General features: G+C 33.6%; 10 protein-coding genes and 1 long non-coding RNA gene across 15 annotated transcripts; 6 read left to right on the forward strand and 5 right to left on the reverse strand.

Moving 5' to 3' along the window:
* Positions 1-13,237: 13,237 nt before the first annotated feature.
* On the reverse strand, positions 13,238-14,239 carry LOC123701794. Its single transcript, XR_006752779.1, has 2 exons — positions 14,181-14,239; positions 13,238-13,469 (listed from the first exon to the last, which is right to left on the reverse strand). It is a non-coding gene; the product is annotated as an uncharacterized LOC123701794 (long non-coding RNA).
* Positions 14,240-20,000: 5,761 nt separating this feature from the next.
* LOC123701608 lies at positions 20,001-118,021 on the forward strand. The gene is made up of 31 exons (XM_045649085.1): positions 20,001-20,180; positions 78,139-78,296; positions 78,974-79,076; positions 99,773-99,845; positions 100,520-100,626; positions 101,838-102,029; positions 102,436-102,612; positions 103,950-104,132; positions 104,513-104,692; positions 105,022-105,141; positions 105,385-105,496; positions 105,748-105,917; positions 106,200-106,291; positions 106,441-106,553; positions 106,713-107,678; positions 107,755-107,984; positions 108,147-108,260; positions 108,463-108,625; positions 108,724-108,803; positions 109,050-109,232; positions 109,510-109,633; positions 110,693-110,874; positions 111,154-111,298; positions 111,549-111,667; positions 111,948-112,110; positions 112,374-112,534; positions 112,908-113,081; positions 113,584-113,778; positions 114,273-114,443; positions 115,917-116,061; positions 116,546-118,021. Exons 1-31 carry the CDS (start codon positions 20,126-20,128, stop codon positions 116,841-116,843), a joined length of 5,448 nt encoding a protein of 1,815 aa, XP_045505041.1. The 5' UTR covers positions 20,001-20,125; the 3' UTR covers positions 116,844-118,021.
* Positions 118,022-119,356: 1,335 nt separating this feature from the next.
* LOC123701620 (rhophilin-2) lies at positions 119,357-188,106 on the forward strand. 2 transcript variants are annotated; one of them, XM_045649101.1, is made up of 15 exons: positions 119,357-119,529; positions 137,331-137,663; positions 174,097-174,213; positions 177,243-177,370; positions 180,918-181,071; positions 181,684-181,825; positions 182,158-182,249; positions 182,617-182,766; positions 183,456-183,614; positions 184,200-184,383; positions 184,870-184,987; positions 185,445-185,560; positions 186,079-186,500; positions 187,108-187,260; positions 187,800-188,106. In XM_045649101.1, the coding sequence occupies exons 2-15, from the start codon at positions 137,556-137,558 to the stop codon at positions 187,968-187,970; spliced, it is 2,214 nt and encodes a 737-aa protein (XP_045505057.1). In that variant the 5' UTR covers positions 119,357-119,529; positions 137,331-137,555; the 3' UTR covers positions 187,971-188,106. The 2 variants fall into 2 exon arrangements, with proteins under 2 accessions (XP_045505057.1, XP_045505058.1); XM_045649102.1 differs by lacking the exons at positions 119,357-119,529; positions 137,331-137,663 and adding exons at positions 143,552-143,604; positions 147,109-147,242.
* A 2,810-nt stretch (positions 188,107-190,916) lies between these two features.
* LOC123701621 (S-adenosylmethionine mitochondrial carrier protein-like) lies at positions 190,917-199,475 on the reverse strand. The gene is made up of 6 exons (XM_045649103.1): positions 199,299-199,475; positions 198,342-198,462; positions 196,969-197,114; positions 194,589-194,687; positions 192,615-192,770; positions 190,917-191,509 (listed from the first exon to the last, which is right to left on the reverse strand). Exons 1-6 carry the CDS (start codon positions 199,371-199,373, stop codon positions 191,237-191,239), a joined length of 870 nt encoding a protein of 289 aa, XP_045505059.1. The 5' UTR covers positions 199,374-199,475; the 3' UTR covers positions 190,917-191,236.
* Positions 199,476-199,854: 379 nt separating this feature from the next.
* On the forward strand, positions 199,855-205,813 carry LOC123701622 (cilia- and flagella-associated protein 45-like). Its single transcript, XM_045649104.1, has 12 exons — positions 199,855-200,059; positions 200,343-200,535; positions 200,845-201,049; positions 202,178-202,313; positions 202,627-202,762; positions 203,116-203,251; positions 203,645-203,823; positions 204,130-204,279; positions 204,625-204,729; positions 204,935-205,014; positions 205,214-205,310; positions 205,680-205,813. Exons 1-12 carry the CDS (start codon positions 199,965-199,967, stop codon positions 205,761-205,763), a joined length of 1,596 nt encoding a protein of 531 aa, XP_045505060.1. The 5' UTR covers positions 199,855-199,964; the 3' UTR covers positions 205,764-205,813.
* A 3,664-nt stretch (positions 205,814-209,477) lies between these two features.
* Positions 209,478-213,981, reverse strand: LOC123701728. 2 transcript variants are annotated; one of them, XM_045649237.1, is made up of 7 exons: positions 213,771-213,981; positions 213,444-213,568; positions 213,095-213,179; positions 211,519-211,581; positions 210,809-210,984; positions 210,311-210,411; positions 209,478-210,017 (listed from the first exon to the last, which is right to left on the reverse strand). In XM_045649237.1, exons 1-7 carry the CDS (start codon positions 213,850-213,852, stop codon positions 209,819-209,821), a joined length of 831 nt encoding a protein of 276 aa, XP_045505193.1. In that variant the 5' UTR covers positions 213,853-213,981; the 3' UTR covers positions 209,478-209,818. The 2 variants fall into 2 exon arrangements, with proteins under 2 accessions (XP_045505193.1, XP_045505194.1); XM_045649238.1 differs by lacking the exon at positions 211,519-211,581.
* Positions 213,982-214,235: 254 nt separating this feature from the next.
* On the forward strand, positions 214,236-223,322 carry LOC123701719 (activin receptor type-1). 2 transcript variants are annotated; one of them, XM_045649227.1, is made up of 12 exons: positions 214,236-214,485; positions 214,926-215,046; positions 216,339-216,521; positions 217,097-217,300; positions 218,506-218,603; positions 218,990-219,153; positions 219,654-219,744; positions 220,058-220,152; positions 220,416-220,562; positions 221,067-221,248; positions 222,198-222,408; positions 223,070-223,322. In XM_045649227.1, the coding sequence occupies exons 1-12, from the start codon at positions 214,425-214,427 to the stop codon at positions 223,220-223,222; spliced, it is 1,710 nt and encodes a 569-aa protein (XP_045505183.1). In that variant the 5' UTR covers positions 214,236-214,424; the 3' UTR covers positions 223,223-223,322. The 2 variants fall into 2 exon arrangements, with proteins under 2 accessions (XP_045505183.1, XP_045505182.1); XM_045649226.1 differs by lacking the exon at positions 220,058-220,152 and having other exon boundaries at positions 219,654-219,839.
* Positions 223,323-232,271: 8,949 nt separating this feature from the next.
* Positions 232,272-248,137, reverse strand: LOC123701648 (tubulin beta chain-like). The gene is made up of 3 exons (XM_045649134.1): positions 247,986-248,137; positions 236,306-236,414; positions 232,272-233,782 (listed from the first exon to the last, which is right to left on the reverse strand). The coding sequence occupies exons 1-3, from the start codon at positions 248,040-248,042 to the stop codon at positions 232,575-232,577; spliced, it is 1,374 nt and encodes a 457-aa protein (XP_045505090.1). The 5' UTR covers positions 248,043-248,137; the 3' UTR covers positions 232,272-232,574.
* A 6,618-nt stretch (positions 248,138-254,755) lies between these two features.
* On the forward strand, positions 254,756-266,134 carry LOC123701882 (uridine 5'-monophosphate synthase-like). Of its 2 annotated transcripts, none has more exons than XM_045649477.1 (3): positions 254,756-254,910; positions 264,077-264,217; positions 265,481-266,134. In XM_045649477.1, the coding sequence occupies exons 2-3, from the start codon at positions 264,080-264,082 to the stop codon at positions 266,000-266,002; spliced, it is 660 nt and encodes a 219-aa protein (XP_045505433.1). In that variant the 5' UTR covers positions 254,756-254,910; positions 264,077-264,079; the 3' UTR covers positions 266,003-266,134. The 2 variants fall into 2 exon arrangements, with proteins under 2 accessions (XP_045505433.1, XP_045505432.1); XM_045649476.1 differs by having other exon boundaries at positions 254,756-254,896.
* Positions 266,135-272,639: 6,505 nt separating this feature from the next.
* Positions 272,640-274,973, forward strand: LOC123701857 (trypsin CFT-1-like). Its single transcript, XM_045649436.1, has 4 exons — positions 272,640-272,940; positions 273,453-273,621; positions 274,225-274,480; positions 274,624-274,973. Exons 1-4 carry the CDS (start codon positions 272,895-272,897, stop codon positions 274,921-274,923), a joined length of 771 nt encoding a protein of 256 aa, XP_045505392.1. The 5' UTR covers positions 272,640-272,894; the 3' UTR covers positions 274,924-274,973.
* A 2,011-nt stretch (positions 274,974-276,984) lies between these two features.
* Positions 276,985-282,742, reverse strand: LOC123701626 (tubulin beta-1 chain). Its single transcript, XM_045649111.1, has 2 exons — positions 282,581-282,742; positions 276,985-278,723 (listed from the first exon to the last, which is right to left on the reverse strand). Exons 1-2 carry the CDS (start codon positions 282,635-282,637, stop codon positions 277,437-277,439), a joined length of 1,344 nt encoding a protein of 447 aa, XP_045505067.1. The 5' UTR covers positions 282,638-282,742; the 3' UTR covers positions 276,985-277,436.
* Positions 282,743-288,358: the final 5,616 nt, after the last annotated feature.

Genomic DNA, 288,358 nt, shown 5'->3' on the forward strand with positions numbered 1-288,358 from the left:
CTCAAAAATAATTATATACACAGCAAAGATAACGTCCTGGGCCCATAACCTGATGGGTTTTGGGCAGGAAAAAGCAAAGATTGTTAAATAAACTTAAGATTCTTTATTAGACGATGCGCGTAGTACGAAGGGTAAAGACGGAAGAGAAAAAATTATAAGATGACACATAGGTATTTGACATACACATTTGTTTATACAAACTCTTTTCACCAACAACTTCATCATACGAAAAATAATTTGCCCATTTGTTAATGTTGGTAGGTAGAGATGTTATAGTTTTTTTGAAGCGAACCTTCTTTAGGCGCGTTGAGAGTGAAATTTCAAGGTCGCGTCATGGCAATACCGTCACGTCATGGAGTAGACAACGATTTTGGTATCTTTCAATGTTGCCAAAGAAGTTTCACTTTTTTTTTTAAATTTATTTATTGATATATAAAAATCTTTGCTTTTACAAATTTTCGCCAAACTGTAGAGCAGTTTGTTGGCGATGCGCTCCTATTACTAATATTACAAACCGCTTTAAATACATACATATTACATAGTATAAAACAAAGTCTACAAAGTATAAAACAAAGTCTACATAGTATAAAACAAAGTCTACATAGTATAAAACAATGTCACGTTCTCTGTATGCCTAAGTCTCCAAAACCAAGCAACGGACCTCGGTGCAGTCTCTCTTCAATAGTTCAACACGTGTGCTCGGCACACGCTCTTTTTTACAGCTTCATAGTGATATCTTTTGCTTTAATATTTAAAATGAGGAACGACATTATATTTTAACTTCTATATGTGGTAGAGTTGGTAGTTTTCGAACCTTTATTTTTTAACTATACTGTATTTTTTTTTGTTTCGTAATTAATATATTAAGAATATAATTTTAGTTCGGAAAAAACCTATGAATATGTTTATCATCTTAATATTATTATGTAATTTCAAACTAGAGTCCTGTGAACGAATCCCAATATAGTAATGATTGATAAAATTAATTAGCTTTCGTTAATTTAAACTTTTGCTAAAATTCGATAATGTTATCTCTTTAATTAAATCTGTTGCGTCAACTTTATCAAAACTAAATTTAAAGTTCTATTGTTTAAAATAGAAATGTGTATGTTTATTTTGCAAGAGATATTTTTTTAACATAGCAACATATTAGATGTTTTTATAAAAAAATACTACTAAAAGGTGATATTTCAATATCCGCCTCCTTAGTACAGTGGTTGACGCGTGAGCGTATAACCGAGGTGTCCTGGGTTCGATTCCCGGTGGTGACGAAAAAAAAAATATCTCGGTCTGGCAGTACACAGAAGGCTGATCAGCTACTTGTCCCTAAAGAAAATCGATCAGTGAAACAGATGTATAATGCATCTGCCCCATACCCCACTAGGGCACATGGGACTTCACACTATTAGACTACAAGCCCGCATAGGAAAAAAATATGGGTCAATTGAACCACCAGGGGACATATCTAGAACGATAGAAGAGCATAAAATAATAAGATTCATCACTATGCCGTCACTTGTAAGCTGTCCAACTGAGTGCAGATGAGAATTCAAAAGTACAGGTAGACTCGGTAAATTTTGGTCATATATTTTTGTACGGCATTCTTAACCATCGATAGATCCATTAAAAATAATAAGAAACCGCTCAGTGCCGTACAAAAATGGTGGTCCACAAAGACGGAATTTTTATTTAATTTCCGAGAGTTACCGGGGGTAAATTTGGTCATTTGGTCATGTACGGCATCTGTGTCATACTATTTCTATACTGCTTTTAATCCATTATTCCGCAACGCCGTACAAAAATCATGGGGACAAGGGGAAAAAATCGAGAGTTGCAATCCCCTCTCTTTCCCCACTCCAGGGGGTCATTTGACTAAGTACGGCTTCGGTTCCAAAACATTATCTAGCACTCAAAAGTACTATTAAAAGCAATGCCGTCAAAAAATAATTGTTCTTTTAAATGTATACCAATAATCATCTTAATTTCATCGAATTCTTGATATAAAGAGCTGTAAGGTCATTTGACCCTGTACGGGAACTTTTTTTTTAACATGATATTGTAAAATTCAATTGTTGTATAGTATTGCCGTTCAAAAGAAACCGTTCTAAAAAAAGTTATAGAGAAATGCAAAAACAGAAATTTTGTAAAAGTTTAAACATCGTAGATTAATGAAATATAATAGTTTTCTACACTTTATTCGTTGTTTTAAATAGTATTAACATAGATAGATTAGGAAAAAACGATACCGTACATTTTTGTGCAGACCACATCTTTAAGGCTGATGAAAGCGACGAAAGCTACAATTTCAAGGGTGCTTTATGGCCATTTGATACAGTACGGCATTAACATATTTTTACCCAACTACGGCAAAGCAAAAGGAAGGTTATGATTTTGACAGGTCATGTATGTATGTTCATCTATTCCCTCGTAACTTCTAAACTACTTATCAGAATTCGACAAATGACATATCATTAGAAGCGTCTGAATTGTTCACTGGATAACCAGCGACCAGATATTTAAAGGCTATATGGGGTTTCACAAAATCTAATGCGGCGCCCTCTAGCGGACAAAACATACAGAGTAAAAAAATAAAGTTAAGATAAATATGTCGTGTTTGGTATCATTTGAAAGCGCTTTACTTGTACATTTTGAATATGTATATATTACTAGCATTTGCTTGTGACTTTACCTGTATTCATGGGCTGATTGCATATAATTTACATCTTTTCGTTCATAGCTTCTTTATTAGTTCATCAATTTAACGGAGTCCATTCCACCTGACTCCGACTTTCCAAGGTGATAATTAACCACCTCGAGCTTCTTAATATTAATGTATATTTATATTTTATTATCAAAATATAAAGCAAACATTTCGTTATATGGATTTTTTTTCTTTTTCAGATTTTTCCCCTTTGAACCAACGAAAATGTACGGCACATGAAAAAATATTATCTATACATAAAATACTTTAAAAATAAATTTATTTCGTGTTGTGTCAAATGACCCCCTGGAGTGGTGAAAGAGAGGGGATTGCAACTCTCGATTTTTTCCACTTGTCCCCATGATTTTTGTACGGCTTTGCGGAATAATGGATTAAAAGCAGTATAGAAATAGTATGACACAGATGCCGTACATGATCAAATGACCAAATTTACACCCGGTAACTCTCGGAAATTAAATAAAAATTCCGACTTTGTGGACCACCATTTTTGTACGGCACTGAGCGGTTTCTTATTATTTTTAATGGATCTATCGATGGTTAAGAATGCCGTACAAAAATATATGACCAAAATTTACCGAGTCTACCTGTACTTTTGAATTCTCATCTGCACTCAGTTGGACAGCTTACAAGTGACGGCATAGTGATGAATCTTATTATTTTATGCTCTTCTATCGTTCTAGATATGTCCCCTGGTGGTTCAATTGACCCATATTTTTTTCCTATGCGGGCTTGTAGTCTATATACACTCCCATTAAACTTTTTAAATAACCCCATTGTTTTAGTGACTTAGGATATGTCTTCAAGTTATAGTTGCCTTTCTATGTAATACTGAATTCAAATTCCATCAAGATTAATTGTTAGGGTGCTTTTCCACCAATAAAGTGCGAGGATGTATAGCGAGGATGTGTAGCGAGGAATGTGTTTGTAAAGGGCTATTTTGAAACACATCATCGGTGGAATAACACTCTTTATTGGCACACAAAAAACTATCTGGAGAAATAAAAGGCGTTATATTACACGATGTCATTTATTCACTTCCCGTTGTTATAAAACTGGTAGCTTAGAATCGTCAAGTATGCAGTAATTATTCGTAAAAACACGCATTACATGCTGGTCACATCTAGGAAGGGCGGATGTGATATGGTCGGTGAAACACGCCGGAGGGGTTGTTGGAAGATTCGGGTTTCCACCGCTGTGCCATGAGTACCATGAGCAGAAGGCAGATGAGCGCGTACATTCTGGAACCTGAAGATCAGATATTAAAATGAAGGAAAGAAAGAAAGATTTATTTATCAAGTACAGCACAACACACACACATAGACATAACATAAAGAACCGTAAAAGTTAAATAAGAAAACATCACAACAAGAAATAGTAACAATAACAGAGAAAAACACTCAAAATTAATAACATGAACAACCCGTATAAAAAAAAATGAAAGCAGTATATTTAAAGAGGTGTATCATACGACCCTGACAGCTCAGCAAATGCTGCAATGTTCAATTATTAGGCGTATTTATAACTTAACTGGCAAAGGGACTCAGAGATCCTACACGTCTAAGGCATCCGCCCCGGAATGGCGCGAAGGATGCGGGTTCGAGTCCCGCCTCGTGATCGAATTTTTTCTATTCTTTATAAATTTATATTTATAAAGCATTTGAATGCCATAAAAACCAAAAAAATATAAATTCAAGAAAAGGTCGTGTTCCATCGTTACAATATTGTATTCACTGAAAAGTGCTTCATATTGGTTGAGATGGTTGTTAAATCATCTCAATAGATGGCGCGCGGTGTGTCCCTTAAGACACATAAAACTGAAAGGATAGAATAAATTCGATTACTCAGGCGGGTCACGAGTGGCTGAGTTGGTTAGGCATCCGCCCCGGAATGGCGCGAAGGATGCGGGTTCGAGTCCCGCCTCGTGATCGAATTTTTTCTATTCTTTATAAATTTATATTTATAAAGCATTTGAATGCCATAAAAACCAAAAAAATATAAATTTCATTTCATTTCATTTCATTTCAAATGAGCCGATGGGTTAATATGGTAGGCGCTACCATGCATGCACATTTGAATAGGTGTAAGGGTGCTTTTCCACCGACCATGTGCGAGGAATGTGTTTGTAAATAACCAATCATATCTCTTCATTTTGTTTGAAGTTTTAACATTTGAAACGATACTATAGGTTTGGTGGAAAAGCACCATTAGACAATTTTTTGCCTCTGCAAACGAATTTTCGACTTTCTAAGTTTTGGGATAAATAAAGGTAATAACGGAGAATATGATATTTGTTTGTCACAGTTTTAACACCGTTTTAGGCCTATAAAATAGTAAAGTAAATACATATTTATATTACATGCTCAAGCTTTTAAAAAGGACTGAGTAAAGCCGGCGCTGATAATATTGGACATGGGATCTTCAAACAGGAAAAATATAATAATGTATATATGTATAAAATCATTATTAACTATATTCTGCATGTTACAAAAAATATTATAAGGTACATCGGTGCAGTAGTTCCTGAGTTCAACGCGTTCAAACAAACAAACTCTTCAACTTTATAATATTACTAGCTGCGCTCCGCGGTTTCACCCGCGTGCCTCCGCTCCTGTTGATCTTAGCGTTTTTTTTTTTTTTTTTTTTTACCTAAAATAATGAACCTAAGGTATCATTATTGAAAATTACGATCTAGCCTTTTACTATAGGCCAATGAGTAATATAAATCTAACTTAATTTGCTAGGTATAGTATGTCTAAGAATGTGTCCATTAACACTTTTCTTAATGTCTCTATTTAAGGCGAAGACACTTTGTTCATGTGTTCTTTATGAATAGCACTCACTATATTACACTGACACTTCACTAAACTAACTCAAAAGGTTTTGTCCTTTTCAGTCTTCTCACTATGTCCGTGTTGTCAAGGAGCTGGATAGCCTCGACGTTCACATGATGGTGAAGTCTGCGTTCGTGAGCTTCGGCGTTCTTTTTAATTATGTCCGTGACGAGATCTACTTTAAGGTCCCGATGTAGGTCGTCATTTCTAATGTACCAAGGAGCATTCACGATCTCTCTCAGTACTTTATTTTTGAATCGTTGTATGATAGTGATATTGCTTTGTTTAGTACAGCCCCAAAGCTGACTACCATAAGTCCACAAAGGCATAAGGACTTGTTTATACAAGAGTAACTTGTTTTGCTTTGAGAGTGAAGAATGCTTGCCAATTAGCCAGTACATAGCTTTATAGCGAAACTCTAGCTCCTCGCGTTTCTTTTTGACATGAGCCTTCCAGCGAAGCTTTGCGTCAAGAGTCATACCCAGATATTTAGCTGTATTTTGATAAGGTATTACATGATTATTTATGTATACCGGATGATAATTTGGCTTTTTGTTTGTGAAGTCTATGTGAATAGATTTAGACTCATTGAGTTTTACTCTCCATTTTTTCGTCCAGTCAAAGATCGTATTAACAGCTGTCTGAACTTTTTCTACTGCTTCTTCTTGAGTGTCACCTGTAGCCATTATAGCTGTGTCATCCGCAAATGTTGCAATGGTGTTGTTTTCTAACTCAGGAATATCGCAAGTGTACAACAAGTACAAAATAGGACCCAGGACACTTCCTTGCGGTACTCCAGCTTTTATAGGCTGAAGCTCTGAATATGCATCATCTTGCCTTACTCTAAACATACGTTGTGATAAGTAAGACTCTAAGATGTCAGCAAACTGTTTTGGGAGCATATTTCTTAGTTTGTATATAAGCCCTTCGTGCCATACTTTATCAAATGCTTGCGCCACATCCAAAAATACCGTGGAGCAAACTTTTCTTTCTTCTAGAGCCTTTTCATTTATATTGGTTATCCTATGTACTTGGTCTATTGTAGAATGGCGTTCTCTGAATCCAAATTGGTACTCAGGAATTAAGTTTCTTTCCTCGATTATGGGTTTTAACCGTTTCAAGAATAGTTTTTCAAATAATTTTGACATGATCGGCAGCAGAGAGATCGGCCGGTATGAAGTAGTCTCATGTGGCGGTTTACCAGGTTTTGGTATCATTATTACTTCGGCTATTTTCCACACATCAGGCACACACTTAAGCCTAAAGGTAGCATTAATGATTGTAGTTAGTTTTACAATAGCCTTCCGCGGAAGGTTTCTAAGGATTTCTCCAGTAATGAGATCATAGCCAGGTGTTTTCTTTCGGCTAAGTCGTTTAATTTCACAGGATACTTCTCTTGGAGTGACTAGTCTTATTTCTAGCTCATCATTTACTGTTTCTTCTACTAAAGCGAAGTGTTCATTCTCTTCATTGGGTTTGAAAATTTGCTCCAGATGTTGTGCAAATCTTGCTGCTTTTTGTTCGTTGCTGATTGCCCACTTCCCATTCACATCTTTGATTGGTGGGATATGCGTCATTGGTTTTTTTGAACTTTTTGTGGTTTTCCAAAGGGAGTAATCTGTTGTACGATCACTAGTTAGATGACTAAGGAAGATATCCATTGATTCATCTTGAAACTTTTGAATTGTTCTTTTCAGTCTTTTAGTAAGATTATTAAGGACTGTTTTATCATGTGGAAATCTCGTATGATGCCATATCTGTCTTTGTTGTCTTTTTTTGGCTATAAGATTTGTTATTTCTGGCGGATAATTATTGGATCTTTTGCTTTTTCTAACAGTAGGTGTATTATTCCAAGCGCTTTTCTGTATATCAACAATAAATTTTCTGATTTCATGCTCCAGATCTTCTTGGCATTTTAAAGGAATTTGTAATTCTATCACAGATTCCAAGTCCTTTTTGAAGCTTTCCCAATTAGTATATTTATTTACTAAAGTAGGATGGCTTTCCCTCATTATTATGCTCTCACTTATAGTTAGTATGATAGGCGAGTGGTCTGAGCTCATGTCATAACCTTCCTCAATGTGAAAAAAATTTTGTGATATATTTTTATAAATAAAAAAGTCAATTAAGTCTGGTTTTTTCTGTCGGTCGGTTGGCCAATAGGTTGGTTTACCCGTCGATAAAGTTTTACACTGTGTATCTCTAATAGCACATAGTAACTCTCTTCCTTTGGTTGTGGTCAGTCTTGAACCCCAATATACATTTTTAGCATTAAAATCACCTCCTAATATAAATCTGTTTCCAAGATCGTGTAGAAGGCTTTTGTAATGATCTGCTTTCAAGGAATACCTTGGTGGACAGTATATGGATGAAATGGTTATAGGACAATGCTTAGTTTTTACACTGACCGCCACTGCTTGTATTTCTTCTTTTTCGTATTTATTTACTTGATAATGGTAGATGTTCTCCTTTATAATGACAGCACTTCCTCCTCTTGATGTATTATGGGGATGTAGCGCGTGATAAACTTTGTAGCCTTTGATTTCTACGTGGGATTCTTTGTTGAAGTGTGTCTCTGAGATGAGACATACATCAATGTTTTCTATGTCTAGGACTGCTGTTAGTTCGTTCTGATGTTTTAGCAGTCCATTTGCATTCCATGCCATAATTTTTAATGTGTTCGACATTTTTATTGTTTATATTTGGAAGCTCCTTTATTGCTTTCCTCAAGTTTTTTAAGCCTCTCATCAAACGAGGTTAAAAGCTTTAAGATGGTATTCATTTTTTCATCCATAAGTTGGTTTAGTGGCTTATTGTGTGACTGTGAGGATGTTTGTGGCTGCGCTCCTCGTGTCACGGATGCATACGAAAGTTCTTTTGTTGTTGTAAGTTTACTGACTTTAGTTACTTTTTCTTTGTTTGGAATTTGAAGATTTGGCTGCGCATTCCTTTTTATGCTTTTGTTTTTAATAATTTGAAGTTCTTTAGCCACTGTGCATCCCCTATAGTTAGCCGGATGAGGCTCTCCACAGTGAACACATTTTGGCTTAATTGTAGTTGGTTTATTGCAATCCTTTGTTAAATGCTTGCCTGTACACTTAACACATCTGGGTTCTTTTGAACAGTATTTTTGTGTGTGGCCATACGCTTGACACCTTTTGCATTGTGGTATCAGCTTAGATGTTTTCAGGGGCTGTATGTCCACCTTACAGCCTAATATAGAGTTAATTCCATATATTTTTTTTATGTCCTCATCCTTATCGAAAGAGAGCATAAACATGTTTAAGGGTTCCTTGTTCTTCCAGCTCAGTTTGTTGACCGCGTCCTGGATTTTGTATCCCTTAGATGTCAGGTCTTCAAGTATTCTAGCTGGCACATATGAGGAGTGCAGGTTTTTTGCCATTACCCTAATCGGCCTTTCTTGTTTATTTTCATAAGAATACCAAAGGCAGTTGTTCTGTAACAAATGCTTGGTAATAGCGCGATATGAGTCACCGTCGTTAGAATTTATTTTAACTTTTTCTCCATTCATCATTTTCATGATGAACGAATCTTTCATTAGATTTTCCGAAAGAAGATCATAAAACTGTTGATAGTTTTTTACGTTTTCGACAATTATGGGTGGTGGTGAAGGTTGTTTCTTAGGTTTCACATTTTCTTTGTTTGCAGTAGTTTCGTCTGCTTGATGAGATGGTGGGGACAGTGATGTGTTCAATTTCCTTTTTTTTCTACTCTTCTGTCGTACCCATTCTGTTTCCTTTGCAAGCTCTTCTTCATCCGTCTCGTACTGGACCTGCATTGGCTTTCCATTATTATCTTTTTTGTCTGGGTCTGTACTTTTTTGCCCTTGGATATAACTCAACTCTTGCTGAAGTTTTTCTATTTGACCTTTGAGGTCATGTACTAAATTCTGGAGATGTTCTCGTTGTATTTTTTCTTCACTGTAGTGTTTATATAACAGGTGTTCTGTTTCAGTTTTTAGTTTGATTGGAGATGTCGGAGCCATAATTAATTAAAAGTTATAGCTTCGCCTTAACACTTTGTTTACACAAATATGTGAGTTACTTTCGGTAACTGGGTCATCGCGGCGACCGCACGCGGCCAGACGTGACGATTTGTAGGTTGCTGCGTCAGCGCAATACCCGAGCACTAACTAGCGCCCAAACGTGAGCGACGCGACGCGACCTTTCTTGGCGGAAGTCGAAAGAACACTGGTGATCTTAGCGTGATGTTAAATACCCTATAAGCCTTCCTCGATTAATGGGCTATCTAACACCGAAAGAATTTTTCAAATCGGACCAGTAGTTCCAGAGATTATCGCGTTCAAACAAACAAACAAACTCTTCAGCTTTATAATATTATTTATTTATATTTACTTACCCATTTTAAATCGCGGTTGTTGACTATGCAGTGGATTCGGAATAAATGTCTTGAATTGTTTCTATTTATTTAAATAATATACAGTTAATAGTTTTTAAATTGTTTCAAATCGATTGAAATCAATTTTTTGTTAAGGGTCAATATTTTAATGGTATGTGAAATTATGTTGTAAGTGTTCACGGGAGTAACATCTTTACTTATAATATAAAGCTGAAGAGTTTGTTTGTTTGTTTGAACGCGCTAATCTCGGGAACTACTGGTCCGATTTGAAAAATTCTTTCGGTGTTAGATAGCTCTTTTATCGACGAAGGCTATAGAGTATTTTTCTCGAGTATCAAAATATCTCCATACCAAATTTCATGAAAATTGGTTCAGTAGTTTAGGCGTGATTGAGTAACAGACATACGATAGAGTTACTTTCGCATTTATAATATTTGTATGGAACCAGATTATCATTTTTGGCTCATAACTCTAACTTTTGGATTAATTAATAAAATGCATCTATTCATTTTTAAAGATCACTTTATTCTCTACAACTTTTGTTTGAAACTTATTTTTCTATTGGCCATACTTTTTGATTTGTAGAACGTGTAACCTAAAACATGAGTGAATTTTCATTTTCATTTTCATGTTGTGGGGTAACAGTACTACACTCCTTTTAAAGTGAAACTTTTATTACATCGTCTCAAACTTTTTGGTCTGTGTAGCGCATGTCGCGTGACGCACGATACGTACGATAATAGTAAAATTAGTTAACCCTTAATTTGGCACCGATAAAAATATTCAAAATATATGAATTTGACAATTTTGTGGTTTTAGGAGTATGTCATAAAGTTCTCGAAAAATGAAAAAAAAAATCTACCATAGCCCACTGCTGGGAAAACCTGTGTCCGTCACAGCGGACACTGCCAAATTACGGAAAATAAAAACCACAGCTATTTTTATGTTTTTTTACTAAAGAAAAATACAGAAATGAAAATTTTAGAACTATTTGATACATTGACAGTTTATTTTGTATGAAATTAAAAAAAAAAAACCAATTCAAGTTTATTTTGTATGAAATTTAAAAAAAAAGTCTCTAAATTCTACTTTTGTTATTTGAATTGAATTGCCGGTTTTTTTGACTGAATATGAGTTTGTCTGCTCTACGATACTAGTAAAATATCTAGAGAAAAAAAGGTGAAGGAAACTCAAAGGTGAATCATCTTCTGGCATGTCTATGTAATCATCCTCCTCACCTTCTTCTATTGTCGCTTGGTGACGGAATTGAGTTACTCTCCAATAATTGTAAGTCAGCTGAATTTTTTTGTTTTTTTGGTCTTTTGGCTTTGAGTGTAGGTGGTTTCCTAGATCTTATTTTTCGGGGTGCTAATCAAGAAGCTATTGGTGTTATAGGCGTTGCAGGCAATCAAGGAATAGCAGAAATAGGGACTGAACATTTTCAAAAATGGACTCGCCAATTTCACGCACGAAAGAATCTGGTCATCAGCAGGTCTATCAGAATCTTCGGAGTGTAATTCTTCATCGACGGATGTATCTATTGTTACGTTAGCAAGGGAAGGTGGTGCAGATGGTGCAGGAGAAAACAGGGGGGTGGATGAATTAGTACGTGCTTCATGCAATTGAGTTTCCGAATCTGATATTTCGCTAGCATGGGAAGGTGTATGTTCATTCGGCACTAAAGCAATAATTATACTTGCGCGATTAGGCTGTTGGCAATGAAAAAAAATCCAAACTCACACACACACATTTTGACGGTGTCCGCCGCAGCGGACATATTAATAAAGTGGTACTTTTCTATACAATTAGCAATGTCCGCTGTGACGGACAAAACATTTCAGTTACAAATAAACACCATAAAAATGTAATAAAGTGTGTATGTTTTTGCAAATAATGATTGAAATGTTTATGATCTAATAAATAAATATAAAATTCAATTCGTTTTTCGACAAAAAATAAGAAAAATAATTATAAATACTTTGAGCAAAACAGGTGGCCGCCTTTTCGCAGACATTTTGCGTCCCAACTGACATATGCAATGTTGTCACAATCATTGCTTAATTTTTTACTATTTGTTTATGGTATAAATAAACATTTAATCGATTAAAAATCGATGAACATGAAATAAAAACTTGACAGGATTTATTTTACGTAAGTGTCCGTCACACCGGACTATACCAAATTAAGGGTTAAAGTTAAGTAGTTAAATGTCTATAGTGTGAAAAAAGTTTCAGTTTTACCGTGGTTTCATAAAACCACACAACATTTTTTTTTCAGTCACCAAAGTTCATAATGATTATAATTTATAAGTATCATGTATTATAGAGCCTCATTCGAATTACGCACGAAAAAAGGAAATATCCTTTATTATTTTATTATATTTATTACTTTTTTTTTCGAGCGTAATTCGAATTATCCAAAACACTTTCTTATTGTATAATATGTAAAAACGTAAAAGTGTGAAAATAAGGGATAATAATAAGGACTTCTTGATGTTTTTTTTTTCTAGTAAATTTTAATGTTATATATTTTGTTCAGGGCAAATATTTGTGTGATGAACTCAATTATTTGTTCTTGGGTCTGGGTGTTATTATCTATATATTTTTTTTTATTTATTTATTTATATGTTTTCGATCAAACAGAATCCTCGAAAATATCATCTAGTTTTTTTATTATATTGTGTAATATAAATAAAATATAATAATGTGATAAAACAAAAAACGAAGCGATGAAACGATCAACACATCAACAAAAAAATGTTACTCAAATCGACATGACGTTACAAGCTATAACCCAACCATATTAAAATGTGTTTCTGTTCTAGGAAATTAGTTTAGAATGAAGGTACCTATATTATTTATACGCATAGTCATGAAAAGTTTAAATTGAGACTAAAGTCATGATTATCGGCGCCTGCCTTTACAAAGTAAAGTATAATTTTTGTAAAGTAATAATGAGTTTGACACGATTATGAAATATATTTTTGGATGAAAGTTGATCTTTCCTTCAAATTAAAGTTAAAGTGCGATCTATGAATCTCGGCCTTAAATTTTAAGGTCGCGTCATGGCAATGCGGTCACGTCATGGAGTAAGGCGACGATTTTGGTATCTTTGACTCTCAAGCCAAAGAAGTTTCATTTCTGACTCGTGTGCTCGACACGCACGCTCTTCTTTATAGTGAAGGATATTGAAGACAATTGCCTGAAAATATTATCAAAATCAATTGTTATTGGCACACTTTGCACTAAGAAAACATAACTATCAACTATCTAGATTCTAGAGTCTAGAGAAATAAAAAACTTTATTTTACACAATGTCATTTATTCACTTCCCATTAAAAAACTGTTCTTGTGGGTTAGAATAGTCAAGTGTACCACAGTAGTTATTCTTGAAAACATCACATTTCTCGCTGGTGACTTCCTGGAAGGGAGGGGGTGGTGGGGTCGGGTCAGCAAGTCGGCGTGGTTCGCGGAATATTCGGGATTCTACCGTCGTCGCTATGAGGAGGAGGCAGACGAGCGCGAACATTTTGGAACCTGTAGATCAGAATATTTATCTTTGTATAATATGTACGTATTTATGGTAGAGGAGATCTAAATCACTTCACCTAAGTACATTATTTTCAGTGTGGAAAGTGATGACGCTACACGAATTATATGGTGGGTTCAGACGCTTGCGTTCAAAGTGACATTCAAGGAGCACAAGCACGGGCACAAGCATGTAAAGATGTTGTTTGTGCATGTACCCGTGTTTGTTTGTACCGTAAGCGCACGGGCTACTTGCCGGCTGCTTGCCGGGCTCCTTGCCACGCTGCTTGCCATGCGTCTAACCGGCAATAAGGCAATAAGGCTCTATCATTTTCCACACTGAAAACCAAAATGAAATACATTGCGAATTGCGTCAAAATTCCTCGTTACCTTTTACTTTGTCATTTATAAAAAATCTTCATAGGCGTTGGAAAGTAGGCCTACAGCCTACATATTAAATTTTTGTGTATAAGAAAGAGAGCTAATCATAGAGTCTATTCTGAATTATTGTATTATTTTCCCTGTTATCAAACCCGGATGATTTCTTATTGGATTGTATATTTATTGATACTTAACATCTCCGTGTAAATAACAAGGTCAGCCTGTACTCAGGAATATGTAAATATCCAACAGTGAAGGTAATTTCGTAATCGGTTCAGTAGTTTCTGAGTTTAGCACGTTCAAACAAACAAACTCTTCAGTTTTATATAATTTACTTACCCATTTTAATAGCACGGTTGTAGGTTAGAAAGCGGTGGATTCGAACTGAATGTCTTGAACGTCTTGAATTATTTCTATTTATTTAAATAGTATACAGTTAATAGTTTTTAAATTGATGCAAATCCAATAAAATCACTTTTTTGTTCCAAGGGTCAAGATTTTAATGGTATGTGAAATTATGTTGTAAGTTTTCATGGGTGAATTATTATAATAAATAATAATAAACGATAAACATATACTTTCATATTCGTTGTCGTTTGCCTCGAATTTGCGCGTGTGTAGAGAATAAATCCTTTTTTAATAGATTTTTTAGTTTTTTATGTGCTCTTCCAGCATTTATCTATTTAATTAAAAGATAACTCAGGATGATGATAGAGCTTTGTCATCATTAAGTATATAATAAATTATTTATCATACTAAGCACAGAAGGCACAGAGGAAGATTTTCTGGAAAATGTGCATGCTCTGATTTAATATTATCATCCTTTTTTTTTATTTACACACTGTTAAAAAAATTATGCAGTATAATAAAATTTTCATTTTGATTGTAACTGAAAATCAATCTATTATTTTAAACTTAATAATACCGATAATCAAATCATACCGATTTATGTGGTACGTTTTGTATACTTTTAAAATATTTTTCACTAATCTCTTGAAAATAAAATTCAAAATGGCTTCGATAGAGCCGTGTCATGCATTCAACAATAGCGCCTCTAGCGGACACTTAATAAAACTAAACACGTTAAACCAAATTAGGTCTTAGCACCTTGATTGCACGCTATTGTTTTGCACAGCAAGCGCAAATATAAAAACATGTACACGAATTTTGTTAGTAATTGCAAGCACAATATACAGATACAACCAGTAGGTAAACTTCATATAACACGTTCGAAAATAAGGATATTCTTGTAACTGTCAATTATTGTGATTCTCAGTCTCTTAAACACGCTTGCTTGTGTGCGTGTGCCATTTCGAACGTGTTCTGAGAAGTTTCCCTACTGGTTGTGTCTGTATATTGTGTTACTATTATAGTATTATACTATCTATGGTAATATATTGAATGTTTTGAATATATTTAAATAATGAAATATACAAAACACATACCTATAAAGATGAATAGAATTGTCGTGTACACGGATAAATAACAACTAAACTAATTGAATGATTCATACTTGACTCATTATTTTATCGGTTCATTAAAGCAATTTGTCGGTTGAATTATAATTATAATTTTTTTAGGTGACAATTATTAGTAGTCTAATGTGTTTTCTATGATCTCCATAAGAGTAAGTATCAGGGCTATAGAATGATTCACTGTTATTGTATTTTTCCCTTATCTATACTTAATATTATAAAGTTGAAGAGTTTGTTTGTTTGAACGCAGTAATCTCAGTAACTACTGGTCCGATAAGAAAAATTCTTTCGGTGATAGATCATTTATCGAGGATGGCTATAGACTATATAAAATCATCACGCTAAGACCAACAGGAGCGGAACAATGCGGGTGAAACCGCGGAGCACAGCTAGTAATTTATAGTATACAATAGCTGACAAAGATTCATAAATCTATCCACATAACATATACAGGCTTATAGCTAAAATTGAAAGAATAAACCAAAAAGTACATACCCATTAACAAAGTAGGTCACCATCACGTGCAAGGGTTTATGGCATACCTTTTCCCGCCACGTGATTGGTATAGATCTGTTTGCTTCCGGTACATTGACCCCTAGATGTTCGAGCAAGAATATAGAAACGAATTAAAATGTTAATTGGAAAATTTGTATTATGAAATGTAATATAATGGAATTTCAAAATATATTTGATTATTTTTCCGACCCAAATATCGACCAATAGAATTGCACCATTCGACGTCACGTGGTACATGGTATTATACTGATAATTTTTTGAAAATTTTCTCTGGTCGTTGACGTCAAACTGACAGGTTGAATTCAATTGTGAAATTATATTGGCCGACATTTGGGACGGAAAAATAATCTCCCGAATACCACACGAGCTTCAAAATTATCTGGCATTTCCCTCAAGGTTCCCTGCAAACAAATAAAGTCGTCAAGTTTTTCAGGAAAAATCACTCGCGCTTCGCGCTCGTGATTTTTTAACCTTGACTAAAAACTTGACTCCTTCATTTGTTTGCAACGAACCTATCGGAAAATACCCGATAATTTTGAAGCTCTTGTGGTATTATAAGTGAGAATACTTTAAAGATTAATCGAACATAACATTAAAGCTACATATATTTTAGTAGAAGGAGGGTAATAGAAAGAAGAAAAAGATTTACATATAAAATTGGTATGGTAAAAATATATACGTGATATAGGTATTATCTATACTCAATGTTATAAAGCTGACGAGTTTGTTTGTTTATTTGAACGCGCTAAGCTCGGGAGGTACTGGTCCGATTTGAAAAATTATTTCGGTGTTAGATGTATGTCCCATTCATCGAGGAAGCCTATACAGGGTTGCTTGTAAAACACCGGCAACCTCGCAGGACAAGATAGCTAACATCATAAGCAACAAAATTTGTTCTACGACTTTTGATAATTTGTTAGATTTTATTTTCATAAAAAAATAAATATTCATTTAATTTTCCGTTTGAATATTATAAACTCTACGCCTCACAAAAATTACGTAAACAAGAAGCGAACGAGAGAGGGAAGGGGGCGTCGCGTCGTCCATCCAATAATGAATAGAACATAGACTTACAAATGTTAAGAGAGTACAATAAAAGTTAAAAAAATCATTTAAAAATAATTTATTGCGTTATGCCAAAAGTCGTAGAACAAATGTTGTTACACATGATGTTAGCTATCTTGTCCTGCGAAGTTGCTGGTGTTTTACAAGTAACCCTGTATATTATCATCTCGCCAATACCAAAAGGAGTGGAGCACTGCAAGTAAAACCGCGGAGCATAGCTAGGTGCATCTTTTGTTTTAGTCCTCTTGCACCAAAGTATTTTGAAGAGAATGCCAATGTCCTGAAACAAAAAAATAATTTTATTTAAGCTAATACAAGGCTTATACTATTATAGATATTCCTATAGCAAAAATATGGTTAAGTCGATTTTATTTCATCCAACAAAACAATTTAAATACACTCGTAAAAATAAATCTTTCTCTTTTATATTGTAAAAGCACGACAGAAGCTTAAACTTTCTTCTAATATCTATTACTATTAAAAAGTCAAAGTATAATATAATCTTGTTTTATATTTTCCCGACAACATTCAGCTTTAGTTCAAATTACATCTTCCAAATAAGATTAAATGGAAGTCGCAAAGAAATATGAATATTCAAAAGCGTCTGATGTCTCAACACAAACATCTGCAGTTTTTAAAAGGTGAGATGAATACATAACAACTTTAGTTTGGTTATTACGCATTTAGACTTATATTACATACGCTTACACCATATACACATTTTGGGGCAAGTTAGAGCATTTTTAATTTATATTGTACTAGCTTACCGCCCGCGGCTTCGCCCGCTTTGTCTAAAACCTAATAAATTATTTACCTTTCTCTTGAATATATCTATTAAAAATATATCTATTAAAAAAATCACATCAAAATCTGTTGCGTAGTTTTAAAGATATAAGCATACAAAGGGACATAGGGACAGAGAAAGCGACTTTGTTTTATATTATGTAGTGATTAAAGTTATGTTTTAATCTTCCTGTAAATATGAAAAAAGGAGTATCTAGTGAAGAAAATACGTTTCAAGAAGTTTCAAAATCATTACGTTGTAGAGTGCTAAGTTATTTTGAATAAAGAGCCATCTAGCGACATTTTTTGGAACTGTTGAAATTTTATACCGACGAATGGACCAAAAACAAAAACATTTTAGTAATCAATATCGAAGTATATTACTATAATATTGTATTCATTTAAATAAAGTAACTTAATAACTTTATTAAAAGTTTCAGTACTTAGTAAAATGGAAAATCTTATTTCGTGTTAACAACGCCATCTCTTGTCATTTTCACGAACCACCAAGTTTTCTTGATGTGAAAGTAAGTCATATGTAGAGTTTAACCTCCTGAGACCCAGGATTTTTTTTTCTTTCTTTTTTAATAAAAATTAGCTGCATCTGTTCTAATGCAATTATAGATATTCAAAAAAATGGAAAAAAAAATCTTTCGTGGAAAACTTGGATTTTCTTTATGTCATTTATATATTACAGGGGGTCCCAGTTCCAAGTGTAATAAGTTTATGAAAATGAAGAAAAACTACATGTTTTTTTAGTTATTATATATTTTTAAACTTGAAACCTAATATTTATTATTCTATCTATTGTTCTGTATCTATTTTTTGTAACTTGGTTCAAAGATAGGTATTTTTAGGGGTGAGAAATAACCAGTTCAAGTATTTTGCACCGGCGCGGCGGGGTATTTATATTGTCACGTCCACCCCTAGGTCTTATTTCTAATCCATCCTCTTGGTCAGCCTCCTCTAATGCTTGGTCCACGTCATGTGCGTCCCCGAAATGGTCTGCCAACAACTGAAGATGACATACATAGTGATGATTCTGTACTGACGTGACTCATACTCATTGGACGAATGGAAGAAGACTCATTTTCTGGTGTTTGGGCGGCTTCATCGGTATCATTTGGGGGATTATCTTCATCTCAAACATTTATTTATTCAATTAGACTTCTTCTAAAAGCACTTTTGAATCGTCATAACAGTATTAACATTTACCACCGATTCGGAAAGCAGTATCTATGGAGAAGAACCGGCAAGAAACTCCATAGGTCCATCATATAGGTCAATATTTGACTCATCCAGGTGTTGGTAGACCTCAGTATCTTATAATCCTTGAAAATTATAATAAAATCTGTAACATAAACTAAATAATGTCATATAGGTAATACATGGGGCCCTTGTAACCAATACCAATTTGGCAAGAATTGAGACCAAATGTCTTGCCAGTATGACATAAAAGAAAACATTCATATTTTTCACAAGTTTTAGATTTATCTTACAAAATAACTATTGCAGTTGCAGAAATAATATCTATTATAATTAGATATACAAAGATATACTGCAATATACTAATGGTTCCACTAAAAATGTAAGATTACTGACCACGTATTTGCCGTCGCACAGCCACCTTCGACTTTGAAATGAGAATACTTCAAATCACTGTCACTTATAAAACCAAAAACCGTTTAGTATAGCGGATGACATACCACTACATCGATTTGAGGTATTATTCCCGCATATACGCAAAAGATGGCGTTGAAATATTTTTTTATTGTTTATGTAATATATATATGACCGCAGGCCCCAGGAGGTTAAGTTATTTTTATGTAAAACGTATTCCACAATAAGGTAACAAACTTAGTTTTAGCATGATGATTTTCTGATGCATATGTTTTTAATTTGTGAAGTAATAATTTTTAAACGAAACTACTTATTGACTCTATATTATATTGACAACTTAATAATACAGTTTAATGCTTAATTTTGAACTGTGATTAGTTAAATATAAAAATCGTTTCAAATACTTTTCTATATCCATATTTAATTGTTATTTTTAATGTGTTGAGTATTTTTTTTCGTATTTACTAACATATTGATCAAAATAACGTTTATTAACATTTAAAATGCATATGGTTTAGTTAAAATTCAGATAATACTCTTTACAATACAATTTTTTACAGACATCAAACACACCCCCCAAAAATATATACTCAATTTCAACTTTCCATTTAACACAATGCAGCCACAGCTTTGCCATTAATCAAATACATACAGTATCAAACGCGAGTTTGTCTTAGTGGATTTAGAGAGGGCATATACAGAGGTTATATAATATTATACTTGTACCAGGGACTCAGGGGTAGGGGGTGTTCACACAGCTCGCACGATCCGACGCGGCTAGACGCGCGCAATGCTATAGACCCAGTGTATTTGTGAACGAAAAACATGTCAAAATATAAGTTAATGATAGTTCTTTTCTTCTCTGTGGCCCTGGTTGCTGGTAAGTGTTTTTTTTTTAATTCGGTGACTTTTTCCCGCGCAAAGGTCAACAGCGTCTGTCAAAATATTTCAAAATCAATCAGAGCGTATATTATAAATTCGTAGCTCGAAACTGATTGGATGTGGTTTGGTTGTCGATTTAATAAATTAATTTCATTTGATTATTTGCGATGTATTGATTGAATTCAATTGGATTTACTGGAGTTTATTAGTGAAATTATAAATTGTATTTTCATTAAACATTATGCACGAATTCACGCAACTATTTTTGTTTTTTTCGTATCATAATAAGAAATTATCTCCATAAAATATTTTATAAATTGATTTTTATGTAATTTAAGCAACTTATCGTTTTATTTACACAAATGTATCTAAAAATGTAAATTACAATCTTATTTTTTTATAAGTCTCAATATAATTCGAGATACTGTAGAGTGTAGGCTATATATTTTCAATACAGTAGGTACAGGGATACAGTAGAGCCTTTAGTCTACCTTTAGGATAGATTGATCACTAGGGATCGCATATATTTGTTCCAGGATTAGAAGTAAATTAATAATTAGGTGCTGTGTATTGAAAATTTATGTGTACGGCCATTCTTTATTTAAATTTAGAAAAGAGAGACTATTTTATGATACGTGTGTTTTAACTTTTTATTATAAATTATTTCATTGAATTATAATTCAAAAGAAGTTATTATATACGTAAATAATAACACAAATAATATAAAAAAACAAAAGCTCTACCTTTTTCACATTTTCGAACATTTGATCGATATCTTATTTTTTATTCGAGTTTTGTTAATATGTACCTACTTACCTTTTATTAGTACTAACATTAATTGTAATTATGTAATGTATGTCAATTTCAGAAGCGTGCTTATAAGTAACTTCTTGGAAAAATCTCATTTTCGTAAATATACTATTAGATTATTTCTATCAATTTTTTTCTTTGTCGGTGCATTTAGATCAAACGAGCGAATGCTCATTCTAACCTCACAATGTCAAATTCTATTAGTGTAAACAGGCGTAGAGCATTCTTTCGTTGTTCTGTAAGATAGAAAAGATTCTATGCAATGTTCTAATACTGAATAACACTGAATACGAGTTTTCTTTCAAACTAAAAGATCACGAAAGAATCTTGCTCTAGCTCTAGCTCAATATTCGTTGGGTCTAAATGCACTGCTGGGCTGATTTAGAAAATTTTGGTTTTTACTTTTTGAAGTGAAACTTCTTTAGGCGCGTTGAGAGTAAAATTTCAAGGTCACATCAGGGCAATACCGTCACGTCATGGAGCAAGGCGACGATTGAATCTTTGAATCTTGCTTTTTTTTCTAATTTTCTCAATTAAATTAATTACTTACAATTCTCCCAACACATTTACTTTTGTATTTAAAATACACGTGTTTTCATACAAACAAAGTGGATAGCCGCTGCGTGGGTAAAAAATACTCATTTTAAAAGTCGCTACATTGCTAAACGAGGCTTGTGAATTTTTTGACAGTTTGCAAAATTCTGCTGAAATGAAAACTCTCTATTTTGTGTAAAAACAGTGTTCTAAAGAGTGATAACTGACTGCGCTAGAATAAGTGTTGTTTTATATACGTATTATATATTTACATCTTTATATTATTAAAAAATGGTCTATGAATCAAATTCTTAAAAGTTGGAATAAGGGTTATTATCTATTATATTTATCTATTTTCAAGTATCAAGACGCTCTGAAAGCGGAGTTAAGAGAAAAGTTAGAACTTAGAACGGAGTCACAGATGTAGATAAAATTCAGCGTAGAGATAGATTAAATAATAGTTCTTCATATATACTACAGCTTAAGTGATACGTTTAAACAAAATACTCGACCGAAACATCGCAAATCCAGTTACATATTTATATGTGATTTATTCAAATAAGTATTATTTTAATACATATTCCTAAAATATATATCCTAAAAATGTATCGAATACAAAATTACAACTTTAACCATTTTCTATAAGCTATAAAATAAAACAGAATCCTGACAGGCTTTTATAATAAAGAATTTATTTAAAAGATGAAAGCACTTAACTCGGATAAAATAGTGCTTTGCCATACTTGTGACGTTTAAATTTTACACTTGACTTAACTTTACTAACTTTAAAAGATACGACATATGTTTATTTTATTGTAACTTCTATTTTTATTTAAACTAGCTTTCCGCCCGCGGTTTCGCCTGCGTAGACAAAAGAAAACTGACATAGTGCCCGTTCCCATGGGATTTCCTAAAAAAACATTTGATTTACTATCTTTGTACCTTTCATCAAAATTGGTACAGTAGTTTAGGCGTGAAAAAAAGACTGACTCGAAAGATTTCAATGTCGAAAAAATTGCGATTTGCTTGAAATATAATGTAGATATTATTTTTCGTTACAACATTATGTTTTACAATTTAACAATATTACATCCATAGATTTATGATGTATCAAATTACAATGCGTAAAATTGTAAGCAATAGGAATAATTTGAAAAAAAAAAATCCACAGACAACAATCTCGCGGGATATCTATACTAATATTATAAAGAGGAAAGGTTTGTATGTATGTATGGTTTTCACGCATAAAGTACTGAACCGATTATAAAGAAATTTAGCACACATATAGAGGGTAACTTGGATTAACACATAGGATAGGTTTTATCCCGGAAATCCCACGGGAACGGGAACTATACGGGTTTTCCTTTGAAAACGCTGGCGAAGACGCGGGCGAAAAGCTAGTATAACAACAGTGTTTACAACATTACGGTCACATATAAAATTCGGTTATTTGTAACCAAACTGTTCTGAAGAATATTTTATGTATATTCGCTGTTTCTAAGAATCGGTCGTAAACTATTTTTATACCCTTAAGTGATAAGGGTGCTGTAGACCGTTTGTTGAGTCAGCTTGTGTTTATAAAAGGGTAACATATTATGTCGGGTACATTTTTATCATCCTATTTGCTCCTACTTATATCAGCCGCGTTTTCAAAGTAAAACCCACATAGTTCCCGTTCCTGTGGGATTTTTCGGATATAAATTATTTTATATGTTAATTAAAGTTACCCTCTATATGTATGCCAAATTTCATAAAAATCGGTTGAGTAGTTTTTGGGTGAAAGAGTAACAAACAAACATACAAACTTTCACATTTACTAGGATAGCTTTTAACATTCTACCTATCATTGGGACGGCTATTTTATGTATAACTAGCATACGACCCGCGGCTTCGCCCGCTTTATCTAAAACCTAATAAATTATATACTAGAACCTTCCTCTTGAATCACTCTATCTATTAAAAAAAACCGGATCAAAATCCGTTGCGTAGTTTTAAAGATTTAAGCATACAAAGTGACATAGGGACAGAGAAAGCGACTTTGTTTTATACTAATGTATGTAGTGATGTGCAGAATAATTGAAAAATAATAGACAATTTCATGTCTTTCGGCTAATCTTTAACTTTGAATTTGAATATTGAAGTCAGTGGGCTCTATCTAGGTACACTTAAATTCACTACCACCAAGTGAGTCTGCTGCTCAATTGCTGAGGTGGAAATAAAAAAAAATGTATGAAAAGAAGGTAGTATTTGTATTATCACAACTATTGTATTCTTTTTAACTTTGAATAAAAATAAGTAGAGCAAATTAAATTGTTTGAAATTGAATTGAAAATGAAAATATTTAATACGATTTTATTTGAAAGTGATACATGTTTCTAGGACATATCTATATATATTCATCTAATATATGGAAATCACTATCTTCTATAGTTCTCTAGTAGTTTAATAAACTTGCAAACAATTTCTTTACATGAAGACAGCTCATACAGAGAAAATCATAAATTATATAATTTATTACGAAATCTCTTCTGTATAAAGTCTTATAAAATTTTACGCAGAAGGTTGACTTATAGTTCTTATATTTAAGACTTTCCTCCACGATTCGCTCTATATTTAATAGATTTTACACACATTATGTTAAGGTTTATTATTTAATTTCATATTATTAAAATTTGATTATTGTAAAGGCAGACATTTTTGAAAATATTAAGTGGTTCACCATCATCTTCAATGACGTTCATCATCATCATCATAAGCCCATATACTTCCCCCTGCTGGGACTCGGGCCTCCTATGAGAGTACAGGCCATGGCCAATGACGTTATTGGATAAAAATAAGTACCGAGTAATATACAGTAAATCAATTAATATATAATTAGTAGAACAAAAAGAAATTACGACAAACATACTCGACATTTGCAATTAAATTAATTATTTTAAAACCAATTACTATAAAATTTATTACTATATATAATTACGGAATCATGTAACTTTACACGGTACGACACTACATCGTTTCCGAGTTAAGACAATACCATGTATTTCCCTCTTTCTTCCGGTGTCGGCCAGTCAACTATTCAGGAACGCACGCACACGCGATTCTAGAGTTTTATAGCATACGATATCTTGATGCGACACGATCGTATGATCGGATGCGTATCGTGTTGAGATGAACCATTTAAGTGCAGCAAACGAATGAAGACATTTCAATACTTTAAATTCAAATTTTCAAATTCAAATAATTTATTGCATACCAATACATTTTTACATATTAGCAATATTAGCAACCTTATGCAGGTTTTGCAATATAATCGTATTATATTAAAATGACATCATAATATTATCACATACATTTAAATTTTCAAATAATCATCATTACAAAAATAATAATTATGATAATACTTTATTATTAAAATGTTATTAATTAATTGGATTGCGTCAATCTTATTGACGTGACAACGTCTTATAATTCGCGTCTTATTATCTTCTCTTAATATATATAAATCTCGTGTCACAATGTTTGTCCTCAATGGACTCCTAAACCACTCAACCGATTATAATAAAATTCGCACACCATGTGCAGTTCGATCCAACTTGAGAGATAGGATAGTTTAAACATGTAGGTACCACGGGCGAAGCCGGGGCGGACCACTAGTAATATTATATAGCGCCGGCTGCACGCACGAAAAAACATGATTCATGCGGCGTTACCTCGCTCTGAGGCGTTCCATGTAAGGCTTGAAGTGCAAGCGAGAGCGCGGAACGAGCGACAAAGAAGCACAATCGGACGTTGTCACGTTCAACTATCGTCAGTAAACCGACTTTACAGACAACCTATTTTTTTATAGATAAATTGCAGTCCACCCCGGCTTCGTCCGTGGTACGTTTTTACGTTTTCTCTCCAAAAGAACTCATACTGCCAGGAGTATTATAAAAAAAGAATTAACGAAATCGGTTCAGCTGCTCTCGAGATTTGCGCTTAGCAACAAATTGAGCGTTTCATTTTTATATAATAGAAGATAAATCTGTCAGTAGTTAATATTATCCTAGAGATTGAATTACGAGCGTGAGAAAGTCATACGACACACTTGCATTCTAATGCAGATGCGAAAGAGCATATTACATTACTTATTAGTGATTAGAATAGTCTACATTTCTTATATTCTATTATCTTCATATTTCATACTAGCTTTCCGCCTGCGGCTTCGCCCGCGTTTTCAAAGAAAAACCCGCATAGTTCCCGTTCCCGTGGGATTTCCGGGATAAAACCTAGCCTATGTTACTCGTGGATAATGTAGCTTTCGAATGGTGAAAGAATTTTTAAAATCGGTCCAGTAGTTTATGAACCTATTCGTAACAATCAAACAAACAAACAAAGTTTTCTTCTTTATAATATTAGTGTAGATAGGCACTTTAAAATACCTAGTGATTTATTTATCCGGTAGGTTACTACGTATTTAAAATGTGTACTTTTAAAACAATTCTGTATTTTAATAATTGTGAAGTAAAAAATATTAAAAACAACTTATCGTTTGTTGTAAATGCTATTCAATCATATTACTAATTATTTATACACAATGGCTTCACCATAAATCGAATCTTTTGCATTTTATCCAACGAATGATTCTTACATCACGCAATGCAAATATTTGTATGTTTGTTTGTTTCCGCCTTGGTTATCGGAATGTAATGTATATCGAAATATATGTAATAATATATTTTTATATGGATTTTTAGCATAGTAAATTAATTGAGTTATGTTAAGTATTTATTTATGTATTGGAACAATTGAACATTACATTGGTGTAGTAGTTAGAGATTATTTGGCTAAAGTATGTAAGCTTGACATCTAATTATTGTTTGTTAATATTAGAATAGAATCCATTTATTCGATTTAAAAATGAAATACATACAAAGAACAAATGATTAACGAAGAACAGTTCACTACGAAAAGGCGTATTGGGTGGTATTGGACTCGTATGGTAAAAACAATGAGCCAGTGTTTTCAGCGCTGTTTTTCAGCCATAGCTTGTTGTAGCCATAAATGTCATATGAGTACAAAAATTATATATTATGTATGAATTAAAAAATATCTTTAAGGTTTATTTACTTTATGCATGAAGTTTGCTTAGTTTGGTTCATGATTGAGTTCAATAAATAAAATATCCAGAAATGCGTTTTTATTTTAAAAGCGCAAACATAAAATGTTGAATAAATTCTACTTTAAATAACAGTATATTTTATATTCATAGTTTGCGTGAGGTGAACAAACAATGCACTAAGTAATTGAAATAGGTACGTTCAAATAAAAAACTTTTTAAGCTATTATTAGCTTTTTAAATTAGATTGCCTTTTTGATAATCGAATATTTTGTACTCTTTCTTTTTGTAACCGATTTCAAAAAAGGAGATTCTATGTTTATGTTTTCATATACTCCGTGCAATGTTTTTATGATGCAGAAAATCCTGATCTGATTTATATGTTAGTTTGGAAAAGACATAGATTATAATACTACTAGCTTTCCATCCGCGGCTTTGCCCGCGCAATCAAAGAAAAACCCGCATAGTTCCCGTTCCCGTGGGATTTCCGGGATAAAACCTATCCTATGTCCCGGTGTAAAAAGTAGCCTATGTCCTTTCTCGGGTTTCAAAATATCTCTATACAAAATTTCATGCAAATTGGTTCAGTAGTTAAGGCGTGATTGAGTAACAGACAGACAGACAAAGTTACTTTCGCATTTATAATATTAGTATGGATTAAAGTCTGTATTAGAATACACAGATAATTTTAACCGCATTGCTCCATCTCCTGTTGGTCTTAGCGTGATAGTAATATATTGTAGCCTTTATGCCTTCCTCGATTAATGGGGTATCTAACACTGAAACAATATTTCTAATTGGACCCATAGTTCCTGACATAAGCGCGTTAAACCCAAAAATAAACAAAAACATTAATTATAGATGTAAGTACTCTACATCTCTATTAAAAAGGAAAACTGACTTATTGACTGCAAATTACCTTAGTCTCTAGCATGAAACTATATTGCAGCATTTTTGTAAATTAGAAAGTAGATGGCAGACTATTTAACAAAACCTATGTGCGAATGTGCGTCAGTTTTGAATCTTAATCGATAAAAATTAACTTACGCGAACGGAGTCACGGGTATATAACTAGTATTTCTATTAATTAATGTTATTATTCTATTGTCAACTAGAAACTTCTAGTTTCATTGGGTTGTGTTAACATCTGTGCAACTTGTCTCATGTTTAAGTTAGTTTAAGTTTTGTGTGAAACTTGCGTTTGTGTTTGTTTTATCTGTGATACAAGTGTTGTTTCGAAATTGAACAAGGTAAAACTAATTAGAGAGGATTCTGTATTGTTTGTATATGTAATTTAATATAGATTTATTCTGCGAATTTTTTGGTTAAAGTTCATAACAATCGTAAACTTTACGACTTATATAGTATAGAATTAATAAAGTATAGTAGGAGACTAATATATATATATATATATAGATATCTCCACGGGCACTATGTTGATCAAACGTGCCATATAGTTAGTAATTATTTGATCCGTTTTCACTTGTTGATCCGGTTGGTATTTGTGGATCCATTGCCACACCACCGTCCGTATGTGGATCCGAACGGAGCCACAAGTGTCACCATCAGTAATAATAATAATTACGTGCTTTTTATACAAATCCACCTTTTTTGCGTTTTAGCTCTTGTTGATCCGATTCAAATGAGCCAATCAGAGCCCACCGAGCTCAGCCATTGGTCGCTTGCGGCCTTGGCCATTTGAAGGTTTAAAGACATTTATTCCCGTTATAGAAACGTATGTTGCCGTTCGCCTTCCATAATTTGTTCGGATCTTCGGGAGGGCAAGATAGCTAGCTCGTCTATTAGGATAGTGGCGATTTGATGTTGAGATTATGATATTTGTATTTATGTTTTTATGTAGCGCTTTTCGAATGAACATACACGTATTATAAAAGTATAATTGTTTTAAAATCATTATTTTAGTGTCGTCGTAGATTTTATTTGTAGAAGTTAAAAAAGGATAGTTAAAGATAGTTTTAATGAATTTATTTTGTAAAATTTGGAGTGGCGCTAATTTATTTTTGTAAGCACTCCCCCATACTTCTATTAAATACATTAGGTGCGGCTTTACTAACGTGTTGTAGATGGTGTGGCGTAATTTATGAGGAATGGAAGAAGTAACATTACGCAGAGATCTAAGAAGTGCTGATAATTTATTTTTTAGGTGGTCGATGTGATAATTCCATTTCAGAGAGCTGCCGATTCGCAAACCTAGGTATTTCTCGTGGGTTTTATGTTCTAATATAACACCGTTAATTTTAAGTGGAGCGTGTGGTGGAATAATTTTGTTATGACTTATGAGCTTTGAATTTAGATATATTTATTTTTAGTAGATTGCATTGAAACCATTTATTTAATTCATTTTGTGCTTGCGCTATCATGTCATGTCTATACATGACAAAATAAAACAGACAAGTGTCATCCGCATAAAGTGTTAGGTGACCATTTAGCTTTAAATCTTATAATTTATTAATATAAATTAAAAAAAGCAATGGGCCTAGAATCGAACCTTGTGGTATGCCACATGTAATTGGTAAGGGAATGCTATCGTGGTTATCTATTTAAACTATTTGTGATCGATTTTTTAAATATGATTTCAGCATATCTAGTGCTTTACCATTAATGTTAATGGATGTTAATTTCTTTATTAAAAGTTCGTGAGAAACGGTATCGAAGGCCTTTTGTAGGTCAATAAACACTCCCAAAACTATATTGTTTGCGTCAATGTTCTGTTTTATTTTAATAGTTAGGTCCATAGTCCCTGACAGAGTGTTACTTTTTGGCTTAAATCCGTATTGACGCACTGAAATAAAATTAAATGAGTCTAAATATTTTTCTAATCTCGTGTGTAAAATCTTCTCCAATATTTTTGACAATACTGGCAAAACTGAAATTGACCTATAGTTACCAGGTTCAAATTTTGAGCCACTCTTAGGCCGCGTTTCCACCTGCAAGAAAACTTCCGCGAGAAATGTCCGACAGTCTGTCCGACAGCAACTTGCAAGTCTAATTCCGCGTTTCCACCTGCAAGTAGACTTGCAAGTTGCTGTCAGACAGACTGTCGGACATTTCTCGCGGAAGTTTTCTTGCAGGTGGAAACGCGGCCTTATAGATAGGAGTTACCTTCGCTATTTTTAACGAGTCCGGAAAACGTATTTGAATTATGGCTTGGTTAAAACAGGCGCATAAGGTATTATTAATTTTTCTTTGATGCATTTAATTGCTTTTGTAGTAATACCATCAAGACCTATAATACTACAGTTTGAAGTAAGTTTTTAAGCTTATTTATAATTATATATTTTTACTGGCTTCGGTAGGTCTGAACTTATTAGTGAGGTAATTTTTAAAATTTCGTAGTTGTCTTTAGATTTCCTCTCCTCTGAGTTATAAGATGTCAATGCTGGGAAACCAGCAAAAATTACATTTTTTTTGCGGCTCTTTCTGTCCCGTAGTTCCTTGATTAAGTTTTAATTTATATGAAGTTGATTTTTAGACGTAAAACCCGATGGGTTGGCTCATGGCTGACTGATTTATTGATTGAAGATTTAATTTCAGTAATTTTATTTTACTCTCACCCTGGTTTATGTGAGATTCTAATTGAGAAATAGTACTCTTCAATATGTTTTGTTCAGTAATTATCATACATGCTGATGACTTAATTTCATTGATTCGATTCGTATTTTGGCGAATTAAATTCAAAGATTGTTCGTTGGACGATTTAATTTCAGTAATTTGTGTTTTTACCTCAGAAATGTTTTCATGAATTTTGTTTACTATTTGTTCATTTGAGCATACATATTTTTCAAGTAGGTAATGTACTAATACGGCTCAACTCCGACCGAATATCCTTCATATCATCACTAAATCTGCAATCTTGTTCTAGCGGTTGTTTCCGTTTTCTGTAAGTAATTTGAGTATCAGTTGGCGTAGAACTCGTAGAAAACGAACTTAGCTTCGATAGATCGGGATGCGATCCACCGGCAGTACCCACTGCACCACTGCTCGTTAAACGTGTTGGCGATCTGCGTACACTCATATTTACTCCGTAATGGATAATTTGTGCAGGAATATGAGTCGTCATTTGTTTGACCTAAATCTAACATTTTAATTATTTTATCAGATTGATATCAGAATCAGGGCATAGGCGAACGCTACACGTCAATAAATATTATGATAATTATCTTGATATTTACTGATGATTCAAGAGGTAGGTTGTTATTTGTAGGATGCATACTACTTGAGAATTATCACCGTCACTGTATGACGAAAGGTTCGTCCAAATATCTATCTTTTTAGGGTTCCGAATTTTTAGTTTCACAACGTTTTCTATAAGTTTCAATTGAATTACGGTCGACTTCTTCAACTTTCATAAAACTCAGGAGATTTTTTGTTAGCCCTAATTTCATATCCCCATGTCAATGTCATGCAAGTGCATATAAATGGAACAGATCAACATACGACTTATGATTTGATATATAAAACGGAGTCAAGAAGTGTTCGAGCATTTCAAAATTTGAACCGTTACGGAGTCGAGTTCGTCTAGTCTAGGCGGATTTAGCAATGTATGGAACATTACCTAACTATAATATGTTTGTGTACGGAGCCAACAAATACTGTAGGGTTTACGAAAAATAATCTACGTTACTATTAAGTATATTAATACAGTTTCGTTTTGTCAGATCAAATAAAGCTGTAATTTTGATAATATAAATGGATCTGATCAACATACGACTTTGGATTTGGTATATAAAACGGAGCCAACAAGTGTTTATGGGTTTCTGAATTTCGGCCGTTACGGAGTCGATTCAGTTCAAGATCTTAGCAATAAAAATGTTGAGTATATCAATTTCTCCATGAATACGTTTGGCAACGTCGCCCAAACATTTGCGCCGTTGCCACTCCGGGCAAGATCTATGCAACCGGAGTCGAGTAATAAGGGGGAAAAGGTGGAGTCAGGAATGCACGGCAGTCGGGCTGGATCAACTTAGTGCCCAAGTTGGTATTTATATATATATATATATATATATATATATATATATATATATATAGATATCTCCATGGGCACTATGTTGATCAAACGTGCCATATAGTTAGTAATTATTTGATCCGTTTTCACTTGTTGATCCGGTTGGTATTTGTGGATCCATTGCCACACCACCGTCCGTATGTGGATCCGAACGGAGCCACAAGTGTCACCATCAGTAATAATAATAATTACGTGCTTTTTATACAAATCCACCTTTTTTGCGTTTTAGCTCTTGTTGATCCGATTCAAATGAGCCAATCAGAGCCCACCGAGCTCAGCCATTGGTCGCTTGCGGCCTTAGCCATTTGAAGGTTTAAAGACATTTATTCCCGTTATAGAAACGTATGTTGCCGTTCGCCTTCCATAATTTGTTCGGATCTTCGGGAGGGCAAGATAGCTAGCTCGTCTATTAGGATAGTGGCGATTTGATGTTGAGATTATAATATTAATTGTATTTATGTTTTTATGTAGCGCTTTGCGGATGAACATACACGTATTATAAAAGTATAATTGTTTTAAATTCATTATTTTAGTGTCGTCGTAGAAGTAGTTATTTGTAGAAGTTAAAAAAGGATAGTTAAAGATAGTTTTAATGATTTTATTTTGTAAAATTTGGAGTGGCGCTAATTTATTTTTGTAAGCACTCCCCCATACTTCTATTAAATACATTACGTGCGGCTTTACTAAGGTGTTGTAGATGGTGTGGCGTAATTTATGAGGAATGCAAGAAGTAATATTACGCAGAGATCTAAGAAGTGCTGATAATTTATTTTTTAGGTGGTCGATGTGATAATTCCATTTCAGGGAGCTGCCGATTCGCAGATCTAGGTTATAATTTTGTTATGAGCTTTGAATTTAGATAAATTTATTTTTAGTAGATTGCATTGAAACCATTTATTTAATTCATTTTGTGCTTGCGCTATCATGTCATGTATAGAGGGACCAAAATAAAACAGACAAGTGTCATCCGCATAAAGTGTTAGGTGACCTTAAGCTTTAAATCTTGTAAATTATTAATATAAATTAAAAAAAAAGCAATGGGCCTAGAATCGAACCTTGTGGTATGCCATATGTAATTGGTAAGGGAATGCTATCGTGGTTATCTATTTTAACTATTTGTATGTGATCGATTTTTTAAATATGATTTCTGCTTTACCATTAATGTTAATGGATGTTAATTTCTTCATTAAAAGTTCGTGAGAAACGGTATCGAAGGCCTTTTGTACGTCAATAAACACTCCCAAAACTATATTGTTTGCGTCAATGTTCTGTTTTATTTTAATAGTTAGGTCCATAGTCGCTGACAGAGTGTTACTTTTTGGCTTAAATCCGTATTGACGCACTGAAATAAAATTAAATGAGTCTAAATATTTTTCTAATCTCGTGTGTAAAATCTTCTCCAATATTTTTGACAATACTGGCAAAACCGAAATTGGCCTATAGTTACCAGGTTCAAATTTTGAGCCACTCTTATAGATAGGAGTTACCTTCGCTATTTTTAACGAGTCCGGAAAACGTCTTTGAATTATGGCTTGGTTAAAACAGTCGCTTAAGCTATGATTTAATTTTTCTTTGATGCATTTAATTGCTTTTGTAGTAATACCATCAAGACATGTACTACAGTTTGAATTAAGGTTATTTATAATTATTTATAATTATATATTTTTACTGGCTTCGGTAGGTCTGAACTTATTAGTGAGGTAATTTTTAAAATTTCGTAGTTGTCTTTAGATTTCCTCTCCTCTGAGTTATAAGATGTCGATTCTGGGAAACCAGCAAAAATTACATTTTTTTCGCGGCTCTTTCTGTCCCGTAGTTCCTTGATTAAGTTTTAGTTTATACGAAGTTGATTTTTAGACGTAAAACCCGATGGGTTGGCTGACTGATTTATTGATTGAAGATTTAATTCCAGTGATTTTATTTAACTCTCACCCTGGTTTATCTGGGATTCTAATTGAGAAATTAAGTAGCAGTAATTATCATACATGCTGGTGACTAATTAATTTCATTGATTTGATTCGTATTTTGGCGAATTAAATTCAAGGATTGTTCGTTGGACGATTTAATTTCGGTAATTTGTGTTTTTACCTCAGAAATGTTTTCATGAATTTTGTTTACTATTTGTTCATTTGAGCATACATATTTTTCAAGTAATGTACTAATACGGCTCAACTCCGACCGAATATCCTTCATATCATCACTACATCTGCAATCTTGTTCTAGCGGTTGTTTCCGTTTTCTGTAAGTAATTTGAGTATCAGTTGGCATAGAACTCGTAGAAAACGAACTTAGCTTCGATAGGTCGGGATGCGATCCACCAGCTGCAGTACCCACTGCACCACTGCTGATTAAACGTGTTGGCGATCTGCGTACACTCATATTTACTCCGCAATGGATAATTTGTGCAGGAATATGAGTCGTCATTTGTTTGACCTAAATCTAACATTTTAATTATTTTATCAGATTGATATCAGCATCAGGGCAAAGGCGAACGCTATACGTCAATAAATATTATGATAATAATCTTGATATTTACTGATGATTCAAGAGGTAGGTTGTTATTTGTAGGATGCATACTACTTGAGAATTATCATTGTCGCTGTATGATGAAAGGTTCGTCCAAATATCTATCTTTTTAGGGTTCCGTATTTTTAGTTTCACAACGTTTTCTATAAGTTTCAATTGAATTACGGTCGACTTCTTCAACTTCCATAAGACTCAGGAGATTTTTTCTTGCCCAAATTTCATATCCCCATGTCAATATCATGCAAGTGCATATAAATGGAACAGATCAACATACGACTAATGATTTGGTATATAAAACGGAGTCAAGAAGTGTTTAAGCATTTCAAAATTTGAACCGTTACGAAGTCGAGTTTGTCTAGTCTAGGCGGATTTAGCAATGTATGGAAGGTTAACTAACTATAATATGTTTGTGTACGGAGCCAACAAATACTGTAGTGTTTACGAAAAATTAATCTACGTTACTTAATATACAGTTTTGTTTTGTCGGATCAAATAAAGCTGTAATTTTGATAATATAAATGAATCTGATCAACATACGACTTTGGATTTGGTATATAAAACGGAGCCAACAAGTGTTTATGGGTTTCTGAATTTTGGCCGTTACGGAGTCGATTCAGTTCAAGATCTTAGCAATAAAAATGTTGAGTATATCAATTTCTCCATGAATACGTTTGGCAACGTCGCCAAAAAATTTGCGCCGTTGCCACTCCGGGCAAGATCTATGCAACCGGAGTCGAGTAATATGGGGGAAAAGGTGGAGTCGACAATGCACGGCAGTCGGGCTGGATCAACTTAGTGCCCAGGTTGGTATTTATATATATATATATATATGTATATTTTTTTAAAAAGCAAGTGTTAATAAAGTTTTATTATGTGAAATTTTATCACATAGTTATGTGTGAAAAGAACTATTAACATATTACATTCTCAAGCAGGTTGTGAATTAAAATAAGATTGTTTTTAATAGTAGATATAATTATAATATTATGTACTAACATAGTTTTTAAGCTCATCTTATTAACTATACGGATATTAAATTTATCTGAAATAAATAAATAAATAAATAAACAAATTCGTTAGAGCTTCAATTTCATAAATCTAGCCTTCATTGTTTCTAGTAATATAAGTCGTAAGTAAGATAGCCTGCTAAAAATGGTACAAACATAGACACAAAACATACATAAACGAAAAAAGAAAACACTCCGCGCCTTAAAAAGAACAACTACATAGACCAAAATAAACTTCTAACCCCTTACCATTTTGTCTATATTTCCTTCGCTGAAATCTGGTAAGCGTTATCAAGGGACTACCATTTGACCCCGACTTAATAAAAGGACAAATGTCCACTTTGGTTAAACTACCATGAGGTTGGTACATGTAACTAGGGTAATCAGATTTGGGCTACCAGCTAACCGACTGTATGTAGGTCAGTACCAAAGGGATAGTTCTATGATATACCATTGACTTTAGCTTCTAGCTGAAGCTCTATCAGTGTCATAAAATCATTACAAAATTTGATACAAAATTTACAAAATCAGCATCCGTGTACCTACTACCATAAAACTCTTATGGACAAAGGTATTCAAATTTTGAGCATATATCCAGACGGCAAAAATTATTTAACACACTAGGGCTGATTTTTCAATCCTTGGTTAAAACTTATTTATCGAATAACGTATTAAACTACCATTTCAAAAATGTATTCTAATTGTCCGTATATGACAGTTTACAGGTGACATGTTAAAATGTTCATGTAATACTTTATTGAACGGATAAATTTTAACCAAGGATTGAAAAATCAGCCCTTAATTCCATAAATCTTTTATACTTACTCCATTTCTACCACAAGCACAATTCCATACACCCTTCCTACATCAATAATTTCCCTTACCACACTCCTTTACATAAAAACCCTCAGAGGTCACTTGATAAGCATGATAACACGTATCACATTATCAGTTTGAGCCCAAACCCAGATCCCATCGTCATACTTTGATCCGTTAATCTTTGAAGGGTCCTAGCTATTGCTTACACGCGGTTTCTGTCACGTATCATTAGGTGGTAACATCCTAATAAAATAAAATTATGATTTATAATCTATTTTCTGTACCATTAATAAAATTGGAGTGTCTGTTTATAACCGATTTCTGCTAAATACATATATGCACTGTACATAATGTTAATTTTTAAAATTTTTGTTTGTCTGTCTGTCTGGTTGTTCCGGCTAACATCAGGTACGTCTGGACCGATTTTGATGGGACTTTCACTGACAGATGTTGTTATAAGGAGTAAATTAGGCTATTTTTAATAACGATATTCCCACAGGAACATTAGGATTAAAAGGACATACTCATTCACGCGCGCGGGTGTAACCGAAAAAGCGAAAAATATAGCTTATATCTTGGAAGACTTGTGAATTGTATTAGAAAAGAAAGAAAGAAAAGAAAATAAATTTATTTGTACCGATGCACATTAGTAAAAGTATTAAAAACTAGCGGTCCGCCCCGGCTTCGCCCGTGGTACATATTCACGTTTTCTCTACATAAGAACCATCCTCGTACTTCAAGGAATATAATAAAAAAAGAATTAAAGAAATCGGTTCAGCTGTTCTAAAGTTATGCGCATACCAACACATTTTGGGATTCATTTTTATATTATAGATGTGTGAATGAATGGAAAAGAAATGTTACCTAGTAGGTAGTTAGACGAAATTAAATTAGTTGACCCGAAGGCTGTGTTATAGCTATAGCCTACATCTTTGTCCTATAGTAATACTGGCCAAAGAAAACGTATTACTTAATATTTCTTAGTAATTCGGTCCCTAGCGTATGGAACTACTAAAACTGTTTCCAAAGATGGATAAAATAAGTACCTATGCTTCAACCATTAGTGATACACACTGCCATTGATTTTTACAACATTTACATGCATAATGCATAGGCTTATTTTTCTTTCTTTTCTATTCCGTTATATTATATTATATTGTGATAATATGGGAATGTGACTGCTGTTATAAATCTGATGATTTGAATCCACATAAATCTGATATTATTTTCAAAACAAGCCACTAATTTTGCCTTATCGACCAAATTTTCAACAGTATAAAGAAAACTTGACAACTCGTCCCCAATTTTAAAATTTTTGTTAAATTTTCATATTACGTAATAAGCTGAAAAATTAGATTCTTATTTATTTATTTATTTATTCAGGGCCACTTACAAAACATATACCAATAAGATAACAGATACAAAAGATACAAATATACAGCTAAGTGTTGTTTTACTTAAGTTGCCACGGCTTGTTAACGGACAAAAAAAAAGAAAAATATACGATTAAAATGACTAAATGACTAAATGACTATTTTGATTATTAATAAAATAAATCTTAATTAAAAAAAATACATATTTAATTTATCTTATCAGTGGTTTTACATTAATTTGATAAAGTGGAAACGGAATAAGCAATTCTTTAGAAATAAAACTTACGACATTACTCTCCCAAGTTAGTAGGGTCCCTCAGGGCTTGTTCCAGCCAACTACGTTACAACTTACAAGATGTTATTAGTTACTCCCGTATTCAGTCCATTTATAAACCCATTTAATAATTAAAATTAAAGCGTGTCCTACAAATTTATAATGAAAATAATCCCAAAGGGCTCTAAGGCTTGTTCGCTTTGTTACATCAAACGGAGCGTATTTTTGACCCTTATGACTTCTTTTATGACTGAAACCTTTCCAGTTTTCCTTAAATTATAATGGTGATACATTTCTTTTTGATCGCATGGAGTAGAGGTTTTTGATATAGTCGATAATCGCGAACTTTCAGTAAGTAAAAATAATATTTTCTTGTACAAATACGTGCATAAGTTATTTAAAAAAATATACTTTGAAAATAACAGTTGGCTACCCCTATTTAACTATGCCTATTCATGAACCTAATTATTTTATTACATTTAATAATTTTTGACTCTACTTAACTTGTTTTCTTTATTTTTTACAAAATAATATCCAAATAAAATATCAAAGTATTTTTCCATCATAAGCGACACTCCAATCATACCTACCCTTAAATCTATTTACGGCATCCATTTTAAAATCAAGTGCGCCTTTCCCAACCATTTTCATTTGAATCACCCTCATTGTACCGTGTTTGTTAAATTTTTGATGTCTAATTAAACCCGGTTCTTTAATTTAGGTCACGACATGTAAAGTATGTCATCGTGTAATGAAATGCAAATGGTGGTCTTTGTTCTATCTGTGCATTTTTGGCGGGAACGTTCATGTGTCACAGATTGTGTAATCATAAAGTGAGGTTAGAATAGTCGTGAATTAGGTAACATTGTTTATAAGATAGAATAGGTAGATAGATAGAAGGTATAGATTCGGATATAAATAAACGAATGTAAACATTAAAATATTTGATTAGATCAAATGAAAATATAACCTATTAATTACTTACCTTGTTTTTTTTAACTATTACAAAGAATAAATGAATGAAAGGAATTTAAACATAAAGCTCATAAAAAGCTTAAACAACAAACATCTTTTGGACCGTAACAATAATAAGTTTATTATAAAAAAATAATCGTGTATTTTCCCAAAAATATATTATATAATGAACCGTAAAATTGGTGATGTACCTCTATCGATAATAAAATACAACCACGGCAATCCATCACATGAATACCCGAAATTGGAATCCAAATTGAGTTATGAGCTTAATTAAACGATATCATTCTCGTTATAGCCAACGTTATTATAAGTACAAAGGTGGCTAATGGCACGTCGAAATGTGGCTAATTGGCCACATTTTACTTCAGTCTCTTTTCGCTCATAGTTGATTTCAAATTCCTATCTCACTTTGACGTCTAATCGATAATTTTTGATGATCGAATGTTGTGTTGGTAACATATCTACAATTATTATATTTAGGTTTAAAGACTTTATTACTCATAAAAACAATAGTTCACTTAAAATGAGTTACATGCTATCTTATATATAAATTAATCTTATCTCTAGTTTAAGGTAATACTCATACAGTACAAATTTTACATATTTTTATACTTTATACAAAACAAGCTTAAGTTGTATTCTACTTTTCTATTCTAAATTACAGTGTATATGATTTTTAAGTAATTTTTTGAATACATTAAGACTCTTACAATTTTTTAATTTTTTTGGCAGTCTATTGAACATCTGTGCTCCTTCAAAGAGTAAAGTTTTTTTTCCATAGTTAGTTCGAGTCGAGATAGGTTGCAAATCATTTTGATTTCTCAAGTTATATTTTGTTGATTTTTTAGGTATTTGTAGATTTGATTTTGTTGTATTTGTTGTTATTTTCTTGATAAGGATACATGTGGAATATGCGTAAATTTGTGAGAGTGTAAATAATTTAGTTGTTGAGTATAGTGTTTTTGTAGAAGTAAGGTAATGATAGTTAAAAAGAGTTTTTATAATTTTGTTCTGAGTTCTTTGTAGTGAAATTAAATTTGTTTTGGAGGCTGATCCCCATATCTCAATTAAATAATCTAGATGAGGCTTTACTAAAGAATTATAGATCATTAAACGTTCTTTTTTTGGAATACACTGTGTTACTCTATGGAGTGATCTTAGTAGTGATGTTAGTTTACTTTTGATATGGTTAATATGTACCGTCCAAGTGAGTTTATCATCTAACCACAGCCCTAGGTATTTTTCACAGTTTGAGTATTGGATGATTTCCTTATCTATAGTAAGAATTGGGGTAGTGTTTGGAAGGGGTTTATTCTTTGCAGCAAATATCATGAATGAAGTTTTTTTTGTATTGATTGTGAGAAGATTGTATTTAAGCCATGTAGAAAGTAAGTCTAAATCTTGTTGCGCTAACGATGTAATGTTATTTAGGGATTTATCGAAGTAAAAGAGACACGTGTCGTCTGCATATAGTGTCAAGTATCCTTTAAGGCCAATTTTATCGATATCATTTATGTAAATCAAAAAAAGCAAGGGGCTCAAAATCGAGCCTTGAGGACAGCCATATGTTATGTTTTGAACTGAGCTTGTGTACTTATCAATTTTGACGACTTGTCTTCTGTTATCTAAAAATGATGTAAACATTTTGTGGGCGTTGCCAGTCACCCCTAGGTTTTCTAATTTTTTAAGGAGCTTTTCGTGGCTGACGGTGTCAAAAGCTTTTTTTAAGTCAATGAAAATGCCCAATCCGAAATTCTTTTGGTCTATTTGAGTTTTGATTTTTGTTACTAAATCTATGGTGGCAGTTAGAGTACTAGATTTTGGACGAAAGCCGTACTGTTGATTGATTAATATATTTTTCTCGGTTAAGTATTGATTGAGTCGATTATGCAATATTTTTTCAAATATTTTTGAAATAACGGGTAGAACTGACACCGGCCTATAGTTACTTGGGTCAGTTCTACTTCCAGATTTGAAAATTGGACTGACTCTAGCCACTTTTAGAGAATCGGGAAATACACCAATGGTAAAACATTTATTAATACAATGAGTTAAGCGATCAGCAATAGAGGTCTTTAAGCATTTGATGGCTTTTGTGCTTATACCGTCCAGTCCAGTGCTAGTGTTATTATTTAAGCTATCGATTATTTTAATTATTTCAAGTGTTGTGCATGGTTTTAGTACTTCTAGATTGTCCTCACGTGAAATTTGTGTACAATAAAGTGTAGTGTCAGCATTCGTATGATATCTGCTTGGTATTTTGTTTGCTAATTCTGTGCCTATTGCGGAAAAATAAGAATTAAATAACTCACATATAGAATCGCCATCCGTTATTAAATTGGAACCCGATAACAGCTTTGGAGGAGCACTCGATTCTTTAATTTTATTTAAAGCTAAGTTGTTTATTAATTCCCACATTTTCTTTGGTTGATTGGAGGTCTTTTGAAATAAATTTAGATAATAGGTCTCTTTTTTCGTCTTAATAAGGTCCTTAGTTTTTTCACGTTGCTTTAAAAATTTTCCATTTAAGTTATAATCAGTTGGTTGAGATTTAGTTTGTTGCCATAATTGATTCCGTAAATTAATTGATTCTATTATTTCTCGGCTAATCCAATCTTTTTGTGGTAAATTCAAAATTTTTGTTTTGTCTATTTTGTTATCTTTTATTTGTTCTTTTATAAAATTCTCGAGGTAGCAATAGTCATTGTCTTCATTACTATAGGTCGCTAATGACGCACTCTTGCATAAATTTTCATAGTCAAGGGCCTTATACTGTATCTTCTTGGGTTTGGATGGCGTTAGGGATCCTATTTCGATGTAGATTTGTTTATGATCTGATAAACTCGATTCTATTATGGATATGTTAAATGAGTGATTGTTTATGTTTGTGCATATATGGTCCAGAATGGTTTTAGAAGTGATGGTTTCTCGCGTGCAATATAATTTGTTAATTTTATTTAAAATCTCGTATCCATTTTCTTTGATTTCGTGTACATATTTTGTGGAACTTGTGTCTGTGGTAAGTAAATCTATATTAAAATCCCCGAGTACTATTGCTCTTTTTCTGCTCTCGAGCTGAGAAGAATATATCTCCAAAAAATTATTTATATTTGTATCTCCAGGTTTGTATATAGCTCCAATGTTTAGTGATAGTTTTTGTAAATATATCCATAGATAGTGGTTCCCGTCTTTGTATAAATCTTCCGTTATTTCAAATTTTATATTGTTGTGAATATATATTGAAACACCCCCTCCTCTACAATTGGGTCTATAGTTATAAATATGCGTATAGTTTGGTAGTTCATACAGTTTAGCATCGGTTTCCGACGTAATCCAGGTCTCGGTGAAAATAAGTAAATGTGTGGTCATTGCTATTGATTTTATTATGCATTTTATTTCATCCAATTTTCCAGCTTTTCGAATACTACGTAAATTTGCATAAAATAATCTTAGTGAGGAGGAGTGTAGCGGAATATCTTCGTATTTATTTATTAGTTGGTGATTGATTTTATCGGTATAGTTTTCACTTTGTAATGAATTTATGTTTAGTTTTTTTGGTTGATTTTGTTAACGACAATTGTAGGTTTACCTTTTATATATTTTATGGTGAGATCGGTTTCACCGTTTTCTGTGCGTCGATTCAACTCCACTTTTAGCGATTGTAAGAAACGTTTTTGCGCAGGAGTTTGATCTGAGTAGATACGAATACCAGCGGGTACGTGGTCTTTATTCCGAAGCAGGTTTTTTGGCGTACTTGTATCACTAAAACATAATTTTATTGGCCTATTCTTATTTGGGATATATTTCCCCACTCTAAAACAATTAATCGGCTTGGGACAGTCTTTATATAACGATAATATAAGCTTTAAAGTTACTTCATTATCATAGGTACGTCTTGAGTCAGGATTTCTGTCAATCTTTTCCGCTATTCCAGTGACAATAAGGTTTTTTTCACGATTATATCGGTCTTTAAGTTCAAGAATAACGGATTCCTCTTGTATTACGGGCTGTATAGAATTTTCGATGGTTGTTATGTTTTTTAATTGAATTATTTCCCTTTCAAGACTATTAATTTTCTCTTGGTTCGATGCGTAGTTAGATTCGATAGTTTTAATTTTCGATGTAATTAATTCGAACTGTTGTGTTAGATTCTCAGCAGTGTATTTGACAGTTTTAATTTCGTTTTTAATTTCCGATATTTCATCACGTACAAATTTAAAATTTTCGTTTTGGGTTTTACTAAAATCCTCTAAGAACTTCATCATATCCGAGCGCAGGCTCGCGAAATCCGTTTTGTAATCGATTTCATCTGACCGCTCCTTTCGTTTTCTAAAGCAAACATTTGTATGATAATCACTTTTTTCGATGAAGGTAGATAGATTAGGTTCCGATCCACTAGTCGTTTCGCTCCCACATATTGAGATGTTACGAGGCGGCGTTCTCTGCAGACTCATGCTGTAGCGTACGTCACAGCGCAAAGTCTCCGCACGGGTGTAACAAGGTAAAAAATAGCAACTGCTCTTGTTCCGCGGAAGGTGCGCGGGGGCACGTACGGCGGTCCGCAGCACTGGCACAGTAGAAGCACAGGGTCTCAAGTAATTTAAGTGTTTATGTAATTTGTATTAAAGGATGTTCTAATAAGGATCACTTTAAGTTGTCACTGTTTTTAAAAATTATGATTATTTTTATGCAAATTTGCTAATACGTCTGCTATCAACTGGCACTAGAGAATAACTGATATTTACTTATAATATCACTGACTTTTGCTGTATTATTTTTAATAGCTTTCCACCCGGCTTCGCTCGTGGTACATAATATATGCCTGATGCCTATAGCACTCAGCGATCACATACATAATACATAACCAACGGTGAAATAATTGAAATCGGTTCCGTAGTTCCTGAGATTAGCATTAAAGGGACGAACTCTTCAATTATATATCAATTCAATTATCAAATATCAGTTATTAAAGTGCAGCAGTGGTGGCTCAGTGGTGAGATCTCGGACTTCGAATCGATAAGTCCGGGGTTCGAGACCAGACGAGCGCGCAGGAAATAAATTGATTTTTCAATTTATCTGCGCATGTTGTAACATCACCACTGCTCGAACGGTGAAGGAAAACATCGTGAGGAAACCGACATGTCGAAGAATTAAAAAAGTTCGACGACATGTGTCATCCGCCAACACGCACTTGGCCAGCGTGGCGGATTATGGCCTGTACCCTCATAGGAGGCCCGTGTCCCAGCAGTGGGAACGTATAAAATGGGCTGATGATGATGATGATGATGAATTATTAAAGTTATTAGTGTAGATAGCTTTATTTTCTACGTCACTTCATATTATACCCGTTTCCAATTTTCGTCTCCTATTTAGTTTTGGAAATATGTCCGTAGGTAACGACTAACGGCCATATTTCCAAAACAAAAGCCTCCGAAATTTCCCATTAATTTATCCGTCAATATACCTGTCGTATATCCAAATCCATTCGTGTGTGAAAATGTAATTTACAGACAGAGTTATTTTCGCGTTTCATACTTCACAGTATGGATTTTCGACATTATTCTCTGATAAATGGCTTTTTAGTTGAATAGCCATGTTTTTCGGCTATACCTTCATTTAACTCTGACTTACATAAAAACTTATGTTAGTTGGGTTTTAATATACATTTTATTAAAATAAATGCGAAAGTTTTTTAGGATGGATGGACTGTCACTCCTTCACGCAAATACTACTGGACCGATTGCAATTAAATTTGGTATGTAGGTAGCTGAAGACCCAGAATAAGATATAGGCTACTTTTTATCCCGGAAACCCCACAGGAACGGGAACAATGTGGATTTTTCTTTGAAAACGTTTGCGGATATTATGGTGGTATTTGCTATATGCCGTGCTTTTAAAATTAAAACGAATTTGTCTCGTACTAAACGACCATTTAAAAATTTATTTACTCCTCTCTAACAAAGAAAAATAGTATATTTCATCTCATGGCTTTTCAACACTGACAAATAGCAAAAAAGTCGAAAAACAAATGAAACATGAAACCGAAGCAAATGTAATTTTGATTGCAGAATACAAAATTCAGTATAAAAATATGATACAGAATAAAAACGCAATTGGTTTTATGTGTTTTAACGAATCAATGTACCTACCTATGTGGTTTGGTTTTTCCGAATGAGTTTTTCTATGTTATCCGAATATATTGTGTTTATTTATTCATCTTTCAACGGAAAATCGATATTTTTAAAGTGAAAATTGAGAGTAAAATTTCAAGGTTGCATCATGGCACTACGATCACGCCATGAAGTAAGGCGACAATTTTGGTATCTTTAAATCTTTTAAGTTTCACTTCTGACACGTGTGCTTGGCGCACACGCTCTTTTATTATCTTTCCTATGAGACGTAGACGGTGAGGTAATAATTAAAAACAAAACTACGTTCACCGTATAGTCAACGTAAAATACAGATAAATAATAATAATTTAGACAGATAATGAATCGTAACTTACAACGTTACACCTCATAATTTTAATTTTTTTTTCAATCTTATAAGCATATCTTATCTTATCTTATCTTAATATAATATATAAATCTCGTGTCACAATGTTTGTCCTCAATGGACTCCTAAACCACTTAACCGATTATAATAAAATTCGCACACCATGTGCAGTTCGATCCAACTTGAGAGATATAAATTTCGACGACGCGGTTGGCGCAGTGGTAAAGTAACTGCCTACTGAGCCGACGGTCCCGGGTTCGATCCCCGGTCAGGGCAAATATTTGTGTGATGAACTCAATTATTTGTTCTTGGGTCTGGGTGTTATTATCTATATATATATGTATTTACTAAATATTATATTTATCGTCGCCTAGTACCCACAACACAAGCCTTAATAATTGAGCTTACTGTGGGACTAGGTCGATTTGTGTAATAATGTCCAAAAAAAAAAAAATCTCAAATCGTTTTAGAAAAAGCGGGCGAAGCCGCGGGCGGTAAGCTAGTATATATATAATTCTATTCAATTTCTTATCTATTAATTTTATTGAAATAGAATCAATGTTTTGTAAAAACATACTTTAATACAATGTTGCAAACTTCACGAGGTTTTTAAACATGAGTAGGTATAGAGCCAGTCTAGCTTTACATTACCTGCAGCGATCTGGTTATGAAGCTTATTTAAAAGATTTATGTAAGAAAAATAATATAATTTATAGAATAAGAATAATTTATAGGTTTCCAAATTCCAATAGTACTTAAGTTTTTGCACTCCATGCAGTAATTTTTGAGTTTATATTAGCAAACAAACAAATTGTACCTGTTAATACTGCCGACAAATAATTTTTATTACACTTTAGGTGCTTATGGGTAGGTGGTAACTATGGAGTTTCTTGCCGGTTCTTTTCCATAGATATTGCTTTCCGAATCGGTGGTAAATGTTAAAAATATGACGTTTCAATAGTGCTTCTCGAAGAAGTCTAATTGAGTAAATAAAAGTTTGGGTTGAGTTATGTTAGACTTTACAGCTCTACATAGAAAATAGATCGACCATTCTTGATTGTTTTATTTAGAGCGTTAGCGATACATCATTTCAATTAATAACCCGGATAACCCGGATAGACCAAGCCCGGATATAACCGGGCAATGCGGTGTGCATTTGGAAACTGGCCAGAATTTGCACGAGGTAACAATGAGCCTGTATTCAATTAGTGTTTGGAGTAATAAATGAAATGTTTGGGCATTATGTAATGGTGTGTTATATTAAAAGGTAGAAAGAAAATATTAATGCGTTCGAAAATATTAATGCGTTCGAAAATATTAATGCGTTCGAAAATATTATATGCAATGTTCTACCTATTGATCAATACTGAATAAGAGTTTTCGTTTACACTGAAACATCACGAAAGAATTCGCTTGCTCTAGCTCTATGTTCGTTTGATGTAAATGCACCGTTGGGGTTTGGTAATAATAATGATTTATTTACGTGACGACTCACACGTGTTCCACGATACATATTGTATGAAATATTCATTATAAACTACACTAAACTATCCAAGAAATTATCTTAACACCACCAGTGTTGCTAGTGGTCATGGGCGATGATGACAACTTTCATGAGGTGCCCTGCTCCTTTGCTCTCTCTGTCAGAAAAAAACTAAAGGTGACCCACAGCTTGCTAACTGATGTATTGATGATTACATAAAATTTGCGGTGAATTATTATCATAAAATTATATTAACTACACTGTACTTTGTTAATATACTTTTATCGTTAAACGTTGTCTTAAAGATAATCCCAGCTTAGTCTCTCCTAACATAAATGATTTTGAACAAAAACTTATTACAGTAACTATTAAGTAATCTCAAATAGCGTTCATGCGGTTTTAATTCATGTAATAAGTAAGTCAGTAAGGCCCATGTCCCCTAGTGGGGTAAGGGGCCGTTTAATTATTATTATTACAATTTATTACAACTCTTGTATAAGCATAAAACTAAATAAACTAAATAATGTTATAATTATCAATCAATGTCACTCCATCATGTTTATAACCGGGTATACCCGGGTTTACCCGGATAACCGGGCGGTGTCTAACCGGGAGATAGATGTGTTTGGAGCTTAGCCAACATACAACAATAAATATTTAGTGTAATTGAATTTGGACGTATTTTGTTGAAGGTTTTAAAATTGTATGACGTTTTAATTCTGTAGCGAATGTAATAATTTGTTTTGCAGGTGGTACTATATAGTTTTCTGTAATAAGGTTACATTGTAAAGTAGGTAACTAATAAAAATGCAAAGAGTAAAAAACTTTGCATAATGATTTTATTGTGTTGAGGAATTAGTGTATTTCGTAAGTATCTGTTTGATTTTGATAGCTTAGATTTTGTTAATTTGCAGCGGAGTACGAACCCAGGACCACTCGATTCATTCTGTCTTATGAAATTAATTTTCAATTAAAAAGTTCGTCTACGCATTGTTAAGACACTAATTAGTACTATAGATATTAACAATACTTACTAGGATACATATTCGTACTGTAGATATTATTTGTACCGACGAATCGAAAAGATGTTATAACATCTAAATTTATGAAAAATTTCTTGATGTTGACAAAAAAATGACAAAACACGAAGTTACTTTTATACATCGTTTGTTCGACACTTCGGTTTCAATAAAAATGTACTTACGAATGTAAATTTCAATAAAAAATGATTTAAAAATCGTCGTAAATATTTATTACAACAAACAAATAAATTTTAATTAAGCCGCTTCGTTTTTTCCATGACCCAATTAACGAATATATTTTAAAAGCATTTTTCAACTTGCTAAAGCTGAATCGAATGAAATTTCATATATTTGATTAAATACTTATAATGGTCTTTGTATATTTGATGCTGAACAGAAAAACAATAGAACTGTGTTGTACTCAAAAAAATAGATTTTTATTATATCAACACGATTTTTAAGATAATAAAATAATTTTTAAAAACTTATTCTAAAACTTCATTATAAAAGCAAGTACAAGAAAAAGGAAGTCAAAGAAGAATTATTCGTACAAAAAAAAATCTCATAATTATACTTTCTCTTACTCTATAGCGGTTTATTTCACCAAAATTCTGTAATACATGTCGAAATAGTCACAGTACACTAAAATTCTATAAGTAACTAATGAGCTACGGGATCATCCCGTTATAAATTGTACAGCATTAATATAGTCTGTGGACGCTAATGTTAATATTTGAGCACCCGAGAGATTGCCGCCAAAATGTTAGTTAATCATTCGACTTTAGATAAGGGTCAGGTTAAAATTTACGGGATAATTCGTAAGATTCATTGGATCTGCAGTCTAGTTATTAGAACAAAAGCAATGAGATATTTTAAAATAAAAACAAATAATAAAAATATATTTTATTGCCAAAATTAGCTCATTAATTCTGTGAATTCATTATTATTTTGTAGGCAGAATATAATTGTCTTTGTCAAAATTCATTCATTACTTGTCAATAATTTTTAGTACAAGAAAAACAGAATTTTTATTTATACAGAAAAAATATATATATGACTCTATGTTACGACGCAGACGTTCTAATTTTTAAAACAGTTAATTAGTTCTTCGATGGAAAAGTGCTTCCTAAAGTAACTATAATAAATATTTTAGTTTAGTTTATTTTATAATAGTCCACCACAGTAGGTACATCAGAAATTAATGCTGTCTCTACATACCGACTAATATAGTATGTCCCCTGGAATAGCTATTCCATTGCAATGTACCCAGGGGACCTATTATGTCTATATTGTTCGCATAAATCGCTCCTACACACAAAATATATGTTTGTGTGTATGTTATGGTATTCTAAATATAGTATCGGGAATTTTTAGCGAATAGCATTAGAAAAATATTTATAAACAAAATCTTGTGTGATTAAATGAAGCATATGATTTAAAGATAATAAGCATATTTAGTATATTATTCATTCAAATTATAAATAATTCATATTATTGACAGTCTAATTATAATCCCACCAAAAACATAAATGTAAACATTGGAGCCGAGTTCAATCGTTGACTTAATTTGCCAAAAAAGAAATGAGATCTAAATGTGTGCCAAGTTCTGCAGACAGTCCAAAAATTTATTTACAAAAGATGTATTAAGTTCTTAGGTTGACTGAAAACTCAATTGTTTTATTTTCCCTTAGAGAACAATGTTTATTCCAAAATATGACTTTTTTAATTTGAATAATATAATTATTTTCAAAAAGCAAACAACTAATGACCTATTGAACCCCATAATTTGATGAGGCTTGTTTTTAGAACCTCACAAAATATAAACAGTATGTAAAACTAGCCTCATCAAATTATGGGGTTCAATAGGTCATTAGTTGTTTAAATAATTGTTTAAATTAATCTATATAAGAAAGCACAAAGTATATAATATTTTTATTGACCCATTGTAACAGTCATTATTAAACACTTTGAGGTTCTTTCACAAAACGTTTTATATTCAAGTATAAAAGTGTTATTTTTGTTTAATTAAGAGAACAAAGGACGTTCTGAATTGTATAGAGCCTTTGTTTAAAGGAGTATAGCTAGGTCTCAACTCTCCTTGGGATGTCAATTTTTTATTTATCGTTGTTTGTGGGTTTATTTCTCAGTTACAGGAGACAAACTAAACTTTTACCACGCATTTTCCCTAATTGATTAGTCATTTTTCGACATAATATCTCTTATCAAAGGGAAAATATTCATTTATAAGTACCTACACAAATTGGAACAAAAATAAAAAGTGGAGAAGAGTATACAATAGGAAAGTATGGACAAGGCAAAAGGAGCAAAAATGGATCCAGATTAGTCACCTTCGCTTTGGAAAACAAATTTAAAATATTGAATAGTTTTTATAAGAAAAAGAAAACGAAAAAGTGGACGTGGATGTCACCAAATGGACTATATAAAAATGAAATAGATTTTATCATGTCTAATAATTCAAAAATTATTAAAGACGTATCCATAATTCACAATTTAAATTTCAATTCGGACCATAAAATGGTTCGTGCGACACTAACAGGAACACCAATCAAGAACAAAAGACGATTCTGTACACATAACTCAGGAATTTTTTGTACCGGAAATACCACCCAGCTCATAAATAATCTACAGGAACTAACTAATAAAGATATAAACAGATGTCAACCGATCCAGGAACAATACGAGAAACTTATTAACATACTGAAAACAGAAACAAAGAAAATAAACGTCAACCACAAAAGAGGCATCTCAGATGAGACAAAACAATTATTAGAAGAAAGAAGACAATTATTACAAAAGAAAGAAAATAAAAATTACCGTCATAAAATATCTGAGCTTAGCAAAAAGATAAATCAAAATATCAAAAAAGATAAGAAAGCTAAAAGGAATATTACACTAAAAAATTATATAGAGAAAACTGGAGGCGTAAGGAAAGCAATAAAAGAGTTAAATTATAAAAAACATTGGATGCTTAAAACAAAGACTACAAAAGACTGCTATACAAACAAAAGAATTGAAATACTTAAAGAGGCTACAAACTATTATAGAAATTTATACCAAAGCAAAAACAAAAATAAAATTATAAATAAAATAAAGAATAGTGTTACTGATTCTGAACCCATCCCCAAAATCTTAGTTAAAGAAACGATTAGAGCAATCAACACGCAAAAGATGGATAAGACACCAGGAGCTGATCAAATAACGAACGAACTTTTAAAATCGACGACATCAGTGATTGCTCCTATTCTCACAGATATATTCAACAATATTATAGATTCAGAAATTATCCCAGCAGACTGGACAAAATCTACAATAACATTATTACATAAAAAAGGGGACAAAGGGGACATAGGCAATTACAGACCTATTAGCTTAATGTCTAACGTCTATAAAGTATTCTCGAAAATAATCCTATCTCGTATCACTGCTACGCTAGATGCAAACCAACCTAAAGAACAGGCGGGTTTCCGGAGTAAATATTCCACAATAGACCATATTCATGTTTTAAGGCAAGTTCTGCAAAAATACAACGAGTACAATAAAATTTACTATCTGGGTTTCGTTGATTATAATAAAGCCTTCGACTCCTTAGAACATGATTACATTTGGGAAGCTTTGAATATTCAGGGCATTCATGGAAAATATATAAGAATTCTTCAGAATATTTACTCTAGAAGCACCGCCCAAGTCCGGCTTGAAAGTATGGGAGACATATTTCCGATAGAGAGAGGCGTGCGGCAGGGTGATCCTATTTCACCAAAACTGTTTTCAGCGGCTCTGGAGATCGTGTTCAGAAAGCTGCAGTGGGACTACGAAGGATTGTCAATTAATGGTGAAATGTTGAACCATCTACGTTTTGCAGACGACCTGGTCTTGTTCTCTGAATGTCCAAAGAGACTCGAAAAAATGTTACAACAACTGTCAGACGAAAGCGTGAAAGCAGGGCTCACCATGAATATAGCGAAAACAAAAATTATGACTAACGCTTCACAGGCCTATAACATAACAGTAAATACAGAGAAGATAGAATATGTAAAAGAGTATGTATACCTAGGTCAGCTTATAACGGTAAGGGATACTATGCACAATGAAATAGAAAGAAGGATAACAAACACATGGAGAAGATATTGGTCTCTTAGCGAAATTATGAAAAATAAAGATATGCCAATCAGAGAGAAAAGGAAGGTATACAATACTTGCATTCTACCATGCTTAACATATGGTTGTCAAACATGGGCGCTGACAGACAAACTTATGAATAAGGTGATGGTATGTCAGAACGGAATAGAAAGAAGTGTAATAGGTGTCAAAAGAAAAGAAAAAATAAAACTAGAAGAAATAAAAAGAATAACTAAATTTAAAGACGTAAAAAAAGCATGTAAGATTTTAAAATGGCGTTGGACAGGGCATATGCTAAGGGAAACAAATGGTAAATGGACAAAAACAATAACAGAGTGGTATCCCAGGAATGGGAAAAGAAGTAAGGGACGTCAAATGAAGCGTTGGGAAGACGATCTGAAAAAAGTGGCCGGCTCAGAGTGGATGCGAACAGCGAGAAATAGAGAGAGATGGAAGTCTTTAGAGGAGGCCTTTGTCGAAAGACAAACTGTTAATTATTATTGAAACCCATTGATAGAAAAAGTAATTGTTTAAGAAAATTGTAAATATTATTGTAAAAGATACCAAAGTTGTAACTATTGTAAAATATTTAACAGTAATAAAGGCTTATTTTATTTATTTATTTATTTATTTTTACATTCCATTATATTGTAAATGTTACAAAGAGTTGTAATATTTTTCGCAATAATAAAGCGTGTCCCAGACAAACGCGGCCTGCGGTGGCGGTGGCGGTGGCGGTCAGTTGGATGACTTGAAAGTTCTAGGAACGACATAGACAGACGCGGCCTGGACGCGGTCACAGCGCGGCTTACCGCGGCCGCAAGCCCCGCCCTGTCCGCCACCGCTTCTGTGTGAATGAGCGCGCGGACATGAGGCGGTCATTACGCGATCAGTTGTAAATTTTTGCAACAGGCCGCGTGTACCGCGTGAAATTATGCCTATAAACACTGAGTTGTTTATTCAAACAGTGCAAAAGTACCCAGTTTTGTATGATACATCACATAAAGACTTACTACTCTTACGTACTCTTAAGAAATAGCTCTGTATAATTGGCGCATGCTGTGTTAACCTCTATGTTATATAATAATTATATTAAAGAATCATTGTAAACAAATGTTGGTTGACCAAATAAATAAATAAATAAATACTAAAAAAACAACAGAATTAAAAACAAAATATGGGCAATAAAAGCAATAAAACTTCGTACGATTGGCCATTACTAACGTCCACTTGCAGGTGAGACTCGAGAGCTAATGTGCCGCTGTAGGTTAGAATGACCGCCACCGCGGCCGCGGCAGTATATTGTTATCACGGTCAAGCAAGAAGGCAACAGCAGATCGCCACCGCAGGCCGCGTCTGTCTGGGACAGGCTTAAAAATGGCGGAGAGAAATGGCAAATTGTCACACTGACAGTGCAGACTGTATAAATGATGGATATTTCACACAGTTCTGTATAAAATAAATCCGTATTTTACTACGCGTTGTAACATCGCCGTAATTTTAACAAGATTTTAATGGTGTTTATAGTATCAATACAATCTATAAAAAGATTGTTATAAGAATTACAAACAAACAAACAAAAATACTTTATTGTGCACCAGGACATAAAAATTACAAAAGCAAATATACAAAAGAAAGAGACACAGTTGAGCACAACAGGCGGTCTTATCGCTAAGACAGCGATCTCTTCCAGACAACCTGGTGGTCAAGGAAAAACAGTGGAAGTAAAAGTTAATGGGCAAGAGGTGCGTTTATAGTTTAGAATACATAAATAAAATACACATAAATACAACCATATTATATACATACAAATACATACAAATACAAACAAATACATACATACATACACATACATACACATAAATATACATATACATACATACACATACATATACATATACATACATACAAATAGAAATGAGCTATTTACTAGTCGAAAAGCAGACACATACGGAGACAGCATCAATACAAAGATATTTTAAATTAAACAGGTAGATCTAAGTTCATTACTTGGACAGGTAAAATCGCTTCAGCAGTGTTTTGAATGTGAGTAGAGATTGAGCTTCTCTTATGTCTAATGGTAGATCGTTCCATAGTCTGATGGCACGCACAGTAAAGGAAGAATTATAAATATGATTTACATGACCTGGTACGACCAGACGAGACTTGTTTGATGATCGAATTGGGTGGATATTAGACACAAGGAACTCAAATCTCTCTTATAGATATTGCGGTGTTTTCGGATCAAACAGAACACAGTACAGGAGGTGAAGGATATGAGTATTTCGGCGAAGACGAATGGGAAGCCATTTGAGCTTAGTACGAAATTCGGAGACATGATCGTATTTGCGCAAGCCAAACACAAATCTTATGCAAAAATTTTGAAGGCGCTCAAGGCAGTCAAGGTGGTATTCATATAGGTCAGGATAGCACGCGTCGGCATAATCTATTATAGGTAAAAGGAGTGTTTGAACGAGCCCAATTTTAGTTGGTATTGGCAGAAAGTTGCGTAGCCGGCGAATGGAACTAGCAGCAGCGAAAACCTTTTTACGCACTTCCTTTATTTGATAATTCCAGGTTAGGCATGAATCGATCCAAATTCCTAAACATTTAATTTCGTTGCTATATGGTACTTGATAAAATTAAAAAGTAACTTTTCGTTTTATTTAACTATTCCTATCAACATAAAATAAATATATTATGTAGAGACTACTTAATTAAACATCTAGCTCTACGTTATAAGCTATACCAGTGTTGCAAGCTTCCAAATGAAAATGCACGCATATTTTACAAAAATACTAGTTAAAACTATAATAAAACATTATCTCAGCGAAGCGTGAAACGGTCTCTTAAATCACGTGAAAATCCGTTTCAAATTTGAAACTTGGGTAATTCGCAATAAAATTTTTATCCGGGCTCTGACCGGGTTAGCCCGGTGCAGACGAGCACGGTCCGTTGCACGCCTTGGACGTTAGCCAAGCTAGGTACGGATAAATCTAATCCGGATATAGGGTTGCCAGATTCGTAAATGGTTGGATAATATGATTTGTGGGAGATTTTGGCTTGTATATTATTTTTTTTAGGTAAAGAATTTTATTAAGAAATGCTAAATAAAATGGTAATAGATGATGTCATTTTATAGTATGTACTATAACTTCGATAGATATATAATAATTGTGTGAATTAATCAGTCGAAACATAATGAGTTAAATTATTGTAAGCAGAGGTTACGGATTCAACAGTTTGCTATTTTGCGAGAAAGATTGCAATCCAACGATTTTTACAGCTCTACGGTAACATACACTTAAACATACACATGACTTAAATATCAGAACATACTTACACAGATAATAACAATAAAATATCGGGTGATTATAACTTCTAGTCTAACAATAGTAGAAAAATATGTTATTCGCATAGCAACCCTATACAACCGGTGCGCCGTGATGGATGCCCGGTACATTCTCACCCGGTTATCCGGGTCGTATGTCACGCCAAGTGTGTGCGAATTTATGGGTTTGTGTAGTTGGATATATTGCTAGCTTTATGGATACAATTTCTTGGTGAGACCCCGCTGAGTTATGGTCTATACTCTGTGCCCTTTCTATCGACGTGTTAAGTAATCTGTTTTGGATATATATAACGGGATTGTTACTTTACCTTATCCATATGTAGGAAATTAAAAAAGTGGATATGTCGTAGCAAACAGGCTGAATCAGCCTAGTTTTGATTTACGTACATTTGACGTTTAATAAATAGCCTAGTCTATTAATAAAATCGCTGGTTTAACACACTGCGACAGATACATACAAGGATATTAAATTAAAACTAGAGGGCAGCTTACAACCACCTACCAAATCAAGATTGCATTGTGGCAAGAGAACTTTTAAACATGTTTCTTTTGAACTATAAATATATATGAGAGTGTCTCTTTAGTCTTTTAAATAGAAAGAGTGAAACAAATTCAATTACGGAGGTGAGTACGTGAGTAGCTTAGCGGTCTGAATTCACTTTGAAAAGCGGATTTAAAAATGTTACAAAATACACATTTTAACCCCTTATTGCATGAATTATTAAGAAGATGAAATAAAAATTATTTTTTTGCAAAAAAGTGTTTATTAGACCTTACATTATGAGATCAAATTGAGAAAAAAAATTATTTACTTATATTATAGAAAATATATAACGGCGCCATATATGGACTCGTATGCAGTGTTTGTTGTATTTTTTCTGTCATATATGGCTTCGTATGCAATTAGAAAAAAGTAACTAATTAATAAAATAAAAACATATTCCGTACTAATTTCACACACACGGTTGTTAAGCCCCAAACTAAACTTAAGCTTGTATCCTGAATGCTAAGTCAACTGATATGCTACATATACTAATTTACATAAATCCTATCCTACTAATATTATAAATTCGAAAGTTTGTGAGGGTGGATGTATGTGTATGTGTTTGTTTGTTACTGTTTCACGCAAACACTACTGAACCGACTTCTATGAAGTTTAGCACACATAATATAGAGGGTAACTTGGACTAACACATAGGATAGGTTTTATCCCGAAAATCCCACGGGAACGGGAACTATGCGGGGTTTTCTTTGAAAACGCGGGCGAGGCCGCGGGCGAATTTTAGTACTTTATATGGATACCTAAATAACACCCAGAATCACAGCCAACTTATACTTCGTGAAATTGCTTAAAACAATTACGTTTGTCATTATAACATAAAAACACGATATATTTTTCACATAACGTGAAGGAACGAAATTGGAACAATATAGGCATAGCTGACGGGCGTTCTTCTTCCAAATTCGGTAAGGACTAATCCCATCAGATCGTACAGAATCAAAGTGAAAATCTAGATGTCCTGCAGGAGTTTTTCGTAGCTTTTTTGCGAGTCAGAAATACTGAGGAGACTCCAGAGATGCCGATGTTTCTAAGTTTTTGAAAGACGACCACGTCTTTTGGTAATAAGAGCTTTTCCTGACTTTCGCATTTGCTCTGAAACGGCTAATTAAAAATCATACAGTGGCATATAGCATGAGTCTGTATTTATTGAAGATGATATTATGATATTTACATGCTTAGCATAGTGAGATAAAAGTGTCCAGGATCGATACTGGAACAATCAGTGAAAGTATCCTTGAATGCATACCAAGCCACATATGACATAATATATTTTGGACAGAATGCATACGAAGCCAAATATGACAGATTTGGAAAAGTACAAAAAAACATGATAAAAGCAAAAAAAACAACCTAACCAAATGTTTTACCTTATTTTAGAAAGACTAAAGAATGAAGTAATATTTTTTTTCATGGCTTTACTCACCTTTTTGATATTGAAATCTTAATTTGAAAATCACGGTTTTTTCCGCGCACCCAAACCGTCGCACGCGCTAGACTAAATCTATAATATATCTGATGGATAATATTTACACTGTATAAATTAATTACATTCCAATTCTCGATGAAATGCTGTTTAAGATGTAAGGTAGTTTTTTTAGATATTGTTTATAGTTAGCCTATAAAAAATTCATAAACTTCGTCGTCCATATATGGCTCTGTATGCGGTAAGGGGTTAAAGCTTACTTCAAAGCTACAAGAAAGTCTTTAAAATCTATATAATATTATTATATAAAAATGAAACCCGTTTTCCTTGGTCACGGCATCACGCGTGAATGGGTGAACCGTTTTCGATATTTCGTTTTTTTTATATTCCTTGAAGCACGAGGATGGTTCTTATGGAGAGAAAACGTAAATATGTACCACGGGTGAAGCCGTGGCGGACCGCTAGTATATTATAAAAGTTACAAAAAAAATTGATTTTAAAAATCATTAAATAAAAGAGATTCTGGTATTTGCCACATATAAATTAATATCCATTCTCTTAAGCCTCTCGAAATAAATTTGGCGAAGTCTGAATAACGAACTGAAAGTTAATATGATAAAGAAAATCCGACATCATTCATAAAATCTTTCGCAAAAACATAATGTAACGGATACGACTCCATTGAAGTTTGTGTGTTTGTTTGTATCTATAGAATAGCTGTATCGTGTATCCGGTTATAAAATTTGATGAGATCGGATTTTTATCCGGTTATGAAATTTAATGGGGACTATAATTTTGATTTGTTTGAAAATGCTTCGTCGTATATTATTCGAAAATTAAATTTTGTATCCATTTCTGTAAACCAATTTTCATTAGATTATATTGTAATCGTTATATGTTAAGTAGAAATAACAGGTATTTATTAAATTCGCTGTTTATATAGAGCAATATAAAAAGCAACATCAATGAAAAATGTTCTGTCTTGTCATTTATATCTCTAACAACTCTTAAACCTTCTTTAATAGGCAGAAAACTCTTTACATTACATGGTCTATTTATCCTTGTAAACTTTGAAATAAAAACGAATAGCCACAACAAAGAACGGCCATTAGAAAAACGTTATTTAAATAGTTATTCAGCCAGTCTTCTCTAGACACGTAGCAAAAATGTAAAACACTGCAATCCATTTCACAGAAAGGCTTTATCCGAAATTTCAGTTTCAGAACATTCGGGGAATTGGGACGCTTGCTATGTGTCTGGTGGCCATTTTAAATATCTCCATTTTTGGAAACGAGTGTTATCTTAAGAGTTGCATTTTTGTTTCATTTGTCGCTTGAACCGGGAAAAAATCTTTAGTTTTATGTAGTTCGTGTTATAAAAATCAATCCTTATAATAAAGATTAGATATATTTGTGCAAAGGTATTCTGCAAATTTTTTACTTTATGATTTTACAATTTTCATGAAAAAAAAGGTTCAACTGATGTACATTCGTAATAAAAATATATTGATAAAATAAGAGCAACTGACTTCATTGAATCAAAACTGTCTTACTACCTGGAGCCAGATCTCCCAGGGGATTGACAAATATTTCCTTTCCTGCTTCGATTTGCCAGAGAACTGATTATTTGTAAAAAGTACTATAATAATTCCCTTAATATGATATTAATAACAATAAATTTGTAAACGTACGTCATCTGCGTTACGAAATTATCATCCATTATTTTTAATAGATCCAACGAAGTTTAAAAATGTGTAGAGTCCGTCTCTATAAAAATACTATAGAATTTACTAAAGCAGTATTTAATATTATATCGGTATATAATACTTAATAGTTCAGGAAACGTTAAACCATTTATTATAACGTTTAAGTATATAGATTTCCTGTTAATTATATAATGTTTATAATATTTCCGTTAATCTATTATTTTTTTTATGAAAGCTATTATAGTGTCATATTGGTTTTCTAACTGCGTAACTGATTGTGCATGTGTATGTATGTATGTGTCGTTGTATTGAACTTTGAACTTTAAAGGGATCAAAACTTCGGTATTGTAAAAAAAATACACAAAAAAATAGGTAATTTAATTAAAAATATTAAGCAATAGTGCTTACCATAGATAAATGGAAAGGTGTTCTTTAAGTTTTATATAATATACTTAATGCTTTTTAAGTTCATTACATATTTAAATAGCATTATGAAAAAGCCTCTACTTCTCTCTCCTTTATATATAACAAACTGTGAAAGGCCTAGTTTGCATACTACCAACATTACGAAACATTATTAAAACTTGTAAGTACGAAAAACGGAATTCTTAATGCACTCGCACAAAAGTTTTGTTTGCATAATATTTAAATTTCATCCGTTGCCAACATTTGGACGTAATGTTCATGTTTCTGTAGGCATGTAACTACTACAAAAGTTAGGTAGTTTTTACTTGAACTAACTACGTTATGAAAAAAGTATTTGTTGTTGTTTTAATGACTTAGGTTTATGGATTAAAGAAATTGTTTATGGATTAAAGAATTATGTTAGCTATAGAATCAGTACCTACCTAGCTTTTTATATAAGGCTTAGATTGAAATAAAATTAGGAAGACTGCAGATTTGCTGAGCAAATTGTAAAAATAAATAATGGATGAAGTGATTATACAGCAGATTTAGTTTATAATGTAATTTTTAAGTTCATGAAAATATCATAGAATATACTTTAACTAAAATAATCTATTCTAATATTATAAAGAGGAAAGGTTTGTAATCATGTATGTATGTATGGTTTTCACGCATAAACTACTGGACCGATTTTGATGAAATTTGGCACAGACAATCTTTAGACCCTGAGAAAGAACATAGGCTTTTATTGCGAAATATGTACCACGGGCGAAGCCGGGGCGGACTGCTAGTAAAATTATTATAATAGCTAAAAAAAGCATCCAAAATTTATTGTACACTAAACCCATGAATTTATTATATTGTCACCGATCCTTGATAAGTTTACAAAAAGTGAATCAAAATCGAGTGCAAAGCAGTCCCTTACATACAAACACCTGGTGAAGCTAATAAGCGTGTTAAAAAGACTTATAGAAAAGAAATGTTAAAAAATTGAAGTAATAAGAAATGCAAGCTGCAGTTAAATGAATTCTCGTGAAGCAGATTTAGTCTCTGTGCTTTAGAGGTAAATAGAGAGTAAATTAGTGCATATACCGTTGCAAGGAATCCAAATAACGTGAAACTGTAAGAATTTTAAATTAGAATTTCGTACGTAAGCAGAATTGTTTTTTGTTTTAGTGAATTTAGGTAAAACGTAGTTACTTTTATTTAACCTGTGGTAAAACGTAACATTTATTTTATTTAAGTTATTTATTTTACTCTTTAATACAACTAAACAGACTTAGATACTAAAACATACAAAAATAAAAGCAAGGAGCAGTTTAGTGTATTTGGCGGCCATATCACTTAGTAGTGATCTCTTCCAGGCAACCAGGGCAGAAGGTAATCAGTTATAAAGGTGTTGTATATATCAGTTATAAAGGTGTTGTATATATCAGTTATAAAAGTGTTGATCTGGATCATAATTATTGTAGAAATATGTTGACTGTATGTATGTGTGTGTAAAATTCCAATATTCACTGTATTTTTACACACATATAAAATTACAACCGTTAATTACATTTACAAATTAACAACCGAATTTACAAATTAATACTCAATCGTCACATTAGTAGCTTATAAAGTAATGAAATTATTACCTTTTTTAAAATAACTATCTCAAACTTCACTGCCATATTAATCAATTTAATATCTCTAATAAAGCTCTTTTAAACAATGTAAATATTCCATTAAAAAGTACACACATCCCTTGAGATGCCTCTAGGTAAACCCTGTTCAAAGTTATGATTGCAGTTTGAAATTCATGCATCAACATTTAAAACTTTGACTAATAAGAGCGAAATGAATTTAACTGAAATTAATTCCGTCCAAAATAAATATTTATCAGCAGAATGGGCAAAGGAAGTAATTATATTCCCGGGTACAATCTGTCTTTTGGGGTGTTCCATAATTGAACAACAAATTGATGGAATGGGCGTTTTATAAACGGAGTTTTGTGTAGAAATATACAAATGAAAGGCTTTCTTTTTGTTACATTTTTAGCATCTGGTTCTGGGTTTACTAAGTTTTATGTTTGAGAAAGAATATAAGTACGAATATGTAATATGTACTAATAGAAGAAAGATTTGATTTTTCCTGTGTTAGTTTTTGCCGATTTTTTTTTGCTTGCTTAGTAACTTTTCGATGTGTTAGTACTTAGTAGTCTTATTTTTGCTCACCCACATCATATTGTTAAATTTTCTCTGATTGTTGGGTTGACTGGTAGATAAGGCCGCCCTTTGCTGTTTCTGTAGTATTGTCTTTGTTATATGTATTTATGTATTTTCGATGCAATAAAGTATAATAAATTAATAAATAACTTATTTTTGATTTCAGCGAACCGGGAAAATTATCAGTCCTTTGTATCTATTTATTTCCAAAAAATGATTCTACTAAAATAAATAGTGCTTTTAGCTCAGCCAAAACTAGAAAATTAAAAGCATTCTATCATAAAAAAACCTTCGTCGTTGCTAACGAAAAAAAAAACTCAAAGGAAGTATCACGCACTGGCATGAAAGGAAAAAACAAAAAAAAATTTAAAATTCGCGCCACATTTCTTCTTGACCGACATCTAAAAAAAAAAACAGAACTGAACGCAGTGAATTTCACCCGCTTTATTACATTTGGCTTTTTTCTTTTGTCGCAATTTCCATTTATTTACGGATTTAACGTTACGGCTCTTTCATTGTTTGCGTAATCATTTACGAAATGCTGTGCATTTTTTCCAAAGCGTATTTCATTATTTTGAAATGAATGTTTTGGTTTTGTTCTCGCTTATGGGTGAAATGAAACGGTTCGTGTTTTTAACATTCTGACGTGCATATATTGATGGGCGGGATTAAATAAAATTAAAACGACGTGTGTCACTCGGGGACAAGCTATTGCATGTTATGCCTTCAAGTCACACCTCCACCCGTCGGAGTGGGGAGCGTGAGGTTTTTTCGTTACGGAATTTCTCGAGTCGGTCCCCGCGCTCAAGGCCCGCGATAGAAGCTACGCAATAGCTTAAAAATATTTTTAACCTTGTTTGCGCTTCTGTTGCTGTTATTACTTAACCTAAATTATAAATATTATGATTAAGTTTAGCTCAAGTCTAAATTAAATTCTAAATTTAGACTCTACGGTCATTAATTTTAAGGTTGGCTTAACTTCAATGACTGACCGTGGCTATTGATTTGATTACGTATAACATATTCATATATTTTAAATTGTCCATTTCAGTCGATCTTTCTATTTCTCGTCAAATACTTCATCCATCTTAATTAATGTGAAAATATGTGAGACTAGCTTTCCGCCCGCGGCTTCACCCGCGTTTTCAAAGAAAAACCCACATAGTTTCCATTCTCGTGGGATTTTCGGGATATAACCTATCCTTAGTGTTAATCCAAATTACCCTCTATACGTGTGCTAAATTTCATTGTAAACGGTTTATGAAAGAGAAACAAACGTACATGCACATACATCCATCCTCACAAACTTTCACATTTATAATATTAGTAGGATAGGATAAGAATTCGTATTTATAATATTAGTAGGTGGAATAAGAAACACAAAATAAAAAGAATTAAGTGTATTGGCATATTCCTCGACTTGTCCAAAGCTTTTGATACTATCTCTATCCCTATCCTACTAAAAAAGCTCGAGCGAATTGGTATCCGGGGAACAGCTTACAAACTACTAGAAGATTTCCTCTCGAATAGAACTCAATCCGTTAAGATTGGTAGTCATATCAGCACTGAAGAATGTTTGGAATTTGGCTTACCCCAAGGGAGTTTACTATCTCCGCTCCTTTTTCAAATATATGTTAACGATCTTTGCCAACTTGCTTATCCTTCTACACGTATCATAGCATATGCGGATGATACTGTACTTTTAGTGAGTGGCCGTGACTGGGATGAGGCAAAGAAAGGAGCGGAAGGTGCTTTAAGTGTTGTTCAAAATTGGCTTTCTTCAAACTTCCTGACCTTAAATATTAAAAAATCTAAATTTATTACCTTTGCCAGTAAAATATCTGCTATTCCACCTGAACCTTCTTTCAAAATTATAGCCCACTCGTGCGATAGAGTAAATACCTGCAATTGTATATCCATAGATAGAGCCGTCTCGGTAAAATATCTCGGAGTCTGGTTAGACTCTTGCCTCTCCTGGAAACAGCACCTTGAAGCCATCTCTTCGCGAATACGTAAGTTAATATTCGTTTTTAAAAAATTACGGATCCCTGCCAATAAAGGTGTTCTTAAAATAGTGTACACCGCATTATGCGAATCAATTATTGGTTACTGCATCACTGTCTGGGGAGGTGCTCCGAAAAACAATATTCTACAAGCTGAACGAGCTCAAAGAGCAGTGATTAAATCTCTTCTCAACAAACCCTTCAGATACCCAACGAAACAAGTATACACTGACTTTAAGGTACTTACAGTGCGCAAAATGTATATACTCCGGGCAATGTTGAAGAAGCATAAAAGCCTTCCCGCAACTAAAAGTAAATTCCCAGTTAAGAGGCGACCCCCGCCGATATGCCCAGTCTTATATACAAATACTAAGCTTGCAAAAAGACATTACGAATTCCTAAGTGCTCATCTATATAATAAATTAAATAAGACACTTAATATACACAACATGAACACATTACAATGTAAGTCCAACCTAACTAATTACCTTCTAGATCTTAATTATGATGAATGTGAACACTTGTTAGATCACTATATTATTTAATCCAAACTACAAAATAGAAAACACACACACACGAACACTCCCTCACACACACACACACACACACACACACACACACACACACACACACACACACTCAATACGTATATCCTTTCTTTTAAATTCTTTTAGATTTTTAGTTCAATTTCTCTTTTTTTTCTTTTTTTTTCCTAAAGAGTATATTTTTTAAATTCACCAAATCTTTGGCTAAAGTGATACTTGCATAATATAGAATTGTTACAATAATCAGGTATATCATTTGTATCAACGGACGGATAAATGTCTCCTGTAACACAGGACATTCCCTAGTATAGGAGACATTGTTTAAATAGCGCAATTAACCTACGGTTTATGTTTTAATTATATGTAAGTTATCCCAAAATCTAATTGCATATGTACACATGTATTTCTGTTTTCAAATAAAGAATTTATTATTTTATTATTTTTTTTTTTTTTTATTATTCAATTAAACTATACTTTGTATTTATAACAATAAATAAGACTGTTAATGTATAGGAGTGCTACAAGGAGCTGTACTGAGACCGGGAAGTTTTAAAGCTTACAAAGTTTTATTTGATCGTTTAATACACATGTTCGCTACAGATGTTTACAACTTCGATAATTGTTCAGTCTTAAACCAGTTCGTGTTTATTAAAGTTTTAACGAAGTATTGGTATACATATATTGTTAATTCTTGGGTATATAAAAGATTTGTATTTATCCATTACATGAAGTCCTGAGTTCCCTAGTGGAATACATGACACATTGATTGCTATTTCATGACTAGCTGTGCCCCGCGGTTTTACCCACATTGCTCCGCTCTTGTTGGTCCTAGCGTGATGATATATACTATATAGCCTATAGCCTTCCTCGATGCATGGGCTATATAACTCCGAAAGATTTTTTAAATAGGACCAGTAGTTCCTGAGATAGCGCATTCAAACAAACAAACTCTTCAGCTTTATACTTTAAGTATGGATGTATATATGCGCCTTATGTATAGTAACTCAATCGGCTACAACATGCAATTCATATCTAATAGCAGATCTATTTTTTTACTGCTAAAAAACGTAATGAAGTCGAAGGTGCCAGATTCTATGCTATGCACCAGAGTGATTAATAACGTCATATTTATAGTCACACCATAAAATTTCCTATATTTTTAATCTGTCTTATAAATAACGATTTATTTCTGACAAAATACAAGCCCCATAAAGTAATTACTGGCATAATGGATTTCGTAAGGGCCGATTAAATAACAATCAATCAAGGGAAAATTCGGTTTCCTCAGAATGGTAAAGAGGTCTAAATTAATTACGAAATGAAATATTTTAACGGCTCTAAACCCCTCTAGTTATAATGTTCAAAACTTCGAAATAAAACGTGTTTTTGACCGTTAATTTGAACTTAAAAATATTCCGTAAAACCAAACACAATCAATTTTAAAAAGATAATTGCCAAAAGCACATTGAAAAATAAATAGGTAATATTAAAGATACCGAACCATAATACTAAACCAACAGCTCTAATATTGCCTAGTAAAGTCCTACTATATCTAATCTAATCTAATATCTAATATTCTAATATATCTTAATACTATTATAAAGGCGAAAGTTTGTAAGTATGGATGTATGGATGTATGGATGTATGGATGTGTGGATGTTTGTTACTCTTTCACGTAAAAACTACTGAACCGATTACAATGAAATTTAGCACACATATAGAGGGTAATTTGGATTAACACGTAGGATAGGTTTTATCCCGTAATTTCCACGAGAACGGGAACTAAGCTGGTTATTCTTTGAAATCGCGGGCGAAGCCGCGGGCGGAAAGCTATAATACATGACGACACATTCTTTTATTTCCTTTAATAAATATAGCTAATGAATAACTAGATAAATGATGATAGATTAACACTATTCGGTGCCAAGTGAAATTAAGCGACGCACGTGCCGTTTGCCAGAATATTCTAGAAGTTTCTTTTCGAGTTTTATCTGCTACGTGATTCTATTTGAAGACCAGACTTTTTATACTTAAGGATAGTATGTTTTTAATAGATATTATACTTTAAGGTAGTATGTAGGCTAGTTCTCTACCTTTTCGAAGAAAATTTTTTGCCAGATTATCACTTGCTAACGTTTCGCAGAATTTTATTTCGTCGAATAATCATTTGCCAACTTATCATATAATTTTGTTTTATTTCCCAACCTCACAGTTACCAACCATACGTTTGGTCTGCTTTTCATTGACGCTTTTTAAAACGCAAACATTTAAGAAGCAGAATGTTTTAGTTTGCCCTTGGTTGAGTTAATGACGAAGAAGTGTTATAAAAAATCACCTACGTTTGGAAGTTAGTTTGGAAAGGCTCTTTTTTGTATTTACGTAATATTATGTACTTTAATTTCGATATTATTTGTATAATGTATTGGTGAAAAATCTTAATATATATAAATCTCGTGTCACAATGTTTGTCCTCAATGGACTCCTAAACCACTTAACCGATTATAATAAAATTCGCACACCATGTGCAGTTCGATCCAACTTGAGAGATAGGATAGTTCAAACATGTAGGTACCACGGGCGAAGCCGGGGCGGACCACTAGTTATTAGTAAGTTTAAAATCGTCACTAGTACTTATACCTATCGCGATAGGGCAGAATATGCAGCTTAGCCGGCTTTCAAAAACTACTCCAAATAATTGATACATAATAAAAAAAAAAACAACAAAGTTTATCTTTTATTCAGCTCTATCTACGTATACTTAATATTATAAAGCTGAAGAGTTAATTTGTTTGAACGCGCTAATCTCGGGAACTACTGGTCCGATTTGAAAAATTCTTTCAATGTATGATGCCCATTTATCGAGAAAGGCTACATATCATCATGCTAAGACCTACAGGAGCGGAACAATGCGGGTAAAACCGCGGAGCACAACACTATAAAATTAACACTATCCTAACGAGGTCTATAGCGTATTCAAGCCAATAGAAACCAGTACATTCGTTTGTATTCCAGTAAGATCAAATCAATGAATTACATTCCCACGACGTAACACATTATCGCTTGCTATTGTATATCTTTTTCAACTTCCGACTTTGTTACGAAACGAAACGGGCTCTTTGGCGTTTTTGTTGGTTTAGTTCTTTTATTTGTATTTTTAACTCATTAACTTGATGTATTTGGATTTAAATCATTTTGCACTCGATAACTCATTTTATGGTCTGTACCCGCATAGGTCCGTGCAGCAGTGAGAACTGTGGTGAGAACATATTATATGGACTGATAATGATGATGATAACAACCTATGAATTTGATTAGATATCTGTATCTATACCTACAAGGTAGAAGTAAAATGACCTATAATTATTTCATGTTTTGGCTTTCTTTACATATTATGATCTACGGACTTATAATCTTTGACAAAAAAAAATTTATACGTATTCAAAAGTGCTTATGAAACAGCGCTTTAAGCTGCTTTAGTTACACTAAATGTTAACAAAATACATATTAATTTAAAGATGTTATGTATATATTAGTTTACATGCGTGTAGAATCACAATATAAAAGAAGGACAAACAAACAAAAAACTACTTTCCGCCCGCGGCTTCTTCGTCAAATAAAAGCTCGCATAGTTCACGTTCCCGTGGGTTTTCCGCGATAAAACCCGTCCCATTTCCTTTCTCAGATTTCAATTTCAATATATTTGAACCAAATTTTACAAATTTCCAATAAAATAGTGTAGGTACAACTTATTTATTATAATTTATACTATGTATAATATTGGCGGCCTTATCACTTATAAGTGATTTCTTTCAGCAAGGGTAAAAAATAAAAACCAAAAGATCACTATAGGGATAGTATAATCACTACATAGTATAAAACAAAGTCGCCTTCTCTGTCCCTATGTCCCCATGTACCTATGCTTATATCTTTAAAACTACTCAACGTATTTTGATGCGTTTTTTTAAATAGATTTAGTGATTCAAAGGGCAGGTTTGAGTATATAATTGATTAGGTTTTAGATAAAGCGGACGAAGTCGCGGGCGGAATGCTAGTAACTTATATAGCGCGGATATCCGAATGTTAATTTCAGCCCGTTTTATCAGGTGGCCTAGAACAATGGATGGTCGTTAGAGCGTCATTGTCCTGCACAATTTGGTACCAGAGGACCGAAATTGATTTCTGTTTACATTGCAATAGTAATTATATTAAATAGGCTATGCTATTTGTAATTACGTAGCTGATTGGATAAATTATGCGTTGAATAATATTATAATACTATCGGTGAAAAAAATGTCCCTATATAAAAATATAGTTTTTGTAACCAAACTCTTCTGAAAACGCTAAACTGATTGTTATATATTTTTGTGTGCATTTCTATTCTTCTATTGTCTAAGAATAGATCTTCACTAGTATAATAATTAATTATCGAACGGATTATGTTGGATATTGTTTATATATTTAAAAGCTAATGTTATCTAGATATCTTAAAGTGCTGAAATTCATGCATCTGTACTGTGTTGAAGAGACAAATTGCTGAATCAAAATTATGTATTAAGTGACCCTAGTAAGTACTTAAAGAAAGTATAGTAAAAGTTGATAAAATAATTGTAATAATGGTAAATGTAAAAATATGTTATGACGATTCAAAAGTGCTCCTAGAAGATGCCTAATTGAATAAATAAATGTTTGGATTTGAGTTTTTAAATTGTACAAATTTTGGTCTACTATATAAGAAAGAAAGAAAGAAAGAAAGAAAAGTTTATTCAACACCACACACATAATAAAAGAAAAAAAATACACACAAAACAAAAGCAACAAATTAAAAAAAGAAAAATAAATTGTACTTATTCCTAATCAGTGTGGTGCTAAAAGGGGTCGCTACTCAGCATGTTCAGCTGCACTTGTTGTGAAGCGCTGATTTTCAGTAGCCCCTTGTTGGAGTGCCATTAGACTTGAATTATAAAATATACGTATAACGATATCTAACAAACATACAAACATATAAATTTACATTTATAGACATTCCATTTCATTCGTAATGTGTATTGTTCTAAATGTAGGAAATGATAGAGTTTCTACGTTTCCGATAACTTATTAGCGAAAGTTTAATGATTACTCTACTATCTATTATGTCCACGTTTATAATATGAATTCCAATGCTATATATAACTCAAATTAATAGGATCATGACGAGAATGTGTACAATATATATGTACTTAATTTAATTTTTTATTGGAGTTCGTAAAACTTTATTTGTACGAATTAAAATAAAAAAAGTACGAATTAAAATAAATATTTAGCAAGTCATATCTTTATGTATATCATTTTTTTATTTTTGTAAAACATTTTATCTTATTTTATCATCTACAGGTTATTTTTAATGTTGAAGAAACGTTTTACGAACTACCGTGTACAAACAAAATAAAAACAAATCCTAACATAAATTTATTACAATCGACATAATTTTTGTTCTACCTAACAAACAATGACGATACATGTAGTACCTACCCTTAAAAATAACAATCCTAATATAAAAATAACTATATACTTGAACACGGTTTGTTAATCAATAACGGTACCTTTTATAACAAAATTTAAGCGATAAACTCAACAAAGGCTCTTCAAAAAACGAACTTAACAATCATTCAGCTTTTGCGATAAACATAAAACCTGGATTTGTGACACGTTCAAAGGAAAATGCTCTTTATCCCGTTAGCATAGAGTCGATATCGATAATCAAATTACGTAATTCATCATTTGGAGCACGAAATTCAGCGGTTTCAGTCACTCTGGCGCTCGATAGATAGTCAGAGAGCTTGCTTACAGATTAGATGTAACATTTTAAAATTATATTATACTACCTTCCATCTCTAAACAAACCCATCACGTTATCATAATCTCTACTCATAATGAGGATGAAAATTTTATTAGTTTTGTTAGCATATTTTTTCAAATTGAAAAGTTATGTTTGTGCTGCATATACCATTTATCGAGGAAGGCTATAGGCCACATTATCATCAATTGAGCGGAGCAGAAATGATGCAAAAACATGCATGTCTGATTCAAAAGAGAAATATTCATAAATTAATATTATAAACGATTAAATTTACTCTAAATAGATGAATGAATGAAACCATGATGCACAGCTAGTAAACATGTATTTGCCACGTGCGTATAAAACAATCTATAATAAAGTTGTTCTGGAAAATCATCGCCAGCTCCTGGCCTATCCCAGTCGGGAGGTCACGTTCCCCGATGTTCATGCTCAGCGAAGCACACAGCACTCCCGCGCCATCCATACTCCGTGTTATTAAATTCTTTATTTAGCCCTGGATGTCACGTAATGAGGTCAACAACCGTGATTAGTATTGATAACGTGTTGGATGGCATTATGTAGAATGGTAGTATCCATATTGCCATTAATAATATAATTAATATCGTTTAAAAAAATCATGAAATTATTGTATTTTCATTGATTCTTAATAAGTGTACTTAAAAAGTTTGAATTAAATATTTCTTTTTAAAGTGGGTCAAAATCAAATCTAAAGGACTCGGTAATATACAAACATGTCAGTTACATACAAGTATTACGTAGGTAAAGCTTATAAATGTTAATAAATAAAATAAAAAATAGCCAAAGACCAACCCCTTTTTTACCTCTAAAGCGTTAAAACACTGTAATAAAATAAAAATGTGTGCGTGTACTAGTGTACACACGTAAGAAGTGAAATTTCTTTATGACCTTATTTTTCAAAAAATAATTTACTATATGCAACTTTACAGAAATACGTCGAATCACGCGTGGTAGGGATAAGAAAAAGATGGCGCGTAACAGAAAAATGTCACGCGTAACGAAAAAATGTAACACTAAACTTTTTTCCAATCCCAATAAAGAAGTTTCACTTCAAAAAAATATAAATATAAGCTTCTGCCTGTGCTTTTCCCGCAAGTAAAAACAAGGCTTAATTTAATAACATAAATGGATTGTAATATGTGTTTGTAATAGATAAATTCAAAAAATACTTAATCGATTTAAACAATATTTTATCAGTAGGTATAAAGCTACATCACTGAGTTATATTGGTTCGTTATGTATGCGCGTAGTTTGAGTGTGGTTTTAGAGTGCTCCCTCTGTGTATGTTGATATAAATCTAGATATACCATTGTTTTAGTTACAATGCAGATTTTTTTGAGTGTATTTTTATTTGTACAATAGAATTGCATAGTTTCATATTAAATAAATAGAAGTTATTAATTTTTTTAAGCTATTGCATAGCTTCTATCGCGGGCCTTGAGCGCGGGGACCGAATCGAGAAATTCCGTAACGAAAAAACCTCACGCCCCCACTCCGACGGGCTTGAAGGTGTGGCTTGAAGGCATGCTATGCAATAGCTTTCCGCGGCAATCCCCGAGTGCCACACGTCTTTTTTTAATTTACGTAATTTATATTTAAACTACAATATTGATTGTGATCCAGGCATTATAGTTTAATATCTCTCAATACACATATGTTTTTCTACCAATTTTAGATCTATCCCAAATATCATTTGCAAGAAAAAAAATTAGAAAATAAACAAAGAGCGATATACGAAATTAAGAAAAACACTTAAAAGTTATATCTTTCCAGCGGAATCGGTTAAAAAGCTTCAACTAAAATATCTATATAATATACATATAATAAATCTGTAGAAGGGTCAATTCTGTACATTGAAAATATTGAAAAAATAAATACCAGAGGGTGTTACTGAATCGATACCAAACCCAAATATGTGATTAAAAATTTTTTTGTGTGTCTGTCTGTTTGTCTGTATGTTCAGGCATCACGTGAAAACTAACGGTTCGATTTCGATGAAACTTGGTATAATTATACCTTATTATCCTGGGCATAATATAGGATACTTTTTATCCCGGAAAAATACGTAGAAAAATATAAATCTTAATTTTTCCGCGCGGACGGAGTCGCGGGCGGAAACTAGTTTTTACAATAAATGCATATTCCATTGCACACGTTTCAAATCGTCCGGGAGCTGCAAGATGCAGTGAGAATCTTCGATAAAACGCATAAAACTTGAATTGATTCCGTTTTTCCGTTACCTGATTTGAATTTAAAATGTTCTAGAACGATCTCCGAATATTGCCAATATTTAAACCTTTTTAAATTTGAACCGCGTTGGCAGAATTCCTATCGTCAGGGTTGCCATTAGGAAATTTACGTGATTTATTTTTTTTTAATTTTATAACGAGTAAAATAAGACTGAATACTGAAAGTATATACATGTATTTATACTGTCTAAATTGGAAAATGTCTATAGATAGCTCTACGTAATGTTATTAAAGATTAAACTTTCTTTCTTTGTATATGATGTACGGTTACTTACATATTTTGTAAAATTAAATTGTAATACTGAAATGATTTAAAAGAGCAACTATGGAGTTTCTTGCCGATTCTTCTCCATAGATACTGCTTTCCGAATCGGTGGTAAATGATAAAAATATGTATTGACGTTTCAAAAGTGCTTCTCGAAGAAGTCTAATTGAATAAATAAATGTTTGAGTTTGAGTTTGAGTTTTGAAAACTATTGAGTTATTAAATAACTGTAGTTAATAAAATGATATCAGTTACAAAAGAAAACCTTCAAAGTATAATATAATAGCTGTTATCGAAAGAAAATTATGAGTTTTTACGATATTTCTATTACGAGTATAATTAGACTATAACTTTTCCAATTTGTTCTTCAATCATAGATATTTACCGTCGTAAAACTTTCTTAACTTCTTCTGATAGTAATAATCTTTTTATACAAATGTGATAAAAATTAGCTTTCCGCCCGCGGCTTTGCCCGCGTTGTCTAAAACCTAATAAATTATTTACTAAAACCTTCCTCTTGAATAGTCACTCTATCTATTAAAAAAACCGTATCAAAAACCGTTACATAGTGTTAAAGATTTAAGCATACATAGGGACAGAGAAAGCGACTTTGTTTTATACTATGTGTGATATAAATATTAAATTGGTATAATCTAATATTCTAATAATTAAAAGCAAAACCTGAAACACTAAAGGTTAAAAAATCTACTAAACGCTAGGTTTTAATGAAAATGTAGAACCTTTTTCTTAACTAGTTCTTGACTTCAAGGCCAGTCCTCACAGAGGGCTCATTCACGGCTTTATTAGAGGGAGTGTTACTCTCTGTGAAAATTTTGCATTTAACATTTCGCGTTCGAGCATTGAAAGATATTTTCTTGCTTTTAAAATGCGGCCTGAAAGTATGAATAAAAAAGATGCTGAATAAATGTGTAATCTTGTTATTTTTATAATCTATGCGTAATCTTGTTACTTCGATAAATATTATAAGTTTATAAAATAGCTCTTATTTTTTTAATTATCTATTCGTCTTTAACCTACTTCCATTAAATACGTTGGCAACGATTCTAACTCTATCAATTTTTATAACTTACTAGCGGTCCGCTCCGGCTTCGCCCGTGGTTACGTTTTCTCTCCAATAATCATCCTCGTACTTCAATGAATATTATAAAAAAAGAATTAACGTAATCGGTTCAGCCATTCTCGAGTTATGCGCAACACATTTTGCGATTCATTTTTATATTAGAAATTCGCTATGATTTTAGAACTATGAATTCTAATTTATCAAAAGATTTATATTGTAAAGAAGTTTTAAGACGTTAAAAATGGAGATTAATCTTTTTTTCACCTTTTTAGTTCTATTATTTAGCAAAAAATGATATAAGTGTTTATTTCTACAGTTATCTATATATAATAATGGGTATAAGTATTGATAGTTTAATCTACGGGCACTGCAGGGCTACATTAATAGTACTTTTTTGTAAGATTGGATTTAATATTTAAGCAAGATTACGTTTATTATTAATCAAGAAACAAGTCTTATGAATGAATAAAGTTTGTGAATCTGTACAATATTAAAAGTTTCTTACACAAATACCTATTTAAGGTACGGAGCAAATATTAAATGGTGTTTCGCTTTGTTTCTTAGATGAAAATCTTAGGTGAATAAGAGGTTTAATAACTATTCATAACTAGCTGTCGTCTGCGACGTTTGTACATAATATTAAAAGTTATACAATACTAGCTTACCGCCCGCGGCATCGCCCGCGCAGTCAAAGAAAAACACGCATAGTTCCCGTTCCCGTGGGATTTCCGTGACGAAACCTATCCTATGTCCCGGAGTAAAAAGTAGCCTATGTCCTTTCTCGGGTATCAAAATATCTCTACACCAAATTTCATGCAAATTGGTTCAGTAGTTAAGGCGTGATTAACAAACAGACAGAGTTACTTTCGCATTATAATATTAGTATGGATATTACAATATAATAAAGTATTAAAAATAGGATTATTTAATTCAAGATATTCTGTGTGTATGTAAATGTGTTCCAGTAATCCCTTAAAGGTTTTAGGTTTTAAGCGGGCGAAGCCGCGGGCGGAAAGCTAGTTGATAAACGTTATAAAAGTAATTTGTGAAATATCGTATGAAAAAATATAATATTCGAGAAACTTCTAGAAAATCAATCTTGCTAGCAATTTTAATACCTTGTTCGTTATTGCTGATGTATGTTTAAAAATAGCTTAAATTGGCTCTGTGGCTGCGTTGGCGAAATTATAACTGAAGAATAAGTAAAAAATATTATCCGACATTTTTTTTTCATTCCTTTTTATATTTATCTTTTAATTAAGACTCCTTTGGTTCGAACGTTATGCTCACCATTATTTTTCACAGCATGAAAACAGGTGTTTATTTTAGTATCATATTTGTTTTAACAACAATTAAAAGTGAATACAGGGAGGTTTCTTTTTTAAGGTTATCTATTTTTTTGTTTCTGTTATTATTTAACTCACTTAAATCTGTTGATCTCTGTTGTTTATTTAAATACAGATTTAAATAAACATCAGATTCATCAATTCTTTTGATTTTCTTTTAAACAAAATTTGCCTTACATATCAAAAAAGTCCAAATATTCAAATAATTTTTAAATATACCATTATATACCATAATATATGATAAAGCTATAAATATACATAGTTTTCCTATCTAGTCTGAATAGCGTGACGATATCGCCTTCCGGGTAAAAGTGGTTCGCACACTCCAATTAAGATTGTGTGATGAGCGACGCGATTTAGTATTACCTATTTGTATTAAACATTTAACATGTCATAAGCTTTAGGAAATATTAGATTAGGTTAAGGGCATCACGCTTTATTTTCAGATTTTTTGTGGCAGTTTAAGCTTCCGACTTCAATGAAAAAGACAGGTTAAGGGGGGTTAGGCGGTCAGCGAAAATTCAGCTATTCGGGCCTGAGGTAAGCGGTGAGGGGGTCCGCGTTTAGTATGGAATCAATGTGCTCGAAACTAAAAATCGTAAGCGCCATTCACATTTTTATCAAAAAGTGAATGAAAATATTTAGTATTTTCTAAATCTAAAACAGTCACGAAATCGAGAAGGTAAATACCTATGTATTTATGATTTTATACCAATTATTATCGTAAAATACGGTTGTAATGAGTATTTATATGATATTTTAGAGGTAACTTCAGGATTTTTTTTTATCGAGCAAAATTTTTCCAATCGTGTTTTGGAAACAGTCATCCCATCACTTATACGTTCTGTAATACATATTAGAAATTTCAGTTCGAAAAAACTTCAATATTTTCAATTATAGCTCATAGAAAACAGTCCATTTTGCCGTGTTCACCTACTAAGGGCCCTTAAAAGCTCTATATATCTAAATAAGGTGCTATAGCCGCAGTAAGATACTTTCTACAGATACGTTCGCCAAAGGGAATGTAGCCTATTTACACTTATTCTGTGACAAATTAATCTTAAATATATTATTACTGGTGGTCCGCCCCGGCTTCTCCCGTGGTACATATTTCGCAATAAAAGGTAGCTTAAGTCCTTTCTCGGGTATCAAAATATCTCCATATACCAAATTGGTTCAGTAGTTTAGGCGTGATTGAGTAACAGACAGACAGGCAGAGTTACTTTCGCATTTATAATATTAAATAATAGTTTGGATGTACCGAAAAGATATGAAAACCAAACTTTTATGAGAGCTAGAGTTCATCTCTATCATGTCTAATTATAATATATATTTATTAACTTTAGAGATTTGATGTAGGTACCTAAATATATGAACATATACTTAATTAATACTTTTTAATAAATCGCTTATTATGACACAGACATCGCAACCTTATCAAATGCACGTCGACGCAGCACATCTTTTTATTGATCAATTCTAATATGGCAACATTTGTGCCCTAATTAATTCTATTATACTAGCTTTTACACGTGTTGTTGCTTGCATTTCAAATTTAACATCTCTTATTTACATTATATTATATTTTACAAATTATTTATGTTCTGACTTCTGTTAGTGATTTACGAAGATCTAAAATATTGAAATTTCAGCTATACCTTTAGGTTGAATTTAATCATTGTAGTAGGTAATAAAACATGATAACATTATGTTTTATACGGTATATTATATACTACAGTCAAAGAAAAACCCGCATAGTTCCCGTTCCCGTGTGATTTCTAGGATTGCGTCATTTTTCCGGGATAGCCTATGTCCTTTCTCGGATATCAAAATATCTCCATACCAAATTTCATGAAAATTGGTTCAGTAGTTTAGGTGTGATTGAGTAACAGACAGACAGACAGACAGAGTTACTTTCGCATTTATAATATTAATAAGTATAAGTATGGATAACAACCAAAATTTAACATAATTAATCAAATATGGCATATCCTATTCTACCCTATATCTTGTCCATTTCCCTCTTCTAGTAGGCAACACCCGTAACATCAGTTGCGGTAGTCTATTGGCGGCGCACTTAGCTTACCATCAGGCAAGGCGTCTGCTCGTTTGCCTTCTAATTTCATAAAAAAAAAAAAATATCTTCAACCTAATTCAATCAAGGAACCTAACAACTCTGAAATATTACTGAAGACAGAAGCCGTACACAAGCTCGTCTAGACTAAAATAACAATAGAGATAAGAGCGTCTATTAATTATGTATTAAGCCCTAATAGTGCTAAGGACACATATATCGGAATAAAGGAATAATGTATTTTATGCTTGTAAGCTGATCTTGAAGAAAGAGCAATTATGGAGATTCTTGCCGGTTCTTCTCCATAGATACTGCTTTCCGAATCGGTGGTAAATGTTAAAAATATGTTATGACGATCCAGAAGTACCTCTAGAAGAAGTCTAATTTAATAAATAAATGTTTTAGTTTGAAGATAAAATGGTTCCATAATATTGTTAAAGGTAGATAGTAATAAAATTAGAAAAGTGGAAATATTATAACATATTTTTTATATGGTCTTACTCCATTTACTAAATTTTTTGTTGATTGACGCGATTTAATAAATAGGCTAGGCTTTTAATTGGATAGTTTTTTAACCTATATAATTATGTACAATTGAACACAATTTTATTTTAACTCTTTGTTCTTGTTAATTCACATAAAGTTATTATTTAGTTAACTTTACGAGTTTTAGAGTGGTTTTCTGTGTCCTGCCAAACGATAAATTATTGTTTTATGATCAACCCGGCTCGTAGCAAGTTATTAACTATTATAGATTTACTGGCTGACCGCTGACGTGGCAAATTTTACGCCCTTATCACTTAGGGGTATAAAATAGTTTACGAACCGAATACACAGAAACTTCATAAAAATACATCACTTCTTTCAATGATTTAGGCCAATCTGACAAGATAAACAATGACCATTAAACGTTTCACTGTCTAAAACTAAATTTTATGGCTCGCTGGAGCAAGATTCTTTCAAGTACCTACACAATCGGAACTAAACAATATTAATACAAACTTTAGTATTTTATATTATAAATATAGGTACACGAGTTATCGGCCACGTTTCTCTAGCGATCACTTCACGCTTTTGCGTGACAGCTCTACATATTTTCATCTCTTAGTTCACTCCCATGATTTTTTTTGTTTTTTGGCAAAAAATATAGTTTATATAGTTATGTAATATAGTTTATGAATAAAAATAAAAGACACGAGTTACTTTTACATATTTTATAGGTAATATTAAGTGGAAATGTAGAGTATTATTAATTGTTATTTAATCATATAGACATCTAAAACTAAACTGTCTCTCTTTCCAGTATCCGCCCTCCCCTCCCCCACGACAGACGACGACGACGACGAGGACGACACGACACCGAGTCGTGCGGACGCTGACGATGACGGTCGGATCTATAAGAACCCGCGGAATTCGCCCTCCGCACAGTGCCCTAGAGATGAAGAACAGGCTACTTTATTAGTAAGTGTTACGGTGCATTTACATCAAACGACCGAATGCTCATTCTAACCCCACTATGTCAACTTCTTTTAGTGTAAAGACGCGTAGAGCATTCTTTCGTTGTTCTTAGTTGCAATGTTCTAATACTGAACAACACTGAATTCGAGTATTCGTTTACACTAAAATATCACGAAAGAATGCTCTTGCCCTAGCTCTATGTTCGTATGATGTAAATACACCGTATAAATATTGTCTATTTTTATGTCAATTAAGGTACGATTAGTACCTGAGTTAATACTTATAAGGCTTCTGCAAGCAAACCTAAAAGAAATCGATTTAAGCGATTTCTAGATTAGCCAGAACATACAGACACAGCAAAATGTTAGCTGGTAAATGTTTGTTTGTAGTTTATAGATAGGTACTACATAATATTATTATGTGTAGGTACTTTGAAATGCAATTAAGCAATCTTCTCTGTATAATGTCAAAATTATAAAAGTTAAGCCTAGTAAAAAGAGATTAGTAGTCATTTAACAGCAATATTTACACACAAATCTAAACTGCAGCTGTAGTTTCATAGCAAGTGTGTATTTACTTAACTTGACATTTGCTTCAAAAAAATAAAACTGATAATATCGCTAATAAAACTAAGTTCAACAAAATTTAATAAAAATATTAATGACTTTAATATTCCTCAGGGCCAGAAATGTCTTCGGAAGTGTTCGTCAGATGAAGACTGTAAAAGTAAGAAGAAAAAATGCTTGTGCGATGGAGCATGTGGCATGTCATGTATCAAGCCAGGTTAGTATCTTATTTATATTCAATAAAACCTTAATTTTATTGAAATTATATATGCTACAGTCAAAACCATGAACCAGTCTGCAATAACCTTATTGACCGGTAAAATAAGTAAATAACGTTAATGATTATTATTATTCGTCAGATAAAAACAGTCAATAAGGATATTGACCGACGCCCTTAATCAATAACGTTATTGACTATTTTACCGGTCAATAAGGTTATTGACTGGTTCAGGGTTTTGACTGTAACATATATAACTTTTTCAGACAAAAAAGCTTTTAAAAAAGTTCTCTATAATGAGGAATGTTCTCGCTTAAGAACCACAGGACAGTTCTTTGGCATCATTATTTTGATATGTAGGTACTTTATACTATGTAACATTAAAATTTAAAATAGACATGATCTCAAAAGAGCAACTGCGGAGTTTATCGCCGTCTCTTCTTTGTATCACAAAGAAGAATTACACAATACCGAAAAAAAATCAAAGCCAGGGTCACCTTTACCCGAAAACTTACTATTAGTACGTTCTATTTCAGCTTAGATACATAACTACGATTGGATGAATCTCAATGTAAATCTTTTACCTGAGACAACAAAGAAAGTAGTACATACCTATTAGACAAAAGGCAAATAATACCTATATTCTGTACCTATTGTGTACTTGCTGTTCTATAAGCAATTCTGGCTTTGAACTTATTTTATTGGAGTCTTAAGAGCCTTTGAAATATGTACCCATTACATTTAACTTTTAATAAAGATGGTACTGCTGAGCAAAAATATGAATCATATGTGACACATACCAGAAAATATAATCAAAATATCTTCTTACTGTGATTTAATGTACCTACTGTATCATTTTTTGGGAATAAATGTGTTTCTATTCTATTCTATTCTATTCTATTCTTCTCTACATACGTAAAGTAATTTAAAATACAAATATAGGTACATATCTAGGTATAGTAAATTTCATCCGTATCCTGGCTTATTACACATCCATCTATACTATCAAAGTTTCCCTTATTGCATCTAGCTTAGTAATAGTTAGTATTATTATCTACTAGCTTCCGCCCGCGACTCCGTCCGCGCGGAAAAATTAAGAAAAATTAAGATTTTTTTTCTACGTATTTTTCCGGGATAAAAAGTATCCTATTTTATGCCCAGGATAATAATGTATAATTATACCAAGTTTCATTGAAATCGAACCGTTAGTTTTCACGTGATGCCTGAACATACAGACAGACAGACAGACAGACAAAAATTTTTTTAATCACATATCTGGGCTTTGTATCGATCCAGTAACACCCCCCTGCTATTTATTTTTTCAATATTTTCACTGTAGGTACAGAATTGACCCTTCTACAGATTTATTATATTATGTATAGATGGTAATAGTTGAAGCAGGATATTCCCGAGACTATTCCAGTCCATGCAACTATCTATTCAAGTATTCAAGTCATCTTTGTAGCAAGCTAACATCGCCTTGAAGCAATGAACTTAACGCTTGGCCGAATTATCGAGAGAATACTAATCCTTTTATGATACTCTACATGGAAAATCTTCTCTTACTATAATCCATACTTATATTATAAATGCGAAAGTAACTCTGTCTGTCTGTCTGTCTGTTACTCAATCACGCCTAAACTACTCAACCAATTTCCATGAAATTTGGTACGGAGATATTTTGATACCCGAGAAAGGACATAGTAGATAGGGAGGCGAGGTAGCTAAATGGCGTAATTCAACGGCGTCGTCGAGACTTATCAAAATCGAAAGAGAAAATAATTTCGAAAAGAAAAGCTTCTATGGTAAAAACCATTTTAGCGGTGGGTTTGGCGTGTACGGATTTTCAAAAATGTAAAAAAGACAGTTACTTGCTCTCGAGCGCGTCAGATATTCATACTACGTATGCCCCAAGTGCCTCTGATAACAACGGTATACTAATCTGCCGGTTTGCGTGGTGGGGCTAGGCATATAAATTCGTCAAAAATGCACAAAAAAAATTTACTCGACCGCGTCAGATTTTCGGAAGGGGTGTTAATTAGGCCCCAAGAAAGCTCCCCTTAAAAAAACTGACAATTACGGCATGACGATAAGTTACGATGAATTTTTGAAAATGCAGAAAAAAAAAGTCCTTTTGAAATACTCGAGCGCGTCAGATTTTCATAGGGGAGGTTTATCTAGGTATCCTGAAAGCATATTTTCTTAATCTGATAAAAATGTTGGTGGGTTCTCTTAATCTGACCGAAAAAGGTTTGTGGGTTTCTTTTTTTTAATCATCGTTATTTCATATCAATTTTTCTTACCACCCTCAGTTTTCGAGATATACTCAAAAAACCGGGAGATTGAGTTTTTATGATGCTTCAAGTAAAAAAAAATTAAACTTTTGACAAAAATGAAAAGAGACCTTTTTTTGTAAAATAAAATTACCTTTTTTGTTTATTTAAACTTTTTTTTTTGAAAAAGTAAAGTTCGCGACTTATATGCTGCAACGCGTTTTTCGGAAGACGAAATGGCTCCTCCAGACTTCCGGTCATGCGGAAACCTGCAGATTTTGTGTTTTTAGTAAGTTTTAGATTATATTCTTCAAAATAAAAATAAAAAAAATCGCGCTCGAGAATGCCGGGTTAACGTTTTTTTTTTACAAGTTCGCGACCCTATAACTCGGCGGCGTCAAGGACTTATGGTCAGATTAATTAAATTTAGTCTTAAAACACTAAAATCAACCCCCAATATCTTAATCTGACGCGCTCGAGGATTTCAGACTATCGATTTTTTTTTACTAATCTGATCGTCTATCCTAGGCGCGCGTCACTACATATAGAGCTAAATAGTGAAAGAGTTTGTTCTATTAGGTCTAAGGTATCTCTCATATCTTAAACTGCCACGCTCGAGTATTGCAGAAAATTCCCCTCTTCGCCTCCCTATCTATAGGCTACCTTTTATTGCGAAAAATGTACCACGGGCGAAGCCGGGGCGGACCACTAGTAATGTATAAAAAATCCGGAAGTATTTGTATTTGTGTAAGTATTTGTCCGACTGATAGAGTAATGTTTTCGGGTGGATGTATAATGTACCTATATCTTACTACAAATATTTAGTTTACCATATAAAAATATATTAATGTGTTATTCGAACCTTAATTAATAGAGCATTAAATGTAGAGCGTTAATTATAATCAAGCAAAGTTTTTTAATTTAATATCTATATTTTAAGTAGGTACGGGTTTACATCCGATTTCTTCACCAATAATTGTAACTGTCATAATCTCATTAAATAGTGTTTAAAACAACTAAAAATCAAACTCAAAATGACGTCAAGATGAACAATGTATAAGTGCGCATATGATTTAAAAAATCTATGAATATAATACTTATAAAGTTCATGTATAAAACGTTATACATTGTAGCCATATTGCTGGCTATAAACTTTCTTACTATCCTATTTTATTACATTTATACGTACAGAAGTCTATTATCAACCACACTAGAGCTTCGTCTTTGTATCTCTAAACCTTTATTATAATGCTAAAGTGTTTGTGTGTAAGGTTGAATAATGTCAGAAACTAGAGGTCTTATTTTAAAAATTCTTTCAGTGTTAGATAGCCCATTTATCGAGTAAGGCAATATACCATCACGCTAAGACTCACAGGAGCGGAGCACTGCGGGTAAAACCGCTGGGCATAGCTAGTTTTATATTATACTAGCTATGCCCTGCAGTTTTACCCTTCCTCGATAAATTGGCTATCTAACACCGAAAGAATTTTTGAAATCGGACCAGTAGTTCCTGAGATTAGTGCGTTCAAAAAATCAAACAAACAAACTCTTCAGCTTTATAATATTAGTACATAGAAGTGAAGAGGCACCAGTCAATATCACAAGAAAACAGAAATCTCTACGTTACGTGATCGTGTGTCATTACATTTGACCCGATTCACGTGTTGTGGAAAACTAATAGATAACGATTCGCACGTCTGTCTGTAGACAGGCGCGTATTTAGGATTATGGGGCCCCAGGGATGTATTCTTCAAATAATATAAAGGAATTGCGTGGGACGTGATTTATTTTGTGTGGGAATAAAGCTTAGAAACAAAATAATATACAAGTCTGGTAATGGTTAACAGTGTAATACATACAATTAAATAGTATAATAAGAAGTCTGGTTACAGTATAAAATGTATGTTGTATTAATAATAATTTCGATGTTAAAATGAATTTCCGTAAAGTTTGATCAGTCACTTTACACAGAAAATTATCATGACTTTAAGTGAAAGTCTAGCTGTGAAACCTATGCACTATAATAATAAATAAATAAGCAGATCTCTGTTCGTGCTCAATAAATTAATGTATCGTTATAAATTATTCAAATCAGTTTGATATGTCCAAAGGACCAGGCAACGCTATGGAATCGCATTTTAAACAAATTTCAACGCATTCTCATGAAAATAAATTCTATATATTTTATAGAATAATGTTATAGAATGCAGGTTGCATTCCAACATTTACACATCTTGGATACGTGATTTCAGATCAATCTTATAGATTCGTTTTATGAATATACAAAGTAATAAAATAAGGGCCCCACATTAACACGGACCCCACAATGCTGTTTGGCAATATCTCCAGTTTTATAGAATCATAAAGCCACTCGGATATAAAGCTTCTAATAAAAGATCTCATAACTTGTAATGGATGGGAGCTCTAATTGATCAATAAAATGTGTCTACTTTGAAGAGTTTTTTGCCTTTGTGCCAATTTTCATCAAGTTCCGAAGAGCTCTGGAATTTTAATGAATCGTCAGACGTATTCAGCGAAAATGGAAAACGAGAATAGTAATGCGCTTTAATAAATTGTGAATTTTATTGAAGTTCGGAAACTAAGTAAATACTTACGAATGATATTGTCTACGTCTACAATGTACGAAATTATCATCACCCTGTTTAAAATATTTAATAGGTTACCTATCGATAAGAATTATTTTGTTTTATGAATGGTGTTTATTAAACTTGCATAAAATTAACATAAAGGAATTTTTAAATAAAACAAAATGAACAGAAGCAAACGATCTTTATTTCTATTATTAGTAGTTCCATTAAAATCCTGAATACATATAACACATTTTAACACATCATCTCTTCACCCATCCAAATGTTGTCTGGAGCAAGCGACGCTTAACCTTCACGACCGCAGCCATGGCCCACACTGACCCTCTCGACCTTACCTGTTTACTTAGCAAGCCCATTGCCAGCAGCCCATTGAAACATGAAAAGACTGCTATTTTGTGTGTGTTTCTGTAAAAAATTCATAGATTAGAATATAGTTCTAATTTCGTATGAAACAACTTTGATGATATTCGGGTTGAATGAAAACCGTAAATGTTAATTAAAACACAGAGAGAGAATTTTGAAATATATACTAATATTATAAAGCTGAAAAGTTTGTTTGTTTGAACGCGCTAATCTCAGACACTACTGGTCTGATTTGAAAACTAACTGGTCTGATTTGAAAACTTCTTTCGGTGTTAGATAGCCCATTTATCGAGGAAGGTTATAGGCATATCATCACGCTAAGACCAACAAGAATGGAGCAATGCGGGTGAAACCGCACGGCACAGCTAGTAAATGATAACAAGTTATCTCTATAAACTTTGATATTTATAGGTATTTGGATTCGAGCTTCAATTATACATTTAACAACGTTTAAAGTGCCAATATTATATTATAATAATAACATGAATGATTAATTTTTTAATTAGCTTTCCGTTTGTCAATATAATATACCTACCTATTACAAAATCTCTTTGATATTTTTCTGACTTAACCTAAATACGTCTTCTAGATATGATACAACTCAGACTTCGATTTGCTTTTTCAATAAAAAACGTTATTACATTTAAAATAAATTAGATTGCTGCTTTTCGTCCATTTATAGGACGACTGACACTCGGAATAAATTAACATTTGAAACGGTTATAAATCCGCGGTTTAGAGATTTGACATTTAGGGGGAAAGTGGGGTAGAATAAAGGTTTTTCTGTCGATTATGCTGTTTTCAGTGGATGTATAGAAATAGTACACATCAGAATTTTATTAAATTGTCAACGGACTGATTTGCGTCCTTCCGTACGACTTAAATTACTGTTTATATATTGTGTAGACAGTAAGAATGTTCAATATTTTGTTTTGTTGAAATCAACGTTGAAATGAAATAGACCTTAATAAAATTCGAACAGCAGCTTGAGTCGTAAGAAGGCATTACTCTAAAATGTATTATAGCTAACGAATTTATATGAAATTCAAATTCAAATGATATTTATTTGCAAGAATGTAGTTACAAATTATAGATGTTTTAAATTTTAATTACAATAATATGTGGCTAATACATTCTACCCATCGATTGGGTGTGCAAATATTAAAAAAGAAAGTTAATTAATCTAATTATTTACACAATTCAATTTTCACAATTACACGAACACACTACAATTTACACGATTATATCACTCACAATTCAGTTTACACTATTTCAATGTCATAAATTGTTCAATGTCATAAAATTGTTTTACCATTAACCAGTTCGTCAGTTTATTTTTGAAAAGATTTACTGGTAGTTCCTTGAAATCGTCCGGTATTGTATTATATATTTTAATAGTCATAAATATTACACTGTTTTTAGCATTGTTGATTCTACGCGTTGGGAAATGTAATTTATTCTGGTATAATGATTTAATATAGAAAATTGCACCTACACGAGTAAAGTTACTATTAAATAAGTATTTCTAAAATCTCAATCGCCTAACCTACATCCTGAAACCGCTATAATGTCAAGGTTTTCATACACTTGGTATAAAATGATGACCCACAGCATAGTAATGATCATTCTGCAGCCATTCGTGCCGCCATCTTATAAATTTTGTATGAGATAGCGCTTTCGCATAATTCAAAAAAATTCCCTTTTAAAACTGCGGTTTGTTACAAGTTCTGTTTGAAGATTTCTCAAAGTGGTAAAAGTTTTGAAACTTTAACAATTTCTCGTTATAGTGGAAGAGGAAGAATATACCTACGTTCTTATTACTAGAAGATTTTAAGGGAATCAAGTGGATCCGTAGGGATGTAAGACAAATAGCCTATTCATTGAATTTGATGTGTTTGGTTTTATGGCATCAAATGCTTTATAAATATAGTGTGTCCCTTAGACACATAAAACTGAAAGAATAGAGTAAATTCAAAGGAGTCAAAGGATGCGGGTTCGAGTCCCGCCTCGTGATCGAATTTTTTCTATTCTTTATAAATTTATAGCCTATACATAAATCAAATTCAAACAGTAACTTTTATTACATTAAAATAATGACTAATGTATTTAGATACACAATAAAAGTTTAGGTTTCATAGGATTCATTATAAGCACTTAAATATCTTAATAATGGAATAGTGAAACAGGGGCTGAAATATTATACCACTATCTAGGTTCTGAAAATTTCATATGAAACAACGGTGTTTATCCCTTAAATTGATTTCGTCCGTTTTAAAGGACATAGTATTTACACACATGCTGGCGCTGTTATGGCAGACCTAAGCTTCGCTAATTGGTATATTGGGAAGGGACTAGCTATGTCCTTCGCGTACATGCAGGTTTTTTTACCAAAACCATGTACAGTCGCGGATGGTGACCATTTGAAAATTGCAAAAAACGGATCTCTTGACTCTTCTGATAAAATTGATAATAACTGTAAGTATTTTGGCTATTTTGCTTATAATGTTATATTATTAGTTAGAATACGATTGTAAGTACAGTATTTTGACATAATTTTTACATATTTTACAATATTTGGTATAAAAATATTAGTTTATATACGATGTCCCATAAAACGGACGTTGACAACTTGGAGTATATACTAGGGTATTCTTCACATGTCCTATGTAATGGACGTTGCCAATAAGGCCCTCCATTTGCAACGGAATCATTTTGATATATTTTTCTCTATTTTTATTATATTTTACAGGAGCATGACTTGGCAATCAATAAAAAATCCCCTAACTACATCTGGCGGAAGTTGAAGAGTCTGGCGTTGAGTTGAGATGTCGATTTCGAAGGAAATGTAGACCTACAGGATATGATAATAGTGTCAATCATTTACCCCCAGCAACATACCTTCGGAATTATACGACATATTGATTTGAGACACAATGAAGACCCAAAAAGTCAGAATTTTTACCACCAACAAAATATTATTGCTGCAGAATTACAGCCTAACATGAGGTGCGAGATGAATCTTCCCTACTTCTCAGTAGTTCTTCAGTCACAGCATCATGTTACTTACCAGAAATACCACCCAATGTTTGAAAATTTAAATAATAACACCTTACAAATTAAAAAAAAACTGGCAGAAAATGGATATATTATATGCCAAAGAATCCAAAAAAAGTGATTTAAATTTCCTGTTCGTTTTGGTACTTCAGGCATGGTATACCACTCCTTTGCATACGATGAAGCAAACACATTTCAATCTGTACAATATAAGAAATGGGAAGAGGGCTATCTTGGTGTATTAGATGAGTTCGCAGGATATGTAATACTATTTCTATTCTAATTCTTAGCATATTCTTAGGCTGTGATTTTTGGTAGTGTCGTTTTTTAAAATCCATTATTTTTAACGATATCGTTAAAGTTTTAAGCAACATTTTAAGACAGATGTTTGAAAAGCTTATTCTAGATCGTCCATAATTATAATTTGATAATAATTTTGAATTACAGAGTTGAAAATGTCCATTGTATTCATGTACCACGGTTGCAGGAATAATGTGCAATGTCCGTTATATGTGACGGTTCGAACATGTACATATAATTGGCAATGTCCGTTTTATGTGACATAGCGAAAACAATAGAAAAAAATTAAAATTTTTAATTTTTTTTTCATTTTCCTCTTTTCTATCCTAATTCCAATACATCCTCCAAATTTGGACATTATAAACACAAGTTATCTAGGGGTGACAATTTAAGGGTTTTAATGTAAAAGTACATATTTTAGTTTTCAACTGTCTTCTATTAAAATGATATGAAAGTAAGCTTGCTGGCTAACAATAGAAGGCTTAACAGACTGGTATTACATAGTATATATTATCTGTGGTATTACATTATATATTTTCTGTTTGTTATCATGTTACTAAAGCATACATTTTGCTTCACAAGCATACAAAGATCGAGCGTAAGATAAATCGCGTGGGCTTTAACCCAAAACTTAGTGATCAATTTATAAATAACACACCTCGTTAGGGCCTACGCATTTTTGTTCCCAAAATTGTTAATCTTTCCATCATCATCATAGAAACCAATCATATCATTTCATTAAGTTTGAAGTTGGAAGCGTTGTCGTTTGTAGCGATACTATTGGTTATTTACAAACACATTCCTCACTACACATCCCCGCACATTATTGCAGGTGGAAAAGCACCCTAAAAGTTCTATATATAATATATAATATATATATTATAAAGGCGAAAGTTTGTATGGATGTATGGATGTTTGTTACTCTTTCACGTAAAAACTACAGAACCGATTACAATGAAATTTAGCACACATATAGAAGGTAACTTGGATTTACACATAGGATAGTTTTTATCCCGGTAATCCCACGGGAACGGGAACTATGCGGGTTTTTCTTTGCAAACGCGGGCGAAGCCGCGGGCGGAAATCTAGTAATATATACTATCAAAGCAAACTTAACACAACGTTATCAACACTGAAGTTTCGTGAACCATTTATAATACTGGATCATAATTTTAAATGATATCAACTTGAATTATTCATATCGGCCCGTCTTGTAAGCGGCCCGCGTTTGATACGCTCTTATTTTAATATTCATGGGTATTTGAGGTTTCAATGGTGTTGGAAACCATTCCATCTAAATGTATTAGAATATTTGCGTTATATTGACGTTTAAAATATGTAGGTAGAAGGAAGGAAAACGTGCGAGCACAAATAAGAAGCGACAGTCTAAAAAACTTCAGCTACCTTTTATGACAAAGATATTAGGAACTAGTGGTCCGCCCCGGCTTCGCCCGTGGTACATGTTTACGTTTTCTCTACATAAGAACCATCCTCGTACTTCAAGGAATATAATAAAAAAAGAATTATCGAAATCGGTTCAGCCGTTCTCGAGTTATGCGCTTACCAACACATTTTGCGATTCATTTTTATATATAAGAAGAAGAAGATAAGATTATTTAGTACAAATAAAAAAAATATTATGCGGCATTCAATATACATAATGTTAGATATCTGAGGAATGATCTCTTGATAGATCATATAATAATGAGTATTATTAAAGGTACCTCATAGTAAGCTCCATCTACACTAATAATATTATAAAGAGGAAACTTTTGTTTGCTTGTTTGTTTGTAATGAATAGGCTCATAAACTACTGGACCGATTTTAAAAATTATTTCACCATTCGAAAGCTACATTATCCACGAGTAACTATGCGAGTTTTCTTTTGAAACCGCGGGCGGAGCCGCCTGCGGAAAGCTAGTGTTTTATAAAATAGACTGAAATGTTAATAAAAGAACCATCAAATAACATCAATATTATCCTGGTCGTATTTGCCATTAGTTTTTTCCAATTTTTATACTTTTACCTTGTAAACCATCCATCATTGAAGCTAATAAAACAAAAATTAAGACCAGTGGACATTGAGATAATATGCCAGTGGAGGAAAATTTCCAGCTCTCGCAAGACTGAACGCGACCTTTGTTTTCTTGCGTTTAACTTTACCCGAGTATTTTAGAATTTGAAAACGAATTTTAAACGTTATTTATACTTCTCCTAGTTTTAACTAATGTTTTACTGCAAGTGCAGTCTAGGCTGATAAAATTTATTGATAGCAGAAGTTTTATATATTTTCTTCTGTAAATTTTTGATATTGGTATCCCTACTAATATTGCAAACGCGAAAGTTTATAAGAATGTACGGATGTATGTAATTTACTCTTTCGCACGAAAACTACTAAACGAATATTAATGATACTTAGCAGTTGTGTATGTATGTTAGTTACCATTCCGCACGAAACAACTGAACGGATCTTGATGATACTTAGCAGTGATGTAGCTTATATATCAGATTAATAAGCTATAGAAATATGTATATCTACATAAAAAACTACAGCTAGGATACAATTTAGAATTACTATTTTACGTAGTTACTATTTAGATCACTTGTATTTCACCAAATAAATAGTTACCAAAAACGTTTGCCAAATACGAAATTAAATAAGCGATCCAAATAAGGTCAGGCTAAAATAAATATACTAGTTTATTCCTTTTTTTTATATAAATAGAGCTATCAATAACTTGGGTCCGACATCTTCCATTTGTAACTCTGATTGAACCCTTCAAGGGTCCACTTCATCTGAAATATATTATGGGCCTGATGTTCTATCGCTTTTCAATGATTACCCGGTTCTTACTAAACGGTTATACAAGTGAAAAGTTTTTGGATATCTTTATTTTTTATAGGTTGGGAATAAGGTGACATAAAGTTGCTAAAACGGGCTTATTTCGCATTAATCTTAATCCTGCCCATTAAAATCTGTTAAGCCATTAGATTAATAACCCATGCAAAAACAACAATTATTATCTCGCTAAATCCGGCGAAATATTTCATAAAATTCATCTAATAATTTCAATTAAATTATCTATCTTCATGGAAAAGTCTCATTAAAATCGTTACAGCAGCATGAGACTAGCTTAGCAAAGAACTATTTGAAATCACAGACAGACACTTCAATTTCGTTTATATTGTAAAATTATAATGTCGAACAAAATTCCATCTCCCAATTTCAGCCTTTTGAGCTGTTTTTCGACGACAAAATATTTCTCAGAACAGTTTCATTATATTTCCTAAAATTTGGCGACCTGGCTCAAAGAGTGTAGAAATTAATTAACTATTTAATATCTGGTAGCAATGCACGCTACATTTTCTTTATTATCTCCAAAATTATTATTTTTAACTTTACATTCATACATTACCTTTCCTAAATCCTACTAGGTTCCCTAGTAGAGATTACTGTCTAGCAATAAGGCATCCTCTTATACAAACGATACCTTTTTTATAATTGTTCATTAATTTTAGGGTTCATTATTGTTTTGCTCTACTTAGTCTGTACAATAAAGTGTTATAAATAAATAAGTTCAGGTATATAAGACGAAAAATACACCAAACCTTTGTTTGAAGCAAATAAATAATTTCACACCCATAAATTAATGTAACTTATGCAATAATTCACAAAACAGTAATTGTGCAAAACAGAACAAGTCATAAAGCAAGCGATAATATTGAAACAATAAATAACTCTAACAAAGAAAAGGAAGGATTTCTGGCTCCGCGATAAAACGACGAAAGTTTCGGACAATGGCAGTTAATTTACTGCGAGAAATAGTTCTATTGTTCTACTTAAGTATAACTTAAAAAGTCAGATTTTAAGCTATGGTTAAGCATTTTTATACTTAAACTTTAGACTAGCTTATTTTTACTCTTATAGTATTTATTGGCGTTTACCCCGGCTTCGCCTTGTTCAAACACTCCAATTACAGCTGATGTAACTGAGGATTATATACTGACGAAACAGTTTCGAAATAAGGGCTCCCGCACAAAACCGCGAATTCGCATCGCATCGCAAATATCCGCGAATTCGCACGAACGCACGCATTAGTTGGAAATAGTAGCGAAGAAATATAATTTTTAAGACCAATATATATTTAGGAGGAGAAGCTTAAGCAAAATTTTTTTAACGTGTTGCCCTAAAAGCAATCAGTGAAACAAGCACTGCTCATAAAGTAAAATCAACACATATCTAATACTAGCTGCTCCCCGCGGTTTCACCCCCGTGGCTCCGCTCCTGTTGGTCGTAGCGTGATGATATATAGCCTATAACCTTCCTCGATAAACGAGCTTTCTAACACCAAAATAATTTTTTAAATCAGACCAGTAATTCCCGAGATTAGCGCGTTCAAACAAACAAACAAACAAACTCTTCAGCTTTATAATATTAGTATAGATTTAATTTTATATTCGAGTATCTCTCTCAAGAAAGAGTCTCTTAGAAAACTTTAATTCCATAATATTAATATTTTTGATTTTGATTTTTTGATTTTTGATTTTGATAATATAAAATATTTCTTTCCCCAATATAAAACTATGCTTAATTTAAATTAAACATTGTTAGTACTAATGAAACACATGCGGGCGACATCTAATTACCGACTATCTCGTTACTATAGACGACCTAATTACCTAGACAGGCTTACCCTAGATATTATATTACTCATTGTTCACGCTTCTCTCTTCGAGAGTGAGCTTTTTGCTCAGCCACGTTGTTATAAACATGCTATTGTGATGTGCTTGCTTCGATTTTTATTTGTCGTATTGAAAGATGTCTTCACATATTATTATCTCTGTGTAAACGAAAACATATTTTTCACGATTTTTTTAATAATTGTGCGCCGTAGTTTCGCACGCGAATAATATCATGAAAAGCTTTCAGCCCGCCTTAAAGAAAATAGGTTAGATTGATTTATTTAAATATAGATTTTTTTAATATTCCTAAAATCATCAAACCCTATTTTAAACTTTTAATAACACTTGGAACTTAAAATTCACAAATATAAAAATACCGTGTGTGAAATTAAACGCAGCAGTTTAGGTACCTAATCTTATTTTTGGTAATCACAATTTATTTCCCCACACGTAATAATCAGAAAATCTTTCAACCTAAAAAACGTATTTCTACAAAAATAACATACGAAAATAGCTGTCCATACTGCCAATAAATCACTAAAAGTTAACTTGACATACTACAGTTGAACTAAGTTGGAGTAAACGTCTCGATTCCATCTTCCAATAAAACTCTTTGAAACTCTCTCGATGTGAGTTTGCGAACTTCTGATCCGACTTTACTATAATATACAACTTTTAAATTTAAATGGATTTAATTCCGTTTTTATAACTTTATTTTCATCTTGAAAGTTCTCGTATTTGTTTACTTTGACATCGAAAAAAATAATAAAAATAGAAAATCAAAGTTTGTCGTCTCTATTTCAAACATGTTTAGTTGGGGCTTTTTTACTTGTTCTGCCTATTTCTATCTACCTATGTAAATATATTTTTCCACAGTTCTTATATGAAAAAGTAACAAACAAAAAGACAGAGTTTCATAATATTTAGAATAGGTATTTTAGTAGATTATTTACATACTTACACTTCACCGAGCTGATATTATCTTGTACCTAAAGCTTAGAATATATTAATTTTGATTAAAACTTTAATTAACATTCATCTTCAACATAAGTATAAAGTGTACCTATATTGTTAATTACATACTTTTCAAAGGAGTTTTTAAGAGAATAAAATTTACAGTATACTTCACTCTCAAATGAGTTTTCTAATTAATTTTAATTAGTTAGAATCCGCTTTGTAATATTCTGTTTTAACTTTGACGAGTTAATAAGATTTATACAAATTATAAAAAAAATTGTAGTGCAATGGTTTAAAATAATTGCGAATGGCTCGTAATTCCAATATACCTATAGAAATGAATATTTGTCTGTAGGTATTATAGGTATTATTTAGGTAGGTATTAAGTATTTATAGAATCGTAAACTATGCATTTGGCCATGTGATGATCTTCAGCTGTGTTGTGCATGAGCTCACGAAGGTTTCTGAGTTGGTACGACCAATCTTCGACTGCTTACCACAGGCGAAGCCGGGAGGTTAGCGGGAGACTAGTGTTATAATATGAGTATTCAATATTCATATTATAACACTAGTTGTGCCTCCCGGCTTCGCCTGTGGTAAGCCTCATGCCTCCTGTAAGTTGTATCTTTATTATGTCAAACAATTTGTGGAATTCCGAAATTTTCCAAATTAACCTACTTACATTCGCAAATATCCTAATGTTCCATACACATTACTTAGTAGTTAGTACGTTTAGTTTTCAATTAGTCCCGTATTAGATCAGACATTACTAACGAGTAACTGATGATAATGGTTATTTAAGTTTCATATTAAATTTATACTTTCAACGCTTTGAGCAATTTATCCGTGTCATTCACAGAGTACATTATTATAACTGAGTAGTGTCATTGTCAGAAAATTTTCTCTTGAGGATTGAAAAGTTCCAACGTATTATGTATTGACTAGCTGCGCTCCGCGGTTTCACCCGCATGGCTCCGCTCCTGTTGGTCTTAACGTAGCCTATAGCCTATAGTTAGCCTATAGCCTTGCTTGATAAATGGGCTATCTAACACCGAAAGAATTTTTCAAATCGGACCATTAGTTCCTGAGATTAGCGCGTTCAAACAAACAAACTCTTCAGATTTATAATATTAAAATATTAATAAATAAAGCTGAAGATAATTAACCCAATAAGTATCTTAATTACCTACATAAACTTTCAGTTTCCTTATTTTAATTGGAAAGTTTCCATTTAACGAAAGAACAAAATTTAATACGAATAAATAATTTAATTTCACACAAGTCTGATTCCACTCTGAATAAGTATCTAAAGTTGGATCATTTTATGTTTCACGTAGAAAATATTATTTAGCTGCAATTTCCTGAAAACTTTTGGACAACTCGGAAGATCCGAAGTTGTTCAAGTGAGCTAGGGTTGCTAACCCTTTTATTTTATTACGTAGGTAAATGAGTGTTTAAATATTCAATTATATTGCTCCATAGCCCTTGTGAAATGTTTCAAGAGTCTCTTTACATTTACTTAGATACGTTACTCCTAATTAGGTTATTCTAGAACTTTCGTGAGTTTGTCTTTTGCGGTTGTTGTGCAAAACTACAAACTGACATACATACGATAGCTTATAATATATATTTCTTTTTATTTTTATAGGTACACGTTGTTATAATTAATTTATGATTGAAAACAATTCCTATCTGGGGGCACGGTATTGCCCCCGCCAAGACTAGCCAAAGAAGAAAGCGAAGCGCACGGGCACTACCTATCTTTTCTCGAAGCGCTTCGACGTTTTTTTGAACCCTCATAACTTGGGTTTGGATTATGCTAGATCAACAAAATTTTCGGGATATATTGTCAATAGCGGACTTATTGAACATATTAAGTTTTAATTACATTAGCTTTTATATTTCAGATTTTATTTATATCTAAAAAACGCTAATTTCGTCACTGACTCACTGATGATCATCAAAATTCTTAAGGTATTTCCTAATGTCCTAGAAAGCTGAAATTTTGTATGTAAGCTAGTATTAGCACACAAACAACAAAAAAATTATAAAACTTGTAACTTTCATCCCCCAACCCCTTAAACTAGGGGATGGGAGTTTGTATGAGACCTGTAATTTTAAATTAAATTTTGATGACGCTAGAGGTCTAATATAATAATCTAAAACTTGGTTCCCCTAGATATATATATGTATAGGTACTCCTTGTTAAAAAAAATATTTAAAAATTTAATCGACATGCAAGATATATCGAGACATTACTTCAGATCAGATCATATAAATATGAATAGAAGTGTTGCGAACGTCTCCTGCCTCTTACGTCCACACAGTAGCTAAAAATAAAAAAAAATTAAGAATAAGAAAAAATAAGAGAGTGGGCTATAAAAAAGGCGTCTCTGATGTGCAAGAAATACACCCCAAAAAAAGAAGAAAAAAATATAAAATTTTTTTGTTACAAACAACTTACAAAAAGAAATGAAATCCCGCCAAAAACATTTTCATGTAAAATGTTGCCAACCCATGCAGGCTCACCCATATGACTCGCACTGTCAAAAAGTTATCAGATCTAATGTAGAGCCAAGCTTCTAAACACTACACGCCCTAACTCTACAAGGCCTAAATTCACAAACTCTACTCCTTAGTCAAAATATGTGGCTGACCGACCACCGACACAGACACCGACACAGACACAGACACCGACACCGACACAGACACCGACACAGACACAGACAGACACAGACACAGACAGAGACACAGACACAGACACAGACACAGACACCGACACCGACACAGACACAGACACAGACACAGACACTAACACAGACACAGACACAGACACCGACACAGACACAGACACAGACACAGACACCGACACAGACACAGACACAGACACAGACACCGACACCGACACAGACACAGAGACAGACACAGACACAGACACAGACACAGACACCGACACCGACACCGACACAGACACCGACACAGACGCAGACACAGACACAGACACCGACACAGACACAGACACAGACACCGACAAGACACAGACACAGACACAGACACCGACACAGACACAGAACCAGACACAGACGCAGACACCGACACAGACACAGACACAGACACAGGCACAGACACAGACACAGACACAGACACAGACAGACACCGACACAGACACCACTACAGACACAGACACAGACTCAGACACAGACACAGACACAGAATCAGACACAGACACATAATCAGACACAGACTCAGACACAGACTCAGACACAGACACCGACACAGACACAGACACAGACACAGACACAGACACAGACACAGACACAGACACCGACACAGACACAGATACCGACACAGACACAGACACCGACACAGACACAGACACCGACACAGACACAGACACCGACACAGACACAGACACCGACACAGACACAGACACAGACACCGACACAGACACAGAACCAGACACAGACGCAGACACCGACACAGACACAGACACAGACACAGGCACAGACACAGACACAGACACTGACACAGACACTGACACAGACACAGACACAGACACAGACACAGACACAGACACCGACACCGACACAGACACCGACACAGACACCGACACAGACACAGACACCGACACCGACACCGACACAGACACAGACACCGACACCGACACCGACACAGACACCGACACAGACACAGACACCGACACCGACACAGACAGCGACACCGACACAGACACAGACACAGACGCTGACGCTGACACAGACACAGACACCGACACCGACACCGACACAGACACCGACACCGACACAGACACAGACACAGACGCTGACACAGACACAGACACAGACACAGACAGACACCGACACAGACACAGACACCAACACAGACACAGACACAGAGACAGACACAGACACCGACACCGACACAGACACAGACACAGACGCTGACACAGACACAGACTCAGACACAGACACCGACACCGACACCGACACCGACACAGACACCGACACAGACACAGACACAGACAGACACTGACACCACAGACTCAGACACAGACACAGACACAGACACAGACACAGACACCGACACTGACACAGACACAGACACTGACACTGACACTGACACAGACACAGACACAGACGCTGACACAGACACCGACACAGACACAGACACTGACACAGAAACAGACTCAGACACAGACACAGACTCAGACACAGACACCGACACTAGGGCATGCAGAACCGAGTCCGGTTCCAAGTTTCTGAAACCCGGTTCCAAATCGAGCTCAGAACCGGGTAGAACCGGGTTACCCGGTTCTTTTATAATACCTCGGAAAAAAAACGAAATTAAACAAAAGTTACTGTAAAAGTACCTGATGGGCCTTTTATTTTACGCGGCTTGTGTCGGGTTCATACGCACTATGCGGGTAGCCGCGTTGCGGGTAGCCGTCCGGCTGACCGCAAGCACAATTATGTACGTAATATTCATTTCTATGCGCACTGCGATGCGGCTACCCGCAGACCGCTCCGGTTGCTCGGAGAGCTGCGGCCCGAGTGACGGCCAGCCGGACGGTTGCTATACGCACTGTGCGGTTCAGTCTGCGGCTGCCCGCCATTGAGTGAGTGTGTGCACGTGGTTGCAAAATGCTTGCTCTCATCTCGTGTTTGCAAATAAGGATGCACCCAGTACTTCTTTCTTTGCTTTTCTTCTATACGTCGAAATATGGGCCTTAGAAAAAAAAACTTTCAGAAAATATTACACAGAATAAAGTGAGTGTTATAAAAAAGTTTTCAAGGTAAAGAAGATGCCATCGCAAATGCCATCGCAAATGCGTTCGCAAGCGCGTTCGCAAGCCCGTTCGCAAGCGCGTTCGCAAGCGCGTTCGCAAGCGCGTTCGCAAGCGCGTTCGCAAGCGCGTTCGCAAGCGCGTTCGCAAGAGCGTTCGCATGCGCGTTCGCAGGCGCGTTCGCAGGCGCGTTCGCAGGCGCGTTCGCAGGCGCGTTCGCAGGCGCGTTCGCAGGCGCGTTCGCAGGCGCGTTCGCAGGCGCGTTCGCAGGCGCGTTCGCAGGCGCGTTCGCAGGCGCGTTCGCAGGCGCGTTCGCAGGCGCGTTCGCAGGCGCGTTCGCAGGCGCGTTCGCAGGCGCGTTCGCAGGCGCGTTCACAGGCGCGTTCGCAAGCGCGTTCGCGCAGGCGCGTTCGCAGGCGCGTTCGCAGGCGCGTTCGCAGGCGCGTTCGCAGGCGCGTTCGCAGGCGCGTTACTACAAGAACTATTGTATAACACAAAAGTAATGCACAGTGAATTAATTTTTCACCTTACGCCGATGTGAATGTAGCGAAATGGCCAAGCCACATATTTTGACTAAGGTGTAGAGTTTCTGATGTTAGGCCTTGTAGAGTTAGGGCGTGTAGTGTTAGAAGCTTGGCTCAACATGAGATCTGATAACTTTTTGACAGTGCGAGTCATATGGGCTCGTCTTGGCAACATTTTACATGAAAATGTTTTTGGTGGGATTCAATTATTATGATATGATGAATTAGTTATGGTCTTATAATTATTACAGTAATTATTATATTATGGGACGAATCGGACGACCGAGTCTTCAGCTCATCAGTCAAAATAGATCATAATACGACATTCCCTCATTGAAATTTGATCTGCCATCTGCTTCACTTGTTGGTTATAATGATGATGATGAAACAGAACATATCTAATACCTACCTTCTCTAAAACAACACTACTTATTCAAATTTATTAATTACGAATATTAACCCTATAATTCGTACCAATTTTATAATAAACAGCCTTTTTCTGCAAACAAATTGAGCGTGAAATTTTCAGGCCGTGAAGTTGGAACAATAGCATTTATAACTGCGAAATTAATTCCAATTCGGTTTGCCGCCACGCGTTTTAATTTAACTTTTTGGAGGTTGGACAAATATCACACCTTTTGTGTGCTCCTGTTTTTTTGGATGGTGTGGTATTTAGTATGATTATGTTTTGGTTTAACCTTTCAAATGGTAGGTATTTTGTTAAACATGTGGCTTTAAAGCGTACTTGTACTTGATAGGCCTTGGGAAGATTTGATTAATAGGTACCTATATTGATTTGTTCGCAAAAATTGATATTAAAGATGTCTGATAAAAATATTTTACATAGAAATTGGCGGCGTTCCTTTATTGGATAGAGCCAAAGAGAAGAAGAAGAGGCAACACATCAAACAAACATAATAATAATATAAAGAATTTAAAATATATTACCTACCTAATTACCTATGTATTATTATCAAAATGTTCAAAATCAACTTTTAAGAGAACATAAGTAGATGGTTACAACTTGAAACTTCTTTTTGAGCTTCAAGGCGCTATGTAATAATATATCAAAGCATAGTTCCAAAACTTCGTCTTTAAAACTCAATGTTAAAACTTATTTTCTTTCTCAATAAGTTTCTACTTGCTACAGATCGCGAATGTCCTGAACTGGAGCAGCCGGAGATCGGAAAAGTGTCGCTCACCGGACGTTTGTTTGGTGACAAGTGAGTTTCTTAACTAGTTTCTAATTATTTAGTTTAAAGGAAATGCAGTACGAACAATATTTAAGGAAATTTAGTGTGTCCTTTGTCATGGTTGGTAGGTGTCTTTAGATTAAACGAATCTAGAACAAGAGCATTATTTCGTGATATTTTAATGTAAATGAAAACTCGTATTCAGTGTTGTTCAGTATTAGAATAACGAAAGAATGGTCTACGCCTGTTTATACTAAAAGAATTTGACATAGTGGTGTTATAATGAGCTTGTTTGATGAAAATGCAACGTTACAAAATAATGTACATGATTATACATAATATTGTAATACTGTGATTATACTTACTGTGTGGCTGTATGTTCGACGTTAAAATAACAATTTAAATTTACTATTTTATGAATCCTTACGTTATTTCATTCCCAATATTTTGAAGCAATAAAATAGTAAAATTGTGTGTTTCATTCCGGACTATGATATTAATAAATTCTACAAAACACAATATTTTCTTATTTACCAAAATATCGCTTCCATATTTATATTTTTATACGCCTTTACATATATAGCTTATTTTATATATCTATGTATTAGTGATTTTTGTGTATTGTGTTTAAAATGGGTCTTTGTTACTCTTAAATTTAGAATTTATTTATTTATTTATATTTATTTATCACTTATAACTCCCAGGGCAGTATATTCCTGTCCGCACGGTTACCATGTGGTCGGTCTGCAGAGCAGGAGCTGTCAGGCGGATGGCAAGTGGGCTGGTCAGCCACCGGCTTGCAAAGAGAACAGTAAGTTTGGTGTTTTTATTAGTAAAATGCTTCATTTTAAATATATTGTGCTAGCTAAAAAACTTCAATAAACTTCATTTCTTATACGTTTAAGCTTTAGGCAATAATTCGCTCTTCTTTAATAAACTACAACTACCTACTACTAATTAACGAAATAGTTAGTATAGCTAACTACTATGTTTTCTCTAAAATTTAGAGAAGTTATCACTTACTTTGTTACACATGTCATAGTTAATCAAAATCGATTCATAGTTTTACTCGTGAAAGCTTAAAAAGAACTAAAAATAACTATAATTCTCGTATAAATTCATATTTCTATGTATAACAAGTGATAACTGCGTTAAAAACAACCGACTTCAAACTTGTACTTGCAACATTTACAAATACAGACAAAAATGCTCATAAAATAAAAACTACTGGGCCTATCCGAATAAAATTTTTATGGGACCAATTCGACACCATCCCGCATCGAACAAAAAAAAAATCACGTAAATCGGTTCAGAAACCTCGGAGTAATCGGTGTACATACATAAAAAAAAACATACCGGCCGAATTGATAACCTCCTCCTTTTTTTTGAAGTCGGTTAATAAAGTGTGCTAAAATGTTCCAATACACACACGAGTAACTATATTGTATAATGTCAAATGTCAATCTAGCGAGGCAAATTATGAACTCATAATTAGGTTAAGCGTAAATACAGTTAGAAAATGAGTTAGTTAGAATTAATTAGGTGCTCTTGTTTTATGGTTACCCTAGAAAGTTTAAATCTTCCCCATATGTAGCAAACATCAACATTCAGTAAAATAAAATGATTATTATTAGTTATTTACATTTGAATATGCAGTTTTTTAAATACGTCGCCTTGCTCGACGAATAGCAAACATAGAATTGTCAAATATTCCACGATTCTTGCAATATTTAAGTTTATCTCTCCTCCAAGAAAGCATTTCTTTTGAGTGATCCTAGTATTTTCTGTATCTACCTATTAACATAGGTACTTACAATTTTTTTGTCCACTACCACCAACTTCCCTTCTGTCATCTTTTAAACAAACCTTGACTTATTGTACTATACTTTACTATATACTACAACAAGTCAAGGTTTTTATGTACTATATTAATTATTATCCTTAGTGTCTACCTCAACCAACTTCCTCACTGCTATCTTTTTAATCAAGCCTTACTTATAATACCATTCCTTTTCCATTTAGTCTACTGTCTCCAACCACCAACAATAGAGCACGCCCGCCACTCCGCGCTCCCGGAGCAGGCGACCTTCGACCTGGACGCCACAGTGCAATACAATTGTCACACTGGCTACGTCACCAATGGCTTCCCGAGGGCTAAGTGCTTGGCCATCGATGGCCAGGCGTCGTGGTACGGACCTGATATTACTTGCGAGCGTGAGTATTTTGTGGTTTGCAATAATTATAGGATAAGATAAATAAAATATAAATCAACATTTAAAACATTAAAATTTCGATGAATAAGATTTATCACATTAGTCATTACGGCTCTATCTTTGAACAAAATATTAATTAATGAATAATGTAATTTTCCATTTAATCTATGAAGATAAATATAATTAAAGCTTCAGCCAGCTCCGCATTATAAAAAGAGTAGGTGACATTTGTACATTAATAATTATTTATTTATTTTTAATTTATTTGTATTGGTGCTAAATACAAATAATAAAAAAACACAAAGGCACGAAGAAATTCAATCTGAACCTAATTTCAACCAAAACTTGTATGCTAAACCATATAAAACATATTTGAAATAATATTTTACATTTATTAACTTCCACAGCACGCTCTTGCGGCGAGCCAGGCGACGTCCCCCACGGGTGGGTGACAGCTGACTGCCACACCTTCGGCTGTCGAGCCGTGGTCCAATGCGGCCAGGGCTTCGAGCTCGTCGGCAAAGCGGAACGCTACTGCCAGGCGGACGGGGCCTGGGCGCCGAAGGAACTACCCACCTGTGTCCGTGAGTATCCCTGATGATGACAGATTTAGTGATGAGTCCAGCGTAGCTGCTTTGGTGGAATGATGGGGTAGACTTGATCGTCTTTTGGAAGTTATTCTTGGATCAAATAGTAATCTAGCAATTTAACTTTAAATGATTAAACAATTAGAGATACTAATAGTACAGGAAATGCGTTCGGACAATACAAACAAAAGAAATTAGTGGAATTATTCTGAATCGATAAATTGGTTAGTTCCTATTTGAAATACATAAAAATTTAGCTATGATCAAAAGACTAAACGAATATTATAAATATAACCATCTGAAATAATAACATGCATGAAAGCTGGTCTTATTGCTATTATTTAAGAAACAACAATCAGGAATAGCGCAAATTGATTTGCTGGCTCATCATTAAATCGGGAATTTGATTATTTGGCATTGCTTCGTGACAATGTAGTTGCCGATTTCAATGTGTATCATTTGGAATGTTGCATGGTTTTCAAATTAAATCTACATGTTTTCGGTGACTAGTTGGCATGGCGCTTCCTTTCTTATCATGGCTATCATCAGCAATATCATTGTCATGACGCAATTGATCGGGACTTCCCACTGATTTGAATACCTTGACTCTGTTTTATGGTACTTGATTACTTATAACGTCTGTTGAATTTATCATGAAGATTAATTATTCTGTGTATCTTTTTAAATGTAACGTTATCGTCTATTTGATAAATATCTTGTACATTTTTGTCAATGACGTCTTTTTTTTTCTTCTTTTTTTATTCGTATGATAAAGGTATTCCAATCAAAAGTGGTATATCCAAAAGAATATTGTGTTTAATAATAATTTTTTAAACCTTCTTTTTTCTCCTTTCCTGCTGCTGAACAGAAGGAGAGAAGGGGACAGTTTGAATCAATCATTACATAATGTAGTTGTTGAGTCTATAGATTTGTTAAAAATTAAAAATTCTAATACTAGTGTCATTCAAAATGAATTATGGCCATGGTAAAATTTAACGATTTTTAACTGCCTCTCGCCTAAAATAGTAATTATGTAGATTAAATTCGTAGTTTTGGAGTTGTCAATGCAAGAATTTATGTAATTTTATCTCTCATATATCCGAAGTGTTTACTGTTGTAGTGAAATAAAGGTGATACAAACAATCTGTTTTTTATTTATTACGCATGTCTTTTTAATCATGCATGACAAAATTTATATAACAATTTTAATAGGTACTGTTAATTTCAAAATTATTCCTTTATAACGGCTTTTTGAACTTTTGAAGTGTAACAGCTTTTTGCTAAAGCGCCATCTATTGAGAAGTAGTGTTAACGCGACGCGTGTCGCCATCTAGTGGTGACGCAGGTGCAGTGCCCTCCGCCCGAGGCGCCGCGCCACGGGAAGGCTGTGTACACATCTTGCGCGTATAACTCTGTGGTATCTTACGAATGCAAGTATGGGTACCGGCTGGTGGGGGACTCTACGAGACGCTGTGGTGCTGATAAGAAGTGGTCTGGGACACAACCGCTTTGTAAAGGTAAAGCAGATATTTAATTAAACATTTATGGATATAAATTATGTATGTATTGGTATGTTTAGGTACTGTAGTATCTTCCTATTGCTATACTACTAAATTGTAGTTTTGTTTAAAAATTGGAAAATCTTCATCGAGCAGGACGCTGATCACTGATTATTTTTACTTTTTATGGAATTAAATAAATCAATTATAAACAGAGCATATTTAGATCACTGAATACCCAAACATTGAATTTGATATTTTCTGATTTTATGGCATTCAAATGTTTTAAATTTATACCCAATTATTGTTACTCCGAGCTTTTATTCACATCTACAGTAAGTATCCATTAATAATTAATTGGAAGAACCCAATTATAATATCACTGCAAAACATTCCAGAAATAAACTGCGGTCACCCGGGACAGCTATGGAACGGTTGGCTGGAGAACATATCCTCTGGTACTGGGTTAGGAGCGTCCATCATCTTCCGATGCCAGGATGGCATGAGAATGGAAGGAAACGGCTCTGCTATATGCCAGAGCGATGGAACTTGGAGTCACCCGTTACCGATGTGTTTAGGTATAGATTCTTTATTAATTCTTACCTTGTTGCAAGTAGTATTATATAAACTGAGTCTATACTTGAATATTGTGATGCAGTAAAATAACGTCAGTTTAACTAGAACTCTGAAAACGTATTCGGAGATTGAACTGAATACCAGCAAAATGAATTTTGATAAATTTATAATATTATTACAACACTGATTGATTTTGATTTTATAAATTTTGAAGACAATAAGGCAAAATCATGATATTTGATAGAAAATAACTACTGCCATAATACATCTACTTACAATCACTAGTCAGAAGTTATTACAACTTAATCATGGAAATCTGTTTCACTTTCAGCACCCTGTGTGGTTCCACACGTATCTCAAGGTAGAGTGGTATTAATGGAAAATAAAACCAGTGAGAATGACACTCAAGATCATACGCAGATAGTTGGCAGTTCCACTATGGTACAACATGGTCAGTATACAACAGTAGAATACACTAAAATTATATTAATTCGTCGTTAACAGTCAGACAGTTAGTATTCATTATTCTTTAAGAACCAGAAGTGCTCAGTTTAAATTGATGATAATATACGACCAAACAAAGGAAAGAAAACAAAAGTTTCAACATATATGGATGATATTGTTTATCTTACTATTACGCTAGATTGAAGACTAATAAATAGTTTATAATAATAAAATAATCTTTGGTTTCTAGGTGAAATTATAGTAGTAGAATGCGAGAAGGACTATGAATTTCCATCAATGAATGCAGCGATTACTTGTAACAATGGTACTTGGACACAAATTCCGCGATGTCAACCAGCTAGGTACGATTCCAATATACAAACTCTAGTTCAAAATGCATGCTTCTTCATTAGTAAAATCAAGTTTACTATAGAAATGTAAAATATAAGCATATAACTGAAGTCATCTATAACTTTAAAACTTTAAAAAAATGTTTCAGGTCTATAGGTGCATTAGGACGTACAGATAAACTTAATATAAATTTGATTGTAGTAGCAGAATGAGAATGTTACGAAGCAAATTTAAAACATTATTACATTATTTTTTCTTCCAGATGCAAGAAAATGCCGAAATATCCTCGACATGGGATGGTGATAGCACCAAAAACAGAACATGGGATGAAGGCTAGGTTTAGATGTAAAGACGGATTTGAACTAAAAGGAAACCCTATAGTTGTGTGTTCGTTTGGAACATGGAGTGGGGAGACACCGAAATGTGAAGAATGTGAGTAAATTACTCGTAATGTTATTTATGTTATCAAGAATAAAATATATAACCGAAGCGATATTTTTCCCAAGCTAAAAACACGATACAGAGGATAGTGTAATTGAAACCCATTTTTTCACTAATAGTTGTTTAAAGTAATAAGATACTTAATAAAAGGCTATACTCTAAAGAAAAATTATATGTACACTAGCAATCTAATTTAATAACTTATTGAGGCGTTTAAAACCTTTTTTAGAAGACAGTAATCATCACCATGACTCCTCCAATTATTTTTTTCAGTATTCTGTCCGTTTCCTGGTTACATTGAAAACGGCAAAGTTCTTCTTGTCGGCAACATGGGCTTGTACGACTATCGCCCATATGTCAAAAAGGTTAGTTTGAATATTAAAGCACTTTATAATATTGTCTCAACTCAATTTTCATTTAATATTACAATTACTAACTACTAAAGTGCATATTAATTATTATTTAAAAAAATCCTAAATTGTTCGTCATTGATGCAACACTTACATAATTTTAGGTAGTAAACAACAAGCAAATCATGTACGAATGTGATAAAGGGTATGTGCTCTCTGAAGGACCACCTGGCGCGACCTGTGTAGGAGGGCATTGGAGTCCCAGAGAATTGCCTAAGTGAGTAAGAATTACACGGTAACTTCAACAAAAAATTTTTTTTTGCGTTCAACTATTGTATGATGTATCACTATCAGCTTTAATCTGAAACATAACGGTTCCAATACTGATACACGACATTATATTATATTCTGACCAATAAATCGTATACATTTCCAGATGTACCCTATTTAGACATCCACGAATACGTTGGAGCCGTAGAAGACGCTCCATCTCAGATACAGAAGTTCGCCACAGACGATCTGCGTATCTAAGACAATATTACAGTAACCTACGCAAACAAGCATTCGCAGATGGATCTCAAGAAAGCATGGATCAACTGTATGAGAAATACAATCATAACACAGAAAAACCTACCCTACGACATGCAAATTTCAAACTAATGAAGAAGTTTGATCTCGATTTCGATGAAGACATGCTAGAACCTGAAGGTCCAGATGATGGAAATTTACCAACTGCAGTTTATACAGTATACAATGTACATGGTGAACCTATAGCACATAAGTTTTACTCCTATCAACCTGTTTATGAACCAGAAGATGATGAAATAGTACACCACGAAGTTGCTTCTGACTACGGTGAATCTGCGGAATTTGATGATTCCAATCTTACAATTTTAAAAGGTGGTCTTTTCCCTGATCATGACCTTGATCCAAGTAACGAAGTAGCCGATAATATAAACAAATTGAAACACCAGTACTTTGAAAGATACGTGGATAAACGGCGAAAGAGGTTTTTAAGTATAAAGACTGATAAAAATGATACGGAAATTGAAACAGGTGGGAGTCATTTAGAAATAATAACAGAAACACCAAAGGCTAAGTCAAGAAAAAAACGAAATATTAACTATGAAGAATATGAAACTCATAGTGTATCTATAATACCAACTCAAGGAGTAATACCATCGAGTGAAATAGACGAATATTTGCTTAAAGTTATTCCGTTAGAAACTAGTTCACGAAATATAAAATCTAATGAAAGTCACGAAAAGGAAAAAGTGGTAATTCCTTTACAGCATACTGGTACAAATTCAACTGAATTTGTAAATATATTGGATAAGAGAGAAAAGAGAACTAGTCGCAAAACAGACAGACTAAATCAAACTACAGCCACTGTTCCAAAAACGTGAGTAACATTTCTTTGATACCAATTAAATGATATTCTTTACAAATAGTGCTAAAATAAATTCATTTTATAATAGGGGTCGAGAAGGTAAAGGTGGTAAAAATCGTCAACAAGTTGACAGCAAAAGCGACGAAAAAGGTGCTAGTATAGAAGGTTCAGATAGTGTTGAAGGTAATAAAACATCAAATGAAAAAGGTGGTAAGAAAGGACGACCGAAAAGTCCTTGCGAACCAATAGAGAGTGAACCATATATTAACATCGAAATTGTTAAATACGGCCGTGACCCAAATAACACTTTTAGTTCCGGTAAGTTAAAACAAATCTTTAAAATAAGTGTTAAATTCTAACTGCCAAAAAGACAATATAATTATTCTAGCTACTTTTGAAACCCAGCATTTTGTTCATTTTGGAAAAGAATAAAATATATTCCTTATTGCGTTAACGTGGCAAGTTAAAACACGATTTCAGGCACAATAGTCAGAGTAGCTTGTGGCAAAGGCTACGGATTAAACCTAGAAGCAAATGCTACAGCCAAATGTGTACGAGGAAGATGGAAGCCGGAGAAACCAGTTTGCGAAGTCCGTGAGTAATTTAAATAAAACGAATGAAAAGAACTTGCATGACCCTTGCATTCAAACAGATCCAGTAAGCCAATCCAGCACTTGAGCATTTTATAGAAGACGCTATGGATTCAAACACTTTAAAACACTATTATTTCCACTGGATCTTTTCCAATTATTAAAATTGTTCGAATATTGGAGAAAAATATGAGTTCTTTTTACAGTACCTTGTCACGTGCCTCCGACTGAATACGGGATTTACACGATGTCACCAAATGGAAACCTAGGCAGTCTTATCGCAGGACCTAATAGAGATGATGAAAGGGAATTGAATGAAACAGATCCGGTGCCTAATGGACAAATTGTGCATTTTTCTTGTGAATATGGGTACGTTTTTTATCGATGATCAAAATCGACGATTGTAAATTGTGTTGATTTAGTTTCTAAATTAAAATAGTTTTACTAAAATGGTTTTATGGTTTTAGATACAATGTGCAAGGTCCCACAAATTTACGGTGTTGGCTTGGAGAGTGGGCAGTTACTAGTATGCCTGAATGTGTAGCAGGTAATACAATCTCTACGTTATAGACCTTATCTGACTCTGTATATTTAGAATAATTAAACTTTGTATCTTGTAAATATGCATCAATTTTTAAAATCTGACTAGATGAAATTGTAAATATCGTTATCAGCAAGTTTCTACTAAATGTATTAACCTTTACTAAATCTGAAACAAGAGATTTAACGTGTTCTATATTATTTGATAATTGAAATATGTTCCAAATATCCTCACTATCTTTACCCCATCCAGCACCCTGCGAACTGCCCCAACTCACTGGAGCCACCTACGAAGCTGGTTACCGCGCTGGTCTCACTGTCGCACATGCATCTTCAGTTGATATTGCTTGCGAAGCTGGTCGGTCTCCACCAGCCACTTTGAACTGCCATCTGGGAAGGTTACAACCAACTGTACATGAGTTTTGTCGACCTTTAGGTAAGATTTCAGTTTCATTACTTATAAATTGTAATAAATGTTTTTAAGATCAGTACGTATAATATAAAAATATTATATTTGATTTGTATATTGTCTGCAATATTGTATGATGACCATTGTTTCTTTAAAACGTCTGCTTGTTCATAACTATATGTATGTAATATAAATTCTAACAGTTGTCTAGTATCGTTGAATATAGTTTTCTTAACTTGTGATTAGATAAAAAGTAACACAAGCTCATTATTATTTATTTATTCAATAAGATGTTATTTTACAGTGAATGTAACACGGCCATGGATACGATCAAATTTCCAGAGTGGTTCAGATATAGTTAGAGAAGATATTTCTGAACTGGAACCAGATTTACAAGAAGGAGCTATTCCTTGTGCACCGCCTGAGAGGTATAAAATTTCCAAAAAAATTATAAGGGGTGTGTTGGATGAAATTAAAATATACAACAGTCAAGGAATCTTTTCGACTCATACTGAAAAAAATCTTTGTTTATTTTTGAAATTCTAAATCTACGGAAAAGATTTTTTAGCTCAGTCAATATTGTAAACTCGCTTTCATTGTAGCTTTGGTGTTCATTTTGTTTATTATATCCAAACAAATGAATCAAAATTATATTAAAATGTGTGGTTATTGACTATTGGAATACCCTGGTTTTGAGTTCACCCAATTTTGTTCATGTTTTATTTTGCGGACTTAACGCTAAGCAATAGCAAATTGCGCTCATTCTGATTCTCGATGTGGGTGCACTTTGCTTGTAAATGTGCCCCAGGAACATGGGAAGCAACAAAAAATAATGTTTTTGCAAAGTCTGCGTTTCTTATTTGCTGGCTGGAAAGACTGAAGGGAACACAGGCGTTCAGGGATGCCAAGCCCTGGTGAGAGCCTTCTAGGTTCGGACTTTTGCTTTTATAAAGTTTATCATCTTTCTAATCATTAAAAATCCTAGATCATCAAAGATTGGATGGGGCGTAGGTTACCTATGCCATCACGTCATCGACGTAGAACCACAGTTACCTGACACCTTATTAAATGGGAACTTATTTCAACGAATAAATAAAACAGAAAAGAAGAAGTTGTAGCATAGCTAATTCCATACGAATTTGGTAGAAACCTTCGATAAAAGTAGTTCTACGTCAATGCAGTCATCTTCATCAACATCGCCGGATCCGGTGATTATTCTCTGATTTTCTTCGATTAATCTTTCTATTTAGTTTCACTTGAAACGATTTCAAAATCCTCAGAAGGCAGGGCTTAGATCAAATATTGTAACGGGACAGTTTTGGCTTTTTCCTTTCTGTCTTGGCCGAGCTTACTTTATGTTGCAATTTTTTGCGAGTGTGGTAGTGCATGCTGTAAATAATTTTACGAAAAACGTTCGTTTATCCTAAAGGTACTTTTTTATAATTTGGAGGTAAATACTCAAGCTTTAAATTTGTTAATTATTGTAGGGTTCAGGGGACATTGATCTATAGGGACGGGACTGAGGTGAACGAAACCTATGATATATCCGATACATATCCTCATGGTATTAAAATTACCTTCAGTTGCATTGCGTCCATTATGGGTGAAAAGACTACGTGGAAGATCATATGCGAGAATGGAAACTGGGTTGGAAAAAGCTTTAATTGTGGTTAGTATGATACAAATAAAAAGGTGATTGGACAGGGTAACATATATCGCAATAACTTATTGCATGTCATTGGAAATAAAATACATTTTCTATTTGTGGTTTTCCATTGCGATTTTTGCTTTGTTTTTATAATTAAGTAATTTTCTAAAATTTAAAATAAATTAGTCGCATATCAATACCAATTTAATAAAAAAGAAGAAAATTTACTTACTTATGCAGAGGAGTGCGCAATAAAAACCTACGTTGAAACATACAAATAACTTGATAATCTTATTACAGAGGAACTGGATGCTCAAAGTGAAGAATTGAAAAATAACAATACGTGCACCTTCCGTAACGAAGAACCGCATGTTGTGTCATTCTTTAACGATTTGGAGATTACTGAAACTGTTGAATTTCCATCCGGATCTACGATTGTGTCAAGGTAAAGCCCGAAAAAAGGGTTTTATTTTTTAATAAGGACCCGAATTTATTCTTAGAATCTTAATTAGGCCTTAACAAAACATAGGTGGTGAATCCTACCTATTATGAAGAAAATATTTGTTTGGGCATTTAATATAATGTCATATATTCTATAACTACTAGTTCAGCTTGTACAGTAGAATCTGGCCAAATGGGAAGATACAATCTATACTTTGAAAGTTCATTGTTGCAATTTATACTTTCATCAACAGGTGTAGTGATATTGGAAAGTATGCGATGACAGGATCACAGACTAGGCGATGTATAGGTGGCACGTGGGATGGAGTGAAACCGACTTGCTTTGGGCTGAACCAGGAAAATGATTACGCCAGTTAGTATTATGAAAACAAATAGTTCTGTTAGTTATTATAAATGTAAATACGTCTGGATATCAATCACGCTTGTATTTCTTGGAATGGCATTGGGTACGCTGGAAATTTAAAAATTATATAAATACAGACCTCGTGAAGATTAGATGATCTAGTGTATTTTAAAGCTAATTTTATTTAATAAATTACGGACTCTTTATTACAAATAAATTATTTTTTGAGCGAATTCTTCGAATATATCACTGAGTATAATGTTTACAAAGGATATTTTATTACTTTCAGTGGAGAAACCACCAACAATTCTCTTCAGACACTCGCAAGGGCCGATAGCACAGACCAATGATGGAAAGCTGTTAGTGTATCCTGGGGCTGTTCTGCACATGGAGTGTTTGTGGATGAGGAGGTTTGGCAACCCGAAATGGAACGTTACACATTATAATCCAGAGTGAGTGGCATCTAGTTGTATTCTTCTATTTTAAATGCATGATGGTAATGATCCTTAATCGATGTAGTAGATTTTGTGGTACCGATTTTTCATCTGTTATAATTTTACAAATATGCGATAAAATAAACAAAGATTTAATAAAAGGAACATGTATAAATCATAACAGAATCCGTTTGCCTTTAACAATGTAGTACAGATTAATATGATAGCAGTTTCTTATTGAATCGGTCTTAAGTTAATCGAAAATTTTTCTCCTGCTATAGTCCCGAAAGAAAATACCCAGAAGGCTGGACAACAGACCCAGGACGAGACAGTCAGCTAGAGTACAGATTGAGCATCATGAACGCGGAGAAGGAGGACTCGGGAATATATAGATGTGAAACGCCAGCAAGGCAGAGTCATCAAGTGGAAATTATTGTTGAAGGTAGGTAACATGATGAATATATAGGGTAGTACGTAAAGTTAAGATAATTTATAGTAAGTCTTGGTACAGAGGAAGAGGCAAAAGATATCTGAGTTTTCTTTTATTTCAAAAATGTTAAGTTAAACCATCAGTATTTAGTGAAATATTTGTGATTCGAATTCACTACCAAGAAAAAATACTATGTCGATCAGAATTAGAATTCAAATGCCTGAAGCTTGCATCCTAAAATAAATTAAATGAAAGAAGAAAAGTGAAAGTTTCTACAAATACAGTGGGCACTACAGCTAATGACGTTACTTCCTTGCTAGTTGAACTTCACTGTTAACTACTACTACTACTAACTAACTAACAAGTCACCTGTTTCCTATTCCAGATGTTCATTGTCCACCGCTACCCATCCGTCGCGGACTCGTCCCCAGCAGCCTGGACACGCAGCTGGGCAGTGAGATCACGTTCTCCTGCGCCAATGGGAACGCTCTGCTGGGAGCTTCCACTTTGTACTGTCGGGCTTCGGGCAACTGGAGCGCGCCGTTACCAGTTTGTGAGAGTAAGTGGAAAGGATTTATTATTTTCTGGCTTAAATAGAACTGGGCCCTATTTACGACATTTTTAGATAGGTACGTAGAATTTTTTGTATTGTTAAAGCTGTCAATATGATATTGCATACAATCTTTATCACTATTGCCAAATCAGCGTACATTTTATCTTTTGATTTCATAAATGCATTTTCCTTACACAGTCAGAATAGTCATGGCAAGTTTTGTCTTGCTGCAACTTTGCTATAAAAATACGTTACTAAAAAAAGATTTTTCTTTTTGAAGATACATTAAAACTTACTTTTTACGGTTTTACCTACCTCCGCTGTACTTATTTATTATTTCACACACAATCTGTTGGTTGCCTGGAAGAGATTACTTGTTAGTAATAAGGCCGCCTTCTGTGTTGTATGTCCTAGCTTAAGTTTTTATTGTACCGACAATAATTGTTATATTGGCAGCACAATAAAGTGTTTAAAATGAAATAAATAAATAAAATGAACGCACTTACAGGTGTAGAATGCGGCGAAGTGACACACGACACACCACTAAACGATGGCGAGAAACGTCCGCGCGTGTCTGTAGTGTCGCGCGGCGTGGGCGGGCGCGCGGCGTTCTCCTGCCCCGCGGGCTGGGCGCTCAGTGGGCCCGCGGAGACCGTGTGCCTACCGGCCGCTGACTGGGCCAAGCCGTTCCCCGTGTGCAGAGGTATGTAGTGGCACACGATACGTCGGTATTTACGAGGATGGATAGCTGCTAATTTCAGTGGTGACATGTGTAGGATTCAGCCAAAAGTTTAGGAGGTATGTTCAACATGCGAAACTAGGAAATCTATATTTATAGTTTTCTGTCGCTGTAAGCTTTTGTCACCATAGATGCTGAACTGCATATTGAATCACTAATAACGACTTCATATAAGAGCTTTGAAGCTCCGTGAACAGGCCTGAACTTTCGCGTAGTTCACGCGCGTTCGAGCCTGTTCCCCGATAAGTCTATCCCCCTGTCATAGTAACCAATAGCACAAATAATAAAATACTATCCAACAGTAACAAACTCGCATTGAGGCAGCAGCTTATACGGCTGTTTCGCGGCGGTTCGTGTGACGTGTGCAAACGACCCAGCTTCACGTAGCAATTGCTTCACGAATCTACTCACTCTATGAAGACCTATACACAAGCTATAGAATTATAATCTATATACAGAAGTATCATGCCCTGCCCTCCCTCCCCCCGCATCGGGCTACGTGCTCGGCCGAGCGCCGTATCGCGCGGGCGACGTGCTCCAATTCCACTGCAACCCGGAGCACACACTACACGGCCGGCCGATCCTCGTCTGCCAGGATAGCGGCAGGTGGAGTGACAAGCCCCCCACTTGTAAGTATAATAACAGTAAGTACCGCTTCGCTGAAGGTACGTGTGTGTGTTGGTCACGTGGTGGAAATTGATCGATAATGCATTGGACAGCGTAGCTTCTACTTCGTAGTTTTGAACGTGAGATTTCTCAAATGAAAACATTTCACTTCTTCTTTTTGTTGAAAACTGTTCAGTAATCTTTCAGTTTATCGCAAACGGACAAAAAAATGTGCTGCCGGGAAATTATTATAATTTTTAACCAGATATTTAAGAGATGGTACGAAACGATCATTTTTATCACGTGATTAGCAGACGAGCTTTCTATTAACGCATTATTAAAAATTATTACCTAAAGCTTCCCTTTTTTTATCTTACAATATTATCTTTACTCAGTATTGGTCTCTTCTGTCCTACTTTATGTTTTTTATTCTATAATGTTTTTCTAAAACGTTTTTTCAATTGCTATTGGTCGTTATGAATGACGAAAAATTTACAAACTCTGCTTTTTACGCTTATTAACTTTGACATTTGCCAAAAGATGCACATTGAAAAAGTTCTATATGTATATGTCTGTATGTACAAAATGTGTTGTTTAAATATTCCTCAAGATGATAATAATGCACCTCTTTTCATTTCTATATCACATCCTTTCTTTCTAGCTCAGTCTCTTTAAATTCTAACTTTAAAATTAATGCTCAAAATTGTAAGGCTTTTACTTAATAGTCCAATAAATCTCATCATCATCATCATCATCATCATCAGCTCATATACGTTCCCACTGCTGGGACACGGGCCTCCTATGAGGGTACAGGCCATAATCCACCACGCTGGCCAAGTGCGGGTTGGCGGATGACACATGTCGTCGAACTTTTTAATTCTTCGACATGTCGGTTTCCTCACGATGTTTTCCTTCACCGTTCGAGCAGTGGTGATGTTACATTACAACATGCCGAGATAAATTGAAAAATCAATTTATTCAATAGTCCAATTAATTTAGTCCAATAAATCTGAAAAATATTAATTTATAAATAAAAACGCTCCTTGCACTTATCCCTTACACTATTTCTATTTCATTTTTTTAAACGTCAACCTCACACACCTACACAACTAAACCTTTCAATTATACAATTTTCATAATTCATTATCATTTATATATCTTCTTCTAATATATAAAAATCAATGCCACTTTTCGTTGTAATTCCATAACTCGAGAACGCCTGAACCGATTTCGATAATTCTTTTTTTATTATATTCCTTGAAGTACGAGGATGGTTCTTATGTAGAGAAAACGTTAATATGTACCACGGGCGAAGCCGGTGGTACATATTAACGTTTTCTCTACATAAGAACCATCCTCGTACTTCAAGGAATATAATAAAAAAAGAATTATCGAAATCGGTTCAGGCGTTCTCGAGTTATGGAATTACAACGAAAAGTGGCATTGATTTTTATATATTAGAAGAGAAGATACTAACATTTTAACTAATTGAACAGGTGCTCAAGCATGTACCTACCCGGGTACGACCATATCGGGTCGGATGTCATCTGTAAAGTTCTACTACAAGATTGGTGAAACCGTATCCTTCACTTGCGAGCCTGGATATAGGATCAAAGGAGCGCCAATGCTGAGGTGTTTGAAGTGAGTATACTTTGTGGAATAAATGAAGTAAAATAAAAAAGATACATTTATTCATCATTTATTTGCTTAAATATGGTACAAGAGAGATGTCAATAAATATATATCCAGGCGAAATTAAGCATGCAAACAATCGTAAAATTAAATTACCATTTAATTACACCAAATCGGATCGTTTCATAAAAACAAATAAGACGTGTGGCACTCGGGGACTGCCGCGGTAAAGCTATTGCTATTGCATAGCTTGCCTCCAAGCCACACCTCCGTGACAGCCGGAGTGGGGAGCGTGAGGTTTTTTTCGGGTACGCAATTTCTGGATTCGGTCCCCGCGCTCAAGGCCCGCGATAGAAGCTATGCAATAGCTTAAAAGGATCGCATAATACGACTACTATTATAAAAATACAACAATAATTAATCTGGATTAAAACTACACAACTCTTTGAACTATGAATAAATGACTTACCTCTTACAATTTTTCTTGTTTCAGGAACAGAAAATGGTCCAATGCAATACCGCTGTGCACTCCCATTTCAAACTACACATCGTCTGACTCCATCGCAATGTTGAACGGCGATATCGACGCCATGTTGTCTGACGGCCGCGGCGCCATCTTCTCCACAGCTCGATCCAAATTCGAAACTCCCGCCATTTTGACAAAAGAAAGCATCAATGCGGCCATGACCCGTGTTGCAGCTACACGATTTTTACGCAGATCACCTTTAGAAACAATAAAAAATAGAATTTTCAGAGTCAACAGGATATTGAGACGAGAAACTGGAAGATAATTATTGTTCACACATATTTTGGATTTGATATTTAAAGTCAAAAAAGAAAATTTTCGTGTCCATAAAATACAAAGTGTCATAGTGATGAATTTTCTTTAAAGCTGTAATACAGCGTTTCCTAAGTAATAAATAATATAAATAGTTTGAGCAACAATTGTTTAAACGGTTTTGCTTTAAAAGTCTTGCAGGCGTTTTTAACTTAGAATTTATTTATTTAAAGTATAAATATTTATAAGTATATAAAGTATTTATTAAATGAAGTAGGAATTTTATTTTTGTTATATTTGTAAGGATTTGATAATATAAGACTTTAAAACTTATCGATTATTTATTAAAATAGAACGCAGAGGGTTTTTTTTTTAATATTATAAAAATTAATAGTATTAATTTAAATAAGCTACATTACTACTTTCCAATAAATTACTATTTCCTTTGGTACCAATTATTTATATAATTTACATAAAATGTAAATATACGCCAAAGAAATAGGATAACTATCTAATTATATAGATATTAAAATAGTCCAATAAATTATATTACGTAGTTATATTGTAACCTAATTATTAGGTAACTTTAGTAATTAAATTGTTATATCTAATAGTTTGCTCAAAATTTTGGAAATTTTTATCTGTTAACTAATCGGCTCAAGAACAATGTTCAGAAATCAATCTTTTATTATCGACTTCATTGTTTAATTATTATTTAATTTTTATTTATATTATGAACTATTTAACATCATATTATGTACCGATCCACTTAATTTTCTCAGTCAATATTCATGATATTATTACTATAGATATAGGAGAAATTATTTAAAATCCGTACTTAATTATCATAAAATGAAATGTTATTAATTATTATTTTTAAGTTTGTAATAACTGGTAGCACCGCGCGGAAAAAATAAAATAATTATGTCAGTCGAATTACGCGCCATTTTTTAAATGTTAAATTAATTATCTGTCTTTATTTATTTATTCGTTTGTGTTTTCTTTTTCCTATTATTAGAATTAAGCTATGTAAAAATAAAGGAAAACCCCTTTCCTTGAGTCGATTTATCATGCATATCAAATTTATTCATATCCTATATTATTAAGAAATAGCAAGATACATTTTTTTCTTGTTAAACTTACTTATTTATTGTGCTGATATTATTGTGAATAAACGAATAAGGAATCGAATATGTTGTTTTTATTACCATTTTCCTTTTTCATGTGGGTATTCCTTTAACTGTTTTTTCAAAATGTAATTAATGGGAACTTAGTTGTAACCACAGATAATAAATATTAAATTGTAATATACATGTAACAAAAAAAGTAATATAAGTACTGTATACATACTATAGATATACACACACACAGACAACTGATAGGTTAAAATTTACAACCCAAATTGGTTGAAAGTTGAAACGAGCATTCCAATCTTGTATCCTTAATTTGAATAAATAAATTTCAAATGAAACTATTTTACATAAAAAAGTAATAGATATTTTTTTCTAGGAATAGTCGATTGGTGTACACTTAATAAGATTTTTTTGATCAACTGTTTTGATATCTGGCTAAGAATATTGTTTTTTTTATTTTTTGTAATCTGATGATGCTTTCGTTTACATGTACATATTTTTAGATATTCCTCATAATTTCGGATTTCGTCTGCAATGTTCAGTTAAAAAAAACACTTTTTACTATCTGTAGACGGTACTGTATAATTGTTCCTATTCGAAGGTATTTTCTTATTGCTTTTATGTAGGCAAGCCAGTTCAAAGAATACATTTATTAAAGAAATGCTAGAAAACTACAAGTAATGAGGATTAAATTAAATTTAAAAAGCGCCTTATTCTTAAAATGTAATAAAAATAAATTTTAAATAAAATAACGGGAGAGAAAGTTGTTTTTTTTTTTTTATTTCGAATTGCGAAGTTTTTAATTCTATTTTCTTTTTGAAAAGACTGATATTTTTTGTACTCGCACAACGTTTAAAAATAATACCTTGTGCGATATATTTTATTACTCAATCTATTTATTCTAATTTAAACAATTTAACAGAACGTAAACCGTTAAATAAATATAATATAAACAAGTTAAACATAAGAATTATAAATATTAATAATAAAAATGTATTATAAAAATACTTGACCTAGTGAACAAGAATGTATTCATAAAACATAGGCATACAAAATCATATAATACGGAACTCGTAGGATTGTGGGCGATTCCTACAACTATAATTTCTTTCTAATGCCATCGTTACCATGGAAGGCTTCGGTCACCAACACAGCTCGTGCGCATTCTACTTACGTTCCTGTCAATCACAAATTCAATTCAATACACAACACAAACACGACTATTCTACCACTTCAACATACATCGCTAGTTTTGTTTACGAAGTATATTTCATAAGTCTATACACACCCGGCAATGGTTAACTTTCAAATCGAATGCTACGGAGCCAATGCACCGTTGCGTTCAGAAACGTCAAACGAACTAAATTGGAATGCCTCAGTTCAACGCGCGCTCTTCTATGCACGGAACGCGTATTTTGTTTTCGCGCCAAAAGTTTTTCGACGGAAATTAATAAACCGCGAAAAATTGATACAGATAAAAGTAGTGTTTTGTTTTTTGAGAAGAATAAATAACTTTAGTGTTAGTTGAATTGTGTGTGTTTTTGGAATAAATATGTAACAACGAAGGTAGGTTAATCGTTAACTCATAACTTACACGTTAGTTCTAATTAAGATAACATTCTTTTGCTTTGTTTAATACACGTTTTTGCGTTCACTAGTTTCGGTATGCCGACAGATGACATTTATAACGATAATAGTTTTTGTATCTTGTTGAAACAATGCAGCAATTTAAGTCGTGTTTTTGTGCTAGTTTTCTAAATACACTTCTAATACGTTTCATAATTTAAGGTTATATTCGATGTGACTGAATAGGAACGAATTGTTTAGTGCTTAGACGATAAAACTTCATTTTTTGATAATAATTTTTAATTTATGTACGATGATATTGGATTACGATTAGATACCTATAGTCCTTTCCACCTAAGATGATTTCTGTGACACATCGATTTTTGACACGTGTAGAGATGTCTGTACTGAAATCGTATCAATTGTTTCCGATAATCGATAATATTTTATATGGAAACAAAATCGATTTGAATAAAGTACCAAAATTAGTTTTTTCGGCATTTCGCCAACAATTAACTAAGGAAACTTAGCAAACAACAGCAACAAAAAGTCAACAATAACAATTAGTAACAATAACAGAATACCACGTAAAGTATCAATATAAAAATGCAACTTGTATACAAGGCTGACGCACTCGTACAGACGATTGACTCGATTGACAAACGATCACAAGATGGGCGCCGATTATATGATTTTCCAACTCTATGATTTTTCAACGATCCATTTCATGTACACGAATTGCGTAGGTATTATATTTTTGTGTTATTTTATTTTATTTTTCATTATATTTAACTAAACAATACTGTTTTTTATTTATAAGCTTAGGATGTTTCATTTTTATATTTTTGGCAATAATGCCACCATAAAAGAAAAATATTATGCACTAAAATTATTTTGGCGTTTTAAACATAAAATACGTAATTCGGAACACGATGAAGTGTCACAGGAATCATCATAGCTGAAAAGGACTATAGTTATTTAACTTTATGCTTACACCACATAGGTACATTACACCGACCGGACCTTATAAAATTAAAATAATAAGTTACCTACACAATTATCCAAACAGTTGGGTGTATTTTTATCTAGACATATAGGTAGGTAGTTAGGTACTAGTAAATTGAAGTAGGTGTGTATCTAGCTTTTTTATACGTCTTATATTACATACCTAGGTACCTATATCGCACATAAATAGTATATAATTATTTTGCCCATTACAAACGGCGTCGTCAACTTACAAAAGTCATTTTTTCGATCGATAGCATTTAGGTATATAGACACACTTATAAAGACGAAAGTTTTTTTTTATATAAGATAAGCTCAAATCGTATATCAATAGGTAGGTAGGTTACATAGGTATGTAACTGAGACATTTAATTGAATAATCATGTGGCTAAGTTGAAAAAAAAATTATAAACTTGTACCTAGTCATAATTCGCAATCGGGGGTTAGTAGAAAAAATACTAGGTACCTAGGTAGGTATTCATAACATAACGTAAAACTTTACATTACCTACGTACTAAAAAGAACTGAGTTTGCATGCTTACTTACTTAGAATAGGTACCTACTTACTAACTTCACAAACATACCTACCTACCATTATTTTAAAACACATACCTAGGTACCCTAAGTAGGTACAATAATGTACCTAATAGGCGCACTATTAGTTAGGTATAATACCTATCCATCACGTTTCCTATACCGTGCGCTATGCGATACAATTTTCCTGCTAATATATGAATTTTCATAGTTTTTAACCGACTTCAAAAAAAAGGAGGAGGTTATCAATTCGGCCGGTATGTTTTTTTTTTATGTATGTACACCGATTACTCCGAGGTTTCTGAACCGATTTACGTGATTCTTTTTTTGTTCGATGCGAGATGGTGTCGAATTGGTCCCATAAAAATTTTATTCGGATAGGCCCAGTAGTTTTTATTTTATGAGCATTATTGTCTGTGTTTGTAAATGTTGCAAGTGCAAGTTTGAAGTCGGTTGTTTTTAACGCAGTTATTCTTGCATAAAATTTAACTTAATCAGACATATTTGAAATTCACGTGTCCGCATCAAGGTGAAATCATGTTTTTATAACATAGCTAGAATACACATAAAACTGTATTTGCCATTTGTGTTTGAAGACCTAAATACGATTGTACTAATATGTACCTTCCTATGTAAAACTATAAAAAATAATCTTGTTAGCATATAAGTATTGACTATATACCTAGCTGATTAATAAGTTAACCCACTGTTAGTAGGTAAATAACTAGTTCAGTATAGTTTTTATGTTGGCTGCTAAAAATATTTAGACAAGTCGAAATAAAAATAAAATATTAGAAGCTTAGTAGACAGGTCGTTATGGTCTGTTTGTTAGATCTAGATTTTAAAATATAGGTAAACAATTTTATTCGATACAATAATTATTGCTTCAAATAATGTGCCAATCAACAGTCATTTATCTTGCCCATACGCAACGAATTTGATCGTCTACAGACTACAACCTATTTTGTATGCAAGTATCACATGAGTATAAGAAAATGTTGCTAGTAATATAAACGAATGTAATTATTCGCATACATAATATTATACTCACCATCCAAGCCTCGTAAATACCGACGAAGCGTAACATATTGTTATGTTTTCTAGACACTTACATATCTGTAATTTAGACCGCCATTTTGCCTTCCTGTAATAAAAAACATACCATAATCAACTTATAAACCACACATTTTAAGATTATTACATTAGAACCACGGTTTACTTATTTCAGGCACATTAAATAAAAAAATTATATTATGTTTTGATAACAGAATTTATTTAAATTCCTAGCCTCAAATGGGACAAACAAATATATTACCGATCTTACTAGATTACGTTACCTAGGTATATCAGCAAAACCATCATAATTCCACTTTCCAGTGGGAACTGGGATTTCCGGTATAAAACCTTCATCAAAATCGGTTCGGTGGTTGAGGCGTGAAGAAGACTGAAAGATCTATATCTATACTAATATAAAGAGGAAAGGTTTGTAATTATGTATGTATGGTTTTCACGCATAAACTACTGGACCGATTACAATGAAATTTAGCACACATATAGAGGGTACCTGGGATTAACACATAGGATAGATTTTATCTCGGAAATCCCACGGAAACGGAAAGCGGAAACTATGCCAGTTTTTCTTTGAAAACGCGGGCGAAGCAGCGGGAGGAAAGCTAGTTTCCTAATAAAATGACGCCCTAATAACCGCACGCACACTAACACAAACAAAGCCTTTTAATAAACATACTAATAATTTAATCTACTTAACCATAGCGTTAAGTAGACTCTGAATTATATAGAACTAACGTATTTCTACGTATTCCATTCGGTTCCAAGAGGATAATTGTTGAAGCCATTCAATTGTTCAACAATTATTACCGAAGCCTTTCGTATATCTTATTTAATCTGTATTTAGTTTACTTTCCTTTGTATTATAAGCCTATAACTACGCTACAATAAACAAATGGATATTATTTCAAATGTGTAACTACAGAATTTCTTGCTAGCTGCTTTCCGAACCGGTGGAAAAGTTATGCTTCAAAACCTTTACCAAAAGGTGTCTAGTTCAATAACCAACAGTTTGAGTTTGAATATAAGTTGACAATAATTAGAAATTAAAGTGGTCACGGTGGGTCTCCCCGTGACCACGCTCGCTGTAAAGAGTGTAAAGTGTTCGAAACGTCGGGAAAATACAATAATGAATAAATCGCGTTTAAAATCTGTTAAAAAGTCTATAATTTCTAAATGATATTACTCGCGTAAAATCAAACACTAGACAATACTATAAGTTGACAAGTCTACTTGGTAAAAACTGCAGCAACAAAACTGTTTACTCAAAGTAATTTCTACGCATTAGTTAAGATGATTTAGAAGAAGTTTAAATCGTAAACTAATATTTTGTGTTGAATAAACATACTTACTAGTAAGTCTACTTGCTGAAAAAAAGAAATGCAAACGTGCTCAAACAAAAGTATAATTACGTCCATTCTACTTGGCTAAAGACCACACAAACAGCCAAACGAGCTAAACATATCCCAGCTAAACATAAAGCTAAATTATCATAACCGGAAGGAATATAACATACCTACTAGCTTTCCACTCAAGGCAATGGAAAGCTTGCATAGTTCCTATTCTCATGGGATAAAATCAACCTATATGTCCTGGCTTTAGACTATATTCGTACCATTCATCCAAATCGGTTCAAAAATGTGAAGAAGAGACAGACAGAGTTACTTTCGCATTTATAATATTGGTTAGGAAGTTAAGATACTACTAACCTTATCCCTTATCCTTTAGTACAAACCTTAGTCCTGTATCAGCCATCCCAACGTTACGGGAAGTTCCTAGGTAATAAGAAGAGCGCCTTGGTCACGGCCAATGCGCCGACCTTGCTGTGACCTTGGTGTTTCCTCTTCACGCCGTGTTTGTAATCACTAGCCGATAACGTTTGAATTTTGATGTAAGTAATATAATTTAAATGAATAATACAATTTCAATGTACACTATGTACATATCTGCTTGCAGGATGTTACGATGTTACGAAATTTTGTTGGTATTGATCACATCGCCACTTTTAAATATGCAAGTTTTACTGCCTTTAAACGAATGATAAACTACAGGCATAATAGTACAAGGTCTTATAGTAAGTGTAACATGAAAAGAAAATGTGGGTAGTTGAAAAAACAACAAGTAGATAACTGCGTTAAAAACAACCGACTTCAAACTTGCACTTGCAACATTTACAAATACAGACAAAAATGCTCATAAAATAAAAACTACTGGGCCTATCCGAATAAAATTTTTATGGGACCAATTCGACACCATCCCGCATCGAACAAAAAAATAATCACGTAAATCGGTTCAGAAACCTCGGAGTAATCGGTATACATACATAAAAATAAAAAAAACATACCGGCCGAATTGATAACCCCCTCCTTTTTTTTGAAGTCGGTTAAAAAAGTTGCTTAGAGCAATACTGCGCAATAGTCATTATTGTTTATTTATTTATCGCAAATACTAAATTAAAAACACGTGTCGAGAAATAAAGTATTTTATATTCAGATCAGTACTTACATAACTGCTATGTAAACTAAGTAATGTCGTATAACCTTGACTTTGTTGTCGTACAAAATTACCACTTTCCGTACATGATGGTACGTAATGCCTCATTACAATGGAATTATACCTACAGTTGTTTTTATTGTAGTTGTGTAGATAAGTTAAATTATTTATTATATCGATACTAGCTGCTCCTCGCGGTTTCACCCCCGTGGCTCCACTCCTGTTGGTCGTAGGGTGATAATATAAAATAGCCTATAGCCTTCCTCGATAAATGAGCTATCTAACACCGAAAGAATTTTTCAAATCGGACCAGTAGTTCCCGAGATTAGCGCGTTCAAACAAACTCTTCAGCTTTATAATATTATTATAGATTTGAAAATTTTTGAAGTAGGTAAACATGATATGAATAACAGTTTTTATTATCTTTAATTTGTTAAATGGGATCGTTTATATTGACTAGATACAACAAATTAACAAGTCATAAATTTTCAAATATATTCTCTAAATAACATAGGGTTGATGTACCACTAGTTGACCATTTAAGCGGTTTTATCTTTAGCTATATATAAAAAACGGGTTATTTGTTTTACGTTCAATGTTATTTTTGGGACACAGATAATTGAATAGTCACTGCAACTATTGTTCTTAGTATCAATTTGATAGCCTTTAAAGGTTTTATGAAAACTACTCTGAAAGTTACTTCTGCTAAAAGTACCAATACCTGACCACTGATCACCAATATCTGACCATCATTGCTCTAAAAGTTGACCATTTTCAAAATGGACAAAATGTCCTTCTTCGAACATTAGTTTTGTTTAATAAATAAAAAAAGTCTGTATTTATATTGAAGTTGATTTTATTAAATGTTATAAATCATTTACAATACTGTTATTAATCCTTAATGACTATACCTACGTACCATACAATCTTTTCTTTTTTCTCTTTTTCCTTCGACACCCAGTAGTCTTGCCATTTCTTGGAAGTTGTAGCAAAGGGCAAGCGTTCAGTCTTCTTTTTTAACGGAGAATCAGAAGGCCATATTAAATGTTTGCCAAAAGCTGGGCTTATTTGCTGTTGCATTTTAGTTATTAAATCTACTAATTTGGGCGAAGGAGGTTCAAGGAAATGACTGACTGAAGTTGATGTTGATTCGAGATGCATTGTTGGTGTTGGAATAGGACTTAGACGGCTTATATGGTTTGTTAAATTAGGTATAAGCACAAAAAAGCAAGTCTTTCTTAGCAAAATATAAAGAACCAAGAGCTGACCATACTGGTCAACAATAGGCGAAAATTTGTTTTTGTTGCTCCAAAAGATAACCAGGCCGCTAAAAATCATGAAAAACTGTTCATGCCAAAAATGAAGCCGAAAGTCTATAACAGAATGGTTCAACATTATGCCTATAACAAGACATATAAAGAATAATCGATTGCATTCAAGATAAATTAAGATTTCCCAATCAATTCCCGATAAAAAACTCTTAGTAAAAAATGTGATTACTTACGGGGCACCTACTTAATTACATCTTCGTGTTGAAAAAATGTCCATATTTGTGACCAATAGAAGCAAGGTTTGTTTTTATTTTATAGATGATGTTGCTTTATAGAAAAAACAATAAACTATCATCTGGGGCTGCCGTATTTTCTTAATTGGCGCGTATATTTGAATTTTGGTCATGTATTGGCGCTTGGTCAGCTAGTGGTACATTGACCCTAGTTGATAGTGCTTTTAAAATATAAAAAATAAACTAGGTATATATCGCGTAAAAAATATCAAGCAATTGCTACACAGTGGTAAAGATCACTGACTTCAATCAAAAGCTCGTGAGTAGGTACTTACGAATGGATTTGCAGTAAAATAAAATTGAAAATATCAATTTATCACGCAATGCACCTGACCTATCCTTTACAGAATAATCTATGAAGGAAATCATCTTGATGCAGCCAAAAGCACTTCCATTTTCCATCAAACAGGAAAATTATGGTTCAGTCAAGTTAGATTTGATAAGCGATTAGAACAATATACATAAGCAGTTTCGAATAAGGATAATGTTTTAGGGCCGATTTTTCACCGTACCTATTACATGATAATATTAAAATTTCACCTATAAACTGTCAAATACAAACAATTAGAATAAATTTATGAAATGTTAATTTAAAGGTACAAGTCCGAGACGGGCCGCAGACCGCAAACTGCAACAGCAAACTGCAAGCGACACCACTTGTTTCTATGAACATCTATGAATCGCTGTGCGTTGCGTCTGCAGGCAGCAGTGTCGCCGCGCTTAGAATCAATTTCATAGATGTTCATAGAAACAAGTGGTGTCGCTTGGAGTTTGCTGTTGCAGTTTGCGGTCTACGGCCCGTCTCGGACTTGTAGGTACCTTAATACTGTCTGTGGTTTAATACGTTATTCGACGAATAAGTTTTAACTAAGGATTGAAAAATCAGCCCTCATTCGAATAACTTCAATGAATTGTCTGAATAGTGATTTTATTCACGTCGAGAATTTATTTCATGAAAATGAATTGTAGTAAAATTCTTATTTTCTTCGGTCAGATGCTCTTAAAACGTCGCGTCGCTTTATAAAATTAACAATTTAATCGCTTTATAAAAATAAACTCGATCCAATAAACGTATAACAAAACAATAAACATTACAATGCCAGAATAAAAATGTCCTCATAAATTACATACAGACAAAATGGCTGCCATTAAACTGTTAGGAGGCATCATAAAAATTAAGTGCTGCGAGTACCATCTCAGGTGTTATAAATATTCAAAAATGTACTATGCCATATATTTTGTCCCTAACAACAATGTTGAGAACCTTCTCTTTTTAGGAAGTCGTTTTTTTAGTTGTAAGGTGCCTAGGCTTTCAGATAATATACGTTGCATATTATTTCATATTATTTTTAATTTGAATTTTTGCAGTGAACTAATTTAGGTGCATTGAGAGTAAAATTTCAAGGTCGCGTCATGGCAATACCGTCACGTCATGGAATTAGTTTGAATTTTGTCAAAGAAGTTTCACTTCTGACACGTTTGCTCGGCACACACGCTCTTTTTTATGTGTATAAGAATTGCCCAAATCCCATTATATTTTATAGATAAAATCGATAGCTAGATATTATTTGACCTCAGGAAACACGTAACAATTTACATTCGAATTTACCGTCCAAACGAGGGGTTCACTGATAGATTTTCGTCACAAGTACGTGATCAGACACCCATAATCTGCCAGACCGAGACGTTTTTTTTTATAATGTTCCATTTAGTTATAAATTATGGGTAATACTCAAGCGTTAAAAAAAACTTTATCTACTTACTTACAACTAGTAAGAAATACTGACCCTTCGCTTAGGGTCCGCTTTGAACTGGGATTAAAAAGAAAAAAAAAATATAGCCTATAATAACAAAGAATCTTTCTAGCTTAAAAACATTGCACATTTTTTAAGTAATTTTTGTAGAAGACTCTCAAAAGAGTTATTATGTCCTGTATCCTGTAGAATCTAAGCGCAGATTTTTTGTGATTTCCTTCCGTTTTAAACGGTTAAAAAACCCTTTATTCTGTCCAATGAAGCGCGTATAAGCTCCCGTGAGTACCAGGACACCATACAAATACAGGAAGCGGGTATACGTGCTATGCGTCATACATACGTAGGGGTGTGGATAATGGAAAAGGGTCTTTTATAAAACTTCTTTTATACCCATAATAATAATAAAGTGCAAATTGCAGCGTATTTCTAAACGTTAACGAAGGTTGTAATACGTTTTATATGGATTATATAAAGTTACAATTTAATTAATCTAAAATTAATTAAAGTTTTAAATTATGTTATAAGTTGAATACCTACATTTACTTGACTACGCAGACTGAACATAATGTTTTTGTGACAACGAACAAGTTGTATTTAACCTTCCTAAGACATTTTTTGGGTTAAAGTCTGAGTGACTTTACTCTATTTAAAAACTTCATAATAAAAAAATCAAAATAAGACGGGCTTTAAACTCCGTTATATCTTTCAAAATGAATATAAAATATTATATTTAGCAATAATATAACTTTCTACTTGTGAAAGTATTTTCAAAATAAGTACTTTTTTTAAATTACATCCATTTAAAATATAATTTTAGATATTATTTACGTCGTCGTTTCTTAATACCTAATAATTCACAACAAGCGTGGACACAGACAGACAGCCGACAGGTTAATTGAACGTCAGTTTAAATAATATAATTGTTTTATACGTCGTCAAGTCTTTTATTAGTAAATAACGTTAAATCAAACGCTAGCAAATTTTAATTGCGCAGTTGCCAATAAACACCGATTATGGATAATAATAGTGCACAATAAAGTAAGTTTGGATAAATAGTAATTACAGTTACGTGCACAATCTACAAACTAAAATGTCGGTCAGAACAAACAATTTATTAACATAGGAACTAATACAAAAGAGATTTTATATTGTAGATCTTTAACTCGATCCCGTAAAAAAAATTAAGAATTGATTCTCTAGATGATTTTTTTTGCATTATGGATTCAACTTGTAAGGTATGTGTGTTGTATATAAAAAAAAACATGCTTAACATCCTTTTTAATTCTATACAATATAGTCCACTACCTACATTTATATATGTTCAAAATAATGAATTTACTTCTTAAAAATTATATTTCTTACCAACCTACTGCATTCGTCATTTAGTATAAAATCGATACATTAATTAAATATTCTAAAACTCCATTCGACAACCCTATAACCTATTCCACCACCACTCTATCCATCCCGCTTGCACCCGTGCAACTATCTCGCTCGCACATAACTGTCCAGTCACAGGTGATCGCTCAAACAATTTCTTATCGCATAAAAGTGCATAATTCAATAATGATAAATTATAAAACTGTTTCATTGGGGTAAACCGTTATTGTGTGATATATAGGTTAGGTTACTGTATTTTTTTAATTTGAATTTTTTTTTTAATATTTCTTACCTACAAAACTACCATTGCACTGATTTGATCCGGAAAGCAAATAAAATATAGCATTTAGTGTAGATGTAACGATTATGGTAGAATAACCTTTATAAACAAGCAAACAAAAATCAAAATCGTACTTCATTCATACGATGCTTCAGCTCTCACAACCTCCACCACGACACCAATGTTAAAATTTGTTTTACAAAATGTTGTCTTAAGTTTGCATCAGAAGGTTCTGACAAAATAGGTTCTTCCGGAAATTAACCACAGACAAACATAAAAAATATCATGTGTATTTTAGGTAGGTACCGTTACCGTGAAAATGTACCTTCAAGTATTTCATAAAATACTGTATAATATATACACTATATATAATTAATTATTAACACATCATAAGAAAATTTCAGTTGATGAATCTCTGACAAATGTTTATTTGTCAGAGATTCATCAACTGAAATTTGTCAGAGATTAATCAATTGCGGAGTCTACTTTGTTATTAAGTGCGTGAGCACGTAATAACAAAGGTGAGCACTTAATAACAAAGGAAGGTGACTTCATGCTTAGTTTAGAATAACAAAGAGAATTCTAATTATTCTATTAACATTCTAAATACCTTTATATAATATTCAATAAATTATATTTAAACAATGTTATTACGAAGGTGTAGGAATGTGATTAATAATTTATTATACACCCAAAGTCTGCCTACTTACTTAAATCATAGACAATTATATTCTAAACACTATAAACAATAGAATAAATAATACATTTAGCTCAAGGTTATTACGAAGGCTTTGTGTTGGATAAAAACATCAATTCGGGTAACAGGAAATTGGCTTTTTGAAAAGATAACAGTTTTTGCGTACTGGAAATAGGTAACATGCCAGAATAAATGAACTGTATTTCTATTCTTCTATACTTATATTATAAAGAGGAAAGGTTTGTAGGTATGTATGGTTTTCACGCATAAACTACCGAATCGATTATAATGAAATTTAGCACACATATAGACTATAGAGGGTAACTTGGATGATTTGATGGACATAGGATAGGTTTTATCCCGGAAATCCCACGGGAACGGGAACTATGCGGGTTTTCCTTTGAAAACGCGGGCGAAGACGCGGCGAAAAGCTAGTTATTTATAAAGAGCAAAGAGGTCTTCTTTGATTTTTTTTGGAAAGATGTTTCATTCAAAGGATTTTCTTCGTTTGAGTTTTCGGGAATACCTAGGTACTACTTTTTTAATCAATATCTTTGGTTCAGCCTGTGGCTAATTAATGGAATACAGTATGATTAAAATTAAAAGCAAAGTTTTATGGTACGAATTAACAAATTTTAAAGTACATATATACTTATTTCCGATAGGTACTTATATTTCAATTCCTATTTAAATGAAGCAGATTGATTCTAAAAATAAATAGACAGTTATAAAACCCGATTGCTGTTTGCATGTTAATCGTTGATGTTTTAATGCTGTTTTAGTCTATTTCTTCTAACATCTTCTATTAATATTAAAAAAAGAGATTTTTTATGTATTTCAATATAAAACAATTTCACTCAAAAACTGCTCTACTGATTAAAAAAAATTTATAGTAAACTCCATCTCTACCGAGCAATAACATAGGTAGCTTCTAGGTTACTTTTAAAATTTTAACCTTTGTCAACCCGGGCGAAGCCACGGCAAGCGTTTAGTTTTTAATTTATTCGTATACAATGCCAGAGAATCCACACACTGTTCCAACACATAATAAACGTCAAGTCTCAAGCCATGATTAAATAATTATTAATTAGCTATATATACATAGTAAAAATCGTTCCAAATGTTTCAACCGAACTTCCAAAGGTCAACGTAACTTTCAAAGCCATAAAATGATTAAATAACTGGCATAATATGCAGAATTGAAATAACATTCCGGGATCGACCACGCGTCTATTATCAACCGCTATCGCCAGTTAGCTGGAACGAATCGTGCTACATACATACATACATACGTACAATCAGATACCGTTCAACTATGTTGTAGAGTACTGAATGTGGCTCTGGAAAATATCATATCCTACTAATATTATAAATGCGATAGTTTGTGAGGATGGATGTATGTGTATGTATGTTTGTTACTCTTTCGGAAAGCTAGTTACTAATACTCATACTACGAGTTTCTTGCCGTCTCCTCTATGTAGAAACATAGAGAAAAAAACCAAAAAACTGAAACTTCAATCAGAGAGAACAGCATTATTCGGGCCAGCTTATGTAAACTCATTTATTTATTCAATTAGACTTCTTCTAGAAGCACTTTTGAATTCATAACGTAGTTTTACCATTTACCACCGATTATATCATAGGACCTGTATACTCGATGTACCTAAACTGTTCGAAAAGTCAGGATAAATTATATAATGAACTAATCGTATATTATACTAGCTTCCGCCCACGGCTTTGTACGTACATCCCCGTTTTTCCCCGTTCCCGCAAGAATTTCGGGAAATCCTTTCTTAGGGGACGGCTACGTTATGACATCTACCTGCATGCCAAATTTCGGCCCAATACGTCCAGTGGTTTGGGCTGTGTGTTGATAGATCACTATATCAGTCACCTTTGAGTTTTATTAATATAGATTAATGTTATTCCTCCAAAACTTTTCTAATTTCCCAATGTATCTAGATAGATAGAATAAGTACTCTCGTATAATTAAACACAGGAAAATGGAAGTCGAAGCCTTAACTGCCCAATGTCCATCCACAGCTTTACATCCATGTAACTTCTTCATATATGAATATTAATTCACACTTCCTGAGATGGCAGTGGAATAATTTATTATTTAACCTGCTATTACCCCGCTCTGTAGCTTATGGTAGTATCATGTGATTGGCTAAGAATTTATTTACCTTTTTACTTATTTTATAAAGTAATGTAGCTCTACAAAATACCATATTATTTTAGAAAAAAAAAGTGAAGTCCCATGTCCCCTATTGGGGTAAGGGGCAGATGCATTGTGCATACATCTGTTTCACTGATCGTTTTTCTTTAGGGACAAGTAGGTGATCAGCCTTCTGTGTCCTGCCAGACCGAGACATTTTTTTGTCTTCGTCTCCACCGGGAATCGAACCCAGGACCCCTCGGCTCTACGCAAACGCGTCAACCACTGTACCAAGGAGGCGGTCAATATTTTTTGGTGCTAAATTAATTAGAAAGCAGTTAGCATTACTATAATTTTTATTTTTAAATTGCTTAAAAGCAAAATAGACAATCCTACCCAAAAACTACAAAAAGACGACTAGGTATATCCAAATAACTGGTCATATGCACAAAATATAACGCTATTCTCTTAATTTAGATACATAATTCAAGATCTAAAATCCAAATTCTCTCTACGAACTAAATTCCTTCGCTAATGTGATTATAAACCTAATAGAAGGCATCATTAAACTGCGTCACACCAATTTGGAAGCAATTAATATTCTACCAACGGAAAGTCCCAAAGATAAGGAATACGGGAAAATGATCAGCCTTGTGATTATATGGCCTTCTCGCTCCACGTATAAATCGATTGATGACACATACAATTAGAAATAAGTATATACGAAAACATTATGCTTTAAAATGTTAACAGAAGTTTTGTTATTATGCTTAATTTTATGTCCATCTACAATCTACATTCTAAAATGTTTTTTGCAGTAACCTACCTAAATAAATCGGGTAATTTCGAAGTTTTAAACCAAAAAGCGAAAGACGTTAAATTTCTCACTAGCTGCTCCGCGCGGTTTCACCCCCGTGGCTTCACCCCTGTTAATCGTAGCGTGATGATATATAGCCTAACCTTCCTCGATAAATGGAATATCCAACACCGAAAGAATTTTTCAAATCGGACCAGTAGTTCCCGAGATTAGCGCGTTCAAACAAACAAACAAACAAACTCTTCAGCTTTATAATATGAGTAAAGATTTGTTACAGAGTTTATTTCAAATCTAATTAATAAACCATATATAATTATATTTTTGAATAGTATTTTTATCAATCGTGTTAGTTTGTAGTTAGATGTTTCCAAGTAATAAATTTTCTATTATATCTGTACGGACAGTATCTCAAAACTATAATTATAGACCTATTGCTATGAAATTACAATAAAGCCGAAACATAAAATTCAATTAATACTTTGATTCTACGAAATTAATTAACATGTCGGTACATTGAAGTCACGATTTCATGAAGATATTTTTTGTATTGAACTTAAAATGTATCGCAAAAACTGATATTTCCTACTTTTGTACCTTACTTTAAAATATTAACGCTCCAGACATAATAAATAATAATATAAAGATACGTATACCTATTATCCTAATGTGAAGTACCGTGCCCCCTTGTGGGTAGTGGGGTGTGGACAGAGGCAGATATGTCGCAGTCATCTGTTCGAATTTGCCATTTGATTGAATGACTAGCGCCTTCATTGAATGGCTAGGCCGAATGTTGAATTGACGAGCGTCGCTCATTAACATTAATATGTTTAACTTATCCATTTTTCTTACGGGCTGAAATAGCTAGAAATAGGTAATCACTAATCAAGTAATCAGCCTTCTGTGTTGAGATTTTTTTTACTTGGAATCGAACCCAATACCTACTAAGACAGTGATTTTAATTTCTTGTGATTAAAACAGTAGTAGGTATAAAGATTTTTACAGACAAACTTTATTTTCACGATTATGTAACTACTTTAAATTTTTTTAGTTTAATTACATAATATAAAGAGAAATTCGAGTGCTAGACAGTTTTAAATTTAAATGAATATCACGCTAAAAGTATTTCATTGTTATGAGCATAATCAAAAATAAATTAATTAAATGTAAATAGGTATAATTACATAGTCTTTCTCATTAAGTGAATTTTATTTTTAACTTTACCTTTCTATATTAGTACAAAATTATAGATAAGGAAGATCCACAATTCGATTAAAAAAACTAAAATGATTACTAGTACATATAACAATACCTATAGAGTAAAAATATACAGAGTGTAAATACTTAATTTTACTTATCACTCTCACTTCACAGTGCTAGGTCTAATTACACTATCCACAGAATAATCGTACATACCTATCTCATACTAGTTACATATCTCATATCTAACTACTCTATGGTAGTAAACTATTTTATTTCGATTCAGAAGCACTTTAAGAAGTCTAATTTTGTAAATAAATGTTTGAGTTGAGCCTTGATTCAATACTGCACAGATCTTGTCTAGTCTATAAGTTTTTAAAAGCGTATATATTTTGATGTCTTTGTCCTCGGATCAACAATTATGAAAATTACGAATGTAGAAAAAGATAGAGTGCGTTCGATTTACATTAAGTTTTTTCATTATTCTATTGACCCGAGCTATTCAAATATATAAGAATTGATCGTGTGTATTTTTGAAGTGAAAACTTCTTTAGCGTCGTTGGGTATAAATCTTAAACTCGCGTCAGGACACGTGGCCTGATCGAAAAAGCGTAAGACGGATGTTTTTTTTTTTTTTTAAGCCCTTATATTTCATGCGTAAGACGGATACCATTCCAAAATATCAAACATGCTGAACGTTAATAATCAAGTTTTCACTTCTGCCGGCACTCCCGGAGTGCAACCCGTCTTTTTTCTTTTTTGAATGAATGGGCTTCGAAACTACTGGACCGATATTCAGTAGGTACAATTATATTCCCAAAGATATCTAAATTATTCCTGACTGATTTATAGGCTATATTTTATATTGCTTCGATCCCAGGTCAAATCGTAGCCACACAATAATTTTACTAACCTTTTAGTCAACTATAACCCAGTCTGGAGAGACTTTCAGAGCTAATATTATATTTATTTTTATTTATTTACTATTTATTGTACAAGTCTTATAAAATAAAAGTAAAGCAAAACCATTTAAAATGTAAAAATGGCGGCCTTATGGCTCAAAGCTATCTCTGCCAGGCAACCTTATATTATAGAATTTTTTATAGATCAAGCGTGTTAGCCTACTAGAATTGGAGCTAGTATTAAATATTAGTTCACAGGTTTCAAGGAACAGTGGATATCTGTAATTGAATAGAACATAACAACATTACGACTAATTCCAACCTTGAACGGACCGGCCTCGCTGGAAGTTAGAGGAATTGGAGCATGATGCTACAGTTGTGTTTGGAAATTGACATTTTAAAATCTTGAAAAATACGGGTGTGTGTGTCTATGATTTTAAATAATATTTAGATAACCGTTGTAGAATTTAAACAATAAATTTTAAGTGTAAAGATCACGACATAGGAACAGGTAATAGTTTGTGTGTGATCTAACAGTTCCGTGATAACCTAAAGTGAATTGTAAACATCTATCTAAAAAAAAACATATACATATAAAAATAAATGAATTACCATTATTCATTACTGGAATTGTCAACCAGATCGTAATCCCATTCACAACGATACGTAAACAAAACAAAATATTGATACAACCGGCTTCCTCATAAAGTGACAATGTGATTGATTTGATAAATATCCTGTGAGGTTTCCTGTGAAGAACATTGAATGCTTTGTGTGTGTGTGTGTGTGTGTGTGCTTAGTTAATATCAAGATTACGGTTTATACTGAGCTTAAGTTGGTGGGAAATATAAATTAAGATTCTTCATTTTGTTTTGCTATGATTAATTATTACTATTTTTTGTAAAACATTGATTTGTAAATAAATAAACAATTATCTAGATTCTAGTAAATTGATATTCATAAAAATGATTCGTCATTAAAATAAATTTATTTAAACATGAATTTTAAGCTTAATTATTATTACATAAAAAATACATAAATCATAAGCAATACTTGAAAGTTGGCTGAACCAATCTCAGTAAAAATTGAAACATTTAATATATCTTTATACGTATTATTTAATATTTCCCAGTCATCATTCAATTTGTCAACTTTCCCCTACTTCCTACAACACTTTTCTCCAACAAGCGCACGCAGTGTGACGTGTTATTACCACCCTCTTACTGATCATTATTAAATATCACTTGCTATTTTTTATAATCATACTAGTGGTTCGCCCCGGCTTCGCCCGTGGTACCTACATGTTTACGTTTTTTTTCATAAAAACTATCCTATCTCTCAAGTTGGATCGAACTGCACATAGTGTGCGAATTTTATTATAATCAGTTAAGTGGTTTAGGAGTCCATTGAGGACAAACATTGTGACACGAGATTTATATATATTAAGATGTTATTGTACATTTCAGAAAATTTTCTAGTTTTTTTTGAACGTTCGTATACAAATTTAGGATGACTCGCTTACATATTTAGATGACGCGTCTGTTTCTTTGCTTACCTGTGTTTTATATTATGTTGTAAACAAGTGAGTAAGGGCTGCAGGAACTTATTCATACTACATATGACTCATAAAATTAACTGGTTCTTCATTAGTGGTGCAATAAATTCTTATAGGTCATTGACTTTACCTGCAAATTTTCAGAAAATAAATATTATTGAACAATAACAATAATTTGATTAAAACATAACCAGAACTTTTTATCAAGTGAATATAAATAAATTGAATAGAAGTTATTATGAAACTGTTAATTAGGCCGCCACTTATCAGTCACCTTCACAGCTCAATTACTAAACAATTTCTTACCCATTTAATCAGATAGCGATACAAGCCAATGAGATCATTATAATACAAACATAACTCATTCACTGTAACTGTTTCAACTTTTTTGTTTCAGATAATAACGGAGCGGCGATAGTGCAACCTCTTTCTTTCGCTTCATTTTAAAAAGTGTTCGATTTTATAATCTGTGTTCTGTGCTGTCAGTTTGAAAAAAAAATTGTGTTGTTTGCCAGTTTGAAAAAGGAATCTATTTTTAAATAGTGTGAAAACTTTTTAGTTTTAAACAAATTCGTTTGACAGTTATTAGTGTATTGTGCGTGTGTGTGTATAATGTCAGAGTATGGGTGAGCCAACCATACATAAGACCTGCGTTCGGGTTAACTCAGCTGACGACAGCTCGAGGGACGAAGTCGACCATGACTTGCCAAAGAGGAATCCTTTTATACGGGTATGTATTGCTGTGATATACATTTTTTATCATACTAAACGGTGCAAATATAATTAACTACTAAAGTTATTTCTGAAAGAAAACAAACTATAATTCGAACATCTTTTACAATTCTTCTCTTATGATTAATCATTTAGTAGTAAATGATTATTCATAATTAGTTACCTACATTTTCATTTTTTAACACCAGTAAAAAAATATCTGGGATATGTACTGTCAAATTGCATTATGTGCTTTCATCTAAATCAGTTCAGCCGTTTCTACACAATCGAGTATCAAACATCAAAACTCTCATCACAATATTAGTAGGGTACTAGGTAACATTTGATTTACAAGAAAGATATGAAACATGTCCGTTTGTCACGACATCATATCTTCAGTTGTGCAATTTCCCAGTAAATGCATGTAGGTCTGTGTGCCGCGATTGTATTGTTATAATATAATTATTTACATGTATTTGATTCTTAAGTTATCTACATTGATATATCTATAAGTATCATGCTAATAATAAAAAGTTGATTTGTGCTTTAAAATGTTTGTCAGGAATACTCAAAAAATACTGCACCAATTTAAATACTCCATCAACCTGCAAAAACCTACATTTATGCTAATTGACAAATGATTAAAAAAAAACCTAAAAAGTACGCTCCAACATAAGTGTACCAAGTTTGAAATATCTGTCCGTTTAAAGTAGGTCAAAATCCAGTCTAAGGGTCGCATACAAACATACTTATGAAGCTATAAAAAATCTTCTTTCTAATATTATTGTTGATGTGAATTTATACAAATAGAAGTAATAATAAGAATCGTGGGAAAGTATCTAGATAACACATATATTTGTTAACGTTTATGTTTGATAAAATATTAGATAACATTTAATCTATTTATATACTTAGAAATAAAACTCATTCAACAGTGATATAGATAGTAGTTTCATCCGCATGGTCAAAGAAAATCAATTTATAAAAAGTACCCCATGGGTCATGTCACTCTCTAGCTTGCTCACTATACAGTTAGGTTCATAAATCATCATCCGTTGTGACGTGAAAGAAAAACAAACACACATCATCAACATCAGCCCATATACGTTCCCACTGCTGGGACACGGGCCACCTAAGAGGGTACAGGCCATAATCCACCACGCTGGCCAAGTGCGGGTTGGCAGATGTCACTTGTCGTCGAACTTTTGATTCTTCGACATGTCGGTATCTGTTTATCCGTTTACCGTTCGAGCACAATTTCGTTACTTTCATATAAAAAATGAATCGCCAAATGGGTTGCTAAGCGCAAATCTCGAGAACAACCGAACCAATTTCGTTAATTATTTTTTTATAATATTCCTTGAAGTGCGAGGATCGTTCTTAGATAACCATAGAAAGAACGTACCTAAATATGTATGTATCACGGGCGAGGCCAGGGCGGACCATTAGTTAATAATATTAGTTAGGAAGTAAAGATACCTATACTAAATACTTGTTTACTTCGTCTGAAACCATAGTAATTATACAACATAGGAAGAAAGTATTTCCCGCCAATTTTTAACTTTCTTCACTACAGGAACACTATGGCTACCTGTCAAGACGGGAAACACATACTAGTTTTTCTACACCACCTTCTAGGATCTAAGAAAGTGGTTTGTTGATTTTGAGGAAACGGAAATGAATGTTCTCATTTTCCCCATATATATGTTTGATCATCTATATTTATACTGAATTAAATAAATATTTCTGAGATAGTTATTTTTGCAATAAATTCAAATATGCTATTTATTTGCGCATATAATATAACTAGCTGTTCCCCGCGGTTTCACCCGCATTGCTCCGCTTCTGTTGGTCTTAGCGTGATGATACTATATATCATATATCACCTTCCTCGATAAATGGGCTATCTAACACCGAAAGAATTTTCCAAATCGGACCTGTAATTCCCGAGATTAGCGCGTTCAAACAAACAATCAATCAATCAAACAAAAAAACAAACTCTTCAGATTTATAATATTAGTATAGATAACAACAGGTCGTTACTGTAGAATTTAAGTAATTTCTGTCATTTTAAACCCCGAAACCTAACCTATAGCACAGTTGACAGATATATTATACTATTGTGCCCAAGAAGCTTATTGTGCCTATAGCATGAAACGCTCCACAGACCACATACAACTATAAGCTTGCGCCACGGCGTTTAACGAGTCTGTGTTACCATTGTCTATCCACTAGAAAGTTATTTTTCCCACATTACATTAACGAGGCTGTTAAATTCTTACGAAATATCATCGATACTTTCACTGCAATTTTTTTGTTAGAAAAGTGCATTCTTTGAAATTGCAATGCCCTTAAAATACCTGTAAACTTAAAGTGATTTATCAAAATAGGCTATTCAGTATCCAAAATGTATAGATCAAGAAATTTACCATTTACCTATGTGATTTAATAATTTGCTGATGATTCTCAATTCCGATCTATATCAAAAGATCGGCAACTGTGTAAAGAAATTAAATGAAAAATCTCGAATTTAAAACTTTTCTATTCTTGTAAACTCCTTCTTATTTATCTATACTATAATATTATAATGCTGAAGAGTTTGTTTGTTTGTTTGTTTGTTTAAACGCGCTAATCTCGGGAACTACTGGTCCGATTTGAAAAATTCTGTCGGTGTTAGATAGCCCATTTATCGAGGAAGGTTATAGGCTATATATCATCACGCTATGCTACGACCAACAAGAGTGGAGCCACGGGGGTGAAACCGCGCTAGTTTATAATATGGAACTTCCCGAAATGTAAACTTATATACAAGTTTTATCAATCGATTTAAAACCAGCGATATAGAGTAATTTTAAAAATTGTCACTTTATAAGGAAAATTTATGAACAAGCAGCATCTTAATAATTATTGATTTAATAATCGCATACAATCTGCAAAAATTACTAAACCCAAGCGAAGCCACGGCACACAACTACTCCACCAGTACGGTGACTTCAAAAAGTTCAGACTGATGTCTGATGTAATCGTATTTTTTTGCTCCGTGCCCCGTTTGAGATAATTCGTAGCACTTACATAGAGTAAATAAATGTAGAGACTTTTCAAATTAAATTTTTTATACCGTCTGGTAGATTGTCTACTCTGTATTTTTGTTAGGAAATTTGTGACGCTTCAGGAGTTTCGATATTATAATTCGGTATCTCTTAAAAAATAGGAAGAACTTAGTCTTTAATTATTCTATGGCACCAATCTTGCAATATCACTAGACTAGAGAACAATAATTTCTAACACAAAAATGAACCTTTCTTCAAATAAAAATGGGGAGGTATAGGCACAGGTCCTGAACTTCTTTTTTGCAAATTAATGTAGAATAAATCCTTATAAATACGCAGCATCTATTCTCACCTACTCTACAAGGTTTTTGAACTCACTCATTCATTCGTAAATTCATTTAAGTTGACCTCAATCGAGTTTTGCAAGCGCCAAGCCTACCTGTACCCTGAAATGCCATACCATCCTAACCGACACACATGTCCACACAAATTTACGCCCTAATCAACCAACATAAAGCTTATTATCCCATCGGTGTATAAACGTCATTATTGATCAATCAAATTATCATTCTATATGTACAAGTACATGTGATTTAAATTCCATTACATCCTTTTATGACAAATTGATGTTTTTAAGTTCGTAACGTGTTTAGGCAGGAACGCAGTAATTACGGCCAGATTGACCAAAAGTGCTATAATATGGCATACCGCATAATTGAAAGGTTTTAAAGCTGTGCTTTTTGTGGTATGATGGAAGGGGACTGTGTAGCGGTAATAAGTTTTAATTTTGATTAAATAATACGAAAAATTGTTATATGATTAGGTAATATCTGTAATCTGTGTGGCATCGTGACTCCCAATGTAATTAGAAATTTCAGTGTGATTTATTTTGTTTAGTAGAGGTTCTCCTCTACATATAAAACAAAAAAAAATATAAATCTGTAATCATAATAAAAATACAATCTTTATGCATCTTATTCCATTTTCATTTATATTATGAAAACCTTAGTTTTTGGGACCGATTAAACTTTTACTATCGGTTATTTCAAAATATTTAACTACGCAACAAACACAACGTAGGCAAAGTCGGGTCTCTACCAATATAAAATTTTCATTGTAAAGATAAAGCTATACAATAATATGCAAATGGCATCGCATTCCCATCTACATTGAGGTCGGTCGCGAGGTCTTTTGTTATTATCATTTATTGGTATCTAATGCTGCATAAATAAATACAATTAATTTTTTTTGACGTGAAACTTCTTTAAGCGCGTTGATTTCAAGGTAAAATTTCATGGCATCACCGTCACGTCATGGAATAAGGCGACGATTTTTGTATCTTTGAATCTTGTCACAGAAGTTTCACTTCAGAAACGTGTGGTCGGCACACACGCTCTTTTTTATCTTATTGGTGAGTACGAAATTTTGAGTGTTTTAAGTTTTAACCTTGTTGTAACGCATGAAAGTGCACTGTATTATAATTTTTTATATTTTTTAATAACTATTCAATATAACCAGTCGATGCAGACATATAAAACCCTATATATCCCTGTAAAACCATGGCGATGCCGGGTCAGCGGCATCGCCATGGTTTTACAGGGATAAGTTTAAGGATTACTGTTATTAGATAACTAAATAGTAACTTCGTTATATACCTGTACTATTAACTATTCTGTGGTTATAGGTGTTAATATAAATTATAAATCTTATGTAGTAGGAAACTTTGAAAACCAGCCGTACAAAAATATAACAGCAATTCACTTAAACTAAACTTTGCTAAGTAATTCTACTAGGCGCATAAAAATTTCAATTTAAATATGCACAAGCGATATAGATCGGAATTTATGTTATTATATATTTTTCGATCGAATTAAATTATACATACATCCATTAAAGAAATGCATATATATAGGTAGTAGGTACAATAATTTTATATAACTGTGGGTATATAGTTAAATAATAATAATTTTATTTTAATATCTATGTAATTAAAACTAGTTTAAAATATTATGAAACAATTCTGTTATCATGCTCTTTAGCTGCATGATTTTAGAATAAACTTAATTTCACTCTAGTATATATAAGTACTTATATTTTGTAATTGTTGTTTAATATATATTTAGATTTATTTAATTCTAATTTGTGAACTACAAACTAATTTGTTATCATATTGTATTTACCAATCTTTCTTTCCGTTACAAATCTATATTCCCTACAAAGTTCTACGCACGGAGTTAGAGCGCGTTTGTATCGGTCAGATGGGCGCGCGGCTTCCGTGTTCAGTGCTTTAAGGGCAAGTAGCTACCGCAACTTGGTTCGTGGAATATCCGTGCGGATAATATTTCGCAATGTGTTTTGGACTTTGGTTGAAATATTAGATAACATAAAGGAGAAATAATAATCATTATTATATAATTTTGTGTAACTTCACTTCACTTATTCTGTAACCAAGTTAATTACAATAAAATTAAATTTGATTATGAGCTTAATTACTATGTAATTTCTGTTTCTGCTGACATTTTCAATGTCTATACAACCGTCTCATGACGAGGATTTAGTTAATATGATAAAGATTATCTTATGATAATATTCATTGAGGAACAATTTTTTTCAAAATGAACACTATTACAAAGCTTTACATAAAAAATAGGATACAGAAATTACTGATTAGTACGAAGACAATACTTATGCTCTATCTTGCTTTCCGTCCATCAAAACTTCCATTAAAAGCTCATAGAGTCCATACGCTTCCATCTTCGCCTTAATCAAATCACGGTAAACGCACCACAGTTGGAAGCCACATTCCCGCGCGGACGCGACGCTCAGCGCACGCGCATCGGAGTTATATAAATAATAATATTATTATTTGTGAAGTGATTGTGCTAGTGTCTGTTATTGTGTTTTCTAGTGGTAATTGTGCTATTTAATGTATTTTGAAAAAAAAATAAAATTCATAAAAAATCAATACAATACACTTGAAGGAAATTAACCTGAAAATGAAATTCGGTCAAAAAAAAAAATTAAAATAACCCTACACGAAAGTTTTAAAATCATTAGCTTTCTCAATTGGTTTTTTCAGTGTTAATAAATTATTAATTCCACAAACGGTATATATGAAAACGAACTTTTGCATTAGGTAAATTCATTTATAAATATATATAATTTTATAATAGAATAAATAAAATAACAAACTACAGGAAATAACCAAGAATTGATTTCTAGTAAAAGACTTCAACGCTCCACTACCGTTTGGAATATAATAAATCAATATTTATTCGTAACTAATTAACATAATAACTATAAATAGAATGTAGAAATATACTATAATATATTAGGAAGTTATTTATAGCCTTTACAGTTAACAATATTAAATCTATTTTATCGGAAAATTTCCGAAAACACGCAAATAAAATTTCGAAAACTTCCCGCCTTTTTAAAGCATATAAAATTAACGTACCCATTAATCAGATTAAACCAAATTAACCCATTCATACTGACGAATTACGCAACAAGTTTTAAACGAAAGTATTATCCAATCTGGTAAAAGTAATTTATTGTTTAGTTAAAAGCCGGTAAAGTTTAGAAAAAGGTCATATTATTCATCACTTTTCTTACTTTCTTACTGACCGATGACTCGAGGTTTTGGACAATACGAATTGGTTGTTATTTAACTTTCGCACGACTACGGTCGCGGTTTATGACATTCCTATATTCACTAACCGACTAACCCCCGGTTTCACTCGTAGTACCCGGATCCGGATGAAAATTAAAATCAACACTAGTCTAGGTACACATTCAAAAATAGTTGTTAGCATTACCTACTGAGAAATAAAATTTCATTCATAGATGGCCCAAAAGAGTTCGGGCATCTCCGCAGATCACAGAAACTAAAGGGGCATCTCCATTCTCCATTTAAATAAAATTTCGCATGTACCTATTGTAAGATCAAAGATACAATTCTACAAATCTACAAATTTAATAAAATAAATGCAATAAATAATAATCAACTTCTACATTCCATTAGAATAGGTACTTGCATATAGGTAGAAACAATAATACGTACGATATTTTGAGCGTGCTCTGTCCCGCTATAGAATAATTTTTATCTGGTCGATTATATTATCGATATTCTTTACGAGATGATACGAAAAACGAAAGATTTTCTCCTTTGAAACCCAGTTTGGATATCACAATATGTCTTTGTATGCAACATTCATTTTAGTAACGTTAAATCTACCACAAAGATTCAAGAGAAATTTTATACTATACGTACAGTCCTGATTAAAAAGCAAGCAAACATACAAAACCACTCACTCGTTAATGAGTAACTAGATGTTTAAACACCATTAATAATATTACATTATAATTAATATAAGTAACTTCAACAAGCTTAACAAATTACCTTAGATAATCTCGTCTTAATAATACGTAAGTTCGCATGTATGCTAAGATGGATGTTTTTATTCTATCACGCAAAAACTTAACTATTTTATATAAATTCAGTAAAGAAGATTATGAAATGATAGGCCACTGTTAATCTAGGTGCTACGGGGCGCAGCGCATTGCAAATTTTTATATAACTAGTTTTCTGCCTGCGGCTTCGCCCGCGTTTTCAAAGAAAATTCCGCGTAGTTCCCGTTCCCGTGGGATTTCCGGGATAAAACCTATCCTTTGTGTTAATCCAAGTTACCCTCTATATGTGTGCTAAATTTCATTGTAATCAGTTCAGTAGTTTTTAGTAAAAGAGTTACAAACATACACACCTGTACGTACACAATACACATACCTTCTTACATTTCCTTTCCTACCAGGTTGCCTGGCAGAGATTCAGTTGTTCAGCAATAAGGCCGCCTTTTGTACAAATGATGCCTTTTTGTGATTTTGTTCTTTTTTTCTGCTTTGTCCATTCATGTTTGTACAATGAAGTGTAATAAATAAATAAATAAAAATAAATAAATACCTACATTCACAAACTTTCGCATTCATAATATTAGTAGGATAATACCTATTATTGTAGCAATAATATCTTGATAACAGTTCCATCTATTACTGTTAAACAGATTGGAACTTGAAGGCAATAGGCTAGAAACAGTTTTAAGGCCATCATTCTGACTGATTTAAAATCCTACTAGGAAATACAAATCTGCATTTTAATATTATGTTCCAGCTGCATCTCTTGCTGATAATGTTTCTAATACCTTCCTTGAAATTTTCATACAATATGTCCAAATAAGCTAAATAGAATATCTTTATAAATGCGAAAGTTTGTAAAATAGATGAAGGTATGTTTGTACTCTTTTACGTGCTTTTACGAAATATTATTGGACGGATTTTAATGAAATTTTACAGTAATATAGGTTATATACATCGGACTAATATCAATGCTATAGTAAATAGTAATACCTGATCTTCGGCACAACTAGTAGGTAGGTATAGTATATTGTAAAATAATATACATTTAAGTTATAGAAATACTTGAATTTGATCTTACCAAGACACAGCTTCCCATAAAAAAGTGTGAAGTCCCATGTCCCCGTAGTGGGGTAAGGGGCAGATGCATTATACATACATCTGTTTCACTGATCGATTTTTCTTTAGGGACAAGTAGGTGATCAGCCTTCTGTGTCCTACCAGACCGAGACATTTTTTTTTCTTCGTCTCCACCGGTCCAGGACCCAAAAATCGAACCCAGGACCCCTCGGTTCTACGCTCACGCGTCAACCACTGTACCAAGGAGGCGGTCAAAAAAAGCGGCTTTATGGGAAGTTGATAGTCAACTATTAGCTTCCCATAAAGCCTAGCTTAAATAATGCTACGTTTACACTCTCCCGGTTCTAACTCAATGCATTAACAACCTACATTACAACATCAAATTGGTCGTTTTTTCGCTTCAGGCGTTCAGAGAAAACACTTTCTTTTCGAAGTGCCTCTTACGTTTTGTTTTTATTGGTAACACTTTCGAGATGGTGTTAACGGTTCTTTATATTAATGACGGTTTGATGTTTTCAAAACCTTGGTCAGTATCTAGCACAAATATTTCCGTACCCTTTGATTAAAAGATTTTTGATCTTAATTCTAACAGAATGATTTTGAATCAAAATTCAAATAATTTAAATTCAAATTTAAATTCAGATGAGACAAAATACCTAAGGATGGATAGTATGACCCGTCATCTACTGACCGCGCTTATCAATGCTTAACTTTACCATCTCGATAAAATATATTAACTACCACGAAATGCATAGGGCATAACAGTATCGTTATATTATAAACAAACTTTAAAAACCAATAAATAACGACAAAATAAACATTACAGCAGTCTAACGTAAACTAAATTCTTATAATAAACACAATCAAAGTTGTGTCATATATAGTTTATCAAAAAACTTGCAACAAATATTTTCCATCCCATAGGTATTATATTGACTTATAAACACGAATAAATGACACACAAATCGACTCTATAGTTTTTATGCAAGTACAATAAACGAGTGTAACTTGTGATGGTGACCAACGAAAACATCATGAAAATGTCCTCTTTGATTATGGTAAGTTTTTAATTATAACTTTTATCAATAATATATTTCATTTTTGAAGTGAAACTTCTATAGACGCGTTGACAGTAAAATTTGAAGGTCTCGTCATGGCAACACCGTCACGTCATGGAGTAAGGCGACGATTTTTGTATCTTTGAATCTTGCCAAAAGAAGTTTCACTTCTGGCACGTCTACTACACGTATTTCGAGTGTGACTTATTTAAAACAAGTCAAATGTCGATCTTTTATACGTATGTAGGTACAAATGTTGTAACATATTGGTAAATAAATATTTTCTACAATAAAAGGTCACTGACCTTCCTGGGGTGTCTGCTACTAATCTAAATTGTATAATAATGTGACTCGAATGACAATTATTCTCTTAAATGCATAAAAAATAACCTCAATCGATTGAAAACTCACGGAGTCATCGAAAGAAAAAACGAAAAAAGATTGTTTTTTCTTGTTTACGTATTTTTTTTAAGAGGCCTACACCACCGAAACTAGCGCCACCGAACATTTTATTTTTTTACTCCTTAACCAGATCAAATTTAAAAAATCTAGCTCGGTACTTTGCTAGTATATTACTTGTAGTATTTTTGGTATTACTTTTCACTATTCTAACTGTTCATTATTCTAGAGAACTTTTGATTACCGCCAAAAGTGGCCACTTTTGGCGGTAATCAAAAGTTCTCCTTATTTACCGAATGCAAAATAATGAAAAGTAATACCAAAAATACTACAAGTAATATACTAGCAAAGTACCGAGCTAGATTTTTTAAATTTGATCTGGTTTAGGAGTAAAAAAATAAAATGTTGGGGGGGCGCTAGTTTCGGTGGTGTAGTCGCCTTAATAAATAAATAAACGTTCTATATTCAAATGTATTTTGCTATAAATAACTGTAATCAACAATTTTTTATGGCTTTTATGAGCCTTTCATTAAAATGTGTGCCACCGCTGTTTACGTCTAATCTATACTAAATTTTCCATCAATGGGCCACTTTTATGTATTCATCATCATCATCAGCCCATATACGTTCCCACTGCTGGGACACGGGCCTCCTATGAGGGTACAGGCCATAATCCACCGCGCTGGCCAAGTGCGTGTTGGCGGATGACACATGTCGTCGAACTTTTAAATTCTTCGACATGTCGGTTTCCTCACGATGTTTTCCTTCACCGTTCGAGCAGTGGTGATGTTACAACATGCGCAGATAAATTGAAAAATCAATTTAATTCCTGCGCGCTCGCCTGGTCTCGAACCCCGGACTTATCGATTCGAAGTCCGAGGTCTCACCACTGAGCCACCACTGCTTTTATGTATTAGATAGTAGTAAATAGCATCTGTAATATTATATAATATCGGGTTCTAGTATGATGCAATATGTTGTTGTTTTTAAACTTTTTTCAATCGACTTCAAAAAAAGGTTGTCAATACAAATGTATTTTTGGGTTTGGTACCTCTGAACTATCGACTGGGTGAGCAGATATTGATGATTGTTTTTTTATTTGAACTCTGGTGCCTCCTGTTTCAATAATTATTAGAACTTTTTGGTCTTCTATGTATGGAAAGTCAGGGCACAGAATGTACATACTAATTATTTTATAATTTTTTACAATTACAAATGAAAAAACTAAAATAATTTAATAACATTTTCTCAACGTAAAATCACATAAGTAGGAACTTTTAATTGCGCGTTCGTTTATTCCTGAATCAGAGTAAACCAGTTGCAGTGACATCGCAGGTTCCTTCCCTGTACGTAAATAAATAGATTACAGGCAATGAACTTTGCGGAAAACTGTGGAGTCGCTGTTGTTTTAATATTTTTCAATTTGTAAGTACATGAGTATAATAAATACACGTAAAATATATCACAGCATTTAATATTAATGCACAGTTAATTTTATACGTTAGTTCTTTCTTTTTATGAGTATTATGTTTTAAGGTGTCTTCAATTCCATCGACTTAAGATCCCATAATTCGCCATACAGATTTTTCGAAACTCTATCTATCTAAAACAGTGAAATATGAAACACGATCCAAAAAAAAAATCACACTAAGGCCGCGTTTCAGCAACTTGCAAGTCTAATTCCCCGTTTCCACCTGCAAGTAGACTTGCAACTTGCAAGTTGCTGTCAGACAGACTGCCGGACATTTCTCGCGGAAGTTTTCTTGCAGGTGGAAACGGGGCCTAAAATCCCCATCGACTCCACGCATCCTCTGTCCGGGTCGTCGTTCTCCATTGCATAATAACGACTCAATCGATTTATAGTCCAGCTCCGAGTCCGGACTCCGGACTTGTTATACGATTGGCGGAAATATATTAACTTTTTGTATCATTAGGTATAGGTACTATTGCGCAAGCGGAATTTGAAGTATTAAGTGGTATTAATTAGCTGTAATTTATACTAATATTATAAAGCTGAAGAGTTTGTTTGTTTGTTTGTTTGAACGCGCTAATCTCAAGTCAACATCTGGTAGTGTTTTTAATAAATTGATTCTTCAGCATTCTTTTGATAGTTAGATAGTAATTAAAAAAAATTGTTTTTCTTTTAACCAAATTTTCATCTTGGGTTTGAGGTACCTAATGTTCCTTCATTTAAGTGATTAGGATAGTGTTTACAATATTATTAGTGATAGGAAAGTTTTAATATTCAATTTTTTAAGTTTTATAAGGCAGAAAGCATAATAATTAATAATTAAAAGCAAATGAATCAAACACGTCATATTTAATAGCCAAATCATCGGAAGCGTTCCGTTAACAGAAACGGTGTCAATGGAACCGGCCGTGGGACTTTGTTTGTTTTAACATTTTTGTGTTATCTGTGCTCTTTAATAAAAAAGTAAGAAATTCTATTACGGCAGCTTATGTGCTCTGTATAAAGATATGATGTATCATCACTACATAGTATAAAACAAAGTCGCTTTCTCTGTCCCTATGTCCATATCTCCCTTTAAACGCTTAAATCTTTACAACTACGCAACGGATTTTGAAGCGGTTTTTTTTAATAGATAGAGTGATTCAAGAGAAAGGTTTTAGTATATAATTTATTAGGTTTTAGACAAAGCGGGCGAAGCCGCGGGCGGTAAGCTAGTAAAGATATAAGAAATTCCACGAATGCTTATTTAAGTCTAAGTTATAAGTTTTTATGGGGAAATGAAGACTTATATATATAGCTTAACTTAAGAAGGTAGAGCTAAGTAGGTTATAACTTATAACTTTTAAGTTTTAATACTAAAATACGAAGGTGTGAAATTTCGCAATCTTAGCATGTTGGTAACACGAACCCATACAATAACATTTTTCTCCTATCAAAAATTTGTTAAAGCTTTTCACTTCAAAAAACTGTAGATACAATACACCTATGTAACTCAAGCGTTACATGGGTGCATTTAAACTACCATAAATTTTCCAAAGCACGGCTTATTATTTAAACATTCAAATTTAAACCAAATGAATATATTAACCTAACCAAATACTTTAACCTCATCCATACTAATATTATAAATGCGAAAGTAACTCTGTCTGTCTGTCTGTCTGTTACTCAATCACGCCTTAACTACTGAAACAACTTGCATGAAATTTGGCATAGAGATATTTTGATACCCGAGAAAGGACATAGGCTACTTTTTACCCCGGAACATAGGATAGGTTTTATCACAGAAATCCCATGGGAACGGGAACTATGCGGGTTTTTCTTTGACTGTGCGGGCGAAGCCGCGGGCGGAAAGCTAGTACGTAATAAATTATCTACAGAATATTCATAACTTCAAAATCGTTTCGTTGTTTTTGGAGTGGTTTGGCATCCATAAATGGCATCTTGTTAAAACGGGATTGTAAAAGTAGCTTACATAAATATAACTAGTTTTGCCCCGCGGTTTTACCCGCATTACTCCTATATTGGTCTTAGCGTGATGATATACAATTATACAGTCTATAGCCTTCCTCGATAAATGGCCTATCTAACACTACAATAGATTTTCAAATCAGACCCGTGGTCTGAGATTAGCGCGTTCAAGCAAACAAACAAACAAATTCTTCAGCATGGTAATATTAGTATAGATAACAATACTAATTGTGTAAAATGAATAAATACAATTATTTTCCTAGTTGAATTTCCTTTATTGTCAAAAATTATGTTATTTCGTAATATATTAAGCTATTGCATAGCTTCTATCGCGGACCTTGAGCGCGGGGACCGAATCGAGAAATTCCGTAACGAAAAAACCTCACGCTCCCCACTCCGACGGGCGGAGGTGTGGCTTGAAGGCATAGCATGCAATAGCTTTACCGCGGCAGTCCCCGAGTGACACACGTCGTTTTTTTTAGTACAAAAGTACCTACAATAAATTTATTTCTAATCAGAAAACTTTCATATATATATATTATATTATGATATTGCTTATTAGTTTTCAACGAGCATAAAATAAATTGGATTTTATATCCTGTTGCAATTAGCTAATTTAATGTAATATCTTCTTGGATTAAATACAAGAAAACAAGTGTGTAATAAATTTTAATTTTATTAACACTTTCAAAAACTTGAAACAAGGCCTTTACACTCGATTTGTAATTATTACCACATCGTTTTTAATACAGCCGTTTTCGGTTTTAGGGTTACCCAAAGTATGAAAAGTACATCCATAGATACCGTCAAAAATTTTGTCATTTATAAAAATCAGTGTCAGTGTTTGTCTAGTTACCTTCGCTTATTTTGATGGTACTTAATGTTCCCAAAGTTTACTTAAACTTGTGATATCTACGTATACATAAAAATACTATATTTTATTACTTAAAAATTGTATATACTTAGTTTTAAGCCGAAAATTGTCCATCTAAAATCCCTCCTTTTGCAATTGCTTAAAATAACTGTACATTCATAATAATACAAATTTCTTAACCATTATCATTATTATATACGATGATATTTGTAAACGAACCGTATAATCACATCTCAATGTATGACATACATTGCTTGCTAGGTATGCTTTATTTTACATACTCCCCTACAAACGACACAGTGTATTTAAACATTACTCGAACTCCAGTAGTTTAACTACAAATTAACTATACGTATAACATTGCCTCTTAGCTAGGTTATGATTTACATACTCGCGTACATAACACGCAATGTATTGTACATTACTTGAACCTAGCAGCCTTCACGGATCAACATACTCTTTCGTAAATCTGCCCGGATATGGCGAAGGTAATTGGAATGAACTATCTTATATTTATAAACCGCTAACGGTTATATTTTGTGGATATGTGTACATACTATATACTCATAGGTATTTTTATTTCCTCTGATGAGGTCGCGGACGAATTCTACTAACACCCATGGCCCCATCATTGAAGCGGCTCGATGGAACACAGTGGGGTTTAGGTCGGTAGGAATACGACACAGCTCATGGCTAGCGTTAGCTACTATAAAGTATTCTGTGCCCAGGCTTCGTTTTTCCGTAAATTTTCATACATAATTTGTCAATTTAACTGACAATTAAATTAAGCTATATGATATTAGCAAGCTGAGAACCCGGTACAATTATTTAAATCTAAGCTCTTAACGTCGTCAACAGTGATCGTTTTAAACTCCATAGTAAATACCCACTTCTATAAAGGAAGACTTATCATCCATTACTGGAAGTATTTTTCTATTCCCTATTCGTAAGACTTGTATAAGAAAAATCAAAGAGAAATAATGCGTAGGAACCATAGAGATCTAGAGAGATGCCAATCGCTTGCGTTGAGTACGAAACCAGTGTCTCATAACAAATTTACGCACACAACAGTAAACAAAATAAAAACAATACTTCGCGTTGTGTGCGTGTCATCACACAAAAATTTGAGAGCGACTATTCGTTCGCACACTAGATTGTAAGTAACGTACGTATACAGCACCACACAGCCGCAAGATATGCGTTTACGATAGGGATTGCTTGTCGATAAAATGAAAAAAGTTAAAAAATTTATAGGCAATACAGTAACTAGGTAGAAAATAGAAATGTACACCTTGATGGTAGCATTCATGGTGATGAAGTACATAAAGCATTGCCTATTGACTTATTGTAAAGTAAAATAAGTATGAAATAAGTGATTTTTTTTAATCCATGAATAATAATCACTATACAATTATTGCTCGAGTACCTATCAAATAATAATAATACAATCAGATATTAAGCTAATAGTAATACATTATGATATAAAAATAAGGTTGTAAAATAATACATAATACGATAAAAAATCCGAATCTTATCGACATGGACACACTCGACGCGCATCCTCAAGTAACGACCGCGAGCAGCGGCCGTACTACACGATCGAACGTTTTTGTTAGCTTTAGTATCTTCATTATACATTGCGGTATTCGTACTCCGCGTTTGAATAGAGTCACATACAGAAGAAGCATTGTAAACTATTTACATAAATTAATGTGACTGTCGTTCTGTCACATAATGAAACCAAGAAATCACTCTACGTAATATTGTTTTTGAAATTATAGTAAGAAAATCGTATAATTTTCAGTACTTACCGATGGTATGTGATTGAATTTGACTTAAAGTTGCTGGTTTCACTTCGGTTTTTACAAACTTTAACGGAACAACGCGGCATTGTCAAATAATACCCGGCCGACGGTTGAACGTCAACTGAATGCAACAAACAGCATGTGTTCTTTTTTTGGGCATATTGCTGCGACACCGGCCCCGCCCCCTAACCATATCTCCCTTTAGTTTCTGTGATCTGTGGTAGGAACTCTATAAAAAGCTGGATTATTTTACCATCAACGTTAAGCCTAGTCACATAATACCATACTATTATAGAAAGATTACTCAATATAGTCAGTGCTTATGACTGTCTATGGTGTGCATTTCCCGTAATCATATAATGATCTATTTCATAACGAGTTATCTAAACACATTCTTGGTATTGTTCAGGAAATAAACTATTGTTTTTCCTGGTTTCTGGACCGAAAATAGTCGATATAGGCCTATATTTTATTACAAAATTGTGACTACATACTTCACGTGTTCAGTTAAACTGTCAAGTGCAGGAAATTTAACTATTCGTTAAGATTCCTTTCATTTTCCATTGTTTTGAGCCCTTTTTTAACTTTTTAAGAACCTCTTTCAAAGTTTAACAAAAATGTAAAAGCATCACTAATGTCGTTTCCTAGATGTAGCGTAATGTCTGTTTTGCAATGCAAATATTAAAAATTCCAAACAGTCAAATCCTATACAAATACAAGTATTATATCAAACTATCTGTGCTCTGCGGTTTCACCCGCATTGCTCCGCTCCTGTTGGTCTTAGGCCTTAGCGTGATGATAAAATAGCCTTTCTCGATAAATCTGCTATCCAACACCGAAAGAATTTTTCAAATCGAACCAGTAGTTCCTGAGATTAGCGCGTTCAAACAAACAAACTCTTCAGCTTTGTAATATTAGTATAGATTTAAAATAGTATAGGGATTAGCAGAATCTATGATTAAGTTTAATTGAATAATAAAAGTAGTATATAAAGCTTAATAAAATAATTACGGAGATCGCTAGAAAATTATAATCATTTCTAGGTCACTTGGTTCTAAATAAAAACTCACATAAATTACAGTAATAAGTATAAGTAGTCTAATGCGAATTTAAATTGGATAATAATACAGCATCCATATTAATATTATAAATAATTTTAATTTTTAGTTAATAATAAAAATAATTTTAGTTTGCTGTATAATAATAAGTGTTCTTTAATTTATATATTTTTATGCATATTTTATGTAAGTATTAATTTATAGTATAAGTACCTACTACTACTATGAAGGCCGTTTTTCTTCAAAGCAATCATGATGACAAGAAAAAATGCTGCTGAAAGTTTATAGAGAAGAGTTATCTCATGTTCTTACTACATTTGTACAACTATCACAATTTATTCATTACTAGCTTTCCGCCCGCGGCTTCGCCCGCTTTGTCTAAAACCTAATAAATTATATACTTAAATTAAAAAATAATATACTTACTTATCCTTTTCAATATATCTATTTATTTAAAAACCGCAGCAACATCCGTTTCGTAATTTTAAAGATTTAAGCATACAAACGGACATAGGGACACAGAAAGCGACTTTGCTTATACTATGTAGTGATATTTAATTATCCATTTCATGGATCATGTATATCGATATTTCGAAAACTTAATCACAGAGAAAGGCAAGTTGACAGATTACTAATATTAAATGTTACACCGTTAACTTCAAGACATAACATTAATTTTCTCAATATTTCCTAATTCGTAACTATGTTTCGAAAGATCTCAATACGTTCTACTAATAAATATACTGTATAAAATAATTATACTGTCGAGAAATACTTATAATTTTCGCCGTTAGTACATCGACGCATTCGCGAGCATTTGCAGCGAAACAACGAAAAATCTGTCAGTAGTATGGCAGGTTTTTGCATATGATATGTCTCACTCTAGCACATAGATAGATGAAATAGTTGCGTCCTTGTCAGTATTGTTTCGCAAGGAACTGCGAAATGGCCATTACACAGACGCATTGCGAAAAAGTTGCGAAAACATTGCTGTTTAGTAACGTTCCGCAGATATTTCGCTACGCCGTAGTTTCGCATGAGATTCGTTGCCGCACGCGAATTCGTCGGTATACTAACGGCGTTTGAATTGCAATACTTTCTCATACTGTGGCAACATTTCCTACACTACTTCCCAGTCAAGTTACACCACAAACGTTACGTTAACTTTAATGTTATGATTAAATGTCTGTCTCTTTCAAAACTGTTTAAGCTTCGAGTTACATTATTATGTAAGTAATTGCTGAAACTTTGGTTCGTTATATTCATTTCATATTATTTCTGCACATGTGTTTTGTTTTAGATCATAAATTATATCAACAACGATTAGCAATCTTTCGAAATGAGTAGATGTCACGTGTTTTCAAAACCGATAACTTAGTAAAAAAGACGAAGTATATTAAAAAAAGGCCTAACTAAAGCTATTATGTATCTTCTTCATTCTTCTCTCTTCGTTATTCTTTTATAGATATTACGTAAAACAAAACAAAGATACCAATTTTGGAAGACATAAAAATATTAAATAAATCGCAGAAAATCAAACAATAACCACATTTATTTGCCTCCATAAAACTCAATGTTCATGTCCAATTACTAATCGGATATCGATATTACGAAACATCGATTTCTATTCGATGATCGATTCGTGTTCAGCAGCCATCAGAGTACAAACGGATATAAGTATTACATAAAATTTTTAGATTTATTCTTTACGCTATTTACTTGAAAACCCTTAAGTGTCAGACTATATTCTTTCAAAAGAGTGCTTTTCCACCAATAATGTGCCAGGATGAGTAGCGAGTTATGTGTTTGTAAATAACCAATAGTATCGCTTCAAACGCTCGCTTCAAACTTCAAACTAAATGAAGAGGTATGATTGGTTCTTTACAAACACATTCCTCGCACATTATTGGTGGAAAAGCACCATAGTATTAAGTAATTAAAACTAAAATATCTAAAAATAATTTCTGTATTTTCAACCGACTTCAAAAAAAAAAGGAGGAGGTTATCAATTCGTCCGGTATGGTTTTTTTTTTTTTTATTTTATGTATGTACACCGATTACTCCGAGGTTTCTGAACTGATTTACGTGATTCTTTTTTTGTTCGATGCGGGATGGTGTCGAATTGGTCCCATAAAAATTTTATTCGGATAGGCCCAGTAGTTTTTATTTTATGAGCATTTTTGTCTGTATTTGTAAATGTTGCAAGTGCAAGTTTGAAGTCGGTTGTTTTTAACGCAGTTATCACTTTTTTATTACGAGATTCTATATCTATTATTCATCTCTATAAATATTTAATTAATATTTAATTTATAAATATTTAATAAATGGATGCCCATCTTACGATTACGAAGCATAATTTTAGTTGTATACAGGAGGAGATGAAAATATACTTTGAAATACGATTGAAATTTAAATTATAGACAAATCATCAATCATCAACGAAGTCAATCTTCTTAATATGTATATATAAATCTCGTGTCACAATGTTTGTCTTCAATGGACTCCTAAACCACATAACCGATTATAATAAAATTCGCACACCATGTGCAGTTCGATCCAACTTGAGAGATAGGATAGTTTAAATTTCAAATCGTTTTAGAGAAAGCGGGCGAAGCCGCGGGCGGTAAGCTAGTGTAATTATAAATTATAAATCCATAAATATAATATCAACATATAACTATTATGTAAAAGTTACTCCGAATTTTATCGTAATTACCTACTACGACGATGTTGACTCAAATACGCAAAATGGCTGAAAAGATCTGATCTGATAATAATTATACAAATAGTGATGAGTAGCTTTCATTTATCCTAAACAAAATGTACCAGAATATCTGAATTCTGAAACATATGTGCCAGGATACAACAAAATCTAGGACTAGCTTTTGTTTTTGGGCGGGTAAATGCGCGGACCACAGATAGTTAATACTTTGACACAATTCCACAGATAATGAAAACGGTTAAAGGAGGTTTTACTTTTTAAATCATGCAACTGGTTGCATTAAATAAATATTAAAACGTTCCGATTGCGCTAACTGACCTTTATATGTTGTAACTGCTGGCATGTTATTTGTAATCGTAACATAATAATTACAAAACTGTTTATTTTATGCACACGCACACATTTGCATATGTTTATGGGGAAGGGTATGCTTATGGTTGTGTTATGATGTGACTATACTACACAGTACGTTCATACAATCATACAAACTGCCATGACACAATTTTGAATGTAGCAGTTTTCGTTACAAATCCTACTAATAATAACTATAAATGCTAAAGTTTATAATGGATGGATGTTTGTTACTCTTTCACGCAAATACTACTGTACCGATTACAATGAAATTTGGTATGTAGGTAGCTCAAGACCTGTTATAAGACGGGAACAGGAACTATGTGGGTTTTTCCACAGTTGACAGATATAATTTATACGTGTGGTTTTTCTTTGATTAAGCGGGCTAAGCCGCGGGCGAAAATCGCTTATTAATATACCGTTCTTCTACGTTTATCAAATTTTATTCAAGTCGTTTTTACAATTTTTTCTTATTAGAATTTGTATGTGAAATATGTTCATCTAATTTGTAAATTTCCCGCTAAAACAAATTAATTTTTTAAATACATTTTTAGTTTTTACGTAACAAACGTAAACGTGTTGAAAGTTAAAATTGTTATGATATTATAATTAAGCTTAGTTTGTTATATTATAAGTGAAATAACTATGTACATTATAATATGAGCACATAACAGTCATATGGATGAAATAACAACATATTTAACATAACCATGTAATGTAGAAAAAAAAAATTATCAATACAAAATTTTGCTTTACAGAGTAACATAAATTGTATGCTATATTATGGCTTTTTTTAATTGAAGTGAAACATCTTTAGGCGCGCTGAGAGTAAAATTTCAGAGTCGCGTCATTGCAATACCGTCACGTCATGGAGTAAGGCAACGATTTTTGTATATTTTGATCGTGCCAAAGAAGTTTCACTTCTGACACGTGTGCTCAGCACACACGCTCTTTTTTAAATACTGAGTGCAAACAAAATGTGATTTTTGACACATTATATTATTATCTTATCATCACCATCTTTAAATTAAGATAACTTTCGAAGTGATTCTTCATTAAGAAAGCAAATTTAAATAAGTACTTGCATACAATTAAAATGCGGTCCGTAATTAGATTCGCGGGGAAAGTCGAGAAATGTACATTTAAGGCAGTCGTACTTTAGAAAGTACTGGAGTACTGCAAGGTATTAGTTTGAGAGCTGATGACAACTTTACGTGTGTAAAAATATATAAAGAAATCACATAATTTATTTATATATTTTTAGTTTTTACAGACCATACAGAATGAAATAACTTGCTTACTAAAAGTATAATTTTGGATATAAGTATCTAGATGTAAAGTTATTTTTGGCAATAAATTCATCACTCTTTTTTGTGAACTGTTTTATTACTATTCGTGGTTTTTGGCAAAGCCAATTCACTTTAAAGAAAAAAATGTTGTGTGGTTTTATGAAACCACGGTAAAAGTGAAACTTTTTCACACTATAGACATTTAACTAAAAATTATCGTATTTGTACGATAATTATCGTACGTATCGTGCGTCACGCGACATGCACTACACAGACCAAAAAGTTTGAGACGATGTAATAAAAGTTTCACTTTAAAAACAAACATTATCTCAGATAACAAACATACTGTAATCCTTTTGAATTAACAAGTTTACGGTATATTATCAGGTTTACTTCTAACAATATTAGTATAAGCTTTATCCACCAGCTCTGCGACTATATCAGGAATATTTCTAACAAGTTCTGATTCGTTTCGAATTATTTTACTTACAAGGGAAGACGTAATTACCGCAGTGAAAGGTCTAGTCTATAGATATCACAGATAGCTATCTAATTAAAAACATATTCTTGTCACGGTGTTTATGCTCGTACCACTCTCTATGGCCTTAAAATACTAAGAACTATCTATTTATTTATATCTATAGAAAGATTAGCTTAGACTATTCCATGATAACTAACGAAAGCATAATAAAATATACCTATGTAATAACCTCATAATTTAGTGAACTTATATTCAAGAATTTACTCATTGCTCCAACAATTAAGTGAACATTAACTAATTAGTTGAGACACATAATATTGTATCTATCGTATTTTATGAGTAGATAATATTATAGTGAAAAACAGTGAGTAAAAGAAATATTTTTATGCAGTGCAGTGATATTAACATAATAAGATTTATTTCTCCACACAATATCTATTATATAACATCTAGTGCAAAGACTGTAACTGCGTCTATTTGCAACAACTCTATATTTTAGAAACACTGACACACTTTAATTTAAATGAAAATTCATGAAACTGAAAGTATTCCGTTTGTTATATATATAGGTATTATAAAAATAAAATAATGCGGGCTATTCACATACCTACTCACAATTTAGAGAACAGCTGAAATTGCTCCGACCGCCGCGCCGGCCGTGCAACCGAGATTGTCCCTGCGCAGGTGTGTGAGTAGCCCGCTTTATTACAAAACGTGCTATCAAAATTGATTGATTGGATTGATGCTATGCTGCTTAAATATTGTCTTGTATGTGCCATAAGCTTTCACAAACCTTGATCAAATCGGAACCCTTCCATAGCCCTTTAAAAGAAAACGTCCTATCAAATTCATAAGAAAATAGTTAAGAAATAGTCAAGTGTATCGGAAACAACAGACAAATATTAATCTAACTTCTACGCAACTTGCCGCGAACAATAGCTTTTGTAACACGCACATCGATTTAGTATATATTACGAGATGATAAAACTTTCAAATGTAAGACAACCTTGATTTGGTAAAACAATGAAATTATAATTCAGCTAAAATAGGTCTACGGTTGACGCAGAAATCTATGAAATGAATGAGCACTCAACAGATCCACTAAAATGAATCATTTATTTTACATAAAAAAATACAAAATTAAAGTGACTACTGTAGTGTACTGTAAGTAAGAACTGTTTTTCAGGAGCCTGTGTCTTCCATTAACAGTTACACGACACGAAAAAAATCAGTGACAATTTAAATAAAATCAAAAATACCTAAATTAAAATGTAATGAAACCTCCTTTTTTAAAGTAGTTAAAAACTAAGAGTAAATTTATCTTGTAGGCGTACATAAGAAAGCCTTATAAAATTAAAGATTAACAAAAATCAAGTTACTTTGCGGTTTGACCTGATTGATAATCAAACGGAGATTTTAAAAAGCATTTTAGTGTTAGATAGCTAATTTATCCAGGAAGTTGGTTTCTCAGGCTATATATAGATCATCACTCTAAGACCAATAGGAGCGGAGTAATGCGGGTAAAACCGCGGATCACAGCATGTATGCTATAACAGTCGAAGCGGGTTTTGAATCAAACACTAATGAGAGGTCAACTAGCCAACATTTAGTATTTTACGTGCATTTCCTGATAAAAATAATGAATCATCTGATTATATAATCTTGATTTGACGTTATAAGGAAAGTTTAAACAAAATACAAAGCTATATATTAAATATAATATTATGTTAATTTTATAGCAGCATTACCCTCTGTTGTGATCATTTTATGTTATGATATGACAGCCATTTTTCATAAAAATCATCGTCTTATTTTCGCTATAAAATTTCCAAAGTCAAAATATAGTTCCAGTCTGTTGGGCACGAAAAGAAGATCTACTTATCCGTTAAGAAAATAAATCAAGGAATGAATTTACTATGAAATGTCTAACTCTGCAAACTTCGGTGGTAAATCACTACATAGTAAAAAACACAGTCGCTTTTTCTTTCTCTATGTCCCTATGTATGCCTAAATCTTTAAAACAACGTAACTGATTTTGAAACGGTTTCTTTACTAGATAGAGTGATTCAAGAGGAAGGTTTTAGTATATAATTTATTAGGTTATAACGAAGCGGGCGAAGCCGCGGGCTAAGCTAGTAATAAATATCCTGTTATTTGTTTCTATAGTAATAATATTAATAATTGGACACGCAATTCGCTTGTCGATACAGTTTTATTAAGAAAACATTACCTACATATAAATTTTCATGCATTTACTTTGCGTGCTATTTTATTGATTTGTATATTCATTTATTTGTTAACAGCAACATTGGTTCAGAAAAAACTAGGATATATACTTATAATAAACTTGATATATACTTATAATATTAATATAAAAATATTTTTAAAGGTATATATTATATGTATACTAGCTGTTCCCCGCGGTTTTATCCGCATTGCTCCGCTCCTATTGTTCTTAGCGTGATGATATATAGCCTACCTATACCTACCTTCCTTCCTCGATAAATGGGCTATCTAACCCCGACAGATTTTTTTCAAATCGGAACAGTAGTTCCTGAGATTAGCGCGTTCAAACAAACGAACTTTTTAGCTTTATAATATTAGTATATATTTATAGTTTCCGTACGTTTATGTCCGCTTCTCTTTAATTGAATTTGACAAGCAATATGTTCCAATATTAACCTATTTTTTACGGTCTACTTAAAAGTTAATTTTACGCTGAATTTCTTTTAATACTTTTAATCATTATTAATTTAATTATAAACACTCGTGACTACTTACTGTTAATTCACCAAATAAGTAAAATGTATTAGATTTGTCTTAACCAAACGCATCCAAGATGTAAGATATACACTGACGTAATGTTTTACTAATGATTACATCAATTTAGATTACATTGTTTTATTTCAAATAGTGAAGTGTTTATTTCCATTGTACCAAAAATGTTATAAGTAGAGCTATATTATTATTATTGTAGTAAGAGAGTATTGTAGTTGGCTTGAAAATATAAACATTAAAATCAATTTCTAAATCAGACAAGGCCTTTAAAAAATAACATTTTACATACAGTTAACTCAAATACTGATTCGCCAGTAGTGTTGCCCAAATTCAGTCTTGGTCTTGCAGTCTTGGTCTTGTTCTTGCGTTTTTGCAAGACCAAGACCAAGAACAAGACCGCGTATTTTTAGCAAGACCAAGACCAAGACTGACCGTGCAAGACTTGAGCAAGAACAAGACATAGCCTGCAAGACTCTTGCGTCTTGCAGCTAGGACTTAGCGCTATTTCACTGAGTAGTTAGGTGTAACAGTTAGGTGTATAGGTAGGTACGCTTAGGAATTCTATGAGACGCAAAAAACTGTATCAAAGAATATGAAACCTATGGACCTATGCGCATTACGACTAATACCATAAACATAGCGATTAAAAAAATATATATTAAAATCAAACTGAGTGCATGCATAGTTATGTTTTAACCATCGGCACTTTGATAATGCGGCATCAAAGGTTTTGTACTTACTTCTCAAAGAAAAACAATCGTTGCCGCCACGCCGAAATCATAACATTTGACACTATTTGATTGCCGTCATAGGGCGTAGGTATAGTCATGCAAAATAATTTCGAATTTTTTTAAGAGTACCTACAGGTGTTCCAAAGAATAAATAAGTTTCAGAGTGCTTAGAATGAAAATGAATACATTATACTGATCACGCAAGTATCTTTACCTGTGATCTTTACTATGGCTATGTTAATTCAAGCTCACAATGTTCCAATTCTAATACGTTTTTCTAAGATTTAAAGTAAACTTTAATAAATAGTAATAGACTAATAGGTAATTGCAAGACTTGCAAGACTCTTGGTGCAAGACCAAGACCACGACCAAGACTGGGAGCGCAAGACCAAGACCAAGACCAGGTGTATTGGCGCAAGACCAAGACCAAGACTGGCTAAGTCTCGTCTTGTTCTTGCATTTGGGCAACACTATTCGCCAGACGTTGCCTGGAAAGCCTAAAGTTTATTTATAGTTGATTAGTTTTTATTTTTAGCGCAATATTCTTTAATTAAATCCTCCTCCCAACAATAACACACTCAACAAAAAAATCGCCAAACATTGATAAAAAAAAAGTAAAATAAATCGGTGCAACTTTCCATAATAATTATCACGAGGACTTTTTATAATATTGAATATAAAGTTTCTTGCCGCTTCTTCAGCTTTAGAAACTGCTTTCCGAATCGGTGGTAAATTATTATTCTTCTGTATTTTGACGATTCAAAAGCGCTTCTAAACAAAGTCTATTTGAATTAATAAATGTTTGAGTTTGTACTCTTTATGTACCTAGTATTTTACCCTTTACTTTACAAACGAAGTCATGCGCGGAGTTCAAATCCCGTTAGGCTCAGCAGCGATGGCTAGCAACAATTAGTGGCCGAAGAAATTGTTTTCCGCGTTACGGTATATTATGTAAAGTGCAGCTTGCACTTGGAAGTTATTGGCTCTTTTGTATTTTACAAATTTATTTGAATTTATTTATTATTTGCATTTGTGAGGATTTTTAGTTTTGTCGTTGCGTTGAGTATTTATAATAGGTACCTAGGGCATAAGGTCATCTTTTGAGTAAGATAATATGCGATTTACCTTGTTGATGACAGTTTCTGTAAGTTGAAGTTCTTTGTATTTGGTGGTATTTGTTTAAACTAAACAAATACCACCAAATACAAAGAAGCGTAAAAAGCACTAATGTACATAAACTTTAATACAAATGTTTAAATTAGTTTTACAAAATAAATTCTCTGAATCACGTTTACTTTCGTCTGTCTGTTCGCATCAATATTGCAAACAGCTATCCATATTAGCACATTAAATTGACAGAATAAATAATTCAGATGGAATACTAGTACATTCGAATGTTGGTAAATTTCTAAATGAAGAGAAAATACGATGCCTCACTGCATGACAATTGTACCTTCAACTTTTAAGGTGTGGCATATGGGTAAATGTTTAAAGACCACATAAATAACGAGATAAGGTATGATTAAACGAGTTTATGCCTAACAATGATATAAAGTGAAACCAAAATCACTACATAGTATAAAACAAAGTCGCTTTCTCTGTCCCTATGTCCCTTTGTATGCTTAAATCTTTAAAACTACGCAACGGATTTTGATGCGTTTTTTTTTAGATAGAGTGATTCAAGAGGAAGGTTTTAGATTAGGTTTTAGTATATAATTTATAAGGTTTTAGACAAAGTAAAGCGGGCGAAGCCGCGGGCGGTAAGCTACAAAATAAACGCGAAAGTTTGTAAGTAAATATTATGGATTTTATTGATGTTACACTTTCACGTAAAAACTATTGGGCCGATTTGGATGAAACTTTACAGGAATGTAATGTGAGCTATGGTCCTACCGCAAAAAGGAAAACTAACTGTGAAATTGCTATACTGTGTGCAGATTGTAATATAATAATAACTATTTTATATACGGAGAGCGTGAGGTTAATCCTGTCATCATCATCATCATCAGCCCATATTATACGTTCCCACTGCTGGGACACGGGCCTCCTATGAGGGTACAGGCCATAATCCACCACGCTGGCCAAGTGCGTGTTGGCGGATGACACGTCATGTCGTCGAACTTTTTAATTCTTCGACATGTCGGTTTCCTCACGATGTTTTCCTTCACCGTTCGAGCAGTGGTGATGTTACAACATGCGCAGATAAATTGAAAAATCAATTTATTTCCTGCGCGCTCGCCTGGTCTCGAACCTCGGACTTATCGATTCGAAGTCCGAGGTCTCACCACTGAGCCACCACTGACTGCTCTATTTAAGTTAATCCTGTAATTAACAAAAATGTATCATCAAATGACTATGAAATACGCCATCGTGAAAGTATTAAAAAATCAGACAAGATTAAAAATATGTTTATTAAATAACACGTTATCGCGATTAAATTAACGGGCTAGTCACGACTCACGACCGCGAAACATTTCGTTCTATTTTTTATCTGTGGCTCGTGTGCCGTTATTTAATTCTCACCATATATTATCTGTTATTTATTACTTTTGGCGCGAAGACGTCATTTATTTGCGTAACTTGACAGTTTCGATGAAAAATATTAATGTGCAAGTGATTTTAACATCAATATTTGTAAAAGTTTTAATGGACTCTTAATTTCTCGAAGAGAAAAGAAAACATGGATATTAATTACATGTAATTTGTTTTACGTAAAACTTGATGTAAATATAAGGATTATCTGTTATATTTCTGTACATCATGGTAAGCAGTCACATAAAATATTTTCGTTTCAATTAACGGTAACATAATCTCATTCCAAAGTATACCAGTTTTACATATTCTTCTTATAGTTATATAAAAATGAATTGCAAAATGTGTTGGTAAGCGCATAACTCGAGAACGGCTGAACCGATTTCGATAATTCTTTTTTTATTATATTCCTTGAAGTACGAGGATGGTTCTTATGTAGAGAAAACGTAAACATGTACCACGGGCGAAGCCGGGGCGGACCGCTAGTTAATTATAACACAAACAACCGATTCTCTCTTTGAATAATGTTTACAATACCATGCCAAAACGTTTTGTTTTAAATAAATAAAAAACTGGCATATTACACGAACATAAAACCACATAAAACCCTGAGGTAAAACCGCAATAAAACGGAATTGCCGCCATTTATATCTGTCATTGTGACAGCTCGAGTCAAGTGTCAACTGTCATTTCAACTTTTTTTAAGGACGTTCCGAGTTACGCAATGGCTCATTAGGGCCATTTAAAATAAGTACCGCCACGGGCGAATGGCAAATTACATTTCTTTATTTTCCATGCCATAGCGAAATTCTTTTTTAATGATACGCTCACACAAAGTTAATATTATCCCTTAAATGTATGCGTGCTTTGAAAAACAATTCGTGGAATATTTTTCATGTAATTTGCATTAATTCAATATATTAATAGAGTGTAATTTATATTTGTATGCAAGTTTCTTTTTTCACGTGCCTGGCATTCATTTTGTGTTACATAAATTAATTACATTGTTGATATTATAATGGTTAAAAATGTTATACAACCGTACAATTTTGGAAAACTACTTAAACTATTCTAAACATAGGTCTACAATTAAATAACATGAATAACTTAAAGTCGAACATTTATCTATTCAATAAGACCTCTTGTGGAAGCACTTATTAGTCGTCATAACATAGTTTTACCCGCGGCTTTCCTGTTTTGTCCACCACTAATAAAATCTTCCTCGAGAATCACTCAATTAAAAAAACCGCATTAAAATCCGTTGCGTAGGTTTAAAGATTTAAGCATAGGTACATAGGGATATAGAAAGTGACATTGTTTTTATACTATCTAAACTATAATATGATAAAACTGAAAAGTTTGTTTGTACGCGCTAATCTCAGGAACAACTGGTCCGATTTGCAAAATTCTTTCGATGTTAGATAGTCCATTTATCACTCTTCGACCAACAGGAGCGGAGCAATGCGGGTAAAACCGCGGGGCACAACTAGTGTAGTGATAACAAGAACCAATAAGAATCATGTGAACTACGGCATAGGATTCAAATCACGTTCAGCGAACAATAGTGTTGTGATATGATCGATAACGCTTCTCAAAATAGACTACTCGAGTTTCTGAGCTTCAACTTTATTGGCATAACACATTTTGCTTATTGTTGCATTTTTTCTCGTCTTCCGTTACATGACACGTCGAAGTATGTGAAATAAAATTTTGTCATGTGTTGCAGTTTGTAGGGCAGGTAAGCATGGCGTTTAGTTAAATAAAGCCATGTCAAGAAATATATAGGTAGGTAACTAATTATAATACTTCAAATGTTATAATGTAACGTTTTACATTCTTCTAATTTTTACACAAGAATCATACATTAGTGTTCTATACACTGGCATCGTAACATAAAAGGAGATCAATGATGACGAATTTTGGTGTCCGACGATCCTACCAATTTTACCGCGGAAATTCCTATACCTTTATGTAACTATCTAAGAGATTTCCTACCTTATCAATAGCGTACAGCAACCATACATTGGATTCTAAACGCGATTTATTCATTATACCTAGGTATATTATATCCCGACGTTTCGCACACTTTGTCACGGGGAGACCACGCTCGCTGCAAAGTGTGCTAATAAATCTCGTGTCAAATCGGTTAAAATCTTTAATTTCTAAATGTATAATGATCGCGTAAAATCAAACTCTAGAAAAAAACCATATATTGGCTGATTTTCGCTCTTATACTCAAATAGATACAAAAATCAAAGTCATGAAGCAATCAATACTCAATAGCATACATACCTTACATGTCGTGTCGCAATCGACATGCTCCGTAAATTATATGCGTTGTAATTTATTGTACTATGCAAAACAGATTCTTTTGATTGTAACGCGGTTTCTATTTGTTAATTGTGTTAGTGGTGTTTGTGGAGTAATGTTATTGACGAGCTGCGCTTCGCGGTTTCACCCGCGTGGCTCCGCGCCTGTTGGTCTTAGTGTAATGATATTTGGCCTATAGCCTTCCTCGATGAATGGGCTATCTAACACCGATTTTTTCAAATCGGACCAGTAGATCCTGAGATTAGCGCGTTCAAACAAACAAACAAACTCTTCTTTCGTTCTTCAGCTTTAAAATTATTAAGTTGTGTCTTGTACCTACTTCAAGTAAGAGCTTTTATGCGGTTCTTCTGTTTAAGATCTGATATGCCGAATTTTTTATACATAGGCTCCAGAGAAACAAACAATTATTTATTAAAAAAAATCATTTTATCCATACTAATATAATTATAAATTCGAAAGTAACTCTGTCTGTCTGTCTGTTACTCAATCACACCTAAACTACTGAACCAATTTGCATGAAATTTGGTATGGAGATATTTTGATACCCGAGAAAGGACATACGCTACCTTTTATTGCGAAATATGTACCACGGGCAAAGCCGGGGCGGACGACTAGTAGTATATATGTATAATAAGAAGAAATGACAGTGACGTACGACACACAAGAAGGACAGACAGACATATCAACAGTTAATTTCACAATTAAATATATATTTAAGTTAGATTTTTAGTAAATAAAATCAATCATTTCCTTTCCAATACCACCCGGTTTAGCCGTGAAAACGAATACATACCATACGTCCATATAGGTACAGCATTTTTAATATGTATTAGTATGGATTACACTTCCCTCTTTATATTTCCGTAATAAAAACTTAAATGTTATAAAGTAAGTAATATAATACCTTAGAAGAAACCGCACAATACAAAAACCTCGGCATTGTGCATGACAAGAATATCAATGAGTATTTAGCATAAATTTCTTTTTAAATGTCTTAAGGTTCTAAGGTTCAACTTATTTTTATTTTTATTCACGTGGTACGTGAATTATATATTATTGAACAGAAACAATAACGTAAGTATAGTAAAAAACCATCTATTAATAATTTGAATTGATATGGGTGTAATAATAAGTTAGCCTCTTGGACGTTGGTTATCTCGTACTAAAAATCCTACTAGGTAAAATTATAAATGCAAAAGTATTTTGAGGATGGATGGATGTAACAATACTATTTTACGCAAACACTACTGAAGTACTGAACCGATTACATTGAAATTTGATATGTAGATAGTGGAAGATTCAGAATAAAACATAGGCTTTTATCCAGGATATAATATATCCAGTATATATACCACAGGAACGGGAACTATGCGGATTTTCTTTGAAAATTCGGGCGAGGCCGCGGCCGCAAATCTAGTAAGATATATATTCGATTTTATCTAAGCTCTATTAAAAATCCTCTTCTCAGCCAAATTATCTTTATCAAACCTTTTCTTTAAATTTTGTCATCAAACTATTTCAAACAATAAGAAACACATACAATTACACTATTAAAATTAATGTTATCGACCGCGATCGACGTTGTAAATAACAATTTGGTTCAAGGTATATTACCACCATAATAGCAACAGGCAACAGCTCTTGACCAAGGCATAGGTACCTAAAAGTATACTAATATTTTAAATGCGAAAGTTTGTTTGTCTTTTTATCTGTGCACCGAATTGAATAAAAATTAAAATGAAAAAAGCTCAAGAGCCAGCCTCAAACATAGTAATATTAATATTAACACCTAAAAAGCTTATATAGGGAATGAAAGTCTTTGTCCATAGCTTTATTTGCGGATGAAACCACAGGAAACAGGTAGTAAAATATACCTATATATAAGATATATTTTCTCCATACATTGCGTAATGAAATAATCAATTATCACAAGACTTTGCCCGCGGCTTCACTTATATCAAACCTATGTGTATGATATAAAATGAAACATTTGTGATTAATGCATATATATACGTATTTTATTAAAATATAGTTTATACTATAATTGTGTTGTAGCAATATTTAAGTGTTATTAAATATCGTGGAATAGCCCGTAATTAATTAAAACGAGATGATGCCCCCGGCTTTGCGTAATGGCTATAATATCAAAGAATGTGTTATATTATATATAGATGACATACGTACATACTACATAATGATGGACATAGAATAGTTTTATTTTTTCAAAATTTTTCTAGAATTATTTTAAAAGAATTTAATAATTAACTAAGTGTGTGAATTTTTGTACACAAAAATCGTGCAATCAGCTTTTTGCTAGGTATAATTTTATTTCTTGCAAATCAGTTCATTGTTTTAGCTCTCTAATTAGAGGATATTATTAATTGATTACTTTTCGTTAATCACGCGAAATTGTTAAAATCGTATTTTATTCACATTCAAGGTCTCAATGTAATGTAAGAATTATTATCGTGTCCATACTTATATTATAAAGCTGAATAGTTTGTTTGTTTGAACGCGCTAATCTCAGGAACTACCGGAAAGATTTGGAAAATTCTTTCGGTGTTAGATAGCCCATATTTATCGAGGAAGGTTATAAGCTATACAGGGTGTAATCGTTAAGTGTGCACAAGCGATTATTCCGTAACTATTGCAGATACCAAAAAACTTTAAACTGATATCGAAAGTACTTAACCTAATGAGTAAAATGGCCATAATAAATTTTTAAAAATAAAACGAGAAATATCCAAAAATGTTACATTAAACGCTCCCATACATTTTATTTCCCATACATTTTGTATTCATAGCAGATTTTCGAAGTGATGTCCTCATTGTGCAATACAATGAGGAGCTCTATTTACAGTTTCTAAATGAACTTCCCTTCAAATTTGCGAAGTAATTAAAGCAGAAAACCAAAAAAAGAAAGAAAAAGCTAAAATCTTTCATATTAAATGTACTAGTTTGATCCAAAAGTAATGATAATTGGGTATTTCCTGTGCACATAAAAATATAAAATAAACGTTTTTTGCTTGCTCATGTATTCACTTAGTAATCACAAAAAAATCATATCAACAGGCCACGTTTCCAATTATTTACATTAATTTGAATGTGAACCGTGCGTGCCAGAATGTTTCCCGACGAAAGAAGAAACAACGATTCGACATGTAGAGGATCATTTTTTGTGTTATGTTTTGTGATCATGGACGTTACCCGAGTTCACCATGTTTATGCTGAAACCAAAAAACAATCAATGTCCTGGATGCGAGCTTCCAAAGTGACGATGAAGAAATTCAAAGTGAAAATCAGTAGGTAGGTTAGATTAAAGCGGTAGTTTTTTGGGACGCTGAAGGAATAATTATGGTGGAATATTTTAAAAAGGTAGCCACTTTATTGGGCTCTTACTAAACAGACCAAATTAAAAGATTGCGGTAGGTTAGTAAGGAAAAGAGACATGGCAAACTGCGGACCTGAACGCTGTTTCACCAAGACAACGCACCAGATCACAAAGCGTCAGTTGCGATGGCTGCCATTAAAAAATCGGCATTCCAAATGCTTGAACACCTACCCTATTTTTTAGATCTAGCTCCTATTTACTTTTATCTCTTTCCTCGGCACAAGAAACACTTTCTTAGCAATAAATTATTTTAAGACGACAGCGAAGTGATGGCCGCGTGAAGGAGTTTTTGTGGATGAAGTCAAAGTTTTTTTTTTTTCAGTTTAGGAAAAAAAATATTGAAGTATATTTTCTAGTTAAAAGACTATCTAGAGAACTACATAATTATTATAACTGTAATGACCTTGTTTAATATTGATTATCATTACTTTTGGATCAACCCATGTACATGGGATATTCGTATCTCATACAAAATGTATGGGAGGGTTTCAAGTTAATTTTTTAGATATTTCTCGTTTTATTTTTAAAAATTTATTATGGCCATTTTACTCATTAGGTTAAATTCTTTCGATATCAGTTTAAAGTTTTTTGATATCTGTAATAGTTACGGAATAATCGCCTGTGCACACTTAACGATTACACCCTGTATATCATCACGCTAAGACCAACAGGAGCGGAGCACTGCCGACAAAATCGCGGACACCAGCTAGTTACGTCTAAAGCTAAACCGAATTTATGTCTCATACCTTTATCTAACGCTCTGCATTGTACAAAAAAACATCTTAAATAATATGTATGATGGCGATGCGTGGAACGAACGTTAAAATAAGTAACACTACTACTAGTAAATCGTAATAAAATTACACTATCGAGAACTTATAGATAGAAACTGCATAACTCGTCCAATTGCGTCTCATTGCAATTTGTCAATATCGTCATAGCATGAAAATGTATGAAACAGTGAAAGTAGATCGAATTGCGACGTCGGTATGCGACCGGCGCGTGCGCATCGATGATCATCTCTGTGATGACAGGGTTTGGTAATAACAAATTAAATTTATATAGGGCATACATTATAATTTGGTTATTGGGCATCAAAATAGAATAAATTGAAAAAGATTTAAGGAAACATAAGGATGTTCATAATTCAATAAATTACACACATCGCATTACAAATGCATTTTTCACTAATTTAATAGTACATGTTTGAACAGTTACAAAATTGTATCTTCAATTGGGAAGACCTCTTTTCATACAAAAACTGTAACTGAGTTGTGACTGTCTCTTGAGTTCTTCAGATATAGGTATATATGCTTATATAAGCATCATTAAAGATTTTGTTTCTTAACGATTACCCACAGTTGTGTGTGATAGTGATAGCAATTTTATTTTATTCATAACGTATTGTTAGACGTAACTTTTGATTTGATATTTTTATGGATGAATAGTTGTCAACATAGTTGTCATTATTTCAAGTCTGAACATGCTTAGCTGTCGAATACTATAAAAAGCCGCTTTCCTTTGTATCGTGGCGCATTCGTACGAATGGTGCCTAGGGGCTCGGACGTTGTTTATACGACGTTCGACCCAACTACCTTCACTTTGCTAATAGTCGCTGACTTGCTGCGTTTTGTTATCAACTACCTACATCAATTAGGTAGCTGTGTAGAATCGCAGTACATTCTTATTACATTCAAACAAATATTTAACCCGGCCTCGCGTGTTATTTCTTACATCAGAAGCGGGATAGAATTCAAGCCCATACTTTTTAAATGTGTTTGAGTTTACGTAGTTTTGTAACGGCATACTGGCGTTTGTGTTTTTTCGTGCGTAGTGTAAAGTAAAAGTTTGTTACGTGGATTATTGTAACGGGAATGTAGTTCATCGAAGGAGTTGTGTGTGCTATCCGGACTGCGCCCTGCGGTCCGGGGTAGTTGAGCCTTCATTTGTGTTAAGCGAACGTCGTGCCTATGTCACAAATGAGTAGGTGTTGTTCCCATGATACGCGAACGTAGTGCCTATGTCATGTGGATGTGATTGTTGTTCTGTAAGGTCAGTGTGGCCGAGGCAGGATGGTTGTGTAATCCCGAGATGAACTACCGTTGTACTGTAATACGAGAAAAGGCGTACGAGGACGTACGATTGTCAGTATGGCCGTGTTAGACGTAACTTTTGATTTGATATTTTTATGGATGAATAGTTGTCAACATAGTTGTCATTATTTCAAGTCTGAACATGCTTAGCTGTCGAATACTATAAAAAGCCGCTTTCCTTTGTATCGTGGCGCATTCGTACGAATGGTGCCTAGGGGCTCGGACGTTGTTTATACGACGTTCGACCCAACTACCTTCACTTTGCTAATAGTCGCTGACTTGCTGCGTTTTGTTATCAACTACCTACATCAATTAGGTAGCTGTGTAGAATCGCAGTACATTCTTATTACATTCAAACAAATATTTAACCCGGCCTCGCGTGTTATTTCTTACAGTATGTTCACTTCTTTAATCTGTATTTGCTGCTACTATAGGTCAATAATTCAATTTTTCAGTATCTATATCCCATAAATCTCATAAATAACCAATTATTTATTTTACCCAGAGCTCTGACCCACGCTTAACTTTTCACAAAAAAACTATAGATATAGAATTAATATATTATTTCTTTTGTCCTTAGGGCTCCGACCCGCGCATCGCGACGTGCCGCGGCCGGCTGCAGACTCGCCGCTGCCAACTCAACCAGGAGATTAATAAGGAACTGCGCTTGAGGGCTGGCGCTGAGAATTTATTTAAGGTAAGGAATAAGGCAAAATAGGGGAAAAAGGTCATATGACGTCACGCTGCATAAATCTGAAATACATTTGAACTGTGTAATAAGAGCCAGGAAATCAATAATACTGCGGCTATGGACCGACGCAATGAATCTTGTTAGTATAGTAATAAGAGCATAAAGGCCATGTAATTGTCTTAGTAATTTAATTTTTATTAGGATGTTATGTCCTCTGATTATAACCCTCTTTTTAGAGCTTAAAGCTTTTCTCTATACAGGATGTCCCACTATTGGTATACTAAGCGCGAAGGGACTTGTAGTTTGCCATGTTCCATGCCAGTTCAGCATCCGCCAGGCATATGCCTGGCACATGCTGAACTCGATCCTTTTTGGCGATACGGGGGCACTTTTATCTAACATTGTTTTATTTTTTGTTTTTGTATTTTTTATTCATTTCTTTTTTGTAATTCTTTTTTTTATGCTTTTACTGTATTGTGTCTCACTATTTGCCAAATAAACATTTTTTCTTTCTCTCTTCTTTCTAGTTTTGCATACACTGATCACGTGAAAAAAAAATGCGTCTGGAATTTTATAAGCATTTTTTACGTACTCAGCGTATGCAAAACTATAACCTCCTTTGAGCTTAGTATACGAACAGTGGGACATCCTGTATACCCAGTTAGCATGCCACCTCCTTAATTATCCCTTTAATTTTTTTCCTTCCACATATACTTTTCTCAATGTAACGAAAAATATCACACCTGTTACGATAAAAACTTAGTTATTACAAACGAATTCATGAATAACTATTTCATAAAGTTATAGAATATCTCAAATATTATAAAATACGAATTAATTACTTCTAAATTGCAACATTAATCGATGAAATAGAAAATGGCTTCGTTTAAAATAATGACTCCATCCAATTATTTGTGACGAAAATTTCTTCAGTCATGGCGTCTCTTGCATTAATTTTTCGCGGCTATTAGAAAATAGAACCTTAACATTTTTATTTTGTACCAATCGATTTTCTAGTCTATTTATTGCTTGGCACTATCACTATTTATTATTCATTTATTAATAAAACAAAATAAAGATAATAGAGGAGTTTCTTGCCGGTTCTTCTCCGTAGATACTGCTTTCCGAATCGGTGATAAATGTTAAAAAATATGTAATGAAGTTTCAAAAGTGCTTCTAGAAGAAGTCTAATTGAATAAATAAATGTTTGAATTTGAGTTTAGAGAAATACTCCTTGTATTACGAATCTTCATTGCTGTGTCGAATTAATTAAACATAGGTAACATATTATGGTAACAACTCAACATTAAAATGCTCATATTAATATCATAATTATTATTAACAAAAGACTTATTTGAACCAAGGCTTTTTTTAACCGACTTCAAAAAAAAGGAGGAGGTTATCAATTCGACTGTATTTTTTTTTGTATATTTGTAATACGCGATTACTCCGGCAATTATAAACCGATTTGAATAATTATTTTTTTATTTGGTAGGTCATACGTCAGAGGTGGTCCCATTGTCACCAGGTCAGGATCTGATGATGGGATCCTGGGGAAATCGAGGGAATCCCTCAAATTTTGTAGGCATATACACTGTTTATCAGAAATGATCTTAATATATTATGTAGATTTTTGCATCTAATGGTCACCATCTGATGTTGCTGAGCTGATGATGAATGGTTTAGGAGTATGGGATCTCTGTAACAAAATTTAAGTCGGTTTTTGTTTTTTTTCAAAAAATTTACTTCATATTATTTCGAGAACACTATTTAGGGTGCTTTTCCACCAATAATGTGCGAGGATGAGTAGCGAGGAATGTGTTTGTAAATAACCAATAGTATCGATTCAAACTAAATGAAGCTAATAAACTAGGCTCAAGATGTCCCCCTCATGAGTCCATGACAAGTGAAGGTCATAGGTCAGAGCACGGCGGGTCACACTTGGCTAACTATATACAGGAAATAAGTCCTTGTGGCGTAACTTGAACCTAAGTTACAACGGTTTACTTGAAACTTGAAACTTTCTTAATCATGTTTTTAACACGCTTATAGTGCTTCACCTATATGTTTGTTTGTCAATTGTAAAATATAATATCTTTTCAGATACATTATATTTTATACTAGCGGTCCGCCCCGGCTTCGCCCGTTTTACATGTTTACGTTTTCTCTCCATAAGAACCATCCTCGTACTTCAAGAAATATAATAAAAAAAGAATTATCGAAATCGGTTCAGCCGTTCTCAAGTTATGCGCTTACCAACACATTTTGCGATTCATTTTTATATTATAGATTATTAGATGACCCAACAAAACAAGAAAAACAAATATAGCCGCGATTAACTTATATTTCAAGCGATAAAACGGTGAAAACCGTATCCAATTGATGGTGAACAATCTGAATCTTTTTAAAATACTTAAGTATTTTTTTTTTTTAGTAACTTTCGATACTTAACTTATAGTGGATGTTAAATAAGACTTCTCTAGACATTATCTTAATAAATTTTGTCACGATGTTTGTGATTTGTCCGCTATGGACTCGTAAACTACTGAACCGATTTTAATAAAATTTTGCAGACTGTACAGTTTTTTCCAACTTAAAAGATAAGATAGCTTATATTATCTCAATTTCGATAAAAAAATAGGACCCGATAGAAAACCAATTACATATATACATAGGTAGATACCTATGTTGTATTATTATTTACTAGCTGTTCCCCGCGGTTTCACCCGCATTGCTCCGCTCCTGTTGGTCTTAGCGTGATGACTGATGATATATAGCCTTCCTCGATAAATGGACTATCTAACACCGAAAGAATTTTTCAAATCGGACCAGTAGTTCCCGAGATCATGTCATGTTTCAAACAAACAAACAAACTCTTCAACTTTATAATATTAGTATAGATATAATTTAAAATACGCGTATTCAAATTACTACAAAGAGCCATTAAATACAAAATCTATTAATTTGCTAATCACCTATACAATTTTTTTGTACATATAGAAAATTGTAGTTATAATAATAATTCTAACTTGCAGGCAACAACGAACAGAAAACTGCGTGAGACAGTCGCCTTGGAGCTTAGCTTCGTGAACTCAAACTTACAGCTGCTGAAGGAGCAACTAGCCGAGTTGAACTCATCTGTGGAATTATACCAAAACGATAGGTACGTATTTAAAAATACTAATATTATTAAGAGAAAGTTTAATTTTTTGTGTAAGTATATAAATTTTTAAAGAGTAGAAAAAATTCGATCACGAGACGGGATTCGAATCGATTTTTTAATATTCTTTAATGAAAACATTTGAATGCTATAAAATTAAAATATTTTTTGTAGGTATGTTCGATTTAACTTAATAACTAGGTTGACCAAATTCAAAAATTATTTTACCAATAGAAAAATACAGGTTTTCAAGTCAATGAGACAATTTTAAAAAGATCCAAATTGTCTTTAGTAGGTATATATTTTAATGATAGTGTCGCGTATTTAAAATTTGCTTTCATTTAAAATATTATTTCCAACTTCACTAACTAGTATGGTATTGATATTATGTTGTACTATATGTTCATGTTTGACCATAATAGCTATTGTATTTATCTACAAAATAACTAACGACGTGTTAAATTAACCTTATAGGAACAACCCTATCACCAACAATTCAAAAGCACCTCATATAATTAGGTACAAACAAAAAAATTACCAGCTAACCATGATAACAAACATACAAATACATATAATTTCATCCACCAATCAGCGTCCAGAAAGAAAAAATAAAAAAACCAAAGTAATAACATAGTAATTTCTTAAAGAAGCCGTAAAATTAAATAAACCACATATTGTAGTTCATTTCATATCAAACACGACCTGTTTGACACGATGATGTATAATTTAAGGCATCGCTTCTCAATCTATATTATACTAGTGGTTCGCCCCGGCTTCGCCCGTGGTACCTACATGTTTAAACTATCCTATCTCTCAAGTTGGATCGAACCACATGGTGTGCGAATTTTATTATAATCGGTTAAGTGGTTTAGGAGTCCATTGAGGACAAACATTGTGACACGAGATTTATATATATTAAGATTTTGTTAATTCAATACATAACAAATATTAGATAGGAAATTCCTACAAGTATTACAAATGCGAAAGTTTGTGTATGTATGTTTGTTACTCTTTCACGAAAAAAATATTGGATTTTGATGAAATTTTCCAGTAATATACATACATCAGAATAAGACATTAGCCATTGAAATACTAGATTTCTCCCCTGGATTCAGCCGCAGGAGCAAATAATAATATGTACTTGCAGTGCCGCGTAGATAATAATATAATATTATAAATTCCTGAGCCTGTATGTCTGTCAACACTGTAAACCATAACAGGGAATACCGTTTTGGATGAAATTTGGAGTGAAATTATGTGCATAATCTACTTTTTTTCAAATTTAATACCTAATTGGTTGAAATAGAAACTAAACTTTTTTGACAGTACTTCATATTAATCCTTCATATTTATTATTATAAAATTTATTAATAAAAATAAATATTTTGTAATCTAAGTTTATAATGATCTTGATTTATTAACAAAATTGTAAGCTAAACGTGTTCTGTAACATTTCTAGTTTCCGAGTGTACATTATGTCAATTCTAAAATAATAAATTAGAATTTTATGTGCATCATTCCGCCACATTTGATTTTTTATAATTAGTTTGATTCTAAATGCGTCTTAATCGTGTTTAATACGGCAATAAATTAATCCATATTATATATTTAATAAACCAAAATAACTTATATCTAGAGGTAAACTACAAAATGTCATCTATCTTTTTTTGGACATGCCTTTCGACTCATGGTTGTGTTCCTTCAACCACCTTCAACGATTGAAGAAGCAATCAGTTTACGAAATAACAACCACATATATTCATGGTAGACATTTACTTAGCAACAAAGTTGAATCAACATAATGCAGGGTTATCTACACTAATATTATAAAGAGGAAAACTTTGTTTGTTTGATTGTAATGAATAGACTCATAAACTACTGGACCGATTTTAAAAATTCTTTCACCATTCGAAAGCTACATTATCCACGAGTAATATAGGCTATATAATATCAACATGCTAAGACCAACAGGAGCGGAGTAATGCGGGTAAAACCGCACGGCACAGCTAGTTATCAACATATTACTAGAGAGAGCAGAGTTGATAACGCACATTGAAAAGTCCTCTCCCGGAGAACGAAAACATTTCAACAAAGTTCCAAGCAACATTTTTGATCAAATGTTCGTCAATATTAGTATTATTTTTGCATGAATACGAGATTTTATAAAACTTCTCTATAGTTTGAGAAGCATCCAGCTAGATAATGATTGTACCATGCTCAAACATAAATAATCCTGCCATTAAAGGTAATTGTGGATGTCCTTTACTTGCCGTCAATTATATTACACTGAGGATAATCACTGTTATAGTGTCAATAAGATACATTGTTGAATAATGGGGTTCTATTTTCCCCGATGATCCTGTGGCTCAGTGGTTATAGTAGGATTATGAATTCGATTCGGAGTAGAGGTACGATTCTCTTTTATTGGGAGAATATTGAGGTATGAAGTGATGTTATGTGCTATAGGTTACAAACAATGTGTCGACACGTCATGTTAAAAAATTGTCTCGTGAAGCAGATTTTTTAACAATATTAATTATAAATTACATTTAATGTTAATATAAAAAATGTTTAATAACAGTTTCCTTTGTAAAAGCTTTGCTTAGTTTAAACTAAAAGACGATGAGTGCAATGTTCCAGGAATGATTGATCAGATCATGGTATTTCCCATCTAACGACATTGAAAGATTAGGTCTTAATTAATTGGACATCTTTTGACTCTTTATAGAAGTCATAGTCCTTATAGCTTATCGGCAAATTTGAAAAAGCTTTTAAACCTCCACGCTAGAGGTGAACCCTAAATGGAGATCTAATAAAACTTCATAGAAGTCATAGTCCCTCGTTTATCGCCAACTTGAACAGACCCTTTGAAAACCTCAAGATACATACCACTACAAACTTTCTACCTATTTCGTGTGAACCGCTAAGATATTACACCGACTTTATGTAATTTGAGCAATTTGAAGCGGCTGTTAAAAGTAATTGTCGCAAAAACCGAGCAATGCTCATGTAATAGGTACTTGGAACAGGGTTTGTTTTTATTTAATTCCCTTAACGTAATGTAACAACTTAGGGGCAATGTGGTCTTTATGTAATAGGATTTGTGATTCATGGTAATGTAATGTTGGTAATGAAGGTGTTATATTGTAATTAACGTTGTTTTGTCAAGTTTTTAAAGCCTTGACCGACCATCATTGAGAACAGTTCAATAACTCTTGTATCTGAAATATTGATAAGGGTACGTGATTGACGTATTTTGAAGATTTGGGAGTAGTTACTAATTTTAAAAAAAGTTCTCGTAACGACTATACTATTACAAAAATTTCAAAGCCTTGAGAAGAAACTAAACATTGGTTGGTATAAAACACATTGATAATAGGACAGAACATTTATCCGTTCTGCTATAATATCGGGATATAGTAGATTATATTCAAGAAGCACATACAAGTATGAATTCTTTCAGAATAAATTCTATTCTTAGATATTATCTTCTCCACTGGTAATTAAAACTATTAATCATACTAACAAATAAATAATTTATTTCTTACAGCAAAGAATGCGTCATGCCAATGATACCTCTGGGTCTCAAGGAGACAAAAGAAGTGGACTTCAGAGAGCCGTTCAAAGACTTCATCTTAGAACATTATAGTGAAGATGCGGCGACTTATGAAGATGCCATCTCGGATTTTATGGATATGAGACAGGTATATGAGAAATCTATTTGTTCTGAAAGAGGGAATGGAATAAAAATAGGCCTGACTTAGAGTCTCAGTTATGTCATATGTGGTAGAAAATTAAAAATAAGTCCGCACGTACACCAACAAATATTCGTAAATATGTGCCTTATTTTCTTTATTTTAAGTGTTTTAGTAATTATTATTTCGGAATTACTGGTTAATCTTCTTCTCTAGTATATCCTAACATGTCTTTACCACGCCATTTGCTGTAAAGTTACGTGACAAAGATGGTATAGTTTCTATACCGATTTTTTTACCTTAGACAACTTTTATATTGCGTAGAAAACTACGTTAATCCTGAAAGACATAAGCTTCTTTTACTTTAATCAAAAGCGTTCAGGGACAAGGGACTTATTTTTTTATTTTTAAGCTATTGCATAGCTTCTATCGCGGGCCTTGAGCGCGGGGACCGAATCGAGAAATTCCGTAACGAAAAACCTCACGCTCCCCACTCCGACGAGCACGGAGGTGTGGCTTGAAGGCATGCTATGCAATAGCTTTACCGCGGCAGTCCCCGAGTGACACACGTCGTTTTTTATTTTTTACGTAATAACCTAAAATATGTACATTTATTTCCAGGCTATAAGAACCCCAGTCCGTTCAACAGCGGGTGTAGCTCTGCTTTTCAAATACTACAACCAGCTGTACTATATCGAGAGGCGGTTCTTCCCGCCTGATAGATCTCTGGGCGTTTACTTCGAGTGGTTCGACTCTTTGACAGGTAATGGTTTTAACTGATTTAAAACGAGATTTTTTTAAAGTAGTTTCGAGTTTGATATAGCGGGAATAATTCCCCATATTCAACTAGGAATTATTGAGGACTAGCTTACCGCCCGCGGCTTCGCCCGCTTTGTCTAAAACCTAATAAATTATGTACTAAAACCTCACTCTATCTATTAAAAAAAACCAAATCAAAATCCGCTGCGTAGTTTTAAAGATTTAAGCATACAAAGGGACATAGGGACAGAGAAAGCGACTTTGTTTTATACTATGTAGTGATGACGAAAACCTAAACCTAAGGCATTTTGATAACAAAATATAATATTTTTTCAGGAGTACCCTCATGTCAAAGGACGGTTGCATTTGAGAAAGCATGCGTACTGTTTAACATTGCTGGAATATACACACAGATTGGAGCTAAACAGGTATGTAGTGATTTATTGTATCACACTAGAACATTGAGTTTAAAATATACATATAAAACTTTGAATGAAAAATACACATTTCTAGATGTAAAATTTGTGCGGATTTAATGTACCAATTTTGGTTTCGTATCTATACTAGCTATTTTTAAAATTTCATATCAATCCAAAATAGAAGAACGAGAAAACCATCAAAAGTTACCATGCATTCGAAATTATTTATAATTCGTAGATTACGAATCAGAGTTATACAAATTGAAAAATATCGTAAGGCATTAACGCTTTAATGACGGGGCCGCGGGTATTGGTTAGAATTCTACCGCGACTGCTCTATATGGACCTGTCTATTAATTGCATCTGTTTGTCCCAGGACCGTCAAACGTGCGCAGGCCTGGACGGAGCAGTGGACGCTCTGCTCCGAGCAGCGGGCACACTGCGCTACATACACGAGAACTTCACCAACGCGCCCTCCGTCGACCTCGCCGCGCACACGCTGCTCGTGCTCGGCACGCTCATGACTGTGAGTTCTACCGGCCTCCTACTCTATCGCTATCCCGCTGTACCGCTCTCCCGCCCTACCGCTATCCCATTCTCCCGCCCTACCGCTCTCCCGCCCTACCGCTATCCCGCGCTCCAGCCCTTCCTATCTACCGCGATCCCGCCCTACCGCTCTCCTGATGTACCGCTCTCCAGTCCTACCGCTATCCCTCTCTCCTGCCCTACCGCTATCCCGCTCTCCCGCCCTACCGCTATCCCTCTCTCCTGCCCTGCCGCTATCCCGCTCTCCCGCCCTAACGCTATCCCGCCCTACCGCTCTCCCGCTCTACACACAAACATACATGAGAACTTCACCACTATATCACTTACCGCGTTATCGCTCACCGCTCTATCACTCTACATCTCTACCATTCTATACCGTTAGCGGCGTGTATGCCGCTCTATGTACAAATAGATAATACTGTTTAGTTTTAAATCATGTCCTGTATAGTATGCATAATTATAATTTATACAATACTAGTGGTCCGCCCCGGCTCCGCCCGTGGTACATATTTCGCAATAAAAGGTAGCCTATGTCCTTTCTCGGGTATCAAAATATCTCCATACCAAATTTCAAATTGGTTCAGTAGTTTAGGCGTTATTGAGTAACAGATAGACAGACTTTCGCATTTATAATATTAGTATGGATTTCAATGTTATACTCATTTCCAGGCACAAGCCCGCGAATGTCTCTTCGAGAAGCTACAACTCCAAGCACGTGAAGCTTGTAGCGGCCGTGATAGAGAGTTACGTGACGATTTGCACATGTGCCTCGACCTTGCACAGGAGAGCGCACAGCTTGCACATACTTATAGACAGCTGTATGATAAGGTAATTTATTTATTTATTTGACTCTTCATTGTGCAGGCAAACAAGTAATAAATAGCTTATATTAAGTTTAAAGCAGGAAAACAATTTAAGGTAACAATATTACATAAATCAAAGCACAAAGGGTGGCCTTAACACTGTGCAGTGATCTTTGCCAGGCAACCACGAGGAGAAAGGCAAAGATGCGAAATATGTTGTAAAACTTTTTTTTATAGATTGAGTAGAAGTAATTAAGTAACATTTATGTTGATAGAGTCGCGTGCTCACAACTCTTTGATGAAGATAAAAATTATTATTTTGAGCTTTATGGTGAAAGAGTGGCTTATTGCCAGCTCTATAAAACAAGGCCAGCCGCCAGAGTCGCAATGTAACTGCAGTGAAAATAGTGGAAATTCCTGAATGAAACTTCCAAATACATGTTTATTTTCGAATTAAAGTTAAAACAGAATGTTGAAAACTACCGACCCAATTATTTTATAATGTGCTTAACATTTATTTAAAAGTCAACTAATGTAATATAACTTATTTCTTTATTTATTCTATTTAAAACTTCAACATATACACTGAAAATCTCTAAATTATTTCCAGATGCAAACCGACGGTGTATTCAACTACGTGCCCTACTCCTGGGTGTCCCTTGTTCACGTGAAGTCAGAGTTCTACAAAGCATTAGCCCATCAGTATTGTGGAACGGGGCTCTTACACGCAAACACTCCGAGCCTTGCACGCGACCGCCTTGCTGCACTGTATGCGACCGACTGCAACCAGAACGGTATTATAAAAAAAAAAATCAAAAAAACAGTGACAAAAGAAATATATGACTTCCCTCAGTTGTGACAAAAAAAATATATGACTACCCTGACTTGTGACAAAAAAAAACAAAAAATATATGACTACCCTCACTCGTGACAAATATATTTAGTGGGAAATAATATTGTGGGATGGGACTCTAACACGCGACCACCTGTAACCAGAATTGCTACATACCTACAACTACCCTCACTTGAGACAAAAATAATTTTAATTCGAAATTTATGTCTACAATGTACTGTGTTTATTTATTATATGTTGTTTTTATTATTAATTTCAGATTAACAGTTATCTACTGTGATAAGTACCGCTTACCGCATATTTTTACTCTTTAGGAGGTGCACAAACATACGCTTACAATAAATTTATGACATCAAATCATCAAATTAGCTTTTATTCCTCCAGAAAAAACAACAAAATATAAATATAATACAAGTAAATATTACAGGTTCTCTATCAACATTCAAGTACGACGAGGACATAGACCACGTGGCATTAGGTCGAGCACACACGGCTGAAGCATTAGCTTTGTATGACGAAGCGTTACGATTGCAGAGAATGTGCCGGTAAGTGGGGATTTTTTTATTTTTTGATAATACATATTATAAAGGTGAAGAGCTTGTTTGTACGCGCTATTCTCGGGAACTACCGGTCCGATTTGAACATTTATTTGTCCAATTAGACTTTTTCTAGAAGCACTTTTGAATCGTCATAACATATTTGACAGTTCCCTGGTTTAAAGTTAGACTGCGTTTAAATTGTTTTGTGGTTATACCATAAATGTCAAAAATTGGTTGTCTGTAAAGTCGGTTTACTGACGATAGTTGAATGTGACGATTGTGCTTCTTTGTCGCTCGTTCCGCGCTCTCGCTTGCACTTCAAGCCTTACATGGAACGCCTCAAAGCGAGGTAACGCCGCATGACTCATGTTTTTTCGGGCGTGCAGCCGGCTCTATCGAATTATTAGACGTTGTCACGTGAAAAACAACATATTGTTTACTTTAAATTCCTTTATTTATACAGTGAACTCCGCGATAAGGAAGCGCTAGCGCTAGTGGTGTGCGCACACAGGGAGCGAGCCGCGCGCGACAAGCACGAGCCCGACTTCGCCGAGCTGCTCGACGTGCCCGACATACTGCGTGAGTGCACTACATGAGTACATATACATTGCATGAGTGCATATACATTACACGAGTACATTTACATTGCATGAGTACATATACATTGCATGAGTACACATACATTACACGAGTACATACACATTACATGAGTACATATACATTACACGAGTACACATACATTACACGAGTACATTTACATTGCATGAGTACATATACATTGCATGAGTGCATATACATTACACGAGTACATTTACATTGCATGAGTGCATATACATTACACGAGTACATTTACATTGCATGAGTACATTTACATTAAATGAGTACATGTACATTACACGAGTACATATACATTACATGAATACATTTACATTGCATGAGTACATAATAAACATATACATTACATGAGTACATTACATGTGTACTGTAACTATTTAAATTAATATCTTAATATAGTTTTTTTTTTCATTTACAAAACCACCCACATTTTTCATCCCTTAATAAATACCTAAAAGCTAAATCAAACCTAATTTTTCCAGCGGCTTCAAAGTTCCAACTGGCGCTGACTCCCCCGGATTTCTCCCTCCACCGAGTGGACGATCTATTCAAATCCCTCGGCCCCATAGCTATATTCTCAGCTAAACGACATTGGTCGGCGCCTCGTTTACTACAACTACAAAAACACACAGAACGCAGACGGACAGACAGACAAAAAAAACGAGATCGTTCTGAAGATAATAGTACCTATTATAATAGAGAGGACTACGAAGTGACGAAAAAAAATGGCGTCTACATAAATGGTTTTGAGGATTATCCAAAGATTATGGAATATAAGGGGAGGAGGAGGGAGTTGAGGAGAGTTGCGAGTGAATATAATGTTAGTGAGGAGGGGTTCGGGTTTTCTGTGAGGGGGGGAGCTCCCGTTGTTATAGCGGCGGTAGAACCGAACTCGTTGGCTGATGTGAGTATTTTTTGTTTAGGGCTGATTTTTCAATCCTTGGTTAATACTTATTCGTCGAATAACGTATTAAACTACCGTTTCAAAAATGTATTCTTTGCCCATCTTTGACAGTTTACGGGTGACATTTCAATATTACCGTGTAATACTTTATTGGGTGGATAAATTTTAACCATGGATTGAAAAATCGGCCCTTAATTTTTTAACTAAATTAATCGATGGCTATATATTCAATTTCGCCTTTCAATGAAGGGCCTTAGTTATTTTATAAGGAAATTAATGGTTTTATTAAAAAATACTTTTCAGTAGGCAGCACAAAAGTATTAAAAATAATACATTTTTATAATTACTTCATACATACTTCCCCTAACTTAATATATGACTTGTGTTAAAACTAAGGAAAGATATTTTTTAAGTGAAACTTTTAGGTACATTGAGAGTAAAATTTCAAGTTCGCGTCGTGGCAATACCGTCACGTCATGGAGTAAGACAACGATTTTGGTACAATTGAATCTTTCCAAAGTAGTTTCACTTCTGACAAGTGTACTCGGCACACACGCTCCTTTTTATGTCTGTTTTATCCAATTATTTATTATTATTTTTTATGCAGATGGCCGGCATGCGAGAAGGCGACTTCATAATCTCAATAGGGGATAAGGATGTAAAGTGGAGTTCACACGAAGAAGTTGTTCAATTGATCCAACAGGCAGAGGATTCGCTCACTTTGCGGCTAGCTACGCCTATGGATAAGAATGCTGTTAAGGTATTGTTATATTTAATTCAGTTTTTACTTAGTTATCATGTTCGTGATGATATATAGCCTATGCCCTATAGCCTATAGCCTTCCTCGATAAATGGGCTATTTAACACCGAAAAAAATTTTCGCAAAATAAAAAAAAAATCGCACCAGTAGTTCTTGAGATTAGCGCATTCAAAAAAACAAACTCTTCAGATTTATAATATTAGTATTGATGTGTGTAAAAGTGTATGTTATATTTTAATTACTCCGTCTAACATTATTCTTACAAGACTTTATATCAACGGCGCAGTCTACCACGTACGTTACCAATAAAAATTTGCAAGAATGTATATAAATGTATATAGAATGTATACGTATTCATTCACATAGGTAATTCGATAAATTTTGATAAAGCGATAGATCATACAACATACGCCTTAATCCAGACCATGACGCCGGTTTTCATACATTTACTTTTCTATACCAGCTATCATGTTTATATTTATTTATTATTCTAATCCCAGCTATTAATGTCATATTTTTTTTGAATTATTCTCTCCCAGGCGTCCCCGGACACCAGCAGACAGTCCAGTTCAACCAACGGCTCAGTATCAGCAGCCTCCACCTCAAGCGGTTCGACCGCAGCCACAAACCGCTCCAAGCGCCTGCCCTCCTGGAACCCGTTCAGGCGACACTCCGCGAGGGAACAGCAAACTAATGTCATATTCAGATAGAAATAAATTAAAAAAAAACTGTGTTGTCTTTTATTGCTGGCTAGTGACAGCGGGAATTAAAAATGTAGCTGTCAAGTTATAGTTGGCGGGAATAAAAAAAATATGTGTCGATTTTTGTTAGACCGCGTTTCAGCTGACAGCAGCTTGCAAGTCTAATTCCGTGTTTCCACCTGCAAGTAGACTTGCAAGCTGCTGTCAGACATTACTTGCGAAAGTTTTCTTGCAGATGGAAACGCAGCCTTAGTGTCAAGTGACAGTTTTTGGCGCGAATTTAATAAAATGATTGATGTTTTTGCTGTCAAGTGACAGATCAATTGGCGGGATTATAAAAATGTATGTTGTCAATTTTTACTGTCAACTGTCAAGTGACTGTTGAGTTGGCGGGAATTTTTAAAAAAAATGTTGTCACATATGAGAATTGGCGGGAATATTTTAATACAACAAAAATATATTTTTTGAGATGCAATATCAAATCTATGAAATATGTATATTTTTTTTTTCATGATTATGTTAAAACTGCTCGAAATAAACTAATGAAGTAAGTAGATGTTATTGAAATCAGAATTTAATAATTCGAAATATAATGTATAAATTTTGTTGTAACGTTACGGTAATATAGATTAAGACGTAACTTGTAAAAAATCCTTGGAATTTAATATTCTCCATAGAATATTATTATACTAAGCTTAAGTAACCAAAACAATTGTATAGAGATATAGTTTATTGTTATCTTCAACTTTCAGAAATAAAGGAAGATAAGAATCCAAATATAATAAAAATTTACGTTTGAAATGTAATTATTACAAATTTCTAATGTATGTTACATAAAATAATGTTCTTTACATAAAGTATATAAGTCTTTAATGTATTAAGTTCTTTACATAAAATGTCTACATACAAAAGGATAATGTATACAATAATTATTAAGAAGAAAATTTTAACTTTATTCCTAAGAACTGAGCCAGCTTTGGAATATGTGTAATAAAATTTTGTTTTATTTATAAATGGTTAATTAACTTCTGTGATTGGTATGATTAATGTTTTGTAAAAAAGATCGTTTAGAAATTGAAATGGCTATGAAAATCCAAAGTCGGTTATTTAACGTAAGAAATAATCGCCTATTATTTTTGCTTTATAATGAAACACGTTGTACTTAATATTCTTATGTTATTTTATAATCTAGTTAGTTGTTTTTAAATGGTATGAATTTATAAAATTTCTTTTTTTCATTTTCAACTGTCGCATCTTTATTTCATTTAAGACGTGCACAGTTGCCGAAAAACGAATTTATTGTTTTGCGAGGCAGTCTATATTTTATTTATTATTTTTACTGGACACAGCTATTCTAGGATTGCAATATTATTTTAATTTATTATTTCTACAATCCTTACAAATACCCGTCTACCAAAACACTCTTTAGTCCTTTAACGTTGTCTATGCAATAAAATGTAAAAAAAATGCACGCTTGTATTTTTTTTACACTTATTTTTCTAATAGCTGTGTCCAGTACGTCCAGTTTGTTCACATATCAATTTAAATTTTAAGAGAAATATGGTTTTATTTGTTTTGTTATTTTAAAAATATAAATGGAATGTAATAAGTTTTGGATGTGATCGATATTAAAGTTTTATTATTGTAAAGCATTGATCGCACCCAAAAAACACTACTAATATTAATTTAAATGTATATCGTTGTAATATATTATGAAGTATACTGAGAATTGTATAAATTATCACTGTATAAATTTTTGTGGTAAATAAAGATTGTTAAAAGAAATTGTTCTGTTTTTTATTCATTAACATTCATCCTGAATCTGCAAGAACCGAAATAATTTTTTATCTGAGTTAGGACTGTTCATAAAATACTTTAAAATCAATATAGCTTACATTTTCATTTAGTATATTAGCAGTAGATATAGTAAGTAGACATTTTTATTGCGTAATCTTGTTCACTTAATAAGGCAAATCCAATTACATATGACACCTAAAAATATCATCAACCGCTTCAAACAATAGATACCTCAGTTGTAACAAAATTAAAAAGACACCAAAAACACCAGCTGCAGCTGCCTGTGTAACTAGTAAGTGTTGGTACCATACACTCGTAACTCTTTGTGACCACTTCAAATTATGTCCTTTTAACCAAAACAAAAATCTAGCAAGTCTCCGGACACAGACATTACATAAGGTTTTAAAATAGCTGTTGATGCACCTAACTAGGTTTTAGAAATAAGTAAATATCTAGAGAGACGGTTCTGCATTGCAACCTGTTAGTCACAACTTGTATCTTGCGCTATTCGTGCGTTCACTATGTCTCATTGTGTCTCTGTATTCATTGTTTTACAATTTACCTACATAATTATCAACACAAGAGTCGTATATACTACGTACCTACCTACATATTTTAGTTTCTATACGAAAAAAAATTTTATTGTCTCTGTCGCACTCGTTAGTTGAAGCATTTTTTGATTCGCTCGTTAGTTGATGCGACTGACTATAGTCGGGTCATTTGACCCGAATTTATGGTGCCACTTCGTGAGCGCGTACAAATTATCTACGCCTATTACCTATATTATTTCAATGTTTATACATTAAATTCAACGATTGTGTGTGTAGGTACTACTTGCTTGTACATAACACAAAGAATAACTTTATATCTTTTTTAATTTAAGGAAAATTGCGAGGACAGAGGAAATTACAATTCGCCACACTTACCTATAGTTTACATAGCTAAGCAGTGCAAAATGTCAATACATAAAAAACAAAATATTGAACATTCAACAAACATTGATAGTAATAATATGTCATCTTTTTTAATACCTTTGACTATAGAATATGAGTAAACACTAGAGCCATACTATGTGTGGCGAGGAACGCTATTATTTATTTTGGTATTTACATTCATTTCTCTATAATGGGGTAATGTTAGTAAAAATAAAATAACAGCTTAGTAACAAACTTTTATTCTTTATAAATACAACAATTCCATAAATTATTTACAATTTATACCTAGCTATTAACACATAGTTCACAAATCACATTACAACCTATCGCAGTTTACTATATTAATAACAAATGCTTTATAATTTCTCAAATTACCTAACTTTGATATTCTGCTAAAAGTCTTCATTGCCATAGTTTGATAACATTTCAACAAAAACATAGATAAATACATTAAACTACCTTTATCAAAATTTTATGGTAATTTCACATTATCACTACAATTTGTACATTTTCAAAAACCTACAAAAGCCTCAATTAATACCGTTATCTATATTTGTTTTCAAAAAACGATTTGGACTTATCATACACGCCGAAAAATACAAAACCACCAATCATAATTGCCGTACACCTTGGCGTAATACCCGCGAACAACCCGCGTAACCCCGAAACCGCGTAAATTTCGCTTAGCACTGGTTTTACGCGTAATTTCCTCGTTTCCGCGTAATCTTCGGATAACATTATGCGTGTTTTTGCCAAGTCCAAAGGTGTTGTTGCGGCCGCCGCGAAACCTCCCGCTAATGCACCACAGAGGGCGCTCTGCAAAGAAAACAGACATATTTAAATTGACAGACATTATTTAAATTGTAGACATATTTAACTGACAAACCTGACTGAATGATAAAATGACAGACATTTAAAAGGACATAATATCTACTAGAGTGAAGGACATATAGTTCAGGATACATCGCCCATTTTTGCAAGTGACTACAATCAAGCTAATTTTACGTTTGTAGCTTTATTTTGATGAGACGCCCAATAATTTCGTGTACGAAACTCTAGATTGTGGTAGCTAACAGAGATAACAAGGATAAAAATTTTTGATTTGATGGTTCTCAAATATTTATTACTAAATGAATTTTTTTTGTTCAATCTCAAGATAATTACCTAAATTATTTAAAAAAATATTTGTCCTACAAAATCTATGGTTTGTTCAAAGAGTCCCCCTTTCCAAAGTGTATCGATAACGAGGTCATCATAAATGATTACTAACAAGCTGATTTTTTTGTTTTCACTTAGTTAATGTTTATATAATTCAACAGACATATTGTCCTACAAATTGCGTAATAAATATTTCAGAACCATCCAATCAAAATTTTTTATCCTTGTTATCTCTGTTAGCTACCACAATCGAGTTTCGTACACGAAATTATTCGGTGTCTCATCAAAATAAAGCTACAAACGGAAAATCAGCTTGATAGTAGTCACTTGCAAAAATGGGCGATGTATCCTGAACTAATATCTAAAATTACAGTCATATATGAATTAAACAAATGTAATATCAAAATTTCCGATTCTTGATTGCTTTTCAAATGAGAAATTTTTAAAGACAAGAAAAATTCGATCACGACTCGGGATCCGAAACCGCATCTTTCGTCTAATGAGAAATTTAATGAAGAAAAAAAATATAATTTTTTATTGGTTAGGCGTTGCCTCGCTAAGGCGAAAAGACGCGGGTTCGAATCGTGATTGATTTTTTCAAAATAAAATTATCTTAAAATATATTTCTTAATTGATTATAATTGTCACATAGTTTTGGCATTCAAAGTTATTAATTTAACGATAATAAACATTTTCTATAGTTAAAAAAACTGTTCCTAATCATCCCTAAACTACTAAAATTAATAAAATAATATATACTCACTTGAAAACTATTAATTTGTCCGTCATTCCTCTCTCTAACAACGCTTTTCATCCACTCCCAAAGGGGTAACTCTATAAAACTGAACGGTAAATCTCTGATTACGGTCGAAAAGAACCCCCTGTATACACCGTTGCGAACGCCATCTGTGCGAAATGCCTGGAAAATATATTCTTAATGTATAAATAATATAAAAATATATAAAAAAGCGTGTGTGCCGAGCACTCGTGTCAGAAGTGAAACTCTTCGCCTTACTCCATGACGTGACGGTGTTGTGGTCCGGGAGCCAGAAGCAGATTTTATGACCAAGTTCCTCTCAAGCGGTAATTAGTAAAATGCATCAAAGTATAGTATTATGAAGCCTCGTGAACGTCAGCTGGAGCTCGGTTGGGGGGGGTGAGCGGTTGTAGCCTCCCACGCACGTAAGAAAAAAAAGTATATTCATTCATTTCCTCTCAGCTAAAAATTTGTCAAATTGTAGCTAACCCAATATCTCAACGAAAAATAATAATCAGCTGGTTACAGCATGGTGTATTATGCGTCAGCTGGTGTCTCGAATATAATGAGACATTAACAAAATCATCGAGATACGTGGAATTCCATCAACATAAGTCCCCGTAAAAGATAAGTAATAACTTTATTAATTATATATTATACTATTATTTTTTTAATAATTATAGTTAACTAATGTTTTTAGTGGGTTATTTCATATTTGTTACACTTTTAGGTAGTTATGTGAATTTGATGATATGATAGTTGTTTTTAAATGCAGTTTATAGTATTTGTAAAAACATGTTTACCGATGTGGCTGAATGTACGTAGTGTAATCATGTGCACAGCTAACCACCTCCAAGTACCTTATTACTGTCTATATTATGCTAGCGTGTGTTGCTTGAATTTTTAAAAATAGCGATAATAATTAAAGATACGTCATTTCATCTCAGATGAAAATTTGTGAGCTGATTGTTAATATACTGATGCGATAAATAAAAAAAAATCAGCTAGCAATAATTCGAGGAAAACCTAGTCAGTTGATGCATATAAATTGGCAATAGATGCTTCTGTCTAACTCCTATGTAATAACTTTCAAAGTATCAGCTGACGGTTTTTCCACCCAGATACAGCCAGCTGACCTATATATATATCCACAGTTACATATAAGCTATCATCAGGTAAATTTTAGTTTGAGAGGAAATCACGGAAAATAATTTTATTTTTTTCATGTTCGAGACACCAGCTGACGTATAATACACCATGTTGTAACCAGCTGATTATTTTTTTTCGTTGAGATATTGGGTTAGCTACAATTTGACAAATTTTTAGCTGAGAGGAAATGAATGAATGTATTTTTTTTTCTTACGTGCGTGGGAGGCTACAACCGCTCACCCCCCCAACCGAGCGCCAGCTGACGTTCACGAGGCTTTATAATACTATACTCTGATGCGTCTGACGAATTATCTCTTGAGAGGAAATAATTAACCAAATTTGCACCTGGCTCCCTAACCATTGGCGACCTTGAAATTTTACTCTCAACACGCCTAAAGAAGTTTCACTTCTAAAATATTGTGACTGACTGACTGACTGATTGACTGACGCACAGTCGGAGGAATAGAATTTACAAACTTAACATTTTGGACCATACATCATTTTTAACCGATTTTCCCAATCGGAGGTACTCAGTTTAGTAACGATATTTTTAAGCTATTGCATAGCTTCTATCGCGGGCCTTGAGCACGGGGACCGAATCGAGAAATTCCGTAACGAAAAAACCTCACGCTCCCCACTCCGACGGGCGGAGGTGTGGCTTGAAGGCATAGCATGCAATAGCTTTACCGCGGCAGTCCCCGAGTGACACACGTCTTTTTTATTAGTTTAAATTAGTTAAAACAATTTTATTAATTAAAATCATTGCAACCGTTTCACAGATAGATACATAACTAAATTTTTTATATAAATAATTGTATTATACTGAATTACCTGAAGTATAATCCCAATACTGCTTTTCTTCTCAGTCCCAACGTATGTTTGTTTCCTTTGCTTCGCCACCTCTGTGGGTACCCTGATGACACAGGCAAGCTATAACAATATTATTATATAATATATAATGGATTAAAATTCTTTTTATGACATGAGAAATAATATGAGGAAAGATTGTTTAACTGAAAACCTCGACTGGTTTGCGTTTCACAAATAATTTATTATCATCACTACATAGTAACAAAGTCGCTTTCTCTGTCCCTATGTCCCTTTGTATGCTTAAATCTTGAAAACTACGCAACGGATTTTGATGTGGTTTTTTTTAATAGATAGATAAAAATAAAAAAATCATAATCAAATACCTACAAACATTGTACAAATTAACACATTAATTTGGATTCCTCACTATAAAACTCCGCCAGGCGATTATTCCGTAACTATTGCAGATATCAAAAAACTTTAAACTGATATCGAAAGCCCTTTACCTAAAGAGTAAAATAACAATAATAACTTTTTAAAAATAAAACGGGAAATATCCAAAAAATTTACATCAAACCCGCCCATTGATTAATTTAACCCCAATCCTATCCTACTAATATTATAAATGCGAAAGTTTGTAATGCGGGTTTTCCTTTGCAAACGCGGGCGAAGCCGCGGGCGGAAATCTAGTTAGTAAATAAATAAAACACTGTATAGTGTTTTCCTTCCGCCCGCGTAGTTCCCGTTCCCGTGGGATTCCCGGGATAAAACCTATCCTATGTGTTAATCCCAGTTACCCTATATATGTGTGCTAAATTTAATTTCAATCGGTTCAGCAGTATTTACGTGAAAGAGTAACAAACATACACACACACATCCAACCTCACACACTTTCGCATTTATGATATTAGTAGGATTTACCTCATACTAACCACTCAACCTTTTTTATTTTATATTTTATATTTACCTCATACTAAAAAGAACACATGAACGAAGTGTCTTCGCCTTAATAGACACAATAAAAAAAGTGTTAATGGACACGTTCTTAGACATACTTTACCTAGCAAACTAAGTTAGATGTATATTACTCATTAGCCTATAGTTTAAGGCTAGATCGTAATTTTCAATAATGATACCCTAGTTAGGTTCATCATATTAGGTAAAAAAAATTGGTTGTCAGTAAAGTCGGTTTACTGACGCTAGTTGAACGTGACAACGATTGTGCTTCTTTGTCGCTCGTTCCGCGCTCTCGCTTGCACTTCAAGCCTTATAGCGGCAGTACACATGGGGCCAAGGCGTTGGGCCAACGTGTTGGGAAAAAATTAAGGATATCAAGATTCCTGTTCACACATTGGCGTACTGATCATTCTGCATTGGCGCTTCAAAGATGGACGTAGTCCGTAGAAGTTCTTGCAGCCGCGGCAATTTATTTATACAGTGCGTTTAATAATTAATTATTACGTACATGTGCACCAATAACTCTTGAGTGTACTCTGCCGTCTGCGATGATACCATTTTCCAATCTCTATTTTCCTTTTTTTTATTTCTGTATAAATGAAACATTATTAAAAAATATGTTTAGATTTTTTCAAATGTTTAAAATGTGTACATTTTACATTTAATTTAATTTTAACTACCTATAAAACGAAACTTTAATGATTACGGACGGATGTATTGATTGGTGATATTTGATAATATTATTTATGTAATAAAGCAAATTTTGATCAAAATCATGCTCATTGTTTATTGTTATTTAATTTTTAAGAACAAGTAACTGTTTCATACTATTTTACTCATTTTTAATATATTCATTTTTTTATCGCAAATGTATGAAAGTGAGTTATGAAAAACATCTAGAATAATATAATACTTAAATAGAAAATAAAACATCTAATTTATTGAGTCATATGGTTTTTATTTTTGTGTAGTTCATGCAGTGGATTCCAAATTATTCCTTCATGTCGATACAATTCTACGAATTGTAAAACCTCATTGCTTGTCCACATCGGCGCCGCCATCGCTATCGGAACATGGAAACGTAAATTTCATTGACGCGCAACGATACTGTCTCCACTGACGAGTAACAATAAACTGAACAAGACACCAACGTGTGAACGCTGTTTGCGGAGCGCGCCAAGATCCTTTGAAGTGTGCACAAAAAACCGACAACATTCGGTTGGCCTGCCAATATTGGCGCCAACTAGGTTAATGAAGCCAACATACCGCCAAGTAGCTCTCTACACGTTGGCCCAACCCATTGGCCCAACACGTTGGCCCCATGTGTACTGCCACCATTACATGGAACGCCTCAGAGCGAGGTAACGCCGCATGACTCATGTTTTTTCGGGCGTGCAGCCGGCTCTATCGAATTATAAGACGTTGTCACGTCAAAAATACTAACCACTTCCCCCACACTTGCCGATAGCATATGCACGAAAGGTAGGTACTGCGGAGTGACCAACGGTGTAGCCAGCGTCTTGGTAGCTTCATACGAGACGAAGAATAAAGCTGTTGAGGGCATCGAACTTGTAGCCACTGTTAATAAACCTAAAAAAAATACATATAAACAGTTTTATAACAATGTAATGTTTTATGAATGAGAAATAAAAAAAAATTGGATTTCTAATTTATTTATTAACTAGCTGTGACCCGCGCTTTTACCGTATTGCTCCGCTCCTATTGGTCTTAGCGTGATAATATATAGCCTTCCTCGATAAATGGGCTATCTAAAACCGAAAGAATTTTTCAAATCGCGAGATTAGCGCGTTCAAACAAATAAACAAACCCTTCAGCTTATAACATTAGAATAGATTTCTCGCGTTTCAATCGGATTTCACTTGGTAAGAATGTATGTACAATAAATGTTACCGAAAATTTGTTTAATAAAAAAAGGCTATGTCATTCACAAATACTGTGACAAATACATACATACTTGTTTGCAAAATGATTAAAGCTGAAGAGCTGTAGATAAGGTGCTATTAGGTGTTATATTTTAATTTCAGTTCTAGATTAAGTTTTTAAGCCCTATAATTCTTGAAATAATGATGAAATAATGACAATTCTTGAATTAATGATGATGAACGCCTATTATCATTTTATTCTCGTAAAAATTTAAAATGATATGCCTTTGGTAAGTTCATATGTACATTATGATTATGATGATGATCAAGAAGACTGATCTTTATTAATGTTTACTGTGTTCATTTTTAATATAATAATAGGTGATAACTAATATTTATTTATTAAATACCCTAAAATATATTATGTTCATTGTTCTATTTAGAAATTAAATACTTTTTAAGACTGTCTCTAGTCTCCCCGTGACCACGCTCGCTGTAAAGTGTTCGAAACATCGGGAAAATAATATAATAAATAAATCGCGTTTAAAATTCGTTAAAAAGTCTTTTATTTCTAAATGTATAAGACTCGCGTAAAATCAATCACTAGAAAATATGTATTTTGTTCTATTACCCAATAATGCATATGTCCAAAATAAACGAGAAAAAAATGATTAAGTTAAGAAAAGGAGTGATACCTTTTTAAATTTTAATTACCTTTAGTTTGTAAAACGTTATTAAAACTATTTTGAAACATAACAAAAGGTTAATAATAACCACTAAGCCTTTTATCTCTCTACGTCTATTGCTTGGCAAGTTCTAGTCACTTATCGGTTTTTTTTTCCTGAGAAGTTACATTTTCGCAGTTATCATTTTATTCTTCGGGGATTGTGATGTACAGCTATAATCTATACCCAATTTTTACAACATTACTAACCTCTATAAACACCTTTAAAGCCGCCAGCCTTGTAAAACCCTTGCTGGCTCTGCAACCTGGTTTTCAATGTGTCCAGCGGATAGAGGGCTACATCTACTGACAATCCTGCTATTGCACCTGCCTAGATAATCATTTTATTATATTAAATACTTTTTTATACATGTTTACTTTATTACCAATAAGAAAGAGTGTGTGTGGCGAGCACACGTGTCAGGAGTGAAACTTCTTTGGATAGATTCAAAGATACCAAAATCGTCGCCTTACTCCATGACGGGACGGTATTGGCACGGGCATTATTGGCAAAACGCGACTTTGAAATTTTACTCTCAATGTGCTAGATGTTTCACTTCTAAAACATATAGAAACGAAACAAGATGGCCATATTGCTAAGGTTAAATTATGCAAATACTTTTATTATATTAATTAAACTTGCTGGCCTGACAAACATAAAAAAAAATTTCACATCTCAAAGCTACAGAATTTACAAAAAGTTCATAAAAATTGGTCAAGCCATTGACTTGAGAATTTTATAATATTTCATCTGCACACATAATCTAAATTTAAACAGTATATAATTGGTCTCCTTTTAATATTTTAATTAGGTATAATTTTTCAACCTTAGGTTAAAACTTATTCTTTGAATAACATGTAACACAACAATTGCAAATATTTTCTATCTATTAATATTGACTCATTTTCATTATTGTGTAATACGTTTTTGGACAGATAAGATTTAATCAGGGATTGAAAAATGACTCCTTAAAAGAAAACTGTTACATGTAGATATGTATGAAAAATATAATTAAACAGTTTAATTACATTAAGTTAATATAGTAATAATTTTGTAAATATAGATGTAACATAAGATACTGAGTAAAATGATATTATTTTGATTAATATGAGTTTTTTTCTAGGTAAAATAAATAAACTTATTGACAAAAAGTTTACAATACTCACAAACAATGGTGCTGAATAAGATCTCAAGGGTGGCTTAGAACTCATACTTTCTAAAACGGTAGCTCTTTCTTCCATTTTTAAATTATTTTTCTTCTTAAGTTACTTTTATAATGTTAAAATAAATAACCTCTTACTTATGTAAACAATGGGAATGATGAAATAATAAATCAATTTACGTTATTAATTATTATCAAACTGTTCCCTCACATAGCGAGTTTTATTTAAATGCGTACATATTATTTATGTACCCAAACACTACTATTTAATTTTAATAAATAGAAAACTGTGGTCAACTCACGCCTACAACTTTATTAATTTTGAATTTAGTTCTTTTTTGATCAGATGGTATTGACAATTGACACCTGACAGCGGATTTGACAATTACGCGTCGTTTAGAAATTCTGATAGGGGTTAGGAGTTTTATGCTATATTTCTAAAAACATAAATACATATTTATTAAAAATATTAATAGTTCAGGCTTTGAAATAATACAACCTAACAGTTACGTTAAAAAATTATATTTCCTAGTAGTAACCATAATTTTAACTCAGTATTAATTTATTACTTCAAATAAATAACAATCAAACTGTTTCCAAGCAACAGTCATTGGGGTCTAAGAGTGTTTTTATAAATTTATCATTTTTAATATTATTTCGTTTTATTAACATGCCGAAAGTACCTCCCGCACCTAATCCTCATGCACGAATTAAATACCATTCGATAAGGAAAGGGAGTGAACCGGGATGTTATCAATTACACAGGTAAGAACATATTTACTGAATCGTCGGATGGGTTTTGAAAAATATTATTTTCTACTAGCTGCTTCTATTATATTGCCTTTTAGAATTTTATTTCTGGAAGAAACTTCCTCGCGCCCTACCAAAAAACGTAAACAGAATTGCTGGAGCAGTAGAGCCATGCCATGACGCGGTCTTGAATTTCTACTCTCTATTTTCTTAAACTACTCTCTCTCTCTTAACGCACCTAAGAAGTTTCACTTCAAAAAATATTGTCATGAACGCACAAAATAATTAATCATTCCAGACCATCAGAATGTCGTCTAAAGTTCCCATTATCAAAACGTCCTATACACAAATGCGAGCTGCCGAAACATGAATTTACGCTCGTACCGCAGATCGGTGGCTGGAGAACCCTGCTGGTACCGAAGACGGAACCCAACTTCTACCCAGCCGTGATGCATAAGAATGAATACGAAAGATTAAAGAGGCAGGCTAAGGTAAACGTAGTTTAAAGGACGAGAGGTTCAAATGAAATAATATTCAGTTAATATTAACAGTCAGTTATGTTTTATGCGTTTTAAATAGGTATTTATTTTAAAGTACAATAACAAAATTTTTGCTATGTCATAATTTACTAATAGCTTTAGGAGAACCAGAAGCACTGAAGCAACGTCGTCTAGATAAAGAAGAGAAATTATTTTTTAACGATCGCCACCTCACACAGCTCTTACAAATCGTTCCAATCAATTTATTACAAAATCCTACCACCGATATATAAAATATCCATATCAATGCTCTTAACACAGAAAGTGACACAAGAAGAGCAAATCGCAGCAATGCATGCGCAAGAGCAGGCCATACAGAAGGCTGCCAAAGAGTCCGAAGAACGCAAGAGGCTCCTCAAAGAACAGCTGCAGCCTCAACCTGGTGCTGAAGCGTCCAGTGGCAGCGCGGACGCGGCAGAACTGGAGGGACCAGACCAAGCTGCGCATACACTGTCTCGAGCTGAGAGTAGGGAAATTATCTATACATATAATAAATCTGTAGAAGGGTCAATTCTGTACATTGAAAATATTGAAAAAATAACTAGCAGGGGGTGTTACTGGATCGATACCAAACCCAAATATGTGATTAAAAAAATTTTTGTCTGTCTTTCTGTCTGTCTGTCTGTCTGTCTGTCTGTATGTGAAGACATCACGTGAAAACTACCGGTTCGATTTCGATGAAACTTGGTATAATTATACCTTATTATCCTGGGCGTAAAATAGGATACTTTTTATCCTGGAAAAATACGTAGAAAAAAAATTAATCTCAATTTTTCAGTTATCCATAGACGTTGTTCTGTAGTAGGTACCGCGAACACACGTTGCGTATTATTATAGACCTAGCCGTATTTGGGTCCAATAGATATTTACTCAAAATGGAGAAATAAACCATCCACGCAAAGACCGACATCCGCGCGGACGGAGTCGCGGGCGGAAGCTAGTTATTAATATTTGTGATATGGGTTCGATCCCTACTATATTGTGTAGTGTGTCTAATATTAACGTTTTATGTAATACTAGCTATTCCCCGCGGTTTCACTTGCATAATCGCATTGTTCCGCTCCTGTTGGTCTTAGCGTGATGATATATAGCCTTTACCTTCCTCGATAAATGGGCTATCTAACACCGAAATAATTTTTCAAATCGGACCAATAGTTCCTGAGATTAGCGCGTTCAAACGAACAAACAAACAATCAAACAAACAAACTCTTCAGCTTTATAATATTAGTATAGATTATATTATTGCGTGACTTGCCGTGCAATTTCACCCACGGACACAAACAAAGTACCTATTAGTTATTCTGGTCATGATACTTGATCATCAAAATTCGTTTGGGTGAAAGAGTAACATCATCTATAACTTCTTACAAACTTTCGCACATAGTCAATATGATAGCAGGATACCACAAACATCTAGGTTTGGTGGTTCTGCAGTTTCTATAGGTTATAAAATAGCAGCAGATTCTACAGCCGTAAATGCTTTCGCTAAAATGTTGGACTAATAATATGCATCCCATCCTAAATAGATCGAGCGCATTGTACTTGATCCAGTATCCTGCTATTCATATTCTTATTTTATAATAATTCCTGTCAGTTCTCCGAGCTGACAACATGCAGGGGCCGCGACTATGCAACCGCATCATCCTAGCCTCCAAATGTCACGCGATACGAGACGCGCAGATCTCTGAAAGGGAGCTCATTAAGAAAGAGTTGGAGGAGGAAGAACGAAGGTAGAGGGAAGTTCGTTTACTTCTAAAATACGTTACGTTTAAATTTAATGTAATATTCTTACTTTTGTAAGGTACAAAAATATTTATGAAGTAGTAGTTGCTCCTCAGATATTATAGGTAAGCTGTTTTCCTACGAAGTTACAATTATTATGTTTTATACGCAGCAGCAGTTTTGGAATCAATATTACAATTATTAGTGTTTTCATTGTATAAATTCATATTTTGTTTTCCTAAAATATAGCACCTCAGCACATAAGTCACGAATCCAATAAAAATATCTATTTCTAAAACCCAACCTTCAAATCAATTTTAGACTAGACGCAATAATGGAAGAGAATCGCCAAGCAGCTGTGCGTCGAGCTGAAGAAGAAGAAGAGCGAAGACACCAGCTACGTCTGCAAAACTTGGCGGCGCTGAAGGAGCAGATCAAAGCTCATGAGACCGCTAAGGTGTAATAATTTTTGTCAGTAGATTTATGCACTTGTTGAATTGATCTAATATTTAAATGGATCTACAGATCGATCGAGTTTTCTAAATCCGATCTTTTTCGAGTGTTCACAAATCAACCCCTTGATACTGAAGCGTGAATGTTAACTATTATACCTAGGCAGTAATTTAACCACTATCATTGCTGTAGGTAAGGTATAAAATATTATGTTTAAAAAATATGATTTAAATTAACATTCAGTAGATTTCTATTTGTACTTACTGTTTTAAACACGTTCTTTAAAATCTACAAAAAGGTAAATTATAATCACTAACCGCACCTTAAATTCATGTAAACATAACAAGTTTGGTTCAGATTATGGAAGCAGAGCGTATAGAAGAAGAAAGTATACGAGTAAATCAAGCGAACATCGCTATGCAAATCGACGAAGCGCAAAAACTGAAAGAGAAGCACGGGAGACAGGCTAAGCTTAAGGAAATATTGGACCAGGGTAAGATTTCACACGAAAATATGCCTATGTATAGAAACCGTGCAAAACAGCATTGAAAATAGTAACAGAATAGGTAAAAAATCTTTGCCATGCCATGCCATTTTAAAATAATGATTTTTGTGCTTACCATGCCTAATATTTTAAAATGATTTAGTAAGATACATACTTTTAACCGCATCCGAAGTTATTGGAACAGAGAAATAGGTCCAAAACTTACCGTATACCAATACCTGACTAATTAATTTGAAACAACGTCTTATTAAAATAGTTATAGAGTTGTAATGGAGAAGGTACTTACCGTATATCATAAAATAATAAACCAAAATTATAATTATTAAGAAATAAGGTCCTAGTACTGTTATTTAGTAGGTACACTTTGTAACTTTATTTTAGGTAACGCTGAGCTTCTCTACTACAAGCAAGTGCAAAACGAAGAGGAGCGAATAATGGATCTCCGTATTGCCAATTTCCTGAAACAGAAGCAGGAACGCGAAGCCCGTAATAAAGCTGAACAGGAAGCCATCAAGGCAGCTAAACAAAAGGGTATCGATCATATCGCTAAGGCACAAAAGGTAAGGACTTATGAGGACATTGAAACTAATAGTGTTTTTTTAAAAATTAAAGGTTCTTATTAATAGAACAAGGAATTTTTTTTTTGAACAAGGTTTTACATATTAAGTATAATATAAAAGTATAATAGAGGACTAATTATACGACTGCGAAAACATAATTCCAGTGCTGATTTTGAATATTTAATGAAATAACATCCGCAGCACTGCAATCCTGTCAAAATTTGCAACACTCAAGATTAAATTCTCTCTCTACTTAAAACTCCCAAAAGTAATGTACCTACATCAGACAAATGTTCTATTTAACAGGCAGAACAAGAGCTAAAAGAAGAATTAGAGCGGATCCGAAACCTTAAGATACAAGAGGACGTGGAGAGAGAATGCCGCCGCAAGGAGAGAGATGCTGCTATTAAGAGGAATCGGGAGATGAGGAGATTGCATGAGGGCAGGATTCAACAGGTCTGTTAATGTCCCGTTACATAATAACATAACTAATATTATGTAGTTAAGATTTCGTGATGTGAAGAAAAAACCCAAACGTTCTCAAATTGGATTGCATAAGAAAGCATCAAACTACTTACACTCTGTGTAAGTTTTAGTACAAATAAAAAGAAATATGCATGTACTTACCGTTAAATTCCATTTTACCTTTTTGCAATGATTACAAAATTATATCTTGCAGTCTTGCAACACTGTTTTCTGTAAAATTATACAGAAAAAGAAAAACATCAATAATGCAACTATTTTGAACAGATAATCTTTTACCTTTTTTTAAAATTAACTATTCACATTTTTTTAATGTAGATTTCGGACATCCATCGCCTGATCGCCCGCGAAATAGCAAAAGATGAGCAGAGCTTCAACAATGCCGCGCGGCAAAATGAAGAATTCATTAGGAAAGAGAAAGAGGTATGGCTGTTCAGCTTTGCGTGATAAGGATAGATATAAGTAGTTGATTGGTTTGGTCGAACGCGCTAATTTCAGAAGTTATTGGCGCGAATTTAAAAAATATTTTAAATGTGTTGGCTTAAAAAGAAAATCATTGTTCGATATGCAAAAACAATTATTTTCACGACTTTAATAAATTTTACTAAAGGAGTTACCTATTTTTCAGTTGGAGGACAAACGCAAAGCTCGAATTGAACAACATAGGCAAGAGATTATGAAACAAATAAATGACAAAGAACGTGCCAGGTAATTATATTATACCCTCATAAGTCATATAACTGTTATTAGTCAAAACGGCTATATCGATTTTGGTGAATTTAAGAAAAATATTGAGTAATCTACGGAAAATAAGATCAATTTTCGTGCATAAATAGTTGTATTGTAAGCCAAATTTTTATTAACTGTTAATTTATCCAATTTATACAAAATATTTTTACTTTTACAGGGCTGACCTTCGCGAAAAAGTGCACAACGAAGGCGTAGCACTGCGCATGGAGCAAGAACAGCAGGACAAGTATGAGAGAAAGGTCATCAAGCATAAGGTAATCATTGTTTTGCTAGGCAAAATCAAAACGAAATAATAATTACGCGCTGTTCATTGGTAGGTAGGTTCGAATGTATATGAAAAGTGTGTTCTTTTCCCTAAGTACAAAATATACAGCTGATATTATATAGACCGATTTTATGCAGAAACTTTAATCTGTCCAGTAAAAGTATTTCTACAGAAAACTTCAACTTTTGTCCAGTTTTGCGATTTAGCATCACTCAAGGCGTCTATCCTTATGTCATGAAAGCCTCATCAATAAAATTGCTATTCAATTTCAAACGAAGCAGCTGATCAAAGCTTGTAAATTGTATTGTATTTTCTTTTTTTTTTCAATTTGGAAATAAATTTAATTTTCAATTTTCAGGTGACTAAAATGAGACAACAGAAGGTGTCAGAGAAATACGTAAAGGAAGTTGAACAGACCCTCGGAAAATATGGCTACCATTAGTATGCAGTTTAGAAATCTCTAGATAGAATCTCATTTTTGGAATTATGTAATAAAATGTGTGTTTTGTGTGTATGATTTTCGATATTGTTGTTTCATTTCTTTTTAAATCCCTAAACACAAAGCCCTATTGCCTCGAAAAAAGGAAACTTAAAAATATTAAATTTCAATGAACAACTTTCAAATTATATACTTAGTTATGTTTTTTTTTTAAGAATGCATCTTGCGCACGCACACAGCCGCACGACGAACTGCCGAGCGGCTGAAGCGACGTTGCCGCACCGTGGACATTAATTTTTATGACGAATAATTGTCAATAAAAAAAACGGAATTAGGAATCAATACTATTTATTAACTATAATTAAAATTACACAATCCATTAAATATTTACAATACACACACACAAAGAAATTAAAATAAAGTCAATAATAATTTGTACCATGATTGACAAACAAATACACAAACACATATAACATACCTAACAAATATAAAATGAAGTAATAGTTTTTATATCTTTACATTTAGTTATATTAAATAATACATAGGGTGGGTCATCATCTTGTATGTATTTTAACAGAAAAAAACATATTGCATTGTTTTCCTATCAGGGTGGATTTACACCAAACGAACACAGAGCTACAGCTAGAACAATAACATTCTTTGGGGATTTTTGAGTGTAAACGAAAACTCGTATTCAGCATTTACATCAAAGGAACAAAGAGCTAAAAGCTTAAACACAAGAGCACTTTGAAGAGACCGCCCAAGGTCGCGAGCACGTCCGAACACGCAAGAACGCTTAAGGGCGGCCGTACACGGACCGCTCGAGCAGTTAACGGCTGAGCGACGTACACGGACGGCTCGAGCGGTCGGTCGTTGACGGCTCGAGCCGTCGGTTCTTGACTGCTCGAGCCGTCGCTACCAACCGCTCGAGCCGTTGCTTTTTTGACTAGTCGCGTCATTGATTTTCAGGGGGAGAGGAAGCCGTCGACGGCTCTAGCGCAGTCAACGGCTCGAGCAGTCAGTGTATGCCTCACGACCTCTCGCGAGCCGTCAACGGCACGATGGAATTTCATCATGCAGTTGACGGCTTGAAGCGGTCGCGACGGCTCGAGCCGTCACGTGTACGGCGGTGAATGAATGCCTATAGTTCACCGCGCGGTCGCGGCTTCAAGCGGTCGGTCTCAACTGCTTGAAGCGGTCCGTGTACGGCCGCCCTAAGGCCGGTTGCAGAGCTTCACCGACCATCAGTGCGTACGTCAGTCGCGCTTGTCATATGTATGGAAATTCATAAAACCGTTCATAGCTAGACCGACCATACGCACGCGTATTTCCATACATATGACAAGCGCGACTGACGTACGCACTGACGGTCGGTGAAGCTCTGCAAACGGCCTAAAGCTTAAAATACATACACAAACTATAGTCGAGCCAATTTAATAGGCAACATTTGACGTCTATCAATTTTATCTTCATAGGGTGGTAACCTGCTTAAAAATATCGATTAAAGTGTATATTAATCGATACGGATTTGAAACATTTGTCAATCGAATTTATTAATTTATGATGATTTTTATTCACAAGTAATCAATGCATTCGATTCTAGATGTCAGATTTCGATTTTTAGAGTAACGTCTCTAGTATTTAACAAGTGATAACTGCGTTAAAAACAACCGACTTCAAACTTGCACTTGCAACATTTACAAATACAGACAAAAATGCTCATAAAATAAAAACTACTGGGCCTATCCGAATAAAATTTTTATGGGACCAATTCGACACCATCCCGCATCAAACAAAAAAAGAATCACGTAAATCGGTTCAGAAACCTCGGAGTAATCGGTGTACATACATAAAAAAAAACATACTGGCCGAATTGATAACCTCCTCCTTTTTTGAAGTCGGTTAAAAAGAAAAAAGGTTTATTGACACAAAATTGTAGCGACGTCAGTTCTTCAATTCAGAAATTGTTTATTATGTTTAGGATGGTTTATCAGTAAAATGAAATCTTAAAATTACTTGTATCGGTCATTATTATTATAAATATGTAATCGTCATTGAAAAAAGTTAAGCAAATGTGCAGTTCTAACAAAACGAAATATCATGTTATTCTATGTCGTCGTTACTAGGTTATGTTGTTGAATTTTGTTGAACTGTCAAATGTTGCCTATTAAAATGGCTCTACTATAACGTAGAAGCGGTATATGCTAACAAACTATACTATCAGTTAAATCCGTTCCGCGTTAGACAGAGATAGAATATACATTAAAAGCACTAGACGAAAAGAGTTAGCATCATAACCAAACTAATTAGCTGACTTCAAACGGAACGTGTTTTTACACGTATGCTACTTCTACCTCAGATTTGATATAATATTATAATATCAACAACATAATATATTCTAGGACTTGAAAGTTCTTGCTCGCACTAGCGCAGTTTACATCGAGCGAGCGAGCATTTTAAGAACAACAAAAGAATGCTCTATGCCTGTTTACACTAAAATTTTGACACTGGTGGTAGAATGAGCATTCGCTTGTCTCATGTAAATCAACCGTTAATCTACTGATTTGTTAAATGTATGTTTCATTGATATACATGAAGGGTATAAGGTAAGTGCTATATCAAGCGAAATATTGTATAATAGTAATACATATATATATGTGAAATTGTCCATGGTATTGTCATAAAAAAAGCTAGTCAAATAATAAAATAGTTACTTATTTATGAGCTATTTTAAAATACGTTATATATGTGCAAATACTGATCAACCTTTAGGTCAGTTGCATGCAAATTGACAATAGATCAGATAAACGAGAAAAACTGGATTGTTATTTATAATTATAACTAAACAAAAACTTGAGCGATGTCAAGGGACATCCGGATGGAACGAAGTGTTAAGTTAGAGAGAGAGACAGAGAACCACGCGCACGCCACACGGCATACAACTCTAGCAAAAAGGGTCGTGACAACTTTTCGTAAGAATTTTTTCCGTCTCCCTTTCACAACGCGCGATAAGGAAGATCGTTCCAAAATGAATACACTACATATTATTTCCATCCATTATGATCATAACTTAATAAAGCAACTAATATTTATTCAAATTAAATACATTGAGCTCTAAAAGTCATCATAAAAATACTCTGAGCAACATATTCATGGTAAACATATTTAACAATAAAGTTGAATCAACATGTTGCGGAGTTGATAAGGCTTGTTGAAAAGTTCTCCTCTGAGGAGCGGCAGCTATAAAGACCTGTTCAAATTAAGCGGTATCCGCTGTGTATCTGCCGCGGGTAGCGGGCACGCGATTGAATCTCTCAAATATTATATTATAGAGACTCTAATACCCACGGCGGTAGCGCATACTGCTATATAACGCATAATTAACGCAACACCGTACCAGCCCCCCTAGCCAAGTGGCTTTCTGTTAGCGTAGCGTTCAATAGAATAGACTACGAATGTATGAGATTGACGTAAGCTGTAGATACGTTTGTCTACAGCTAACGTCAATCTCATACATTCGTAGTCTATTCTATTGAACGCTACGCTAACAGAAAGCCACTTGGCTAGGGGGGCAGGGCAGCCAATGGAACAATATTCATCAACGTTTTAACGCCTTACCTGGTAAGTGCCACGCTAGTAAAACTTCTTTATGACCTAATTTCTTTCAAAAAATAATTTACTGCAACTTTACAGAAATACGTCGAATCACGCGTGGTAGGGATAAGAAAAAGATGGCGCGTAACGGAAAAATGTCACGCGTAACGAAAAAATGTTACACTAAATTTTTTTCCAACCAATAAAGAAGTTTCACTTCAATAGCAAAATATAGCTGTTTTACCCATACGCGACACAGAGTACCGTGAATGATCCTTAAAACAATTTTTTCTACAACCTTATTGATCAACTATTCATTAACAAATGTTTACCACAAATAAGAGGCTTTATCCATCATAATACCTACATTTAAAATTCCCAGTGTCGCTTGTAGCACATCACGTCACCGTTCACTATTACATTACGAATTTGCATTAATCACAAACACTTGTCACTAATCACTATCATTTGATGGCTTTTTCACCAAGCTTGACCACTTTGTCGAGGTTCTCCTTCAAGGTCTTGAGCTGTAGCAGCACATTGTTGTCCATTAGTGAGAATGGAATGTAGGCTTGAGACTGTCGCAGATGCTTTGGTTGAAGCGACAGCATTGTGCCGTCTTGCAACAGGATGTTGCAATTGGCTTTCTCGTCTGGTTTCATTCTGGAATTTAAGTGAAAATTTCAATTTAAATATTTGTTGCTTTCCGGTAAATAGTAAAACAATGTTATGTCGATTCAAAAGTGCTTGTAGAAAAAGTCCGATTTAATAAATAAATGTTAAGTTGGGAGTTTTTTATTATTATGTATATTAGCTTACGCAAGTCAAATTAGCAGCAACCATTTTCTACTGTAGAAAGCCATTTAATAAAAGGCCTAGGCTATTCATAAAACGGCTGAGTTATCCTGCCTGCCTGCGTCATAAACAATATAATATACCTTAAATAAACAACTTACGTGTAACAAGTTGGCACCATTACCGGCGATCCCGACATGGAGACCACCATCTCACCCTGGCGCGGCTGACGCAGAACGGTCAGCGGCGTGTGTGGTGTCACCTGTATTGTGAAGAATTTGTTAATAAATTATTTATTTATACAAATATGTATTCAGCACTGTAAGTGCAGATTATAGATTGATACATAGGGAAATTACAAAATCTATTCATTAAAAGGTAAGTTCTCGTTTACGTTCTTGTAATTCAAGAACAGCTGAACGAATTTTAATTATGATTGGTTCCTGGATTAAAAACTTTATTGAACTCTCAAATTTGAAAAAAATAAAATAAAAACTGGCAAACAGTTTTATTACATGAAAAATATAGTTTAGTAAGCAATAAGGAACTTATACAGTTACTGATTAACCACGAAACATCACTATTCTTAACCGACTTAACATTAAACGATCCATCTATTTTTCCCAAATCGTAGTCAATTTTGTATTTTTGTTACCTACCTTCGGTGTGATAGCAGGATAGTTGACTTGCGCGTTCTTGTTGTACGCGGGCGTCCTGTACACCGACTTGGAGCGACGGCGCGTGGCAGTACGCGGCGCCGGCTTTATGGCTGAACGGGCAGATGCGTCCGCGGAACGCGAGCGGCGACCGGTTGTGCGGGTGGCGGATGGGGGTGCTAGAGTGATTGATTGATTGATTGGTTGGTTGATTGATTGGTTGCCAATCAATCAATCGAGTGGTTGATTGATTGTTTTGGTAAATTGGTTGTTTAGAAATCAATGTTATATAATTAATGAATTGGTCGGTATAGACGGCACGTAACTTGACAACTTTTTGAGTAGTGGGGGAAGTATGCGCATGTAAAAAAGTTAATACTACATGCGCAAACTATTTATTATAGAGCACTAAATCAATTGCTACATGGGAAACTGATAAGTTGGCGGATTAGACTTAACTAAAGCAAGGATACCAATAAAGCTGTCTATAAAATATCGTGGGAATGATGAACTGATAAACAAACTATAATATTATAGATGGTGAATGAAAATGATGAATCAACGACTCATTTTGTTAGTTATGAAAAATATAAACAGAATAACCAATGTCTATTTTTGCTTTAATTTTGTTGAAGCACTATCTAGTTATTACTGTTGATCGACTAAAATAAACAAACAGACAAGCAAGCACACAACACAGAGCAAGTACTCACCCAAGTACGTTTTCTTAGCACCGCGCTCCCCAGAGCCCTGAGACGAGGTCTCCGTGAGGTACCCTGATCCCAGAGAGCGTTAGTGGAAATTAATGAGATGCTGTTATATATGAGATTACTTGGAGAATATAGGAAGCGAGATAGTCAAGATTTTATGAATTTTATAGATATAGATTTTTGTTTTACTTAAGTTCAGAAAATTAATTTTGATATTTAAGTTGTTCCATAATTTTTAGTTTTTTGAAGTAAAACTTCTTAAAGCGCGTTGAGAGTAAAATTCCAAGGAGTAAGGCGACGATTTTGGTATCTTAAATCTTGCCAAAGAAGTTTCACTTCTGACACGTGTGCTGGAACACACGCTCTTTTTTTTTACTTTCATTTAATCTGCTGATAATTATGTCTGATGAAAAATATTGATTAGTTATTTCATACAATTCAATCCTCAATAATTTATTTATGCTATCAATAATTTTTTAATAGTTAATCTTATTGAAAGCGTAATAAATATTACGAACAAATGTTCAAAATGTCTTTTTATCTAGAAGAAGAATTTATATCTCTGCAAACTAATAAAACAAACAAACTAATAAAATTTATCTACTACTACTTCTACTTCTGAAATACTGCATTAGATTGGGAGCATTATGAATATGTTAATTATACCAAAAACTATAAGCACAGTTTGTATCTACTCTACTCGCCATGTCTAACTACAATGATCAATTTTTTACCTAGATGAATTAATTCATACTTATTTATAACAAACTTAATATTGTCTACAAGTAGATTTTTACTACATCTATTTTAACAGTGCAGTCTGAAAATAAAGTCTACCAGATACCTACTAACTTGTAACTTCTACAAATAGAAGATAATCTGTGTAACTTGAACATAATATATTTTTTTATACAGGTAAATAAAAAAAATTTTTTTTTAAGTTTTCAGTACATGATGTATTTTTATAAAATTTACACGTTCGGGGTTCGATATTAGTTTGAATGTAATAAGAATGTATGTACTGTGATTCTACACAACTGCCTAATTGATGTGGATAGTTGATAACAAATCGCAGCGAGTCAACGACTATTAGCAATGTGAGGATAGTTGGGTCAAACATTGTATAAACAACGTCTGAGCCCATAGGCACGATTCGTACGAATGCGCCACAATTCAAAGAAAAGTGGCATTTTATAGTATTCGACAGCTGAGCATGTTTGGACAGGAAATAGTGAACTATTCATCCACAAAAACATTAAATCAAAAGTTAGGTCTAACAGTATACAATTAACAATCCACATTGAGCTATAACTGCTAACTACTTCTTATTTTAGAAAACATAAAAATTATGAGTATTTATGAGAGTGATGTCGAAAAGTGTACCAAGATACCCCATGTGCATTTGCAACGATGATAAAATGATGTAGACAATAAGCCTCTTATTCAAAAATTTAATTTGTAGATAAACATATGTTTAGCAACAGATTCAACTCAACATAGTGAGTTGCTAACATTAATACTGTTGCTCAACAAATGTTCACTGTAACAAGTTGATAATTGATATTAATGTGAAACTTACCGTCATCATGGGATCCAGACGTGCAGGAGCGTCTGGTGTTGGACCGTCTTGTTGACGGCACCTCTTTGAGGTGCAATTCTGTTTTCTGTAAAATTGATTGTGCAATTTTATTACTATATTATGTTAATATACTCAAGTGGTAATTACACATAAATATAAACTTTTACATTTTTTTAATAGAAGCTAGAAGCTATTAGATTCCAAACAACTCTTCTACATTTATCATGCCACAAATATTGTACAAGTTGAATTATCATTATTCACATATTTTACAACATAGAAAATATATCTCAATAACAATGCATTTAACTCATGAATGGATAAAAACTGCTATTAATATTAAACTTACCAGCTGTCCCAACGTTTTCTGAAAGTTATTTGCACTTATTGAACCAAGGAGTATCTTGAATGCAATCTCAACATTGCGTATTTGCATCTGAGCTTCCGAGTCTATTTTGTTTTTTTGGTCAGCAACTGTAATAGGGTTAAATTATAAATACCTATAACCTAATGCAGGATGGGACTCATACTTGACTGTATGCATCTTTACTAATTATAAAATTCAAGACTTTTACGATTTTAATATTGAATAGCGCATCTATAACACAAAAACTGTTAAGTATTAGATATAAATATTGATTTAGTTTTTGATGTAAGCTACTATTTGTTCACATACCTAATTTGTTGAACTTTTTCAATGTCTCATCATCTTCTGCTACTTTTTCCTGTTTTCGCCCAGGCCGCTTAGTTCTGGGCATTTTGTGTACAGAGCACTGATTCAGGTGCGAAGTAGTGATTAAAATGTTCCTATCGTATTTAAAATATTGTAATAAACGTGGAAGATAAACTTGTGGGAAAAGTTTTAAACAAAACACAAGCAAACCGACATTTTTAAATCGGTCAATGTTACCAACTTTACATTTTTCCAGTTGCCACTTTTCTCTCACATATAAATGTTGTCAATGTTGATTTTGATACTAATTACTTATTAAATCACATCATCATTTAATAAATTAAAATTTTAAAACTTTTATATTTTTTTCAATATTACTTATTTTATTAAATAAAACACTAAACAATTTGCGTTTCTAAACTTTCTGAACGCAACGTGAACGCAACTATCTCAGTATTCAATTGAACTCCTAAAATAAATTTGAGAATAAAATGCGAATAACTGCTATAACGTAAATTTATAAAGCGTCATGAAATATTAAAAAATAAAATTTACCTTTATAATTTATCAGATTATTTTAAAATAGTTCCAAGGTATTTTATTAAGTTCGTGTCGTGACCGATTTCTTGCTTTGTTATGAATTATGATGAATGAAGAATGGCGGACGTTGTCATTGTAGGATATTTATTCACATTTTTATTAATAAGTGCTTGTTATGGTGAGTTTAATCAATAATAGTACCTTATTTATTCGTATAAAAGTGATCTGCAGTCACAGTATTAATTGTATGTCCTAATTTCAAGCGATAATGGCAAGGGAGACATGCATCCGCGTCGTCTGTCCATCAATATGTTTTATTATTGTTTTCGTCGTACCAATATTATATTCTGGGTTTATTTACAAATTCTGAGCAGATACCTTGCATTAATTAATTCACGTTATATTTTAAAGTTGCTCTCATTGACCGTTTTACAACATAATAAACTCATTTTGTTTATTACTAAAGTAACTACGTACGTAATTAATTTCATTTAACAATTCATAAAATTTACATTGAATACCATTTACTATGTATCATGTGTCGTATGCTTTTTACGATATCAATTTTGAAATGATTTATGTAACGAAGGTTTTAACCATTTGTAAATTTTATTTTAGCTGGCCTTGCAGGTCTTGATAATTTGGAGAAAGATGGCCTTTTCCCAAGCACACAAACACAAGCCGACCACCTTATTCAAGATGATCCAATTGATAATAAGATGATGGTTCACCATCCAAGGTAAGTCTTTAGTCTATCAACATATTAATATTGTTTATAATCTCTATCAAAATTATTCAATTTGAAAAGGTTAAATTAAATATAGATTTATGTATTAATTATTAGTTTAAATAACAGTATTCTGCGCTAGATACATAAGGTTATTTATTAGTTATTAGTGTGAATAAAAACAAACTAAAAGATAAACAATAATTATTAAAACATGATTTTTTTAAATAGTGTATTAATGGCATAACAAGCTCTTCCTTTCCAAATTTAACTTAAGGAGAATTAGCATGTTCTTGAAACATAAATTTATTTTTAATAGCACATAACAAATAATGTATGTTAAAATAAATTAATTTACGTTTTTTTGCCGCTCAGGAGAAGAAAGTTTCAGAAGAGGTGAGTATGGCTTGCAGTGAGTAGATAGTGATGAATAATTAAAGTATAGTAGTGTCAATAGTTATCAATAGTTATAGGTAGTATTGTAGTAGTTACTGGAGTCACCACAATATTTTTTGTATGATAATTTGGCTGAAGAGAAAATCTATAAGCGGTGTTCTATGTGTGTTTTTATGACAAAAGAGTTCTGATACACTTTAAAATATTTGTTATTCAAAATAAGGCACCATCTTAACACTAAAAAGGCCACTAAACAGGCCAACTGGCAGATCCTTAACACTAAAGTTTTAGCAGTGTTTGAATAATTATGAAAATTAACGTTAGTCTGGTGCTTCAAGTACATCCTTTTAATTTGCTTTAAAAGTTAGAATGGTCCAATTTGAGCTAGACAATACTTTGATTAGTTTTGTAGTTAGTTTTTAGTAATACATACTAGTTGTCTGTAGCTTTGACTGGTTTCACATCATTATTGATCATGTATTTTCACAAATTGCTGTTCCATTGCCACTATCAACAATTAATAAAAAAAAAAAAATAAGATGAGTGTGATTAAGGAAATGTGAAATACAGTAGAGGATTTGGATGTAAACTCTATGCAATTTTAATATTGATAAATGTATTCATACATTTTTTTAATGGTTTGATAATGCAAGTATTAATCAGCTCACCTGATGTCATAATGCAACATCTTTGAATTTAATTATCAAACATTTTATCATCAATTTCAATGAAAATTATAAGAAGGAATGTTCTATTTCGTCGAAAGTTTAAATTCGTCAACTACCCTCAATGCAAATAATTTAACTTAATTAATTATAGTTTTTCAAGACACAGACAGACTGTCCATTACCTTACTATTTAATACAATTACATAAATATAATTATATCATTAAAAAATCAATTCTCAGGTACAAATGTCACCAATGTGAGTCGCCAGAGTGTGACAATGAGTCACAAACATGTGACCTAGCATTATACTGCTTTAAGTCAACTGTGCGCACCTCTGATGGGGAGTTGAGGTACTCCAGGGGGTGCTTCCAGAGGGTCGATCACTATCAGTTCACATGCCATAGCAATCAGCCATCGTCTGGGTGAGTTTTTGTTTTGTTAGTTTAGTTTTTGATAATCAATGACCATTTTCACTGTCTAATTTTATTGAAATTGCAATGAATTGATTGAAAGTGTGTATAAACTATTAGAGTGTAAAAACATACAGTAATACAGTAATTTCATGCAGTCTGCATGCAAAAGTAAAACGTTAAAGTCGCTCACAGTTGCAGCTCGTATGTGCACTATAGTTTTTTTGCTAGCTATTCTCTCTAGAAACTGCTCGCCGAACCGGTGGTAAATATTGAAATGTGTATTTTTGACGTGACAACGTCTTATAGATTAGTGCCGGGTGACACTTCAAGAAACTGCGTTACGCTCCGCTCACGTTATGCGCTCACAATGAGAGCGAGTGAGAGGCACGCGTCCCTTCCACTCGGGCATGGTTAGCCTGCCTAAGAGCGAGAGAGACAGACATAAAAAGTCGTTGTCACGTACAACTTTCGCCCGTATACCGACTTTACAGGCAACCAATTTAACAATTCAAAAGCGCTTCTTATGGAAGTCTAGTTGAATAAGTGTTTGTGTTTTTGGAATTTACAAGTATTCGTGTATACAGCGTCCGCAAGCGGCATGCTGGCCAGCTGAACGTGACATGCTGTGCGGGTGACATGTGCAACAGCGGCGCGTTCCCCTCGCTGGCGGCGGGCGCGCGCGGTGCTGCGGGCGGCGCCGGCGCGCTGTGGGCGGGGGGGCTCGCCGCCGCGCTGCTGCTGGCCGCGCTGGCCGCGCTGGCCGTGCTGCTGCTGCGCCGCACGCACAGGTGCCGAGATAACTCAGGCCCCGGAACCACAGACACGATAGAAAATCTATTGTGTCGTGGACCGATCGGGCCACTTGGGGCTCAATGGGTTAAACTAGCTGTGCTCCGCGGTTTCATCCGCGTGGCTCCGCTCCTGGTGGTCTTAGCGTGATGATATATAGCCTATAGCCTTCCCCGATAAATGGGCTATCTAACACCGAAAGAATTTTTCAAATCGGACCAGTAGTTCATGAGATTAGCGCGTTCAAACAAACAAACGATCTTCAGCTTTATAGAAATAGAAATAGAAATAGAAATCGTTTTATTTGCCACCATGTAACTCTTAGTAATTGATACACAAACCAGGAAAAAAAAAGACAGTAATGGAGGCAAAAAGGACTCCCCGTCAGCAAAGCTATTATTATAATACTAGTACAGTAGATCCACGGTATTCCGACAATCATTTTGCAGGGCACTGTTGGAGTATCAAATTTGTCGGATTATAGAGTGCTCCCTAGACATCCCTCTATAGTCCGGATGTTTTAAGGCAGAAGTTATTACAATTAAAAACCAACACCTTTCATGTTCAAATCTGTTAAATGTGTATTATAATTAAAATTATTTTGCTATAAAAGGAGAATGCCCATTTTTGGTACTGGTTTTTCTCATGCATCAAGACAACAATACTATTAAAAAAATCTCGGCAATTTAGAGGCCTTCTTACCATCGGAAAATATATTTTGAACAGGGAATGTATTGTAAAATTTAATAAGACATGTAATTGTTTAGATCCGTTATTATAGATTTAGTGTCCATTACCGTTTACATTTTTGGTACAGGTTTTACCATGCATCAAGATAACAATAATATTTTCTTGAAATCCGTCCCGGAAGATTTCTGGTGCCTACCTACACTAGCCGATGAACAGATAGACTTTGTCTGAAAGCATAAGCTCTACTCATAGATTAAACCTTCGGACGATAAAATGCTACCTAAATCACACAAAAACCTAACTAAATCGGGGTAATTTAAGTTTTGAGGTTATTTCACATTTTTCTCAATATCTTGAAAACCCCTGTTTTTATCACAAAAAAATCAATTGGTAAAAATCTTTTGAATATCGAAGAACCCTCCAAAACCACTCTGGCATTGACGCAACACTATACTGTGGTCCATACTTTCATGGGCATTCTCCTTTACTAACATTATATATTTTGTCATTCTAGATTGCGGGTACTACAAGCAGCTCAGAAATTGGGCATGGATTCCAATTATTTCACAAATAATTTGTACAGTCCACCAGTAGCAAGCGCTTTCTATGAAGGTAATTTACTCATTCAAATTATAATTACATCAGTTTGAATTATAATTATGCTTGGCAATATTATGTCGGACATATTTTTGTAAACAGTCATTATAGGAATGGTTTGTAGTTAAGACAATGACATACCATAAAGAACTAGACCCACAATCGCCTACAAAGATCGCGTTATAAATATGACAAAACATTAATTGTAATTAACACCTTATTTCGTTGTAATGTTCAAAGTCGCTCATTAGAAAACTTGATATATGCGTTGGCAGAGTTTTGCTTCTGACAATTTTTCAGCGAGATTGTGTATCTAGCTGTGTATTGTATCATGTTTTGTATTATACTGTGCTCTCTGCACTTTTCTTATTTTTTTTATTAATAATAATTAAAATTTCCAGGCATAGACGGTTCCCAGAATGCAGTCCGAGCTGTAGCAGCCGGAGACTCCACACTCCGGGAGTATCTCGAAACGTCCATGAGCAGCGGCTCAGGGTCCGGTCTGCCGCTCATGGTGCAGCGGACCCTGGCGAAGCAGGTCACGCTGATTGAGAGGATCGGGAAGGTTAGTTGTTGAACTTATTGGAATTTGTACAGCCGTTTAGTGTATTGATGAGAAATAAACTAAAAAGTGTGTTAACCAAATTGAATACAAATGATAAATTGGATTGATAAGATATTGATACATAAAAAAACATCTTTCAATTTAATAAATTACATGTCAACATTGAAACTTTGTGCTGTTTCGCACATACATATTCGCTTCTTTTTATCGACACAATTTCATTCTATTTGATAGTTGTAACATCTAGTTAGCGGACTGAATAACAAAAAAACACACTGTTGTTAACTTTTCTCCCATGTTTTCTAAATGTTCAATATGCCTATTAGTTTTATTGTCGTTTTGTGTTAATCTTATTTCTGTGCAAAAACGAGAAAAGATATACCTTTTATGTCTAAATGATTGTGCTTATCATCTACGTCTTTAAAAATAAAACAAACATTCATATAACGAATGATTTTAATGATAATGTTAATGATAATCTTAAAAATGTATCTTTTAAGGGTCGGTACGGTGAAGTATGGCGAGGCGCTTGGTGCGCGGACAGCGTGGCCGTGAAGATATTCTTCTCGCGAGATGAAGCCAGTTGGCGGCGTGAGACCGAAGTGTACAGCACAGTGTTACTGCGACACGAGAACATACTCGCGTACGTGGGCAGTGACATGACCAGCCGGAACAGCTGCACGCAGGTGGGTCTGCGATTTATTTATTTACTAGTTGCTCCGCGCGGTTTCACCCCCGTGGCTCCACTCCTGTTGGTCGTAGCGTGATGATATATAGCCTATAGCCTTCCTCGATAAATGGGCTATCTAACACCGAAAGAATTTTTCAAATCGGACCAGTAGTTCTTGAGATTAGCGCGTTCAAACAAACAAACAAACTCTTCAGCTTTATAATATTAGTATAGACGAGACCGAAGTGTACAGCACCGTGTTACTGCGACACGAGAACATACTCGCGTACGTGGGCAGTAACATGACCAGCCGGAACAGCTGCACGCAGGTGGGTCAACGATAAATACATGTCGCGGAAAATTTTCCAAAGAAATACTCCCGGCCTCGTCATTAAAGTGGCTTGACGGAACACAGTGGGGTTTTGATAGGAATAAATCCGACAAAACCCAAGGCAGACATTTGTTTTTTTCTAATTTTCCGTACTATTTTTTAAACATGGCCTAAAAATAATATAATAAAATTCACTAATTCCTATCTTCTTAATACCACGTTTGAAGCAAAATAAAGATTTATTTATTGATTCTTTTTCAGTTATGGCTGATCACGCACTTCCATCCACTCGGTTCACTGTACGAGCATTTAGCTCGAACTACCCTCACGAGGCATCAAATGATGGTCATCTGTCTGTCTATTGTGAATGGATTATTGCATCTGCACACTGATATACATGGGACACAGGTAACTATGTTCAAATATAGAATTCCTCATCTATTTATTTTTAATTAATTTACTCTATGATACAATTAAACGGTCTTAGGTATTAAAAAAAAAAATAGCAAAAAACAGTTGAGCGTATTGTCTGAAGCAAAACTCTGCCTACGTGTCTATTGGGCAGAGTTTTCTAATCGACGATTGATTGTTTATTGAGCAAAAGAAGACGAACACAAGAAATTATAACTTATATATCTACTATTTCTAAGTGTCCTTTACTAAAATATATAATATACTAGCTTTCCGCCCGCGGCTTCGCCCGCGTTTTCAAAGAAAAACCCGCATAGTTCCCGTTCCCGAGGGATTTCCGGGATAAAACCTATCCTATCTCTCAAGTTGGATCGAACTGCACATGGTGTGCGAATTTTATTATAATCGGTTAAGTGGTTTAGGAGTCCATTGAGGACAAACATTGTGACACGAGATTTATATATATTAAGAAGATTACAAATTATTTATTCATTGTTCCAGGGAAAACCAGCAATAGCGCACCGCGATATAAAATCCAAGAACATCCTAATGAAGGTGAACGGTGAATGTTGTATAGCGGACCTAGGGTTGGCTGTCACAAGGCAACATGTAGCGGAGGGGCTGATACATAACCCCAGACAGGGCACCAAGAGATACATGAGCCCGGAGATGTTGGATCAGAGGTGGGTGAAATTGAAGATAATATGAATTTTTCTATGTGTATTTGGTAAACTGTAAAAATTTTAGATGCTATTTTGACGTCACCTTACATTTTGTAAAACTCCACATTTTTTTTGGAACGAAGTTCCTTATCGCGCGTTGTGAAAGCGGGCTAGACGGAAAAAATTCTTACGAAAAGTTATCACGACACTTTTTGCTAGAGTTGTAAGCCGTGCGGCGTGCGCGTGGTTCTCTGTCTGTCTCTCTTTAACTTAACACTTCGTTCCATCCGGATGTCCCTTGACAAGTTTTTTTTTTTGGTATTGAGAAATAAAATGTTAGGCGTAAACTTATTTGGTATCTCAAAAAAGTAAAGTTTGACACGTCTAACAAATTTGAAATTGTTAATCATTGATATGTATTGAAAATAGAAATAGACCTAGAATAGATCCTTGTAGGACACCTATTTGTATAAGTGTATTAGGTGATTTCTGGCCTTTGAATTAAATGCTTTTGGAATCGGTTAGTTAAGTAAAAAGCTTCCAGACCTTCAGCAATTTTCTTGATTCCATGAAAATTTATTTTTCTTAATAATGTTTTGTGATCAACAGAATCGAAAGCTTTAGAAAAATCACAATGATACCTTTTGCTTTGGCTTGTAAGATTTACATAAATTGCATAAGGGTATTGTCATATTCAACATAATAAACCTTTTCATTATATTACTAGCATATCTATTTATCGAAAAGTAAAATAAATATTACTGTACATTACCTTTTTTTCGAGCTGTGATGTAACAAGATCTGGACAGGACTTTCTAAAGTTTAGAATTTAGATGTTTAGCCATATCAATGGCTATATTGCAGAAGGAATCTAAATAATTATGAAAATAACTTTTAACTTTTTCGTAAAACTGTCAAATTGTCACAAAACTTACCATATATTGATTTTTTCTTGAAATTTATCTCGCAGCATGAACATGTCGTGCTTCGAATCGTACCGCAAGTGCGACATCTACGCGCTCGGGCTCGTGGTGTGGGAGGTGGCGTGCCGTGCGAGCCCCGCGCGCGAGCCCCTGCCGCCGTACCACGAGCTGGCCCCGCACGACCCCAGCTTCGAGCTCATGCGCAAGGTCGTGTGCGTGGACGGCGCCCGCCCCGAGCCGCCCCGCCAAACGCACCCGGTGAGTGTTCCCCCCCGCCTGCCGCACCCGGTGAGTTGTCCCCCCCGCCTGCCGCACCCGGTGAGCGCACCCCCCGTGCCTGCTGCACCCGGTGAGTGTCCCCCTCCGCCTGCCGCACCCGGTGAGTGTCCCCCCCGTGCCTGCCGCACCCGGTGAGTGTCCCCCCCCGCCTGCCGCACCCGGTGTGTGTCCGCCCGCCCATCGCACCCGGTGAGTGTTCCCCCCCCGCTTGCCGCACCCGGTGAGTTGTCCCCCCCGCCTGCCGCACCCGGTGAGTGCACCCCGCCATGCCTGCCGCACCCGGTGAGTGTTCCCCCCGCCTGCCGCACCCGGTGAGTGTTCCCCCCCGCCTGCCGCACCCGGTGAGTGTTTCCCCCCCGCCTGCCGCACCCGGTGTGTGTCCCCCCCAGAAAAGTTATTAAATTACCTATATAAAAAGAGCGGGTGTGCCAAGTACACGTGTCAGAAGTGAAACTTCTTTGGCGAGATTTAAAAATACCAAAATCGTCGTCTCGCTCCATGACGTGACGGTATTACCATGTCGCGACCTTGAAATTATACTCACTTTTTCACTTCAAAATTTTGAGTTAATCTCAAATTTTGTATTTTAATATAAACATTTTTGTACTGTCAAATAATAAAATAATTCAAAATATTCCAGACGATGGTCGGCCTAGCGAATCTAATGCGGGAATGTTGGCACCAAAACCCGTCGGTGCGACTGCCGGCGCTCAGGATAAAGAAGACCCTGTTGAAATTAGCTGCTAATGATAATTCCATCAGGTTGAATGAAGATAATGAAGTCTCTGTATAGATTACTAGCTGTGCCTCGCGGTTTTACTCGCATTGCTCCGCTCCTATTGGTCTTAGTGTGATGATATAAAGCCTTCCTCGATAAATGGGCTATCTAACACCGAAACAATTTTTCAAATCGGACCAGTAGTTCCCGAGATTAGCGCGTTCAAACAAACAAACTCTTCAGCTTTATAATATTAGTATAGATATATAAATAATTACTCAGAAGAACTGTTTTTTGTACATATGTAAGTATACAAGATAATATTGAGCGAGAGACAAATAGGAGCCAAAAAGAAAAGAAAAACTTATTCTAATAGTTCAGGATACATCGCCCATTTTTGCAAGTGACTACTATCAAGCTGATTTTCCGTTTGTAGCTTTATTTTGATGAGACACCGAATAATTTCGTGTACGAAACTCTCGATTGTGGTAGCTAACAGAGATAACAAGGATAAAATTTTTTGATTTGATGGTTCTCAAATATTTATTACGCAATTTGTAGGACAATATGTCTGTTGAATTATATAAATGTCGTGGTCATATCGTAGATTTGATCATTTCATGATATGACTGGCCATTTCACGAAATGGTCGCATATCGTGAAATGGCCAACATAGTTTGATCAGATCGTTAAATCGTCAACGTTTCACGATTTGGTCATCCACATTTGGCCAGATCGTATAAAATATAAAGAGTCCATAAAATATTAAAAAAATTCAGAATAACTATATTCTAAAAACTTGTTTAATGTCATTTAAGTTAGTGCCGCGGCAGCGGCCGGCAAATGCCAGAAGCGAATCGTTTTTGCAATAGAAAACAGTTAGGTTAGGTTAGACTTTGATAAACAACGCACGAGCCGAGCGAGCAAAGCGAGCGTGCCGCGGCAGCGGCCGGCGAGTGCCAGAAGCGGATCGCTTTTTAAAAAACAAACAATTATAATAATATAGTAGTAGTTTCTTAAATTATTTTATTTAAGTCGCATTTTTTCTTAAATACATATAAGATATCCACATTTTCCATAGTACTCGTACCTCTTCGTCGTAAATTCTTTGCTATGACTTTCTTCATAATATTGTTCTTAAACGAATTATGAAGTTTTTAACTGCGAATAATTTAATTTTCGCCAGCGGCCGCCATCTTATCACATAAACACAGAGCTTGCAGCGCCTCTACCAACGATTAATGTAACTATTTTACGATATGATCAAATAATTTTGATCATTTCATGAAAAAACCGTGCGTTAATTGGCCATATCGTGAAACGATTTCTTATCATTGATCTGCCCAAACCACATCATGATGTGGCCAAACTAAATTGGCCATTTCACGATATGCGACCATTTCGTGAAATGGCCACTCATATCATGAAATGATCAAATCTACGATATGACCACGACATAAACATTAACTAAGTGAAAACAAAAAAAATCAGCTTGTTAGTAATCATTTATGATGACCTCGTTATCGATACACTTTGGAAAGGGGGACTCTTTGAACAAACCATAGATGTAGGACAAATATTTTTTCGAATAATTTAGGTAATTATCTTGAGATTGAACAAAAAAAATTCATTCAGTTAGTAATAAATATTTGAGAACCATTAAATCAAAAACTTTTATCCTTATTATCTCTGTTAGCTACCACAATCGAGACTTTCGTACACGAAATTATTCGGTGTCTCATCAAAATAAAGCTACAAACGGAAAATTAGCTTGATAGTAGTCACTTGCAAAAATGGGCGATGTATCCTGAACTATAAAGGCATAGCCAAGTTTAAATGTGAATTTTCAAGATTGCGATTTGCGTAATAATTCCCAGTAAAGTATGCATAATAGCCAGGTACAGACTACATCGATCTTGATAATTTGGTGAAAAATATTCTTAGCAGACAAATTTTGCTAATTTACAACATGTAAAAAATGAAGTTTCTTATTTTTCGGCGCAGCAGTTTACAATTTGTTGATCAGACAGTACTTTTAAGTACAGTTTTTAGACAGTCCAAAAGACTTGAGAATTTATGGAATTATAAGTAACAATAACATGCCTTGGAGTAATCACGAATGATAAAGATAATTTAAAATTACTTCTAGTAATTCTTTTAACACTATTGTTTATATACTTTATTTAAATTAAATATCTCAATACTATAAAATATGTAATTTTAGACAGAAATAGTTCTTCTATGAAATTTCACTATCTATAATATAAAAATGAATCCCAAAATGTGTTGGTAAGCGCATAACTTGAGAACGGCTTAACCGATTTCGTTAATTCTTTTTTTATAATATTCCTTGAAGTACGAGGATGGTTCTTATGTAGAGAAAACGTGAATATGTGCCACGGGCGAAGCCGGGGCGGACCGCTAGTATAATATATATATAGAATAAATAGTGTAAAAAAGCCATATTTAACAAGTGTGGAATACCGTCAAGTGTTTGAGGCATGCGCAAACTTGCCGCTCATGCAAGCTGTCAAGCCACATTGTAAATATGTTTTGTATAGATTAACAAACATTTTTTTTTAAGTTTGATACCTATATATTTCATCTCAGAATACCTATTTTTTTCCATCTCAGAAAATGCTAATCGATTTTTGATTTTTTTGATTACTTACTTCAAAATTTATGGAATACAACCTTGCAAAAAATTTATCAAAATTTATGGAATACCTCTCATATTTTGTTGTAAGTTGTCTCTATTTTTAATTTATATGCAGCTATATAGGTCTACCAGAATCTGATGGCATATTTATATTTAAGAAATAAAAGATTTTCATGTGGCAACTTATTTGACAACTATCAAATTGTTTGTCAAATTATTTGTCTTTTTTGCAGTTGATGAATAATTTTTAGGATTTTGTCTAAAAAATCTTCGAAAATGTCGAAAAAGCCGCTGCGATCACAAGCAAGAGGTCTTGTTTATAATGTCTATAGAAAAACATTCGATGAAGAAGGGTCAAACACATCACAATTTTCAATTTTGAAGATTTTATTGGTAAATTGGACTTACCCGTTTTGATACTTTAAATTACAAAATATTATATGTAGGTAACTATAATATTGTTTGTTGATTAGAATTTAATTTTATGAAAACTTATTACAGGAGTTTCCAATACGGCTATTCGTCAAGTCCAAGCTGTCCAAGTCAATTTTATAATGTGTGTATCTGTTAATACTTACGAAAATAAACATAGTTTTATTTTATTTTTATTTTATTTTATAAAAAAAATTATAAGCAGTTTTGATCTTGATCTACATTATCATTATATCGATATTTTCACATGGCATACTGGTAATGAATATACAAATATAGGTATGTGTAAAATATAATAATATGTATTACCTGTATAAAAGTAATATGTATAATTGTATATTATACATGTAAGTATGTACCTACATAATATTAAGTGGATATCTCATTATTAAGAACAGTATTGTCCACTTATGTAATGTGACTAATTATATTGAGATCAAAATAAAAAATAAGCAGTATCAAGATCGTTCAGTCCATTTTCCCCAGGGTTGCACACTCTAAATTTTGATTTCCCTAATTGCCATCAGATTCTGGTTTACCTATAACTTATAATATTTTTATGTACATTGAAAGAAAAATGTCATAATTAATGTTTCATAGAAAGTACAAAACTAGATTTTTTTTACATTAGCAATTTTTTTGTCAAAAAAAATTTTTAGAGACATTTCTAAGATAAAATGTTCGAATATGACAAAATTAATGAACTTTAAAAAAATACATGATTTATTTACGAGGTACGGTTAATAATCTCATAAATAAAATAACATTATAATATTATATATAACTTATTATAAGTAAAAGTGTTTAAAATAGATATAAATATGGAAGTGCCGATTAGTATTGTAAATTAAAATAAGTGTAAATATTTTAGTTTGTAATATTTTTTTGTTTCTGCATTTTTAAAGTACTGAATTTATTTCATGTAAATTGTTATAGTTTTTGTTAACTTTTACAAGTAAATTCTTATATTTTAAGGCCCGTTTGATAAAAAAGACAATATAATCGAAAAAGTAGATTTGATCACAGTTTCGGAATTAATTTTTGTTATATTAAATTTTATACTATACTAAGGTTAAAGTTTTTTTTAATTATTTGCCTTTAAAATAGATAAAAAAAAAATATTTTAACAGTTCATTTTATTTGTATAAAAAAGCAACAGGGGCCTTAGACAAAGTAACAATTACAAAACGATAACGAAGTTAGAAATCGCAAAAATGTATGGGATTGATAGACCACGTGATCTAACGCGGCGTACCTATGTCAATCCCATACATTTTTGCGATTTCTAACTTCGTTATCGTTTTGTAATTGTTACTTTGTCTAAGGCCCCAGGTGCCTTATATTTTTTCGACAAACAAAAATTTTAAATGTATATTGTAAATAATAGATTGAAACGGGCCTACAAATTAACGTATAATATTAAGTTTTGCTAAAAATTAATTTAGGTGCTAATTACTAATAAATGACAGTGCCCTTATTTTGAAATAGTTCGCATGTGACTTATAAAATTTAAATGAATCTCAGCAACTTTAGAATAAAAAAAAAATCAAATAAAAGTTTATATGCGTGAACTGTCAATTTGACAGTTCAATTTAAAAGTTTGCATGGTCTATTACTTTTTTATAGATATTTTTTGTCATTTACGGTATTTCTTATTCTAAAGTTGCAATATAAAAACACTCGTTAAATTAGCACTGCGTAATGTTAGTTTTATATGAAAATTGTTAAAAATTATATGTACCTTATAAAATGCATTTAGAAGATATTGTAATATTGTATCATATTTTCAATAAAGGTATATTCTCATACATTGGGGATTGGCAAGGGGTTACATAAAATCTCAGCAGGGGGAGGAAAAATTAAAAAAAAAAACACCTCACGTAATTTATGGACGCCCCCTAATATGGAATAGAATAAATTTTTATTTGTTGTCTTTCTCATTGAAATCCTAAGTTTTTCGTAAGTTTTGCCATAAAGTTATTGAATTGGCAGCAGCCATTTTGTATTGCCATAAACAATAGATTTGTTATCTGTGGTGTAAAGTGACAGTGACATTAACTTTATGTAATTTGTGTTCACGTGTAAATAATATTAATTTAGTTGTAAGTTTTGCGGCAGATTATGAAATAAAATATTTGTCTATTATTTGGATTTTTTTTTCTTATCCTCCTATATCCTATTCCATTATTTAAAGTCATGCAAATGCGCGTTATAGATAGGGAGGGGAAGAGGGGAATTTTCTGCAATACTCGAGCGTGGCAGTTTAAGATATGAGAGATACATTAGACCTAATAGAACAACCTTGTTAACTATTTAGCTCTTTAAGAAGTGACGCGCGCCCAGGATAGACGATCAGATTAGTAAAAAAAAATCGATAGTCTGAAATACTCGAGCGCGTCAGATTAAGATATTGGGGGTTGATTTTAGTGTTTTAAGACTAAATTTAACTAATCTGACGATAAGTCCTTGACGCCGCCAAGTTATAGGGTCGCGAACTTGTAAAAAAAAAACGTTAATCCGGCATTCTCGAGCGCGATTGTTTTTATTTTTATTTTGAAGAATATAATCTAAAACTTACTAAAAATACAAAATCTGCCGGTTTCCGCGTGACCGGAAGTCTGGAGGAGCCATTTCGTCTTCCGAAAAACGCGTTGCAGTATATAAGTCGCGAACGATACATTTTACAAAAAAAAAAGTTCGAATAAACAAAAAAGGTAATTTTATTTTACACAAAAAAGGTCTCTTTACATTTTTGTCCAAAGTTAAAACTTTTTGACTTGAAGCATCATAAAAACTCAAACTCCCGGTTTTTTGAGTATATCTCGAAAATTGAGGGTGTTAAGAAAAATTGATATGAAATAACGATGATTAAAAAAAAGAAACTCTCAAACCTTTTTCGGTCAGATTAAGAGAACCCACCAACATTTTTGTCAGATTAAGAAAATATGCTTTCAGGAGACCGAGATAAACCTCCCCTATGAAAATCTGACGCGCTCGAGTATTTCAAAAGGACTTTTTTTTTTCTGCATTTTCAAAAATTCATCGTAACTTATCGTCACGCCGAAATCGTCAGTTTTTTTAAGGGGAGCTTCCTTGGGGCCTACTTAACACCCCTTCCGAAAATCTGACGCGCTCGAGTAAATTTTTTTTTGTGCATTTTTGACGAATTAATATGCCTAGCCCCACCACGCAAACCGGCAGATTAGTATACCGTTGTTATCAGAGGCACTTGGGGCATACGTAGTATGAATATCTGACGCGCTCGAGAATGCCCAAGTAACTATTTTTTTTTACATTTTTGAAAATCCGTACACGCCAAACCCACCGCTAAAATGGTTTTTACCATAGAAGCTTTTCTTTTCGAAATTATTTTATCTATCGATTTTGATAAGTCTCGACGGCGCCGTTTAATTACGCCATTTAGCTACCTCGCCTCCCTATCTATTATAAAATATAAGCGCGTTAAAAATTCAAACAAACTTCAGCTTTATAATATTGGTAAGTATAGATAATTTATATAGTACTAGCTTTCCGCCGGCGACTCCGCCCGCGGTTTCAAAGAAAAACTCGCATAGTTTCCGTTCCCGTGGAATTTCCGGGATAAAACCTATCCTATATTACTCGTGGATAATGTAGCTTTCGAATGGTGAAAGAATTTTTAAAATCGGTCCAGTAGTTTATGAGCCTATTCATTACAATCAAACAAACGAACAAAGTTTTCCTCTTTATAATATTAATGTAGAGATAGATTGGGCATTGCCTTTATAAAAGTAGTATGTGAATACGGCCAATGAATAGCCGGATCCATACAGAGCCGGCTATTAAAATTTGGCTCATATATATAACATGAATTAGGTAATTGCCTAGATAAGCCTGTAACAAACTAAGATCAAATATATACATACTCGGTAAAATTCAAGTTTACCCGCCGCCCATAGCCGCCGCCTGCGAAGCTAGGTAGTTACTCAGAATAGTTTACCCTGCTGCATCACGCCATATAAAATACATCATTTTTTAAAACATACTTTACTAATAATATGAAGTATCCTGTATGTACGTCGACGGAATATTTTCTTCGATAGTCGTAATCTGACATATTATATAGACCTCAATACTTTCCATATTCATTCATGAAGTAGGTACACACAGTAGGTACATATAGGGTCAATGTACCACTAGCTGACCAAGCGCCAATACTTGACCAAAATTCAAATATACGCGCCAATTAAGAAAATACGGCAGCCCCAGATGATAGTTTATTGTTTTTTTCTATAAAGCAACATCATCTATAAAATAAAAACAAACCTTGCTGCTATTGGTCAGAAATATGGACATTTTTTCAACACGAAGATGTAATTAAGTAGGTGCCCCGTAAGTAATCACATTTTTTACTAAGAGTTTTTTATCGGGAGTTGATTGGGAAATCTTAATTTATCTTGAATACAATCGATTACTCTTTATATGTCTTGTTATAGGCATAATGTTGAACCATTCTGTTATAGACTTTCGGCTTCATTTTTGGCATGAACAGTTTTTCATGATTTTTACAAAAACAATTTTTCGCCTATTGTTGACCAGTATGGTCAGCTCTTGGTTCTTTATATTTTGCTAAGAAGTACTTGCTTTTTTTGTGCTTATACCTAATTTAACAAACCATATAAGCCGTCTAAGTCCTATTCCAACACCAACAATGCATCTCGAATCAACATCAACTTCAGTCAGTCATTTCCTTGAACCTCCTTCGCCCAAATTAGTAGATTTAATAACTAAAATGCAACAGCAAATAAGCCCAGCTTTTGGCAAACATTTAATATGGCCTTCTGATTCTCCGTTAAAAAAGAAGACTGAACGCTTGCCCTTTGCTACAACTTCCAAGAAATGGCAAGACTACTGGGTGTCGAAGGAAAAAGAGAAAAAAGAAAAGATTGTATGGTACGTAGGTATAGTCATTAAGGATTAATAACACTATTGTAAGAATGATTTATAACATTTAATAAAATAAACTTCAATATAAATTTAAATACAGACTTTTTTTTATTTATTAAACAAAACTAATGTTCGAAGAAGGACATTTTGTCCATTTTGAAAATGGTCAACTTTTAGAGCAATGATGGTCAGATATTGGTGATCAGTGGTCAGGTATTGGTACTTTTAGCAGAAGTAACTTTCAGAGTCGTTTTCATCAAACCTTTAAAGGCTATCAAATTGATACTAAGAACAATAGTTGCAGTGACTATTCAATTATCTGTGTCCCAAAAATAACATTGAACGTAAAACAAATAAGCCGTTTTTTATATATAGCTAAAGATAAAACCGCTTAAATGGTCAACTAGTGGTACATCAACCCTACATAGTACTTAAAATTTTGTGTCAAAGAGCTGCAGTTCTAGAACGGACGCTTTGGTGGATATGAACAAATTGAAATCTAATGGAATGATAGAATAAGTACATACTTAGAGTAACTATGCTTAAGAAGCTTATATTTGGTTTAAAGTGCAATGGCAATTATTATAGACTCAATTTAAATGTTATATTTTCATGTTTCGAATTTTAAACCTAAATTCACAACTAAGCTATTAAATGTACCAAAATAGATATCCTATAATGCGTGACGCATGTTCGTTTTTCCCTAACAGATTTGAGACAGGGCTCTCAAAGCGAGATACCTAAAAGATCTTTTGTCCACGAAGAGCTATTCAAAATTCTTCACAAAAGATACTAAATCGAACCAAAAATTTAATTTAGGGACAAAAAATGTTATGTAGCTTTAAATTTAATCTAAGTAGTATCTTAATACTTTTATGAACTCAAAAATTTTTATCTCTAAATGGGACTTTTTTCGTGTCCTTACTATAAATTATTATCAATAATTATTGTTTATTGCTATTTATTTGAATGAGTGAACTGTGTAAGTGTCCAGTATTATTAAGAAATAGTCTTAACTTAACTAATAAATCTTTAACTATACACACTTACTTCAGTCAAAGAAAATAATTTTCTATTTGATCAAGGTTGATGAAATGAAACAAAAAATATATTTTAAAACATTTATTTATAAATTATAATATAAAAGCATACAAGACGTTAAAATAACTTAAGAAATGCACAGATTGGTACGTTCCGTTATCGATATAAAACAGACTTCGAATAATACTATTCAATTATATAAAAATATTTTGCACTTTGAGGACAAGTCACATGGCGAATTGACGAGTCACAGTACAATATTTAGTAATTTCGGTCCAATTTGGACGCTTTGGTGTTAAACGCACTTAGCCTCTAATTTCGTTGAAAAAATACGTTTTTTAGGAGATTATAAGAACTTTAAGCCTCTGTTTAATCATGATGTTCATCCTGCGCCAACTCCTCCATATCTTCCTGGTCGAATTCAGTATCGTCTTCAGCGGTCGCTTCCTGGTACTGCTGGTACTCAGACACGAGATCGTTCACGTTGCTCTCAGCTTCATTGAACTCCATCTCGTCCATACCCTCGCCAGTGTACCAATGCAAGAAAGCTTTGCGCCTGAACATGGCCGTGAACTGCTCTGATATCCTCTTGAACAACTCCTGGATCGCTGTCGTGTTTCCAATGAATGTTGATGACATTTTTAAGCCCTTGGGAGGAATATCGCACACGGCTGTCTTCACGTTGTTGGGGATCCATTCGACAAAGAAGCTGCTGTTCTTGTTTTGAATCGAGAGCATCTGCTCGTCCACTTCCTTCATGGACATGCGGCCACGGAAGATGGCGGCCACCGTGAGGTAGCGTCCGTGGCGCGGGTCGCACGCGGCCATCATGTTCTTGGCGTCGAACATCTGCTGGGTGAGTTCGGGCACGGTGAGGGCGCGGTACTGCTGGCTGCCGCGAGATGTGAGCGGCGCAAAGCCGGGCATGAAGAAGTGGAGACGCGGGAACGGAACCATATTGACGGCCAGCTTGCGGAGATCCGCATTCAGCTGACCGGGGAACCTGAGGCAGGTGGTGACACCGGACATTGTGAGCGATACAAGATGATTCAAGTCTCCATAAGTCGGGTTGGGAACTTTGAGGGTTCTATAGCAGATATCGTAGAGAGCTTCGTTGTCTATGCAGTAGGTTTCGTCTGTGTTTTCGACTAGCTGATGGATGGAGAGGACCGCGTTGTAAGGTTCGACCACGGTATCTGATACTTTGGGCGAGGGGACAACGGAGTAGGTGTTCATGATTCTGTCGGGGTATTCTTCTCTGATTTTGGAGATGAGGAGGGTTCCCATGCCGGAGCCGGTGCCGCCACCGAGGGAGTGTGTGAGTTGGAAGCCTTGGAGGCAGTCGCAGTTCTCGCACTCCTTGCGGACGACGTCTAGCACGGCGTCCACGAGCTCGGCGCCCTCGGTGTAGTGGCCCTTGGCCCAGTTGTTGCCGGCGCCGGACTGGCCGAACACGAAGTTGTCGGGGCGGAAGAGCTGGCCGTACGCGCCGGAGCGCACGGCGTCCATTGTGCCGGGCTCCAGGTCGAGGAGGATGGCGCGGGGAACATATTTGCCGCCGTTTTCGGCCGTCGCACCTACAACGAACGATATTATTGTAGAATTTACATTATAAATTTGCTAGAAAGGATCCTTGATGTTAAATCAAAAATGTATGAATAAGATAATAAATAACAATAAAGCTCTGAATAATATTACTTCAAGCGGTTTATTAGTATGCGCAATTACGTTGTTTACAACAAATTATTCTATTTCCAAGTAAATTTTAAGATTTAATAAGTGCTACTTATCAACTAAAAATCTAAAATATCTAGCTGATATTATGTGAAATTAATAATTTTCAAATCTATTACAAATTCTACAGACGAAACAATTAAGTAGCTTAGCTAATTGATCATAATTAGATAGTATACCTCTATAAAATATGTAAGACGTGCGTCATCTAATAAATAATGCCATTGAAGAATCCAATTTCAGCAAATAAAAACTACATAATGCTTTGAAATATGAAACTCGGCCAACAATTTATAATATTTGCTGCATTTCTTTACTGAATAGTAATTATTTCTGTAGTCAGAAGTCCCGTTTCTGATTCAACTGTTGAATTTATTGATATAATTGAAGCGATTCTAATTACGAATGAAATGCAATAATTAAATTAACATTACACCATTACACGCTACGGTAAATATCGTGAAGTAGAAAATTACCGAATTTTAGCTCAGAAAATTAGAGTAATTGTTCCTGTTGACTTGTGTACTGTTAGGATGCAGGGTCGTTGACCCCGCCATCGTAATTAAAGACGGTGCGGGCTTTTTATTGTTCGTCTTTGTTGCTACGTTAAATTGTCTAAGTATAACGTTGGAAATGCGTAATTCAATGCGTTTTTGTGTTGAAACTTTAAGTTTCTGAACGCTCATTAACGTTATGAAATATTATAATACTCGCTGAAATCTGAATAATGCTACGGTAAAATACTGTAAGCTAAATTTTAATTACCTACCTAATAAATATTTTTTTCTAAAAATAACATTTATTTATTAATTGTTTCACTTACTGAATTGCAAATAAAATAACGGTTTTTGGGTATTTTTAGAAATTAAACACTAACTTATAAAATAATTTAACTTTATGACGGCCGGGGCCGGGCCGCGGCTGGTAGTTGCATCTTCCAACCGCAGGAAACATCAATAAAATTAAATACTTTAGTCTTTATTTTTGATTTAACTTTAAGACAGTAAGTTTGTAGTTAAGTATTTGACATTTGTATATGGACAGAACAAAGGTAACTTTTCTTAGATAACTTTTCTAGAATATTGATAAGATTCAACACTATTTTCCAATACAAAACTGATTATAAATTTATAACCTAAACGCATGTTTGCGTCTATCTATATTCGCATGAATGGACAGCATACAGTTATCCGTTACCGTTTAACCGATATATTAAAATGCGACAATGAAATATGCTTTGTTTTATCTATAGTCTATCTATGTGCATCAATTCGGCCGGTATGAGTTTTCTGAACCGATTTACGCGATTCTTTTTTTGTTCGATGCGGGATGGTGTCGAATTGATCCCATAAAAAATTTATTCGGATAGGCCCAGTAGTAGTTTTTATTTTATGAGCATTTTTGTCTGTATTTGTAAATGTTGCAAGTGCAAGTTTGAAGTCGGTTGTTTTTAACGCAGTTATCACTTGTTAGGTCAACAAATTGGAACATGCCTACGTTGTCTATGGTTTGAAGGATTTAGAACTTGCAAAGAAAGACCCAGTAAAGAAACTTTCAAGAAGTACGATTCGATTTGTGGCAAAGTGCCTATGATTTGAAAAAAATAGTATGATGAAAAAGATTTATTTACTGCCGATTACTGAATTATATAGAAAAAAATGTGTGCGTGTACTAGTGTACACACGTAAGAAGTGAAACTTCTTTATGACCTTATGCTTTCAAAAAATAATTTACTGTATGCAACTTTACAAATACGTCGAATCACTCGTGGCAGGGATAACAAAAAGATGGCGCATAACGGAAAAATGTCACGCGTAACGAAAAAATGTTACACTAAATTTTTTTGCAACCCCGATAAAAAAGTTTCACTTAAAAAAAAAATTCGTAAATTATAGATTTGGTTAAGACTTACGAAGCATGAACAAAATAACAAATCTAAGTACATGACTCAGTTCAGCTTGAGTCATTAATAGTTTAATCCGAATTTATTTATTCGAATCTGTTTATGGTAAAAATTTTAACTTCCCATCCACAAATCTGCATTGTGATATGAAATTTAAATACGAAAAAAATAAGATATATTGAAGTGAAACTTCTTTATCGTTGGAAAAAAATAGTGTAACATTTTTTCGTTACGTGTGACATTTTTCCGTTACGCGCCATCTTTTTCTTATCCCTACCACGCATGATTCGACGTATTTCTGTAAAGTTGCATATAGTAAATTATTTTTTGAAAAATAAGGTCATAAAGAAGTTTTACTTCTTACGTGTGTACACTAGACACTAGTACACGCACACATACGTTCGAAAAGACGACCTTATATAAGACATAAATATAAAGAAAAATTACACCAAAGTATACTTACAAGAAGCCTCATTGTAATATACTGAAATCCTCTCTAGTTGAAGGTCGCTTGTCCCTTTGTAAACACCAGTAGGGTCGATGCCGTGCTCTTCAGAAATAATCTCCCAGAACTGCAGACAAAACAATATGTTGAGGAAAACATAACAAACATGGTAGGGAGGAAAAATGTTATTTACATGAGGTAATCGGGTTTTGTGCTATGTATTATTATTATAAACTAGCTTTACCCCGCGGTTTCATCCGCATTGCTCCGCTCTTGTTGGTCCTAACTTGATGATATAACCTATAACCTTCCTCGATAAGTGGGCTATCTAACAGAAATAATTTTTTAAATCGGACCAGTAGTTCCCGAGAATAACGCGTTCAAACAAACAAACTCTTCAGCTTTATAATATTAGTATAATAGATTAGGTGTGAAATATCTACTGTAGGTACGTCTTATAATATGTTTTGATCATATTCGTAGAAATCGCCATCATATTTGTTATCACATGTGCAACCTAATTTTTTCCTGATGATTTTAATTTATTCTTGAAAAATTATGATTCTATAATTTCTTTTAAAATTTGATTGAACGTAGTTATAGCCAAAAAATATTGGTTCAATTAAAAAAGAAAATGTTTGCTGCTAATTATATTATATTATATCGTAGATACAATTAGTAGTTAGCTTACAGCACCTACTGCTGTTCCTGTTTATAAACAGCAACGAAAAAATGTTGAACAATGACCCTTTTTGGTTTAGTCTACGCTTTTTAGAATAGACGGTGTTTCGTGTTTCAGCTAGTTTAATATTAAAGCAATCGATTGTCCCACAGGCCACAAGTGAGTACATTCACCCATAATGACAGTAATTACATACAGATCAAATAGATGCCACCGATAGCCCGTTTTGGCCTTCCTGTCCTAGTTATTTAATAACTGTATTGAATTTTTGTATTCGATTGTAGTAAAATGAAGAGTGTTTTCTGGAAATACACAAAATAGGCAATTTTTGATTTTATTGGCTTATTTATATAGTAATTTATTGTGGCCTTAATGAACTGACTTGGCAAAAAAAATTGTCTGGTCGATTATAGTCTGAAATAACTTGTAGCTAAAGTTTTTAATATGTGCTTTCATTTTCATAGTAAATGTGTACCTATGTAAGTCGATAACGTTATGATATTTCTTCTATCTAATGATAATATTAGGTACATATAATATAAATCAACATTTTTTTTTCGTCCAAAAGCAAGCAATTCCTGGGGTAGTTGAACTTTAATCGCAATTGATAAGATTAAGAAATTAGCCGAATGAGTTGAGATGAGCTGTCATCGTTCATTCAATCTCGTTCAATTTACATTCATTGTGCTTTAGATTACTAATATAGGTGTGTACTAGCTTTGGACCGCGGCTTTTCACGATTACTGGTTAAAAAGTTCTTATTTATGCAAAATCTATATTATACCAAATCTATACCTTGGTATATTTAATAATAATTTATTCAGATGTTTTGTTAATTATTTTAATGTGGGTAGATAAAAATTTACATTACAATAATGTTTATTTTTATTATGTTAATTTAACATTGCGTATATTATTATGAATTACTAGACTAGATTTCCGAACGCGGCTTCGCCCGCGTTTGCAAAGGAAAACCCGCATAGTTCCCGTTCCCGTGGGATTTCCGGGATAAAAACTATCCTATGTGTTAATCCAAGTTACCCTCTATATGTGTGCTTTCATTGTAATCGGTTCAGTAGTTTTTACGTGAAAGAGTAACAAACATCCATACATCCATACAAACTTTCGCATTTATAATATTTGTAGGATTAAAACACAGTAAATTACCAGCACCAAACCTAAATTCCTCAATAATCTATGGTCATATCGACCATAGATTATCTTTTAACTCAAACTTACTATCTAACCTAATTTTAAAATGCTTTTGCAAACTAAACAGGAAAGCAATCACCTCATACGTAAAGGCGTCGTTTTACGGACGTATTACCGGTTTTAGAGGAAGGATCTTGTTACTTCGTAGGAAGTCGTGGCTAATGTGACTCCTACCACTTTGTCAGGAAGTACCTGTGGTGAGGCCTTTGGAATAGGTGATAATCATAGGGCGTATTCAGAAAGAAAGCTTGAAACTTATAAGCGCTTATAAGCGTTTATCGGCGCTTGTCAGTGCTGGTAACCCGCGCAGGAAAATATATGAATACGCGCCGATAAGCGCTGATCGGCGCCGACAAGTTTGGACAAGCTTCAACAAGCGCTTGTCAGTGCCATATAAAATTTGTTTTGGTCTGCTTCCTTTGTGTAGAACAAACCAGCGTTGACAAGCGCCGATAAGCGTTTCAAGCTTTCTTTCTGAATAAGTCCATAGAGAACAGAGGTTATAGGATTGGTTATTGACGTTATTACATAAACTATAGAGTTAAAAATTGTTCGATATTGTTTGTAAAAACTTTCAGAGATAAGCTTTCATTGAAATTACAAAAAAAGGAAATACCTACCTATATGAGAACCACCACGCGGCCGAAACTTTACATCCACAATAGTTATAAGATTTAATAACCTATTATATCCGACAAAATAAATATAATCAATCTTTGAATTGATTTAAAAGAGTAACGCTTGGATCAGATTAATAAAATGATATATTATAGTTACTATTCGAATCCACTTTTACTCAAAACATTTTCACTAATATGAAAGTAAAACACGCAACCAGATCGTTTATTGTTTTTTTTTTACCTCGTACCTGTAATGTTTATTGTTGGGTGTTTGTATGTGTTGAAAAAATGTTTTCTTTCTAAAAAACATCGCTATTTACATAGGTGAATATCAAATATTCTGAGCATGCGTCAGCCCGTCTAGGTTTTCAGACAACATGGCGCTCAAGTGTAATTGGGGGGAGTGGACCACGTAATTCAATTCTAGCGGGAAATGGAATCGATAGCCATCCTTATCGGTTTTAATTTTAATCGATATAACAATAAAACCCACGTATGATGAGTTTTACGTCAGGCTATTGTCGCATCGGAAATATGTACCAAAAAATTGGAAGAATGAGATTTGGCTTTTAGATTTCAGTTTTATCAAAGTTTAAGAGTGGAGAAAGTTATTTTGAAAGAAGTTAAGTTTTTATTACATCCGAGGATTACATTAACTTAATTAATTCATCTTTCTGGAATATTTTTATAAAAAGGTTTTTAAGAAGAATGTTGACAAAGTCTTTCAATACAATGAGATGTTGATTCAACATCGTGAATAACGATAATCATTTATTAAAAACAATGAAGACTGTTTACATAATATGACAAAATTATAAAACAAATAGTTAGGTATTTCATTTGATTAATCGATTCCAATTTAATCTTAATAATAACCAAGTAAAAAGTGCTTAGTCACCTATACGGCTACTAAAATCGCAACCAAGAAAACTTCCTTCCTATTAAGCCAGTAAAATATTGAAAACTAGATTTCCGCCCGCGGCTTCGCCCGCGTTTGCAAAGGAAAACCCGCATAGTTTCCGTTCCCGTGGGATTTCCGGGATAAAAACTATCCTATTTGTTAATCCAAGTTACCCTCTATATGTGTGCTAAATTTCATTGTAATCGGTTCAGTAGTTTTTACGTGAAAGAGTAACAAACATCCATACATCCAGACTTACAAACTTTCGCCTTTATAATATGTATATATTAAGAATATTAAGAATAAGAATATATTAAGATACATCGAATTGTTAGTACAGTGACGAATCCAAGTTATTTCAGTGAAACCTCGGGAGACAAAGCATTCCTTTTCTGTAGCTCGCCGCCCGCCATATTGAAAATAGAAACTTTTTCTTATTGCATCGCTGTGCTCGCATCCGTTGCACTTTATTTTTGGTATCTCCCACTTTGAGTTAAATATACATGTAAAATTAATAATTGTTTTATTTTGTCCTACCCTTTGAAGTATCCTTTGGTTTAAATATGTCAAAATTTGTGTATTTAACCAAGATTTAAACTGATGATATCTACTAATCATGGAATAAGGTAGTTTTAAGTTTTTGCATTGCAATTCTTTCTTTGAAGAGTTGATGTGATCTTTCACATCAACTAGAGATAGAATTCTTATTATAATTAAAATAACCATATTTCAATACATTTTCAGAGATATTCTAGCTCTTTTCTACAATACATTTTCTAGATTTCTAGATTATAATATTCGAAGCAAGGCCGTATTGCATAAGGTATTCTTCGATCACTTCCTTGAGGTTGTTACCCTATACCTAAGAATTTTGCAACCAAGGTTAGCTGAGTCAAATAGATTTAAACAAAAACTGCATAGACTGTGTAGAAGGTTTTAATTACATTTGGCAAAAACTTGTTATTAACAATTATATAGAATTTTAATTATAGTTCTCATTGATACAATAAACAATATTAAAATTAACAAGTTTAATACCAGAAGTAGACCCGTTCGTTTGAGAAATTTTAATTTTTATTGTTCTCAGAAATCGTATCAAATATGTTTTAAAGAATTAGTTTTAAAAATAACAATAAATTAAAAGCGGCTATTTCCAGGGATAAAAAATAATGAATCAAGCACCTTGAAAAAGTATCTTCTAATAAGTAATCTATTTCTAATAACACATAAATATTATTCTTACACGAAGTTTGTTTGTATGTACATAAAAGAAACATTGTCTATGGTAATTAAAAATAGCTACTCTGTGCTCTATTCGTCATCACCAATCACCATCTGTTGTTTATGGTACAAGCACTTCCTGAAGGTGCTTCACCCACATGTTTCGGATTAATTTTCGATAGTTTTACGTGTTTATGGGGAGCGATAACCTATTTTGTTTACTTGCGAATCTATTTACTCTGTGGTTGTTTATTTTCCCGTTTTTTTTCGGACATGAACTATAGATACGTCCTTCTTGGATACGTCAAAGCGTGCGTTTGTCAAAAATAAACATTGTCTATGTTTTATGAGATGTAAATCCGTTCATAAATATAAAAATAACAAACAAGCGAAATAATTTATCACCTAAGTTTATCACCATAAGTTCCTTTCGCTTGTTGTTGTTCTATTAAAAATGTGACTTCCTAAATCCTGTAAGTAAGTATAAAAAAGAGTCGATTCACCAATTTTTTAAAAGGTTTATTAATCTCAATTGGTTCATATACATAAAATTCGTTTTCTGTCGTCATAAATATATAAAATTATGTTGTTATTATAATAGCATGATATTAATTCAGTTAAACGAAACATTCCTTATTATGTACAATAAATGTTATAAAACAGTATAATAACAAGAAATGACTCAACTAAAACAGTGAGAATCGATTAATGTTTTCAAATATTTATAAAACAATTATTCGAGTTGAAAAATGTGAAGTACCTCGCTGGTGATGGTAAGAAACTTCTCCACCAAATAATGAATGAATTAATTAATAAATAATTATACTAGTTAGTTATATCTTGCTTTTTTTCAGGAAGTCTTTAGGCATACAATATTGAAAATGCTAAGGCCTATATATTATTAAAAAAGTATTAGTAAGTACGAGATATAAAACCACATTTTCAAATTTCAGTCCTAGAATTGCATTTACATAGTTTTATATAAAACCGCAACCGGAAAAATGCAATCGACATTCAGGTAACGAAAAAAAAAACTAAATCGCAGACAGATTAGCCAGCGCCATTATCGCGCTTTCGGTCATCGACCTGCACCATAGACTACAGAGTATAGATGTTTTATTATCGGCCAGATTTATTACAACCAAATAGGTTTATTATCGTAGTTGGCTTTTAATTATACATTTAAACGAGAACATCTAGATTTAGAAATGGATTTTAAATGAGATTTAACTGTTCGGGTGATAGTTACCGTGTTTTTGTTTATTTTACTGAAACAGAAGTTAGAAACGATGAGGAAAAATAGAATGTTCAATTAGATAAAATTGTTGTTATATTGGACACGAAAAGAGGATGTATAAGAGACGGGAAAGGAAAATCAAAAATAATAATTAGGTACAGGACATTTATATGTAAGTATATTCAAATGGAGGAAAAATTATTTTTGGATTTACCTATTTGTTTATTAATTTGCATTAACCATTACTTGAAAATATTGTTTTAATTTTAAATCTTCCTTCCGTAGCAAACAAATCATCTGTTCCCGGTGTCGTCATCGATTAGTTTCATTTCGCATAATGTACACAAACAATATCTAATACCATTTCTCTTGAACAATTTCTAGAAATCATTGTAATCTAATCTCTAAATTGGCTAACTAATAAAATTTCCCGGGAACAATCGTGATATGACTAAGTTTGTTTCGTCGTGATTCAGTCCGCTATCGTGGATAAATAGATTTCCAAGAAGGTTTGACTAATACAAAACCTTTATTTGTCTAGACACTGGAAAATGTAATTGACAGCTTGTCTATGGTTTTATTTTGAAGAATTCCGAATATTAGAGAAATCAGAAAAGTTTGGTTGAACTGCATCGATACATACCAAGATCTGTTCTGATCCCTATTAATTATAAATTATAACTAGATTTCCGCCCGCGGCTTCGCCCGCGTTTGCAAAGGAAAACCCGCATAGTTCCCGTTCCCGTGGGATTTCCGGGATAAAAACTATCCTATGTGATATTCCAAGTTACCCTCTATATGTGTGCTAAATTTCATTGTAATCGGTTCAGTAGGTTTTACGTGAAAGAGTAACAAACATCCATACATCCATACAAACTTTCGCATTAATTATAATATTAGTAGGATATAATGTCAGTAGGACTGTAGAAGTAGAAAGAGCAGGATCTGTTGTAAAGGAAATTCGAAATATATGTATGTATTAACAATTTTAACAGTAAGTACATATAACTACAGCCAATCCCTATTAAGTATTAACCTTTAATAAAATGCCATAAAATGCAAATATAGCACAAGAGAAATGCGCGTACATCTTTTATAAATGTAAACACATTATACGAGTAGGTACATCGTGCAATTATAAGAAAATGTTTACATTCTAAAGTGTCAAAATATGTCAACCATCACTTTTGAATAAGCGCTCCTGTCCGTAATCCATAAATAAACCGCTCGAGCCTCGAAGTACACATAAGATATTGTATCCTTTCTCAATTTATTTTTGTTTACCACCACTGAGAGGCAGACAAATGTTTCTTATAGAAATAAAATCTTTGACATCGCCTCACAAGACATAAGTAATAAAAACATGTATACGTCCATTGTGTAGTCGCCCACCCCTTGATTGACATCAAAAATAAAACTAGGTGATAAAATTAGAATTTATTAATTGCTGTAAAACAATGGCTTTGCTTTTTCGTATTATACCTAGCAGTGTGTACACCACTTGACAATTACCTCATATCTATGCCTGAATAGGACTTAAATGCTGTTCACGAACAATTAAAAATTAGGGAGAGGGTTCCAACCTCATTGTTCGCATCGGCCCTAAACTCCAAGCTCCATCCATATAAGCGCTAACACGAGGGTAATCTAGATATCTAGATCTAGATATCCTAATTGGGCGTAAATTAAAACGTTAAAATTCCATAATAAGCTGTCATCCCGATTTGGCGGTATTATTCCAAGGCCGGATATTTGTCACAGACAATCAAATATGGCTGGCCAGACGCCATTGGGCCCATAATGACGTATTCGACGCACGAATGCTCACTTCCACGCGTGAATCATAAACTATTGTTCGAACGTTACTTTTTTAATTTTTGATGATCAAAGACAATGGCTGACTTAATTCGTTTTGACAATGCATCGCGCCAATTTTTATTTAATTGGTAGTGAAAATTATATACGAGATATTACATTGTAGGACGGAAAATTAGACTAATGATTTATTTTTTAATATTGATAAAATGTCATATAATGTCACCCGCATGCATTGTCGACTGTCGTACTATATGCAACTGTTATTTCGAATAAAATGTATGAATTTCAGAATAAAATCTATTTCTTTATCTATGAATAATCCTTTCTGAAAAACTACCAAAAAAATCACTAAAATATATTTTTTATTAACAGCTATCAAATAGCTAACACAAACCAGATATCCTAGTTGCAATAAGTAACAGATACCAGTCAATATCTTTGATGTTTTTTGCAAGAATTTGAACAAAACATCTGTCGTGAAGGTCGGCCGTCGCGTCGGTTCAATCGAGACGGGAACACTTTTTGTGCACGCTTCGCTTGGTTTACAGTATGAAATAAAGACATTTATATGGTAAATAGATGTAGGTATTGATATCTAATATTTTTGTTTTGATTTTAGTTATCAACATCTTTAGTGATATAATATGACTTTTGATTATAGTATTTGGTATTTTCTATGTAAATATTAGGAAGATTCTTAGAAAGATTAAATTTTAGATATTATTTAGATATACCTCGTATAGGTACGTATAGGTATATCTATGGTCCTATAAAAGTAATATGTATAGTCAGTCGTGAATCAAATGTTTAAAACATTTTACATCGAAAGACGATAATTCATAAACTTTGTTTATGTTTATGATAAGGGAACAGCGATACTTTTATCAAAATTACAAAGAGCAATTTGTTCAATATTTTTTGCATCAAGTTTCATGTTATGACATGTTACTTTTACGAACTTTTCGTCCCCGTTCAGGATTGCAGAATTGAAAAACTATTAACATATTTGACAAGTTTTTAACTTTTTCTCTAAGTATTTATTTGTTTGCAATGGTTTTACTTTGTTATTACAAACATATTTATTCACAATTATTTTGCGCTTTTGGATCGATTGAGCAACATAAATAAGTACTTATCAAGGTTCTGCATTTTTGCAATCTATGGCTAATTCAACAGTTTAAAAATAGAACCACATTAAACAGAAATTAACCATCTTTGAACTTCGAACTGGCCACTATCGCTAACGATAAAAAAGTATTCCATTGTGACATTCGAAATTCGAATTCTGAAATTTGAATCGGTGGCCGTTAACGGTCACTTCTATAATAATAGCTTGACAGTTAACAGTTGAACCGTGGGGCAATTACGGGTAAGTAGCGGTTTCTCTCATTACGTGTGAGAAAGAATTAATTCACCTGGTTAAGAATGACCGATTAGATAGTGGGAAGATTATTCATGGACTAGCAATCGTATTTTATGCTATTTTATGAAATTCAATGAAAAGAAAGTAAATAAAGAAGTGTTTTACGCAAAAAGGTGCTATTGACCAAAAAATAAATATCTGATAAATGCAAGACGCAGCCTATGTTATAAAATAGCTATAGCATAAGGGCGTATTCAGAAAGAAAGCTTGAAACTTATAAGCGCTTATCGGCGCTTGTCATGTTCATAATATATTTTCCTGCGCGGGTTACCAGCGCTGACAAGCACCGATAAGCGCTTATAAGCGCTTATAAGTTTCAAGCTTTCTTTCTGAATACGCCCTAAAAATACATTGATTAATTGTTATTTCTTCATACACCTGTTTGTGACAGATGTCAAGAAGTGTTATAAACAAGAAATTCAATATTTTTAAATGTAGCAAATAAAAAGGACATAACTGAGGACATAATAAAAAGAGAAAGATAATTAAAATTTATTCAAAAATGAGGATAATATATTGAAAAATTTAGATCAATAAGGATGCGTTAGCTGGAAAGATCTGGATCATAAGTTAGAACTAAATCAAGCAAGTTGATTTTGTAGTTCAGTTCCAGATTTCGATCAAAAGAGATAAAATCAAAAGCATAGGTACTTAGTGTCCAAAATATTGTTATTACCTAGTAAATTTTAATTCTAATCAAGTACATATTTCGCTTTGTTTTTAATGAAATGAGTTAAGAGTTCCTGTTGGCTATATACCTATCTCATTTCTCTGTTAGGTAGTCTCTTCAAAGTTTTTTTTTTTTTCAGTTTATTCCAGTTCTTTTCTCCTGGTTGAAATTTGAATCGATTGCCTAAAACTATCATATACCTGTAAATGTGACATAATATTATGTTCAACAAGGCATACGGTCCCAAATTGCTACGGATTCTTTACCCTTCCAATTTAAATACGAAACCCTAAAAATGGCGATATAATAATTGCTCATCAACTTTCGCTAGACTAACTGTCCAATAATTATCAGATGTTAGATTGAACCGAAAAATTGTAACCGTGCAACGAGAAAGTATGCCGTGCCTCTGTGCTCTGATAAAAACTAAAAAGCGTACAATCACGCCTGTAACACTTAGATTAATAAAAAGTAAGGAAAAAAATATCTAACTTTCATTTCATTTTTGTGAAAATACTCTAGTTTTTGTCATAATTTACATAGAAAGACGTTCTAATATTTTCAGCGTTGCAAGTCATCTTTCATATTTTTTGACGTTGCAATGATTTTAAGAAAATATAGGTAGGTATATCTCGCCGGAGCCGTCTGCATTCGTTTCCTCTATCTAGTACCTAAGTAAAGGTAATGTAAATAAATTAAGCACTTTACATGGAGTATAAGAATAAACAAACTAGAAATGAAGTCGATGAACTTGCGGTTCCAATAAGGGCAAAATAAATTTGTAAGATAGGCACCTAGTCTACATCTGCCGACCCAACGCCATTTAATATTCTCTCTGTACTAAAATGTCCCGGCAAGACGAATTTTGTTATAAATTCCAATTCTCGTCACGACATGAAATGTTAATGGAATCGGGAATCAGGGTTAGGACAGGATTTTTTTTTTCTTATAAAAATATCTTTTATAAAAAGAAAATAGAACATTATGTCAAAAGTGACAGAAAATATTGGAATATTCAAATTAGAATTATCTGTGGTCAAGAATAGACAACAGGAAGAAAATGAAATAGTCAAGTTGAGGAAAGTCTTGTAGACTCATAAAATGTTTGAGCTGAAAATTAAACTTTATAGCCAAAAAATATTTTATAGTGCGTAAGTGACCGTAGGTAAGTGCCCCCTTCAAGTGTTCCCTTGCCATCAAACAAATTGAAAGCTGTAGATCCTTCACAAGGGGTCGACATAACATAGGTAACCATTATGAGAATTACCATAAATATTTTCATCACAAATACTTATAATAATTAAGATTGAGATTTTGTATTTCATTGGTAAAAATATACGTGGGTGCAATCAAATTGGATTTTTTATTCCTCATAATACCTACAACAAATGTTTCAATTTTGTTCATGAAAATTTAATCAGAATACACATTTTCACAGATTTCAGTAGTAACAATAAATACCTACTTCTAAAGTTGTAATTCTTATTTTTTATAAGTTTTTAACAGACCTTTTATAGTCTTTCAGAAAGTCTACGCTTTAATCCGTAGCAAATTTTTTTCATAGCCAATATTAATAATGTAATGTACATAATAGGTATATTATATGCCTAACTACAACACAACGCACTATTCAATTGTCACATAAATTTATTGTAATTCGTAGTCATCATTTTATAGAGAACAAAAATAATCATATTTCATCACTCGTGCATAAACTAGAAACGTGGCGGAAGTCATATTTTTTTATTTGAAACACGAGAACAAAGCTATGGTATGGATAAGTCAATAACCGCCTTCTGACTTTTTATTGTAATATGCAACACAATACTTCATGTACTATCAATTTCAGATTATTTTTTTTTATTTAGAAAAAACTGTCAACTAACAATTAAAAAAAATATAACTGTCACTTACTTTGGCGCCAATCTGGTTTCCGCACTGTCCGGCTTGCAGGTGCACTATTTCCCTCATATTTCTTTATTTAAATTTGTAACTAAGTTTGAACTTTTATCACGCAACAGCCTACCGTCTCACTGACCGGCTGATGTGCGAGTGAAGCGGGAACGACTTGGTGAATGGGAACGAACGAATGACGTCGATGGGGTGCTAATGTGCAAGCTGCAAAAAATGTACCGGTGTACGGGGTATTGTGAACGTTTTTCATTGAATTATGACTATTCTACTTATCATTCAAATTTTAAGATGTGTTAAACAAAAAATATACTAGCTGATCCACTATCATTATTCTGCTGTCAAATATAACATCTAATATTTTATCGTGATAAATTAAAATAAACAATGTCGCCTCGTGGCAATGGTGACAAATACAATTTTTTCATCTGATAATCTTGTCTTGTGACAATATACACACTAAGCAAATAGCTTTTCGAATAACCGAACAAACATCTTTACTGGATGACAGGAAAAACAGTGTTAAAAGTAAGAACTTTTTATTAAAATATAGGGAAAGTGAAGATATACATCTGGCAACACCAATGAATCATCGCAAGTTCGCCAGCCGGCGGTCGCCGACAACAAGACGTTGAATTAATTCAAGGACCGTCTATCAGCAATAGCTTCTTTCTTTCACTTAGAAAGCGCTTGACAGTATCAACGCGTGTAATTAATTGACTATTATTTAGCCAGTGTTGCTATCTTAAATATATGTAATTATTAGCCATTAGGTAAACAATCAAAATATGACAATGTAAAAATTACCTCAGCCAAATAACTTTTTTCACAAAGTTTTTCTAAAGGTAGGTATCTCTTATTATCAATGGACAGTTGTTTAATGTTGGTATCAAACTCAAACATTTATTTATTCAATTAGACTTCTTTTAGAAGCACTTTCGAATCGTCATTACATATTTTTAACATTTACCACCGATTCGGAAAGCAGTGTTCTATGGAGAAGAACCGACAAGAAACTCAATAATACTCCTAGGTACATAATATTATCTACTGTATACCAAAGTAAAATCTATCATATTATTAGAAATAATTTCAAATAGTTATGTTCATTGTTCAATTATTCAACATTCTATCGACGTTATAGTATCGAATAAATAATTAAGATCAATAAAATAGATATCTAAATTAAAATCATATCTAGAAACAAAATAAGCTATTTTTCTAAATTACTATTCATATGGAATTTTTTTTTTTATATATACAAATTTTGTATAAATGTCCTTGTCAAATAATAATTTAAGAGTACATTTTATATTATATTATGTACATTGTACATATAAAACTTATTTACTCTGCGACTCAGACCAATAAACTTTTTATTGGTCTGTGCTCTGTACTCTAGGGAATGTCGGATAAAATCCTAAAATGTTATATGTATGTACGCTTCTAACTATTTAGTTATCAAAATGTACCCGCATATTATAAACTAGCTGCTCCGCGCGGTTTCACCCCCGTGGCTCCTCTCCTGTTGGTCGTAGCGTGATGATATAATATAGCCTATAGCTTTCCTCAATAAATTAGCTATCTAACACCGAAAGAATTATCAAATCGGACCAGTAGTTCCCGAGAATAGCGCGTTCAAACAAACAATCTCCTCAGCTTTATAATATACAAGCTTACCGCCCGCGGCTTCGCCCGCTTTGTCTAAAACCTAATAAATTATATATTAAAACCTTCCTCTTGAATCACTCTATCTATTAAAAAAACCGCATCAAAAGTTAAAATGAATTAAATGCACATAGTTTATATTTTTACTGAACAGCATACTTTTAATACAAATGCGAAAATCGATATTTTCTCATTAAATTCACATACAAATGTCTACATTTGACTACATAGTAGGTAGGTAATAAAAGGACAGTTAGGGCTGACGTTATCTAATCAACGGACCAACTACCCTCACTTTATAAGTTTATAGTTATTATAGTAACAGCTAATAGCTATAGGGGCTGTCTACGATTTGTTATTTTAGTGATGATTAGAATCACAGTATGTTAAATATAGTAAGTAAATTTCTACATACGTTTTTTTTATATTAAGGTTTAAAAAATATATAAAACGTAATACCGTTATATACCGTACACTTGATGCCCAACGTATAGTTCTCAGGAATAAATACTAATATAGCGGTTTCAAATTATGAACATACGGAAAACCAAATTTAAATCAATATTCACACAGGTAAAGCCGCGAAATAAAGCCTAGTCTACGCTATATAAAATTCAATACAAAATTGTTCGAATATAATGTTGGTATATAAAATTTACAACAGGCATTTTACTCATAATTTTCCACAAGCAAATATTCGTAGACACACAATTGCTATCTAAAAAAAAAATTGTAAATTACCCTCCGATATGATAACTGGCAATATTTCAAATTAACCTTCATAAAAATAACAAGAACTCCCTACTAAATAATTTTTACATAAGAAGGCCCATTTCATTAAAATAACTGGCTCCATTTCGAAAGAAATCTGATCATATTTACACTACTTAGTCTAAAAGCGTGCTAAGTTCTTATTTTCCATATAAATAACTGAAACAGGAATGGAGATTTAAAATAACCTCTAAAGGAGACTAGACGCGTTTGGCTTGGCGCCAAAAATGTCATTGACCCCAAGATGGCGGCGCATCCCTTGGAATTTTTACTATTCCTTATGTTATTTGTTAGTTGACAAATGGCGATGTAAAAAGGTGTTAAGGAAGACAATACTTATTAGTTTATTAAGAAATAAGAAACATTTTATACTAGTCGCCCACCCTGAAATTGTCTTGTTTTGTAGAAACAGGATTGCCCCTTTCCATTTTAATCACAATATATTGTTGATACTTGGTTATTTATTAATAAGGGTAATATTTTCAAGTTAATTTCAATACATAATTGCAATTCAAAATGAATCATAACGGTTGATTTCATGACTTTTACTTATTTTCTTAAACTACCCACTTTTAAAAGCGTTAAAGAAAAAAGAAAGTGTACACGAGAGTTGTATCCCATCCTTGTATGGCTATCCATATAGCAGTTTATATATCAATACATATTTATTTATATCGTATTTTGTATGCGTATTGTCCATAATCACTGGCCTGATTTTGAAAATTCCTTCAGTAGGAAGCTCGATTAGATATAGATTGAAGAAAGCATATTTTTAAGCCATAGATTGTGGTCGATTTTATATAAAATATGCATAAATGAAATAGTTTGCATTCTTTCAAAATAGGTATTAGTGTCCGGGAAAATGCGGATGTGGGTGTATTTTCCGAAAATAATAAATATATGACTTCAGAGGATAGTTTTATTCTAAATATCGTGAAGGTTATATTGTATGAAAATATAGTAGGTAGCATTTATATATTTCTTTGAAGCAATTATTAGGTGTTATATAATTACCGCGAAGAAATTTAACTAAATACAATCCATGAATGAAATCAAATATGTACAAAAATATCTCAAAAATGTAATATACCAAAACTGTTCTCAATTCTCATTTAAAAATCACGCGAACAAAGCCGCGGGCTAAAACCTGTCTAATTTTAGAACTGGAGCAAAGAATTCTTGTATTTCCGCTTTACTAGATCACGCCGTGGATGCGTGTTTTGCTATTTATAAATAATTATAATAAGGTCCTAATTTTGTTCGTAAATAATAGGTCCAAAGGTTTGTATAACATTAATTAATTAAGAGTCCAAGGCTTTCGTTGAAAATATGAAATTTCCATGTTGTCCACTCAAACTCCAAGCTCGAACTTTTTCAAAATAAATCAAAGATTATAAATTTACGAGTACACAATTTTTAATTCGGCTTATATTATATATACGGCGCGGAAATCGCGGGAGGAAAGCTTGCAAATAATTTATTTATTTATGTCGAATATATATATAAGTACATAAGCAAAACCAAGACCGGTTATTCCATTTTAGAGATGAATTAATCTAAAATGGCAACACTGCTTATTTTAAGAATCATTAAAAGATAAATAATGGGATTAAGAATATACCTAATACTGATAAAGATCTAGAAAAATAGATTATTCGTTTAATGTATTTTGAATAAAAAAGCAATATTCAGAGGCCTATATTATAATATGCGTATAACGAAAATAAATATTTTAGTAAATAAACTTTTGGCTTAGTAATCATTTTTGAGTATGGGTGTCGAGCACGCGCTTCAGTACGAATTGAATCTCGCACTGGAGAAGCTGAAGGTAGCACATCCTCAAAAGTTCAACATGAAATAATTGAAAAATTAAAAAAAGCGCCGGTAAGCGCTTACAAGTTTCCAGCTTTTTTTCTGAATACGGCCTAACATTCTAGGGCTACTATTAACTATTCAGTAATCTGTATTATCCCACAGATAATATATTTATGTAGTAAGGGGGCAGCCGTTCCCTTCCCTTAGTTCATTTATTCTTTCCTGTGTCAATCCTCTCCTTACCCGTCCGAAAAGGGTTTATCAAGCTGTCAACGTAATATGTATTTGCAAAATATGTTCATGGGAGATATTAATATGGTGATTACCACCAGACGAACCACAAGCTCCGTCGCTCGCTATGGCATTAAAAAAAGTTTGTAAAAAACAGGTATTTTTAGAGTCCCATTGTAACATAATTATAAAATAACATAATATATCATAAACACACAGACGTGTAGTAAAATGGCACTTAATTTTAATGGAATATGTGTGTCACGGTCGTAAATCGTGATACCTTGGATTAAAAAATATATACATATATATAAAACAAGTAATGATTGAAAATACAAAAATAACTCGAACGCAAAATTGTTCATTTTTGTACGTTTATTATCATTAATCGCTGTCAACTTTTCAATCGTTCCTTTTTCGAAATTTATTAGAAAAAAATACTTTTGAAGTTTACGTTATTTGGCGCCAAAATCCGCCATTTTCTTATCCTTCCATCTGAAATTATGCTTCCGTTTTGACGATTATCCTCAAAATACTGAGCACTACAATAATATAAAATGTAAATAAAAATAATTAAAACCTTTCTACTAAATAAAATAAACAATTACATAGGAATTATCTCTCAATCGATATTTAGCTTAAGTAAACGATGTAAACTATAAGATAATGTGCCAGTATCTATTTGATTATTATCTACCTACAATAAAATATTTTATCTTTTATAGCACTGCTACTTATATATATGCTAATATCTTCAAAAGGTCAGCGCAACGAGACATTCTTGTGAGATTTCTGGATAAAGATTAATCGTTCTATCAAAATATCAGATTTAGAAGATAATATGTAAAAATTATAAAATTTAGCGACTACACTGTAATACTGTATTATAATAAGTTACTGTAACGAGGAATCTAAGACTGGTCAGAACTATTTTTAACAACAAGTATGTAATATACCTACATGTATTTTTAATTTATTAACATTCATGCAGATATTCCAGAGAACAGGCAAAGCATGCAGCCAACCAGCCAACCGTGTGGGTGTTAACATACTAAGTTCCAATCTTCTAAAAAGGGCACAATAACAAACAGTAATTTAAAAGAGAGCGTGTGTGTCGAGCACACGGCCCCCGGGAAAGGAGCCGTGGGTTATGTCGGATTTTTACCGACTAAAACCCCTTACCCCACTGTGTTCCGTCGTGATGGGGCCGCGGGTATTGGTTAGAATTCTTCCGCGACCCCCTCGGCGACAGCCCATCTCCAGGCCAGACGCAGTCCAAGAACAGGAAAAGTGGTTTGCCTGCTCTTCCCTCCCGTTGGCGGCGTGAGCGGAACACGTCTCAAGCCGCCTCACCACACCGGACGATGGATTACATTCCCCGTTCCACCGCCCGGACCATGACGTGACCTTGAATTTTTTCTCTCAACGCGCCTACAGAAGTTTCACTTCAAAACAAGACAAGAACAGTCTTACGTAAAAGTTGTAAACAAATTCATCAGGCAATAGTACTATAACTTGTACATATATACAAGAACCCAGTAAGATATAAATCCCTAACGGTTCCTCAAATTCAGAGCAATTATTAATTCGTTAGCAACTTAAAAATATTCAAATGCAATAAAACAGTTTAATGACCAAGACAGGAAAATATTTAAATATAGTTTAAAATTCTCAGAACTTTTCCGTTTCCTCATTTTATTGCGTAAGGGCCCAAGGTATACGTATAGCTTTTTGAGGACATTATATCTTTCGATACAATTATCAGAACCGGTTCATTCTTTCGTAGTCAGATGCACTAGGAACACTATGATTTTAGCATACACGGGACTAGACTAAACCATTTATTTTTACATATCTACTATGAAAGGGATTTTCACCATAACTTTACAAGTTAGAATATGGTAAACATTTCATGTTATGTGAATCCTTTATACAGAAAATAATTTTGATGCAAAAGAGATTTTCTCTAAGAAGGTCCCGAAACCACAGACACAATAGAAAATCTATTGTGTCTGCAGTCTGGGACCGATGGGGCCACTTGGGTTAAAATAATAAACAGATCGAATTTCTCTCATACATTCTTTAATTGTTTTATTAGATCAATTATCTAAAAAAGAAGAGTATTTGATAGTGAATTTGAAAATTTACATAGTTTGTATTAATTATCAATTGCGATGCGTATTATACTGGGACTGTAAAATCCTCAACATAGTCACACTACACAAACTGTACAATAATTTAATATACATGTATACATGTATGTATTGTGTGCGTGTCTCATTGATCGTTCTGGAGTCATCTAGGTAACACAGTCAGTGTCAAAAAAAACCTTTGCCTATAATAAAAAAAAAGTGACAGTTGTGCCGCCAAATTTAAATGTGACATGTGAAAGTGATCAAAATTAAAAAGTGAAGTGTATGTTTTTAAAAGTTAGGTGATATTGGTAAGAATTAATTTATCCTACTAATATTATAAATGCGAAAGTTTGTGAGGATAGATAGATATATTATGGATGGATAGATGGATGTGTGTTATTATTTTACTTAAAAACGACTACTCCGATTATTATGAAATTTGCTTTGTAGATAGTTGAGGACCCAGAATAAGATATAGGCTACTTTTATCCCAGAAATCCCACAGGAACGGGAACTATGCGGGTTTTTTTTGAAAACGCAGGCAAAGCCGCGGACGGACATTTTGTAGCTATATAATATATTTAATTATGATCGTAATTTATCTGATATTGAATGAATCATTTAATTACTTATTGCTATTTCATTTACCTTATAGTGAGTTATTTATAATATCTGCGACAGGTTGTCCATAACTTATTCTATTGAAGTGACTGTTTCGTTGTTATCAATCATTATATTTTATCTCATTAATTACAATAACTATAAGGAGATGGGTTTTAAATCTTTTTAACTTCCACCAACAATAAACTTGCATTATATTAAGTGGTGAAGTCCACGTGAAGTCCCGTGTCCCCTTAGTGGGGTAAGGGGCAGATGCATTATACATCTGTTTCACGGATCGATTTTCTTTAGGGAAAAGTAGGTGATCAGCCTTCTGTGTCCTGCCAGACCGAGATATTTTTTTTCTTCGTTTCCACCGGGAATCGAACCCAGGACCCCTCGGTTCTACGCTCACGCGTTCAACCACTGTACCAAGGAGGCGGTCTTTAAATTAAGTACATACTTTAAAAAAATTATATTAACATACATCTTAATATATATAAATCTCGTGTCACAATGTTTGTCCTCAATGGACTCCTAAACCACTCAACCGATTATAATAAAATTCGCACACCATGTGCAGTTCGATCCAACTTGAGAGATAGGATAGTTTAAATATGTAGGTACCACGGGCGAAGCCGGGGCGGACCACTAGTTATGTAAGAAAATATATAGGCTACTTATATTATTAAAAAAGTTACATTGCTGTGGTGAAATAACCTAACTACATCAATCTTTTTACTGCATAAATGAAACTATGTTTTTTTTCATTTTCATATTCATTTATGTATCTAGTCTACTTATATAATTAAATTAGTGACCTAGATAATATCATACCATAACACTTAGAGATAAGCTCGGCTTCACCTACACGCAATGCCTATAACATAGGGACAATGTACATTGTACATAATAACCAACGGTGAAAGAATTATTGAAAAAGATCGAAATATAGAGGTTTTTTTTGTTGATAGGGAAGCGCTTGACCAAAATCTCGACTGATGTGGTCTAAGATGGAACGCGCTTCCCTAGAAGGTACCTGTTCACTCTACGCTTGAGGTACTACAGGTCCTGAGATAAGCGAGATCAAACATACTCTTCAGTATGGTGATACATGTTTTGCTATTATAGCGAAAGACTATACGAAACACTTAGATTACAAAATAAAAGACAGATGGAGCGTTGCCGAACTAAACCGAATGATTTATCGTCATTTTCAATAAAGCTATGTGTGCTGTCATTTCGCATCTGCACTGTACGTACACGGTGCTTCTGTGTGCGTGTAATGTTACCGGATATTCAAAAATTTCCCAAATTTTTCCCCGACTACGGAAAAAAGAGGGTTATGTTTTTCGAGTTTATGTATGTATAATATTTCTTTGACACGCCCTGCAGTAGGTATAAACCGTTGAACGATTTTGAGATGTGAGGTTTCATTGCAATCATCTGAATTATTATGTTAGTGGCGGTAGTGACGTAGGCTATATACATAAATTAGCAGTCAAGTTTTAATTTTTATTTTAATATAATTTCGGGTTTATGAGATTTTTTTTATAATATTGTAAAAATTCTTTTATTAAGTACCTGCCTTCTAAAGTTATATATGGACAAAATAATTATATTCAATTTTTAATTAAATAAATCACATAAAAAAAAGTTTCAATCTATAGGTACATATAATAAATCTGTAGAAGGGTCAATTCTGTACATTGAAAATATTGAAAAAATAAATAGCAGGGGGTGTTACTGGATCGATACCAAGCCCAAATATGTGATTAAAAAAATTTTGTCTGTCTGTCTGTATGTTCAGGCATCACGTGAAAACTAACGGTTCGATTTCGATGAAACTTGGTATAATTATACCTTATTATCCTGGGCGTAAAATAGGATACTTTTTATCCCGGAAAAAATGTAGAAAAAAAAAATCTTAATTTTTCTCAATTTTTCCGCGCGGACGGAGTCGCGGGCGGAAGCTAGTATTAACTATAATAATTATATAATTTTTTATTTTACAAAATATATGAATGCGAATAGCGGTAGTTTTTAGTCGAGAATACAGGACATTTTATTTTCATCATGGAGTTCACATAAATTAAATCGCTAGCGAAAACGACTATGACTTTTTTAAGCTTTATAAAAGTAACAAAATAATGTATTATGCTTATTAAAATAATCTAATAATGATCATGAACTACAGGTTCAATGTGCACTATACAAATAATCACATTCACGATCGAAGATCTTTTAACCATTTTACCGTTTTACCAATAAAAATGGCAAATTCATTTTCAAAATACTGGCAACATACGTTGAAGTTTTGTATTCCTTCATATCTGTAAAATTATTATTCGTATAAAGAAATAAATCAACCAAATAATCCACAGAAAACCTGTGAAACGATGTTTCATCTTTTTTTTTGTTTTCGGGAACAAATTTTACAGCGTTTTATTATCACAAGACAGCATTTTTTTACTAAAATTGCAAACCCTTTTTGACGTATTGCATGACACTATATGCGCTATAGCACTGGTGCAGCGACGTATTTGTTTTTGATTTCGTATTTTCTTTGACAAGGGCGACGGGCGGCTGTCATGCTCCATCTGTACTTTATTTTGTAATCTAAGACGAAACATGTAATTAATTACAATAATCTATACTTCTATACTAATATTATTAAGAGGAAAGGTTTGTATGTATGTATGGTTTTCACGCATAATCTACTGGACCGATTTTGATGTTCTTTACATAGGCTACCTTTTATTGCGAAATATGTACCACGGGCGGAGCCGGGCCGGACCGCTAGTTAGGACTTAGGAATATATTTAAGGTTTAGGCTTGTCTATTTATCCTCTATCTGCTCGCCTCATAAACTTAATAACGAATTTTCAATAAACAATAATAGTTTCGCCATAATTAATTTATTTAGGTATACAGGGTGTAATCGTAAGTGTGCACAGGCGATTATTCCGTAACTATTGCAGATATCAAAAAACTTTAAACTGATATCGAAAGCATTTTACCATAAGTAAAATTACAATAATAATTTTTTATAAATAAAATGGAAAATATCCAAAAAATTTACATCACACCATCCACCATCATAAAGATTTCACCCTGTAGAGTGTAGATGAAAAATATTTCGAAATCAAACCAACTAATTTTCTTTCTATACGTAGCCTATTTGTAACAATGTATCACCGGGTGGGATTTCTAAGTATAAATCATAATAGAAAAGGGTGAAAAATAAAATATACGGTAATGCGTCCCTGTCTTCCTAACTAGGAAAATCCTGTGTGGATGTCATTGTATTTTTTGTCTATGCATTGACCACTATGCCAAATCTGGGGGCACGGTAGTGCCCCCGCCAAGACGAGCCAAGCGAACAAGCGAAGCGCACGGGCACTACCTACCTTTTCTCGAAGCGCTTCGACGTTTTTTTGAACCCTCATAACTTGGGTTTGGATTATGCTAGATCAACAAAATTTTCGGGATATATTGCCAATAGCGGACTTATTGAAAATATTAAGTTTTAATTACATTAGCTTTTATACTTCAGATTTTATTTATATCTAAAAAACGCTAATTTCGTCACTGACTCACTGATGATCATCAAAATTCTTAAGGTATTTCCTAATGTCCTAGAAAGCTGAAATTTTGTATGTAAGCTAGTATTAGCACACAAACAACAAAAAAATTATAAAACTTGTAACTTTCATCCCCCAACCCCTTAAACTAGGGGATGGGAGTTTGTATGAGACCTGTAATTTTAAATTAAATTTTGATGACGCTAGAGGTCTAATCTAATTATCTAAAACTTGGTTCCCCTAGATATATATATGCATAGGTACTCCTTGTTAAAAAAAAAAAATTTAATCGACTTATAAAATTTTGTTACAAACAACTTACAAAAAGAAATGAAATCCCACCAAAAACATTTTCATGTAAAATGTTGCCAAGACGAGCCCATATGACTCGCACTGTCAAAAAGTTATCAGATCTCATGTAGAGCCAAGCTTCTAACACTACACGCCCTAACTCTACAAGGCCTAACTTCACAAACTCTATTCCTTAGTCAAAATATGTGGCTTGGCCGTTCGTTTTTACATACATTACATTTTTCACCTTGCGCCGATGTGAATGTAGCGAAATGGCCAAGCCACATATTTTGACTAAGGTGTAGAGTTTGTGAAGTTAGGCCTTGTAGAGTTAGGGCGTGTAGTGTTAGAAGCTTGGCTCTACATGAGATCTGATAACTTTTTGACAGTGCGAGTCATATGGGCTCGTCTTGGCAACATTTTACATGAAAATGTTTTTGGTGGGATATGTATTATCTCTCTAATACAGGTTATACAAAGAGGTTATAGTGTCCAAAACTTTTTAAATATCATACTTACACCACTTACCAAAGTTTTTAATGGCTTAAAAAAATAGTTGGAAATTCTAAGTTTCGTTTCGGTTACGGTTCTGACGCAATTTTTAAATATTAATGTTACTGTTTGACAAAGAAAACCAGTTCGCTATCTCATATAAGTAATCTCTTATACGACAATGATTTTAATAGATTCGTATCTAAGACTATTCGAGAATATCTTTTAGATCACAACAGAAAGGTGACCAATTTTTTGTTTAACTGTAAAACCTCAGAAGAATCGTGCAGAATATTCGTGAAATTCTAAAAATTTTATAATTTTTATGTATATTTTTCGACCCCTTGGCCTTGTCGTGTCGCTATTGGCCGCTCTAACTTTTCGTTCTCTTAATCAAAGGAAATTCCCATTTCACATGACAATAACCACATGTTCCACAGTCCACCGCTGTAAAAAAGTATGTAGCCTAATGAAAATCACTCCGTTGCGACGTGACATAAGGACAAACGAACCAACATTGTGTACAATAGGTATATAGTAAAGTATAGGGTCACGGACGAATTCTACCTATACCCGTAGCCCTGTCTTTGATGCGGCTTGACGGAACACAGTGGGGTTTTGGTCGGTAGAAATCCGACATAACCCACGGCCTCTTCCCCGAAGGCCGTGGGTACCTATGCAAGATTTCTCCACTTAAAAAAAAAGAGGCCGGCAAACACACCTCGTAATATTTAAATAAGGTTAAAACTAGCTTATAGAATAACCCAGAAAACCGATACACGATCCTTCGTGTCAATTAATACTTGCGGTTAACAGACAAATAGCTTTTAGTATATTGTACTAATGTCTATGAGCAACTACCTAAAGTAAATGATACCACAGATAATATAATAATACTATAAGCTACTATGTATAGTATTATAATATTATCTACTAGCTTACCGCCCGCGGCTTCACCCGCTTTGTCAAAAACCTAATATTAAAAACTATATACTAAAACCTTCCTCTTGAATCACTTTGTCTATTAAAAAAACCGCATCAAAATCCGTTGCGTAGTTTTAAAGATACACAGGAACAGAGAAGCGACTTTGTTTAATACTTTGTAGTGATTCTATAAGTTCATAGAGCTAGAACCAGAGCAAGAGCATTTCTTGTTCGTTTTTCGTGATCTTTTAGTGTAAACGAAAAGTCGTATTCAGAGTAGTTCAGTATTTTGTAATAGCATAGAATCTTTTCGAACGCCCTAAAAACAACGAAAGAATGCTCTACGCCTGTTTACACTAAAATATTTTCACATAGTGGGGGAATGAGCATTCGCTCGTCTGATGTAAATGCACCGTTAAATGATTCAATAAAAGATGAAGTTTAAATAATTTTAGTGCTTATTTTCGTGAGATAAGCTTTTGTGCCAAACTATCAAGGTCTTGATAGTTGTCCGCGATTACGATTACGCTTTGAATAACATCTGTTACTAGAGCATTCAGGTTTCCGTACCTATTCCTGATCAAAAAACTTAGTTCGGAAACCGAACGTTTGTGCTCTGCCTAAAAAGTATTTATAAACTATTTCTTTATCTTTATGTTCATGTTGTGAATAAAATTTTAAATTAATGTATTTAAAAAAGCGTTTATAGGTGTAGGTTAGGATTTATTTATGTATGGTTAAAATAAAATTAGTTAATTTCCATATTGTTTATTTAAGATCTGTATTACGTCAAGATTCAATATATTACGTGGGATTACATAATATATTTTCTACAATACATATATGCGAAATTAAAATCTGCGATGGCCTATAATAATTACTCTTTTCACGATTATATGAAACTAGCTGTGCTCCCCGGTTTCACCCGCATTGTTCCGATCCTGATAGTCTTAGCGTGATGGTATATAGCCTATAGCCACCTATAGCCGTATAGCCGTCCTCGATAATTGGGCTATCTAACACCGAAATAATTTTTCAAATCGGACCAGTAGTTCCGGAGATTAGCGCGTTCAAACAAACAAACTCTTCAACTTTATAATATTAAGTATAGATTTTCATGACTATCCTATGTATTAATCCAAGTTACCCTCAAAACCTAAATTTCATTGTAATCGGTTCTGTAGTATTTGCGTGAAAGAGTAACAAACACACACATACATCCATATCCTCACAAACTTTCGCATTTAGTAGGATAGTATATCAATGTGTTCATATTAAAATGCAGATTTGTGGATTGTATAATTGCATCACGAGACTTAAAAGCTCGAATTTCGATCATCAAACGATTAAAAGCATAGGCCATAGGGGTTATTGACCAAAATTTCAATTGCTACTTATAAAATCAATTGTGTGTTAATAATATATTGAACTAGCTGCTCCGCGCGGTTTCACCCCCGTGGCTTCACTCCTGTTGGTCGTAGCGTGATGATATATGGCCTATAACCTTCCTCGATAAATGGGCTATCTAACACAGAAAGAATTTTTCAAATCGGACCAGTAGTTCCCAAGATTAGCGCGTTCAAGCAAACAAACTCTTCAGCTTTATAATATAAGTATAGATAAGAGGTCATCCACAGTTGTAAGGCTCTTATGGACCAATTGATAAATTATTTAAAGTCAGTTTCTTGGCGTATTATAAGGGTTCCGTACTCTACATACAAAACAAGATTTAGTTTATTAATTGACAGATTTTTTAACCATATTGTATAGATTCTATATAGTTAGGTGAAGCTCGTGCCATAGAATATAATATAGTCTAACGCGACCTTGTACGGAACACTCGGTATGCAAATCTAACCCGTACTTGGTCTGTTTTTTAACAATATGATTGACGTTGTATTTACTAATTGGTGGACTATTTGATATCATTAAAAATTTCATAAACATATTAAATAACGGTAAATATACATATAGTTCATTTGTGACCTTGTAATACAAACTCGATGTTCAAGGATAGAAAATCGAAACAATGAAAATATAATTATTATAGTGTTAATGAGATCATTTTGTGTTTTATTTTGTTTAATGCACGGTAATTAAAAACAATGTACCTAACTACGCCTAATTTAATAAAAAATATGAAGTAGGTAGGTACTTATAATCTTCATAAATCATATTTTTAAAACAAAAAGGTTTTGATTTTGTGCTTATGTCATAATGTCGTTTTTAAAAAATATTACGTACCTACCTACCATAACATTTTGAATTATTTTTCGAACAGTATATTATTTTTAACTACTTACATTATTTTTAACTACTTACGTACGCGTCACGTAAAAAGAACGCTGGATGAAAGTGATGGGGTGTGTTTGCGCATGGATCGAGTTTTGCACGTAAGCTATGTGCCGATTATTTTATTTTTGAACTAGGCTCGCGAATCGTGGCTTCGCAACTACCTACCTATTTGTTATTCTTATACCATCTCATAACACCAAATAGAGCGATAAATCGTCAATACGTACCACTCTAAAATTTCCTTCGAACAAGCTGTTCCTTTTAGAAATATGCAAATAACATTTGCATGACAAATAATATAATGCCTGTTATATTCAATTATAATAATATGCAGATATTTTAAGTCGACACATAATTCAAACCAATACTTATACATATATTGCATCATTTAAGAAAATTACTGTTTGAATGTCAGTTTATTTTAAAACGAGTTGGTAGCTTGTGAGAATTTGTCGCTTGTGAATTATGTTTATAATATTATGTTTTACGTAATAACGAAATTAATATTTCCCCGTAAAAATGTTTTTGCGACGCGGACGCGCTGCAGATATTCTGTAGATTTGTTGATAATAAACTAATCATAACATGCCTATGCATGAACAAAATGAAGAATCCAAATGGTATAAATAGATACCTACCTGGCTATAAAATCCCAATTCTATAATTAAAGACCCAAGCAAGGTAAATGAAACAAGGAGTACCTAGGTACGGATAAATTTACCTTTTACTTTTTTCTAGAAATAAATGTTTTTTCTTTCTTTCTTTCTTTCAAATTTAAAATTTATTTATTCTTTATTACATTTATAAATATCGAAAAACATCAGGAATGTACACATGATACACTAAAATGCAAAAATGAAATACAAATCTTTAGTTGACAAAATCTCTCTGTGTGTCTAATCTGTCTGTATACATTTCAATGTTCTCAGTATAGCCTGATTATTTTTATTTCAGTCCAGCGATCAAGTCCAGTACGGATTGCTTAATGGAATAGTGTAAACCGGGCGTAATAATAAAATACTAAGGGCTAATTTTTCAATTCTTGGTTAAAACTTGTTCATCGAATAACGTAATAAACTACTATTTAAAATATGTGTTCTAATTGTCCGTATTTGATAGTTTTTATGTGACATTTTAATATGTTCGTGTAATACTTTATACGACGGATAAATTTTAACTATGGATTGAAAAATCGGCCCTTAATATAATAATGTAATACCACCTTAGAATACCACAGATAATATAAGTAATACTACCTATACTAGAAATTTCTCTTCTCCATTTCCAGAAGATGAATAAGCTAGAAAACTTAGCAGTGCAGCTGTTCGACGCTGGTGCGGTCAGGCTTGGAGACATAGAAGCGAAGGTGGGGAGACATACTCCTATATACTTCGATCTGCGGGTCATTGTGTCACATCCTAAGATGATGGTAAGATATATTTTGGTATAGACAGTATTATATTATCTGTGCCACGTAACATATATAAATCTCGTGTCACAATGTTTGTCCTCAATGGACTCCTAAACCACTTAACCGATTATAATAAAATTCGCACATCATGTGCAGTTCGATCCAACTTGAGAGATAGGATAGTTTAAATCTCAAATCGTTTTAGAGAAAGCGGGCGAAGCCGCGGGTGGTAAGCTAGTATACCTTATATAGAAGACTATAGTTATATAGGTCATATTTTATCGAATAAAAATCTGGTCTTGTCCTTAAAATAGCAAAATCACCTAAATATACAGTGTCTAACGTTATTTATGGACAACTAGCTATCCACCCGGGCGATGCCCGTGCAGTCAAAGAAAAACCTGCATAGTTCCCGTTCCCTTGGGATTTCCGGAATAAAACCTATCCTATGTCACGGGGTAAAAAGTAGCCTATGTCCTTTCTCGGGTATCAAAATATCTCTAAACCAAATTTCATGCAAATTGGTTCAGTAGTTAAGGCGTGATTGAGTAACAGACAGCTGTCGACAGACAGACAGAGTTACTTTCGCATTTATAATATTAGTATGGATTACGATATTAATCATTAAATTATTAGTTAACACAATAAAATACCCCTGTTGGTAGTGGAAATGAACCCTCTAATGAGAAAACACACGTGCACGTTCGCGGAACGGAAATCAATGACTTGTGGGTTTTCCTTTTAGTCACTAATTACAGCCCCTTACACCTATTTTTACCCGACTGCGGAAGAAGAAATATTACCTATGTTTTTTTATGTATTTATTTATATTTCTTTGGCACACCCTTGAGCAAGGCTTGTTGTATTAGCTAATTGCTCAATTTTGTTATTATCTATAGGTATATATTTTATGGCTTAAATGTCATGTTTCTTAAAATTTATCTTAATCATGAATATCTTTTATTAAGCGTTCATACGTAGTAACAACTAACATACAGAGAGACAGTGTTATTTTCCATATTTTATACTAGCTGTGCCCTGCGGTTATACCCGCATTACTCCGCTCCTGTTGGTCTTAGCGAGATGATATATATAGCCTATAATAGCATTCCTCGATATCTAACACCGAAAGAATTTTTCAAATCGGACCAGTAGTTCCCAAGATTAGCGCGTTCAAACAAACAAACAACTCTTCAGCTTCAGCAGCAAACATTTTTTTTTATTATTTATTCCCCATTTAATAACAAAACAACCACATTAATCCACAACCCTTTCTTCCAGACCGCAGTATCCCAACAACTTTTAGAACTTGCATCAGAAATAGAGCACGACATCCTGTGCGGAGTGCCCTACGCGGCGCTTCCCTTCGCTGCCGTCATGTCCGTCAACGGGAACACGCCCATGATTATGAAGAGAAAAGAAACAAAACTATACGCCACCAAAAAGATTCTGGAAGGCGTGTACAGAAAGAACCAAAAATGCCTCGTCGTTGAGGACGTAGTGACATCTGGTGGTAGCTTGCTTGAAACAGTTGAAACGCTTCGAAACGAGGGCTTACAAGTCACAGACTCTGTCGTAGTTCTCGACAGAGAACAAGGTGGCGCTAGTGTGCTGAAAGCGAACGGTGTTAGCGTCAAATCGATATTCACAATGACGAATTTAGTGAACATACTGCGAAAAGCTGAACGAATTAATGATGAAACAGTTGAAATAGTCTCTGACCATATCAAGGAATGCCAATTTGGACTAAATGAAGGCTTAGAAAGGATTCTCGTTAAGGAAAACGGAGTATGTGCGAACTAATAGGCTAATTATTATTATAATTAAATATGACATTAATTTTATCGTTTGTTATCGTTTATGCGTGCTTATTTATGTACCTTATTGTTTAAGTTGATAGTTGATACAAATAAATGAGCTTATTTGCAAGGATAATTCCATTATTCATGTTTTTCCCTATAATCTAGGTATGCATTTTCCATAACACAAGCGGAAGCTTAGTGCCGTGAGTGAAAATTTTCCCGAAATATTTATTTATTTATTTTCTTTGTCAAAATTAGTTATACCTACGTTTATTAATAATTAAATACTACTTTTAGAAAATGGGTACATTATTTTTTTAATAAAGAGGCAGATAACATACGTGAGTTATTGTTATTATAAATAAATTTTTGTTAGCTTTGAAACCACAAAACCGATTCAGAAAATCTTTCACCAGACCTAGTTTAATAATTATATTGTTATATTGTCTAGATAGGTAAATAGGTACCTATATATTACATTAATTATCCAAAAAAGTTATCGAACGATAAGCCATTTTCCTCTTAAAAATACACCATTCTAGATATTCAACAATTTAAAACGTCACCAGTTCATTAAAGTCCTTTTCACGTAGGATGATTCCTGTGACACTTCGTCGTGTTCCGAATTACGTATTTTATGTTTAAAACGCCAAAATTATTTTAGTGCATAGTATTTTTATTTTATGGCGGCATTAATACCAAAAATATAAAAATGAAACATCTTAAGCTTATAAATCAAAAACAGTATTGTTTAGTTTATTATAATGAAAAATAAAATAAAATAACACAAAAATATAATACCTACGCAATTCGTGTACATAAAATGGATCGTTGAAAAATCATAGAGTTGGAAAACATATAATCGGCGCCCATCTTGTGATCGTTTGTCAATCGAGTCGTCTGTACGAGTGCGTCAGCCTTGTATACAAGTTGCATTTTTATATTGATATTTTACGTGGTATTCTGTTATTGTTACTAATTGTTATTGTTGACTTTTTTTTTGCTGTTGTTTGCTAAGATTCCTTAGTTAATTGTTGGCGAAATGCCGAAAAAACTAATTTTGGTACTTTATTCAAATCGATTTCATTTCCATATAAAATATTATCGATTATCGGAAACAATTGATACGATTTCAATAAAGACGTCTCTACACGTGTCAAAAATCGATGTGTCACAGAAATCATCTTAGGTGGAAAGGGTGGAAAGGACTATAGAAAACAATCTAATCATGGTGCATTAATCTACCAATAGCTATACAGTACCTTTAGATAACATGAATCTTTTCCGTTATGCGCGGAAACGCCACTGTAGCATGCAAATGATTTTATTAGCATATACACGTCAGACCACAGACTAACGACTGCCATAGATTTAGAGCATGGAAGACGTGTTTTATGCTATTTATCTACTAATTTTATAAAGCTGATTGCGTTGATTAAAGTTGTTTTTAGGAACTAATATCAGGATATATTGATAAGATTCGCAGAAGTAAGTATTAAGCTATTGCATAGCTTCTATCGCGGGCCTTGAGTGCGGGGACCGAATCGAGAAATTCCGTAACGAAAAAACCTCACGCTCCACACTCCGACGGGCTCGGAGGTGTGGCTTGAAGGCATGCTATGCAATAGCTTTACCGCGGCAGTCCCCGAGTGCCACACTTTTTTTTTAGTTATTTAGTTACAATCATAACGGGTAGGTACCTAGGTACCAAGGTTAAAAAACTTCGTGCAAGCAATCAGCGAAGCAGCAATGAAAGCTTGAAAGCAGATTCCTGATAGCAGGCGAAGTTTGGTCAACTAGTATTTTATATTCATTCCATAGATATACGACAATTGTTCAGATTTGATTGGCTAAATATGGGCTGAATGGGTGGCATTTTAGGAGGCGAGAAATTTCTTCGAACGTATCGACGCGGTCGGCGGGCGGAACCGGACGAAGTGACTAGTTTTATTTTATTAATACTTTGTATCTTTAATTATTTTGCAACAAATACAATAAATAATAACAATAAAGTAATTCTGTGAACCAAAATCTAATCTCGGTGTGTATTGCAATTACAAAACTAGGTAACCTATGTATTGTTTATGATATTGATTTTATGAATGCCATTGTGCAGTGGTTTATATGTGAACATCTTGGTAGCACTGATAAAAGTTCGTATGTGTATAGAGTACCTCCTAGCTTTCCACCCGCGGCTTCGCCAGAGTTTACAAAGAAAAACCGGAAACCCGCATAGGTCCCATTCCCGTGGGATTTACGGGATAATACCTAATTACCTATCCTATGTGTTAAATGTTAATCCAAGTTACCCTCTACATGTGTGCTAAATTTCATTGTAATCGGTTCAATAGTATGTGCGTGAAAGAGTAACAAACATACGTAGGTACATGCACATACATCCATATTTCATCCTCCTCACAAACTTTCGCATTTATAATATTAGGTAGTAGGATAGGATAGACTAGAGGTACCTACCCATTTAAAGAAAATCGTTCTGTGAAACAAATGTGAAATAAATATGTCCCATAGAAACACTGGACTTTATTTATCTTAAATATAAGCACCTAAGTACCTAACTAATTACGTACTTGCAAGTAGGTATGCAAAAACGTATATTATAAAATTATTGAATGAGTCCAATGTCCATGACCCTTCCTCAAGAAGTGCTTCTTCTGGCTCTAATTCAAAGTAATAAAACAATTTTAGGCCTGTCCGTCTGTGTTTTACGGCTAAACCGCTAATCCGATTTGGGTGAATTTTGTTACTGAATTAGACGGAACCTTGGAGAAGAATTAAGGCTATTTTCTGTGAAAACAAAGTTGTCGAATTTCTAAAATATTGAAGAAAACACTTGAAACCGCAAAGACTTAGTTATGCTACTGACCTTTCTCACATTATGACACGTGAAAGTATGTGAGAATACATAATACATATATTTTCGAATATCGAATCTATATGAAATTTGTTGCAGGCTCCAACTAATTAGTCTTACAACTTACTAATACTAGAATCGTTAATAGTAGGTACCTAATACCTATTATCTGTGCTAACACTATTAAAGCGTGAAAGTTTGTGAGGATGTACCTATGTTTATTATTTTTTCAGGCAAATCATCTCTGATCTAAGTAGGTACATTAAATTTTGGTCGCGGAAGAATTCTAACAAATACCCGCGGCCCCATCATTAAAGTGGCTCGACGGAACACAGTGGGGTTTTAGTCGGTAAGAATCCGACATAACCCACGGCTCCTTCCCCGGGAGCCGTGGGTATCTTTGGAAGATTTCCCCACTATAAAAAAAAGGTACATTAAATTTTGACTTTTATTCGTCGAAGTTTCGAGAAGCTTACAAGTGCAGCCGCGGGTTCTACCTAATCGTACGTATAAGTAATCTTGACCTTATTATAAATACGAGACACAAGTACCATTCAGTATTATAGCTGAGCTGAATCTAGGGCATGGGACCATTTCTGTTAGGCATCTTGTCTTGACATAATAATATATGGAAATTAATCTATATATATATATAAAACTCAAAGGTGACTGATATAGTGATCTATCAACGCACAGCCCAAACCACTGGACGGATCGGGCTGAAATTTGGCATGCAGGTAGATGTTAGGACGGAGGCGTCCCCTAAGAAAGGATTTTGATCAATTCTACCCCCAAGGGGATAAAATAGGGGATGGAAATTTGTATTTGTTTATTTATCCTTTCCACGCAGGCGAAGCTGCGGGCAACAGCTTGTAGTAAATATATTGCAAACGATTGTATTTTATCATGAATTTAATTATTACGCCTCTAGCAATATTTACGACAGTTCTACAGACTGATTAGCTACTTAGAAAAAGAGATTATCTTTGCTTTATTTCACGATATGCCTCAAATAGGCCTCAAACAATTTTTAACTCGTTTTCCCAATACATTAGCATAAATAATATAGTATATCAGCCTTTCCCAACCTAGGCTCCACGAGCATATCCTAGGGGTAAACAGACAAACCAGGAAAATTACGAAAGCCTTAGGACCAGATTTGTCACGGACTTTGCCTTTTTCAATTTTGAAATGGATTCCCAAATACAATTTAAATAATTTACGATTTTAATCAACATTATTTAATGATGTAGATTGACTTATGTGTTTGCGAATGTGTTTTTTTTTCGGTCCGCGGATCATGTTATGGTCGTGCAAGTGGTCCGCGTTTAGAAAAGGTTGGAAAAGGCTGTACTATAGTTTAACGGCCTTACTAATAAAAAGTTAAACAATGGATCGACCATTTTCTACCATAGCTGTGTCCTGCTCTTGCTCACATGAAGCTTCAATCATAAAAACAAGACAAGTTTTCCTTGAATAGCGAATGGGTAACATTTTGTTAGTAAGACCGTTAGTAAATATCCTTCTATCATATGGATAAGGTCCCATCTGTTGTTCTGTTGTCATCCCATAAAACATTAACATACCATACAATATTTTGTAATAGATACTGTGCCTAAGGTCTAAGTTTAATACCCAATTTAGGCGTACCTAATATAAAGATAAGATAAATGTACAGGACTTTGCTTTACCTCTTTTGGAATATCTTTTCGTCTAGAATAATAGCAAAAAAACCGGCCAAGTGCGAGTCGGGCTCGCGCACAAAGGGTTCCGTAGCAGCAAATATAATAAATTACAGTTAAATCAACCTATCTCAAAAACAAGCTGAGCGCACTTTGTTGTCTACGAAGAGATACTTTGATCAAACCAAAAATCGTTGAAAGAGTTAATTAGCATGCATCACCTCTATTTTTTTTAGAATTTTATACCCCGTAGTTATAAAAATAGAGGGGGGGGACATACTTTTTACGACTTTGAGAGCTGATATCTCAAAAACCGTTCACTTTAAGAAAAATGTTTTTTAGAAAACTTTATATCATTTTAAAAGACCTTTCCATTGATACCCCACACGGGTATGTACATCGAAAAAAAAAATTTCATCCCTCAGTTACATGTATGGGGGGCCCCACCCCCAATTCTTTTTTTTACTATTTAGTGTCATATTTTTGTAGCGGTTCATACAACACATATTCCCATCAAATTTCATCACTGTAGTACTTATAGTTTCCGAGTAAATCGGCTGTGACAGACGGACAGACGGACAGACGGACATGACGAAACTATAAGGGTTCCGTTTTTGCCATTTTGGCTACGGAACCCTAAAAAATGCAAATATGTACTTACCTCTGACCAATAGCTTTTTAGAAAATCTGTATTGAAAATCTACACGTAGTTCCAAACGAAAATAAAACTAGTAGGTACCTACCAATATAAAATTTATTTATAGGTATCCAATCTAAAATTAAAAAAAAAAAAAAAACTCTGAAGAGCCTTAGTTAACTTTTTAAAAATAGGTATATCGTGAGGCGGCATTCAACCCTAAAAAGTATATATTTTTTAAAATATTCATAGCTATAACACTTAACTCTATAGGTAATTCAAATATTAGGTACCTCCTCCTCCATTTTTCGATCGTCATTTCAATAGCTGATTAGTTAATTGTCAATACTAAAAAAATAAAGATTCCTACGTAATAAATGATAAGAGTCATAAAATGCTTAAAAAACACTTCGAAGAATTAACGGTAGGTAGCCATGATGATTACATGATTATTTGTGAATTGGATTAAAGATAGCAATGACTACACAATATTCATCCTTATGGTTTTGGAAAATATCGATCTACAACTTATTTATTTATAAAGAATCCATATAAAAATAAAACTCAAAGAAAAATCCAGAAGGTACCTAACTACCTAGGTAATTTAAAAGATACACGATTTGTATGACAATCAATTAATAGTATTTTCATAAGAACCTACTACTTACTATGAAAAATACTTAGGTAAGTAGTTAAGTTAGTTTTGCTTGTATATATGTAGTTAGTAACTTTTTTTATTATAATCACCAAATTTTCATTCTTGATAATAAAGAAAACAGCTATTAATAAGTCTCGTTTTATTGTAGGAATTATAGATAATTATTTGGCTGTAATTTAATTGTAATAGGGTTCCATTTCAACATGTTAAAATAAAAATGTATTATAAAAATTCCATCGCAGTCCGCAGAAGTATCCAAGTAAAAACTATCGGGAGTAAAAAACAATTACCTAATTATTCAGTAAGCCTGCACATGTTTCTATTATACTCTTAGATCTTCTCTAAATACTTAAACCTTGTCTTGTGTACAATTATAATAGATAATATATCTTTTTACAAACGATAGTTTTAAATTTTCAATGCAATAATATCATTCTAGACGATTTTAACTCCTGTAAATTTAGCCGACCGCGACGGAACCAAGTCCCGTAGTAGATGAGAACACAATACGTAGCTTTTAGCACAGACTAATAATAATATACTACGTATACAACGTATACGCTTTTAGTGTTATGAAATACAGTACAGTGTACTATAATAAATATTGTTATTTGTCTATTTATACATACCATTTATCGTCTTATCTAGATAATAATAATTGTGAAATGTAACACAAAAGGTGTAAAACGATAACAAATAAATTACTTATAATAATTAGGTATGATGGCGAATTTTATTATTCTTTAAACATTACCTATGCTTTTAAAAATCACTTATGGAATAAATAAGCGTAAGTACTATCTAACTAGAGGTAAATACATAAAATAATGATATTATTTTCCATTTAAACACTATGACGTAATAATGTAGCTTCAATTTAAATCGCTAAAATAAATTCTACGGAACCCTGGCCAATAGCGGCGGCACACTTTTTATTGATTACAGATAGCTAATGATAATGATTAATCTCTGAACTGTAATACCCTTTATCTTATGGAATCCTTTATAAAACCTTAGCAAGTCACGTATTGGTAAATCACAAACATGCGTACCCTCGTTGTGCTTCTCGGCCTTGTTTTGGCGGTGGCAGGTTTGGACTTTTATTATTTTTATCATCATCATCAGATTATAATTATTAGTACCATCATTCTCATCACCAGATTATAATAATTGGTCTTTACTACTTGTCTACGTTGATATAAGTTTTTTATTTCCTAAATAGTGACCCAATTCAGATGCAAAGAAAACCAAATTTAAGTCATTAGAGACAACTTGTGAGTGTGGAAACAAAGTGACAGAGATAGAGATAAATATTTCTTTTAATTTTCGTTATTTTTATTCGTTACCTGTAAAGTCTAAATCAATTATTATATTTAGGTCCAGCGGAGACATACGCCCCCTCCAGCTGTTATCTATGTATTAGCACATTTCCTAGAAAATATATTTACATTTTTTCAAACAAATTATTATAACTTAAGCCATTTAATATAACTTAAGCCAAACAATTCATTTTTCTGTCATCTAGTTAACACCTAAAACATATATCATATCATTTTCCTTCAATTCTCCACTCTAAAGAACCATTCTAACTCTTTCTTCCAGCCTCCCAACAGAGGCACCAGCGTATCGTTGGTGGCTCTGTGACCACCATCAACCGCTACCCATATGCCGTGGCCATGCTTTACTCGCGCACTGGCAGCGTCTTCAACCAGGCCTGCGGTGGAACCATCATAAACAATAGATCCGTGCTCTCTGCTGCGCATTGCTTCTAGTAAGTTCTTTTACGCTTTTATTAGCTTCACCTGTATTGTATGTAACCGACGCCTTTAGACTCGAATAAAATTTATTTCAAACTAGGTTTCCGGTCTAAGAAAAACCCGCATAGCTGTTTCCGTTCCGGTGAGATTTCCGGGATTGCGTCATTTTCCCGAGATAAAAAGTAGCCATGTCCTTTCTCGGGTATCAAAATATCTCCATACCAAATTTCATAAATATTGGTTCAGTAGTTAAGGCGTGATTGAGTAACAGACAGACAGAGTTACTTTTACTATATTACTATATTAGTATGGATTCTGTACTTTAACTACTTATCAAGGATAGATGACAATATAATAATTTCATGAGTCTTTTAGTTTTTTATATAAATAAATTAATAAATAAATAAATAAATATAATAGTTCTAAATGTAGGTAATAAAATGATTAGATATCAGTTTGCAATTATAAAAAGTGTGCATTTTATCAGACTATATTTCTTATTCAGACAATAGAAAACTGTAACGACATTATCATTAACAGAAACTTCTATTTTACTTAAACTATCTGTTTAATTTAATATTTTTGTTTTACCTATTCTAAAATTATATTACCTACAGCCGCGACCGCGCGAACCAATGGCGCATGCGTGTCGGCTCCTCCTTCGCTAGCAGCGGCGGTGTCGTCCACAACACCAACTCGCTGATCCTCCACCCCTGGTACAATGACAACACCCTGGACAACGACGTCGCTATCGTCCGCTCCAACACTGCCTTTACTTTCAACGCAAATGTCGCTCGCGGTAGCATCGCTAGCGCTAATTACTGGCTCGCTGACAATCAAGTTGTGTGGGCTGTTGGATGGGGATTGACTACAGTGAGTATAGGTTTTATCTTTGTTGAAAATAAAAAAGATAGGCAAGAAATAAGAATTAGCTGATTTTTACAAAGATATTTCAATTAATCCCAACGGTTTTACATTACATTTATCCTTAACTACAATACTAATCATTTCCACAGTGGAACGGCAGGCCCTCCGAGCAACTTCGCGAAGTCCAAGTCTGGACCGTCAACCTGGTCACTTGCAGGAACCGCTACCGTGAGATCAACCTCTCCGTCACCGACAACATGCTGTGCTCTGGCATCCTGGACGTTGGAGGTCGCGACCAGTGCGGTGGTGACTCTGGTGGTCCCCTCCTCCACAACAACGTGGTTGTCGGAGTCTGCTCTTGGGGACATGAGCAGTGCGCACACCCACGCTACCCTGGTGTCAACGCTCTGGTCTCTCGCTACACTAGCTGGATTCAGGCGAATGCTTAAGCCATTTATCTATAATTTTGTAAATTTGTAATATATGTGTTCTAATTTTAGATTGTCTTTTATTTACACCTGTAGCTGCGGTGGGTAATAGCTTTTTATTTGGATAGAGATGATAGGTATTTATTTTTTATTCCATCATCCATGTTTGAAATACGTACTGTAGGTACTTAACTACATATTTTATACTCAATTAATGTGCTGATCGTAAAAACTTCTCAATTTAAACATCGCCAATGTTTATAGGGTAGGTATCTTCTATCTAGTAAAAGCTACTAGTAAAATACACATTCTATTTACTTACTGTTACATTGTACCTATCCTATCACTTATTTTTTAATGAAAGCCTAATATAATACAAATGGTTAAGCATAATATGCATACACACTCCCATATATTAAAATAGGTATTTAATAAAAATATCTATCTATAAATAAATAAATAACACAGCTGGATTCTGTCACTTTAATAAACAGCTTAATTTTCATGCAGTTTCAATAGATAAGATTTAAGAAATCTATCGATAAGTCATTTATTACCTACACACCTAAACTTGGACATCGACTTACCATTCTACAGCTATAAATCAGTTAATCAGCTGACGTTTTATATAAACCTATTGAGATATCAGTTAGCAAATTAAAATATTTCTTTTTCTCATTTTAAACCACCAATATTTTTTCATTTTACCCTCGTAACAAGGCTGCACTGTAGATTAGGTACATGCTGCTGTTCACAAAATGCAATTTTTTATTTAACCCTTATTCAAACGCGAGCCTGTGGAGGAGTTAACAAAAAAGTAAGATACGTTCCTAGGTAATTTTGGGTCGTAGATTTCAAAAATACACACAAAAGAAGGGTTAGTGGGGGGGAAGTAACCTTTTTTTGGTGGGAAGTATCCCGTCATCGGTTCTCTCTTGTAAAAAGGTTGGAAAAGTGGGAACTATAGCTCCCAGTGTCCAGTATGACATCAATATTTTCAAACACTAGCTAGTTGCCCTGACTCTACTTGTGAATTAAATTTTATCGTAAAAAATTATATAGATCATATTTTTTTATAAAGCAGGTGAAAGTACGCATCAATGCAAGTTTCTTTTACTAAGGGAAGAATTCGGGAATTGAAAAATGAATGACTTCAACATAAACAAGGCATTTTTCTAAAACAAAATAAAAGAAATAGGTAAATACTAATGTATTGAGTTAAGATGTCTAATTATCTGATCAGGAAATAATGAATAATAATAAATAAGTTGCTTAAACCTACTAAAAATGATTTTTTAGACACACGGATTTTATATATAGAATTTCCGAAAGTCGTGTGCAGTGAAGAACTCTGGGATGATATCTTCCCACTTATAGACTTAATTTCAATCGACTCTACCAAGGTATAAACGAAAGATTCTGGGCATATTTTTACGTTTCATGTAACCGTAATATAGTCTAGTTTACATAGCTAAAACTCAAATCTACTTATCTAATTTTTTTTCAGCTCTACACAAAAAACTAAAAAATAACGGTCGTTTTCGGCGGCAAAATCACGTCCCCTGACTTTGACGTGTTTTTACCATGACATGTCTCATTCTCATTCTCTGAAAAGTGTTTCCATGAAAAACAGTTCTCTGAAATGTTAAGATTGCGTAGATAAATATTTCACTGCATTAAGTTTAAGCATATAAAATTAAAACACGATTTACTTCAATCTGAGACGTGGGAAGTATAGCTCCCAGCGTTTTAATAAGGGTTAAAAAGTAGACAAAAAAAACTCAACTAATACAGCCCTTGATATCCTCGTATGTATTTAATCAAGAATATCAATCAGTGAAAATAGTAAAATTCAGCTATTCATTTGCTTGTGCAATTTCAAAGATTTATCTATTGTTAGAAGTTTTGGCTTACTTTTAAAATCTAAGAATATTGAGTACCTAACTAAACTAGGAGGGTAAGTAGGTATTTAGTGCGATTCTTATTTATTAAAAATAAATTTAGCTTTCAGATAGATAAATGAACTAGCAAAGTAAAAAGGTTTCTCTGAGGAAATATGAGGTAAACATAATAACAAACATATAAAATCATGTAATTTATTATTCACCAGCTGGAATATAATAATTAAAAATCTTGATCGACATCGAAAAATTGTACGACAATTATTTTAGCTTTTCAGTTACAAAAGCTGACATAAACTCAATCACACTGGTTACAAAGATTAAAAAAATTAACTTAGAAATTAAATCAAAGTTCAGCCTTATCAAACAAAAGATCTTTACTTTTGTGTCAACAGTGTTCACAGCACCAGATGGTCGTGAAGGGGTCGTCTTAAGGTTAACGTTTATGGTCATAAACATCCTGAGAGCGCCCTTCGGAGATAACACCGGGAATGTAAATGTAACCGCAACACCGACGTGTCCTGGACCGGGGACTATACATTCAAAACATACACAAAACTACTGAAGCAAATTATGAAAACGCTCGAAGAAACAGGGTGGGGCGGCGAGTGTGAAGGAGTCGGAACAAGGTACTTAGTTCTCCTCGATCTCTTGCTCTTGTTCCTCGTCGAATTCCGCGTCCTCGTCGGCGGTGGCCTCCTGGTATTGCTGGTACTCCGAGACCAGATCGTTCATGTTGCTCTCCGCCTCGGTGAACTCCATCTCGTCCATGCCCTCGCCGGTGTACCAATGCAAGAAAGCCTTGCGCCTGAACATAGCCGTGAACTGCTCCGAGATGCGCTTGAACAGCTCTTGGATGGCGGTGGAGTTGCCGATGAATGTGGCGGCCATCTTGAGACCACGGGGCGGGATGTCGCACACGGCGGTCTTCACGTTGTTGGGGATCCATTCGACGAAGTACGACGAGTTCTTGTTCTGGATGTTGAGCATCTGCTCGTCCACTTCCTTCATGGACATGCGGCCACGGAAGATGGCGGCCACCGTGAGGTAGCGGCCGTGGCGCGGATCGCACGCGGCCATCATGTTCTTGGCGTCGAACATCTGCTGGGTGAGTTCGGGCACGGTGAGCGCGCGGTACTGCTGGCTGCCGCGAGATGTGAGCGGCGCGAAGCCGGGCATGAAGAAGTGGAGACGTGGGAACGGAACCATGTTCACGGCCAGCTTGCGGAGATCCGCATTCAGCTGACCGGGGAACCTAAGGCAGGTGGTGACGCCGGACATTGTGAGCGACACGAGGTGGTTGAGGTCGCCGTACGTGGGTGTGGATAGTTTGAGCGTGCGGAAGCAGATGTCATAGAGAGCTTCGTTGTCAATACAGTAGGTCTCGTCGGTGTTTTCTACTAACTGATGTACTGAGAGTGTGGCATTGTAAGGTTCTACTACTGTATCTGAAACTTTGGGCGAGGGTACGACTGAGTATGTGTTCATGATTCTGTCAGGGTATTCTTCTCTGATTTTGGAGATTAGGAGTGTTCCCATACCAGAGCCGGTACCGCCGCCGAGGGAGTGTGTGAGTTGGAAGCCTTGGAGGCAGTCGCATGATTCAGCTTCTTTACGGACTACGTCCAATACTGAATCTACGAGCTCAGCGCCTTCTGTGTAGTGACCCTTAGCCCAGTTGTTGCCAGCACCGGATTGTCCGAATACGAAGTTGTCAGGTCGGAAGATCTGTCCGAAAGGTCCAGAGCGGACTGAGTCCATGGTGCCGGGCTCGAGGTCCACAAGGATGGCGCGGGGCACGTACTTGCCACCGGACGCCTCATTGTAGTAAACATTGATGCGTTCGAGTTGCAAGTCCGAGTCGCCGTGGTAGGCGCCAGTTGGGTCGATGCCGTGTTCGTCGGAGATAATCTCCCAGAACTGTAACGAGAGAAAAATGTAGATGAGTAAAAGTTATTTGCGTTTGTATTACGAGGGGTTGTGGTGACTTGCACGGTGAGTCACCGTCGCCTTGGATACGCGACGACCAACAAAATATTGCGTGGCTAAATATGTGCCCTACTTAACTAAAACTTAATTTTATGTCATCTAACGATTTGTTTCGGCTATAATAATTATTATTACGTAGTTACGTTTATTCCAATTATAAAAGCTTTTCCATAATGCTAATTATCGTAATTTTTTTTTAAATAAGTCTAGTAGTCAACATATTTTCTTAGAAGCTATAAAATACCAAGATTGCAGGTGAAATTAAAATATTTCGAATTCTAGCTTACGTTACATATATGGAACTTGATGGAAGGTGTATAACCATTTAGAACCCATATATATTTCACTCCATTTAAGTACGATCGCCATTCGTGTCACCAACTTAGGAGTAACGATGAATAGCTTAGACATGCGATAATTTAGCGTTAGTCATCCATTTAAATTATCTAGAGTAATTATTGCTCGGAGGAAATTTCTGATTTTATCATGTTAGATACACTTTATTGCCGACAAGTTAATTAAAGAAAGTAAGATAAGTTTATATGAGGCAGACAGTTCTTTCATGAATTTATTTACAGTTAGAAAGATTAGTACCTACAACTTTTATCAGGGATTCTTATTGATTTTCTTCATGAATACAGATAAGCTTTTTTTTCTATCTTTATTTGGTAGAGTATAATAATTGGAAAGAAAAGAAGTAATCATAATTTTAATCAGACTTGGTCTATGGTTAGCTTAAGGCTATGCCCAAAATTTATTTAAAGATTAGTATTCAAGACATGAACCTTTCCATCTATTCATTTAAATTCAACTTGAACACACGAAACATTTTTGGTCTGTTGACGCATTTATTTATTTTTTATTCTGTATCTGTAGTGACATAATATGAAAGAAAAATCTTAAGTTATTTAACATTTCTTTATATTTGTAGGTAATTTATAATCTATTCATTTAAATTCAACTTGAACACACGAAACATTTTTGGTCTGTTGACGCATTTATTTTTTATTCTGTATCTGTAGTGACATAATTTGAAAGAAAAATCTCAAGTTATTAAACATATTGTTATATTTGTAGGTAATTTATAATTGGAATTCCTAACTCTTTCACTCTTGTTTTTATGTCATTTTAATAAAATGTATGGAAATACTTAAAACTGTTAATCAAAATGTATGTTTACATCAGAGTAATTGCTACGGAAGCTGACAATAAACGTTTTACTTCCCATACATTAAGTAGGGTACAAAACCATTATAAATATGTAGTACTTTTTGAAGTATGAATCACCTATTAAAAGAGTTCATTGTTTCATAGTGTTTGTTCATACCAGACTAGACTTCACCACTAAGTAAATGTTATTTTTTTACAACAATGGGCATGGTATATTTGAAGGGGTGATTTATAAAGATAAGGAACATTTTTTTTCTACTCACACTTTAATATTGAAATTACAATTATGTACCTAGTCAGCTAAAATATTTTTAAAACCTATATACTTAGGTTTTTTTTACCATACTAAATTCTACACCTTTAGATTTTAGTTTACTTAGCCATGAACATAAAATGATTTTTTTATCCTCTTTCCAGATAATCAATTTATTAATGAAAGCAAATATTAATATTGTAGAATTTATTCTATCACCATTATTTTCTATAAATAGGTACTATATTTATTTACAACAACAACTATATTTATTTGGAAATTAAAGACTTTTTAACGTTAAAAAGTCTTTAATTTCTAAATGTATAATACTCGCGTAAAATCAAACCCTAGAAAATACTAACTATATTTATGCCAATTACTTAGGTACAATTTGAAATGACTATGTATAATTATTTCACTTAATGAAGATTTTTGTTGAAAAAAACCAGCTCTATTTTCAAGTTTACATGATAACGATGCCTTGGGCTGCAAATAATACAAGTTATAACTGCGTTAACAATTGACTTCAAGCTTGCATTTGCAACATTTACAAATACAGACAAAAATGCTCATAAAATAAAAACTACTGGGCCTATCCGAATAAAATTTTTATGGGACCAATTCGACACAATCCCGCATCGAACAAAAAAACAATCACGTAAATTGGTTCAGAAACCTCGGAGTAATCGGTGTACATACATAAAAAAAAACATACCGGCCGAATTGATAACCTCCTTTTTTTGAAGTCGGTTAAAAATGCTGCTTAGGTAGGTATAACACGCAAAAATGTACCTACATAAATTCCTAAACATGCGAAATTGCATGAGATCATTCCGATTTTGTGGATCTGTGCCAAAATTAAGCAATGACTACCTAAGTACTGCAAATTTTTCGGAAATGAAGTAATGTAGGTAGGTATATACTTTAAATTCGAAAAAAAAATAACTTCCCAGTTATTTTTTTATTTGGATTAAATTGGAATGTTGAAATTGATAAGTAGGTACCTAGTACCTACGTATAATTATTTTTAAGTGCTAATAATTTCATCTAAATAGGTATACAAATAGGTATGTTGACAATAATAATGCATATAAAATGCAAGAAAGCACAGTCTGGCGATATTGCTGGCGATTCATTTTTACAGACTAACAAAATGCATTTTGTGTCAGTTATTTTAGCATATCCGTAAATAACTTTTTATGATGCGTATTTCGTAAAATACGGAAGCGCGTTTGAATCATTTGAAGTTTGAACTCAAGATTAAAAGCTGCCATAACCACCTAGTTTTAAAACTATTTTAGACAACGCGGAAAAGGTGAACGTACGGACGTCGGACATGCGCTATGATTTCCATCCTGACACGATTCATGTAAGTACCTACCTATATTGATTTTTCTATACAGCTGATATAACAAAAAACCTGTGCAAAAAACTAAGCTTGAATATGTTTCGTAGAAGCAATGACTCATTGCGAAGTCTAAGTAAAATTAACTTTGATTTTCTAAAAGTCGGCTGCTACAAAGGAATAACAATTGCTCGATTTTAATCTCTTTGTACATTTCTTTTAATCAGATTGTAGGTACAACTAGTAAAAACATCATAAACCAATTTCGTATGAATAATAAGCGATCTTCGATATCTTTTGATAAAAACCTTCATACAATATGAACAATACAAATCTATTACAGATTAATAATAAGAAGACGCTGTGAATTTACGTTGGTTGTTCATTTGAAATTTGAATCCTAGCCGCTAACGCGCTTTGATTGGTCGCCCTTTATCAGGACGCTAGCCTTGAAACTTAACGGTTGCCCTATTATTAACGGTTTTTTGTGGCGGGAAATAACATCTGCGTGGGGCCCATTACCAACATGCCATTATAAAGATTCTTAACAAAAAAACAAAAATTTCGATCACACCTGCAAAACTAATGTTTTATATGGCAGAGAATAGTTACTTTCAATTAATTAAAAGTACGTCACCTACTCGCTTACGTGGTTTTATGTGAATTTGAGTCAAATTTCAAGATAGTCGATGACGGCGAGAGCCGGCAAATCGAGATAGAACACGTGGTACATTCCGCTCTCAAATGTATCATCAATCAATAATAATCAGGTGTGGTCTTAGAAATATCTATGTGAAATACCTACCTAGCTTACCTACATGACATAGGTATTTATGATACAACAAATTGGTTCAATAGTTATGTAATCAAAAGAGAAACAAATGAATCTAAACGTTAAATAAATGCAGTCACAATCTTTCTTTCAAAGTTCAAACTGAGAATCATAAGTATGGCGTCACAAAATGCCGGCCGCATTCCGAGACATTCTAAATTCAAAATTTATAAAGAAAATATGATTACCTTGGCGCCGATTTGGTTGCCGCACTGACCAGCTTGGATATGCACGATTTCCCTCATATTTGTTTAACTATATAAATTACTTAACACTAAAACAAATCTGCTCCGCACGCACCACGTACTTTCGTGGTTGCTTGAAGAATAATGTTCCGTTTCGGGCGAGCCACGAAAGCAGCATACCGGCTAGTGCTGTCGAGACGCCTATTTAAATATCGATGCTTTTTGTCGCAATGCGTCACATCGAAGTGGGGAAAATAGGCGAAGTTATAAAATATATTAAAGCAATTCTCTAAACGTGTATATGAAAACGAAATAAATCTAATGTTCAAATATAATAATTGAAGTGAAACTTCTTTATCGGGATTGGAAAAAAATTTAGTGTAACTTTTTTTCGTTACGCGCCATCTTTTTCTTATCCCTACCACGCGTGATTCGACGTATTTCTATAAAGTTGCATAATATATAGTAAATTATTTTTTGAAAAATAAGGTCATAAAGCAGTTTCACTTCTTACGTGTGTACACATTTTTTTTTTTAATAGGACAATACTTGGTTTGAATATTCGCGGTAATAATGTAATATTATGTATTATGAATTTAATGATAAAGTAATGAATATTCCAAACAACTTAATTGTTGAGAAAGTTTTGGTAGAAATAGAAATTAATGTTTGTAATTTATCACATTTTAAATCAAGAACTTCTTATCTATTTTTCAGTATAGTTCATGTCCGAATAAATAAATTGTTTTAATTAATAAGGCATAATGCATAATGCATAATAATTATATTATTGGATACACATAATGTGTGGATTTAATGAATTAAACTGTAAAGAAATTGACATGATCATACACAAGGAAAATATATTCACTGATTTATTTAATCATTCAAAAATAAGCAAGCTTAGTTACACATGAATTGTACAGTTTAAAAATTTAGATAGCTCACATCCTCAATATTTTCCAAAGCATTGAGGATGTAACTTGTAGTAAAAATACATGTATATGTTTTTATATAAAGGCTGCGTTGTTTACACTTAATGTTTACACTTAATAAATAATAAATATACTAGTTATTCTACCGTACCTGTTAGAGTGCATTGTTTCAATTACAAGTATGCTATCTTAATACTTCTCGCATCGAAATGTTATGTATATGTACCTATATTTGTTTGAAACAACAGTTTTAATTTATTTATTAACAATCGATATCGATAACTAAAACTGTACAACACCATCGGATTGGAGACTTCCGCTTGCGTTGCTCATACCAGTGCTGCCAACCTACCGGAAAAAAGTCATTTAACTACTTATATCTGAATCTTGAATAGTTGTAATAAATTTTCTTAATAATTGGATGAATTTAATAAAAGATTGTTAAAATTACATTAATTCACGGTGGTTTGTTTTATTTTAAAATACTATTTCATCTTTTTTAATACAGCTGCGTTATTGATTTTCTTATGTTGGCACACGACGCCGGCCGGCGTCCGCCATGTTGATTTGTGCAAAATTGGGTGGGGTTCGATAACACGTATATTTTGTAATTTATAAATTACTTTTATGCATACACTTTTATTTATTATATTGAAATGATGATAGGATAATTTCATTACATTACTAGCTTTGTATCACGCAAAGACTATTATATCAATGACATACTACCTTTTTAATGAGTAAATAATAATTATTGTTGTTAATGACATGACATACCTACCTACCTAGGTAAATATTTTTTAGGATAGGTAGGTATTTTGTTTATAGATAATAAATTCATTTGTTATTCTCAAAACCACGCCATCTTGTGTTATCATCAGAAAATATAAAAGATTATTTTATTGATATTACGAATATAATTTTTATGCATATGTTTACCTTAATCTGTATAAACATGCATTTATTTAGGTACCTCATACCTACCTATAATAATTATTAATAGTTTACATATATTACAGTTTACATAATAATTAATAGTTTACATAAAGGTATTGTAATTTTTATACTATCAAACAAGTATTCTAACAGATAGGTAGATTTTGGTAGATTAGCAATAGCAGTTTAGGTAGTAGCACAGACTAATAATATTATACTACGTATGTAGTAGGTATGTACCTACTTTCGGATAGACGTTTTGTGACCTATACGTCGCAAGCAAAACCCCGGGTGTAACCTAGTAGTAATAGATTAAGCATTTAATTGGATTTGGATAAAATTACAAAGTACTTTAACTTATACCTAATCAATATAATGAATAATACGTAGGTACTTATTAGCTTAATTTTTATGACCGTGCCAAGGACTAGGTAGACGATTATTGAAAAGTATAAAATCGGTCATATTTTATTTATTTATTTGATAATGGTACCTAAGTAAGTAGTAATAATTACACATAATAATTAATATATATACCAGAGATGTAACGAAGCTTCGATTCCGGTTCCGTTAAGTCGGAACTTCCGATTAATATTACACTTTCGGTTCCGACTTCGGTTCCGATACTTTTGTATCGGATGTTAATCGGAGGTTGAACGAAACAAAGCGGGCGGCGCGCGACGGCCTGTGCCGAACAGGTTCATACATGTCGCGCGGGGAATCCCCCGACCCCCACTACGTGCACTCTATCATCAATTATTTTTTCACTTGTTATTATTTGTTACGCCCATGGATACGCCCAAGACACGTTTATAGGTTATAGATAATTGTTTTGATTTTTGCGGCTTATTATCAATGAAAGTGATCTGTTTTTGTATGGGATAATGAAACCTAAGTCCAGTTGTACAAAATTCCACCCCCTACAATCAATTGCCCGGCAATATTTGTCATGTCCAACGGGCTCGGTAGCTAGCGAACAACTTTTTAGTGGTGCTGGCCTAATTTACGACTCTTTAAGAAATAGATTGGATGGGGACAAAGCATCAAAGCTTTTGATCATAAACTTTTGGAGTCCATTTTGATTTAATTTGCTTTAGCTATTGTTCATTTATTGTAATGTCACCAAATGTAACACGCTACTTTGGGTTTTAATTTTAATTAAACTTTAAATTCATTAATTTTATCTTTTGTTCATTTGGAATTATGCCAATTTTTTTTCACAGTTGTTTTTTATTTTATAATAAAAAATAAAAATGAAAAGAATTGACTATAAATCATGTTTTATTTGTCCTTAAACAAACTGACCCTGCCTCCGATTTCGATTCCGATTCCGATAAACCAAATTTGAAAACTCCGATTCCGATTTCGGTTCCGATAAAACTACCTCCGTTACATCCCTGATATATACCAACCTAAGTCCCACAATAAACTTATCATAAAATACCTGAAAACAAATGCCTTCCTATAAGGCTGAATTGAAACTTGCGAGTCATGGATAGCATTTTTTTGTACGGTGCGCTTACGAAAAATAGAATAGAATAAATAGGTTTAAAAATAGTAATAAGGTAGTCTAGGTAGGTACATTAATTCTATAAATACATAAGTACCGGTAGGTACCGAAGGCGAGTGGGCATCCATTTATTTTAAGTTGCCTTAAAGAGCTTCAGACGCGAACCCGGCTACATCTCTGCTTTTACGGCAAGTTGAAAGCATAAACATATTCAGAAGGCATGGCTCCATCCCAAATTTCGCTGCAATCGTAACGGGAGTTGCAAAATTAAAAAATCAGTTACATATAAGGCTATCTCGCGTTCGAGACGCGACCATATTATGTTCGATTTCACCGCTTCTTTTGACGCCATGTTGTATTTTCCTGTCTAGCGACTCGAACGATTTGCGCGCTTTACATTGACAGTTCTATTTTTTTTAATTATATCACATAATATGTATTTTTCGATCTTATTTTTTTTTTGGAGGAAATTCACGCCAAATGTATGCACTTATTTTGGTTAATCATATCTAATAAATTTGTAATGAAATATGAAAACTTAAGGTTCATTAACAAATTAAATCAATAAAAATTGTCTAAGTATTTGATAAATTAAAACTAACCGTCCGCGTCCTAAGGACTCACCCTTCAGGTAGATAGCTCAAAAGATTCTTACACATTTTACCCCTTGTAAAAAATTTAAAGGGTTGTCTAGGCCCTTGCTTTTATTATGAAATGGGGTATACAGCTGATAAATGATTTAACGTGGCCTATTTAATTATTTATTGAATGTAAAACCTGTTTTTTATTCATGTCACTTGTTCGAATCTTCGTTTACCTACTTCAAAAGGGTAAAATAACTTAATTCCAGTTATTTTTTTGATCAAGTGTTGAATTAAGGCGCTGCCCTGAGCAAACATTTCATTCCACTCACACACACACGCCGCACCACAGCTGCAGCCCGACGCCATACGCGAATCATTACGAACGGGCCTCGGCCGGTAGTGTCGGTACACAGGCGTCCACGCACACATGCGTACGTTTTTGGTTTGGAAATAAGAATTTGTGATTTACACGAAATCTATTGATTGGACTAAAAAAATAACACAATATTATATTAGTATGTTGCTTGTAGAATTATTTGCCGAAAAAACAGAATGATTGCATGTAGTTTAGTATGGTTTTTAAGCATCAAAAGATTTTTTTAGAGGTACCTTTGAGATTTTTTTCTATCGAGTAAAATAAGTTGTATTGTGTTTTCAACACACTATCTAACTAGTTTATCTCCTGAAGAATATCATATATTTATCTGAGATTTTTTACTGCAGAGATTTTTAATCATATACTTTAAAGTATTATAATTTAGCAGCAAACTCGCGTTTTGCTCTACTAGTCACCTTAAGGTTGAATATGATAAGTGAGTGAGTGATATTGATTTTTTAAACAAATGTATGTTAAGTTACTATTGTTTTATTTATGTAATAATATATAATACCTTTATATATGTAGGTAAATAATAATAAATCCATAGTGGACTGTGGATTTATTATTTATTTAGAATGTTTATGTTTATGACGCCAAGCAAGCAATGTACTTCGTGCATTCAGAAAGTATCGCTGACTCAACTCTAGTGCTCGTATCGCACACTGCACAGTATGTTACAAATTATAATAAACACAGTTTCGCAAATCGATGACTAAGTGAACTTTCTCAAAACATCAATCACTTGTACAACATAATCTTTGTGAACAGCAAGGTTTTATAATCGAGAGTTTTGTATACCTAGTCTGTGAAAATGAAAAGTTCACATAGTTTTATGGGATTGAGAATTTAAAATCGATTCAAGCATCTCCAAAGTTTTAAAAATTTGGATTTTTAAATTTTTTGAAGGGAATAAAATAAAACACAAATTCAGTTTCAAAACTTTTATTCAACTTTTATTTTAATTCTCTTCCTCAAGCCGTACCTCATATTTTCGAACTTTCCTTACTCAACTTGGCAAGATTTAAAATTAGGGATTAGGGAAAAAGTAAAATTTTTTTGAAACGGTAATTTTTTGTGAAACGTCCCAAAAATCTTCACAAAAATATTACCAATTTGTAGGTCTAATTGTAATTGTAATACGTATATCTAGGTATATATTTCCGTGTCTCCCTTCCGCTCACAATACCTGCATTGATAAGTGTCAATAATAAATATTGATAAAACAAATTCATTATTTTAAGAATGACACAACTGCAGAAATATTATATTTATCTTATCAATGAACTTCATTATCCAGTTGATAATTAAAATTATTATTATCACATCACTAAAATACGCAATGCAAATTATTTTAAGCTATCGAAAACGGGTTACCACACAGGGTTACCATAAAATTCATTTTACTAACTACTTACCCAATACATATTACGTTGGTAA

Source organism: Colias croceus, chromosome 22 (assembly GCF_905220415.1).
Source record: "Colias croceus chromosome 22, ilColCroc2.1".
Lineage (NCBI taxonomy): Eukaryota > Metazoa > Arthropoda > Insecta > Lepidoptera > Pieridae > Colias > Colias croceus.

Coding starts and splice junctions, on each gene's coding strand:
- LOC123701719 (XM_045649226.1), top strand. CDS start 214,425: ATGGCGGACGTTGTCATTGTAGGATATTTATTCACATTTTTATTAATA. Junction 220,563..221,066: donor CTGATATACATGGGACACAG/GTAACTATGTTC, acceptor TCATTGTTCCAG/GGAAAACCAGCAATAGCGCA. Junction 221,249..222,197: donor CCGGAGATGTTGGATCAGAG/GTGGGTGAAATT, acceptor TTTATCTCGCAG/CATGAACATGTCGTGCTTCG.
- LOC123701622 (XM_045649104.1), top strand. CDS start 199,965: ATGCCGAAAGTACCTCCCGCACCTAATCCTCATGCACGAATTAAATAC. Junction 203,252..203,644: donor TAAGGAAATATTGGACCAGG/GTAAGATTTCAC, acceptor ACTTTATTTTAG/GTAACGCTGAGCTTCTCTAC. Junction 205,311..205,679: donor GAAAGGTCATCAAGCATAAG/GTAATCATTGTT, acceptor TTCAATTTTCAG/GTGACTAAAATGAGACAACA.
- LOC123701728 (XM_045649237.1), bottom strand. CDS start 213,852: ATGCCCAGAACTAAGCGGCCTGGGCGAAAACAGGAAAAAGTAGCAGAA. Junction 213,180..213,443: donor AGAAAACGTTGGGACAGCTG/GTAAGTTTAATA, acceptor TCAATTTTACAG/AAAACAGAATTGCACCTCAA. Junction 210,412..210,808: donor ATCCTGCTATCACACCGAAG/GTAGGTAACAAA, acceptor TTCACAATACAG/GTGACACCACACACGCCGCT.
- LOC123701621 (XM_045649103.1), bottom strand. CDS start 199,373: ATGGAAGAAAGAGCTACCGTTTTAGAAAGTATGAGTTCTAAGCCACCC. Junction 197,115..198,341: donor CTTTAAAGGTGTTTATAGAG/GTTAGTAATGTT, acceptor TATTTTTTTTAG/GTTTATTAACAGTGGCTACA. Junction 191,510..192,614: donor GACAAATTAATAGTTTTCAA/GTGAGTATATAT, acceptor TTTTCTTTGCAG/AGCGCCCTCTGTGGTGCATT.
- LOC123701626 (XM_045649111.1), bottom strand. CDS start 282,637: ATGAGGGAAATCGTGCATATCCAAGCTGGTCAGTGCGGCAACCAAATC. Junction 278,724..282,580: donor GCAACCAAATCGGCGCCAAG/GTAATCATATTT, acceptor CTCTCGTTACAG/TTCTGGGAGATTATCTCCGA.
- LOC123701608 (XM_045649085.1), top strand. CDS start 20,126: ATGTCAAAATATAAGTTAATGATAGTTCTTTTCTTCTCTGTGGCCCTG. Junction 102,613..103,949: donor GGAACTACCCACCTGTGTCC/GTGAGTATCCCT, acceptor GTCGCCATCTAG/TGGTGACGCAGGTGCAGTGC. Junction 106,554..106,712: donor AGTCCCAGAGAATTGCCTAA/GTGAGTAAGAAT, acceptor ATACATTTCCAG/ATGTACCCTATTTAGACATC.
- LOC123701857 (XM_045649436.1), top strand. CDS start 272,895: ATGCGTACCCTCGTTGTGCTTCTCGGCCTTGTTTTGGCGGTGGCAG. Junction 272,941..273,452: donor CCTTGTTTTGGCGGTGGCAG/GTTTGGACTTTT, acceptor TCTTTCTTCCAG/CCTCCCAACAGAGGCACCAG. Junction 274,481..274,623: donor TTGGATGGGGATTGACTACA/GTGAGTATAGGT, acceptor TCATTTCCACAG/TGGAACGGCAGGCCCTCCGA.
- LOC123701648 (XM_045649134.1), bottom strand. CDS start 248,042: ATGAGGGAAATAGTGCACCTGCAAGCCGGACAGTGCGGAAACCAGATT. Junction 236,415..247,985: donor GAAACCAGATTGGCGCCAAA/GTAAGTGACAGT, acceptor TTTTGTCTGCAG/TTCTGGGAGATTATTTCTGA. Junction 233,783..236,305: donor ATATTACAATGAGGCTTCTT/GTAAGTATACTT, acceptor CGTTCGTTGTAG/GTGCGACGGCCGAAAACGGC.
- LOC123701620 (XM_045649101.1), top strand. CDS start 137,556: ATGGGTGAGCCAACCATACATAAGACCTGCGTTCGGGTTAACTCAGCT. Junction 177,371..180,917: donor GAATTATACCAAAACGATAG/GTACGTATTTAA, acceptor TATTTCTTACAG/CAAAGAATGCGTCATGCCAA. Junction 183,615..184,199: donor ATAGACAGCTGTATGATAAG/GTAATTTATTTA, acceptor AATTATTTCCAG/ATGCAAACCGACGGTGTATT.
- LOC123701882 (XM_045649476.1), top strand. Junction 264,218..265,480: donor TGTCACATCCTAAGATGATG/GTAAGATATATT, acceptor CCTTTCTTCCAG/ACCGCAGTATCCCAACAACT.